Source organism: Colias philodice, chromosome 22 (genome assembly GCF_061535455.1).
Source record: "Colias philodice isolate Cphi_HAF_F1 chromosome 22, ilColPhil1 Martin Lab GWU primary, whole genome shotgun sequence".
NCBI lineage: Eukaryota > Metazoa > Arthropoda > Insecta > Lepidoptera > Pieridae > Colias > Colias philodice.
The window spans coordinates 3953768-4242125 of NC_143107.1; the positions used below are offsets into that span (position 1 = coordinate 3953768).

At 32.7% G+C, this 288358-nt stretch overlaps 17 protein-coding genes and 1 long non-coding RNA gene across 28 annotated transcripts in view; 8 read left to right on the forward strand and 10 right to left on the reverse strand.

The window, feature by feature from the left end:
• Positions 1-3394: 3394 nt before the first annotated feature.
• On the forward strand, positions 3395-9765 carry LOC149478388 (juvenile hormone epoxide hydrolase-like). Its single transcript, XM_089709619.1, has 10 exons — positions 3395-3600; positions 3878-4054; positions 5481-5726; positions 5941-6084; positions 6411-6630; positions 6990-7121; positions 7708-7942; positions 8277-8486; positions 8660-9191; positions 9437-9765. Exons 1-9 carry the CDS (start codon positions 3553-3555, stop codon positions 9180-9182), a joined length of 1935 nt encoding a protein of 644 aa, XP_089565745.1. The 5' UTR covers positions 3395-3552; the 3' UTR covers positions 9183-9191; positions 9437-9765.
• Positions 9766-11851: 2086 nt separating this feature from the next.
• Positions 11852-18784, reverse strand: Prosalpha5 (proteasome alpha5 subunit). The gene is made up of 5 exons (XM_089709560.1): positions 18631-18784; positions 18277-18533; positions 17555-17733; positions 16658-16770; positions 11852-12460 (listed from the first exon to the last, which is right to left on the reverse strand). The coding sequence occupies exons 2-5, from the start codon at positions 18531-18533 to the stop codon at positions 12278-12280; spliced, it is 732 nt and encodes a 243-aa protein (XP_089565686.1). The 5' UTR covers positions 18631-18784; the 3' UTR covers positions 11852-12277.
• Positions 18785-21446: 2662 nt separating this feature from the next.
• LOC149478390 (uncharacterized) lies at positions 21447-26551 on the forward strand. The gene is made up of 2 exons (XM_089709223.1): positions 21447-21762; positions 23334-26551. The coding sequence occupies exon 2, from the start codon at positions 23354-23356 to the stop codon at positions 26549-26551; it is 3198 nt and encodes a 1065-aa protein (XP_089565349.1). The 5' UTR covers positions 21447-21762; positions 23334-23353.
• A 78-nt stretch (positions 26552-26629) lies between these two features.
• On the reverse strand, positions 26630-29883 carry LOC149478391 (tRNA (adenine(37)-N6)-methyltransferase). The gene is made up of 6 exons (XM_089709224.1): positions 29680-29883; positions 29487-29584; positions 28876-29104; positions 28398-28555; positions 27731-27923; positions 26630-27173 (listed from the first exon to the last, which is right to left on the reverse strand). Exons 1-6 carry the CDS (start codon positions 29745-29747, stop codon positions 26630-26632), a joined length of 1290 nt encoding a protein of 429 aa, XP_089565350.1. The 5' UTR covers positions 29748-29883.
• Positions 29884-30313: 430 nt separating this feature from the next.
• Positions 30314-43182, forward strand: exu (maternal protein exuperantia). Its single transcript, XM_089709225.1, has 10 exons — positions 30314-30487; positions 31107-31274; positions 31698-31850; positions 32111-32253; positions 32539-32744; positions 33555-33690; positions 34282-34430; positions 35665-35804; positions 36508-36619; positions 42377-43182. Exons 2-10 carry the CDS (start codon positions 31122-31124, stop codon positions 42424-42426), a joined length of 1242 nt encoding a protein of 413 aa, XP_089565351.1. The 5' UTR covers positions 30314-30487; positions 31107-31121; the 3' UTR covers positions 42427-43182.
• A 377-nt stretch (positions 43183-43559) lies between these two features.
• On the reverse strand, positions 43560-46562 carry Ski6 (exosome complex component Ski6). The gene is made up of 6 exons (XM_089709222.1): positions 46259-46562; positions 45791-45863; positions 45571-45707; positions 44346-44550; positions 43753-43847; positions 43560-43651 (listed from the first exon to the last, which is right to left on the reverse strand). The coding sequence occupies exons 1-6, from the start codon at positions 46427-46429 to the stop codon at positions 43580-43582; spliced, it is 753 nt and encodes a 250-aa protein (XP_089565348.1). The 5' UTR covers positions 46430-46562; the 3' UTR covers positions 43560-43579.
• A 7630-nt stretch (positions 46563-54192) lies between these two features.
• LOC149478394 (uncharacterized) lies at positions 54193-55538 on the reverse strand. The gene is made up of 2 exons (XR_016317418.1): positions 54725-55538; positions 54193-54474 (listed from the first exon to the last, which is right to left on the reverse strand). It is a non-coding gene; the product is annotated as an uncharacterized LOC149478394 (long non-coding RNA).
• A 13-nt stretch (positions 55539-55551) lies between these two features.
• Positions 55552-75530, forward strand: simj (transcriptional repressor p66-beta simjang). Of its 8 annotated transcripts, none has more exons than XM_089709302.1 (19): positions 55552-56058; positions 56346-56430; positions 57523-57670; positions 58232-58380; positions 62704-62844; positions 63217-63315; positions 64624-64743; positions 65750-65836; positions 66729-66824; positions 67220-67338; positions 68108-68285; positions 69002-69160; positions 69903-69994; positions 70645-70724; positions 71256-71311; positions 71621-71708; positions 72198-72350; positions 73270-73395; positions 74423-75530. In XM_089709302.1, coding segments are annotated over exons 1-19 (2016 nt in total). In that variant the 5' UTR covers positions 55552-56020; the 3' UTR covers positions 74425-75530. The 8 variants fall into 8 exon arrangements, with proteins under 8 accessions (XP_089565428.1, XP_089565430.1, XP_089565431.1 ...); XM_089709304.1 differs by having other exon boundaries at positions 70645-70718; positions 73270-73396; positions 74422-75530; XM_089709305.1 differs by having other exon boundaries at positions 57523-57661; positions 73270-73396; positions 74422-75530.
• Positions 75524-80704, reverse strand: Mtap (Methylthioadenosine phosphorylase). 2 transcript variants are annotated; one of them, XM_089709372.1, is made up of 9 exons: positions 79775-80380; positions 79272-79495; positions 77435-77610; positions 77088-77225; positions 76622-76801; positions 76350-76425; positions 76060-76146; positions 75801-75923; positions 75524-75638 (listed from the first exon to the last, which is right to left on the reverse strand). In XM_089709372.1, the coding sequence occupies exons 1-9, from the start codon at positions 80157-80159 to the stop codon at positions 75603-75605; spliced, it is 1425 nt and encodes a 474-aa protein (XP_089565498.1). In that variant the 5' UTR covers positions 80160-80380; the 3' UTR covers positions 75524-75602. The 2 variants fall into 2 exon arrangements, with proteins under 2 accessions (XP_089565498.1, XP_089565497.1); XM_089709371.1 differs by lacking the exons at positions 79272-79495; positions 79775-80380 and adding an exon at positions 80403-80704.
• Positions 80705-81447: 743 nt separating this feature from the next.
• On the reverse strand, positions 81448-84562 carry LOC149478397 (S-methyl-5'-thioadenosine phosphorylase-like). The gene is made up of 8 exons (XM_089709402.1): positions 84514-84562; positions 84155-84330; positions 83580-83717; positions 82991-83170; positions 82731-82806; positions 82075-82161; positions 81792-81914; positions 81448-81575 (listed from the first exon to the last, which is right to left on the reverse strand). The coding sequence occupies exons 1-8, from the start codon at positions 84535-84537 to the stop codon at positions 81540-81542; spliced, it is 840 nt and encodes a 279-aa protein (XP_089565528.1). The 5' UTR covers positions 84538-84562; the 3' UTR covers positions 81448-81539.
• A 1015-nt stretch (positions 84563-85577) lies between these two features.
• Ho (Heme oxygenase) lies at positions 85578-88113 on the forward strand. Its single transcript, XM_089709447.1, has 4 exons — positions 85578-85813; positions 85968-86100; positions 86295-86506; positions 87393-88113. Exons 1-4 carry the CDS (start codon positions 85711-85713, stop codon positions 87680-87682), a joined length of 738 nt encoding a protein of 245 aa, XP_089565573.1. The 5' UTR covers positions 85578-85710; the 3' UTR covers positions 87683-88113.
• A 1206-nt stretch (positions 88114-89319) lies between these two features.
• On the reverse strand, positions 89320-146000 carry Apoltp (Apolipoprotein lipid transfer particle). Its single transcript, XM_089709263.1, has 69 exons — positions 145710-146000; positions 136495-136539; positions 135719-135837; positions 134593-134726; positions 133469-133610; positions 132962-133114; positions 132411-132624; positions 131790-131901; positions 131327-131491; positions 130566-130700; positions 130165-130286; positions 129747-129862; positions 129387-129541; positions 128716-128858; positions 128114-128290; positions 127502-127611; positions 127034-127360; positions 126483-126667; positions 125934-126119; positions 125526-125661; positions 125043-125222; positions 124392-124662; positions 123699-123991; positions 122950-123126; positions 122219-122413; positions 121480-121665; positions 120059-120228; positions 119426-119640; positions 118619-118781; positions 117986-118211; positions 117398-117505; positions 117171-117282; positions 116533-116679; positions 116063-116181; positions 115373-115570; positions 114591-114770; positions 113526-113624; positions 113044-113196; positions 112350-112556; positions 111149-111307; positions 110711-110946; positions 108141-108252; positions 107629-107799; positions 106822-106964; positions 106054-106159; positions 105377-105507; positions 104837-105038; positions 103712-103932; positions 102880-103015; positions 102218-102595; positions 101633-101878; positions 100970-101206; positions 100208-100540; positions 99648-99813; positions 98377-99307; positions 97855-98050; positions 97385-97518; positions 96594-96835; positions 95821-96023; positions 95195-95351; positions 94380-94606; positions 93958-94082; positions 93397-93591; positions 92946-93067; positions 92005-92153; positions 91651-91762; positions 91045-91176; positions 90358-90527; positions 89320-89488 (listed from the first exon to the last, which is right to left on the reverse strand). The coding sequence occupies exons 1-69, from the start codon at positions 145765-145767 to the stop codon at positions 89405-89407; spliced, it is 12489 nt and encodes a 4162-aa protein (XP_089565389.1). The 5' UTR covers positions 145768-146000; the 3' UTR covers positions 89320-89404.
• A 7320-nt stretch (positions 146001-153320) lies between these two features.
• On the forward strand, positions 153321-226979 carry LOC149478400 (uncharacterized). The gene is made up of 12 exons (XM_089709386.1): positions 153321-153795; positions 208085-208232; positions 212683-212899; positions 214080-214198; positions 214392-214535; positions 215735-215882; positions 216910-217038; positions 218356-218547; positions 221449-221795; positions 223504-223706; positions 224517-224666; positions 225385-226979. The coding sequence occupies exons 2-12, from the start codon at positions 208086-208088 to the stop codon at positions 225938-225940; spliced, it is 2352 nt and encodes a 783-aa protein (XP_089565512.1). The 5' UTR covers positions 153321-153795; position 208085; the 3' UTR covers positions 225941-226979.
• LOC149478401 (lysozyme) lies at positions 175499-204869 on the reverse strand. Of its 2 annotated transcripts, none has more exons than XM_089709233.1 (5): positions 204718-204869; positions 200516-200665; positions 194569-194657; positions 178543-178606; positions 175499-176156 (listed from the first exon to the last, which is right to left on the reverse strand). In XM_089709233.1, the coding sequence occupies exons 2-5, from the start codon at positions 200655-200657 to the stop codon at positions 176023-176025; spliced, it is 429 nt and encodes a 142-aa protein (XP_089565359.1). In that variant the 5' UTR covers positions 200658-200665; positions 204718-204869; the 3' UTR covers positions 175499-176022. The 2 variants fall into 2 exon arrangements, with proteins under 2 accessions (XP_089565359.1, XP_089565358.1); XM_089709232.1 differs by lacking the exon at positions 204718-204869 and adding an exon at positions 204557-204601 and having other exon boundaries at positions 175501-176156.
• A 763-nt stretch (positions 226980-227742) lies between the features above and the next one.
• On the forward strand, positions 227743-233041 carry LOC149478402 (lysozyme-like). The gene is made up of 5 exons (XM_089709375.1): positions 227743-227913; positions 229518-229606; positions 230127-230187; positions 232448-232574; positions 232882-233041. The coding sequence occupies exons 1-5, from the start codon at positions 227772-227774 to the stop codon at positions 233018-233020; spliced, it is 558 nt and encodes a 185-aa protein (XP_089565501.1). The 5' UTR covers positions 227743-227771; the 3' UTR covers positions 233021-233041.
• Positions 233042-267198: 34157 nt separating this feature from the next.
• Positions 267199-270352, reverse strand: LOC149478403 (uncharacterized). The gene is made up of 5 exons (XM_089709616.1): positions 270201-270352; positions 269710-269812; positions 269221-269322; positions 268765-268917; positions 267199-267319 (listed from the first exon to the last, which is right to left on the reverse strand). The coding sequence occupies exons 1-5, from the start codon at positions 270314-270316 to the stop codon at positions 267263-267265; spliced, it is 531 nt and encodes a 176-aa protein (XP_089565742.1). The 5' UTR covers positions 270317-270352; the 3' UTR covers positions 267199-267262.
• Positions 270353-273031: 2679 nt separating this feature from the next.
• Positions 273032-278117, reverse strand: LOC149478404 (odorant receptor 4-like). Its single transcript, XM_089709620.1, has 7 exons — positions 277515-278117; positions 276958-277053; positions 276355-276547; positions 275792-275894; positions 273773-273874; positions 273247-273399; positions 273032-273088 (listed from the first exon to the last, which is right to left on the reverse strand). The coding sequence occupies exons 1-7, from the start codon at positions 278038-278040 to the stop codon at positions 273032-273034; spliced, it is 1230 nt and encodes a 409-aa protein (XP_089565746.1). The 5' UTR covers positions 278041-278117.
• A 6017-nt stretch (positions 278118-284134) lies between these two features.
• Positions 284135-288358, forward strand: part of LOC149478405 (lysozyme-like) — a 16483-nt gene continuing 12259 nt past the window's right edge. The window contains exon 1 of one of the 2 annotated variants that reach the window (XM_089709237.1): positions 284135-284449. In XM_089709237.1, the coding sequence (XP_089565363.1) occupies positions 284326-284449 (124 nt within the window). In that variant the 5' untranslated portion in view covers positions 284135-284325. Of the gene's footprint in view, positions 284450-286716; positions 286899-288358 lie in introns of those variants that run through there. The other variant, XM_089709236.1, reaches the window with a different exon arrangement.

Genomic DNA, 288358 nt, shown 5'->3' on the forward strand with positions numbered 1-288358 from the left:
ATGGATGTATGGATGTTTGTTACTCTTTCACGTAAAAACTACTGAACCGATTACAATGAAATTTAGCACACATATAGAGGGTAACTTGGATTAACACATAGGATAGGTTTTATCCCGGAAATCCCACGGGAACGGGAACTATGCGGGTTTTCCTTTGAAAACGCGGGCGAAGCCGCGGGCGGAAATCTAGTACATTATACTAGGTAATATCTCTACCTACAGTAAATACAAAAAACAGAGGAAAGACACACTAACTCTTTATTAGTTAGGTACATATTTTGTTCTTTTCGTAACATTTTTTCACGGTCATAGACAACTGTAACAATGTGATTTGGTTATTAACGCATATGTGGGCACAGGAGACGCGTTTTTGAAAGCGCGTGAAATACAAAGGTCTTTGAAATGTTCATTGCGTTATATTACAACTCTCTATTAGCCAATATCACTCATAAGACTCATGGTCATTGGTCATGTTATATCCTAACATAAATGAGACAGTTTACGAGCTTCTTACGAAGTTATAGTAAGAAGAACAATTCAAAAGTATAATATTGTAATCTAGGTAATCGTTAATAATTAAAACTTATCAAACCACTAGATAATAGATTACCGTTAATAGTGCCCATAAGGAAACCTTGTGCTGAGCTCAGGAATCCTCCTTATAAAATTATATGTATCAGATTGACAGACATTTCTGGATAAGTATACTAAGATAAGATATAACAAATCGAACATCATCATGAAAAAGCTAAATTTTTGTTTTATTTAATTTAAAACAAAATAAAATGTAGCCTTTGCTAATCACAAATAGTGTTTCTTTCTGCTGGAGAAAGATTTTGAGATCTATCCGATAGTTTCAGCCTATTTATAACAACAAAAAAAAACAAACACATACGTCATACAATCAAATGTCTAGAGAATATCTAAGAAACGCTTGTACTTCTTTATCATATAATCATCATATCGCTTCCGGCCGCGGCGTCTGTCTATGTCGTCTATCTTCTATGAATGATGCTTAAACTACACAACGGATTCTGATGCAGTTTTTTTTAATAGATAGTTTTTCAAGAGGACGGTTTAAGTATATAATTAATTATTAGGCTTAAGACAAAGCGGGCGAAACCGCGCTGCCGTCCTTTAACTAGAAAGCCGTTAAGCCCACGAAGTGAGTTTCGAGTAAATGGCAAAAAACACGGAAATCGTTATTTCTTAAAAATTATGACACTTAGAATAATTATTGTGAGATACATCGATCGAAATTTGATTATATTATATATAAATAATAGTTTTTACCCAGAAACTGTTTTAATTTATTTTTAAATTCAATTTTTCTCGTTTAGTTCAGCATATAATCTGAAAATTTTAACTATTTACTGGACAAGACGGCCGTTAACATACCATAGCGACTTTTTAGCTAAGTAATTTAGTATTTTTATTTTCATTTTGGGATTTTTTTTTATTTAGTAATAAAATGCTTACCTAAAACGTCGTTAAGCTACTATAACTACTTTTAAGCTATGACTTTCGCTTTAATTTAAATTTCAAAAACTTTAAAATCAACGGTTAAGGGCTTTTAGATGCTTTTGTACTATGATTCTATATAGTTGTACTAAATTTTAATCTTACTTATGTTAAAAATTTGCTGCTGTCTTAGGCTTTGCTCTCGGGAATTACATCCTCTAGGTCAACCAATGGAAAGGAAAAGGATCAAAAGCTTTTAGGTTTAAGTATTAAGGATTTAAACACTATCTAAATTAATGGTTCTTGCGTCTGTTTGTGAGTAACAAGTATTGTAACTCTTTTACTAAATGACTCTTTTAAGTTGTTGATAAAATTAACCTTTATTTCTCGTCATGTTCACGTTTATTTCATTACAGAGGCTCATTAAGGGGCTAAGATTATAGATAAATCTTCTCGCTTTTCTTTTTGGAACCGTATTTTCATTTAGAATTGCAATTATAACGTTATTTTATAAATACTCTTCTGCGAAGCCATCATACGAGTCACGGATATGTGAGTACATATAGAACCACAAACAATGTAAACATAAATCGTTTCCTGAAAAAAAATATAAGACTTGTGCACGAGGTTTTTGAAAAAAACACCCTGGTTTCAATAGGGCTTCAAGCTCGACTTACATGTGGGATGCTCTTAATAAATAATGTAGAACCGCTTATCAAATGATTAGAAGACTCTTTCATCCACATTTAGAAAATATAATATACCAGAATATGTGGAAAATAGCAGGAGGTAGAAAACTTTTTATTTGCTACCATGTAAAAAAATACAAATCTAATAATCTAATAATCTAATATAAAGAAAAGAAAAAATAGCAATAGTGGCAAAATGGTCTCCCCGTCAGCGGGTCAAAGGTAATGTACTCATAACAATTTTTGTATCACCATCTCTAGTACATAGCTTGACAGTCGATTACTAATTCCACCCAAGGGGTAAATTACATTATTAATAAATAGTTTTAAAAATTAAATAGACTGCCTATGTCCCCTTTCTCGGTTACAGAGACAAATCAGAGTCTAAACAGAGAAATACGATTGAAAGTTGGCAATGTCGTAACCATTATCTACCAAATTTTCGTAACTTTGACTTGTTATATTTTCCGTAATTTAGCTGCTAGATTGTTTAAAACTTAGTAAACTTGATCAGAAATAATACGTCTTGTAAAAGAAAATCAAAAGCAATCGGTACTCTGCTTGGGGGCGACATTATTTCATCATCACTCTCATCCCCAAAACTGATGCATCACCAGAATCGGATAACTGCCTTTTAGCTAAAAAATGAGGGTTAGCTGCTTTGTAGCTAAGCAAAAAAGTGTTATTAGAATTTGTCCTAAATAAAATTACTTAACTAAAAAAGCGTTAAGGGCGAGTAACTGCAAATAAGGTAAGGATTTCCATTGGAATAGTTATATGAAAGCTTATCATAAAGCAGTTATAGTCCTTTTGCGTCTCTTTAGTCAAGTATAATCTGATAACGTACTTTTAGTCAAGTAAAAAGCTAAAAAATAATTATCAAATCTGGCGGTTAAGGTACTTTAAAGGAAATTTAGCGAAGTAGTGTTGGTTAGACGCTTTCAAGTTATGGAATCGCTGAAAATTGTGTTATTTAACGGCTTACAATATTTTTATATCTCTATAACTATTAATGCTAGAGAAATGATTCTTAGACAGAAAGATAGAGAATTTTGAACTCTGTCACCCTACATTTAAAACTGAAAATTGACCATTTGTTGGTTAACGGCTTTTTAGTTAAAGGACGGCAGCGCGGGCAAATTATAAGTATGAATTATTATTGTCCTTATAATGTTCACCAAAAGGCTTGTATCCATTTGGCATTTAATATAATTTAATTTAAAAAACATGAGCCGGTAAAATCAGTTAACAGCTGTTTGTGTTTGATGTTTCAAGATTCAACACTCGAGTTTCGGTATTTGGAATTGGAATTACGATTACGAAGTTTTGTACACACAATAATTACAAGTTGTTGTACAAATAAATAAAATTAGATTGTATTCTTCATACATATAATATAAGAATGGCAGAAAAAACTAAAAAAAGACCTGTGAAAAAAAATAGGAATTTGGTAAGTCGTTCCGCATTTTTATAGTATTATTTCCATTACATATAAGATTACATACAAACTTTCAAAGATGCGAGTTTTTGGGGACTTTAAAGTAATAAAATTCATAATTGTGGTGAGTGGAAAATTTTTCAAACTTATTAACATAACAAGTTGTGATAATGAGATATTTTTTGCAAGTATTTATTGCATAACATTAAACCTGCGAAGGATATACAATAACAACGTGAAATCGTAATAATAACGCTTGATAATTAATACCTTTTATATATGATTTCAGGTACTTCCAATTCTATCGATGCTGGCTGCATTAGGGGCATCATATTATGCTTATTACAAACTTAATGCACCACAAGCAAAACCAGAAGTCGACTTCAATGCTTACTGGGGTCCCTACCCCATGGAACAAAATCCAGATCTCTCAATCAGACCTTTTTCTGTTGAATTTTCTAATGTGGTAAGAATGTGAAACCATAACAAAATTTTATAACTCACTAGCTGCGCTCCGCGGTTTCACCCGCGTGGTTCCGCTCCTGTTGGTCTAAGCGTGATTATAATATAAGGCCTATAGCCTTCCTCGATGAATGGGCTATCTAACACCGAAAGAATTTTTCTAATCAGACCAGTAGTTCTTGAGATTAGTGCGTTCAAACAAACTCTTCAGCTTTATAATATTAGTATAGATAAAAAATTAAATAAAATAAGATTTTATTATTCACATTCATCATTATTGCGAGAAGTCTGCACCAGATATATTTACCTCTTACTAAACCAAACCAACTTTATACAACTTTTTGCACATTACTCAGCAATACATTTCACATGCAATGCTTAAAATGTATACAGGGTGTCCCACTGTTGGTATACTAAGCTCAAAGGAGGTTATAGTTTTGCATACGCTGAGTACGTAAAAAATAATTAAAAAATTCCAGACGCATTTTTTTTTCAAATAGATGAATTCTTAAAACTCTATGTGTACACCCATAACAAGCGAGCCGCCCAACTTTGCCACCAGCACGTGAGCTATCGTTTAAGATTATGTTTTCATAGATAAAATGCTCATATTAGAGAAGCGGTATATGCCGGCTACGCGAAGCTAGAGAAGAAAACATGGATTTTCAGGAAAAATTTAGCAAAAAATTTTGGACGTAATTTTTTTTTAAAGTATTTTTTACGTGATCAGTGTATGCAAAACTACAAGTTCCTTCGCGCTTAGTATACCAATAGTAGGACACCCTGTATATTAAACAATATTCAAGTACAAATCTCTCAAAAGAAATATTTTATAATATATTGCTGCTTTGCTCCTATTGGTTGTAGACTCATCTTTTAAATCCTTTCTTGATAAATGGATTCAACACAAGATATCAATCTGTACCAACAAAACAAAAACAAAAAAACTATTCATAATACTAGTATACATTTAAATTTAAAACTAGCTGTGCCCCACTGCTTACCCATATTGATCTGCTCCTATTGTCTAATTTTCATGATAATATATTATAGCCTATAGCCTTCCTCAATAAATGGACTATCTAACAGAGAAATATTTTTTTCAAATCAGACCCGTGATTCCTGAGATTAGCATGCTCAAAGAAGCAAACTCTTCAGCTTTGTAATTATAGATTATCTATACTTCTATACTAATACTTGTATACGTAGTATATTATTATTAGTCTGTGCTAATACATATTATAAAGAGGAAAAGTTTGTAATTATGTATGTATGTATTGTTTTCACACATAAACTTCTCAACCGATTTTGATGAAATTTGGCACAGACAATCTTTAAGACCCTGAGAACATAGGCTACCTTTTATTGCGAAATATGTACCACGGGCGAAGACAGGGCGGACCGCTTGTAGATTATATTTTTAATTACAGATGATAAATGAATTAAGAAACCTCATACTACACCGTAGACCCTTTCCTCCACCTCTGGAAGACAGTGGTTTTACATATGGCTTCAATTCCAACTTCATTACCAGAGTATTGGATTACTGGCACAATAAATACAATTTCGCTGATAGAGAGAAGTTTTTAAATAAGTATAACCACTCCATGACTAATATACAAGGGTTGGATATTCACTTTGTTCATGTGAAACCCTATGTGGCTGATGATGTTGAAGTAAGTATTATAAAAAAGACTGATAATATGTCTTCCTATACATAAAACATTTATTTATCCGAATTATTAGCTTGAATACCAAAATTCTTATCTTTATCAATGCAATAATTAATTATATATTAGATTCAACTTAAAAATTAAATTAATTTCTTACCAATTTCTTCTTAATTATGACATACCTACACATTTTAAGATATTAATAATTATTTTTCAGATTGTACCCTTACTTCTATTACATGGATGGCCTGGGTCATTCAGAGAGTTTTATGAGCTGATACCAGAGCTAGCTTATAGACCAGAACATAATTTTGCATTAGAACTTATTATACCTAGCTTGCCTGGTTTTGGCTTTTCAAAGGTGAGTAATCTAAGTGAAGCATGGATTATTGAAACAACTCGCTATTAGCTATGGAACTATTAAATTAAATTATAATTTTTTTAAACAATATTAACTGAAGTTGACAAACCTTTCACAATCAGTTTTTTTATTCATTCCTGTGTACAAACTTGCTTATATTTGTGCAAATATAAATTATGATCTAATAGTTTGTCTCTAATTGAATTATGTTAATAACTGTAAAAAAAATCTTATCCGGGACCGGCATGACATGAATTGATGAATTTTTCAATTAATAACATTTAAATTAAATACAGTTATTACAAGAAATGTCTATTTTTTTTAAGGCTCCAGTACGTCGAGGTATGGGACCTTTAGAAGTGGCTGTAGTAATGAAGAATCTAATGGACCGTATTGGCCATAAAAAGTACTATGTACAGGGCGGTGACTTCGGCCATTACATTGGCTCGATCATGGCAACTATGTTCCCAGACAATGTCCTCGGTTTCCATAGCAACATGCCTATATTATTATCTCATCCAATGGGAACCATTTACATGTTATTAGGTAACTTGTTTATGATTGATATTAAATTATTAAATAACTTTATATCCTGACATTCCCAGAAGCATAGCTATAAACTATATTTTTTTGACGTGACAACGTCTTATAATTCGATAGACCCGGCAGCACGCACGAAAAAACATGACTCATGCGGCGTTACCTCGCTCTGAGGCGTTCCATGTAAGGCTTGAAGTGCGAGCGAGAGCGCGGAACGAGCGACAAAGAAGCACAATCGGACGTTGTCACGTTCTACTATCAGTAAACCGACTTTACAGACAACCAATTTTTTTTAATTATAATCCTAATATAATTTTTTATACAATTTTTTCTATGAAACTTATCTCATTAATAAAACTTTGCAGGATCAATATTCCCAAGTTACATAGTGGAACCAGAGATTCAAGACAGAGTTTACCCCTTGAGCAAGCAGATTTTGTTTATTATGGAAGAATCTGGCTATTTGCATCTTCAAGCTACTAAACCGGATACAGTGGGTAAGTTTGTAACAAAATATTAATTTAAAAAAAACTAATAAAATAAAATAAAAACTAATTATAGTTAATAAACTGCAGTCTTCTTATATAACCTTGTCTTCCTTATGATTATGTTAAAAATGGAGTAAGTAACCATAATTTTCTGGATAATATTTATTGTTTAGTCCTTTAAAAATGTCACCTATTTATAATTTACAGACATTGTATTATTTTGATGCTACATTCGGCCAAACAATGTGCTTTGCATACTTATGTTCTTTATACGTAAAATTCTGGAACAACTAACTTGGCTCACCAGCTTATATTATTATACAAGTGGTCCGCCCCGGCTTCGCCCGTGGTACATATTTCGCAATAAAAAGTAGCCTATGTCCTTTCTCGGGTTTCAAAATATCTCCATACCAAATTTCATGCAAATTGGTTCAGTAGTTTAGGCGTGATTGAGTAACAGACAGACAGACAGAGTTACTTTCGCATTTATAATATTAGTATGGATAAATGCACATAAACCACTTTCCTTCAAAATTCTATGTCTAATTATTACAAAAAAATATGCCTTAAATTCTTATTCCTTCATCTTTTTCAGGCATAGCATTAACAGACTCGCCAGCTGGTCTTGCCGCATATATTTTAGAGAAATTTTCAACATGGACGAACGCTGAAAACAAAAAGGCAGCCGACGGAAATCTCTTATCAAACTTCATGTTAACACATTTACTTGATAATGTCATGGTGTATTGGGTCAGTAATAGTATAACGACATCTATGAGATTGTATGCGGAGTGTTATAATAAGAAACGGTTGGAAACTAAGTTTGATATGTGAGTATAAAATTCACTAATTTTTTTTTTTAATTAAAGGTATAGAATCCATCGTCGAACCTATCAAACATTTTTTTATATATTGCAATCAGTGTTTCTTCTTGTGTAGGATTTAATAAAACGTTTTTTTTGTTTTATTACTTTTTGTAAAGGTTGAGAAATTTAATTAATACTTAGTTTTTAACATGCTTTTAACTGTAGTTAAGTGATTAACTCAATATGTAAAGCACTACCTGTTATTTCTATATTATTTTCAAAATTAAACCCTACTACCGTCTAAAAAAAGAGTAAGAAGTATAACTCTTTTTTATAAACAGAACCATCTTATTTCCAGGATACCAACAGATGTGCCAACATGGGGAATAAAATTCAAACACGAATTGATAACTCAACCAGACATTGTGCTAAAACTCAAATACAAGAACTACCTTCACACTACGGTAATTGACGCTGGCGGCCATTTTGCTGCTTTCGAATCACCAAAAATACTGGGACAGGATATATTACAAGCTATCATGACGTTTAGAGAGTTTTGGGGTGTTAGGTAATATATATTTATTTTATTTTTTATTTTTAATAAGAAATTATTTAAGAAAAAAAACTCGATTTTATTTAGTTCCGTTAAACTGCTTATGTATTTTTATTCATCCTGGCTTGATCGATTACAGATTAAGTTCTATTTGAAACTATTATTTATTTGTTTAATATCTTTTACAGTAAAACTAATCCTCAAGAACAACAACAACCGAATCCCGAAAAAGCGACATCCGTACACGAATTCTATGTTAAAGACATTTACGGGCGAAACATAAAACTGGATAAATATAAGGGATATGTCCTCTTAATTGTAAATGTGGCATCCCAATGTGGTTTAACGGACAAAAACTATCAACAACTAAACGAATTATATGAAAAATACTCTAAAGCGAGAGATTTCAGAATACTAGCCTTCCCTTGCAATCAATTTAATGGCCAAGAACCGGGAAATTCCAATGATATAGTCAAATTTATCAACAACAGAGGTGTTAAATTTGATGTCTTTGAGAAAATTGAAGTTAATGGAGATAATGCTCATCCATTGTGGAAGTTCTTAAAACGCACTCAGAGTGGTACATTAGGTGACTTTATTAAGTGGAACTTTTCTAAATTTATTGTTGATAAAAATGGCAGACCAGTGGAAAGGTTCGGACCGAACGTTGATCCAATAGATTTGGAACCATCTTTAGCCAAATATTGGTAAATATTTATAACTAGATTTCCGCCCGCGGCTTCGCCCGCGTTTGCAAAGGAAAATCCGCATAGTTCCCGTTCCCGTGGGATTTCCGGGATAAAAACTATCCTATGTGTTAATCCAAGTTACCCTCTATATGTGTGCTAAATTTCATTGTAATCGGTTCAGTAGTTTTTACGTGAAAGAGTAACAAACATCCATACATCCATACATCCATACATCCATACATCCTTACAAACTTTCGCCTTTATAATATGTATTAGATGGGCTCTCTTAACAATGGGCAGCGTTGGGTGAGTAGAGGCAATCACGATATTGTAGAGGGCCTAAATGTCTATGATCGGCCGTCATTGAAAATGTTTATTCATAATCGCCATAATGGCGGCTAACATCGACGTTCATTTGTTGGGCCAATGCTACCCAGTGTGTTTTTTAACGTGCAATTATTTTTTTATAATGTCTATGTAGTAATATGTTCATTGATCTGATATTGCATTTCCAATTTATATTTTGTTATTAAATTTACAATTTTTGATATGATTTTTACTTTTTATACATTGTTATTCAATGAAATACATATCTTGCTCAACTATTTTTGTGTTTCATTTACTTTGAAATGTTATATAACATCTGTTATATGTCTTTGAAATGTTATGTAATATCTGTTATATCTGTATATGTTTTATAATATCTAGGATGATTACACATTGAATTCTAATAACTTTCCCATATTTTATATTTGTATTTTGTACTTGATCTAAGCACAAAATACACATTGAACAAATTAATTGGCTACACTTATAAATTAAATTTATTATATCCTTAATAAAGGAAAAAATCGTATAGAATAACAACAAATTGTAAATGAATGCAATGCAAGCAACTTTTATTACTCTCAAAAGACATACAGAAACTAAAAAATTATCCCTCTTCCCTTTTATATTAATATATTTCACTCATATCTCGGAGCTAAAATCATTAGTTATATTTAATAATACTGGCACTTTTCTGACACTTACCAAAACATAAAACCTTCTTTCAGAAATAATTTTTTTTTTCAGAATTAAAAATTACACAGTTTGTCTTGATAGCCGTAGTTTAGAGAAATCTTGCAATGTATTCCTGGAACTCGATTCACTCCATTGAAGATCAGGGTTCGCAGCGATCATCTAAATTTTCACAGTATAAGATTTATTTAACAAATTTAAAAGAATAAGTATTACCTACTATGTATTAAAAAATATTTAGTTCAAAGTTCGAAAGTTGAGATGCAATTACGATTTTTAGAGCAATAGGGTAAAAAATAAAAATCTACTTGACTTTGTATTTTTACTAACGAGAACTATATGTCTGAACAAAGAATATGCATTATTAATTCGTATTTGTATCATGAAAATAAAATTTTATAAAAAAGGATTGTACTCACCAAATATCATTAGTTCATTACTATTGATTCAAATCCAAATAACTTATGCTACCAGCTACATTCAACTACTTACTTTCAAACATCTGAGTATTAAACGTAAATACTGAATATCTATCTACATTATATAAAATGTAATAAAACTAGTCATACACATGATTCTTATAGATATAATTTAAACTTATAGGAAGGTATAAATAATAAACAATATTATGTATATATTTTTTATTAAAAACCATGATTGCTTATTTTAAGATTCTCCAGCTCCCACATATTGTAATATTTTAAATAAATCGTTTTTCACGATATTTTTATTAGTACATAAAACATAAATTTAGTGCCTGTGCCTTCTTTATAAATCAATTTCCAAAAAGTATAAACAAAATTGTTGAAATTTTTCTTATAAATCTCGAATCGTATACAGTAAAAGTTCCTTATTCGCGGGTAATAGGTTCCGTAAATGTGCCGCGAATAGAGAAACCGTGAATAAGGAATGGTAATTTGTATGGGGTTATAGGGAATACGTTCTTAGGTGACGAAATAAAAAAGCAAATACATAAAGAAACCAGTTTAATTTAAGTTTTTGACCAAACATATTTATTAATTACCATTTAATTAGGTATTATCTTCAGGTTTAGGCAATGGCTTGTCACTTTTTACTCGTTTTTCATTTTTTTTAGTCGACATTATAAATTCGCAGTTGTAGTTCAAGCGTTTACTAACGGCGGGGGCACACGATGCGTTGCGGCGGCGGTCCGGCGCCGGAGCGGTGTCGTTGCGTCGTCTTACATAGAAATATCTGTGGCATGTCACACGATGCGCTCCGGCGCCGCACCGGACTTGCAACCACCGAGACGAGGCGGGGAGGGGTGAATGCGATGCGACGCCGGAGCGGCACCGCTCAGTTGTTTTGCGTCACAAGAGGAGACACGCTCGCTTTTCATTAACAGACTGTCCAATGCTGCTACGGCGCCGCTGCGACAAAACAACGTTACGGCGCCGCACCGCTCGTGTACCCACTGACACGGTGAAATCTTTGCGGTGCGGCGCCGCAACGCATCGTGTGCCCCCGCCGTAAGGATAACGAATGGTTTTTATTTAGGTAAATACATATATGTATGTACCGATGTACCGATTCGATCCGCGAATAACGAATTTTAGGCCGCGAATACAGGATTTAGGTCGCATTTTTTCCATCCGCGAATAGTGAAACCGCGAATGAAGGAAGCGCGAATAAGGAACTTTTACTGTATACAAAATATTATGAATACACATAAGTAAAAATATTAAAAAATTGTCTATTAATTTAATACCACTTACCATTGACAATACTTTGTCTTTTCCGTATGAAACTAACTAATCTACAATGAAAAACAATTTACTCAAAATATTACTAAATACTCTAAATTTCGGTCGAGTTTATTTCAATGCTAAATAATAATTCATATCGTACATAGTAAGTAGAACCAGTTATTGCTGTACTTTAGAAAAGTACAATTTTATGTAACCATAACTTTCCCGCCAAAAACTTAAGTTGCCATTTTTTATGGTGCCATTTTTATTTTCGTCTTTACCTTATTTTGTGTGTAATAAATTATTGATATTGTATCAAAGCTTAAACTTGTCATAAAAAAATATATAAATTACTATTCGTAAGAAATAAACTCAACCGTTGAACTACTTAAGGGATGTCCTTAATAACCTCAGCGAGTTGTTCCCTTGAGAACATATGGAACATGGAATCTGGAGTCATGGTGACAACTTCTACGTTATTCTCCGATAGTTTCTCTTCCATAACCTGCTTCAGAATTGTAAGCGCTGACTTTATAGCTTCTTTTAGTGTCATCGACTTATGGTAGATTTCCTGGTGGGAGAAATTTAATATAAATATTATTTTCGTGTTTAATTTTATGTATTTATACATATAGAAATAAAAAACTTTACGGTGTGCTACAAAGTTTTCGAATCGTCGAGATATGATGAATAGATCGCGTTTCAAATCTGTAATCGTTTAATTTCTAAATTGGAAGACAAGATTTCAGAAGATGAGAGAGCGATTACGTGTTACGAGTGCATAATGTTTTTTAAGCTATTGCATAGCTTCTATCGCGGGCCTTGAGCGCAGGGACCAAATCGAGAAATTCCGTAACGAAAAAACCTCACGCTCCCCGCTCCGACGGGTACGGAGGTGTGGCTTGAAGGCATAGCATGCAATAGCTTTACCGCGGCTGTCCCCGAGTGCCACACGTCTTTTTTTTTATGGCTTTTTCATATATTTGCAGGGACTTTGAAAAAGAATTATCTGTTCATCATCATCAACATCTTGAAATATCATCTTTAAGGCTCTTTTTTATTACGTCATACGTTTTAGTACATTTACAATTTTTTAATAAATATACTCTCACACTATTCTTAACAATGCTGCAAAGTATTTAACCCATTGAGCCCCGAACAGCCCGATCGGGCCACGACACAATAGATTTTCTATTGTGTCTGTGATTCCGGGGCCTGAGTTATAACACTGTACAGAGTTATATAAGTATTCATTTCATGATGTGAGGAAAATAGTTTTTTTTCCTTGTAATAAAAATATAATTATAATAAACTTTAATAGAGAAACATTAATTTTATGTGCGTCAGAATAATTAAAATTAAAAACAGACGTCACTATTGTAGACTGGGGTAGAAGCCTTTGAAAATAATGAAAAGATAAAAAAAATCGCAGTCGGATGAAACCCATTAGAAAAGGAGGGGAATATGATAAAAATGTAAGGAAAAATAAATTACGGTCAATTCGAGTTCGGGAAGCGGGAGGGGGGAGCTTTTAAGAGAAAAAAATGGTTTCTCTCGATTTCCGACAAAACTACAAGTCCTATAGAAAAAAGTTCAATGGCAAAGTTGTAGGTAATTAAAAGTTCTACAACTTTTGTATTCACAATTTTTTCACATAACCTAAAAATTTAGGTGAAAAATTCAAAAAACCAAGTTTTTGGTCTTTTATTTCTATCTACTTCAAAATTTATTTTTTTTCTACGAAATTTGGCGGAAACTTACTTTATTATGTCCCAAATACACTGTAATTTATTTGATTGAAAATATTTATTTTTTCGCCTTATTTTGAATTAATACCAAAAAAACAACCTAATTTTCAATCGAAAAGTCACCCGTCAAAATATCAGCTTTTTTCAAAAACTTGGGGTGCCTTTTATTCATTGAAATCTCTACTTTCATATGGTGTAAAAAAAATAAACACCACTATAGTAAATGTTCTCAGGAAATGCATACAAACACTGTGATAATGAGCTTTTACTAAATCAGGCACACTTCTTGAACTCTATATCTTCTCTTGTATCGGCTTTTCGGTAATATTTCAAAAGAAAAATAATTATCTGTTCTAAGTTTAATATTTTACAGCATATTCAAAAGCAAAATGATGTCGATAAAAACATTTCAGGTAGTTCGAGAAGTGTGCCTGATTTGGTAAAAGCTAATTTTCAGACTGTTTGTATGCATTTCCTGAGAACATTTACTATGGTGGTGTTTATTTTTTTTACACCATATGAAAGTAGAAATTTCAATGAATAAAAGGCACCCCAAGTTTTTGAAAAAAGCTGATATTTTGACGGGTGACTTTTCGATTGAAAATTAGGTTGTTTTTTTGGTATTAATTCAAAATAAGGCGAAAAAATAAATATTTTCAATCAAATAAATTACAGTGTATTTGGGAAAAAATAAAGTAAGTTTCCACCAAATTTCGTAGAAAAAAAATAAATTTTGAAGTAGATAGAAATAAAAGACCAAAAACTTGGTTTTTTGAATTTTTCACCTAAATTTTTAGGTAATGTGAAAAAATTGTGAATACAAAAGTTGTATAACTTTTAATTACCTACAACTTTGCCATTGAACTTTTTTCTATAGGACTTGTAGTTTTGTCGGAAATCGAGAGAAACCATTTTTTTCTCTTAAAAGCTCCCCCCTCCCGCTTCCCGAACTCGGATTGACCGTAATTTATTTTTCCTTACATTTTTATCATATTCCCCTCCTTTTCTAATAGGTTTCATCCGACTGCGATTTTTTTTTGTTTCAAAAATTATCTTCTCTAGTCTATTGTTACTACAGAAAAAGGAAAACAATGAAAGTAAATGTGAAGTGCAATAGGTATAGGTAAACCAGAATCTGATGGCAATTAGGGAAATCAAAATTTTGAGTGTGCAACCCTAGGGAAAATGGACTGAACGATCTTGATACTGCTTATTTTTTATTTTGTCCTCAATATCATTACTCACATTACATAAGTGGACAATACTGTACTTAATAATGAGATATCCACTTAATATTATGTAGGTACATACTTACATGTATAATATACAATTATACAAATTACTTTTATACAGGTAATACATATTATTATTTACACATACCTATATTTGTATATTCATTACCAGTATGCCATGTGAAAATATCGATATAATGATAATGTAGATCAAAACTGCTTATAATTTTTTATAAAATAAAATAAAAATAAAATAAAATTATGTTTATTTTCGTAAGTATTAACAGACACACATTATAAAATTGACTTGGACAGCTTGGACTTGACGAATAGCCGTATTGGAAACTCCTGTAACAAGTTTTCATAAAATTATATTCTAATCAACAAACAATATTATAGTTACCTACATATCATATTTTTTAATTTTTAGTATCAAAACGGGTAAGTCCAATTTACCAATAAAATCTTCAAAATTGAAAATTGTGATGTGTTTGACCCTTCTTCATCGAATGTTTTTCTATACACATTATAAACAACACCTCTTGCTTGTGATCGTAGCGGCTTTTTCGACATTTTCGAAGATTTTTTAGACAAAATCCTAAAAATTATTCATCAACTGCAAAAAAGACAAATAATTTGACATCCAATTTGATAGTTGTCAAATAAGTTGCCACATAAAAATCCTTTATTTCTTAAATATAAATATGCCATCAGATTCTGGTAGACCTATACCTACCTATTGCACTTTACATTTACATACCTACTTTCATTGTCATACTATAAGTTTAATAAAAATCTAGAACCAGAATCACAATCTTGTAGAGATTGTTGTAATACTATATCAAAGTAAAAATTTCAAGTTTTGGTGACCTTAAATAGTCCGATTTTTGACGTGACAACGTCTTATAATTCGATAGAGCCGGTTGCACGCACGAAAAAACATGACTCATGCGGCGTTACCTCGCTCTGAGGCGTGTAAGGCTTGAAGTGCAAGCGAGAGCGCGGAACGAGCGACAAAGAAGCACAATCGGAAGTTGTCACGTTCAACTATCGTCAGTAAACCGACTTTACAGACAACCAATTTTTTTTAATTTACTTAGTATTTTAATATTCAAGCGACACTCCCAAAAATAATTTTATAATTTGCTGGGTTGATGAGCTTTTTACATTTCCACAATGAACATTTATGGAGGGAAATAGCTCCTGCACGATTGGATAATTAATTATGGGCAACTTTGACGTAACTTTACTATTTATAATACTTGTTTGAGAGGATGTAATTCTAAAGAATCGATACAATATGCATGTATGTGACGTTCAGACTCGTATTATGACGCGTTTTGGTATACCCTGCACAATATTTTTAATATATGCATATTTTATATAATTAAATGATATTTTTCCTTATCTCTGTATCTTGTGTGTTGTAATATTTTATTTATACCTAGTATTCTTTCATTATTCCGTAATACAAACTATAATATAATACGGGTCCATCATTTCTTAATTGTATGATTGTATGGTTGAGAAATAAAATTATTGATGTGAAAACTTCTTTAGCGGCGTTGAGCACTTTTTCTGTAATGGGTATAAAATCTTAAACTCGCGTCAGGACACGTGACCTGATCGAAAAAACGTAAGACGGATTTTTTTTTTTAGCCCTTATATTCCATGTGTAAGACGGATACTATTCCAAAATATCAAACATGCTGAATGTTAATAATCAAGTTTTCACTTCTGCCGGCACTCCCGGAGTGCAACCCGTCTTTTTTTTATATTATTTCTTACCTTTAAGCTCTGTTGAGCTCCTTCACTACCGGAGCCGATTGCTTTAGCGTCGTATTGCACAAAGGTACCACTTGGGTCCATGTGGAACAGTTGAGGGCCTTTCTCGTCAATACCTACAATCGTAATATGAATATATTAAATCATAATGAATGTAATTTTTACAACATTACATATAATTTGTTATGTGAACTAGAATTTTTAAAGAAATTACTAATAGTAAGAAAAATATTTGAGTATTGAGATTTGGTTGCAAGAAGTCAATAATTGTACTCAAAATAAAAATTAACAAGGTAGAATTTGAGTCAAATTTGACTATTGGAAAACACAATTACGTTCATAGTAATTATTCACAATAATATTATAATTCTGCATTAATATAAATTAACTTGAATGTTATTTATTCCTTTATGTTTATGGCTATTTTATGCAAAAATATACTTTATGTGTTTGCCTTATAAAACATATTATATATGTACTATGGCACAGAATGAATATGATTACACTAATGTAGGATTTCCAATACCTCCAATATTATTTGTATTGAGGTATCAATCTACAAAAGATAAATAACATTTTTATGCTGAATATAATTTTATAAGTGCAAAAGTGCATGTCTTCCTATCGCATCAATGTAGATATAGTATGCTATCATTCTTGTGTCTTGAGAAAGTTAAGTATCTAGATAGAGTGATATAGGCCACTTTTTATACGATACTATTACTTTTTATAGATACTGCTTTCCGAATCGGTGGTAAATGTAAAAAAATATGCATTGACGTTTCAAAAGTGCTTCTTGAAGAAGTCTAATTGAATAAATAAATGTTTGAGTTTGAGTTTACCACAGCCAATCATATAAAAACATGAGTATACAGTAACTAGTAAAGAAATAAAACTTACCAGCAAACATAACAGCCACGCCAAATGGTCGGGACATAGCTGTACCACTATCGTCATCACTATCACCAAACTGTATAGCGAGGTTAGAGACGGCTTGCGCACAGGACTCTACGCTCATTCGCTCGTTATACACAAACCAGTGGTTCTGACATTCAACACGCGCACGCTCTATGAGGGTCCTGTAGCAAATAGCATTATTATTATGATTTGTTGCAGTTATCTAGTTGAATCTGCTAATTGAGTGAATGACTAGGCCAAACGTTGATTTAACAAGCATCAATGTCCATCTAGCAGATTGTAACATTACTCAATAGTCATTTAGTAATATAGCAGATTCAGCCAGATGACAACGACAGATACATAACAGAATGAGAGGATTTAAAATGGTATATCAACAGGGAATAGCAATTAAGCCGTTGAGATAAAGCAGTGTTTCTCTATGTGATAATTATTTTATATAATTAGTTTGGTATTTCAATCACTTATCAAATGCATAATATATAGGATCATAAGTAATTCAATTCAATTTCTTCTAAGGGTGGCAATTTTGTTTGAGTACAGTATCATAAGTATTAAAGTATGTATAATGTACACTGACATAAAAATATTATACAACAGTGTATAGCGCAAAACAAACGCATGAAATCCTATATTTTACAAAAAAATTTAGCTTGAGACAAAGACAATAACAAAAGTGTTTTTAATTGCCATAAATAATATACCTTGAATCGGCCATCAATCCTGACACAGCACAGGCGATGTGCCGATCTACTTCAACAATCTTTTCAATGGTTGTTGGCTCCATAAGTGGTGAAGTAATTCTTTTTTCGACGGCCAACACAACACCTTCAGAGGTGCAAATACCGATAGCAGTTGAACCTAGCTTAATCGCTTCTATAGCATATTCCACCTGGAAAAGTCTACCTTCAGGGCTGAAGGTATTCACCCCTCGATCGTATTCTGAGCGTGTTAAAAACATCTGCAAACAAAATAAAAGAACCGGTATGTTAATTCAGGTTATGGATAGAGTCCGAATTACTGAAAAATGGAATATATTAATTTACTTATGTACTTACCTTTATTTATTGTACAGAAAGTTAAACTTTCACAGAATTATCAACAAATTTATACGATTTTGATACAACACTTCGTGAGTAATCAAAATTGATATTTTACAATGACAAGCAATCGGCAAACCAAACTGTAATGATAGGGTTGCTATATTAAAATAATATAAAATTGTTATTCTATATACAAAAAATAAAATTTTATTGAATTATTAATATTTCATTGCTGATATTGAATGTTTGATCATTACAATGATTTATCACTAGATATATCGTTTAGGTAAAAGAAAATCATAATCGATCAATCATTAGTTGTATACGTACATATTAATCTAGTCTGGCCAGCCAAAGCTGAACCCAGTAAAGGGCGGCAAATTTAAAAAATATGGACCTGGTTACATCGGCTTTAGTAGGAAAAAATCATTTTGATACTTTTGATATTCATAAAGGTGATCATAGTACATACATAGGTACATTAGGTACATAACATAGCAGGATTTAAACGTTATTAAAGCAAATGATTTGAACCGTTTTCAACAAAACTGACAACTAACTACCTACGCAGAAACGCCATGATGACATTCCATAGTGTGGCCGCTACAAAAAACACTGGGTTCAGCTTTGGCTGGCCAGACTTTAAAACATAAAGTGGAATCAATGTTTTGCCCAAATACAATCCGTTTATTAGTTTCCCTACTTATTTTGGGATCGGTTTGTAGTAAATGAGAAGATCCGATTAGTCCGTGTCTTTAATTACATTTTTCAATTCAATGCAATGCTGTGTCAGATAAAAAGTAATGCAGAGTTTACATAATTTACACATTCGTGCGAATAGCAAGGCGAATTAATTTAAAAGCGAGGTTAAATATACGTCTGTTCGTTATTCAGCAGTCAGCACTCAAAATTATACTAATGTGTAAATGCTGTATAAGAAATAGCACGAACCTGTGTCACGAACACTTAGATTTGTGTAGACACTATGCACAAAATATCTAAGCTATCTAATAATTCAAGAATAATAATTCTAATGCGATTAAATCAGTTCCATAATTATTTATGTCTTGACGTTTGTGTCTGTGTTTGTGTCGTTCACATTTCGTGTACCTAAACAAATGTACAAACACATGTACAAAGAACATTAAAGCAGGACAAATTTGATAATAATATTGGTTGGTTTATAGCAAGACGCTTATATCTAATACACTGGAGATTGCACTATGACCATTAACTTGTCACAAGAAAATATAACCTTGAATGACGTCAGTGTTGTTTTTTGTCTCTTTCTGTGGGTGACCACACTGGTTTGTATATTCAGGATTTTTCGAAATAAAAAAAACTAAAAATCATGGTCTATAAATAATAACGACATATATTTTTAACAGTATTTATATTATAATATTACTGGTCAACTTACATTAATAATTATCATCTTTATAGGTACATACCATTTTAATTGGTAGAGAATGATAGTTTTAAATAACGCTTGATAACTTTTGATCTCATACTACGATTTTTTAATTAAAATGAGTGCTACATACATTAAAACATCGTTTGGTTACTCAAGCTTCAGTCTAAAACTTTTCAATATTCCAAAGGGAGAGTTGCATCGCTAGTGTTGATGTGTGGTAACGATATTACAGTTCTCAGAAATTCGTATGTCTTTCAGGAGCTGTACTTACGGTTACTAATGGTTTCATGGTGGTTAATTATAATATAATTAAAATTACTTTATCAGTTGAGACGCAGTAACAAGAATGTGGTAAATAAAAAGGTATAGCACTTTTCAAAAGGTATTTTTTTTCTGGACCGTAATCCTCAGGCTTAAAATGCAAACTGCATATTCTGGCATGTTGATAAATTTTACCCTTGATAGGCACTATGGACAGCCATTTATTTCTTTTTATTTCATTTTTGGAAAGCTGAAATACGTAAAACAAAAAAATATTAGGTTAAAAAGTATAAATTTCAATGTAAAAAAGAACAAACCACAATATGTGAGTGCAATACCGATGTCGTGTGTTGTTTCATTACTAGTATAAAAAAATTTAAAATGGTGTTCTAAATGTTCATCATAATATTGTTTAGCAATATATTATCGTCGCTATCCGTAAAAACCCATCATCATGGTTACCTTACTTGTTAAATTTTTTTGTTGAAAACTTGTTGAAAAATGATGAAAGTATTAGGAAAAGAACTTATTTAACATGATTGCTTAGTAAAATGATGATAAATTTGACGATTTTTGCCATTAAAATGATTCTAAAAAGGTAAATGCATGAGTATTGAAGAATATTGTAAATAACGTAAATACAATACTTGCTTGTGAAATTATAGGCCAGAATTTGGTGTCCAAAAACTTCTGCAATTTTTCACAATGCAATACATTATTAATATTCGGAAAATATTTATTAAATACGCAACAATATTAACTTAAATATTCGAAGCGACGCAATTTTTTTGACACTTATGCCATATTGTCAAAGTGAGAGTTGCTACAATTTTATTATGGTAACTACCCATAATCAGGGAATATCGCTTTTTAATAATTGGTTCAGATACTTATTTTATTTAGCATAAATAATAATTGTCTCATCCAACAATGCTTCTGAATGACGTTGTTGGCAATTTATCAACAAACTCATGTACAAAAACTAACCTTTTGCACAGAATATTACAGCATACATAGTAGCCTTGGGAAAACTTCGTATTAACAGTGGCAATACCAAGTTTGGTGTGAAAGTGATAGAACACAACAATTTTCTTGTTACACGTCAAATGTTCATACCGAAATCTCCAGTGTATAAGATATAAGCTTCTTGGTTTATAGCAAGTAATAACAACGAAATAATTAATATTTTTATACAGATCTTAGACAGTTATACTAGAGAAAATGACAACCAACGACAGCAATGCCTTGGCGATAAGTCACATTGGTCACAATAAATAGCATAGATGGTATTTAATTCTGCATTATTTTGTACGCGGCGTTCTGTCGCTGACGCGGACGTTTTGAAACGCGGTTCAATTCGAACGCTAGTTTAAATTTATAGAGCTTCCATTAATTATCGAATATTTGTTTTATTACGACAACAATATTATAATTATATTTTTTTATTTACTGCTGCGTTTTATCTGAAACACGTAAGTACTTTTATGATACGTGAACTATTTTATTAAGCATAATATAATTAGAATCCAATTTCTCTTCTTTTTACATGAACATTTGTGTAAACAGTTATTCTATTGTTTTGTCTTTATTCCAAAAATTAATATTAGATTTGTACATAAATTAGGTCTAGGTACATACCTACTATTCAACAGAAAATGTTATCATACACATCGAATTATATTTGTGTTCAATATTAGGTACTTACATAAGATTTTTGGTTTGTTCGTTACGATTTAATTAACTCTAAAACTTCCTTAGCGATTTGAAAAATTATTAATATCTACATTAGAAAGCTAAATCATTCCTGATGAACTTATGTACTTAATATTATTATGTACTGCGGAAACGGGTTGCATTTTTACCGCGTAATTTAGGCCCCTATTGATAACTCAATCAAATCTCATATAATTTTTCAAATCTTCTAAACTTTTTTGTGTGAGACTCAAACACACTACATCGACCCTGTGCGATTTCTAGTTTAAAATAAAAGAAGCCGAGTACTTTGCATCAATGATCCCAAATATTATAAAATATCCCAATAGTTCTGCCCTATTGCCCCTTTTTTGTTTTTTTTTTCTCCTTAAGAACCGAAGAACCTACCTTGTGTCTTAACAAAAACGTTAAAAAAGTAGCCAAATAGGTCCAGCCGTGCGCGTGTTTTACGCTTTGAAATACATTCGGCGATTAATTTTAGTTATTACTTAATAAGTTATTATTAATTACTAGCGGTCCGCCCCGGCTTCGCCCGTGGTACATGTTTACGTTTTCTCTACATAAGAACCATCCTCGTACTTCAAGGAATATAATAAAAAAAGAATTATCGAAATCGGTTCAGCCGTTCTCGAGTTATGCGCTTACCAACACATTTTGCGATTCATTTTTATATATAAGAAGAAGAAGAAGATAATGCGCTTACAACTAAATTTTCAAAATATTGTAGATCTTATCTCACCGTATTAGGGTATACAATAATTAATAAAGAATTCAAAGGTGCCTTATGATTTTTTAATTTTAATAAACAATAAAACTGGATCCCAAACGTTTCGGTGTTATTAAGCAATTTCCCTGTTGGCATATTTTTTGTGTGAACAGGTTTCATTTAAAATAATAACAGCCAGCGTTTTCCTCTTACAAGATAATTTTTGCAATGCGTTTTTTCCACATGTGTTTCTAATATTCGAGTTGATTATGATTCCTTTTTCGAGCCATAATTTGTACTAGAAATACGTGTAGGTATAATACTGTTGCCCGCCACTTTGTCCGTGTGTGGTTAAGAGGATACAAAGAATCTGTTGCAATTGCCCGTTAGTCCCGTCTTGTTGCAAAGTACCTTCTTAACTCCATATAAAACAAATCCCTGCCAAATTAAAAAATTTGTTTCACAAAAAATGAAGACATTTTGCACAATATGTTCTTTGGATATCTACTAAGTACTAACTACTAACAAGCTAATTGTAGAATTATTTCATCTTTATAACTACTTACCTGTATCGATCTTCGAAATTTCGTGATGAGCATGATATAGCCATTTTTTTTTTTTCAGGTACACTATTAATATACAAAATGGGCGATACATATGCAGATAACCTTAACGGTAAAACTTTGGGAAACATTGATTTTATGGAGAAACAAGAACATTATTACTTCATTAAATTTAGAGCTGGAGAAATGTCTAGACTCTCCATTCTTAACGACCACGTTTTCCGATATTACATGTCACCTTCAGGAGAATTTTTGGAGTATCCAAAACCAATGAATCCCGGGGATAACGCAAAAATTATACACAAAGAAGAAAGCAGCTACGGTGTTGAAGCTTTCAAACATTCAACGTTGCATGATACTGTTACCAAATATATCGTAGAAACAAAGGAAATTAATATAATTTTTGATAAGATAACGGGAACAATGAAAATACATGATCGGAGAGCTAATAGAGACGTATTGATTGAATATAGTCCCTTATCGTATGTAAATAACATAAGCAAACAAACGACATATCAACGGGCTGATGAGTATTTTTTTGGCGGTGGAATGCAAAATGGAAGATTCACCCACAAAGGAAATGTAATCGATATTGCCAACACTAATAATTGGGTTGATGGTGGTGTAACCTCCCCGTGTCCTTTCTATTGGTCGACGTATGGTTACGGTATACTTAGAAATACTTGGCAGCCAGGCAAATATGACTTTCAGGATAATTCAAATGAGGTAATAACAACTTCACATAGGGGTGAAGATTTCGATGCATATTATTTCATAAATTCTAATCCTAAAAATATTTTAAGAGATTATTACGAATTAACTGGCAATCCTCTACTCATGCCCGAATACGCTTATTATGAAGCACATCTAAATACGTTTAACCGTGATTATTGGGTACCGGTGGACTGCAATGTTCGTGGTGCTATTTTATTTGAAGATGGAAAGTATTATAAAAAATTTAAACCAAACGATATGAATGGCAAAGAAGGTATTCTAGAATCGTTGAATGGCGAAAAAAATAATTATCAATTCTCTGCTCGGGCCATGATAGATAGGTATAAAACACATGACATGCCTTTAGGATGGTTCATTCCTAACGACGGTTATGGTTCGGGATACGGTCAAACTGATTCTTTGGAGGGCGATATTGAAAATTTAAAGGAATTTTCTAAATATTCTCTTGAAAACGGTGTCAAAGTTGCATTATGGACGGAGTCTAATTTAGAACCTGCTGATCCATTACATCCCAAGAAAGGAGAAAGAGATTTGGGTAAAGAAGTCAGCGTAGCTGAAGTAGTTGCTCTTAAATGTGACGTGGCGTGGATTGGAGATGGATATTCATTTGCTTTATCCGCTGTTGAACATGCTCATGATATTTTCGTTAAGAATGCAAAAGAAACTGCAAGACCAATGATCATCATGGTAGACGGCTGGGCTGGAACTCAAAGACTTTCTGGTATATGGAGTGGAGATCAGCGTGGAGGGGAGTGGGAGTATATAAGATTTCATATACCTACTTATATAGGATCGGGTTTATCTGGAATGCCGATTATTGGTTCAGATATGGATGGTATTTATGCAGGAGGTGTCAAGGAAATAAACATACGTGATTACCAATGGAAAGCCTTCACACCATTACAATTAAATATGGATGGCTGGGGTAATAAACCAAAAACACCGTTTATTTTCGATGAAGAAGCGACATGTATAAATAGAGCATACTTAAAATTGAAGTCAATGCTTATGCCTTATAATTACACTTTGGGATATGAGGCGATCAATGGATTACCGATGGTCAGAGCTATGTTTCTAGAATTTCCGGATGAAACGACGTCATATACAAACGAATCAATGTATCAATTTATGTGGGGGCCAAACATATTAGTAGCTCCAATTTTTAATGACACTTGTAAAGATACGTGTTCTATCCGTAACGGTATATTCCTTCCAAACAAAGACCAAGTATGGATAGACTTTTTTACTGGACAAAGGTTTCAAGGCGGCAAAATTTACAATAACATTAATACGCCCCTTTGGAAAATCCCTGTTTTCATTAAAGATGGATCGATAATACCAATAACCAAGCCGAATAATAATCCCCAAGAAATCCAAAGAGACCTTAGAATAATTACTATTTATCCAAATGGTGAAAGCAAATTTACTATTTACGAAGATGATGGAGTATCTTCAAAATACTTAGATGGCGAAAATGCTTTCACAAACGTTAATGTTTCTGGTCCTAAACTAAATACAAATGGCAGCTTATCAATAACGATAAACAAAACGAATGGTTCATACACAAATATGACTAAAGAAAGAACTACAATATTACAAATAATGGCTTGCAATAAAATTGGTCATATAAAAACTGCTATAAATGGAGAACCTATTAACTTAGCTAATGTGGAAACTGATGAAGATTTTGAGAAAAATAATAATTGCTATTATTTAAAAAAAGATTTTGTTATAAATCCTTATTTGAAAAATTTCAGCAAAGATGTTCTTCAAGAATGCTTATTGATTAAAATAAAAAAACTGGACGTGACTTTCAATGAAATAAATATAAAAATAAGCAATTATACAAACGAAGCTACAGTATTTGGACAAATAGAAAATATCGATAGAGATTTAAAAATTCCGCAAGATTTTCAAGTTGATGAAGAAGGAACATCATTATGTTGCATTGAAATGAAATGGACTTTGGTAAATAACGCTGAGTATTATGAAATTGAAAAAGACGGAGTTATTTTTACTTATATTATTGGTGATAAATTTGCATTCGATAATCTTGCTATTAACAGTATGCATACATTTAGAATACGAGCAGTTAATAAAAACATGGTGTCAGAATGGAGTCCAATTGTTGAAGGGATAACAATTGATTCCCTATTTAAAGATATTATAATAGGAGTAGAAGAAATATCTTGCCAGTCTAATCAGGACTCGGAAAACAATACAATTGATGATGAAAATATAAAAATGATTCGTAGCATGTTTAGCGGAAAAACTTTGTCACGAAATTTTGATTTAGGTCAGGTGTACGACGTCGACCGTGTAGAATTTATAGAAAGTAAAGATAGCACTTGTTCTCTTTCGGAAATAAAATACAGGTGCTCAAAAGATAACATCGAATGGACACCATCATCTGATATTTGTAAATTGAGTCAGGACAACTCACCCAAAATTATATCGTTGGCCGGTTTAAAGTTTCGATTCATTGAAATCATCGCGCCAAATGCCGAAAGTTTTAGCTCAGGTGTGATATTTTATAAAAAATAAGCAATAGATCAATAAGACATATTTGTTACCAACGACGCATTTAATTAGCAAAATAAATTAATGAAGGCAGCATACACATTATAAATCATCAGCATTCCTTACGGCAACAATTGTACAAATAGACGAATTGGCGTCAAAAATACAACTAATGGATAAATCTTCTAATACACAACTGTATTCATGATCAGGGTACCGTGTTCTCACGTACAAAGATCTTGGATCATCAGAGAGCAGACTTTCAATATTTGTTTTGAACGTGTCTGCTCTATCTCCAATAAGGCTGTTTAGTCTCTCGAGTGCATCATCAGTGAATCTCACGTCATACGACTGTGACGGTGGATTCGTTATCCAATTTGGAACTCTTATACCATCATTGAGGTTTATGACATTTCTTTGTGGAGGGGTAAATCTTTCTTGTCCGTCTGGAGCTCCACGCTCTGAATCAACTCTTCGTACTGGCGATCTACTACTACCATCAACAGCATCTATATTCAAAGGAGACTCTTGTGATAAACTGGATGTGATATCTTGATTTATTGGTGAAGGAATTTCGTCATCATATGGCGAGTCGGATAAAGGACTAGTGTCAATTCCAATCGGATTTATCAATCTTGGACTTAGGCTAAAAGAGAGATGTTTATTGTATTTTAGTTATATTATTATGCAGAACTTTGCAATGTATGTGCATTGTGCATGATTATTACAATTTATATCTGTATACTGTGTGACAGTAGAATATTCAATTAGAATAATCAATATTTTTATGTAAACATTTTTAGAATTTATATTGGGAATATACATCAATGGTTAAAAACAACTGGATACACAATAATATACAAATACGAATTTCAATCTATTCTCAAATGTGTTTGTCTAAATTTTAGTCACAAAACATACTAAAAGCAAACATATTTTATTATCTGTTCAGTGTTCACTATACATACGTAAAAATTTTACTTTTTCGAAAGAGTTATTGTTGCTGATTGTATATCCAGTTGTTATTAGTGATCGAAGAGAATATATTATTAACTTGTAACTAGCAATAGAATATAAAGCATTAATATTTACAGTATTTTTTATATCTTTTATTATAAAATAAGATTTCTATATTATAAAATAGAATAAAGTAATATCAAACCAGTTGTTTTTTATTTTTATAATAGTTATAGAATTACCAACCTTATTGAATCCTGAGCGTCATCTATTTGCAAATTATCGAGAGTCAATGTATCACTTATACCCTCTGTTAAAGGCCTATCGAGTACTGGCTCGAAAGATTGCATTGGATAATCATACTGAGGTATGTAAGGCTTTATATCCAGAACTGGGGTACCATTTATCATATCAACACCATTGAAGTAAATTTTGTTACCTGTAAATTAAAAATATATGTGTGTGACTTCTTGTGTCATATTATTACAAGGAAAAGGGCAGTAAATAATTATTTTAGACCTAAATTTCTTATGTGTGTTAATTTTGCAAACAAGTAATGATGACATTGCACATAAAATATCCAAATTAAAACTTTAGGTGGTTGAAGGCATTTTCCTGTATTCTAAATTGGCTTCATCATATCATGTTCAAAGCGAGCAAATTAATTTCAAATTGACTGAATGACTACATATTTGATACCTTTTTTTAAAATTACTTAAACATTAATTTATGAACAAAAAATGTATGCGTGTACTAGAGTACACACGTAAGAAGTGAAACTTCTTTATGACCTTAAAAATGTCACGAGTATGGCGTAACGCAAAAATTTCACGCGTACGGCAGTAAGTTTCACTTCAAAAAAATTCAAGTATGCATGACTCCGTCAGATTTAATATTACACTTAAAATCTCACCTTCTACACTATGTATTTTGACCAACGACAAGCCAATCGGACATGGTCTATGTGGTGATCTTGTTGAGAACACACCCCTTCTTTCACCTGCAAGACGCGGTGGGGCCACCTTGGCTGGTACATTATTACTTGCGGTTGAGTGAAAATGGAATATTATCCTGAAAAATTCGATTTAATGATAGGTACAGATGAAAATTAGTACATTAAAATGGTAAAACTAACAAATAGCAAACTGAAAACTTAATGATATTTTAAACAAATAAATCGATTTACATGCTATTTTTTAATATAAAAGTCTAAATAAGAGCCAATGATGCATAATTTTTCTTATACCATACAATGGAGGGTAGAATGGATAATAATTCTTATATTTTATCGAAATTGTTTTGTGACAGAAATTGCTTACAGCGATAATCCTATTTATTTAAGATTCCAATTAGTAATGAAAAGATCAATTTTAATATTTCAATGAACATACCACATATGAGAAAACTCTTCCAATCCACTTAAAGCATGTTCCGGATTATTAAATGTGTTTGTATTGATAACAACCACACCTTTAGCCTGTGATAGTATTGAAGGCTGTCTCGGCACTGCTCTTTTATTCTCAAATGTTGTTTCAATGAATCCAATAGGACTGTATGTTATATTGTCTGAGACGGGTGCAATTACATTATCTGATTCTTGCCTTGGATTGTACTGTGTAGCTAGAAATTTTTAAATACAGTTAGAACTTAATATATTATTAGTTTTATTTTTGTTTGCCATAGTATAAGAATAACCAATCCCTCACACTGCCTTCTATTGGAAGGGATATTTATTTTATAGTAGCTTTCCATGAGCGGCTTTGTTACATAGTCTTCAACCAAATCAGTTTAGTGGTTGATGCGAGAAGAAGAAACAGGCGGACAAAGTTACTTCCGCATTTATAATATTAGGACATAATTCGGATTAAATGCTATGATTTGATAGCACATAAATAAGACTTTAACACACTGTTTAATTGAATCAATTGAAAGAGATATATATGTACAATATTAATGATATTTATTATACACTTTCTTCATAAATATTTGTAATCTATGTTACCTTTTTCGGCGCATTTAACGCATCGAAGATCGTTTAATAACCCCTTAATTTCTTTAATTTCCTTTATGTGTTCATGTTTTAGAGCCGAAATGCGTTGCCTAGAACACAAAAATTTAAGTTCAAATGGAATTAATATGATTAAAACTACTTTTCATACAAAATTATCAGTTTATATCATCATCCCATCCCATACCTTAAATTTTTAATTTCTGTTCTTGCTAAAATAATTTGATTTTGGAAATCTTCTATATTTTCAGACATTTTAAATCAAGTTGTCATGAAGATAGTTATATTAAAACGAATATTTTATTGAGTATTTAATACAATTTTGATCATTAATTACAAAATTCACAATACAAAACAATGTTCGACTGCTCGACTCTAATTTGTCAATTGTCAACTGTCATTTCAATAAAATTCAATGACACTTATGTCATCTTTGTTTTCAATTCGTGCAAAGTGCAAACGGTGCAAAACAACATCCAAGTAAGTATTTGATTATCTGTAATTTGTATTAAATCATCCTTTCAGTTTATTAAGAATTTAATTACTCATCTGAATATTATAAAATACATAAACTCGAATTTTTATTTTATCGACTACTTCAAGAAATAAATTATAAAATAAATCATTATGTGGTCAAATGAGTATGAGGCCTCGTAATTAACTTGAATTTACGAAGGTTAAATTTAAGAAAAATCATATATATTTAACCAAATTATTATAGATTTTATTGAATAAGTGATAACTTTTTATACTATACAGGTTGATTTTTATAAATAAAAATATTAAAATTATCTGTAATCAAAAAGGATAGAATCACGTTTAGCACTATTATTAAATTGCTTGCGTTTTTCCGATTGCGGCACACGTGCTGTGCTGAGTTGATTGTGATATTTTTTTAAATATATTTCTATTTTGCTGTTAATATAGAATAACAATATATCTCATATTTTGAGATAATAAACTTATTATTATTGCAGAAACATCGTAACAAAAAAGTAAGTAATTTATGTTTTATTTTGACATATTGGGGTGGGGCAAAATGTCCTCAGAAAAGATAGCCACGTGTCCTATTTTCTATTTATTTTTCTCGTTATTCAGATTAATTGAATGTTAAAAATAGATAAGTTTAGTGTACAGAGATAGACGATCATTTATTTTGGTTACTATGACAATATGAGTCAGGTTTAAAAAAAAGTGATACGATCAATCGATTACCTTTTGACTGCTTGTTTTAGAGCGGCGTGAATGTTTTTTAGGTTGTTATTTCTAATCTTATAAGAAATTGAAATTTAATAGGAGATATAATTTCAATATATTTAAATTTTATCATTATGTACCTATTTGTTTCTGACATTTTCACTTCTTACATTATATTTTATAAATAGACTTGATTCATAATGTGTGTAAACTAAAGTTCTAGTCATTTGTTAGACAAATATTTACTTAGGAGACGTTTAAATATTTGAGTGTTCATAGAATTTACTGGAATCTTCAACTTAATTTTAAAGTACCCTCGAATATTTTTTGTTTTATCTGTAATTTTCATTTCAATTTAATCATATTTTTAATTTTTTTTTTAATCTACAGGTGTTTATTTTTTATTTATAATTGCAGTTAAACTAAGTGTACATGGCAATGGTTTCGGAAGCCAAGGTGAATGGTAACGATGCACCTACTGAGGTGTTGCCAGCTCTGGCAGAAAAGCCAGCTGGCTTGCCGCCTGGCAAGTATTCGTTAGTAGGATGGGACATGGATACTACTGGCCGGAGGCTTATTGATGAGGTGCGGCACTGATATCGGATTTTTTTACTATTTACAACAATTTGCTGTGTTATAGTTTGCAATTGTTTGTCGACTTTGCTGCAAATAGATTTGTTTTAAAACAATGGTTTATTTTAAGTTCTAATTGTTTACCTATTGTTTGCTGATAATAGATGTGTTTTAGAACTATGGTTTATTATTGTTGAATGTTTATTGTTTATTTCAGATGTATTAAGCTACACATATCTTTTGTATCTATCTATATCTTAATAAATTAATCCCTCTAATAAATCATACTGTCTATTATTATTTTTAAAGTATTAATATGATGATTGTTGTGACTCAAAATTAAATATTATCATTACAATTTATTTATTTATTTTTGCATTGTATCTAGTATTTAGTGATTTTTTGTAGAAATTACTTGAAAATGTTTAATTTTAGATATGTCAAATAGCGGCGTATACTCCAAAACAAACATACTCGCAATATATAATGCCATATGGGGATCTGAATCCAGGAGCGAGACGGAGGCATAATGTTAGAGTTGTCACTGTTGGTAGATATAGGATGTTGAAGGATACTGTTACACATAAGGTGAGAATTTATGAACTTTTCCATTGTATTGAATAAATCTACAAAATATAACAAAAATAATTCTACCACTAATTCTAATACGAAATCGAAAGATATTTTTCCGTTTTGAATTCTTTTTTTTCAAACTCGACTGGTTTTGAATAGAACTAAAAATAATTTGTATAAGGAAAAAGTAACTATACATAAAGATGAAAACATTTATGTGTCCTTAGTTTTGGCTTATTTATACATATTTTACTAAAGTATTCATTTATTTATAGATATTGAAGACAAAGTCGGAGATATCTGCCTTAACAGATTTTCTTGACTGGTTGGAAAAAGAGAAGGGAGATGGTAGCATTATTTTAATTTACCATGAGCCAAGACGCCTTAGCCCTACAATGCTTCTGGAAGCACTTACTCGGTAAGATATTTGTAAATATGTTTTACTATGTATGTATAAGTGTGTGACATTGTGAATAAAATCTACTGTTGAATACACAATTATCAAGTTAAATGGAACTGTGTGATCACTGTTCTTAATAAAAAAAAGGAAATTTTGGTTTTTTTACACTTCTTAGGACATGTGTCATGTTCTCATGTTTCAATGACTTAGAACTACACACACACACAACTTTAATTGGTTTGTTTTCATAGAATCTTCAATACATACAATTAATTGTAATAACATTTTGATACATTGTTACAGCTATAAGCTCTTGGACCGATTCAAGTCCATAGTGGCTGGTTTCACAGACAGCTACGCGCTTGCCGCTGAAAAGTGCAAGTCGACGGTCAAGTCGGTATCGTTGCGAGTGTTAGCTCGAGTGTTGCTAGATGCGGATACGTTATCTGTGGACAGTGCGCTCGATAGGGCAACCGCTGCATATCGGATTGTGGAGCATTTGTCGCAGAGTAAGTATGCATTGTATGAATTAAGTGGCAATTTATATGGTTCATTTGAGAAGGTATTTTGTAAGCGAGATGTGTAAGTAGATGGTCAAGTCGGTATCGTTGCGAATGTTAGCTCGAGTGTTGCTAGATGCGGATACGTTATCTGTGGACAGCGCGCTCGATAGGGCAACCGCTGCATATCGGATTGTGGAGCATTTGTCGCAGAGTAAGTGCACTTTGTATTAATAAAAGTGGAGATTCATGTGGTACTTTTGAGAAGGTATTTTGTAAGCAAGATGTGTCTGTGTCGTTTCGAGTGTTGCTAGATGCGGATACATTATCTGTGGACAGTTTGACAAATTTTTAGTTGAAATTTTCATATTAAGGTTTCACAGATGGTGACTAAATGGTTTTTCACTCTTATAGCATTTAATATTTTACATTTATAAGTAATATTAGCATATTATATGTTTTATTAATCGAACATGTCTAAAAATTGTAATAAAATATTTGAAGAGATGTTATTATAAACATTTTTATTTGTTGGAATTGATATTTTTTTTGTTTTATGGCATTCAAATGCTTTATAAATATAAATTCATTCAATTGGTTGAGATGGTTGTTTATCATCTCAATAGGTGGCGCGCGGTGTGTCCCTTAGACATATAAAACTGAAAGAATAGAATAAATTCGATCGTTCTGGCGGGTCACGAGTGGCTGAGTTGGTCAGGCATCCGCCCCGGAATGGCGCGAAAGGATGCGGGTTCGAGTCCCGCCTCGTGATCGAATTTTTTCTATTCTTTATAAATTTATATTTTTATTTGTGTCTAGGTGAGCAGCAAGAAGTGGGCGGTGGCGGTGAAGGGTCGGCGGCCAGCAAGGACATGGTTGAAACTGCCCGCGCCTGGGCTAGACCCATTCACACGGAGCTCGAGGCCTTAGATAATCTTAAGAAACTTCTAGAAAGGTGAGGAGAGAAGAAAAATCATGTGAAATAATTGATTTCAATAAAAGTTTCTATCATATGCTATATAATATATATCTTTAATAATATCTATGTAAAATGAACATATATGATGTGATAATCATTTTTTAGAACATATTATCACGGATTAAAGATGTTACTTAAATTAGATATTGATAATAATCTTTTCTGAAAATAAATGTTAACATACATACATACATAATAAAAAAAAAGACGGGTTGCACTCCGGGAGTGCCAGCAGAAGTGAAAACTTGATTATTAACGTTGAGCATGTTTGATATTTTGGAATGGTATCCGTCTTACGTTTTTTCGATCAGGTCACGGTTGCACTCCGGGAGTGCCAGCAGAAGTGAAAACTTGATTATTAACGTTGAGCATGTTTGATATTTTGGAATGGTATCCGTCTTACGTTTTTTCGATCAGGTCACGTGTCCTGACGCGAGTTTAAGATTTTATACCCATTACAGAAAGAGTGCTCAACGCCGCTAAAGAAGTTTTCACTTCAAAAATGATATGGATCAAAAATTTTAGGCACTTTTACATTGACTTATTTAAATGTAATGCCGTTTCCAGACAGAACACGTTCCGGCCGGTGTTCGCGCCGCTGCTGCGGCTCGCGCGGCCCGAGCGCAAGCGCGTCACGCAGCTGCGGCGGCTGCTCGCCGACGCGGGGCTGCTGTACGAGCAGCTGCGCGCCGCCTGGCTGGAGCAGCAGGTGGCCGGTGAGTGTGTGGCATTGCCGCTATGTGTGCTGCGGAGGCAACGAGAGCTACGGATAAGTTGGACTATATGTAAAAGTGGCACGTCAACGGGAAGTGTGTGGTACCGCTCTTTTGTGGCGGCAATCGGCATGCGGATGAGTTAAGCCTGGTTTAAGGCTGGTTTACACTTTGATTAGTGTGAGTGTAGGTGATTAGTGCGAGTGCAGGTGAGTAGTGCGAGTAGTGTCCAATTCTTATTTAGTTCATGTTTTAGATACTCCTGCACAAATTTATAGGTTGTGTCTTCGGTCCACTTTGCCATTTTGTACAACAACAAGCGTCTGACGCTACACACTAAACACTCCTGTCCAGACGTGTTTAGGCAGGCACACTGCGAGTGAGGGGGAAGGGAGGGCGCGCGGGACGTGGCTACTCGCAGTCCACTCGCAAAAAAATAGAACACGCTTCTATTCACTTTACTACACAGCCTACTAATCAGTCGCTGTCCACACCTAGTCACTAATCACCTGCACTCGCACTAATCAGGCTAAACCAGGCTTTACACTTAGAGGAGCAGGTCAACGAGTGTGTAGTGAAGCTCTTATATAAGACTAGCTGTGCTCCGCGGTTTTACCCGCAGTGCACCACTCCTGTTGGTCTAAGCAAGATGAGGCCTTCCTCAATGAATGGGCTATCTAACACCGAAAGAATTTTTCAAATCAAACCAGTACTTCTCGAGATTAGTGCGTTCAAACGGAAGAGTTCTTCATCTTTATTATATTAGTATAGATGAAGTGCTGCTTTCGCAATTTGGATATGTTATAGTCGACGCGTAAAACATTGAGAGCAGATCAAAGCTATTCTATGCTGTTATCGAATATAATTGATAGCATCTTTATTTGTTGCTTTTGTGGCTGTCAGTGCTACCCTACATGAATTATATGTAAACGCAGCAGGTTGCCAGACAATGTTGCCATCTATATAAAAAAAAAGATGGGTTGCACTCCGGGAGTGCCGGCAGAAGTGAAAACTTGATTATGCTTTTAACTTGAGCATGTTTGATATTTTGGAATGGTATCCGTCTTACGCATGGCATATATGGGCTAAAAAAAGAAATTAAAAAATCCGTCTTACGCTTTTTCGATCAGGCCACGTGTCCTGACGCGAGTTTAAGATTTTATACCCAACGCCGCTAAAGAAGTTTTCACTTCAAAAATATACATTGTGATATTTACTTACATATTTAAATTTGCAGGTTTAGAGAAACAATTGTCTGCATTGTCGGTATCAGCTAAAGAAGAGGACATAAAGGAGCTAATTGAGATATTTGACTGTCACTTCGACCCTGCCAAAGAGCCGAAAGCTCCTCAGCCAAGACCTAATATTAAAAATAGAGTAAGTCATTTAGCAAATATTGATATGCATAAAAGTTTTTGTTTATATAAAACAACTTTTTATATAAAACGATGTCCATTAAATAAATGAAGTGGTAATACTTATACACTAGGACGTATTTATTATTTTTACAGTGTAAAAAGTGTGTTAGTTACCATTCTATATCTTCTACCTACTATCTTGTTGTTTATTTTTAGATTTCAATACATATTTATCGTTTATACAAAATGTTATAGTATACAATGCAACAAAATTAATCATATATGTACTTAAAATTTGCTGTTGAATATGCGAAATTTATTCACAAACATGTTTATGTTCGTTCAGTCATCAATTTGACTGTAGTTTTTGTGACTTTTTTTGTTTGGTATGTATCATACCTCTTATTCACCCCCCCCCCCCCCCCCCCATTTGCATCATCTTTCTTTTATATAGTGAAGTCCCATGTCCCCTAGTGGGGCAAGGGGCAGATGCATTATACATCTGTTTCACTGATCGATTTGCTTTAGGGGCAAGTAGGTGATCAGCCTTCTGTGTCCTACCAGACCGAGACATTTTGTTTTTTTCTTCGTCTCCACCGGGAATCGAACCCAGGACCCCTCGGTGCTACGCTCACGCGTTCACACGTCCACTGTACCAAGGAGGCGGTCAAATTCTTTTATAGTATAATTAATATGTATTTAAAATATATATTTTCCCACAGACAACGTCGTCAGCAGGCGAGGCGGGCGAGGCGGGCGAAGCGGGCGAAGCGGAGGGCAGCACCAGCGAATCGCAGAAGAGCTCGCAGCAGAACTCGCCCACCAAGACTAACGGTAGGTATATCACTACATCACTACATAGTATAAAACAAAGTCGCTATCTCTGTCCCTATATCCCTTTGTATGCTTAAGGGCCGATTTTTCAATGTTTGGATAAAACTTATCCGTCCAATAAAGTATTACACGATAATATTAGAATGTCACATAAACTGTCAAATACGGGCAATTAGAATACGTTTTTAAAATGGTAGTTTTATATATATCGGCGCAACGACGTTTAGATAATTATAACTAGCTAAAGTTTATTTTGATTTGTTTTAATAAGTGGTTAAGAGAACGAAATAATTAATGTTTGTTGAAATAATAAAAATTCATTGTAAAAATTCGAGTTGCAACACTTTCTTGTGAGTCATGGTTTGCTATAAATACGAACGCCCGACGGCACACAATTCATTCACGCACTGGTCGTCGGAGCGTTCGGAGCTCTGTAATACTAACGTGAAATAAAAAGTCAGTAAAAACCTACAAGCGTTTTACTTGAACTATGAGTGACTACCCTGAAGACGATGGTGACGTCAGCATTGCTGGCGTCACCCTTTTTAAAAATAGCCATGAGGCTGTTCTTCCGTCATCAGAAGTGGGATTTGAACAGATTCCAATCCAAACCACTTCCTCATCAGCTCGATCACCACCTGATGATCAACCACAACAGACACAAACAGCTGTGACAACATCCGGTGCCTCGGTACCGTGCAATACCCTAACGAGTACATCCATGCCTTACCCATCTATGGGTGGGGTACCACCACAATTCTTCGAGCAAATGATGGAGATGATGAAGAAAATGTCAGAACGTCTATGTGCACCGCCAGCTGAATCTAAAGTGAAGATTAAGGACCTCTATCTCCCATCATTTGACCCTGACACTAACGTCGGTATACGTGAATGGTGTCAACACATAGATAAAGCTATCACAACATACGAACTTAATGACTTCGATGTGCGTATGAAAGCCGGTAGCTTGCTGAAAGGACGAGCCAAAATGTGGGTCGATGATTGGATAGCGACCACGACCTCATGGGAAGAACTACGTCAAAACCTCGTCACCACTTTCGAACCAGAAAATAGATATTCCCGAGACATCATTCGTTTCCGGGAACATGTTTATGACTCATCAAAGGATATTGCCGAGTTTCTCTCACGTGCCTGGATTCTCTGGAGAAGAGTAACCAGAGACACACTCGACAACGAACATGCAGTTGAGGCTGTCATCGGATGCGTCAACGACGAACGGCTACGTATTGAATTGCTGAACGTTAGAGCGGCTACTGTTCCTGAACTTATTTCAGTCGCATCTTCAATCCGTAGAAAGCGGTCACATTCGAACTCAAACTCCAGCGTAGCTAACAAACGTCCCCGTTTTAATGATACTACGCAATCAACATCAAGTTGCCGTTTCTGCAAAAAAACTAATCACTCCTCGAATGACTGCAGATTTAAGCCGGCAGAGACAAAAACTGAACCAAGCGACAGGGACAGTAAGGCATCAGAAGCGCCAAAGAACCAAGTTTGCACTTACTGCAAGAGGCCAGGTCACACTTTCGACGTGTGCTTCAAACGAGATCGCGCACTTACATCAAACGTAAATTGTGTAGCAGGGTCAAAACTGGCACCTATTGTGATTGAATTAGGTGGTAAAGCTCTTCAGGCAGTCTTTGACAGCGGAGCGGATTGTTCAGTTATCCGAGAATCTGTTGCTGCCTCTTTACCTGGAAAGAGATGTCCAGCGATCAATTATCTGAAAGGTGTTGGACAGTTTCCAGCACTATCCTTGGCCAAACTCATAACCATTTGCTCTATAGATTCCATAAAAGTAGAATTACAGTTTTACATACTACCGGATTTCGAAATGTCAACTGACGTATTGGTGGGCATGGATTTAATTCACACTACAAATCTCAGTATGGTAATCACACCGAATGGAACAAAGTTAATTCATCAACTGTCGATTAATCATGTGAATTCGAACAATCCCAGCTTTAACGATTTGGATACCGACTTGTCCAGCGATGACGACATAGCACAACTGCGCACACTCCTTAATAAATATGAGCACTTATTTATTCGTGGATATCCACAAACAAGGGTTAAAACTGGCGAGCTGGAGATAAGGCTCAAGAACCCCGACAAGTACGTGGAACGAAGACCATACCGACTTAGTCCGGTTGAACGCGAGAAAACTCGCGCTATTATCAAAGAGCTACTCGAAAATAAAATCATCCGTGAAAGCAAGTCACCTTACTCAAGCCCCATCATCCTGGTCAAGAAAAAGAACGGTGACGATCGTCTGTGCGTGGATTTTCGGGAACTTAACGCAAACACTTTGCGGGATCACTATCCACTCCCGTTGATATCAGACCAGATCGATCAGCTGGCCAATGGAAAATTCTATACCAGCCTTGATATGGCGGCTGGCTTCCACCAAATACCGATTTCAGAAACATCGATTGAGAAAACTGCTTTCGTCACGCCAGACGGCTTATATGAATATCTAACTATGCCGTTTGGTTTGAGCAATGCTTGCTCAGTTTACCAACGATGCATCAACCGGGCATTATTTCCATTGCTTGGAACGGTGGCGCAAGTTTACGTTGATGACGTATTGAGCAAGTGCACAGATTTTCCTGAGGGATTATCAAATCTTGAGCGTATCCTCATGGCACTACAAGATGCAGGTTTTTCCATCAATGCGGATAAATGCAGCTTCTTCAAACGATCCATTGAATATCTAGGAAACGTTGTCTCGGATGGACAAGTACGACCAAGTCCACGAAAAGTAGAAGCCCTTGTTAAAGCTCCTGTACCAAAAACCGTCAAACAAGTGCGACAATTCAATGGCTTGGCAGGGTACTTCAGAAAGTACATCCCTGACTTCTCCCGCATCATGGTACCACTATATGAACTGACAAAACAAGGCGCTAAATGGGAATGGGAAGACAAACATGAAAAGGCGCGAAACGTAATCATAGAATTACTTACATCTGCACCCGTTTTAACTCTATTCCAGGAAGACGCACCCATACAACTGTACACAGATGCGAGCAGCCTTGGTTTCGGTGCAGTACTGGTTCAAATAATCGATGGACGTCAACACGCGGTTGCATTTATGAGTATGAGAACCACCGATGCTGAAAGTCGTTATCACTCGTATGAGCTAGAAACTCTTGCAGTGGTACGAGCCATAAAACACTTTCGACAATATCTTTATGGACGTAAATTCACCGTGATAACGGACTGCAATGCGTTAAAGGCATCGAAACATAAAAAGGATCTTTTACCGAGAATCCACCGCTGGTGGGCATTCTTACAGAACTACAATTTTGAAGTGGAATATCGTAAAGGCGAACGGCTTCAACACGCTGATTTCTTCAGCCGGAATCCAAGCGAACTTGCTGTCAACGTCATGACCAAGGATCTTGATTGGCTTAAAGTTGAACAGAGACGTGACGACAAACTACGACCAATAATGGATTTGCTGCGAGACAATAACCCGGTCGAAGGTTATGTCTTAGAAGACTATGTTTTGAAGAAACACGTCCAAGACCCAGTTTTCGGTCCTCAGCTCTGTATCGTAGTACCAAGAACATTTCAGTGGAGTATCATAAATTCCTTCCATACTGCGCTTAAACATCCCGGCTGGGAAAAGACGTTGCAGAAAATCAAGGAAACTTACTGGTTCGATAAAATTAGCTCGACGGTTCGAAGATTCGTTGATAATTGTGTAATCTGCAAAACATCAAAGGGCCCATCAGGTGCAATTCAAGCTCAAATGCACCCGATACAGAAACCGACAGCTGCCTTCGAAGTCATCCATATGGATATAACAGGAAAACTTGGTACTCCTAACGATCAGCAGTATGTCATCCTTACAGTGGATGCCTTCACAAAATATGTACTGTTCTATTTTGCCACAAATAAAAATCCACACAGTACACTCGCTGCGTTGAAACGTACGGTTCACCTATTTGGGACGCCGGCGCAGATCATTGTTGATGGAGGAAGAGAATTCTTGGGAGAATTTAAAGACTACACTGAACGCTTTGGAATAAACGTTCATACTATAGCACCAGGAGTTAGCCGAGCGAACGGTCAAGTTGAAAGAATCGTGGCAACTCTCAAGAGCACGTTAATAATGATCAAAAACTATGAAGCAGAACCATGGCATACTACGCTAGAAGAACTACAGCTGGCAATAAATTGTACACCTCATCGGGTCACTGGGGTAGCTCCACTTACACTCATTACTCAACGAAAACATTGTGTACCACCCGAACTTCTAAACTTGGTGGATATTGACAATGAAACAGTTGATATCGAAGCACTCACCCACTATGTACACCAAAAAATGACTCAAACTGCTGAACAAGACAGACAGCGCTTCAATCTACGAAAAGCCAAGATTCGTCACTTTCAGAGAGGGGATTACGTTTTGATTAAAAATAATCCTCGCAATCAAACCTCATTAGACCTCAAGTTCAGTGAACCATTTGAAGTTTGCAGAGTACTTGAGAATGACCGCTACTTGGTAAAACGAGTTGTTGGCAGAGGGCGTCCAAAGAAGGTTGCTCATGACCAGCTCCGTCGTGCACCGCAACCTGGAGATCAAGAAACCGTATCGGCGGATGATGAGTCGCCAACCCCACAAGACGTTCCTGTATCACTTTCACCAAATCAAGATGCAGACACCTCTTTCGATTAAATAATGTGAGTACAAAAACTTATTTCTAAATAAAACAGTTAAAATCTACGAGAACCTTAGAGAACCTCCGAGAACCTTCGAGAAATCTACGAGAACCTCCAAGAACCTTCGAGACTCTCCGAGAACCGACACAAAAAAAAAAAAACGCCGAGAATCTTTACTAACATGTTAATACTAAGCAACGCTTGGTTGCTTACGGATATCAAACTCAGAGAAAAATAAATTCATTGTTACAGATATTCACAACGAGGCTGGTGCAGAGCGCGCACCGCCTGTCAGTATGGCCGTATCGGCGCAACGACGTTTAGATAATTATAACTAGCTAAAGTTTATTTTGATTTGTTTTAATAAGTGGTTAAGAGAACGAAATAATTAATGTTTGTTGAAATAATAAAAATTCATTGTAAAAATTCGAGTTGCAACACTTTCTTGTGAGTCATGGTTTGCTATAAATACGAACGCCCGACGGCACACAATTCATTCACGCACTGGTCGTCGGAGCGTTCGGAGCTCTGTAATACTAACGTGAAATAAAAAGTCAGTAAAAACCTACAAGCGTTTTACTTGAACTATGAGTGACTACCCTGAAGACGATGGTGACGTCAGCATTGCTGGCGTCACCCTTTTTAAAAATAGCCATGAGGCTGTTCTTCCGTCATATATTATTCGACGTATAAGTTTTATCCAACCATTGAAAAATCGGCCCTAAATCTTTAAAACTACGCAACGGATTTTGATGCGGTTTTTTTTAATAGAGTGATTCAAGAGGAAGGATTTAGTATATAATTTATTAGGTTTTAGACAAAGCAGGCAAAGCCGCGGGCGGTAAGCTAGTATTATAATAAGAAGCGTGTGTGCCGAGCACGTGTCAGAAGTGTTCTTTTGCAAGATTCAAAGATACCGAAATCGTGGGCTTACTCCATGACGTGACGGTATCGCCATGATTCTACTCTCAACGTTACGTTGTTTTTTGCGATAATAGTAAATACTAAATGGTAATTAAAAAAGAAAATTTTGTATTTCTTTTTAACATGTATTTTTTATTGTTGCAGATGTGACAGCAAACTCTGATCAAAAGACAGAAGCGGTGGCCGCAAACTAACAAAATAAATACCAAGCAAGCTTACTCTTAACATTACTATAATTTAGCATCGGCCATAAAGATGTGACAAACATTTATTCGTATTATACACCTAGGTTAAGTCCACCATGGAATTGAATTATTTGTTTTGCATGCATTGGTGATCCAGTTTACATTTATTTATTTATTTTATTTTTTCTTCGTTAACCCCACACACAATTTTTGCTTAAAACTTAGAGACATGTAGTAATGAGTGCCTTAGCAACTCAGTAATAATAAGATGTAACGTTTTATATATATTCATTATGTTGATGGAGTCGATTTTTTTTTGTTTTCAGCCATTTTTGGCAGTCTGTGAAATATCAGCTTTGCTGGTTTTATAATAATAAGGGTTGTTGCAAATATCGTACTTTTTTTTTGCGCGTGCGAATAGCTTTTAACTTTTTATTAGATGAAGTACAATTTTTACGTACTTTTATTTATATAGAGATGAAATTGTTTTATTTATTTTAAAGAGCAATCTAAGTAACGGATGGACTGATTTTTGCATCCAATTTTATTTATTTTCTTTTTTTTCCCTTTATTTTAAAGTAACGCATTTCGCTATACTAATTCGTCGCATAATATACTCTGCCATAGAGTAAGTTAAACATTACCGCATACCTTACGAGTGTGTACCTATTAACTTACATCTAATTTAGTTAATTTTAACATAGACTGTACATATAATTTAATTTCTTATTTTGTTCAGATCTCTAATAAATATGTAAGTCTACAGTTTTTGTTTTATTTTAACCCCTATTCTGGAATAAGGGAAATCAAAATGTTCAGTTATAACCTTTTATAAGCAACTAGCAATGCTCCGCTCCTGTTGGTCATTGTGAGATGATATATAGCCTATAGCCTTCCTCGGTGAATGGGCTATCTAACACCGAAAGAATTTTTCAAATCGGACCAGTAGTTATCGAGTTCAAACAAAGTCTTCAGCTTTATAATATTAGTATAGATTTAAAAGATTATAATCATGACACACTAGTATAAAGCTATATACCAGAAATTTCAATGCACCAAGAATATTTCAATTTTCAATACAAGAAAAGATTTCCTTGTTTGGGTTGTAGTGGATTTGTGACTGAATAAAAAGAAATATAATATGAAAGAGCAATAATTTATTTCATATGGTAACAACATCTTGCTTCGTCCAGCCTTCTGCTAAGTGTTCTCTAACAGCTTTGTCAAGAATTACCTGTAAAATTATTGAGAATTACATAATATATATTTAGCAGCTTGATAAAAATGTATAAACAAGTTTTTGTTTATAAACTGATAAATATTTAAATAAATTACCTCAATATCTCTGCAGCCTTGCATTGCTCTACTTAAAACTACTTCAAAGTAATCCATGTGCAGTCTGTGCGACATTTCAAGTAATGCTATGCTGCCTGAAACAATAAACATACAATATTTTGTAATTATTTAAATGTAAAAATTATGTATATATGTATTTGTTTCATCATTCATGCATAAATTCTTTTTGCTCACTAAATATTAACAAATGAAGTCTACATTCTAATACATATTAAATGAAAATTAACACGCCTTAATTGCTATATCTATACTTATAATAATAAATACTTGGATGACAAAGCTATGGTCTGTTTTTTAACTTTTTTTTTCGAGATGTTGCCAATGTAGTTGAAACCATTGCAAAGAAACGTTTAGAACTTATCGTGATTGCGGTGACTGTGAAATTTTCTCGCATTTCCTTACCCATAAATAAAGAGCAACTATGGAGTTTCTTGCCGGTTCTTCTCCATAGATACTGCTTTCCGAATCGGTGGTAAATGTAAAAAATATGTATCAAGACGTTTCAAAAGTGCTTCTCGAAGAAGTCTAATTGAATAAATAAATGTTTGAGTATAAAGCATCATTTTCCTTACCTGTATTAGGCAAAGCAGCCACCGTCAAACAAATGCCCCCAGCGGCTTCTTCAACATGTCCTACATCCAATAACGCTTCAGGTTTATTCCCTTGCCACGCTACAGATGAAGAACACGCACACGCGTACGCACGGAGGGGAACACCCGCGTCTATTAGTGCTAGGGTCGCTGCGTTCACGCATGCACAGTACGCGCCGCCATCTGCCTGATTTAATTTTCAAAATAATGAATAACAAAGGCTATATGCACCAATTTGGAATTGCCAATATTCTTAAATGAAGAAATACCCTATTTTGATTTGATTTTTTTAGAGGCAATAAATAAAATAGAAGGGAACACTAGCATCTGAGCCATTCATGCATGCTTTGGTGCTGCAGTCTGTCTTGTTGTTTTTGCACGATGCAGGTGTACCCAATGACCTATTATACTAGTAGACGCGGCATACGCACGCCAACATCATTGCACTAAAAAACAGCGTAATTAATACATACCTACTTACTAACGCATTATCACCAATACAGTTGTTCTCTCTTTCACTCTTACGCACGAGACATAATACATGTCTCACTCATGTACTTCGTAATAACAACTGCCGATTAAAATATAAAAAGAACGTCCAGCCACGACGCTGAATCATGAATGGTGCGTGACTAAGTGAAACTCGGGCACTTAGCTGAGTTTTTTCTTGCCAAAATAGAGAGCGGGTAACGTATCTAGCTTTTTTATATATCATAGGGTGTACCCCTCCACGCGTACGCACGGAGGGGAACACCTGCATCGATTAGTGCTAGGGTCGCTGCGTTAACGCATGCGCAGTACGCGCCGCCGTCTGCCTTGATTTTTTTATCATGATAAAGAAATTTTTCAAAATAATGAATAACAAATTTTGATTTTATTATAGACATTCAATATATTAAATAAGGAATGATGAATAGCGTTCATGCTTCTAGAAGACTATTTTGATTTTATTACAGGCAATAAATAAAATAGAAGGGAACACTAGCATCTGAGCCATTCATGCTTCGCAGTCTGCCTTGTTGTTTTTATGTCATTTGAAGATCAATAATTTGCAATGAACATCTTTCGGATACCTAAATAGTATTGTCTTCTTAATTCCCATTATGAAGGTATTGTTATATAAGTAATTTAATGAAAATGTAACATACACAAAATTTAAAGAGATATTTGTAGAAACTGTGATAAGGCTATCATATTATTTTTATACCTGTAAAACTTCAACATAGATGTCAATTTGTGATCGTGGATATAATTCTGTTTTGATGGCTGCAGATAATGCTTGTCTCAAATGCAGAGACATTTCTTGTGATTTACGATCACCCCTAGGTCTATTTTTTCTTTCACCTAAAATAAAAAAATATTATCAAGGGCAAACCTATAATATCAATGTTGCTAAAATAAAACACTGATTATTTATTTTTATTTACCCGTGGAAAATGTAGCCATACTGTATTGGCAGTTAACTACAACACCTTCTGTGGACATTTTCGATTTTGCAGCCTGAAAGAAAAGGAATCAGTAGTTTTTTTAATTTTTAGTTTTGTTTTACAACTAGCCTATGTGCTCAGTTCAAATCTCAATATGTTTTATTGATAAGGAAATAAATGCAAGCTTGTAATAGAACGATTTTATTGTTATAGTAATTTATTTATATAAGAAAACTACTAATTTCCTTAGTGTAAAAAAAGTCATAGCACTTTTAAACCTTCAGAACTCGAGGAAATAAATATATTTTAATTACATATTTAAATTAGGGGGATGAAGCTTTTGAAAAGCGTCAAATTGTTTAAAGATTAGCAGATTTAGTCAACCTACTCAGCCCGCGAAACGCAGTAGGATCGCTCATACTCTATGTCATAGAATACAACTATAGAATTAAAAGATTAATATCTAACCTGATGTGGACCGTAGACAGCAGCTAATACTTTCGTGTTACCTTGTTCTAAATAGGCACTTCCATCTGGTTGTGTAAAAACACCAAGTTTACATCTAATTCGGCGTAATTCATCCGGTCTTCGACCATCCAACCTCAGGCCCTGACTGGAAAGTAAATCTGGACCAGGCATTATTAAGCAGTAAACTGTGAATATTTCTCCATGCACAATACACAAACACTTTCAATATTTAATTTTTCGTGCAGACAGCAGAATTTTGTTTTCGACTTTTCACATGTCATAACATAACCTCCTCATGCATCTGCCATCTGATCTGACCTTAGATCATTAACCCTTATTCAAACGCGAGCCTGTGGAGGAGCTAACAAAAAAGTAAGATACGTTCCTGGGTAATTTTGGGTCGTAGATTTCAAAAATACACACAAAAAAGGGGTTAGTGGGGGGGAAGTACCCTTTTTTCGGTGGGAAGTATATATCCCGTCATCTGTTCTCTCTTGTAAAAAGTTTGGAAAGGTGGGAACTATAGCTCCCAGTGTCCACTCCAGACATCAATATTTTAAAACACTAGTTAGTTGCCCTGACTCCACTTGTGAATTTAATGTTATCGTAAAAAATTATAATGATCAAGTTTTTTAATAAAGGAGGTGAAAGTACTCATCAATGCAAGTTTCTTTTACTGAGGGAAGAATTCGGGAATTGAAAAATGAATGATTTCAACATAAAAATGGCATTTTTCTAAAACAAAATGAAAACAATAGGTAAATACTAATGTATTGAGTTAAGATTTCTAATTATCTGATCAGGAAATAACGAATAACAATAAATAAGTCGCTTATACCAACTAAAAAAGATTTTTTAGACACACAGATTTTATATATAGAATTTCCGAATGTCGGTGCAGTGACGAACACTGGGATGATATCTTCCCACTTAAAGACTTAATTTCAATCGACTCTACCAAGGTATAAACGAAAGATTCTGGGCATATTTTTACGTTTCACGCAACCGTAATATAGTCTAGTTTACATAGCTAGAACTCAAATCTACTTATCTAATTTTTTTTGAGCACTACACCAAAAACTAAAAAATAACGGTCGTTTTCGGCTGCAAAATCACGTCACCTGACTTTGACGTGTGTTTACCATGACATGCAATAATTCTCTGAAAAGTATTTCCATGAAAAAAAGTTCTCTAAAATGTTAAGATTGCGTAGATAAATATTACACTGCATTAGGTTTAAGCATATAAAAATAAAACACGATTTACTTCAATCTGAGACGTGGGAAGTATAGCTCCCAGCGTTTTAATAAGGGTTAAGTAATGGATGGAGTACGCTGGCAAATGTTCTAACTAAACTTTCTGCTGATTTTGGTGCGGGGAGGGTAACTCACACTGATGAAACACAATGAAACATAATCACACATTCACAAAAATAATTTGTGTCACGAAAGTCGTAAAAATTTACGACCTTTTAAGCGACGAGTTTTTAAATTCAACTCTATCACTAAGATAATAAAGATTAAATTTGTATTTCATTCCAAGATAGTCATGTGGAGTGGGGTTCAATATCGCGTTCTACATTCAACTTTATCACTTAGGTCATAAAGATTAAATTTGTATTTCTTTACAAGATAGTCTCGTAAGGAATGCGGTTCATTAAGGCGTTTTAAATTCAACTTTATCTCCTAGTTCATAAAGATTAAATTTGTATATTTTCTTTCCATGATAGTCTCGTGGGGCCGCATCAATGATCGAGTAAACATGACTCGATTATTTTTCTTGATCATATCGCTAAACGATACATCGACGATTATTAGAAATTGCATTTTATTAGAAATGTACGTTAAAAAAATAAAAAAATATACACAAATGAAAGGTTATTCCATCTTTTTTAATATTCGACATGTTTGAATTGCTTCTGCAAGACTTGACAGCACAAAACGGCATTTTTAGCGGAGCACTCGCAGACGTCCGTTCGACGTTTTACGAATACGCAGAGTGCTTGTAATCGATTACGCAAGTAGGTTTTATGAAAGTATAAGATTTTTCGATGAAAATAATCTTATACCTCGGCAAAAGGGGAAACGCCTGCGAGTGTTATCCATTACTTAATGATCTAAGGATCTGACATATATTGCATATGAAATATGAGCTTGAATTAAGTTTACTTTTTAATTTTAAACTTTAACGTTATTTAGTATAAAGTACAATTAATTTGAAACTCAAAATTATACGTCATTCACACGTAATAATTTATACGTTATTTATTTATTTTATTTTAATTATTTCACTTTGCAACAGTTTTGTTCATTTTTTTAATCTGTTACATTAAAGGACCAATTACATAATCTGTATCTGTTAATATTCTATAATCTGTATTTTGCTGAGGTATTTTGCACCAGTGCAAACTTAGCACCCCATCAATGGAATTTTGGGTCGAAAATGACCTTGATCGTTAGGTCCCCGTTAGGTCCTTTAAGGTCCACCAATTTTTTCGTTAGGTCCCCTTTAGTTTTTTTTTAAATAATTTTTTAAATTTTAGGTATAAAAAAAAATGCACTTTAGCACCCCATCCATAGAATTTTGGGTCAAAAATGACCTCAATCGATAGGTCTCCGTTAGGTCCTATAAGGTCCCACAATTTTTTCGTTAGGTCCCCTTTAGTTTTTTTTTAAATAATTTTTTTTTAATTTTAGGTATAAAAAAGTTACACTTTAGCACCCCATCCATAGCAAAATTGGCAAATTTTATCAAAATCGTATTCTTTACCGTTAGGTCCGTATGGGCTCATCATTGAAATTGTTGAATTATTTATTTTATTAAAATTATAAAATAATAAAAACCTGCGCATGCGCCTTAGAGCATTAAGGCATGCGCACATCATACATAAACAGCGCGAAATTTAAAATGGTATCGTTTCATTTATTAAATAAATCTATTGTTCTGAGAGTGCTTATTTATTAAAAACCTACTTTTCAACCTAGAATTAAAATAACCTGGTATTAGTGTCAATCTATGGTGTCAATATATTTTTTGTAGCGGCCACAGGGCCACACTACGGTCGAGGTATAGATTCGGAAAGAATAACATGCAACAAATCATTAATTTGATTCGGGATGACCTTCGCGTGGACACTCGAGGGGGCGGTATTCCAGTGGAACTGCAAGTGATGGCAGTTATTCGATATTGGGGCCGGCATGAGGTAGATGTGACTTGTGCTCTAGTTTTGGATATATACAATAGAAAAGCCTGTATAACGATCTATTACATTACAGATCCAAGAAGATTGTGCTGACATTCACAGAATGAGTCAACAGACACTTTCCCGTTTGTCCCGAAATGTTGCTATTGCGTTAGCTTCTAAAAGTTCGCGTTATATTAATATGCCGTCGAACTCAACCGAGGAAGCCAAAGCAATTAGGAAATTTGAGGCCATAATATGCGGGATGAAGCGTATCATTGGTGCAATAGATTGCACTCATATTAAGATACGCAAAGTGAGTGGAGAGGCTGGACAGTACTATGTTAATAGGAAGGGACATTACTCCATTAACACTCAAGTATGAACATTGTACAATAACATTTTAGTTTGATCATAGTGTATTTAAAGTAATAAATTTTCATTGTTATGTGTGCTATTATGTGTTTCTAATTTATAATAATATTGATGACAATAATTACAGGTAGTATGTGACTCTGACCTTAAAATCTGCGATATTGTGTGTCACTGGAGAGGAAGTACACATGATTCCCGCATATATAGAGAAAGCTCAATAAAGCGGAGGTTTGAGGAGAATGAATTTCATGGGAAGCTGATTGGAGATAGCGGGTATCCTTGTACTTCGCATCTTCTAACACCAATATTAAGACCAAGGACACAGGCAGAAGAAAGGTACAACCTGAGTCACATACGAACGAGGAATACTGTAGAGCGTTGCTTTGGGGTGTGGAAGCAAAGATTCCGCATACTCAACGAAACAATGCGAGGGTCTCTGCAAGTGATCAAGACCACTATTGTTGCTTGTGCAGTTTTGCACAATTTAGCAATACTCTTTAATGAGTCTATTTTAAATCAAGGTATTTGTGCAAACTAATATGTAAACAAAGTATATTTAATAATGCCAATACATAAAAAATAAGCATATTTTAATTCTTTATTTTGTATTTTTCTAGATCCTTCAGGCCTTGAAAATCAATTATTAATCGATCCAACTATCCCTGATAATATAGAAGATGAAGACGAAAATATAAACAGGGCCATTTATATTGAAACTTATTTTAATCAATAAAAACCATATTTTATTATTTTTCAAAATTTATTTTTTTTAAATATTCCTCCTCTAATGCAAGTATTTGGAGCTTCTTCTCGTGAAGCTCCCTCTCTTGTTCTATTCTTAATAGGTGAAGCTCCCTCTCTTGCTCTATTCTTAATAGATGCAACTCTTGTTGTTGCTTCATTAATTCCTCCCTGCTTTTTTTTGCAAGGAGGAATAATTGATGCTCGTAATTGGAATTTGATTTCCCACTGTAAAAATAACATAAACATTAAACATTATTTCACATAAATCACAGCTGAACAATAAGCACAGGAAATTTCATGAAATTCTATTTTCAACATTACATACTTACGTTTTTTTTGGTTTAGCTTTGAAAATATGATGTGTAGGATTTATACGTGGCAATTCAGTGGAGAAATTTGGCAATTCAGGCTAAAAATAAAAAAATAATAATTATTTTAAAATAATATAAATTTTATTTATAATACTGATATTTTTGTATAACATAACTGATAAAAATATTATACAAATTATTATATAATATGATTACCTATGCATGTGCAGTGCTTTCATCATTTTCATTCAATTTCAATGTATCATCAGCAGACTCCTTAGTAACTTCCTATAAATATATAAAATATAATTACTCAATCTCACAATAAAAAACTATATATGCATAGCGCTATTATCCCTTAATGGATATTCCAAATTAAGGAATAATAGCAGTAGAAAATGTAAAAAATATAAACCTGTTGGCCATGTGTTGCATCGCTATCGAAAGGATTGTTATCAACCACAAACTCATTAGGAAGAGCTGCTATAAGCTCTTGATCTTCAGGCGGAGGACTTGGTGGCGGAGGTCCCCCGCCTGTCATGTTTCTTGCCGTTCTAAATTTGTGTTCCGAAGCCTTAGCTTTCTTCAAATTCCTCCACTGATTTTGTATTTGGCTTAAGTCCCTTTTATGGAGTGAAATGATATTATAACTGAAATATAAATACAATAATAATGTTATTACACTGTAACAATTTATTAAATACAAGAAACTGTTAGAATAAGTAAAACTAAAATAACCAAGACAAAACATCTTCCCATGCAAGTTTTTTTGCTGTATTTGTATTAGTCGACGTATCCTTATTCTCTAATATAATATGTGCTCGCTCGAGCACTAATTATTTTCGAAGCACTTTCTAAAGAGCAATATATATTTATTAATAAGCATTAAAACATGTAAGGAAATAAGTACATTCTATTAGATTTCTTGTGTACATTACGTACCTTATCCTCCTCACTCCAATTCGTCGAACGAGAACGTTTATTGATCATTGAACTCATTTTAAATTAAAACTGAATTTGAATTTATCAAAAATCTCAAATCTGTACAAATGTTTGAAATTTGAAAGTTATCAATATCCTGTCAGTTAAACGTCATACAAAATAAAGTCTACCATTCATATTTGTCAAAAAGTACATTTTTAGTAGTGTCCGACCGAAACTGGTTTCCAGGCCGAAACCGAAACCGAAACCGAATGTTCGGCCGTGGCTTCAGTTTCGGCCGAAACCGAAACCGAAACCGAAACTCACGTGGTCAAGTATGAAATTTCTAAAAATACTGAACTTTGGTGCATTTTACCTATTATTTTGCCTTAATTAGGGCATGAAATGAAAACACAGTATATTAAATTTGTTGTAATTATTTATTTAATATAAAATAAAAAAATAATATTTTTAATATATTAATAATAACAATTTGAATTTTTATAATTTTTTCAAATTAAGTTCTCAGTAAAATCAGTCATCTAAATCAAATCAGTAATTGTTACTGTTACTTTAAATACTAAGTTTTGGTATTTTGAGATCTTTCTCTTTATTAAAGAGTCTTTAATACTTTGGATTGGTATTTGTACTTAGAAGAATAATCAGTCTCTTTAAGGTACCTCTTATATAAAAATAATAATTATTAATTACTAATTACTATTACACCCAGTTCCAATCTCAACATAGATAATCAAAAATTGTTTCCACCAGCGTGGGTCAACCAACGCTTTGACAGCGTCCGTCAAAGCGTTGCATAGGAAAATGAAGTTAGGCGAGCGTGAACGTGTGTGAACTAATTTCACTGAACTTGCGAAATAAGTTTCGGTTTCGGCAAAAGTTTCGGCCGATTTTGGCCGAAACCGAAACTGCGGCCGAAACTTGATTTTTGGCCGAAAGTCGGCCGAAACCGAAACCGAAACCGAAAGTTCGGTCGGACACTAATTTTTAGTCAAGTTTTACGTGAATAGCGGGTTTTATTTCGATAATGTTACTAGAAAAAAATACATATATTGACGTAACTTAGTTGAGAGACTGCTGAGATAGGTTTATAAGTACCTAAGATTATTTTAATCATTGTTTAAGGAGTTGAGAGTTATTTAACTGAGAGGTGTTTATGCAACAGATCAGTCAGTTTTTATAAGTAAGGCTGGTAATTTTTTACGACATCACATTAGAAACCTCAAAAATAGCAGTACTTCTCCACTATTTAATGGATGTTATTATACATATAAACCTTCCTCTTGAATCACTCTATCTATTAAAAGAAACTGCATCAAAATCCGTTGCGTAGTTTCAAAGATTTAAGCGTACAAAGGGAAATAGGGACAGAGAAAGCGACTTTGTTTTATACTATGTATAATATAATAATGATAGTGATAGCACAGTATTACAATATTATTTCCTACAGTAAGGAAACGCCTTTGATGTCGCGCGATGCCGCCGCCAGCGTAGGTACTTACGCTGCCACACGAAAATACGCTAGGGTTGCAACAAATGGGAAATAAAACAATTGTGATTATTAATATTATGATGAAATCATTTATTCATATGTACATTCAAAATAATTGCGATTATTAAATCTGATGTAATCATTTGTTCATAAATATATAATTACAGATATTGCACTGCTAAATATTATTTACGTGGACACTTTATTTTTGGATGTTCTTAATTGTATATTATACCATTTAAGAAGTAATGCATTCGCATTGGGATGTACAATCTGATTAGAAAATAATGAGGACAACATATACATAGCTTTGATTTTAATTCAACAGATACAATTATTAATACAATCTTTCTGAAATATTGTTTCCTTCTGGGATTTCAATGTAGATTTACATCCGTAAACGGAACAGTTTTTGCGCGCCATAATAGAATATGTAAGTACCTATGTATAATAAAATTATTACACAAAAAATACGACTGCGTCGTCCTTTCGCGATAGTTAATGCAAACTCAGCGTGATTGCATTAAGCGGCCCGCGTCGCCCGACCCCCCGCCAGTTCCCCTCCGTTTCTCTGCACAAGTACATTCGTCGCCATACTGTAGGAAATATGGTGATACTGTGGTGATAGTCCGGCTAACGAAAGATAAGACTGGAAAAGGCGGCAAATTCAAAAAATCATCATATTAAGGTAACCTAATGGTAACTTAGGTTATAGTTGGAAATAAAGTTTTGATACTTTAATTTATTATTACGAGCTTTGTTTTTTGAGAGATTAACAACCTCTACAAACTCTTCATCTATATAATATTATATATATATGTAATCTGGTACAGTTATCTGATACAGATAAAAAAAAGAACAGCTAGTGAAAGTAATAAAAAACATAATAAAATACAATTAAATTTTGTTTAATCAATATAATCATATTAAATCTAAAAGCCGCGTTCAGCCGCGAATAAAGAATAAGAATCACTATCATTATCTCTGACATCATTAACTCTTCCATTTCTGCAGTTATTCCATCTTGTTTTTTTTGTACTGCTCTTCAACATGAATAACATGGTTCGGTCATAGAAGAAATCTCGTTGAGATACTGATTTTGTGTCTTTAAACATTTTGAACGGACAGATCGTTCAATTTTATATTGTTGCTTTAATAGTTTATAACTGGATTACTGGTATCATCCATGCAAAATAATAATAATAATATTAAACAAATCATATAATGTGCAATGCAATCAAGATGAAAAGTATCAAAATATCAAGTCACACTGTGTGTTTTTCCTTGAAAACTACATCTCTTTCAAATTGTTTCTTTTTAAATTTATTAATCATAGTTTAAAGTTTTCGTCATGTTTTCAACTCAGTTTTCAATTATTAGAAATCACTAAAATCCTAAGCTAAAATCGCAGAAAATAAAATCACTTTGACAAGCTTTGACACATCAACAACTCAGGTTTTAATGACAGTTAACTGTTAAGTGTTGCCAAATAAATTTTCGAAATAAAAAGCCAGTCTCATCTTTCGAACCAGACGTGACTAGTATAGATTTATTTATTGATTTAATAAATGAAACGATACCAATTTAAATTTCGCGCTGTTTATGTATGATGTGCGCATGTCTTAATGCTCTAAGGCGCATGCGCAGGTTTCAATTATTTTATAACTAGTGCCCCGGCTTCGCCCGTGGTACATATTTAGTATCCTATATCCTTCTCCTGGCTCTAAACTACCTCCCTGCCAATTTTCAGCTAAATCGGTTCAGCCGTTCTTGAGTTATAAGTGGAGTAACTAACACGACTTTCTTATAAATATATAGATTTTAATAAAATAAATAATTTAACAATTTCAATGATGGACCTATACGGACCTAACGGTAAAGAATACGATTTTGATAAAATTCGCCAATTTTGATATGGATGAGGTGCTAAAGTGTAATTTTTTTATACCCAAAATTAAAAAAAATATATTTAAAAAAAAACTAAAGGGGACCTAACGAAAAAATTGTGGGACCTTATAGGACCTAACGAAGACCTATAGATTAAGGTCATTTTTGACCCAAAATTCTATGGATGGGGTGCTAAAGTGTAATTTTTTTATACCTAAAATTTAAAAAATTATTTAAAAAAAAACTAAAGGGGACCTAACGAAAAAATTGGTGGACCTTAAAGGACCTAACGGGGACCTAACGATCAAGGTCATTTTCGACCCAAAATTCCATAGATGGGGTGCTAAGTTTGCACTGGTGTATTTTGCGTCTGTTCAATATTGAGATTGAAATATTTTGTGAAATAAATAGTAATTATAAAATATATTAACGCATTTTTCCAAATTTTATTAAATTTAATGTAATGAACAATTAGTACGAATTTGTGACATAGAAGTTCAAGTTGTAATAATACAATCCAAATATTGGTAAATTTGATGTTGTTGTGGCATAGAAATTAGGATCTATTGTCAAACTGTCATCAATCATCCCTGAAGCCGTCTGGATGATTGTGACCTGTGATTTGTGATGATCTAAATAATTTAATTTTATTAGCATAATCTAAATATGTATTGAACGTTTTGTGTTTAACATGTTGAATTAACTGAAAACAATATAGAGTACTATTAATTTGGTGTTATTATGTTACGCCGCATGTTTATTTAGTGTCAACTAATTGGGAAGTATCGATTTTCGTAGTGATTGTATAATTTCGGGTATTTGTTCAGACAACAATGGACGTTGACGATTCGGCGGTCGACCTGAGTGTGAGGTAAATGATGTTTACTTAATGATAAACATGATTAATTGGTGTCTTCGTACATAACATACAATCTAACTATTGTGTAGAAATATTTAAAATTTCAAAATGCAGATGTTCAACAAGATCACATACAATTTTTTACGAATTTTTACACCATAATATTTTGACAAAAATATTAAGCTTGAGAAATTAGACATGGGTGATGTATTTCCAAACTTAAAGATATCCTATATAATTAATCTTCATTTATATTTATGGCTCTGTAAAAAAAATTAATAAAATGTATCTTATTTCAGCAGGTCCTTGCCACCGGAATTGAGCGAGTTAAGAGCCCTTACAGCAAGTGGCCTTACCATCACTCCTGCCCAACCACCTCCACATGTAAGATTTTAAATTTATAACTATTAAAATGGATAAAATGTTATTCCTGTAGCATTAAATCTGATTGAAACATTTACTTACAATAGATATTTTCTCTACCTTCCTATTCAATGTGTGAACTGTATTATATTATAACCTTTCTATTATTAGACCAATTAATTATTACTATGAATAAAGTTAACCATTCTTTATATTTTTGATATTTATTTGTCTCAACTGCTAATTTTATAAAGATACAAATTCATAGTTATAAGGAATCTAGTATTCAATTCATTTTTTCTATCCTTGACATTTACATAAAACACCACAGCTCTAATATGACATAAAAGTAAGTGTATTGCAATTTGCAATAAGTTATGTTACAATAACTACATTAAGAAGTTACAACACAAATATAAGTGGTCAAGTTGCAATAAAAACACTTCTTGTGTTATTATAAATTGTCTTCCTGTATGAATTGGAAATCCAACTGATTTGGGAGTTTTAAATGCATTAACTATTATTTATTTTACATGCATACATAAAATGTTTAGATAGTTAATTTTACAAATTTATGGAATTCAATTATGTATTCCTTTTATGTTCTTATGGAGTTGTTATTTATTGAACAGCTTCGTGTTGTGTTGTGCACACAAGCACACTTAGAAATATGTAATTAATTAGTTTTGTTAAATAAATATTTGTCATTAACACAGATGTGTTTAATGGTGTTAATGTTATGATAAATGATAATCATATGTATGTAATACACTTTATTATTTTCCTTTTAATGCACACCAAAGATTGAGAGAGTAAGTATTATCATTTACTAAAAGTAATAATGAACAATTATATTATTCCAATTTGGTTTACAACCCTATAGCAAAGGTTTAATTGTTGATTGCTATTAAAATATGCTTTTTAACATATTGCATAATTATTTGAAATCTTGTTATATTCTTATTATATAAGCCCATTAAAATAGTAATTGAATATTTATTGGGTAGATTTCCTTTTTTTGCTCTTCATATGTATGTATGTATATACATAGTTTCATTTAATTTCGTTTAACCATAATTTTACAATAATACAATTACTGTTATTCTTAATTAGGGCGCTAGTGGTAAGCGGGTGCTTCGCCCCCGTTCAGAGACACGTAGTTACGCGGAGAGCCCCGATATTGTGTTGCTACCAGCCGTGCCTCCGCATAGAAAGCCTACATTAGCACCACCTACGTCTGCACCTTTTACAGGTAACAAGTGTAAGCTATTTTGTTTAATTATTTTTGACGTGTCAACGTCTTATAATTCGATAGCGCCGGCTGCACGTACGAAAAAACATGACTCATGCGGCGTTACCTCGCTCTGAGGCGTTCCATGTAATGCTTAAAGTGCAAGCGAGAGCGCGGAACGAGCGACAAAGAAGCACAATCGGACGTTGTCATGTTCAACTATCGTCAGTAAACCGGCTTTACAGACAACCATTTTTTTTTAATAAAGCAACGTCTGTGTTTACAGGGCACCAATTAGTGAAATCCAGCTAGATATGTGTGGCGTTTTACTAATAATAAATAGAAATTAGTCACTTACAATTTAGTATATCAGAAATTTGATGATTTAATAACAATAACATGATCAGACCAAGATTTGAAGCATTATTATTGAAATAACTTATTCCGTTTATATCTTGTACTCTTTTAGTACATACAACAACTTTGTTACATAAGTATTTGTTTCTATAATTGTATTAATTTCTGTTTTATGTTTTTTTTTATAATTGAAATTAATTTTTATTTACCTCAATAAAATAACTTTCCTTACAGATGTGAGCAGCAAGCTAAACTCGACACCAGTCAATGTGTCTATAACAGCGAGTGCTGTACCACCACCCATAGAGTCTCCAAGAGATCCGAGAGACGATGAAGAATCGGAGGAGGAAAACGAACCGCCGCTACCTATTGCGGGGCATAGAGTAAGTTTTACTTTTAATTTTATGTTTTATCGAACCGCCGCTACCTATTGTGGGGCATAGAGTAAGTTTTATTTTTAATTTTATGTGGTTGTATTATGGCCGTGTATATTTTTTAACAGTTATCGATTTAAAATTTAGTTGTAGCGCTTGTTATTTTGTTTATCTTATTAGTTGTGTGTATGTTTGAAGTGAAAACTTCTTTAGCGGCGTTGAGCACTTTTTCTGTAATTTTTTTTTTTTTTTTTTTTTTTTTTTTTTACCTAAAATAATGAACCTAAGGTATCATTATTGAAAATTACGATCTAGCCCTTTACTATAGGCTAATGAGTAATATAAATCTAACTTAATTTGCTAGGTATAGTATGTCTAAGAATGTGTCCATTAACACTTTTCTTAATGTCTCTATTTAAGGCGAAGACACTTTGTTCATGTGTTCTTTATGAATAGCACTCACTATATTACACTGACACTTCACTAAACTAACTCAAAAGGTTTTGTCCTTTTTAGTCTTCTCACTATGTCCGTGTTGTCAAGGAGCTGGATAGCCTCGACGTTCACATGATGGTGAAGTCTGCGTTCGTGAGCTTCGGCGTTTTTTTTAATTATGTCCGTGACGAGATCTACTTTAAGGTCCCGATGTAGGTCGTCATTTCTAATGTACCAGGGAGCATTCACGATCTCTCTCAGCACTTTATTTTGGAATCGTTGTATGATAGTGATATTACTTTGTTTGGTACAGCCCCAAAGCTGACTACCATAAGTCCATAAAGGCATAAGGACTTGTTTATACAAGAGTAATTTGTTTTGCTTTGAAAGTGTAGAATGCTTGCCAATTAGCCAGTACATAGCCTTATAGCGAAGCTCTAGCTCCTCGCGTTTCTTTTTGACATGAGCCTTCCAGCGAAGCTTTGCGTCTAGAGTCATACCAAGGTATTTCGCTGTATTTTGATAAGGTATTACATGATTATTTATGTATACCGGATGATAATTTGGCTTTTTGTTTGTGAAGTCTATGTGAATAGATTTAGACTCATTGAGTTTTACTCTCCATTTTTTCGTCCAGTCAAAGATCGTATTAACAGCTGTCTGAACTTTTTCTACTGCTTCTTCATGAGTGTCACCTGTAGCCATTATAGCTGTGTCATCCGCAAATGTTGCAATGGTGTTGTTCTCTAACTCAGGAATATCGCAAGTGTACAACAAGTACAGAATAGGACCCAGGACACTTCCTTGCGGTACTCCAGCTTTTATAGGCTTAAGCTCTGAATATGCATCATCTTGTCTTACTCTAAACATACGTTGTGATAAGTAAGACTCTAAGATGTCAGCAAACTGTTTTGGGAGCATATTTCTTAGTTTGTATATAAGCCCTTCGTGCCATACTTTATCAAATGCTTGCGCCACATCCAAAAATACCGTGGAGCAAACTTTTCTTTCTTCTAGAGCCTTTTCAATTATATTGGTTATCCTATGTACTTGATCTATTGTAGAATGGCGTTCTCTGAATCCAAATTGGTACTCAGGAATTAAGTTTCTTTCCTCGATTATGGGTTTTAACCGTTTCAAGAAAAGTTTTTCAAATAATTTTGACATGATCGGCAGCAGAGAGATCGGCCGGTATGAAGTAGTCTCATGTGGCGGTTTACCAGGTTTTGGTATCATTATAACTTCGGCTATTTTCCACACATCAGGCACACACTTAAGCCTAAAGGTAGCATTAATGATTGTAGTTAGTTTGACAATAGCCTTCCGCGGAAGGTTTCTAAGGATTTCTCCAGTAATGAGATCATAGCCAGGTGTTTTCTTTCGGCTAAGTCGTTTAATTTCACTGGATACTTCTCTTGGAGTGACTAGTCTTATTTCTAGCTCATCATTTGCTGTTTCTTCTACTAAAGTGAAGTGTTCATTCTCTTCATTGGGTTTGAAAATTTGCTCCAGATGTTGTGCAAATCTTGCTGCTTTTTGCTCGTTGCTGATTGCCCACCTCCCATTCACATCTTTGATTGGTGGGATATGCGTCATTGGTTTTTTTGAACTTTTTGTGGTTTTCCAAAGGGAGTAATCTGTTGTACGATCACTAGTTAGATGACTAAGGAAGATATCCATTGATTCATCTTGAAACTTTTGAATTGTTCTTTTCAGTCTTTTAGTAAGATTATTAAGTACTGTTTTATCATGTGGAAATCTCGTATGATGCCATATCTGTCTTTGTTGTCTTTTTTTGGCTATAAGATTTATTATTTCTGGCGGATAATTATTGGATCTTTTGCTTTTTCTAACAGTAGGTGTATTATTCCAAGCGCTTTTCTGTATATCAACAATAAATTTTCTGATTTCATGCTCCAGATCTTCCTCGCATTTTAGAGGAATTTTTAATTCTATCACAGATTCCAAGTCCTTTTTGAAGCTTTCCCAATTAGTATATTTATTTACTAAAGTAGGATGACTTTCCCTCATTATTATGCTCTCACTTATAGTTAGTATGATAGGCGAGTGGTCTGAGCTCATGTCATAACCTTCCTCAATGTGGAGAAAATTTTGTGATATATTTTTATAAATAAAAAAGTCAATTAAGTCTGGTTTTTTCTGTCGGTCGGTTGGCCAATAGGTTGGTTTACCCGTTGATAAAGTTTTACATTGCGTGTCTCTAATAGCACATAGTAACTCTCTTCCTTTGGTTGTGGTCAGTCTTGAACCCCAGTATACGTTTTTAGCATTAAAATCACCTCCTAATATAAATCTGTTTCCAAGATCGTGTAGAAGGCTTTTGTAATGATCTGCTTTCAAGGAATACCTTGGTGGACAGTATATGGATGAAATGGTTATAGGACAATGCTTAGTTTTTACACTGACCGCCACTGCTTGTATTTCTTCTTTTTCGTATTTATTTACTTCATAATGGTAGATGTTCTCCTTTATAATGACAGCACTTCCTCCTCTTGATGTATTATGGGGATGTAGCGCGTGATAAACTTTGTAGCCTTTGATTTCTACGTGGGATTCTTTGTTGAAGTGTGTCTCTGAGATGAGGCATACATCAATGTTTTCTATGTCTAGGACTGCTGTTAGTTCATTCTGATGTTTTAGCAGTCCATTTGCATTCCATGCCATAATTTTTAATGTGTTCGACATTTTTATTGTTTATGATTGGAAGCTCTTTTATTGCTTTCCTCAAGTTTTTTAAGCCTCTCATCAAACGAGGTTAAAAGCTTTAAGATGGTATTCATTTTTTCATCCATGAGTTGGTTTAGTGGCTTATTTTGTGACTGTGAGGATGTTTGTGGCTGCGCTCCTCGTGTCACTGATGCATACGAAAGTTCTTTTGTTGTTGTAAGTTTACTGAGTTTGGTCACTTTTTCTTTGTTTAGAATTTGAAGATTTGGCTGCACATTCCTTTTTATGCTTTTGTTTTTAATAATTTGAAGTTCTTTAGCCACTGTGCATCCCCTATAGTTAGCCGGATGAGGCTCTCCACAATGAACACATTTTGGTTTCATTGTAGTTGGTTTATTGCAATCCTTTGTTAAATGCTTGCCTGTACACTTAACACATCTGGGTTCTTTTGAACAGTATTTTTGTGTGTGGCCGTATGCTTGACACCTTTTGCATTGTGGTATCAGCTTAGATGTTTTCAGGGGCTGTATGTCCACCTTACAGCCTAATATGGATTTAATTCCATATATTTTTTTTATGTCCTCATCCTTATCGAAAGAGAGCATAAACATGTTTAAGGGTTCCTTGTTCTTCCAGCTCAATTTGTTGACCGCGTCCTGGATTTTGTATCCCTTAGATGTCAGGTCTTCAAGTATTCTAGCTGGCACGTATGAGGAGTGCAGGTTTTTTGCCATTACCCTAATCGGCCTTTCTTGTTTATTTTCATAAGAATACCAAAGGCAGTTGTTCTGTAACAAATGCTTGGTAATAGCGCGATACGAGTCACCGTCGTTAGAATTTATTTTAACTTTTTCTCCATTCATCATTTTCATGATGAACGAGTCTTTCATTAGATTTTCCGAAAGAAGATCGTAAAACTGTTGATAGTTTTTTACGTTTTCGACAATTATGGGTGGTGGTGAAGGTTGTTTCTTAGGTTTCACATTTTCTTTGTTTGCAGTAGTTTCATCTGCTTGATTTTTTTCTGTAATGGGTATAAAATCTTAAACTCGCGTCAGGACACGTGACCTGATCGAAAAAGCGTAAGACGGATGGATATCAAACATGCTCAACGTCAATAATCAAGTTTTCACTTCTGCCGGCACTCCCGGAGTGCAACCCTTCTTTTTTTTTAATTTTTATTTAATTTATTCATTAATATAATTACAGGAATTATCAAGCGCCGAAATATGGGAGCGCGATCGTCGTCTGCGCGCGTTGAGAGAGAAATTGCGTGCCGAAGAAACTAGACTCGTGTTGTTGAGGAAACTGAGGCAATCGCAACAGGCAACCAGCTTGCCGCCTGTTAAGGTAATTCTATTATTAATATTATAGGTCTTTTTGATTTAAGGATATAAATGAAGTAAATGGACAAAAAAATCCAAATAATTCTTATTGATTGTAATCGGTTGATGTACTTTCGCGTACACGTATATTTCGTCGTTTTTTATAACATGTTTAATTTATTTTCGAACTATTTGAATTCACTCAAGAAATGAATTGCTTTTGCTATTTTGAATATTAAAATTTAAAATCTCAAATTGTATCTAACCTGAATTCCTCAAGTAAACAGGCAACCTATTATTTAGATTTTTTGCATATATTTATGGACATCTTTTTGTTTGTTAATAAATCCCAAATCTTCGTCTAATAACAAGCAAAATAAAACACTGAACATTACAGGAATCATCAACGGGAACAGCATTGGCTGGCAGTGGTTGTGTGGTGCCGCCGGGGGTGACTGTGACCCCAGCACCACCCCCCGCACACCAGCAGGGCAAGGTAATTATATATATATATGTGGGGATGTGAATTAAAACGCCAAAATTAGCCCAATCAATTTATTCCCAGACACCGGTTATAAAAATACATTTTAACAATCCTCCATTTCTTTAGTAACCAAAAAAACACAAAGTCATCTGTCATAGAAACGCCATAGATAATCATCGTTCTACAGATAACATATTAACATATTCTTAATAGAAAGACACAGACTAAAAATAAAAAACTAGTTATGAAATACATCTTAATTTAACCTATTCCCACACGGTCATCCTGCAGAATCATCTGTCCCAGATGAGTCAACAGTCCTAGATGATACAACAGTCCTACTAGCTTTCCGCCCGCGGTTTCGCCCGCGCAGTCAAAGAAAAACCCGCATAGTTCCCGTTCCCGTGGGATTTCCGGGATAAAACCTATCCTATGTCCCGGGGTAAAAAATAGCCTATGTCCTTTCTCGGGTATCTAAATATCTCTATACCAAATTTCATGCAAATTGGTTCAGTAGTTAAGGCGTGATTGAGTAACAGACAGACAGACAGTTACTTTCGCATTTATAATATTAGTATGGATAACACGCCTTTATTAGCTTGAACTGTATGTTTGTATGTTAGTCGACGTGTTTGTCTGTAACATAATATAACTGGCTCTTTTAAACTCGATTTTGAGTCACTTGAACGGACATATTCAATTCAAACTTTCTACGCTTCAAGTATCGGTGACACTATAGTAATTTAATGAGGACTAGGCATGTTTTATTTTTATTTTTTAACTATTTTAATTATTTTATGCTTAACCGATTATGCGGAAAAAAATATAGCCTATGTCACTTAGGAATTGTATAGCTTTCTGTTTGTGAAAGAATTTTTGAAATTGGCTCAGTAGTTTTGAGATACAAACAAATAATCAAATATTTCCTGTTTATAATATCAGTGTAGAATGTAGATAGATATATAATATAGGCGTCGCTGATCGCTTACCGTCAGTGTTGCCTCCTCCCTCATAAAAAAAAGATGGGTTGCAATCCGGGAGTGCCGGCAGAAGTGAAAACTTGATTATTAACATTGAGCATGTTTGACATTTTGGAATGGTATCCGTCTTACGCTTTTGCGATCAGGTCACGTGTCCTGACGCGAGTTTAAGATTTTATACCCATTATAGAAAAAGTGCTCAACGCCGCTAAAGAAGTTTTCACTTCAAAAAATATATTTGACTGCTATCTAGCCTGATATGATATTAAACAGTGATGCGATCTATTAATATAGTTTCATATATTGTTTTATTATGGGTATAATTTTGTTGTATTTACAGCGCGCAAATAACAACAACAATAACACAGCAAGCAGCACAAGCGCAGTGAGCAATGTGTCCCGGAGGACTTCTAGCTTGCCGGGAGGGGCCACACTTACCCCCGGCCCGTATCGCACTCAGGTAATCCATACTAATATTATTGTTGAAATAATTGTATATTGAAACACAACTTGTGGATCCTGATAAATTATCCTTATTTTTACAATACTTTATTACAAACTACATTGTGCGCACACGACATTACACCACGAACCACAGAGACAGGAGGAGGGCAAAGACAATTGCAGTTTACTGTGATACCATACAGACTATACAATAACCAAAATACAGATTATAATATTTGCCTATTACAACAATTATAAACGCGAAAGTAACTCTGTCTGTCTGTCTGTTACTCAATCACGCCTAAACTATTGAACCAATTTGCATGAAATTTGGTATGGAGATATTTTGATACCCGAGAAAGGACATAGGCTACCTTTTATTGCGAAATATGTACCACGGGCGAAGCCTCGCCCACCCGGGTGAGCGCCCGTCCGATTAGGGCCCTTCTGGCCTCCTCCACTCAAGCGACAGCTCAAGCCGAGGTTCGTGGTCCCCGTGGCGGGGGGACGCCCTTGTGCATGTCGCTACCAGGGTGAACCTTCAGTTCACCCCCGCGTCCGCGTTAAAATGTAGAAGTCCTTCTGGCTAACATTGAGAGACACCACACAAAAAAAAAAAAAAAACCTCTAGTTTCAAATAAGAATAATAATATTAAAATACCTAGCACACGTGTCAGAAGTGAAACATTTTTGGCAAGATTCAAAGATACCAAAATAGTAATGCCATGACGTGACGGTATTGCCATGATGCGACCTTGAAATTTTACCCTCAATGCGCCCAAAGAAGTTTCACTTCAAAAATAACTGCATTTTTAATTACCTACAACTGTACCATACCTCAGGCCCCGGAACCACAGACACAATAGAAAATCTATTGTGTCGTGGACCGATTGAGCCGCTTGGGGCTCAATGGGTTAACAACTTACCATATCTATGTCTATTTGTATTTTTCTTCATATTATGTATATAAATAATTATTAAACCATATTTTTTATACTAAATCTTTTATTATTGAATTCCAGTCGTCAACGAGTGGCGGTGCAAGTATTACCCCGTCTGTTACAATCACACCGGCACCGCCGCCGGCCTCACAACTTGCTGCTCCTAAGGTAATATTATTTATTTGCTATTTTAAAGTATAGACAAATTTGTTTTTTTCATGTTTAGGTGATTTTTTTATGTGAAAGTAATTTATTATGTGTGTATATTCGTTCAGACAAAAATCTTCTATGAAAAAAATCAAGAACATTTATTATTTGTATGTTTTTGTCGAATATACCCGAATTCAAATCAACATAATTATGAAATGACTAGATAATATTGTGCTATTTAAAGTTTCAATCATTGAATAGTCTTATAAATAGGTTAGTTCAAATTAATAGTTATCTATTTTTTTACATTACATGAATATTTAAAGTTTTGGAACATGCTGTTTACCATATACAGTATGTTTAAAAAAAATACGTTAACTACCCGCAAAAATGTATTTACTGATATGAAATTAGTAAATAAAATAAACAATTGTACATTACAAGCCTGCACAGGACAACTCATCAGTGACAAGTAGCACAAGTGATGCAGTGAGTATGAGAAGTGATGTCCATTTTTAATATTTATTAAATTATAGTCTAGTATTTAGTATATTGTTTGAGAATAGGTTAGTTTTGTTTACATTCTTAAAATAAGTAGTTTTATAAAAAAGAAGACTAGAATTCGACAAGATAACATAAAAAAAATATTTATCTTTTTGAATCTTATTCTATGCTTTGCTGTTTCCCTGTAAAAATCATTATTAACAGGGGGATAAAATACAGGTTTTATTATTTTAGTCTGCATTATTTTATTTATAAAAGAAATATTTAGCAAGCTGTTTATATTTAAAAACAAATATATCTTTAATCTATATAATGTCCAATTAGCTAAAGAAAACAATAAATTATAACGAAAAAGAAAAAAAAAAAACATTTATTTAACAAAGCCATACGAATATTGTTGCTACAGGCGAGTCGCAGTTCGGAGGACACGCAGACTCCGGCGCAACGTCAAGCGGCCGCTAAGTTGGCGCTTAGAAAACAACTAGAGAAGACACTATTGCAGGTAAAGGTTAAATTTATAAGAAATAATATGAATTAAATCAGTTTTTTAGAAGTTTAGCTTTTGCGGAAACTTGAAAGAATTCATATTGTACATAGATATGTATGTGCATCTGTAGAAATGATAGAGAAAGAAATTGAAGAATAAACGTTCCGCATATATGCTCTATTTCTTGCGAACTTTTTCATGCTTTACAATTTAACTTGTTCATTTAATGAATTTTAAATTTTCAATTGACACATGATGTTATTTATTTCTATAAGTTACTTTATCGCAAGCCATTTTTTATTGTAATAAAAAAGTGGCACAAATGTTAACTGCATTTAAAAAAAATTACTAATAAGAAATTGGTTCACAGGTGTATATTAGTCATAAAAAATAATATTTTTATTTACCAGATCCCCCCACCAAAACCGCCCCCGCCAGAGATGAACTTCATCCCGTCGCCTAGCAACACGGACTTTGTATATTTGGTGGGGCTCGAGCATGTGGTCGACTACCTTACTAATGAAGATCGGTGAGTTTTAGCTTTGTGACTAGTTTGTATCGTGATTTTGTTTATAATTAGTCAAGTAGGGTAGTTGTGAATGTATAGCATTTTGAGGGATTTTTGCATTAAAACAACTAGTTTACTTTCATGGCTATTAATTATTACATAGTATTGATTATGATTGGTTACAAAGAAGAACATTATCAAACTTTTTACCTTTTCTAAAAAGTCTGTTGTTTATTTTACAATAGAAAGTATTCTGAATTGCTGTTGTACTAACTCAATAAACTATCAGTAAACGCGACGTTGCCGTCGTGTTAATTCAATAAATAATAGCACGCGTTAGAGAGTCGTAAAGCCCTGAGTGTGTGTGTGTGTGCTGGCTGGTTCTCACACTTATTGCTCTGCACACTAGCATTCACTCTATACGCACACTAAACCTACAACATATTGTGTGCAGGTGTCCATGCTCGCAATGTTCACTTGTTTATACACACATCAACAAAATTTAGGGATTTTTATTTATTTATTTGATTATTTATTTTTATTATTTTGACTAAAATTGGCCAAATTGGCCGTCGACCGGGTTCAGAGACGTGCATTGGCCTTCGTTCAGCAGTGGACGAACAAAGGCTGATAATGATGATGATGTGTGTGTGCAGGTTCCCGTGCTCGCATGTTTCATCACACATACTATAGTCTATACTAAAGCTTGCACGTGTGCAGGTTCCCACTCTATACTAAAGCTTGCACGTGCGCAGGTTCCCACTCTATACTAAAGCTTGCACATGCGCAGGTTCCCCCGCTCGTCAGTGCCGGCGGTGTGCGCGCAGTGCGGCTGCGACTTCACGCCGGTGTGGCGCTGGGAGCGCGCGCCGGCCCGCCGGCAGGACGCCACGTTCGCGCCCGCGCCGCACACCGCGCGCCGCCTGTGCGAGCTGTGCGTGTCGGGGAATGTGAAGCGCGCGCTCAAGGTTGATAGCTTTTCATTAAATATGTCAGGACAATCTCCATACACGTCACGCCCCCCTAGACAAGTGGCTTTCTATTAGCGTAAAGTTCAATAGAATAGATTATGAATGTATGAGATTGACGTAATCAATCGTCGTTGTCGTCGTAATCAAACGTCAATCTCGTACATTCATAATCTATTCTATTCAACTTTACGCTAATATAAAGCCACTTGTCTAGGGGGGACGATCTAATCCCATATTAAGCTTTTGCTTATGTTGTGGAAATTGTATGTATGATGATAAACATACATATATAATTTTAAATAAATACTTATAATTAACACCCAGACATAGAGCAAACATCTATATTCATCACACAAATATTTGGGTGGAAATCGAACTCGACCTCTGGCCTGTGGAAGGCAGGGTCACTACCAAGCAACCGATCAGTCATTCAATGTAACAGGTTGGATAATAACGAAATAATGGGGGATAAGTAATCCTTCAGCATTTAATATTTGGATACGTAAGCTACAGTGCTGCAGAGTTACGTGACAATGCGGTAAGTGGTTATGTAGGTAATGCGTGAATGCGTAACATATGGGAGCGTATTTGTTACGTTTTCACGACATTTTTTTTTTCGTTTTTATAACATTAAAAGTACTCTATTCGCTCATGAGAACTTCAAATTTACTGATTTTATTTGTTTAAAATACCAATATTTCTCACAATCACAGGCGGAACACACAGCGCGACTCAAAACAGCGTTCGTGCGCGCTCTACAACAGGAGCAAGAGATAGAGCGCCGCCTGGCCGCACCGGCCGCGTCTCCACCGCCGGCCCCGCCCGCGCCCCCGCCGGCACATTCACACTCGCATTCCGCACGTGGATCACAGGTAATATAGAATTAGCCTTTTAGACGGTTATTTATTTTAAAGAAAATACTTTCAAAGAATAATCACAATTTTTAATATTAAATGTTAATAATTATAATAAGCGAATTGGTGAAGACGTCTATCCGATCCGTCTATCGAAAAACAAGAGAGCGAAGCCGAACGCGGTGCCTGACATCTGCCACCGTCCTCGCTAACTGGCCAGCAATCCCTTTTCCATCTTTCACCTCCATGAAGGCCGAATACGCCACCTATTGCCTATTCCGCTAACTATAGGATATGTAGAGATGTAGGGCTCTATGTAGAGTTGTAGGTAGAGCACTACTGATACTTGCAGAGCGTTCTATGTCTCTAGGTAGAGCAGTATACATGGTATGATATTACACTCATTTCGCAACATCACAACTGAAATACACGCCACGTAGCTTGTTTGTAGAGCAGTATAAAGGCTCTAACACTTACACTTTACGGGAAAACATTAATAGCTTTTTGACTTTAAATAGAGCAAAAAAAAGAAGGGTTGCACTCCGGGAGTGCCGGCAGAAGTGAAAACTTGATTATTAACGTTCAGCATGTTTGATATCCATCCGTCTTACGCTTTTTCGATCAGGTCACGTGTCGTGACGCGAGTTTAAGATTTTATACCCAACGCCGCTAAAGAAGTTTTCACTTCAAAAACTCTAACACAAACTCTAAGCCAATCGTAAATGTATAGAGTAGTATACTGAACTGTACGATATTTCAGTCGTCTCTATCCCGTCTGTCCCGCGGCTCGGGCGCTCCCACACCGCCCGCTGCGTCCGCGCCGCCCCCTAAACCTTCGCCGCAACCTAACAGGTATGTTTATTTGCGTTTACTCACTTAACTTTTTTGAAATTAATTAAAAAAATATTTTGCTTAGTATTTTGTCTAATAATTTGCAATTGATTACAATTGTTATTGATAATTTATCGAAATTAAGTTTCTGTAATAAGCCGAAAAATTCAGTTTTTTTCATCTAACCTAATTCGATATAAAAATAAATATATAAATTTAATACATGTAATGTATGTAACTATGTAACTCTCCCATATTTCTCGTTGTCCTTTATTTCCTGTCTGAAAATTGACTATAAATAAATTTACATTTTTTCACTTATGCCATAACTGCTGAGATCGCACAATTTGACATTATGTCATGGTCCTTTCTAAAAACTGTAAAAAAATTGTTGATGGACCTTTTTTTCTATTCTTTAAAGTCTTGGGGCTGATTTTTCAATGCTTGGATAAAACTTATTCGTCGAATAATGTATAAAACTACCATTTTAAAAACGTATTCTAATTGCCCGTATTTGACAGTTTACGTGACATTTTAATATTATCGTGTAATACTTTATTGGACGGATAAGTTTTATCCAAGCATTGAAAAATCGGCCCTTATAAAACTAAAAAAATACCATTATTTTAACTAAAAATGTACCCTCCACAATTGAATATCTCGTTCTACAGTCGTAGTTCGTCCGAGTCGCTCCGCGGGCACCACAGTGACCGTGCGCGTGAATCAGACGTGCCCGCCAAGAAAGGTAAAGGTAATTCGATTCGACGCTCTTTATTTCTTTATTTATCTAATGTTTATTGAAGTGAAACTTCTTTATCGGGATTGGAAAATTTAGTGTAACATTTTTTCGTTACGCGTGACATTTTTCCGTTACGCGCCATCTTTTTCTTATCCCTACCATGCGTGATTCGACGTATTTCTGTAAAGTTGCATATAGTAAATTATTTTTTGAAAAATAAGGTCATAAAGTTTCACTTCTTACGTGTGTACGCTAGTACACGCACACATTTTTTTGTTTTTGTTGTTGTTGTGTGTATTTTTTATTCATTTTGGGGGTTAGGAATATATGGGTGGGTAATGTTTTCTGTTTAAATATTATATTATTAAATAATTAGTAACCAAGCTTTCACATTAAAAATTTGAAACACACATTACACATATTAAAATTGAATGCTTATTTTTGTTTGTATTTAAAATTACAATTTCGCAAATTCAGTTGTTATAGCGGGTAGAAATAGTAAATTGTTTTAGTTATTAAAACATATAAAAAATATGTTCGCAGCTTCATCGTCAAGTAGCAACAGCCAAGGAGGCAGTAGCAGTAGCAAACAACACCAGGTAAATACGAAAAATAAAAACGACTATAAAAAAATAAAACCGTTCGTTTGAATAAATTGTAGTTTCCCATAAAACTTCTCTAATAACTATTTTTTTTGGGCTTCACATCTAATAGTGCAAGTGTAACTTTAAAATAGATTTAACACCGATTTTCACATTTATAATATTATTTAATCTAGATATTTTTTTTTATTCATACCAATCTCCAAAAAAAAAACAAGAAATATTTTTTTTTAATGACAACTATTCCACACATAAAAATCATTAAAGTAAAGTACTAAAGTACTAAAAAATGTATTTTTTCAATAGCAATTGGCAGCGGCTGCCGCGGCGCAAATGGCATTTGAACAACACAGCGCTGCCGCCATGCAGGCATTGCAACATCAGCTGTTGAGAGGTATGATACATTTAAATATTAGATAAAAAAAAATTTATGAGGTGGGATTCCAAGTAAGGATGCTGATGGTCACAGTGATCGATTTTTTGTTGTGAATGATGAAAAAAAAATTAATAGAACAAAGAAGCAAATTTTTTAATTCAGTGCTTAGCTAATTTATTAATGATTTTTATATAAATATAGTGGGAAAAACTATGGTCCAAAGAATTTGTATCGTCATTAACACTCTTTGTATGAAAATCTGCCCGTATTGCTGCGCTCCTATTGGTCTTAGCAAGATGATTAAATAAATGATGTAGACCCAATTTGTTAGAAATATAAAATATTCACGTAAAGTTTGATATAAATCCATCCTGTACTTTTTGTGTTTAGCCCGGACACATACAGACAAACAGACGAAATTCTGTTAATAAATTATTAATTGTACGATTTTGTATAGATAATGATAACACTAACAGGGGTGTGAAAATAAACTTATTTTTCATCCAGGACTAAGCGGTGCAGGCGGTGTAGGCGGTGTGGGCGGTGTGGGCGGCGGCGCAGGAGTGTCCCCCGCAGCAGCCGCAGCGGCCATGATGCAGTTCTCCCCCCTACTGTACACTTACCAGCTGGCTATGGCGCAGGCTAGTGCGCTCAAGCGATGTGAGTACGGTGTTTGTGACGGTTTTATTTTCCAACATATTATGTACATTTATGTTATTTAGATTTTTTTTGGGCATATTATATGTAATAAGAATATCCAATTACAGACATGTAAAATATGCATTTTAATGTGCTACGCGCCATTGTATCGTGCAATGAGGCACCGTGTCGTGCCGCACGGCACCATGACGTGCTGCACGACACTATGACGTGCCACCTGACATTATGACGTGCCATGCGATACTATGACGTGTTACGCGCATCTACAACCTATTAATAACTTTGTTCCCCAACCTATACATAACATTATTTTTTTAGAAATTAAATTATTTATATATTATTATTTTCCCGACGTTTCGCATACTTTGCAGCGAGCGTGGTCATGGGAAAACAATATAATGAATAAATCGCGTTTAAAATCTTTAGTTTCTAAATGTATAATACTCGCGTAAAATCAAACACTAGATAACATTGTTATTTTTTCCCTACATAGATTAACAATCCTATCTTCCATATATAGATTAACAATGTATGTGTTGATTGTGCATTTGTGATGAGAAAATAAATAAATTTAATTTAATTATATTTTAACGTGATAACGTTTTTAAAATCGTTTTAGTCGGGTGACATGTTCAGAAACTTGTGTCACACCAAAACCTCACGAGCGCGATCGCAGGTATAACGAGAGAGAGTCGGACCGATCTCCCGTCTCATCTCGAGCGCTGCCACCAATAACACGTTATCACGTAAACATCTCGATCGTAAACCTACTTTACAAACAACCAATTTTTTTCCCTACATAGATTAACAATCCTATCTTCCCATCTACCCTATATAGATTTACAATGTTGATTGCGCATTTGTGATGAGAAAATAAATAAATAAAATAAAATTTAATTGTTTAATGTTCCCGATTCAGCCGGCAAGGGCAACAGCAGTAGTGCGGCAATGGCGGCCGAGATGCAACGTGTTGCGGACGCACAGCGGCAGTACTTGCTCGATATGATACCGGGACAACATGCGCGTAACCCGTGGACTAAGAACTGATGGTGGGTAGTGTAGAGTTAGGGCACAGAATACATAATAGTAGCTAAACGCTACAGAACGGACACTCCGCCTCCCGACAAAATTAAACACTTACCTCACCCCGCATGATCATGATAAAAATGGGCCGCATTTTTCTGCAAGGACGATACGCAACGAAGATTGACAACATTAATCAAATTGACTTATAGTAATTTTATTATTTTGGATTTGTGATTATCGTTTTTCGCAGAAAATGGTTAGATATTGTGCTGTTTACGGATGTATTTCATCAGAAAAACGCGAATTTTTTTTTACGCTAGTCTCAAATGTGCCAACCATAAAGCGTTAACACACACATTTGCAGTCTCTATAGTGTGACTGTCAAAACGATAATTTTGTATGGAGTGTCCGAGGTGTGGTTAGGGGGAGAGAGAAAGAGCTGTTGGTCGAGCGGTTCGAGCGATAGAGATTTGGAACGATAAAGTTGTAGTTAGAGTGGTAGAGTTTTAGAGTACTTTAGGTAGAGCAATAGAATTGTAAAGTTGAATTGTTGTTTGGGGAGAGTGGTAAGTAGAGTTGTGGGTAGAGCGGTAGAGATGTAGTTGTGTTAGAGTGGTAGAGATGATATAAAATGTGAGCGCTTCGCTACGCATAGTAGAGCGGTAGCACTGCATAGATTGATCAAAAATTTACTATTGTGCTTATTGCACATTTGTTTCCTTCTAGATGTATTTTTGTGTTTGAAATCCTGTGTACTAGGATCGAACCCAGGAAACTTAACTTTTATGTTCTTGTCACTTTGTGCTAACCTCTGGGCCAGTTAGATGGTGGTTTTAAAATCTGATGAAATCACTGTATGTTAAAAATTCCTTCTAAATCGGTATTACTTTTAAATATTCACAAAAGATCTTTTTTATATTATAAATCAGTGACAAATCTCAAAATATTTACGACGCCTAATGGTGTTTGTACATTAAATACATGTTATCAATTAAATTTATTTCTGGAAATTATTATACAATAATAACTAATACTCTCTCTTCACAGATCCATCGATACTTCGTGAAGCATTTGAGTAGAATTCGATCTTTTATTTTATAATTAAAGCTAGATAGTTGTCGCTTAGATAAGCGTAGATTAGATTCTAAGCAATGTGTTGTGGGTAAAGGGAGTTACATAAGGGTTAAGTGACGCGGTCTACACGAGTTGTTTTAATTAATTTTAAAATTATTTTTGATAAATAATTCATTTTTAATGTAATTATATGTGCTAGCTTTTGGTGGGAGTCTATGAGACAATTTTTCTCGCGTATTTTGACTTAAATTGATTCTTCATTATTTTTGATTGTCGCGTAAATGTTAGTATAGCTTTTGGACTTTGAAACGAACAAATAGTTCTTGAGATGCGTTCAGACGAATAAATTATAAATAATTTTGTCCAAACATGTATGTCAAACTAATTTTACATTCAAATTAGATGTGTTTATGATCGCTTATGAAATATCTTTTGATTTTATATTAACCTTAAGTCGCAAAACGCATTTTAAGTAAATTAAAGCATTTACAAAAAGTTTCCAAACGCAATAAAAATGGATTGATTGAATTTTTTCTCTATATATTATGTTTTTAATGTCGCATTGTTAATTTTAGTATATAAATGCTGTAGTTTTAAATTCTTAAAAACAAAACAATTAATAAATTAATGTAATGAAACAAAAAATCCATACTATAATATTATAAATGCGAAAGTAACTCTGTCTGTCTGTCTGTTACTCAATCACGCCTTAACTACTGAACCAATTTGCATGAAATTTGGTATAGAGATATTTTGATACCCGAGAAAGGACATAGGATAGGTTTTATCCCGGAAATCCTACGGGGACGGGTTTTTCTTTGAAAACGCGTGCGAAGCCGCAGGCGGAAAGCTAGTTAAATATAAATGAAATGCTAACACTTTTAAAATATATATTTTATGCTATAGAAAGCTCGTGTAGATATCGCTAAAGATTGTTTGTGCTACAAACGCAACTGTTGGCACAAGTCAAATACGTAAAATAAATAAATAATAGGTAAGAATTATCACAGACATTGACGGCGTGAATAATGTACTTTGTCATTTTTTATGTGGATTTTAAATAAATAATTACATGCAAAATGTATTGTTTTATTTCTTTACAATATGATAAAAGTATAAAAGATCAGCTTATATAATAGGGGAATGCTTCGATTATTCCTTTAGCATGATGGCGGACGAAACCAGTTCCTGAAAAAAAAAGAAAAACATAAAATAAATGCAGCTTGATAGAGATTAGAAAGTATTAGAGATTCTTTGGTGTCGCCATGTAAAAAAAATAAATGCAGAAATAAAAAAGTAACGCATAACATTAATCAATAAATAGATGAATAATTAATAAAAAATAAACACCTTATGAGCTTCTAAATAGGCATGATCGGCTTTAGCGGCCAAAATCTGAATAGCGGCAACGATAACGTCGGCTGCTTTTTTCACATTTTTCGCAAATGCTGCAAGAACATCGCTTACGCATACCTGCAAAAATAAAATCAATATAGAAAATTATAAGCCTCACTACTTTTGGGGTTTTATATGGCTTGTTTTCCAATCGCAAACAAAATTATAAGTTACTTTTTCACATGTAAAAAAAGATTTTAAAAGTTAAAATTACCGATTTCTCATTTTCTCTCCAACAATCGTAATCAGTGACAAGGGCTACGGCCGCATAGCTAAGTCCTGCTTCCTTCGCTAAAACCACCTAAAATATAAAAGGTTTTAACTGTACAGTAAAATAAGTTTAAAAAATAATGTTTTTCATCATATTTTCATATGTTTTTAGGTCAGAACAAAGAAGGTGGACCATCTAAAATTAAGTGGTAACCGTTGTTCTTAATCGCTAGAAATACTGATGGTGTCGCTTTATACTATTAGCATAACATTTTAAATTTTTTTTTAGCTCACCTCCGGTACTGTAGTCATATTAACAAGATGCCCGCCCCACTGGCGATGCATTAAGCTTTCTGCTCGACTGGAAAACCTTAAAAATACAATCGACTATCAAGTCACAGAATTAGTTTTTTAATGTCCGTATGGCATAGGTATCTATTATAAGTAGTTCATACAACATCATCCAATAGAAGGTTGGTAACACATTATTTATACCGCTTAAAAAATAAACAAAATACATATTGAACATAAAGAAAACAGTTTATTCCTAATTTTATGAACCTCACCTAGGCCCCTGTATAGTAACAACAGTACCACTATGATGGCAAGCATAACCTTTTGCTTTCGCCGCACTTGACAGCGCGTCACGAGCCGAAGCACAAAAGGCGGGAAACATTGGCAAGTGACAGACGCCTTTTGGACCCCCTTCAGTGCGGTCGTAGAACGTGCATTTACGACCCCATGTTCTGTAAAACATTTTTAAATATTTATTTTTGAAGTGAAACTTCTTAAGGTTGAGGGTAAAATTTTCAAGGTTGCGTCATCGCAATACCGTCATGTCATGGAGTAAGGCGACGATTTGGGTATCTTTGAATCTTGCCAAAGAAGTTTCACTTCTGACACGTGTGCTTAGCACACACGCTCTTTTTTATATAATGGTTATTTTGGTTATTTTCTTGCTTCTTTCATATTCTGTTAAGTCTACAGTATATGAATTTACAAATATATATAGCATTTGGACAACTACCTTACCTATCAATAAAATCGTCAATAATAACTAGACTCCCCGGTTCGTATTTTTCATCGAGGCTGCCCGTTGCCGTGGTGGCGAGCACGTGCGTGCACCCCACTTCCTTTAGCGCCCATATATTCGCACGGTAATTCACGTCACTGCAAAGGTAATATATTATTTTTTATGCCATGAGTATTTGTTTAGAATTAAATAAGTTATATTTATCCTTCAGGGTACCGAAGCTTTACAAATGAAGACTGCATGTTGGAATTTTGGAAGGGAAATAAATTAGAGAAAAGTGATAGCGTTTTCAACCGTATTTCATAATATGTAGTTACTGCTTTTAAATAGTGTTTATTTTTTTCACCTGGGTTGATACTGATGTTTCCTGCCATGACGTGCGAGTATCACACACGGCACGCCCTTAATAAAACCTTCAAGCAGTACATCAGATGGGTTTCCGAACGGAGTTGTTACAGCGCGTTCTACAGGGTTCTCGAACAAGCCTGGCTCATCGAAACCGGATCCTCCGATGATACCGATCTAAAATAATATTTCACAACATGGAGTGATGGAGAGCACACTTAAGCTATATTCATTAATTACATGGGGGACGAGGATATAAGGGTACTAGATTTTCGCCCGCGTCTTCGCCCGCGTTTTCAAAGGAAAACCCGCAGATTTCCCGTTCCCTTGGGATTTCCGGGATAAAACCTATCCTATGTGTTAATCCAAGTTACCCTCTATATGTGTGCTAAATTTCATTGTAATCGGTTCAGTAGAATTTGCGTGGAAGAGTAACAAACACACACACATCCTATTTTCGCAAACAAACACAAACTTTCGCATTTAAAATATTAGTAGGATACAATATAGGATGGTATAAAATAAATTGGTTCCTCGATATAATTGATTGTAGATATAAAATTCCTACATAGGTATCAAATTTTATGACAGGCCTAAGACTAGCAAATAATGGGCTTTTGTTATTGTAGGTATCTAATTGGATTTGAGTTTAAAGCCGATCATCGGAAATATATTATGGTCGGTTTTACCCTTCAAGATCTGTATCTGCACTGTGTTCTATCATACGTACCTAATTAATATAAGCCCTTCAATTATTAAAAAAAACCACACACTATCCTATGCAAAATGGAATTTAAAACTGTTCTCAAATGTATTTTTCATGATTCTAGTCGAAAGAAATAAACACATCTAAAAGACCGAAGCTGGTCAATATACACTAAAATAAATTGAACCTTATATGAGTTAAAGCCGGATTTATTGAGCATCCTGTTGAACTTTATTGTCACTGATTATGTCTAGTTTTTATTAATGATCGAAGTATAGGACCTATAAAACAAGTGGTTTTTTTAAGCACCCACATTGTATATTTTTACATAATCAATAGGAAATAAGTTTTTCAAAACAATCTTTCGATGTCTGAGTAAGTAAATATTGCCCAATATTGAAACCTTTTTCATGTGCAGTACATTATATTGTTCAATATGGTCAACAATAATATTGCGTGTGTGCGGCTAGCCTAAGGGCGTATTCAGAAAGAAAGCTTGAAACTTATAAGCGCTTATCGGCGCTTGTCATGTTCATATATTTTCCTGTCAGTGCTGGTAACCCGCGCAGGAAAATATATGAACATGACAAGCGCCGATAAGCGCTTATAAGTTTCAAGCTTTCTTTCTGAATACGCCCTATTCATTGAGCTATTATGATTGTTTATAATATTTGCAGTCATTAAGTATTCATGTCAATTATAAGTAATTATAATGAACCTAATTGCTAACGCAGAAGCAATATTAAAATTAAAGTTAAAACGTCAAACGTATTTATGATTGGGTGGAAATTTAGGAATTTATTTCTTATTTGTACCAATTTTACCCAATTTTAAATTATTTGGCTATTTAATTTCTAGGCAGCATTTTATCATTATTATAATGAATTAATGAAAGACACAGGTAAAGAAAAAAATTATAATAATTTATTCTACAAGCTAACATACACCAAATGCAACATATTTAACAACACTTTGTACTACACTTTCATAATTATTTCTCAAGTCCTTGTTGGAATTTAACCTCTTTTGTTTGTTCATGTGCCTTTTGTAAGCTCTGTGCAATCTGAAAGTATTTTTTCGATTCATCTAAATTCTTTTCAACTCCATCTCCTTTCTTATACATTAAGCTGACATTAGCGCAGGCATATACATGGCCAAGCTCACAACCACGCTTTGCATATGAAAAGGCTTCTTTCATATCTGGGCGGATCAAATAGTCAATTGTTTTGTTCTTTTCAGGGTTGTGTGGGTTAAATTGTTTAGGGTCTCTTGGTATGCCACTGAGGTACATCCCTGATAGGTAGTGGCAAGCCATAGATTCATTTTTGTCGCATGCTTTTTTCAAGTAGTTGTAACCTGTAATTAAAAATAAAAATAAATATTTGAATTGTCTAAAAGTTTGGAACCTTTTTATTAACAACAATATTGTATTTTACACATTTGATATCATGACATAACAAAATATAAAATTTTTAATTAAATCAACTTTATTTGTGCTGTTTCTTAAGTATGGTGTAAGCCTTTTTACATAATAATAATCGTTAAAATAAACATTCCCCATTTATTAATTATTCATTAGCTATTAAAAATATTATTTTAATTATATGTATTAGTACTGCAAGTCTGAAATCTTACCTTTAGGCAGATCCTTGGGAGCTGTGGCGTTCGGGCCAGTTGCAGTGAGCAACAAGCCAGCATGTAAGCAAGCAGTGGGATCATTTAATTCACAACCTTTTTCGAAAAACTTTAAAGCTTCCTCTGGATCACTTTTATCTCCGCCTTTTCCGACCAACTTATAATTCCCGTACTTAAGACATGATTTCCCATAGTTATAGTCTAAACAATTGCTTTTAAATACTGCAGCTGCTTTCGTAAAATCTTTTTTAATTGCTTCTAAATAATCACCCAATAGGTGACACACCTCTGGCTTTTTTTCTTTGAAGCAACCGAATCTATATTCAACACCAAGGTTCTCTACAAATTCCTTGACCTCTTCCTCTTTTTTTAAGTCATAAGCCATTTTTATATCGTAATTTTATAATAATATTGGGCAATAAGCAGCACGACCGCAAGAGGTTAGATAATACTTTGAAATATGTCAAAATGATAACCCTTATCAATAGGTAAACACTACCGTTGAGCTACTTTTTTTATTAATTAAAGAAATAGAAAGATTATCCACCCTATAAATCAATTAAAGTGACTGAAAAAATTAATAGCTTTTTATTATATTTTCTTGTGCACTGCATTAATGTTGAATTACCTTAATTTTAGTTGTATCTCCCATTATTAAAGTGTCTGCAACCACCGCAAATAAAGTATTATAAAAATAAAAGCGAAGGATAAGTTTTTTCAAATGCAACAAATGTAGTTAAAATATGTAATAAATGTATCTTTATTTAAATTGTGCACTCTGAAGTTTAACTCATTCAATACTAAATAAAAATTGGTTAATTGATCAAACTCAAAATTGAAAGATAACTAATAAATCACAGGAATAGATGTCAGCTGTCAAGTAAAGTAAGTTGAAAGTGCAAGAGCTAAAAATTCTGTCAATCGTCGCAATAAGGTCGCAATGCATCGATTGTAATATATTTTCTATAATACGGTTTGCATATTCGTGAATCGCGCGTACATAATAATATTATGATACTGTATTATATGATAATATAATATTATGCTCTAAGTCATAAGATATTATCCCATGGTTAACCGGTGGTTAATCGGCATTTATCCGTGTTTTCCAATTACAGCACTAGAGTGCATTATGCGGCATAATGCTTAACGTTGAATGTTCCAAACTTCCAACTACAGCAACACTTAGCACAATCGAGCACTCATAAAAGTAATGCGCGTGAATTGATGCGTGCAACCGATTTATCGTTAGTAATTATTAATTGTTGGAAAAAAATTTAAAGCTTTCGTTTCATTGTAGTTATTTTCAAAATTGTGTTAAAAAAATAAATATAAGTATGGATGAAGGTACAAACATTGAAAAAATGTTAATGAAATAATCAAAATCCAAATTACTTAAAATAACCGTAAATATTTTTCAACCAACTATTATGTATATACCACTTTATTTACACATTAATGAGGTTATTGCTAACCCTATGAATTTTTCTTTTCAACACTGAACCGCAGTCCGCAACCTGCTGGTGCGTTTCACGTTCCAATTAAGCATCAGCATAATTCGGCTTTGTGCGCCACTGAGTCGCATTATGCTCTGTAGTTGGAAAACTGCCGTATACGTTGTGTCTTACGGCTCTGGGATCTTACTCTATAATATGTGGATTTTAAATAAATAATTACATGCAAAATGTATTGTTTTATTTCTTTACAAAATTTAAATATAATAAAAGTATATAAGATTCACTTATATAATAATGAAATGCTTCGATTATTCCTTTAGCATGATGTTGGATGAAACCAGTTCCTGAAAATAATAATAATAGTAAAACATAAAATCAAACACTCGTTTTCATTGTTATCACGGTATCACTAAAGGAAATTCTATGAGATAATATCTTGATATACATAAGCAGAGTATATTAAGTACCTAGGTATTATCCGGAAAGGATTGTAAGTGAGGGTTGCTATGTAATAAAATAAATGCAGAAACAAAAAAGCATAAAAATAAAAAAATAAACACATTATGAGCTTCCAAATAGGCATGATCATTTTTAGCAGCCAAAATCTGAACAGAGTCGACGATAACATCGGATGCCTTTTTCACATTTTTCGCAAATGCTCCAAGAACATCGTTTACACATACCTGAAAAAATAAATTGATTAAAAAAAATTATAAGCGTCACAAGTTTATTTTAAGGCTTTTAAGGTTCTGATAAAGAGCTTTTGATTATTGTTCAATTATTATTATTTACCATCACAAACAAAAAAATAAATTACACAAAAGTTTTAAAAGATAAAATTACCGATTTTTCATTTTCTCTACAACAATCGTAATCAGTGACAAGGGCTAAGGCTGCATAGCTCAGCCCTGCTTCCTTCGCTAAAACCACCTAAAATAAATAAATATTTCAGGACAATTTTCAGACACGCCACGATCTGATTCCATACTTAAGCTTTCGCTTGTGTTATGAATACCAGATGGCTGATAAACATACATAATAATTTTAAATAAATACTTATATAGATTATTAACTCCCAGACACAGAGCAAACATCAACGTTCATCAAACAAATATTTGCCCTGGGTGGGAATCGAACCTACGACCTAGCTTTTAGCTAGTAAAGATAGGTACAGTAAAATAATAATTTAATGTATTTTTTTAGACAAAACACAGGAGAAGGCCCAGTAGACAAAGTAACAATTACAAAACGATAACGAAGTTAGAAATCGCAAAAATGTATGGGATTGACATACGCCGCGTTAGATCACGTGGTCTATCTAATGTCAATCCCATACATTTTTGCGATTTCTAACTTCGTTATCGTTTTGTAATTGTTACTTTGTCTAAGGCCCAAGGTCATCTAAAATTAAGATCCATCCATACAAGATCCATCTTAATTTTAGTTGGCAATACTGGTGGTGTCGTATTTTGACACAACCTTTTACTTATTTATCTCACCTCTGGTACTGTAGTCATATTAACAAGATGACCGCCCCACTGGCGATGCATTAAGCTTTCTGCTCGACTGGAATACCTAAAAAATACAATCAAGTTCATATTATTATAATAATATTTTTTATTAAACTTTTAATGTGTCTCTGACACGACTTTTATAAGTAGTTAATGGCAACACATCCATTACAAGGTTGGCGTAACTGAATTGCTGAACTGAACTTTTACATCGAAATATTTATTATTCCTAATTTTATTAATCTCACCTAGGCCCCTGTATAGTAACAACAGTACCACTATGATGGCAAGCATAACCTCTTGCTTTTGCGGCACTTGACAGCGCGTCACGAGCCGACGCACAAAACGCGGGAAACATCGGCAAGTGACAGACGCCTTTTGGACCCCCTTCAGTGCGGTCGTAGAACGTGCAATTACGACCCCATGTTCTGTAAAATATTCGTTTGATTTATTTGTATATTTTCTTGCTTCTTTCATATTCTGTTAGGGGTGCATTTCCACCAGAGATGTGCTATACAGCCATGCTGCGAAAAGGCAATAGCTATGCTATGTAACTATGTGACCGTTTCCACCACTGCTAAGTTGTATATGTATCAACGAATGTGTTTGGTCGATATCAAACGCATCCACAGCAACGCGACGTAGCGTAGCACATCTCTAGTGGAAAAGCACCCTAAATCTATAATGTAGTTAATAATTATGTATTTACGGAAAATGGATTCGCATTCTGTAAGTACATGAAGGTTGCCAGATCCAAGCTGATCATTTCATGGACATTACGCAAAATTCCGGGACAACAAAAAAATAAAATTTTAACAAAAAAGTTGACTATCTTACCTATCAATAAAATCGTCGATAATAACCAGACTGCCCGGTTCGTATTTCTCATCAAGGCTGCCCGTGGCCGTAGCGGCTAGAACATGCGTGCACCCCACTTCCTTTAGTGCCCATATATTCGCACGGTAATTGACGTCACTGTATAGGAAACGTTATAGTTGCTATGAGTATTGTTAAGAATTAAATACATAAGTCGTAAATAAAGGGTACCTAAACTTTATAAATAAAGAAATAATAAATGTTGAGAGGGAAATAAATTAGTGAAAAGTGATAGCGTTTTCCACCGTTTTATTCTATGCGTATAGAAGTAAGATTTAAAGAGAACGTTGTATAATACCCGTCTGTGTGAGTTTTTAAATTACTTATAATGAAAATTTAAACCTTCGAGAACCACGCCATTGAACACAGAATGTATATCTGTGCAGTAGTTTTTGAGATTATCGCGAACATGCAGAGAGGTATCATGTCATTGTTGAATAGGTACAGAATGAAAATCGATGCACTTTTTGAGATTATCGCGAACATGCAGAGAAGGGACGTAAGTGGCGTACGTACTAATTTAAAAAAAAAATCACCTGGGTTGATACTGATGTTTCCTGCCATGACGTGCGAGTATCACACACGGCACGCCCTTAATAAAACCTTCAAGCAGAACATCAGATGGGTTTCCGAACGGAGTTGTTACAGCGCGTTCTACAGGGTTCTCGAACAAGCTTGGGTCATCGAAACCGGAACCTCCGATGATACCAATCTAAAATAAATTTACACATAATTTTACGTACCTATTGAAGTGAACACTACCGATGAGCATTTATATTTATTTAATAATATGGAAATAAAATTTTATCTATAAATCAATTAAAATGACTGAAAAAATCAATAGATGTTTAATATAATATGTATTTTCTTATTCACTATATCAATGTTTATTTACCTTAATTTTAGTTGTATCTCCCATTTTAAAATTTAAAATTAATCAATTACAGTAGAACCTCGATAAGTTAAAGTCCAAGGGAAACACAAAATATGTATTATAAAAATAAATGCAAAAGAATAAGTTTGCTCTAATCAAACAAACGTAGAGCTAATAAGTAGGTAATAAAAATATATCTTTATTTAAATTGCGCACTCTGAAGATTAAATTATTCGATATCAATTCAATACTTATGGAAAATCGGATAATAATTGATAAAAATCGAAAGATAAAAATAGTTATAAAGATAAATTATTGAATCACAGCCCACAGGAATAGATGTTAGCTGTTGTCAAGCACATATAATAACCGGCCAAGTGCGAGTCGGACTCGCGCACGAAGGATTCCGTACTATGGGGATACCCCCTTAATATTTTACTTTTTTTAATTTTTAGTATTTGTTGTTAGAGGCAATGGAAATACATCATTTGTGGAAATTTCAGCTTTCTAGCTATCACGGTTTATGGGATATAACTTGGAGACAGACAGACAGATAACGAAGTCTCAGTAATAGGGTCCCGTTTTACCCTTTGGGCACGGAATCCTAAAAATGAATCGCAATTTGTGTTGGTACCTAAGCGCATAACTCGAGAACGGCCGAACTGATTTAGTTAATGCTTTTTTATTATAATAGGATGGTTCTTGAGGAGAGAAAACGAAAACATGTTACAAGTACATTGTACCACGGGCGAAGTCAGGGCGGACCACTAGTTACATAAAAAGAAGCAAAGCTCATAGAGCTTAAAAACTGAAAACTGTCAATCCCACAGGTCAACCCCGGTCGTCGCAACCATATCGCAACCACGTCGCAACGCTTAGATTTTATCTGATGAAGTGTAGGAAAAATAATATTATATTAATTATTTTTCCTACACTTCACTTCTCACTTGTGATTTTGCATCATAGATCATACAATGTATGCATATTCGTGCGTATATAAAAATCAAATCTTTAAAAATCGCGCCCGCGCCCGCGTAGACAGCTGTCTACGCACGCCTGGCATTTAGAATGATTTGACAGATTTACAATTTGATGTTGACAGTTGACACTTCTTTGTTTTTTTTACTGATTTCAGATTTCATTTTAGAGAAATCCGAAAAAAAGATAATTGAGATTTGAGATACGCCTAATACATAGTTTAATTTACTTTCTCTTAAAATGGCACAAGTTAATGGTGAACTCTTCACCACCCGCATGAGAAAGGCTACTCGGAAAATACATTCAGTGAGCGATGCACTCGTAAATGCGAAATTTGCTATTTGTGAGTAAAAAAATTATCTATGTAGTTTTATTTTCATTAAAATTCAATTCTATTATAACATTGTTTGAACTTCGTCATTATATCTACATTATATATTATATAATAGAACTTGATATAACGCTTGGTTAAATGAAATTACGTTTCAACTTTCCAGCATTGAGAGATGAAAAAGTATGGGGTGGAGGATTGTTTGTTTTTTATCACATTTTCGCCTACTTGGAGGACGCTAAGAAGAGGTTGAACATGCCTGATTTTGACAAATTATTTGTGAACAAAATTTTATATAGGTTTGTTCATGCCTTTACATTTTAGTTATTATACTTATATGTATTATCAATTATGTATCACTTGAAAAGATTTTGCAAATCAATTTAGAATTGTATTTTTTTATAAGATCTTTATTTTCACTCCAATGTCCTCTTTCTTTAGGCATAAAGTTTGCTATTGTATATCACAGCAATAAAAAATTCAATGTTTTCAGAAAACATGCTTTTGAAGAAGACCTAACTCATTACCTGGGCAATGAGTGGAACAGATTACCAAAATCAGCTGCTCTGGAAAATTATTTAGAACATTTGCAAAGCCTGGAGAAAGAAAATCCCCAGTTGTTAATGGCATATGTTTATCATCTGTATCTTGGCTTGCTTAGTGGTGGCCAGATTTTATCTAAAAAGAGGAAGATGTTTGGGGATAGTAAGTTTGAGAATATTTAAGTTTTCTTTGCCCTCTAAATCTCATAGTTTTATAGACTACTAGCGGTCCGCCCCGGCTTCGCCCGTGGTACGTATTTACGTTTTCTCTACATAAGAACCATTCTCGTACTTCAAGGAATATAATAAAAAAAGAATTATCGAAATCGGTTCAGCCGTTCTCGAGTTATGCGCTTACCAACACATTTTGCGATTCATTTTTATATTTAAAGATTACCATCAATTGCTTAAAACTAGATGTGCTATTTATTCAATTTATTAGACTTGGTTCTTCAGATTTCAAAGTATCTTAGACCATCTAAAAACAAATGTTTTCCAGGGTGTAGAAAAATAATAATGAATATGGACAACAATATCATACATTGTAACATCTGAAGAACATTATTTTTGTGAAGTCCCGTGTCCCCTTAGTGGGGTAAGGGGCAGATGCATTATACATCTGTTTCACTGATCGATTTTCTTTAGGGACAAGTAAGTGATCAGCCTTCTGTGTCCTACCAGAATAAGACATTTTTTTCTCTTCGTCTCCTCCGGGAATCAAAGCCAGGACCCCTCGGTACTACGCTCACGCGTCAACCACTGTACCAAGGAGGCGGTCTTCAAGAAGAAAATATTAAATACTAGATTTCCGCCCGCGTTTTCAAAGGAAAATATAGCATAGCATAGTTCCCCTTCCCGTGGGATTTCCGGGATAAAAACTATCCTATGTGTTAATCCAAGTTACCCTCTATATGTGTGCTAAATTTCATTGTAATCGGTTCAGTAGTTTTTATGTGAAAGAGTAACAAACATCCATACATCCATACTTACAAACTTTCGCCTTTATAATAGTATTAAGATTAAGATATATACAATATTTTTTATTTCAGAAACTGCTCCATCAGACACATATACAGACAAAGTTACCGACTTCACAGGAATTGATATAGCCCAGTTGAAAGATGACTTCCGAGCGGCCATGAACCAAATAGCTGATCACATGACTGATGAAGAACAACAAGCATTTATTGAAGAGAGTAATCAAGTTTTCTTAATGAATAATTTGATCGTTAATTCCGTTGGAGGGCAAAATAAAGTCTTGTACAGTCTGTTGTATAAGACTTCAGCGGTGTTATTGCTTTTGGCCAGTGTTGTTATGGCATATAGAATGCATAAATAGTTGAAAATCATAATATTGTAGTTTTAAAGTTGTGTTTATTGTTGACTGAAATATTTATGTTATTTTCTTATGTACATTTATGATAGAAGATGATACTCAATTTTTTGTGGTAAAGCTATAAAATGAACAAGTTATATTATATAAAATGTTTATCAATAGGTTTAAAAAAGCGATTGTTACATATTCATGGTACATGGATATTTAATTATTTCTTATATTGTTAAAAGTATAAGGATTTACTTACAATTACATAATAATTTTATATTCAAGTTTTGTTTTTTTTTTGTTAGTTGATTTTGCATAGAGGTAGTAATTGTTCTTCAACAGTGATATTAAAACTGTTTAGTCAGCTTCCTATAAATGTGATTATTTAATTTAAGTAAAATGATTGTAGACCAAACATTATTATTTTATTAAAGACTGATTCCATATTATGGTTTTTTTTATTTATTTCCACAAATTATTTTCTATTTAACTATGTATTTGGAAATATTGAGGATATGTTGGTAGTTTTAAACGATAATTCCTACTGTCCACAACACTTGTAAAAGTTACATGACTATGAAAGTGAAATAATTTTACAGTTAGAACCAGTAGTCCCTGATTAAAGCGTGTTCAATAAACCAAACAAACAATAACTTCAGCTTTGTAATATTAGATTAGTCTTGAGATAATGCAAACTTTCATCTTCTTGGGAATTTATGCAAGACAATGGTACTTTATAAAAAATATGATCATACTGAGTGATGTTTTCTATTACATATTGCATTGATGTTACGAATAGATTTCAACAACGACTGATAGGATAATAAAAGATAGAAAAATATATCTACAAGCTATTATAAATAATAATCTGCGTTGAAGGAACGAATGTATTACCACAGACTAATAATAATATACTACGGTATTACGTAAAAAAATTAGTTCCTTTTACGCACGTCAGGGGCGCTTTTCGAATTCCCATACAAATGCCTCGACGATACTTTTCGAGTTCGCGCTAGGATATATTTCCGAGTATCAAGCCCTACAGTCGGGCCTTGATAATATTTTATATGAAAATGTTTTTGGTGGGATAATATTTCCTGATGTCTGCACATTTTGTATGTTGACATCAGGAATTGCTTTTGCGTATCTTTTACTCATTTACTGTATAAAATAATATTGCATTGATGCAAGGTGGAATAGGACTTGAACGGATTTTTAATTTAACCATATTTCATTTAATAAGCAGGAAAATATTTATGATAATATTATGTGAAATGTATCTGCTAATTGCTATATATAAAGAAGGCATGACATATTAACTAGATAGATGGACCAATTGCCTTATTTTACATTCTATATAAGGATAATTCATAAAGGTTTTAGGAGGACATACACACAGTGAAAATAAAACAACGATTTACTACGTAAAAATAATTTATTGCAAACACACACTAAATTAAGTCGGCAATATACACTCGTTACAATATTAATAATAATAATTCTCTTATAATTAGTCACATTAACTAATCAATTTAAGAACAGCATAGTTATAACTTATAGGTCTAAAGGGCTACCATAACTTTATCACATTTTTTTATAAACATTTATTTATTACTTATATTATGTTTAGTAATTGACATTTTTTAATCCAAACACATTGTAAAATATATTGTCTTTAGCTACGCTGTTATTATTTATATGAAGATTATTATTCCCCAATAAGATCTTTCTTAAAGACTAAAAGTTTGGTAAATTTGGTGGATCCATCGCCAAGTCTATGAGCTCATCGATGTCGTCCGAATTCCAGAATGAAAGCTCCAACTGAAATAGATAAGAAAACACTTTGATTAAAAATGAAAAGGCCTATTAACATTAAAGTTGTGTTACTTTAAAACAATAATTAAGAATCCGTCAACTCGTAAGCTGCACTTGACGGATGTTTTGGAAGTAATTTCTTGGCATAATTGCGATATTTTTTAAATTGCTATAATATATGGCACAAGTCACAAACTTATGGCCAACAAGGAATAATCCTAAACCTTTGGACGTTTCATGGCTTTAGATTTATTTTTATTTAATAGGTTCACCACTTCCACAGACCTAAATAAAAAGAAGGCGTTAAATTGTGAGTAAATGTTAAGGATCACAATTGTATGGGGTTGTAGGGCCCGTACAGAGTAAATAAAAGAATTAAGTACAATAATTGCCTTTATTGCCTTAACTCTATAATATTGTATGGTTAATAGTACGCGCGACTTCTATGGTTATCGAACGCGAACTGATGAAATATGTATTAAAATTCCGCGTGTCTGCGTAAAACGCTGACAGCGCGCAACGTTATGTACGAAGACCGTACAACAATATATTACAATATAACAGCCTATACAATATAAATTTATAAAGAATAGAAAAAATTCGATCACGAGGCGGGACTCGAACCCGCATCCTTTCGCGCCATTCCGGGGCGGATGCCTGACCAACTCAGCCACTCGTGACCCGCCAGAGTGATCGAATTTATTCTATTCTTTCAGTTTTATGTGTCTGGAGGGACACTCGTGATCGATTTTTTTCTATTCTTTATAAATTTATATTTATAAAGCATTTGAATGCCATAAAACCAAAAACATAAATTCAGCCTATACAATTTTCACAGCGACATAATATATAAAAATTGAAACAATAATACTAACCGGGTCATGCGCCGAAGAACACGGTCGGCAATGTAACCTCGCCGCGCGACACTCGCAGCGCGGCGCCGCACAGGGCACGGCCGCGCGCGCCGCCCGCCCGCCGACGACTGTCGCGAACCGCCGCGCTGCACCCCGCTCGCCCGATAGCTTGGAGCCCGCCCAGATCGTGCCTGTTCCAAATTTGAATTTTAAGCTATTGCATATCTTCTATCGCGGGCCTTGAGCGCGGGGACCGAATCCAGAAATTGCATAATGAAAAAACCTCACGCTCCCCACGGGGACGGGCGGTGTGGCTTGAAGGCATAGCATGCAATAGCTTTACCGCGGCAGTCCCCGAGTGACAAACGTCTTTTTTTTTGTGAGTGTGACATGAATTTTGAATTTATCCACTTAATACCATATAGGTTGTAATATAATGGAAGAAGGAGAAGCTAGTTTAAGAGAAATTATGTTTTTGTCAAATCTTATTATGATTGTCAAAGGTAAAGGGGCAAATAAAATTTGAATTCGTGTTATGTGAGTCGAAATAAATTCCAAAAGAGTCGGTTACATACAAAAATACAGTGTGGTTACAACTGCTCCCTTTCGCAACGCACGATAAGAAACTTCGTTCCAAATATTTATCTTAAATTTAAATATAAATACCACAATAATAATACAGAATATACATATTATAAATCAACAAACCGTTTGTCTCCAAAGCCAGCGAAGTACAAAGACCAAGCTTGTCTTTAGGCAGTTTGACTTGCTTCCTTAATCCCGGATCTCCCACCAACCTTTCGTAATCTTTGTTCGTGTATGCTAATGTGCTATCCACACCTGGAAATAAAACATATTATATGCTTAGATTTCATTTGAATTGTAGGTATAACGGTTGATATTCAAATGTAAGTTGATATTAAAAGAGATAGCAAGTAATCTGCATAAAAGTATTTGTTGATTGGATAGGTTTTAACATTAAAATCACTGCATAGTGATAAGGCCGCCCTTTGTGCTTTTGTTTATTGTAAACTGTTATTTTATGTAACTGGTTTATTGCACAATAAAGTGTTAAATAAATAAAACTTCCATAGACAAGATAGTCATTCTTATGTAACGACCGTTAGAATCTAACATAGTTTTAATAGTTTAAGTACAAATATATTTTGCAAATCAGTGTGCATATAATAGCAATTACCTTTTCAATATTCATATAGATACATATATGGTGTAGGTTCTATATAATTTCCCTATGTTATATTAGAGTGATTTTTTTTGTTGTTTTAGTTTTTGAGCTAATAGAAGGACACTTACCAAACAGGTATTTTGCAACTCTCTTCTTAGACAGACTGAAGTCATCGTCCATCAGTATGTGTAATGTGATGGAATTTTCCATCAGATAATGGTATATTGTGGAATAATCCAGCTGGAAAAAGTTTTTATAATTATGTACATAAAAACCAAGAATACTGATGCTCCTCTACGCAAAAAAGCCCTAGATAAATAACATTGTGCTTACAAGTCAATGAAACAATTAATCCTATAGATAATGTTACAACATACTCAAATATTTTTTGTGTACTTCTGAATATAATTACATTTTTCATATGCAAAGTTATTATCCTAACTCTAAAATCAGAGTTTCACGAAGGATTTATTACTACTCACCTCACTCTTACTAGAATCACACTTAGTACACGGCAACAGAAACAGCGCACGTGGTGCAGCGGCTCTAAACGGTAGCGCGCTCGCGAACCGCAGCGCGGCGAACACGTCCGCACGCACCGAGCGGTTGGACCGCACTGACTCGCTCTTCTCTGTGAATGGGATGGGGATTTGAAAATGGAACGTTCAACCATTGAGATATACATATTATGGAGACGACACCGCCTACATCACTTATGTTCCGCTCAACATACGCCATATGGCGTAACTGCACGCTCATTTTTTATTTGTTTTAAAGTGAAACGCATCAAATATGCCTTCGTGTGTGTTACGATATTGCACAAATAATACAAATAATACGGGAAAGTGCAAAGGAATAACTTTTACCGATAAGTACCTAACTAGATAATAAATTTTAAAACTTAGAGCAAAAAAATGGCGCACAGATTTTGTTCGTGGTGTCTCCTCCATACGTAGTAATATTATCTCAATGCGTTCAACGTTAGAAATGGTTTGAGGATGGCTGGTATAAAAAAGTTACAGATACGATAGACATTTTTAGAACAATACCTGTCATGAGACTGGCTCTTTAGTCCATTGAAATATACAAAAATTTAGGCTTTAGCGTGCGTTTCTTAAATTTACGGTAAACAGTATTTGAAACAATGTTGTAGACAATTTGCTTAACGGATATCTTGAAACATTTTCTGTAATTTAGGAGATAGAATATGAAACTATTTTTTCAAGATGGCCGCGGGACAAGGGTGATGACTTCACAAACTTCAAGTTAAACTACACATCCAAAAAATTAGGCCTTCGCGCAAATCTCAATGTCACTTTTCAAAGGTCTTTATTGCAAGGTATAACTGGATATAGAATAATCTTTAGAATCATAACTTATCTTAAATCAACACTGTTATTACAATTATTTATCCAATTCTTACCAATAGTAAAAGTATCGAAGTGTCTCGGAATATCCACAGTATTGGTGAATAGTTTGTTATTATGGTAGAGCGCTCTAGGTCGGCGGTACAGTCCGCTACCACCGTATACTACAACTGCGTATCTGAAAACAAATATGAGAAAAGTTATTATAATATTAATTATTTAGAAATGAATTTCAGACAATATTTCCATTAATTAGTCTCATTCTAAGAAAATGGTCCTCCTTAAAGTGTAGGTCATAATCCACAACAAAAAAGTAGTATTAAAATAGTACTAGAATGAAAGAGTAAAAGAAACACATTTGATTTCTGTACCTTATAGAACTTGGAAGAATCAAGAGATCTTACTATAATAATCAGCATGTAAATAATTTGTTATTTGTAACTATTTAGTATTTATCCTTAATCACTGAAACATATTATCAATTTAAGGGCACATTTAATTTCTTACCGATTATCCGACAAGCCGTTTTCCTGTAGTTTACTATCAAATGTATCTATGAAAAGATCGATATTCTTCGACTTCCGTATATTCTTATTACAGTACTGCGCTTCCACTACAAACACAATATCAGCTGATTTCGGCGGGTTTTGTATTTCCAAGAACGATCCTTCTTCTACTATGTCGCCTTGAGGTGTTGTGCATCTGAAAAAGAGTTATTATTATTATTGAATAATTTATATTTTTTGTTGTATCCGGCTCGAAGGACCATGAAAATTTGGAATTAAAGTAAATGAATCAAATGCTTTATGTACATAATTCAAATGATTATTTTAGAATATATTACTCGAAGTCATACTGAAATTTCATTATTCAAAATTATTACTATGTAACTCTTCGAACTATTAAATGTTATATGTAATAGGTTAAGTAATAAAACATAACATGCAAACATGATGTGGAAACTAAATATAAATGTCTAAAATCTAAGATGACTGCGACATAAACTTAGACCGTCAATTGAGAATAAGTAAAAGCTTCACAAAAGGTTTATTAATTATTTATACATACCTCACACAATGATCAGGCACATGTGTAGGCACGTGTTGCTGCGCGCACAGCTCTAGATAAGCGCTCGCGAGCGCACACGCGTCCGCACCGCGCGAGCACTCCGCGTGGAATGGCACTGCGTCGATCTGTGGGGTGGTTATATATGCAGTGTGATTTTTAAAACTACCCTATAAATTCTTTACATAACAGAAATGGAATTTGTATGTTCCCTACTAACCTTTAAAGTTTAAATGGAGGTTAGAGTACGTAAAGACACGTAACTGATTAAATAGTCGATAGAAACAGTTACAAAATGGACACCAAATAGTGTCTAATATCTAAATAACTAATATTGAAATTGACACTGTAAAAATAGCCAATGTTCGACATAATGAATAAACAAATTCACTACCCTACAAAACTTAATTCCCTTTAATACTTACCACACTAAAACACGGGTGCAATGGCGACACCTTATTCATAAAGAACTTGCCACACTGCGTATCGTTAACCGGTCCCCATACTGGTTGGGACACTTGGCTTTGCCTCAATAACCATGATCTGGCAACACTTTCGATGTTAGATTGTGTGCCGTTGGGTAACTGTAGTTCGTCAAATTGTTCGTTGTTATATGTACCTAGTAGCCCGCCGAGGCTTGCGTAGAACCAGCCTGTTTGAATGAATGAACATTTTGATATCATTAAAAAATAGATAGAGATTGGGAAACACTAACGCCGGTTGCAGAGCTTCACCGACCATCAGTGCGTACGTCAGTCGCGCATGTCATATGTATGGAAATTCGCGTGCGTATGGTCGGTCTAGCTATGAACGGTTTTATGAATTTCCATACATATTATGACAAGCGTGACTGACGTACGCACTGATGGTCGGTGAAGCTCTGCAACCGGCCTTAATACTTACTGAAAATGCAATATCAATGATCATCTGGTTTAAAAAATGGTAATAAAATTCTAAAAATGTTTTCAATTTAATTGTATTTAATGAAAAATGCAGATTCATGGGCTGAAGCTGCTTATCTTCGACTTATATCTTGTAAAATTTATATGGAATAGAGCAACTACACGGCATCTTGCCGTATTTTCTAGTTGAATTAATTTAAAAATATACGTTTGAGTTTAGCTTACTATAGGTATAAAACCTATGGTAGATTAGCACTAAGCACATGACTGTGCTCTACCCAATAAATATCTAATACAAATTGCTACACATAAATTATCTTAATACAAGAACCACTCACCAGCCACTTGCAGTTTACAAGTCCTAAACAGCAGATTACAATGTACATCCAAACCGGCCCTTGTTTCTACAGAAATAGTATCATCTTGTCGATCTACTATGAAATTTTCTACCGCTGCCGGGAGGCTTAGCGGATTCGATCTGCCTAGAGATACTTGCTGCAAGTAAATAAAATTAATATTGGGATGAATTAGTAGTGTTAATTTTTACGCGAGTACATTTGGAAATTAAAGACTTTAATTTCACGGGGAGACTGATTGACTTTGTTTTTAATTCAACCGTATTTTGGGCTCGAAAATCGAATGAAAAGACATAAAATATGCCCATTATACGTGATGTTCACTGTAATAGGAATATTTTATAATTTGGATATGATTTCTAATATTTTAACTTTGATTAATGTACATATCTATGCAATAAGGTATTATTACAATAGGACAATACATTATACACTATGACTTTGAACTGATTTATCGACCCGGATGTTATAAATACCGTTAAAAAGAGTTGTAATAATTGATTATAATGCAAAAAAGAACTATTATTATTAGAAGCACTGAAGTAAAATTTATTCTATATTTTACTTTCTATAAAAATTTTCTAATCACTGAAATATCAAAAACTCACCTCCTTATACAAATCAATATAAATCAACGATTGCTTCGTCAATATAACAAGATCGTACTGTCCTTGGTCATTGCTCTCCATAAGCACAGTGAAGTTGTTCAGTCTATAGTCTTTTGTGAGTAAGAAGGTCCCGGGTTCGGTTATCGTGAACACTTCTTTGTCGAATGTCACTAGAGTACCTTGGCCGGTCATCATTGCCATTCCTGTATTTAATAAAAAAATAACAACGTATTAAACATTGAAAAGGAACATTACAATAATATTACATTATGTCATCTATATGCAGCATTTGTCTTAATCGTATCGATATTTTTAAGTTGTTCAAGTTAGAATTTTGTAAAAATTAAACATGAAGGGAGTGTATATAGACTCCCTTGTATATAAACTATACAGGGTGTAATCGTTAAGTGTGCACAAGCGATTATTCCGTGACTATTGCAGATATCAAAAAACTTTAAACTGATATCGAAAGTACTTAACCTAATGAGTAAAATGGCCATAATAAATTTTTATACTTTATAGTTTTCAAAGTAAATGACTAGCGTACAATAAATTTCAGAGTAACTTATAATATAAACTATAATTTCACACTTCAGAAGTGCACTATTAATTAAAATCTTTGTTTATAAATACTTAGGATCATATGACTTATGAGCTAGGACGGTAGGTACTAATTCTACTACTAATAAAAACAAATTTGTCCATTTTTTTATATGACGATCTCTATAAATATTAAATAAATAATAAGAAACCTATTAAAAGCAATCACTTACCAGCGAACGGAGGCACAACATTATTATAATCGAGATATGGTCGTATCTCATAATAATACGCCCAAATGCTCTTATTACTGGTCAGCCATTCGTCCATAAAGTCCCTAACCGCCTTATATTCAGCGATTTCTGTGAAATCTGGCGTTTGGTTGAACGCATGCCACGACATTGGTAGCTTTTGTTCTAGAAGTATATTGCCTTTGTGCGGGTCGAATATGAAGTTCGTTTTTGGTGTGCGGTGCCTGGAATTGAGATTGGAAATAAGGATTGAGTTTTGTTGATCGGTTACAAACATTTTTGGTGTTTAAAATATGGTTTATACTTTATACATTATTATCTCCAAACATATTACAATATCTATACAGTATGCTTTCAGCTGGATTGGTCATAAAAATTCAACAATATCGATTCAATAATTTGCGTTAAAGAAATACGAACACTAAAATCATAAAATTCAAGCAAATTTTCAACTTTGTTATTTAAAGGGCTGATTTTTCAATCCTAAGATAAAATTTATTCGTCGAATAATGTATAAAACTACCATTTTAAACACGTATTCTAATTGCCCGTATTTGACAGTTTACGTGATATTTTAATCGTGTACTTTATTGGACGGAAAAGTTTTATCCAAGCATTGAAAAATCGGCCCTAAAAGGCGTTAAACTCTCTGATTAGTCTTTAAATTACGTTAATAGAATTGATCTTTATTCGATTTGTTTATGCTAGGTAAGCATCTAAATCACGATTAAGCCACAGTCTTATTGTAGAAATTATTATGTAAAATTACTTACATTTCCTCATATTGCAGAGCAGTTTTCGCGAAATCTGTTATTTTGTTATATAAAATCTCCCAAACGGCGTCAAGAGCGTCACCAATTAAGAAATAGTCGTACCACCATTTTAGACGTACGTATGCTTCATTGCACTAAGAAAATTAGGAATAATAAATAATTTAACAAATAATTGAAATTTAAATAAATAATACGATACTATAGGAAGTATAATAGAAAATAAGAAGATATACATGAAACAGATATTTTGAAATTCCTAGTCTACTGAACTTAATTTATCCCATACAGAAAAATATTTCAAGCAGAAATTAATTTTATATGTTAGGCAACAGTCTATCTTTAAATATCTTTTTAATAATAGCGCTGTCACTTTCCCACACTGGATTCGAGTGTAAATCTACAAACGTCAATCCATTCTTAAAAAAAACTTTTGTTTGTGTAAAATTACTAGGATATAATAGACATTTTACCTTTTCCCTAACATAAACAACTTGCGGTGTTTTCAAGAAGTTTTCCCATGCGTTTTTGAATTCATTGTACAATTGTTTGAATTCTTCTGTGAAGGGAATGTACTTCTCTAGTTTCGACCAAATCACGTTCCAAAGTTTCTTTGAGTACTTCTTTATGTTTGTTATTATGTCATTGTTTATGAGGTCTCTGTAGATTCTGTAACATATAAAGAGATTAGAATATATTTAATTAGATGAATTGTTTTCCAGCCTTCTTAGAATTTCGAATAGTCTTATTTTGTTACCGACTTACGACAAAGTTGTGAAAACTGCAAGTAAAAAAACTAAATACTTTTAGATAATGTACTTTAGATAATTATTTTATTTCATTAAAATAGCTACTTTTCTGGCATATTTTAAAGAATAATTTTAAGCTTCCTAATTGCATTTAAAATATTCGAAATAATGTAAGATGATTTAAGCCCAATATCTCCTTAATCTATATTTAAACTTTAATCTTAGCAAGCCTTCTTCTATACTTACTTATCCATTTCATGTCCAAACGTCGACACATAGTTAAAGTACGGTGTATCTGTCAATTCATGAGTCCTTTCATGGAAGAAATCCATAACTTCTCTCCAAATAGCAACCACAAAAGCTTCAGTATAATGCAACATTTTGAAAAACAACGGCTCTATAGATTTCAGTAACTCATGCCAATATTTAGTCAATCTTGTCGTCGCATTAACCCAAGTATCTTCCCAATATTCTAAGAACCGCATATGCAAGTCTCGTATAAAGTTGTCGTATTGCAAAATCATCGCTTCCAATCTATCCGATACTAATTCCATCAAATCTGCTTCTAGAATTTTGTTAACTGTATCTAGGAAGTTTGCGTATGCCTTTTTAATTGACTCAATGACGTAAGTGAGACTGTCTTTTATCGATTTACTTGTATTTCCCATCATTCCCCACATATCATTGACGAAACCGGGCAAATGCTCCAAATGGTTACGGATCGCCATTTCATCTAACACATAATATGTGAATTCCACAATATCTTTGACGTAGAAGTCATTATTATCATACGACTGGTTCAGGAATCTTTCGAAGTCATCTAAATCGTCTTTTATAACATGTAAGTCGTTCAAATCGTCTAAGAAATCTCTTACTCTGGGTTTTGCGTCACTCCATATATTTCGTAAAGCAAGATGAGCTTCCATGGGAGCTTCTTTAATAATTACTAGAGTTTCGTTAACTTGGCCATATAGGAGTTTTAAAGAGTATACAGCTTGAGATTTAATTTCGCTGAATATCTCTGGTCTCCATACAATAGCGCTAGTTAATAAACGCGAATGGTTCAAACGTATGTATGAAGCTAGATCGACAGTGGTGACGTCATCATAGTTCCGCCACGCGTTGAGGTGGGCGGAGCGAGTGTCGATAATTTCGCCGATTAAATGGAATGATATGTCTGTAATAGAAATTGGTGTTAAACATGTATGTATTAAATATTAAATTACAATTCGACCTGTTAATTAGGCCCTGATGACATTTTAGGCTATTTAAGAAGACTCTTTAGTATCCTCAAAATACTATAAATATTTTATTTTGATATTTGTTTAAAATATCACATTTTGGGGAGTTCAGATATTCCAATATAGCTTACATGAGTTAGAAAAACAATATTCACAGAGGAGCTAAGGCAGATATGTTGCCGGGTTTTTACAAGAAGAAAGGTATTAAAATAGGGAACAAAGAAAATTACGACTACCATAATAAAAAAATAAAACTAGCCAAATTTAAACACTCACCATCCGTGCTATTATAATGCGCTATTAACGACTTATCGACCATAGAAAGCGTAGCTATAACAGTATCATTTGCATTAGGTCTCGCTACCAAACCACGTATTCCATATTGAGGGTATACTAGTGACCATGTACCGTTCACTTTGTAGAAGTATGTTTCGTTTGCTCGCTGTAAAAAAAAGTTATTGTGTATAAATGAAAAAAAAATGGATTCAGGAAATAATTGCCCGTTTTGAATATGACAAATGCAAAGACCAAATAATGTATGATAAGAAAGTAGATAAAATAATGTACCAGTAATTTTTAAATCTTAATTTAAATTATTGTCTGTCTTTATTACTTTACAAAGTGTTTCGAAATCTTTAAGAGACATAAAATAATACAACTAGGTACTCATTTTATTTATTTTATTTTATTTTGAATATTGCCTATATCAGTACATAGTGCTGCTAAATTCTGTATTTTTTGCTATTCATCATAACGATTGCATATTTTATGGCTTCATCTTGCATTAGTGCCAATTTTTTTGTAAACTTTAACATACAAAAAAAATCACTCCTTACCTCCCAATTAATAGCACTTGTGTTCAAATCAACCAGCAATTTATTACTCCTTAATTTTTCATAGAACAAAGATTTCTGGAACCTATAATAGTTGCTCAAATGGTACCATCTACTGTGTATATTTATATCAGATTTCATATCCAAATCTAAATTAGTTGACGGATGCGTACATTTTAGTGCAAATTTGTAATCTCTGATTGGTCCATTCGAATTGTCTGTTAATATTGAGTTGAGTTTGAGGTATTCGTTCTCGTATTCAGAGTATTGTAGTTCTAAAGATATGTTCGACATTACTTCTGGAGAACTGAGGTATTGGCCTTTTAGTGTTACATCCTGGAAGAAAATTTGAATTATTTTTATTGGAGAGTTGCATGTGTATTATGACGTGTATTGTTGGTTCGTTAGTTAATTTAAAATAAATGAAAAACCAATGTATTTTTTTTAATTTGAACTAAAATATATTATTTCTAATGGTAGGATTAAATCTTCTCATTCTTGTTTTTTTTTCACGATTGGTAACCCATTTAATACATTCACAAAAACGATGTTAAGAAGATCAGCAAAAAAGTATCTAAGCAATTTATAAATAGACATCTACCAGTTTCTTGCTCATATTTATCAAAATCGATATTTCTAATTACTTGTAAAATACCCTATGCACTTATTTATTTATTAATTATTCTTTAAGGTACCAGCTAAGTGATAAAAGAAGACAATGGAAAGAATATTTTTATTAATTAACAATCTTAATTCACAACATACCTTTCTAAATGACGGATGAGATAAAGCCAAGTGCACATTATGCAAGTTCCCCTCAGCAGTTGGCGGACTTTCCCAGTGACCACTGATTTCCGCAGTTTTATTTTCCGCGCGCACATTCCACAGTAAATCCGCTTTTCCGTCCAATAGCGCGTCTTGTAAGCGATATATGGCGGAAACGCGGAAATTCCGCAATGGGTATTGCACGTCCATTACTACTTGTTGAGATTCTGTGTCTTCCTATCGAAGAATATGAAAGAAATTATGATAGAATACATATATTTATTTATCTAAATTATATGTAAATCACAATACAATGTAATGAGTCAATAAAAGGAAATTTTGTATACAGTCTTATAATATAAGTTATGGCGCAGTTAGTAAATCTACGGTAATTAAAAAAAGAACTTTAAGACCTTTCCACACATATACAATATACATTATTAAAATCTTTCAGATTTAAAAAATGTTATAAAAGTAGTTAAAACATTTTGGACACCCATCATGGTCTAGTTTCAATCAAATTCAAGTACTGATACTATGATGAAAATTCTGTCACTAACAAGAAAATTCCCTAGTTCGACTCGCACTTGACCGGTTTACTTTATTTTAAAACTCACTAACTTCGACTCGCACTTGGCCAGATTTATTTATCTTAAAACTCACCACACTCAAGTTAGTGACATGCACATTATACTGCAGCCAAACATCCTCCGCCCAAGCCACTTTGCTTCCCTGTCTCAATTCCTTATCCACAGCTTCGTACGTATTCTCAAAGTTCCAGGTTCTATTCCCGTGCAGTGCTGTGAACTTCATACGTTTGCCGATGTCGTATGTGTGGATATCAAGCTTGCCGGTCACGTTGAATTTTGTCGCGTTTTTTAAGTGGAATACCGTCGCTTGCTTTACATCCTGTAATTTGGGAAAATTTGTTGTGTACTCTTTATTTTTTTGTGCTGTGTGAATTCAATTTACCATACGGTTATTATTTCAATTTAATTGGTATCGCTTTGTATACTTAGTTAAATCAGGATTGTTGAATTGTCAGCATAGAAGAATAAATTTAGGCAATAACAAGTCTTTCTTGTATTTTTTCTTAGCAGGGTTGTGTGTGATCTGAATTTGATATTATCTGTTAATTAACATTTTCAGCGCAAAATGCTTGAATTTTAAATCGTTTTTACTAGTGATATTAAAAATATTGTATCAGAGTACAGCATAATCAATAAAGTAACATAAAAAGAAACTTACAGTATTCCCCGTATCATCATACTCATGTATATATTTAACTCCCACAGGCGTATGTTCATTTTCCACCTCAATATCCGTTGTCGCCAAATCCAAGTCCCTCTCACTCTTACTAAGTATCTGATTGAAGGACGCCTTCAAAAATCGTTCCGAGTCAAAATCAATTGTACTGTTTCCATTGCTCCATTTGTTCTCTTGTACATAGAAGTATTCCGTATTGACCAAGTGCTGAGTGTTCAATGGAATGGAAAGTGATATTGTGCCCGCTTGTGTGAAACCCGTGTTTTGTTTTTGGTACGTGTGCGATGTATTCAATGATGCCGTTTTGTTCGGCCAGAATAGGTCTACTTTGTTGTCGGATACTTCTTCTAGGTTGTTGATCTGTAAAGGACCGAATTAATTGGGGTTTTTAAACTATTTCAAAGCAATAAAAATGTTTGTTTTATTGTAATAACATTTATTTGGTGAAAAACTGTTAAGATAGTTAAAAAATTGATAACTTATTTGGGTGAAATTTGATGGGAATTTAAAATATTATGAACCATATCATATCCAGAAAAATATCTGAAATCTCTATTCAAAACATGATTAAGCATTGCAGAACTAATAACAAATACATACACATATTAGATAAATTCTATTAACATTTTAAACTGAAAACTCACATTAAATATAGATTTCAACCAAGGTAATGTTTGGAAAGGTGTAGACACATTGAAATGTCCGTCCGTGTGTATCAAGCCGCCATAACGAACATCTACTTCTCCAACTTGGCTATTACCTGGACGATGCATACGACCTCTGTAGAAAAAGAAGTTTTTACGTTATTGCCAAAAAAAAAGACGGGTTGCACTGGGGGAGTGCCGGCAGAAGTGAAAACTTGATTATTAACGTTGAGCATGTTTGATATTTTGGAATGGTATCCGTCTTACGTTTTTTCGATCAGGTCACGTGTCCTGACGCGAGTTTAAGATTTTATACCCATTACAGAAAAAGTGCTCAACGCCGCTATAGAAGTTTTCACTTCAAAAAGAAATCATATAAAAGAGAGAAGTGAGAAAAAGAAAACTTAGTGGCCAAGTTATTTTGTGATATTATGATAAGACTTAGAAAAATGATGTAATAAACGGTCTTGTGTAATTTTTATTACAGGCAATTTTAGAGAAGTAGTTCTTGTAAATTTTCTTGCGATATAGGTTACTGCATTATTGAAGACAAAAATTTATAGGTATTTTTATCAGTTACTTACATATCTATAATAATAACTTACTTTCAGAATAAGAAGCGGTATTAATTTTCTGAGAATATAAGAATATAACTCATAGATAATCCAAACTTCATCCATAAGTATGCTACAGTTTAATAAATTTAATTAACGATTGTAAGTTACATACAATTATCATTTAAAATGTAATGTTAGAAAAAAGTAGACTCAATCAGACCAGTATAACAATATTAACCAAATTAAAAATTATAGAAAATAACACTTGTACTTACTTTATAACATGATAGCTATGCAGCATATCCTTTTGGTACGATCCCTTGACCGTCAAAGTGGGTTTATCTTCATATATAGGGGTATTTAACGAATAATCAATATATTTAGAGCCATTTATATCCCATTTGTAAGATACAATGTTGTCTACAACTTTGTATATGGAGTTTGCAGTCCAAATGAATGTAGCGTTCGCGTCGAAACTTTCTTCGAAATTTAGTACCTGTTAAATAGATGTTAAAGATAGACTAACGTTATGTATTATGTCCGAGAACATATAAATATGGATGTTAATCTTATATATAAAAATGAATCGCAAAATGCGTTGGTAAGCGCATAACTCGAGAACGGCTGAACCGATTTCGATAATTCTTTTTTTATTATATTCCTTGAAGTACGAGGATGGTTTTTATGTAGAGAATACGTAAATATGCACCACGGGCGAAGCCGGGGCGGACCGCTAGTAGGCAATAAAGAGATTTCACTTATCAATATTTTCGGTTATCGCTAAAGCTTTCTTTGCTAAACTAAAACTTTTATGTTTCTTTTTTATTTCAGAATAGTATATAGATTAGCCGTGTAACGAACACAAACATAAGATTTGAAATAGATAAAAATATTATTCTGTCTTTTACTATCAAAGATAGATGAAACTAAATTTAATTTGTTAATCGTATCACTTCATCCTGTACTCTTCTAACAGTTAAAGAACGAACTTCGAATTACTTTACATTTTCCTAAAAAAAGAGCGTATGTGCCGAGCACACGTGTCACAAGTGAAACTTCTTTGGCAAAATTCAAAGATACCCTATAATCGTTCGTTTACTCCATGATGTGACGGTATTGCCATGACTCGACCTTGAAATTTTGCACTCAACGCGCCTAAAGAAGTTTCACTTCAAAATATTATCTACACTAATATTATAAAGAGGAAAACTTTGTTTGTTTGCTTGTAATGAATAGGCTCATAAACTACTGGACCGATTTTAAAAATTCTTTCACCATTCGAAAGCTACAATATCCACGAGTAATATAGGCTATATATTATCACGCTAAGACCAACAGGAGCGGAGCCACGCGGGTGAAACCGCGCGGCACAGCTAGTTAGATATAAATAAATAAATTACCTTTCCTTGAACCCCAGCTTTGACTTTAGTAGCGTCAGTTGTATACAATGCGTCTAATTTCAATCCAGGATCATTTGGCTTCCCTGTATTACCTTCAATGTATAGCGTGTGTACATCTATATTCGGTTTTGGTAGAATAGCATTAACTATGAGCTTTATTCGTTTGTCCATCATCATACCGAATGATGCGTTTGCTCCTATCCTGAAAAAAAACGAAATAAAAGTTAAATTTTTAATGAAAAATGGGTGACTTTTAAAATTTTCGCATCTTGAATAGCGCAAACCATTCAAAGCATATAATAATGGGTCAAAATAATTAAAACTGATGGCCTATCAATAACTGAAATAATAGATAATTAAATAGCAATAGGTCAAATTAAACTGTAAAACATATTTGATGTTTAAATAAGGGTTAGAAATTAATTCTATCTTATTGCAAACTGTCATGTGTACAAAATATACTTAACATTTTAAATTAACGGTTATCAATGTATCGAACATGAGTATTCTGACATGTTTTATGTAGAAAAATAAACTTACTGCCAAACTTTATCAAGGTCCATACTAAAACCAGCATTGGTTAAAATTAGCCCTTCTTCAGTATTATTACCATAATATATGTCCAAATCGACACTCCTTTGTAGTTCTTTGACCAATTGGTGACCTACGGCCTTGAAGGAGAAATTAAAAAATTTATTAGAATAAAACATTATCCGAAATTAATTATGAATAAAGTTTTTTAACGATTAGTTTATTAAGGGCCGATTTTTCAATGCTTGGATAAAACTTATCCGTCGAATAAAGTATTACACCATAATAATAAAATGTCACGTAAACTGTCAAATACGGGCAATTAGAATACGTTTTTAAAATGGTAGTTTTATACATTATTCGTCGAATAAGTTTTATCCAAGCATTGAAAAATCGGCCCTTCAACTATAAAGAACAAAGTTATTTTGTGTTTGTATTGCTTGAACATTGGCAAAAATTACATTTTTTTTTCATGGAAGCACGTAAAAGTCTACGTAAAACAGTACATATTTTAATTCGGCCATAAGCTATCAGTAAATTGCAATTTAACTAGATTTGTTTTGCATTTAAGCAAATATCGTATTTGAAAAAATGCAATACAAAAATTCAAAGAGGTGGTAAATGGACATAATTTCTATACTTTTATACTTTTGAATTAAGTTGATTTTCTATAATATTACACATACCTTTATGTATAAGTCTTCAAGCATGAAACTCCATTTCAAGTCACCATCACCTTTCATATCCGGTAGTTCGTATTTTCCAAGTAAATAACCACTTTCTGGGCCGAAACTATTAACATAAATAGATAATTTATTAAATTATTTCCATGTATTTGCTTTAAATAATTTTAAATGGCAATATAACCCTATTTCAAATAATATAATATTATTACGTGATTATATTGCCACATACTTATTCTTAAAATCATCCATACTATTTTTTGGTCACGTATTTAAATTAAAGTTTTAATATTGGATAGAATATCACTATAAATGCAAAAGTCTATCGATCAAACATTGGTTATTTTCTTTCCAAAACCAAAAATTATAGTATAATTATCAATAAGGAATGAAAGTTTTAGCCGAGGGAAAAAGTAAGTATTATATTATTAGGTTTCCGCCCACGTTTAAAAGAAAATAGTTCCCGTTCCTGTGGGATTTCCGGGATAAAACCTATCCTATGTGTTAATCCAAGTTACCCTCTATATGTGTGCTAAATTTCATTGTAATCGGTTTAGTAGTGTTTGCGTGAAAGAGTAACAAACATCCATACATCCATACTTACAAACTTTCGCCTTTATAATAGTAGTAGGATTGGTTATTTTCTTTCCAAAAACAAAAATTATAGTATAGTTTTATCAATAAGGGATGAAAGTTTTAGCTGTGGGAAAAAGTAAGTATTATATAATTACTACTACTTACTACCAATATTACTACAATTATACTACTTACACAAAATCAGTATCCCCCTTAACAAACTTCAATCTCTCTAGCGGAGTGGCCGCTTGTACGCTCACAACATGTCGCAGTCCGGGATACGAATCCACGCGACTTTTGAAGTAAATCTCGCGACTTTTCACTTGAGGCATGTCCACCTAAAATAATAAAAAAAAAAACATTTTTTACTTTACATGGTACACTTTCATCACAAAAAAATATATTATTATAAGCAAAAAGGGTACATATTATGCTTAGTTGTGCTACGACTGGTTAGACAGCATGTTATATTATTTCGGATATTATTGCTAAATTGACGTCTCTCATATTTTAAAAGGAAAAATGGTTTATTGACACAAAATTGTAGCGACGTCAATTGTTTAAATCAGAAATTGTTTATTATGTTTAGAATTGTTGATCAGTAAAATCAAATCTTAAAATTACTTGTAATGGTCATAATTATTATAAATCTGTAATCGTAATTGAAAAAAGTTAAGCAAATGTGTACTTGTGTAGTACTAACAAAACGAAATATCATGTTATTCTATGTCGTCGTTACTAGGTTACGTTGTTGAATTTTGTTGAACTGTCAAATGTTGCCTATTAAAATGGCTCTATTATAGTAACAATATTTTTCCTGTAGTTTTACCCGCGATTAAGATAAGGAAAATACATTCTATGCACCCAGTGCAACAATATTAGATGATTTATTACCCTACCCTCACATATTATTAGGCTTTCTGCAATATCTTTACTATTCTGATATCACAACATAACATTTTCTTATATAATAATATTTTTTATCCCTGAAAAATATCTTACCTTAAAGTAAACATCAGTAAAATTGCTCTCAGTTTCAATTTTAGCGTGTACAGTAGATTGTATTGGTCCAACTATGTGTGCAGAGAAACTGTACAATGTAGCAGTAGTTTCGTATTTCATACGTATTGTAATAGGTTGTCCTTGGCCTTTTGGCACTAATGTTAGGGATATCTGAAAATATAATTATTGTTTAGAGAAAAAAAAGCACTATATACTATGAAAAGTATTATTTTTGGAAAAAAATTCAGCAAAATATCTATGTAATCTTTTACCGTTAAAATGTTTTAGAAGATTTGAATATTTGCGAAGTTTACGTGTAACTAAAGTCAAATTTGTGTTAGTTAGGTGACAGAAATAAAAATGAAGAAAAATTCAATAAAAAAATGGTGCAATTCTTCTTTTACTACATATTTATTTTATGGGACAGGCGTACAAATATTAATAATACAATTTTAAAAGGTTTAGTGAGTAGCAGAAAGTTTTACCCTAAAATAATGGTATAAATAACCTACCTCTAGCGGTTCTCTACTAAGTATTTTCCCAGTAATACCATATTCAGTTGTATCAGTCACAAATGACCCACGTATGTCATCACCGTCGAATTCACTTAGTATCTTCATTGCCCTTTAAAAAAAAACAAAATACACTATATATGCTACTATAAACTTATAGATTTCCACTAGGATAGGTGGATTTCTACTTTGACTTAAATTTTGGCTATTTTGGCTGTTAGACTGTTTACCATAGCAAAAAATCTATTACTACTTCTCGCATTGAGAGTAAAATTTCAAGGTCACGTCATGGAGTAAGGCGACGATTTAGGTAAATGTTGGTTTTTCCCAAATAAGTTTCACTTCTGACACGTGTGAGAGACAAAATACGCAACTCTGACAATAAAGTTAAAACGGTTTGGACAATTATTAATGGTGAATTGGGCAAAATCCGATCAAACGATAGTACCATAAAACTTGTCAATTCTGGTAGGGTCATTGACAAAAGTGCTGATGTTGCGCTTGCTTTTGAAGATTTCTTTAGTAGTGTCCCTGCTAGTTTAACTAAGAATTTAAATTCGTCTTCAGCGCTTGCAGAGTCTTTATTGAGGGATCACGTTGCTGAGTGTAACAAATTATTTGAATTGCGACACGTGACTGCTGATGAAATTGTTAAAACTTTTAAAACATTAAATTTAAAAAAAACATGTGATCTCTGGGGTATGTCTGTAAATTTAGTAAATAATATCATAGAAAACATTGCCAATCAACTAGCGTTTATATTTAATCAGTGTTGCGACTGTGGTATATTCCCTGATTTACTAAAGTTTAGCAAAGTTATTCCTTTATTTAAAAGTGGTGACCAAGAAGACAGTAATAACTATAGGCCAATTTCCATATTACCAACTTTGAGCAAAGTCTTCGAGAAACTAATTTTAAACCAATTAAATAGTCATTTTGCATCAAATGGTTTACTGCACGCCAAACAGTATGGTTTCACAAAGGGGCGCTCTACCACTGATGCCGGAGTAGCTCTCTTGTCACATATATACAAAGCATGGGAAAATTCAAAGAATGCTTTGGGGATATTCTGCGACCTTTCTAAGGCTTTCGACTGTGTAGAACATTCCACTCTATTACGGAAATTAAATTTTTATGGTATCAAAGGTTTAGCTCAGGATCTCATAGCTTCATATCTTCAGAACAGGGTACAAACCGTTGTCGTTAATGGAGAGAAATCTCGCGGTGCGCCGATTAACATAGGTGTTCCGCAGGGATCTATCTTAGGACCGTTTTTGTTCTTAGTGTATATTAATGACCTACCTTATTATTTGCAGGATATGTGTGAAATAGTACTGTTTGCAGATGACACCTCATTAATATTTAATGTGGATAGACATGACACAAATGTTGACGAAGTAAACTCTGCTCTTTTACGCATATCCAATTGGTTTAATGCTAATAATTTACTATTAAATACAAAAAAAGCAAATTGTGTAGAATTTATCCTCCCAAATGTAAAAAAGGTGAAAAGGAATATTATCTTAAACGGGGAGGTATTGTACCCTGTGGAATCGACTGTTTTTCTTGGTTTGACATTAGATGAGAAGCTTCAATGGGGGGCTCATGTTACCACCACCGCTGCTAAGCTCAGCTCAGCTGCATATGCAGTTAGAAGAATAAGGCGTCTCACCGATGAAGAAACGGCTAGATTGGTTTACTTTAGCTACTTTCATAGCATAATGTCCTATGGAATTCTGCTATGGGGAAGGGCTGCAGATATAGAAACTATATCTGCATATTACAGAAAAGAGCCATACGCTCTATATATAATTTGCGTGCTCGAGACTCACTAAGAGATCTCTTTAAGAATACTGGTATCCTTACTGTACCGTCGCAGTATATATTTAATAATATTTTATATGTACATAATAACGCTTACTTACACTCAAAAGTAGGAGATAGACATTGTTAAGACACAAGAAACAGAAATAAAATTGAAATGCCATTTTTCCGGCTAGCTAAAGTTAAAAATTCATTTATGGGCCAAGGTATACGCTTCTACAACAGAATTCCTCATAATATTAAAGAGTTTAGTAGTTCTAAATTTAAAACTTATATTAAAAATGTACTTGTCCAGAGAGCCTATTACAGTATTAAGGAATATATGGAAGATAAAAACCCATGGAGGGTTGTCGCGTAAAAACCACAGGACAGTTCTTTGGTATATTATGATAATATATTATGATATTACATATGTAATTTGTAAAATTATAAATCTGACATGATTAAAAAGAGCAACTATGGAGTTTCTTGCCGATTCTTCTCCGTAGATACTGCTTTCCGAATCGGTGGTAAATGTTAAAAATATGTAGATACTTAATGACGTTTCAAAAGTGCTTCTAGAAGAAGTCTAATTGAATAAATAAATGTTTGAGTTTGAGTTTGAGTTTGAGTTTGTGCTCCGCACACACACACTTTTTTATTTGACGTAACTTGACACATTAAACAATTATCGACTCGTATATTATTAATGCCCAAATATCTTCTCATTTTCATCTAAAAAGAAATGGCCTACAAATATCACTCACCTAAAACCTTTATGCGGGCTGCTAACCGCTATATTCAAGGACGTCGGCCATTGGTCAGCTTTCAACGAATAGATCTTTTCTTCACTATTGAGATCCACAGTAAGAGATCTCTGTTGATCTTCATCACTAAAGTAGAGAAGGATTTCTGCTGGTGATAGTATTGGGGCTAAAGCTCCGCGGGCTTTGAATCGGATGCTGCGGGATGGTGGGGGCCGCCATATTGCGTCTGCGAATATCTGCGGAATTTTTATATAAAAGTTAGTTATTTTGCATTACCTTACAGTCCATCCGAGTTTATACAAAATATATAGGTACATAATATTATATCAAATTTATGCAGTATGTTATGCAGAAATAATGATATGACCTCATCAATTTTTATAATTAAAGTTTTTAAATCTTAAACAAATGTGGCTGTTATAGAAATATTACACTTACATAGTTATTGTGTTCACCCTGCAGCACTTGAATACCACCTCCTAAAATGTTCTCAACGTCAGAGAAATCCTTTTTGAACTCCATCTTGATGAAATAGTCTTCCAAATATAACGATGTTAGGTTGAGGCTTCCAGATGTTTCTACGAACGGGTCGTCCAACTGTCAAAGATATTTAATTTTTATTTATTTTTATGAGATTTCTATGTGTGTTTATTATGCGAATGCGTATTATTACAATTGTGATTAATTCGGATGTAAGTGAATTTTGCTGAACTTTGGAATATGGACGTAATAAGACACACTCAATTCTAAGGAAATTTGCGAAAATGTGAGCGTAAAGTAATACGATTTATTTCTCGTTTAGAATTCTACGTAGGCTTATAAATTTCCTAGAAAATTTATAAATTTGCGATTCTTGTTATAACTTTATATTACGCCTACATTAAAGTTTTTTTGTGCATGTGTTTACAGCATAGAAATCTAAATAACAAGACACATAGAAGTGCTAAAATGTCATAATTCGTATGAAAACCGCTGTCGCCAAAATCAACACATTCAAACCGAAAGCTAAACAGTACACACAAGTAAACTATGCCTTTTATTGGACAGCTTGATTTTAGTGAAAACTAACTTATCTATTAAATTAAGCTTTTGAATATGTATCCTAACGCACGAATTTACGGTTTATTTTAGAATAACATCCCTAAGTATATGAGACTTTTTGCTCCAATACGAACAAACGTGATAATAAGAATGGTCGACTGTGTCATTCATTGTTATTTCGATTACTATGGTGACGCTCGTAATACTTGTAAATATTCTATAATTTTAAGGAAAAACGGCATTATTTCTAAAAAAAAATATTTTCCGATGAAATATTATTCCTTTATAAGTATAATTACAACTTGTGGAAGAATTTCCGCAATGGGAATTGCTGAAACACACCATGTATACACTCATACGTCTCCAGAGCAACTGAACAGTGACGAATGCACTGGTGTTGTGCAAATCACCTGAGTGGCGACAAGGTCACGCACGCTTACGACTTCTAGTGTCTTGTTATTTAGATTTCTATGGTTTACAGTGTCTAATTATGTGTGGTAATGTATATTGAATATAGGTGCGTGTGTTTATGTAAATGTTCGTGGTAGGTAAGTGTGTCAATATATTATGTGCTGTTTATGTGTATGTGTATGCATACCTCTAGTCTAGCATTCGCCTGCACAGTGAACGACGGCATGGCAATACCGGCGGACATTTTCCACAAATTGCCCTCCAGTCTAGCGGTAACACGAGCCTCTAGAGCTGGCAACACTGCCAACGGTGTTGCTATACCCACAGAAGATACATATGATTTGTATGCATCGTCTTCACCCGTTTCGTATTCGTAGAACATTTTGTATGATATCTGTGGAAGGGATGTATGGTTAGTGTTGCCATGGTAACCTATATGCGTTTACGAGATATGAACTACAGAATTACTTATGTATTTTGTATTTGCGATACACGATTCACACACGTCGTTTATATTGTGTGAAGTTCCGTGTCCCCTAGTGGGGTAAGGGGCAGATGCATTATGCATACATCTGTTTCACTGATTGATATTCTTTAGAGACAAGTAGGTGATCAGCCTTCTGTGTCCTACCAGACCGAGACATTCGTCGTCATTTATATAGTTATTGGTAAAAGTGGAAATATGTAAAACATTACAACTATGCATAATATTAATTAACAATGCACTATTTCTACTCAAAATCAGGTTTATAACAATTAAAAATCTATAAATTCTTTCAGGTAAACAGATTTCACACACCTTCTTTCCTCTACTATACCTCAATCAATCACTAAAAGCAGAAAAACATAATTAAATTAAAACAAAGCAAAATGAACCTTACATCATGCCAATAAGTTCCATTATACAATAACGCGACGCACGTCACATTGAATTTTTCACCAAAAACTATATCCAGAGTGTAGACCGACTTCAGTTGTGATACCATTTCGAAAGGTGTCACTAGATCCAATGTATTTCGCATTACTGTGTATTGCTGAAAATATTAAAAATAGGTAAAATACAAAAAAATCTATAAAGTAATAAGGTCATTTTAGTATTTAAGGGTATCAGAAATATATAACTTGAATTAATATAATTTGAAAACTTATAAACCAGAGAAATTGGTATGTCCGAATTATTTCCAGAATCATAATATGTATTACTTAAGTTTTATTAAAAGGTCAATTAACGAACATAGCATAACAGTCTTTTAATTTACCCAGTATACTTCCTGCATTTATGAAATTCTGACTAATTAATTCAAAATAACTCACTATAAGTTTTAACTAAAATCATATTTAATACAGATAATAAAATACATACCTCCATTATAAAAACGTCCTTCAATACAATAGGTTTCTTATCCGGTAGGTGTAGAGTCGCATTTGCTTCTATTATATCTTCTTCGTCGGGACCAACATACTGCAAGTAGGGCAGTAGTATGTAGTAATCTTAATCTTATCTTATATATAAAAATGAATCGCAAAATGTGTTGGTAAGCGCATAACTCGAGAACGGCTGAACCGATTTCGATAATTCTTCTTTTATTATATTCCTTGGAGTAAGAGGATGGTTTTTATGTAGAGAAAACGTAAATATGTACCACGGGCGAAGCCGGGGCGGACCGCTAGTACTATTATAAAGGCGAAAGTTTGTAAGTATGGATGTATGGATGTTTGTTACTCTTTCACGTAAAAACTACTGAACCGATTACAATGAAATTTAACACACATAATATAGAGGGTAACTTGGATTAACACATAGGATAGGTTTTATCCCGGAAATCCCACGGGAACGGGAACTATGCGGGTTTTCCTTTGAAAACGCGGGCGAAGCCGCGGGCGGAAATGTAGTAATAAAATAAATTGTTATTTTAGTATACTTTTATGTTTATATGAGTAGATAACACTATACTTTTATAACAATTTATAAAATGGGGGTCTGGGAATTACAAAAATGAGAGCGGTAGGACGGTCCAAATTCAATTTAAATAACATAATTTATGATACGATAGAAAAATTGTTGCAGATCTCATTAGGCCCATTTTATCAGTGAATTCTTTTTTTAACATATTATAAATTATCATGCAATTCCATATCTAATATATTCTAATATATAAGTATTATAAAGGCGAAAGTTTGTAAGGATGTATGGATGTTTGTTACTCTTTCACGTAAAAACTACTGAACCGATTACAATGAAATTTAGCACACATATAGAGGGTAACTTGGATTAACACATAGGATAGTTTTTATCCCGGAAATCTCACGGGAACGGGAACTATGCGGGTTTTCCTTTGCAAACGCGGGAGAAGCCGCGGGCGGAAATCTAGTTGAAACATAAAGATATAGTCACCCAGTACTAACACTATTTTTCTTACAAACCTACCTTCATAAGATGCGCATGGAACTTAATAGTGGGATAGTATAACGTATCCAAAGTGACAGAGGCTTCAGTATCGAAATTTTCCACGAACATATCCGGGTCGTGCGGCTTGTTTTGCATTATGTCTCTAATCACTTCGACTAAACCTTTACCATTGTCGATTAGGAGGATGGCAATACCGAACTGAAATAAATTTAAGGTTAATAAGCATATTTTACTTGTTTTGCTGTATTTATCTGACACGAAAAATAAAGTATAAAATATGAACTTGTATTACTACCTAACATTAGGTAAATATATAAGTATCCAACTTTATGAAACAGGCTGAACACTTTTAGTATTTTATGAGACAGAAAATATCACGAAAGCATTACTATTCTTGTATAAAATAACAAATCTAAAAAGAGCCTAGTTGAATAAATATACGGTTTATCTTCAAATAAAAAAGTTATAAGGACAAATTAAACATAAAAGTCGAAAAATATTTATAGAATGTACATTTTTAAATCCGTTGTTTGATCAGTAACTAACATTATAATCATAATATGAAAAAAAAAGACGGGTTTCACTCCGGGAGTGCCGGCAGAAGTGAAAACTTGATTATTAACGTTCAGCATGTTTGATATTTTGGAATGGTATCCGTCTTACGCATGGAATATAAGGGCTAAAAAAAAAATCCGTCTTACGCTTTTTCGATCAGGCCACGTGTCCTGACGCGAGTTTAAGATTTTATACCCAACGCCGCTAAAGAAGGTTTCACTTCAAAAATATATTTATCAGCTTACCTTATGTTTTGACAGTTGCACAGATAGCTCCGTATCCAGCCCATTTCTGTACACATTTTTGAGAACCAAGCCATTTTCTTCGAATCCATCTAACGGTGTGTATAATTTGTATACATATACGAAATCTATGAGGGAATGCCATTGCCAAATGCCAGTGAAACCGAAGTCCATTTTGTCCCAACCCACTCTGAAGTCCACCTTTAAAATTTAATAATAAGTTTAATTTAACGAATAATAAGTCCCATTTAGAAAAAAAAGAAACAGATGAAGTTAATATATGCGCGTTAATAATATGCTTTAATATTTCTAGAAGTTTTTAAGTTATTTATCGAAATACAATATGGGTGTACATACAAACACTTTTATCCAAGTAATGTTTTGTCTCTTTCACTCTGATACTATTAAACATATGAGAGAAAGAAACAGAAACGATTAAATATCTATACTTATAATATTACAAAGCTGAAGAGTTTGTTCGTTTGAACGCGCTAATCTCGGTAACTACTTGTCCGATTTGAAAAATTCTTTCGGTGTTAGATAGCCAATGTATCGAGGAAGGCTATATTATCTCATCACGCTAAGACCAACAGGAGTGGAGCAATGCGGGTGCAACCGCGGGGAACAGCTAGTTTATTATACTACAGGTATCATTCAATATTACAATTAAATAAAGATATAAGGTCTAGTTACCTCTTCTGTAGCCCTTTTAGCAGTGATAAGAGCTCTGTTCAAGTACTGTATAGGTAATGCAACGTGACCTAAGATGTTGAAGTCTTGAAGGGATGCTAGTTGTAGTAAAACTTCGATACCTGAAAAATCAAATATAATTTTTATTCTCTAATATAAAACACTACTTAAATGTACTTTTTACAAACAACGTTGCCAAAATTATTGCAGAAATAATAATTATGGATGGGTGGATTTATTTCGGGATTTTTTTTAGTATTTTTACCCTTTTGGGCGTGTTAAAAATTGGTTTATGACTCTAATGAAAGAGTTATTGACAGTATATAAAAGCTTAAACATTTTTTTATTATTTAATGTGTTATTTAAAGAAAATAACGCAAGATAAACTGTACAAGAAAGTGAAAATCTACTTAAAAATAAATTAAAATCAAGCTAAAACATTTATTATAATTTAATTAATATTTTACACTTGCCTGTAGTAGAATTAGTAGTAACAACCATGGCTACTAAGTGCCTATCGGCCTCTATGAAACCGAACCTTGCGGTTGTATGCGCAAATTGAGGTATCGGACTTGTAATATTTACAACTAGCATACAGTTTGTTATTCTACGCATGTGACCTGGAATAAAGATTTTTTTTAAATATTGTGAATTTAAATTTGAGTAAAAGCAACGGATAATAAGATTTTTTGCTCTGAATCTATACTAATATTATAAAGCTGAAGAGTTTGTTTGTTTGAACGCGCTAATCTCAACTCCTGGTCTGATTTGAAAAATTATTTCGGTATTAGATAGCCTATTTATCGAGGAAGGCTATATATATCATTACGCTAAGACCAACAGGAGCGGAGCCATGCAGGTGAAACCAGGAAGCGCAGCTAGTTAAAAATATAAATGAAAAAATCATTTTGGTAGGTCAGTTTCTACATCGGTTACATTTTTTTTCCAAAAAACATGGCAAAGATAGATTCTATATTTCTTTAGAATAAAAAAAGAACAAAAACTTTAATACTAAAACTACCTTCAATTATTATGAAAAAAGAAACATTGCTATTTATAGCTAAACATCTTTGCTATTGAGAAATATAACTCATACAATATACATACTTACCATTTACAATTATATTGACGACTTTGCCTTCCAAATCCAATAGAGTTATTCCTTTAATATCCCTCTTATGACCTAGGATAAATTCTGTGTTCAAATGTCCTTTTTTATAACCCTAAAACAAAAAAAGATTCATTCAATTACATATTTTGATTCAAACCAAACTCCTTTTCTTATACAAATATTTTGTATATAAATTTAATATTGATATATAAATTATAGGTACTTACTTTGAAAGGAGTTATAATAGTGACTTTTCCTGTTACATTATTTATAGCCGTTTGTCCTTTGGCAATAGCCCACGACGAATTTATCATCAACATACCATCTTCGTTATACTGAAACATTTTAGAACAATTATTTATATTATTAATAATATAAAGAACAGGATTTTCCTATCTATTTTATCTGGTAGAATTTTAATACGTTATTATTCTTAGAATATTTTAATTGAACTACTGAACTTTACATATCATTTTATTTATCTTTACCTGTATCTGTTTACTTTTTTCCTTTACTGGTTCTTATTAGTTTGAATTCATAACATATGTCAGATTCTGATATAAGACAAAAATTTTACTAGTAAATATAAAAAAATTGAAAAATTAAAGTCTCGCGTGGCAGGTAAACGATAGTAGATTGGCTATCGTTTATGAACAAAGATTAAAGAAAAATTTGTTACATATGCTTTTGACTGGGAAGTCGAGAGTTCTGAAATAATAAACTCCAAAAACTACGGTCGAATTGAAAATCTCCTGCTATTTTTGAAGTCGGTTGAAAAGATAACTTATTCCTAGTGAAAATTAAATGAAAAATACCTGAAAACTCAACAACGTGTCCGCACTTTTCTTCCACACAACCGTATGTTTAGCTATCGCGGCCGCTTTAGGTAGGGATGGTATAGTCGAATTTACTAGTGCATTGATTTCTCCATAGAACTTAGTGCTTGTGAATAGATAGTCTGCGAGTAAACTGAATGCTAGATAGTCTTCTTGCCAATTCATACTACCGTTGATTGCCTGTAAATTGTCTTGGTAGCGCCACCTGGTGTTAAAATACATAAAATATAATAGAAAATTATAAGTAGGCCAAGAATACATAAAATGTAATAGATCATTTTTAGAAAATAGGAAATCTTTTCATTATAAGAAAACTGAAATATACTGGTAGTGCCCAGGTGGTTAACGCTCAAGGATACATAACAAGGAAATTAGGTAGGTATAAGAAATAGGACAGATATTTAACGATAAAATAATAATCTCTAATGTAATTTACTACTTGCAGTAGAATGTTTTCTGTTGTATGGCAAAATCACATTGCCTTGAGTTTTGTACAGAACAAAATGATGAAGGATAAAATTTAGAATACTATATTCGTAAAATGTTGATATACTTGTTGTTATTTACAAAGATAAATGTAACAATAGACTAAATAAGAAAAAAAATACATACATAACATTAAAGCTAGTATCCTTCCATCCCGGGAAAGGTGTATGTAAGCTGGATAATAACGCATATACAGTATGTTCATGTGCTTCTGAATATGCTTTAACTCGCCACACTATGGAGGTGGGACTAGCCCAACCCGCCCGTACAAGCCACTCGCAATACCAATCTATATAATATGTAATTTTATTATTTTAGGATATAAAAGGCAATTATATATGGTTAAATAAAAGAGAGAATAACAAAAAAGAGCTAGAATTCAATTGCAGCGGACATTTGTTATCACAATCCATACTAATATTATAAATACGAAAGTGACAGACAGAGTGTCTGTCTGTCTGTTACTCAATCACGCCTAAACTACTGAACCAATTTGCATGAAATTTGGTATGGAGATATTTTGATACCCGAGAAAGGACATAGGCTACCTTTTATTGCGAAATATGTACCACGGGCGAAGCCGGGGCGGACCTCTAGTACTATATAAAAGAAAGGTCGACGCAGTGCAGTATGCAAAAAAATGGCAAAGCAATCTACGTCTCAATATTGGTTTTACTTTAAAAATTCAGTTACTTAACTATCATAGGATAACATTGAATGTTAGAGAAGTTAGTTCAGTAGTTCAAAATATGGTTAACATTTTAAAACAGAACCATTGATTTTAATACAGTATATAAAATTAAAGAGAATAAAAAAATAGAATTATTACTCATAATATAACATTATAAACTAACTTTTAAGCAATTAAGTCTGCATTCATTAAATTCAATTTATCACGAACTATTTAAAAACAAAAAAAAAATTCCTACATACCTCTCAACAAAAACTCAAACTCTCCATTAACAACCTGTCCCGGGTAATGTAACGTCGCATGACCGGCATGATGCCATTTGCCCCTATGGTCCAGTTTAGCGTCAATGCTTATCTTCTGTGAGGGATCTCGGTTCGCATCCCAGTTGAAAGTTGCGCTTAAACGTTTTTCTGTAGGTGTCGATATGCGGAGGTAGGATATGTGTAAGTCGCGTAATCTGGGAAGAGATAGAAAGAGTTGAAAAAACTCTTCTTATGATCAGGTCTTGTAAAATGTATGTACTATTGCATGGCAAAACTCGTTTCTATGATACGCTTTCCAGTTATGTAATGTATGGATTTAACAGTATTTTCTACTTTTAACAGAAGCGAACACTTTTTTGTCTATGTGTTTGCTGTAATCATATAATTTTTTGTATAAACTATTACGATGAATTGAATGCAGTTTCATATGAGTCATTGGCATATAAGTTGAGATTTTTCGCTTTCTTGGCATAATACAATAACACATCATGTTGTCTGTATACTATTTCTACCTATATATATTTCTATTTGCAAACGCAATATTCATAATTCGTCTATCGTTATCATCTTAAATGTTTATAATTTAATTATAGAGTAATTTTCAATACTTACTGATCAAAATGAACGTCCATATTAACATCAGTATTATTATTCAAATCAGCATTTAGATTGATACTGTATACCTTCCCACTGATATCTACTTCACCATATGTGGTGAAATTTTGCTCAGACAGTAGGAGGTAACGTATTAACGTTTTATAGGTGTCAGCGTTGTATTCACCCTGGAAAAAGATAATTTGATAAAATCTATAAGGGGCCGTTCAAGTATTACGTAAGCACCAAGGGGGGGTGGGGGGGTCTCTGTTTTTCTTATTTTGGATGACATGGGGGGTGGGGGGGTCTAGATGATGATTACGTCATCGTTAGTTATTTAAGTTTTTTTCGGGGATTCCCGCAAATAATACATATGCGTAGGCACTCGCTTTGAGAACTGATTAGGGGAATTACCGCGCATTAGGGAAATTACCGTGCGCTATTCACTTGTCTAATAATTCACTCTCGTGCCGGCCGCGGGCCGGCTGAAAGTGCGCATCTATCAGTATTGTTTTGTTTGGATTCTAAACGTATTGTAAGCATTGAAAGTTATCATTTGCGTTTATGTTGATGCAATTAGCCAAAGTGTAACGTTTTAATTATTTAAATTTAAGTATCTTATTAGAATGTCATATCATAATCATATAGACAAATCCAAGTTATACCAAAAACTGTTCCGAAAATATTGTTTATGTTAGTTATGTTCTTTATTTCTGATTATATTTTTTTGTCATTTACTCTATGTGTATCAGTTAAACCTAATATTTTCATGAATTTTCCTATTTTAAAAATAAAAATATAAAAAAAACATTTATTACTAAAAATGTTTACGTAAGCATAGGGGGAGGGGGTAAGTGCTTTGCTTACTTTTGATGACAAGGGGGGCGGGAGGGTAAAAAATGGTAAGAAATCTGCTCACGTAATACTTGAACGGCCCCTAAACAGATTTTGGGGATCTTTTATATTGGTTAAAAATCGATTCATAAAATTAAGAAATGCAAATAGTTGAAGTGAATTGAATAATATAAAATGAAATAATCAGTAATTTTGATGTGTATATTCTATATGTAATAATAAATGGCATACAAATAATGATATGAACTGAACGATAATTTTAATTTGGATGCAGAGCGATGTTACTATAATAAATAAATGAATCATAGTCTTGAAAATGTAGAATTTTGTATTTTAATATAGGCCAAATAATTCTCAAAATGGAAATACAACCGAGATTCATTTTCAACGAAGGGTCGCTCAATGGTACAGATAGTTCATTTTTGTGCCAAACATTATTTTTGAAACCTGACTACTAACTTTAGTAGAGTACTAATGTCAATCAACTAAAATTAAACCTTATTTTCAGGTACATAAGGTCGACTTTTGTCAATCACAAAAAGAAGTCTCATTTACACTCATATTAGAGGTATTGGTTTAATTACCTCAGCTATGAATGTGATCTGTCGATTGTCCTGTGTGAATCTCGCATCCACAGCAATATCCTTGAAATGGCTGCTATTTATTAGCACTTTTAGTCGATGTGAAGCCATATTTGTCTTGGATTGATCTTGATACACGGCATCTACGTTGAAATCTACACCAGTGAACCAAACGCCATTTGCGTTTACCTAGCGGAAAAGGTGGAATTACTCCTTATAAATTATAGAAGGACTCTATTGTTAAGAAAATAAGGTTGATATTTGAAAAACATATACATTAAAATCGAGTGCCTTTTCAGTGTAGGTACACATAATAATTAATACTGTCTTTAAATTCTGCAAAAGTAAAATAATTATTACACTATCAGGGATTAATATCAAAATTCCAACAAAACATAATAATCCTAAGTACCGTAAATCCTGCATACAATTTTATAGTTTACAGAAAGCACTACAGTTACTAAATCCTACTTCCTACTAATATTATAAATGCAAAAGTTTGTGAGGATAGATGGATGTTTGTTAAGTCTCTTTCACGCAAATACTACTGAACCGATTACAATGAAATTTGGTATGTAGGTAGCTGAAGAACCAGAATAAGACATAGGCTACTTTTTATCCCGGAAATCCAACGGGAGCGGGAACTATGCGGGTTTTTCTTTGAAAACGCGGGCTTAACCTAACCTATCCAACTACTATATCTTTTCCTATTTTTTTTTGGGAAATAAGTCCCTAATCTTACCTGAAACTCGTTGGGTCGTTTCTCAAACAACTTTCCCTTCAACATGCAAGGGTGTAATGTCGGTAAAGTGACATTTAATTCTGCATCAGCATATAATTGTGTTCCCGGCGGAGTGAATAGAAAACCTGATATAAGTATATCTCGGGATTTCGGATTCACGTTTAGTAAGGCTAGCGCTGAGTATTTTGGTCCTATCTGGAGAGAAAAATATGTTATAAATAAATATCATAATATATAAAATAAATAAATATACAAGCTGTGTAGATTTTTGGTCATAATAATAATGCTTGAGATATGCATTTGCAATAGGGAAATTTTGTATTTAAAATGCTAAACTTCTAAAATATATAAAGAGATATAAGTTAATTGCAGAATTTTCTGGTCAAAATAATAATATAGATTATTAATAAACATATTTTGAAATATTGGTTTAGAGTATTTAGTTCCTATCTGAAGTAAGATACTTAAAATAAATAAATATTTTAGATACATAATTATAGTGGTGTATGAATATAAATATTCTCGTATAAATCGATGGTTTTATTTCCAGTTATGTTTATCTGGCCTCATTCTTTCCTATATAAAATAAGTAGTACTTTTTTATCTGTAATCTTACTTTTTTATGCTTTGATATGACCAGTGATCTTAATAAATAATGAAGTAGAATGATCTTCATTATGGACATTCAGAAGTATGAAAGATTCTAGTGAAAATAATAGTTTTATAGGTACCTGTTCAAACTGGAATTTCAATATAATCGGTCTAGCCCTATATAAATTAACTTCAGTGTTCAATTTAACACCGTTCAATTTATCAATGCGTCTAAAAAGAAACGTGAATGAGGGATCAAGTTTCAAATCCTTTGAAGAGCTCAAGTTAAAACCGATGTCTATGTGGTTTTGAGTTTTCTGAAAAAGAAAAAAAGTTCATAAATAGTGTTGATATTGCATTATTGTTAAGGAAAAATATTTTTAAATGAACTTAATTAATGATATCACCGAATATGTACATGTAGAATAGGTTAAACACTGTTATTACTCATTAGGTTAAGTACTTTCGATGTCAGTTTAAAGATTTTTGATATCTGTAATACTTAGTTACGGAATAATCGCCTGTGCACACTTAACGATTACACCCTGTATATTTCTGAGGAAGTTGAAGGAAGTAACATTAATGTTTCATTGGTTTAAATTTTATTATACATATTTGGAATGTATTTATACTTCACTTAATTTTACCTATACGACTTACATCACTAATAAGTAGCACTTTTCAAAATATAGTACAAAGCTTTAACAAGGACAAACTCAAACAACAAAGCCTTATTCTTAAGAAAATTATACCTGTACCTAATCTTATATGGATATACTCACTCGAAATAAACGAATTTGATACTTTTTATCCCTAAACACAAGCAAAATACAAATAGAACGGAAAGAACAAATGACCCCCCCACCAGTATATCAATAACTACACTTACCACATTCCTCAAAACCGCATAGAAGTTATAAGACGGATACGCCGTGAAATCCATAGCCAATTCTCCATACAAATCGTGTCTATAGTTTAACGATCTCTCACTATAGACTCCTTCCATTTTTATAGTCTGTTTTGGGTTTTTATAGAACTGATAGTCGAGTTGCAATTTTGTGCCGTGTGTAGGACCATTTATGGTATAATATCCAACTAGACGGCTTGCTAGTTGTTTCGTTTGGAAATCGGCGGTTACGTCCCATTGAGTGACGCCGCCTTTTGATTTTACTTTTAGAGTACCTAAGTGGGAAAAACATAAATGATATAAATATTTCGATAACTATAAAATTTAATAAGTACATATTTCGATTGATCAACTCAAACTGCTCATTGTTAAAAAAATCCAGATAGTATTTTCTGTTATTATAAAATCGATCACGAGGCCATTGTCACGGTAGGACAAAAGACGCAGGTTCGATTCCCACCACGTGATCAAATTTTTCCAAATTCTAAAAGAGACACTAAATTATACAGTCAGTTATGTTTTAACCTATAAAGAAATGACTGTAATCCGATTTTAATTATACGCACTTCAATTTATAACGCACCTCTTAATCTGAACCAGCCATTCACCCTGGCTCAGATCAGACACAAACTTAAAAAAAAAAAACAATATTCATTCGATATTCAAAAATCTCACCCGACAATTCAGCAATCCGTTGATCATTGACCACCCAATACGCATGCGGTATCCACACATAGCCATATTTAATATCATGTCGCTTTATTGACATCACAGTATCAAATTGTTTCCGTCCATCTACATCAAGACTTGCTTCTACTGATTTATCGTAAGGCTGGTTTCTGTATAGAGCTTTAGCTTTTATAGTACTTTCGGAAGATTGGAAAGTTAGTGCAGCAGTGCTTGATGTGTTTGATATGCTTAGGATCGCGTTAAACATACGTTTTTCCTGGAACATTTGTAAATCATTGATGAAAAATTATTTATTGTACACTATAAACGGTATTATAACGTTACAAGAGCAACATTATAATAACGCGTACAGCGGGCGGTCTTATAAACTATAGAGATATATCTGCCAGACAAGCCAGGTTCTTAATTTTTCCCTTTCTATCTAGAGATGATCAGTTGGTAAATACTAAAAAGCAAATTTATCCTCCTAAGTTATGCGGCTACAATAAAGTACAAATCATAGAGTAAATCCAAGTTATGATAAGTAGCCCGACTACTGCTCTATGAAAAAAAAAATCTACCTTTAAGAATGTCATCTGACTAAAGAAAAAACGACAATTTATTTAAATTAACAGCTATTCATGAATACTTCCTTACCTTACTATTAGGCGTATCGTATGAGAATCCTAATACATTAGTTGTTTCATTTCTATCCCATTTATATTGTAGTGCATATGTTTTAGCTGAAGGATCGGCTTTTTCCAAAGAAACTATATATTTCGCTGGTCCACTCATTATGAAGTATGGTGCGTCACGCAGATTCGTCATGTTCGGGAACTAAAAGGAAAGAGAATTAATTTACTTGATTAGGAAGTAGAGATAATTTGATGTTTTTAGTGATTATTATGGCCTTTCGTATATTACGAACTTGACAAGTTTGGAAAGACAAGTAACTTTGCACGGTTCATAAATCGGTATGTTTCTCCAGCGCTAATACATATAATTTTCGAAAAAACTATTACAAAAAAAGAAAAAAATCAACCATATATAATTTCAATTACAATATTTAACAACAGTAAACTTATCTAAATCAACCATTTACTGACAATCAATGTTACTGTTATAGAAATAGAATATTACCTGATATGCAGCGCACACTTTAATACCAATAGCTTTATCAAAAGTGGACCAACTGCAAGTATTCTGTTCTATTCTATTCTTATTTAACCCTTGTTGAGGTAATTCTTCATCTCCATGCAAAACAAGAAGCTCAGATCTAGAAATAAAACATGAAATGTATGGGAGTTCCACAGGGACGTGTTTTGGGTACACTATTATTTCAAATCTATGATAATGAAAAGATAACTAATTATAGTAGATTTATCATTAGTTCGTTATTCTATAAAATATCGGAGTTTACAGTTACAATAAAGAATACAGTTCTGTTAATAGAGAGAGAAGACGAAGAATATATTATAAAAAAAATCTTCTACAATAATATCAATACAGTTTTTTTTAAAGTGACATAAAAAATGCCAAAATACTTACTTAGCAGCAAATATCTCCTGTTTATCCCTCGGCAGTGACAGATCAAGTCTCAACAAACCAACGCCTCTTACAGATAATTTAACTTCAACTGCCGTAGCCGTATACAATCGGGACGATAAGCGAATACCACTTGATGCTAAAGAACCGGCTGCTACACTCATTGTAGCTGCTATGTTTACTGCTACACTGTAAGGTATAGAGAATACTAATATAAATAAACAAAATGTTAATTGTAGGCTACATTATAACTCGGGGAAAAATATAGTCGTGTACAGTCGAGATGATAAACATATATAGCTGGATGCTAAAGAACCCGGAGGCACACCTCTTGTAGCTGGTATGTTTAATGCTATACTGTAAGAAATAAAAAAGCCAGAATTTTTCGCTTATAAAAATTGAATTATGCCGTCCGCTTTGACGTATGCGTTAGTGTGTCGATTTTTGAAGATGGAATGTTTTGCTGGTAACATTTATTTATTATTACATTTATATCAGTGTATTCAATTGTGAAATCAATGTCGTTGATAATAAGACATAAATCCCTCTTACCTTGGTCGTATCTTCCCTTCAAAGTCCAAATTGCCGGAAGCCGTATATTTGTCCAGAACTGTTCCAGACATCTTCGTATCGATGTAGCTAGTCCCCATGAGATTCATATTGAGGGGCAACCCACATCCAGTCGCTACTGAGAATGTTGTGTCGAGGAAGAGGGACGCTTTGTTGTAGGATATTTCCTGTGAGAAATAATATAGGATATTTTAGATAATAATAATTTTAATTTTTTGCTATGTAATTTTCGCCCTGAAGTAAGGAAAGTTATTGGTAAGATGAGAAATACTTTACTTATAGCTTATAATCTTTAAAAATTAAATATTTTTGTAAAATCGGATCGGATTAGTTTCCCACAACACAGGGGATCCTAGTGTATCGTCATAAAGTGCCCATTATTATTATATAATATGCAGATTCTTTTTATTGTATTCAAGCTTATTGTACATTGTGCTATGGAACAAATAAACGATTTTTATTTATTTATTTCTTCTGAAAAGGAATTACACAAGTAATTATTGTTGCTAAATTATTTTTTAAATTATTTTTACCTTTCCTGACAAAATTTCCAATATCCTCAATTTAGGGTCCAATTTCTGCAATGACTTTCTAATCTCGTCATCGCCTTCCGCACTCCAGAACGATATTTCATTACCAAACACTTTAATCCCCATCTCTGCTATGGGAAAACGGTGCTTAAGAGCATTATTTTTGTACCCAAGACCGTCGATTTTCCCGCGAATATCATCTGCTTCGCTTGCCGATCGGAATACTCGGAGTTTGTTTATTCTGTCCACTACTTTGTTTTTGTTGAGAGGCCCGTTGTTACCAAATATACTTTCGAAGTATCTTTCAAAGCCTTCTCCTCTTGCTTTTATCTATCAAAAAGAAATTTTTTGTATTGAACCATTTTTAGAAGTTTAAAAAAATATTAGTTTTATTGAAATATTACAATCATAATTAATAATTATTATTGCCTAAATATCTTATAAAAAGCACATGTGATGTCATAAACTTACCTCTAATAAGTTAATAGATTCACCAAACATGTCTACAGTTAAGTTGAGAGACAAAGACCGTGGTATGTAGGAGTCAGGTGAAAATATTACGTTTGCTTCATAATTACCCCCTGAAAAGAAAACACAGTTTATAACGATTTCATCTTGTATTTTTAACTGCAAGTAATAAATATTATGTGAGACTTGCAGGTGCAAGCTGTTTAGAATAAAAGTGAAAGGCTTCAGTTGTAGGTTATAACTTAAAAGTAATTTTTGGCTAACTAAAAAAAAAAAGATTAAATTATTAAATGGTTATTGTGATTCCAAAAGAAGAGGTTTTCTAATAAAGTTATGAATCAATGACAATGTTCAGATTTTTAAAAAAAGACGGGTTGCACTCCGGGAGTGCCGGAAGAAGTGAAAACTTGATTATAAACGTTCAGCATGTTTGATATTTTGGAATGGTATCCGTCTTACGCATGGAATATAAGGGCTAAAAAAAAATCCGTCTTACGCTTTTTCGATCAGGCCACGTGTCCTGACGCGAGTTTAAGATTTTATACCCAACGCCGCTAAAGAAGTTTTCACTTCAATAATTACTACATTATAATAATACCATCAAATATAACTTACCAGCATTATACTGATCAAAGAATACACTCTGCTCATAATTCCTCGAGAACATTCGAAAATCAGGATTATCTTCCAATTGTGGCATTTCATGTCCAGACAATAAGCCTTGTATTTCCACTCGTGATGGGAGCGATGATTGGCCGAGATTGTTCAGGTGACTCCAGACGAATGTCGCCACTATTGTATGGGAATAAGGGTGATTTTACTTGTGAGTGATTTTACTGTGTGAGTGATTTTACTTTACAACAAGTATAGATGTGTATTGTGTAGTAAGAAATAAGAGAAGTATATTGAATAATATAGATTTGGCAAGATTATGAAGACGACTTCACAAAAAAGGGTGTTTTGAATGAAGGTGAAATTTTTATGTGAATTCTGGGCAGTCCATGAAATGTACTCCATTCAAGTGCCATAATTTTAATAGTAAAAAGTTACCATAAGCATAAGTTTGAGAGAAAAATGTAGTCTTATTGCGATAATATTTTAATACATATATCTAATTTATTTGTGGAAGTTTCATTGTGTTTAATTAGTTAAATAATTATGTTAAAATATGTTTAGTAGGCATTAAATTAGGTATGAAACCATAATTATATATTTACCTTGATTAACAGGTTCATGTCGTAAAGCATGGAACACTTTTCTTATAGTACCCAGGTTAGGACATCGCATCACTTGCAAATACGATGCGATACGAACTTCAACATCTACTAAATCTTCTCTAAACGTTTCAAGGAAGTATTCGCTGGAAAAATAAGTTAATTTATTCATAAGTTATCTCAACCATGTAACAAACTGTATTTCTGTGTATGTACAATAAAGAGTATTCATTCATTCATTCATTCATAATTATGTTATTATAGGATCGAAAAAAGCTATCGTCTTTTTGTTGATATCATTTTAAAAATATTGTATACAGTACACACATACACATTCAATACAATAACACAAATAAATTTCATATTAAATATGAACATACAACAATTACATTATTTAATAACTTATCTACCAGTACCGACTAAGTTATTTATTCGTTTCTGTTTATTTTTTGGTGTGTGTATACTTAAAACACACATGTTTTAAGTATTTTGTCATATAGAACATTGATTGAAATTAAAACCTTATTTCAGGGCAGTAAAGTTCAAATTTTATCTGTATCACACATAACTCTGCCTTAAGAAGAATGGGCAGAGTTTTGCTTCAGACAATTTTGACTTTGGTTAGTTGTTGCACTCTAATTTCCTTTTCATATAAATATTTATAAATTAGTTACCTAGTTTCAGTGCATGGTGTTCGTCTAAACGCATCAATAGCTGTGAGTCTCACTTGTACTGGAGTCAGAGAGTCACCGATTATATTCATTAGAATATCAGAAAATTCTTGTTTGAATCCTCCGATGTTTCCTAGAGCTTTGATTGCTATTATGAGCTGAAATTAGGAAGATTATGTATTAAATTATATTATGTTTAATGAGAAAGCCACAGAAGAAAAATATCTAAGGTCTAAATTTTATATTTGATTAAAACATTTTTATTGAAACATGTTAACAATATGTTGGTATCACAGATATTGTAAGTGTTATAAGTTTCTATTGAATTTGGAAATAGTATGTGAAATACTTTTTGACACTTACACTATCTCTATCTCTTCTTTCCAAAGTGGGAACTCCTTTAGCGATCAAATCGTTGATAATATTTTGGAATTCTTCTAATATTTGCTTTGGAACGTCTTCTTCGCAGCATTCTCGAACTACATTGAACATGATAAATGTAGATAAATATATAAAATAAGATGATTTTTCACACATATTCATTGTTCTAAATAGGTTTGCATTTCGATAGGTAGATTAGATGAGGTGATAAAATTCAGGACCATTAAAAATGCTTCTAAAAGAAGTCTAATTGATTAAATAAATGTTTTAGCTTGTGCTGATTCTAATTAGTTAATTTTAATAGTAACTTAGCATTGCATGCAAAATTTAACAGGAAAATAAGGAAAAAATAGGATCAATATTATTCTTTCATTGCATACGTGGAGTTAACTAAACTTACGTGATTTCCCACTATGTCTACAGTACGAATGCGTCATTGACGACACAGTGAAACTGATTACTTTGTCATTTTTCTGTTTTTGCAGAAGTTCCAACATGCTCTGCAACATTTCCAGTTTTGGTCTGAAATTATAACGCTATTATTAAAATAGGACTAAATATTGATAATTGAAGGCGAAGTTGCAGTATAAGTAATACTATTATAAGATTATTTTTCTTACTAATCTATTAAATATAAGGTACAAATGGAAGTCGAACTATATTTGGTGGATTCCTTTCAAAAGCTTTATAACTTGTGACGTTCGAAACAAACTGATCCTATTATTATACTATTTGTATTAAATCAGTATTAAATAATTATAAGTCATTTTTTCAAATATTTTTTTTCACAGATATACATACCGTGGTATCATAGCCATGGACATAAGCCACTCGTGTCGCGTGTCGTTGTTCACTTCGTTCTTGATTATCATGTCTTTGATTAGTTCTACTGAACCCGTACTTGCTATGTATGGAAGGGCGTCTAATATGTGTTTTCTGTAAGAATTTATGGATTTAAGTTTTTATTATTAAGCATTTTCTATAATGTGCATATATAGGACAATAATAGGCGTAATACACTTTATAGATAGTATTAAGAATTGTTGTTATATTGACGCTCGTTGGCGAGATTGTGTACAAAATGTGGAGTAAATAATAATATATTGAATAAATAATGCATTTTAAATCCGTTAAAAAAAATTAGTTTATTTTCTAAACTTTTATACATTTTATGATTATAAAACACTTCCATCAAGCTTCAAATTAAACTATACACTTTTATTCACATATGCCACATTACGCTATTAAAACATCTTTTTTAATCAACAAAATTTTGCAGCTCAAAAATGTATAACACCCTGTATATTTATTTATTTATTTATTTAAATAGGTACACATCACAGCTGACAATTTTGACTAATTATTATACACAAATTTAATCACGTCATGTTGCGGTAAAATGCCAGCCAAATTGTATATACACAGCACAGTTGAGGTTAAAAAAAAAATTATTAAAAATTATATTATTTAGCACAATTCATAGATCAAGTAAAATATTTTTTTTTAAATACATGTCATAAAATAAATTTAATCTAAATCATAGTACAGATGCGAATACTTACGTAGCCCCCGCACATATAGAGGGTGCTCTAGCAAGCAGCTGCGCAAGCGCAGGGTGGTGCAATTTGCGAGCTGATCTTACAAGTCTGCCCCACAGTCCTACTGTTGAACCACTGTCCATGTTTTCATCTACTGTTGACATTTCGTCGTCTGTGTTCGGTTTTACTCTGTAAAAGAACATTAAAATGGTTGTTTTAGAATAGTCTTGGATCTTCCGTGGTGCTTGAATCGAGTAAAACTTATGCAAGAGACTATAAAAAAGATACGATTTGACAGTCTACTTGCCACTTCTAGAAAACTAAACTGCTACAAATAACTGAATACAATGGGCAAAATTTTTACCATATTAATTGTATACCTTTGAAAATATCATATATTTAATCCATAGATAGATAAATAGAACGCAAAATTCTTACCCAATACTCTAGAGTAAAGTATAAATATTAAAATTAAAAGCATACTTACAAGCATAGTAACTTCAATACATCTCTTGCTGATTTCAATTCACCAGTATCAGACTTTCCGTATGCTATATGATGATGGAGTAAATTCGACCGTTTATGAATGACTGTCCAAGCTGAAAGGATTGTAATTTTATTTTTGACGTGCAAAATCAACCAGATTCACAATCAGTTCAAAATATGTCCGAAGCCAAACTCTGCCTACGCATGTGTTGGGCAGAGTTTTGTAATATGGCATAGCATGAAAAAATAAAACTATGCCATATCATTAATTTTATATATAAATTATATCTATACAAATATTATAAAGCTGAATAGTTTGTTTGTTTGAACGCGCTAATCTCGGGAACTACTGGTCCGATTTGAAAAATTATTTTGGTGTTAGATAGCCCATTTATCGAGGAAGGTAATAGGCTATATATTATCACGCTACGACCAACAGGAGCGGAGCCACGGGGGTGAAACCGCGCGGAGCAGCTAGCATAAAATAAGAAAACATAGTCTTGAATGTGAATACATAATAATCAAAGCTTTTATATAAGCTATTTTTACATACCCTAAAATCAAAGTATTATCAGCTTATGTGTTTATCTAGATTTACTTTTTAGAAATACCGCATACAAACCTTTCTTCTCGCTATCCACAGTTTCATCGTCCGTTTTATTAACTTCCTTTATAAGCAACAGATCTTGTATAACAGTGGTCATAGCTCCTGAGTTTCTGCCAGAGAATGGTTCGAACAGATGTCTCTCTTTGCAATTCACTGCTTTGTATACATGATGGTCGACTGTTATGCGACATTTGCTTTCCGATTTTAGCACTGGCCAGGTTTGGAATTTCTGGAATTTATAAAAAATATTTATTGGTAGAAGTAGTTATCGGATTTAATTTGTTAGCTGATAAATATTGATGAAAAGGGAAGCTATTTAAGTTACTATTAAACAGTTTTTGATCATGTAATGAAAAACATAATAAAAAGTATCAAAGATATAGGAAATTAGATATAGGTTTATATGGGAAAAAATATAAAGATATATAAATAAATTAACATTTACAATGTTTTTTAAGATGTGCTCATTACCAACATCAAAATCAGTATTGCTGCTAAGCTTTATAATTACTAGAAGGAGATAATTAAAACCTTTGATATTTATTTAAGATCATAATTTTACTTACACTTTGGAAGTCATATCGTACAGTTTGCAATATAGACATATATTTGTATCTATTTGTGCACTGTGATAGATCTCTTGTCTTCACCAATACAAGGCTGGTTTGTTCTTGGCCTCGCACTACATAATCTACATTACAGGTACCTTGGATGTCTTGCTGAAATTAAAGTTTCATAAATATAGTTTAAATATTGAGCTGACTGCTGTTCTATTTCCTAAGAACATTAAAATCACTACATTTGATATTTACCTAAACTAAAGGTGTGATATTTTGTAAATTGTGAAATAACACCAAAATTAAAAAAAATATATGTATATTAGTTAACATGATGACAGAGCAATATGGGCAGAGCAATATTTGTAAGTACTTATAATAAAAACAGAGACAACATAATCACGCAATTCTATATTGTTCATCATAATAAAATGACAAAAATATTGTCAATCATCACCATGTAAATTTTACACTTAAGTAATGCTACAAACTGTTCAATATGTAATTAAAACATACCTCAGCTCCTTTAAAGTTAATATCAAATCTTTTCATACTATTCTGATAGAGAGATAATAATGCCCTTTTGAAGTTAACCACCCAGTCTTCCTCCCCGTCTTCCGGACAAATCTCTGATATAATACCATCATGAAATGAAAATCTGTAAAAAATAATATATAATTGTAATTAAATGTTGAATAGCAGCTAATGAAATGTGAATTTTATTGTATAACTAGGTTTCCGCCCGCGGCTTCGCCCGCGCAGTCAAAGAAAAACCCACATAGTTACCGTTCCCGTGGGATTTCCGGGATTGCATCATTTTCCCGGGATAAAAATAAGCCTATGTCCTTTCTCGGGTATCAAAATATCTCCATACCAAATTTCATAAAAAATCGTTCAGTAGTTTAGGCGTGATTGAGTAACAGACAGACAGACAGAGTTACTTTCGCATTTATAATATTAGTATGGATTAAAAAATGTTACTGTATTAAACTCAATTGAAATTGCTTCATCCATCTCTAGAGTTATAATTCTTCAGACAGGCAGACACTTCAAACTTATAACACCACACTTTTTGCATTGTATTTGTAACCCACAAATAATAGAAAATCTTATTTATTTTATCAAACCAAGCTTCTACTTTATTATTAGTTTTATCATATTCATATAATGATTAAGTTCTAAAACAAATAGACACAGAAAATTGTCTACTAAGCTAAAGAAAATCTATTTTTCAGTTAATGAAGAGCGTGTGAAAGTAATATTTAGTATTATCATCATCAGCCCATATACATTCCCACTGCTGGGACATGGGCCTCATATGAGGGTACAGCAAGAAGCTTATATCTAATACACTGGAGATTTCAGTAAGAACATTAACTTGTAACAAGAAAATATAACGTTGAATGACACCTGTATGTTTTTTATCCCTTTCACACCTAACTTGGCAAGTGGGTGTGAAAGGGCGAATAAAAAAACATACAGGGGTCATTCAACGTTATATTTTCTTGTTACAAGTTAATGTTCATACTGAAATCTCCAGTGTATTAGATATAAGCTTCTTGGGGTACAGGCCATAATCCACCACACTGGCCAAGTGCGGGTTGGCGGATGTCACATGTTGTCTAACAAATTTACTTTACCTGAGATCAAAAAGGGCCAACGCATGAATGAATTTTTCTGCTCTCTCCACAGGATAATTCTCATCTTGGTCTATGAGTGTTACATCTGCCAATCTAAGAATACCTTCACATGGTCTTATGAATTGTAGTATCGCCTGAAAGCATTGAAATTACACAAATAAGGATAATCACTACATAGTATAAAACAAAGTCGATTTCCCTGTCCCTATGTCCCTTTGTACGCTTAAATCTTTGAAACTACGTAACGGATTTTGATGCGGTTTTTTTTAAAAGATAGAGTGATTCAAGAGGAAGGTTTATATGTATAATAACATCCATTAAATAGCGGAGAAGTACTGTTATTTTTGAGGTTTCTAATGTGATGTCGTAAAAATTTTTGATAGATTTTTTCCGCTTACATTGCAAACGCAGGCTGAACCCTATGAGTTTTATCAAAATAATGTACTAAGTATTATACACATTGAAAAGGTCTACAGAAAAGTCCGCGATGGTATATGTCTATCTCTTATGGATAACCCACAATAGCTTTTTTTTGTCATTTACTTTTTACGACAAATAATGGCTAATTTTCGATGCGATTTTAACCAATACAGCATTAATCCTTAACCAATTAAATACCTTGAATACATTGTTCATTTAATATAGATCTATATGGCCCTTTACACCGTATGATTTAAGTGAATATTTTCGAAGATATTAAGAATTTAAAAATTGCGGGAGGTAGCGTTTGCGGCGGTACCGGCCGGCCCGGCTATCTATATTTTTATACCCGTGCAAAGCCGGAGCGGGCCGCTATGTTTTTATATACAACGTTCACAGTTTTTCTGTAGTGTATTTAGTATCAGCATTGCACCCGTGCGAAGCCGGGGCGGGTCGCTAGTAGGATTATAATATGAGATTAAGATTTTCATGAACAATTTCTATTCTTATAGCTTGTAGTAGTTTCATTTTAATTATTATACAGTTAAAAAATATCATGAAGGATAAATACATTAAAAATTAAAGAGGCCTTTACTTTACCTAGGATTAGTAGAGTACAATACAGGATAATACAATACAAAAAGAAAAACGCTTCGGATGAGTGCGATAGACACTGAACAACAAATAAAAATATAAATTTAGTTACCTCTGTTTTAATATCGAGAGTTGATCGGTTATTACTTGATCCAGCGAAGTAGGTTTCCACATTCACTTTGTATTCATAGTGATAGCTCACAGATGTTAAATAATTGAATTTTTCTGATGCTGAAAATGTTTCGAAAATACCAGTTTAGTGGATTTTACACCTAAAAACTTCACAATTACGGAGAATAATTAATATCAGAGAATGAGGGTTAAGGGGTGAAGTAAAGTTAAGTGATTTTGATAACGAAAAATATATTTATTTCCTAGCGTATTAAAATGAAAATACAAATTTCAAAACAAACTTTGACATTAAGCCGGCGGTTTAATGTCAACTGTCAATTGCAATACGCTCCATTTATTACAATCACAGAACATTAAAAACAAATTACAATGCAATGAATTAATCTTCTAAGGTACCCACAAATTATAATTTCAGATTTTGTTTGTGACACAAGATTTTAAAATTTTAATTAAAAAAATTTGGGAATTATTAATGCGTGATTCCGATTTTTAATGACTCACACTCACGATTTCTCGTTCTATCTATGTGATATGATTTACTATGGTTTCGACTTTTCGATTAGGCTATGACCATGCTATGACATCAAAATTTGGCGGTAAGTGTATACTTTTGTAAAGTGAATGCTAAGTTAGCTTCGAAGCAAATGTAATAATAATTAATTATTGACACTATTTCTATTTATATACATTATGGAGGATAGTCGATTCATATCGGAAAAATAAAGATTACTGAAGTCATCAATTATTATTAGTTACCTGCACATGTTGGTGTCCCGCAAATATAAGGATCTTTCAAAGAATCTGAAAAAAAAAACAAAATGGAATATGCTTAACAATCTGTAAATATTAGGTAGTTGGATAAAAAAGTTTATTTATTTCCGAAAGTTTCAAACAAACAAACAATATTCAATATGAAATTTTTGTACAAAATTTTTACTCACAAATTTACCTGCACAAGTCTAAAACAGATAAAAAAAATAAAGCTAGAAAATATTTACAAATAGCATAAATCTCTAGAACTGCCCACCATACACTAAAGTGCAGTAACAGCAAAATCACGATTTCGAGTAAAACGCATTTAAAGTTAAGAATTGATTTTAAAAAATCAACAGAATGATAAGCAAAAAAATTTGAATGCAGAAAGGTTGTAAAGGCATAGGTTCACACGTTAAAGCAATAAAAAAAAATATATCTTAATAACTGAATTTATTATGGCCATTTATTCTTTTTGGTGCCTATTACTGCATAGCCTTTTTTGTAAAAAAATACCATTTTAAACTTAGTAAAATGCAGCAAAAAGCCCTATTACTGCGTTTGGATCAGTTATTTTGTCAAGAAACCCAACTAACATGCATTAAGGTCAAAAAAATACTGCATTTTAGTTAGTTTTTTAAGAAAAAAGTGTTCAATTTACTAGTGCAGTAAGAAAAATAGCTAGTTCACAGTTGCAGTATTTAAAACATTAACTGCACTTTAGCTAGGAATAATCATATCTGTGTCATTATACTATCCAAACTAATCTGCAGTAATGCTGTATTTTACTGCGTGTTAGTCAGTTTATAATGATAAAAGAATGTTAAGTATTCACAACTAAAATGCGACAAGCTTTGATTTTACTGCATTTTAGTTGGGAGTTCGTGACAATAAATTGTATTTTCTTAATTTGCAGTAAAAATAGCTTGTATGGCGGTAAATTTTACTGCGTATTAATTTTTTTTTAATTTTTTTCCAGAAATATAAAACTATCTAAAGAACTGTAAAATTATATTGCTTACTGCATTTTAGTTATGAAACCTTAAAATTTAATCTGCAGTATAATTTATACTGTATTTTAGTTGGGAAATCACGCCAAATTGTTAATTTTTTTCGTTTGCAGTAAGTGAAAACTGTTAAATAAAAACCATTCTTATAGTCTTAAAAATAAGTAAGTTAATTCAATAGAAAGCTTAAGAAACCCGCTTTCAGAATCACTAATAAAACGAAAAATCACAAAAGGGCTGTTACTGCTCTTTAGTCTCTGGTGGGCAGAGAAAGTAGGAAATAAATCTAGTGTGTGAAACAAAAATTATTGAAAATACGTAGAAATGCAAAATATAACTACGAGAGATTGTAGTTCCCGCGTGAACGTAAAATGGGAACGATTGAGTATTGAAAACCGCCGACATGGAATAATAACTACGGCTATTAACACAATAAAATGATGCATGTAGGTATTTTCGAATATTTTGATTCTGGATATATTTATTTATAATAATTGTAATATAATGAAATACTGAAATAGGTATTTGTATCAATTTATATAGCTTCCAGTATTTGGTAGCTGCCTAATGCCTATTTATTTTGAATAAATACTTGGTATGGTATAATATCTCGCTGAACGTTATTTACACGAATATTATAAAGAGAAAAGAGACAATAAAATAATATAACATTCTAATAAAGTTCGTTTGAAACAGTTGCGATATATCAATATTATTCATTGAGATAATATTAATAGGAGACGACACCGCCTACATCACTTATGTTCCACTCAACATACGTCATGTGACGTATGTTGAGCGGTATTTTTTAATGGTTTTAAAGTGAAACGCATCAAACATGCCTTCGTGTGTGTTACGATATTGCACAAATAATACAAATAATACGGAAAAGTGCAAAGGAATAACTTTCATCGTTAAGTACCTAACTAAATAATAATTTTTAAAACTTAGTTAGAGCAAAAAAATGGCGCACAGATTTTGTTCGTGGTGTCTCCTCCATACGTAGTAATATTATCTCAATGATATTATTATGTGAATTTTCATCAGAGCTTTAAATTCTTAGAAATATTCGTTATCTTTTAAAACATTTGATGTGACGTTCCATGGAAATGACCTAAGCAAATTGATAACGTAGTTGAATGAAACAATAGCAGGATAATAGGTATCTACTGCATGATAATGGGAATAAATTAAAATTATTTTTCTTAAATAATTATTTTCTATAAAAAGGTAATCTATTAAATTTACTAAACATTCTAATATGAAGAGTCACCTATTTCCTAAATGTACTTTTTAGAATATGCATTTTTTAATTCATGTTGCGGTTTTTCGTAATTCGCAAGACTAGGACGCTTGGGTTTGAAAATAATTAAAGATGAATTGATATAGGGGTCAATTACGGAAGTATTTCATTACTAAACGTTGGAGTGCTCTTATTTTTATCAGAAATAACCCGTCAAGTGTGTCTTGTTTAGTGCTCATGAGGAGGTTCTAGGTAAATAATATATTGTTAGATATTTCGATCGAACTAGTTATATAATCATACCTAATAAGTTAAATAATAAAGATGTTTTCGGTAACTGTGGATAGTTAGCAGGATAAATATTTTAACATCAAAAATAAAGACATTTTTTTTCAAGATATTTGTGTTTTTTTCAAAACACAAACACGCCGCAGCTTAACAGTACCTACGCATCAAAATGTTTGTCAGAAAGTGTCAAAAAGCCAAGCAAGTGGTGAAATTAAGTTTATTATTTGAAACAATTGAAAGCTCTACAACTTTACAAGTCACTAGCCGTGGTGGAAGATAATAGTTATATGTATATATTTCATAAACGGACCTCCCATGACCTCCCATGCTTTAGACCGAATTCAGGTCCTTGTGATTTTATCGTTTACGCACTGACAATTCAAGGAGACCCTTCTAACCTATTTTGCTAGCTATGTAGGTAATATATGGGCAAGCTATAAATAATATTATTATCGTGGGAAATTTTAGGTCGTTAGCTTTATCATATTAAAGAGCGTCACTTCAACAGACATAATCGATATAAATATAGATAAAACACAAATTATTTCACTACTAGCTTTCCACCCGCGGCTTCGCCCGCGTTTTCAAAGAAAAACCCGTATAGTTCCCGTTCCCGTGGGATTTCCGGGATAAAACCTATCCTATGTGTTAATCCAATTTCCCCTTATATGTGTGCTAAATTTCATTGTAATCGGTTCAGTAGTGTATGTGGTTTTGCAGGGAATGGAGCTCTATATTCCTAACCTTGTGATTCCCGTTGGTGGCAAGTCCAAGCCCTGGTTTGGGCGTTCATGCAGAACGGCATTTCGTTTGAAACAGGAACGCTTCCAAGCCTGGGCAGAAGCTCAAGCAGTAAAGGATCCTAAAGTTAGACGACTGAAAAAAAGATACAATGCTGCTTCCAGATCTTACAAGAAAAGTATCATAAAGGCAAAGTCAAAGTATATTGAAGGCGTTGGTAAGAAGCTGACACAGTACCCATCTGGTACTCGCGCATTTTGGTCCCTTGCCAAAGCCATTCAGGGCAATTTCTGTAAATCAACGTTTCCTCCACTACGCAGGGATGACGATACTTTGGCCCACACTGCAAGAGACAAAGCCGAAACCTTGGCAAGTCTCTTTGCGTCAAATTCGACTCTGGATGACGAGGGAAAGACTCCACCCATTATACCACATTGTAATAGTACTATGGCTGATGTGAAATTCACGCAATGTGCCGTGCGAAGAACCCTACTTTCCCTTGACATTCACAAGTCGAATGGGCCTGACGGCATTCCTGCAGTAGTGTTAAAAACATGTGCTCCCGAGTTGGCTCCGGTTCTAACGCGCCTGTTCCGTTACTCATACACCTCTGGTACTGTCCCAAGCAGTTGGAAGACCGCCCTGATCCACCCGATCCCTAAAAAAGGCACACGCTCTGACCCATCAAACTACAGGCCGATCGCGGTAACCTCCTTACTCTCCAAGGTTATGGAAACCATAATCAACCGCCACTTGTTGCGTTACCTAGAAGATCGCCAGTTGTTAAGTGACCACCAGTATGGTTTCCGTGGAAGTCGATCGACTGGCGATCTTTTGGTCTATTTAACGCACAGATGGGCTTCCGCTATTGAGAGTAAGGGGGAAGCTATGGCAGTCAGTTTAGATGTAGCGAAAGCCTTTGATCGGGTGTGGCACAAAGGTCTCCTCTCGAAACTGCCTTCGTACGGGCTTCCTGAGAAACTATGCAGTTGGATCTCCAGTTTTCTCAAGGCACGCAGCATTAAGGTCGTAGTCGACGGATCGTGCTCAGAGCCACAGCCTGTGAATGCTGGTGTCCCGCAGGGGTGTGTGTTGTCGCCTACGCTATTCCTTCTTCATATCAATGATATGTTGCAAATACGTAATATTCATTGTTATGCTGATGATAGCACTGGCGATGCCACATACTCCGGGCACGCACGAATTTCTCAGGAGCAGGTGGATCAGTATCGGAACGAACTTGTGTCCAACATTAATAAAACCCTGGATGCAATCTCCAGTTGGGGTCAGAATAACCTTGTGAAGTTCAACCCATCAAAGACACAAGTGTGCGCATTCACCGCCAAAAAGAAGCCGTTCACGGTGACTCCTCGTTTCCAAAACACTCTCCTCAAAGCCACGCCGAATATCGGGATTCTCGGTGTCGACATTGCGAGCGACGTGCAGTTCAGGGGTCATTTAGAGGACAAGGCCAAATTGGCTTCTAAGAAACTTGGGGTGCTCGCCAGAGCGAGACAGTATTTCACGCCAGCTCACCGCCTGCAACTGTATAAGGCACAAGTTCGGCCTCATATGGAATACTGTTCTCACCTTTGGGCTGGAGCACCCCAATACCAACTACTTCCTCTTGACCGCCTGCAACGTCGAGCCACTCGAATCGTCGGCAAACCCGAGCTAACCGATCGGCTCGATCCATTGGCACTGCGGCGGGACGTTGCGTCTCTGTGCGTATTCTACCGCCTGTACAATGGGGAGTGTTCCGAGGAACTTTTTGGCTTAATACCGGCTGCCAAATTCCACAATCGCACTGCACGACACAAGCTCAAGTACCATCCGCACCATCTGGATGAGTGGCTATCAACAACTGTGCGTTTTTCACGGCATTTTCTGCCCCGAACAACAAAATTGTGGAACAGCTTGCCTTCTTCGGTGTTTCCATCTACCTACGACATGGATGCCTTCAAAAAAAGAGCCTACGCGTCCCTCAAAGGCCGGCAAAACAATCGCAAGGTTACCTAACGTTGCAATTGCTATGGGCGGCGGTGATCACCTTCATCAGTACACCGCCCGCTCCTTTGTCGGTTTTAGTATAAAAAAAAAAAAAAAAAAAAAAAAAGTAGTATTTGCGTGAAAGAGTAACAAACACACTCACACACACAAACACACTCACACACACACACACACACACACACATCCTCACAAACTTTCGCATTTATAATATTAGTAGGATTTTTCAAATGGAAACTTAAACTTAGTTTGATGAATATTGCTTCAGGTTTTGTTGATAAACTACTTCGGAACTACTATCAACCATAATAGGGTATCTGAAACGCTATCATGTGTAATAATAGTGAACAATAAGCAACTAATCTTCTACTCATTATCTAATATCTATTCGCAAAGACAAGTTTTACCCATGAGCAACTATAATGCTATAAACTTTAGCTAATTGAGATAACTTTCAATAAGTTCTTAGAGAAGCACCTTTGAAAACGATAACGATTTTCATCACTAAGTTGAAATATATCTTTATGTCAAAATAGTTTGTGTCCTTGGCGTTGTTCGCGAATAGTTATCGAAATATATTAAATAATAGTTTTACTAAAACCAATATTTCTCTTAAAAAAAGTAAAATTGGTAAAAGTTTGCTTCGGCACTTTTCCAGGGACTGCTGAAACTTGAATTGGACATGACTGCCTAGTAGGTAGGTACTACATATAAAAAGAACTTTAAGAAAAAGAACGATTGAACTACATGATTTTCGCTTAAAAATACAGTTGAATTTAGAAATAAGTAATGCTTATTTTTTGCGTAAGTAGGTATCATACGTTACTATAATTTGATATTAACGTGATATCAATCTCGATATACAATATTATATCCTGTTTATGTTTTATATTAGCTTTAAAATTATATTTAATGATTATAAACAGAAGGGTGTTTCGTCACTGCGTGGACCCATACACTGTGTATCCTTCACCTTCAGTGACATTGTATAAAACAGTTCCTGAACGGATGGTACAATTTTCAATTTTTAGCGGGAAATTGATTATGTTTTGTTTTTGAATTTCATTATTTGTTTGGAGATGTCACTTTTGGCGCACTTGAATACATAATTAAGTTCCTAATAAAATATTATGGATATTGAAATAATTATTAAAAATTAATAAATAATAATGTCCACAAATAATGTCTAAGTAGGTATGTAACGTAAAACATAATTAATTATTGGACCTTGGAATGGACTCAATACATATTATGTTTTGAACAGATTATAAAATGAATTACACAGATATTAGACGCTTATTTCTTAGTATTTTTTATTAGTTTATATTGTATCGAAGATTGAAAAGAGAACGTTTAATTTTTTTTTTACGCTGCGATAGGGGAGCGCTTGACCACGATCTCGCCCACAGACATGTATATTTAAGTAGACAACGCAAGTACCGCGATCTGTATGAAAACCAAGCGTGTCATATTTTTTGTACTGACCTTGACGCGTTATGACGTCACGAGCGCTTTTTAGTGATGTTAATTTCATTTTACGCTAAATCGATTAGGCCGCCACTCGCGCGGCGATTCTAGTATCGTCCTATCCCATCGAAGTAAATCGAAAGAAATCAGATCAAACTAGATCTATGTCTAAGAGGTAGTCAAATAAATGAATCGTAATCGATTACTAAATCGATTCAAGACAGAAAAATGATAATTACCATAGACAGAGGGATGATAAAATAAAGTTATAAACCTTTTAATATTCTAACAAGTAAACTAATGTGTTTTAGCTTTTTCTTACATATGCCCATTGAGTTACCATGTACTACGTACTAGAGAGGCCATCGAAAGAAAGTAATGAAACTGTCAATCAATCAATCTTTATGTCCCGTTGCATCGATCCATTTTCCTTTTATGTTCGGGTTACTTGGAAAACTGAAAAAACAAACATAGTCTAAGCAATAAGGAGTTTTCTTAAAAAACTCCCAAGATGACACTTTAACTAATGGCGTCCATGTCGTAATATTTATTTTTAGTACCTTTGTATTAAAATACTTAAAAGTTCTAGGTCAAGTCGTATTAAATGACAAAAAAAATCTATGCCTTTTTTTCTGAAAAATTGCTCCTACAAATTATCATTTTTCTGTTCGATTATAAAATCGATTAGAATCGAGAACTGTTGCATCAAATGAACATCACTAACCACAAAATTGGACAGAAAAATGAGAACAGAAAAATGAGAAGACGCTATTCATTGCTTGTTATCATACGACGCGATCTTTACCGTGCCAAGTAAAAGCCGCAATGTATTCCGAATCATTTCGTATGATTTGGTATCCGTGTTTGTCACGATCGTTTTCCACAAATATTCTTTATTTGATTTTAAAATAAATAGTGCATATTCTGATTAGAAAATTACTTACCGGTGGAAGGAAACATCTCTGCTAACTTGGCCACTCACAGCTGTGGAGTTTCTACAGTTTATAACGGCGCAATTCGGCATTTTACTTTATTCAGCTTCACGTCTTTCCTTGGCGAACTGCAAGCGCGGACTGAGTGTAGGCCAGCGTCAAGTAAGTTTCAATAACGTAGTTTGGACACGGGAAGTACATACACTCGCTTAGTCTATCTTGATACATGTCCGTGATCTCGCCTGATGGTAAGCTGAGATGTGGCCTAAGATGGAGCGTGCTTCCCTAGAATGTACCTGTTCACTCTCCTCTTGAAGAATTCATTTTAATTTCAGTATATAGTAGTACATACTACATAGAGAATGAATTAATTATATTGTATTTATTACTATATATTGTATTTATAGCTATGCTCCGCGGTTTTTTTTACCCGCAGTGCTCCGCTCCTGTTGGTCTTAGTGATATGATATTATATCGCCTTCCTCGAGAAATGGGCTAACTAACAACGAAAGAATTTTTAAAATTGACCAGTAGTTCCCGAGATTAGCGCGTTCAAACAAACAAACAAACAAACTCTTCAGCTTTATAATATTAGTATTTAGTACCTATAGATTCCACATAACACATGCATTTTCTTTACGAATATATAACAATAATCTTGTTGTGTCGTGTTGATAGTATGAATTTCTCTAATTATAACCAAAGACTAAATTTCACCGTCAAAGTAATGTTTCAATGAAACGGACCTTTTGATACACTCGTATCAAAATATATTGGAAGTGAATATTTTTAATCACAAAATATTTTCTTGTTAAAATCGGGTCGTTAGTAGCTATAATGATCATAATTATATTTTGGGAAAAGCTGCGGTGGTCGTCAGTCGCATGTGACAGGAAAATCTGGTTTATAACATTGTGTACTTATTTATTTAATTGTTCGCATATTTTCAGCGAATTAATTGAGCTTTTGATGATGAAACAACGTTCAATTCTATAGAAAACGTTTGTATGTTTACTGCTTTAGTTGTAATAATATTATAAAGCTGAAGAGTTTGTTTGTTTGTTTGTTTGAACGCGCTAATCTTCTATTTGAAAATTTGGAGGAACTACTTGGTCCTATTTGAAAATTTATTTCAGTGTTAGATAGCCCATTCATCGAGGAAGGAAGGCTATATTATATCATCACGCTAAGACCAACAGGAGCAGAGCCACGCGGGTGAAACCGCGGAGCGCATCTAGTTCGACATAAATATGTAGGTATTTTCAATAGTTCAGGAATGCATAACTGCGTAAATAAAATATGAAGGTAACAAATACAAGCATGTTCAAATTAGTGTATTTCATTTGAATAAACTCGCATACATGAAGCTTTATAAAAATGAAGTATATATAGATAAATTGACCTTATTCTATACGATAATTTGCATGTGTTACAAACTTAACATTAGTTTGGTACCAACACAGCATGCATGTGTCTCGTAATTACATAAATATAAGATAAAAAGAAGAAATAAACGTATGCAAGCGTACTCACTGCCCGATCCTTGCACTGCAGCGACACACAAACACAAAAAAGTCACACACAAATACATTTTGGATCAGGGATCAACGCATGGTGTCACACGTTTTGCACAGACTGTAACATAAATCGAAATGAATAAAGTTGCTCCTTATCAACGGGTCATTGGGGTAAAGTAAATAATATTATCGCACAATTATCTCTTCCAATAGTTTAGAATAATTTGTAAACGACCAATAACGATAATGATTGAGAGAGGGTACTGACGGGAAGTATGAATGATCGTATTGCGTTTGACAATTGTAATGTGATATTATTGCTTTGCTTTCGTTGCGGGGTCTTATAATATGATGAGGTATGAATGTACTGCGTGCTCATTTTAATTTATCGAAATTTGAGATAGATAATACCTAATAGTATAAATTAGAAATTTCAGTGCCTTTATGATGCTGCGGATCTGATGATGAATAAATAAAGATGCGACTTTATAATACAGCTTTATCAGACGATTAGTTCTAAATATTATTTTGTACCCAGTCATTTACTTCATTAGGTAGGTACTCAGATATAAACAAACTTAGAACAAATGTAATTTTTTGAATGATGCATAATTATAATCCTCAAATATTTGTTGCGCTCTGAACAACTTGTTCGGATTTAAAATAAATAAAGATTGTTTAAAAACTTTAAATAACCTTCAATTCTAATCGGAACAAAAAACAATCGAAAAATAATAATTTAATCGCTCCATTTGTCTTATTTACTGTATTCCTTTATTATAAAACTGGATATAAATGCCAAAGATAAGCCTCATGTGTTCGGAAATTATCTTCTATGGTCCGATTGACTGCACAATTTAAATATTATAATATGATGACCACGAATGATTCAATTATATGCCATTGTTATCAATAATTTGACGCTAAGGTCAATGATTTTGAGAAAACGTCGGAAATAAGGTTATCATCTCACTTATTCCTATTAGGTAGGTATACCTTGAATACACGAACAGCTGTAAGTGATTATTTTATATTTATTGCACGCCTCATAAGCGAAGCGTTGAGGTGGGTACTACTGTCACTTCGCGCAAAACATCTGATTTTTCAAACTTAAAATGTCTTTATGTATCATACATTGCACTTGTAAGATAATACATACACACACATATTAAGAAAAAACACTATTTTTAACGTTCATGATATTTTTGATGTCATTTTTGTTCTTTAAACTAGTTAAAAAACAGTTTAAAAAAGTTCTGTCTTGGACGTCCGTGTGTCTGTATGTGCGGATCCTTTTTCTTGTTAACACGATAGCGACCGAAATACTTTACTAATCGAGTCTTTTTGCACGCCTCATAAGCGAAGCGTTGAGGTGGGTACTACTGTCACTTCGCGCAAAACATCTGATTTTTCAAACTTAAAATGTCTTTATGTATCATACATTGCACTTGTAAGATAATACATACACACACATATTAAGAAAAAACACTATTTTTAACGTTCATGATATTTTTGATGTCATTTTTGTTATTTAAACTAGTTAAAAAACAGTTTAAAAAAGTTCTGTCTTGGACGTCCGTGTGTCTGTATGTGCGGATCATAGAAATCTAAATAACAAGACACTAGAAGTCGTAAGCGTGCGTGACCTTGTCGCCACTCAGGTGATTTGCACATCACCAGTTGCATTCGTCACTGTTCAGTTGCTCTGGAGACGTATGAGTGTATACATGGTGTGTTTCAGCAATTCCCATTGCGGAAATTCTTCCACAAGTTGTAATTATACTTATAAAGGAATAATATTTCATCGGAAAATATTTTTTTTAGAAATAATGCCGTTTTTCCTTAAAATTATAGAATATTTACAAGTATTACGAGTGTCACCATAGTAATCGAAATAACAATGAATGACACAGTCTACCATTCTTATTATCACGTTTGTTCGTATTGGAGCAAAAAGTCTCATATACTTAGGGATGTTATTCTAAAATAAACCGTAAATTCGTGCGTTAGGATACATATTCAAAAGCTTAATTTAATAGTTAAGTTAGTTTTCACTAAAATCGAGCTGTCCAATAAAAGGCATAGTTTACTTGTGTGTACTGTTTAGCTTTCGGTTTGAATGTGTTGATTTTGGCGACAGCGGTTTTCATACGAATTATGACAATAACGCACTTCTATGTGTCTTGTTATTTAGATTTCTATGGTGCGGATCCTTTTTCTTGTTAACACGATAGCGACCGAAATACTTTACTAATCGAGTCTTTTTTTTTCTCTTACGCTTGAGTATGCTCAGGAATAGAACCCTTTCATTTTTCAGGGTCTGATTCGATGTGGTTTAATTGTTATTAAATAAACAAAAATAATAATTAATAAATATTTATTAAAAAAAAATTATGAGGCGTGCACTTTTGGATTTTCCAAATTATTTTTTTCTCTTACGCTTGAGTATGCTCAGGAATAGAACCCTTTCATTTTTCAGGGTCTGATTCGATGTGGTTTAATTGTTATTAAATAAACAAAAATAATAATTAATAAATATTTATTAAAAAAAAATTATGAGGCGTGCACTTTTGGATTTTCCAAATTATTTCTATTTTCCATTGAAGAACAGTAGTAGTCTGTAGTACAGCTTAGTTATAATAATATGTTAAAATTAATACATCGATGACCTATATTGATACAAAAAATGACTGTCCTCCTTCACAGAAAATATAATTGCTGGAAGGATTGAATTATGTACTTTCATTTTCTATTTAAAAAGTTTATGTGTTTAGTTTTTTTAGGTTTGGCAAATAACATAAAGGTTAGCTTTCCTTTTGGAATATTATTCTAAAATCTAGTGTTTAGAAAGTTAATTTAAAAAAAAAGACGGGTTGCACTCCGGGAGGCGGGAGTGCCGGCAGAAGTGAAAACTTGATTATATTAACGTTGAGCATGTTTGATATTTTGGAATGGTATCCGTCACGCTTTTTCGATCAGGTCACGTGTCCTGACGATTTTATAACCATTACAGAAAAAGTGCTCAACGCCGCTAAAGAAATTTTCACTTCAAAAATCAGGGATGAGATTTAATAAACAATAACTATTTGCGATTAGAACTTATATGTATATTATACATGCAATATACATAATGCATATTTACTCAATTCATTCATTATTTTCTATTCTATATTTATTAATAATTCTAGAAGACTTCGCACAACGCCATCTAGTGCTAGCTTAATAAAACAAAATAATATAGAACAATATTATTTACATGTTTAAAATGTTTATTTGGACAACGTGATGCAGGTTGGATAAGATCCGGGCTTATTTCTATAACATAATGTTCCATGTATGAAATAGATTATTACAATGCTGTTGTTGCTAATATAGCAGAGCTTAAATTAAGATAAATATTGAATACACAACAATACGTCTACTTGAAGCTTAATACGTTCTACAATGATTTTCCGGCAAACTAATTATGCTTATAACTCGTGCTGATAATGGAGCGAAACAAAATCGAGAGCGTAATCAATTTTCAGTCGTGTTTTATTTTAATTATTAACCTTTTATTATACCATAAACAATATAACATAATTGGGGTTTTATTTTTAAATTTAGAAATACTGTTTTATAAATTTTATTTTCAGCGTCTACGTCAATATTCAATAACTTTTGTTATTAAATCTTGAAGAAAGTGCGAGCTGAATGTATTCAAAAGAAATATACATGTATTTATATATTCTATGGGGATTTGTTTAATGATGAAGTTAACCTATATGCATTAACAATAATTGCCAGTATACGGACTCTGTTGTTAGTGTGATGGACAATTAACTAGAATTGACGTAATTTAAACCGTGTGTGTCTATATCGTTAAATACAGACTGGGTGAGAAATTGGTTTTACTATCTCTTTTTGATGCTTTTGAAAGTACTATAATAGTATAATATTATATTGTCTATGAGTATAGATATGTTAAAAGAGATGTAATCGCAACTTAATGATATTTTTATTATAACTTTTCTTATTTCCATTCTACTTAAAATTCACATTTCCTTGCGTGATAGCGAAGTAGTCGTGAGGAGCGAAATCTAAAAAAGAAATGCATTTGATTTTCTAAAAAAGAAAGGTAGGTACTTAGTTAGTGATTTTGTAATAACTTATCATTTATTACATAACTATCTTAAATATATGGGATGAAATACGAAGAGAAATCACTGCTAGGTACTGTACATTTTATATAAAATTCAACGAAGATTTCAAATGCATCCATTATCGGTGCAAGTTATATCCATCATAAGCACAGCCAGTGTGCACAACCTAATGCAACAATTAGTACCATTATAATATTCATGAACGAACATGCAAGTTCTCAGAGCCTGGTAAAGGTGTTTTCACACTTGTGGGATGATTAAATGACCCGACTTTGAAATAAAAGAGTCATGTGGTCATATTGAAGTTGATGTATGAAACTATTTTCTATGAAGTAGGTAGGTACAATATGTAATTTTCGTTTCGATAACTAACTATAAATATGTTTACAAAATAAATTTGTTAAATATGTAGGTAGGTACTACAATGTGAAATCAAACTCATAAGAATCCAGTACTTTAAGGTCCATCCTTTTAATAATAGCCAATTGAAAATGAAAAGATGTTATCACATCTTTTATATTTTATAACATTAGACAACACACGTCGATTAAAAATAAAAATATTTAATATCTAATCAATTAAAGAAAGTATACAAAGTCTATTTAAGTATAATTTTAATCGTCCATCAAGGCTATTACAGTCGAGTTTCACATTCAAAGGCAAATCAAATACATATCAACAAAACCACATACAACCCGTATTGTGTGAAGATACCCTGACAGATTCACTGGTACCACATCTTCAATCGTAGATACATACAGTGCCATGTTGTAACGGGTATTATGACCGTGTTCTTAACCTCAATCTATTAGCTATCTCCTCTGTTATAAAGCTGTCGAGAGACTAAGAAAATGTTACAAAACACACGTTATTTATACATGAATAGAATGATTGTTGAGTGTATGCCATGAAAACAAGCAGGTGGATTTTAAAGAAAGTCATAGATTAACTATATAAGTAGGTACTACGTAAGTTTCAGCGGCAAATGTAGAGGGAACGTAAAAAATTACGACTGTCTCTTCTAGTTTTAGTACTTTAAAAAAAAAGTTAAGTTAATGAAGAAGAAAACCATTCCTGTTTACACTTATTCTTTCGTATGAAGGTTTCAGTCTTTCTTTATTGTTTTTTTTGTCCTAACTTCTTGTAACTAATTATTTAAAATATACTTAATAAAGTTTTGAAGTAGTGATGTAAAAATATTTATTTCCCTTTCAAGAAAACTATGTACATTTATCGACTGTCGGTATCAAATACTAAATCAATTCTACTCCATATAATTTACACATGCTTGACTTCAAATGTGATAATTCTCAAGTCTATTCACTTCGGATATTCACCCAAACGTTTGTTACAGGGACGGTATGCAATAAGGAGACAGGAAAGTGTAAGGAAATTGGCCTTCCGCTGCTTTCAGTCAACGGTTGATGGCATATGGTTATAAAACGACTTGAAGAGATCTTTTATTTAGAAAATAGGGTTTGTGTTTGTTAGATTTGCGGTCAAGTATGGAAATAGCATTGCTTCATCAAATAATTGGGAGAGCTTTAATTTTGAATTCTGTACGTAAACGTCGTATTTCATTAATCTGAATTTTACATACTTAAAAGTTAAAACTAACCATCCGACGCAACTTTGTTTCTGTAAGAAGTGAGAGTTTATTCAAACAAGTTTGAATTTTGTGATATTGGACTCATATAACATTTTACAATACTGATATTAGTTATAGTTAAAAGGTTAACGATCTTAAATAATCATATGCATATTGTAATAAAAATGGAAATAATTGTAAGAATATCGAAAAGAAGGTCGTCTAGAGGTTCGTGTTATTTAACTATACTTATAAGGAAAATAATCATATTCAATCCTTTTGAAATGTAATCGATTAATTGCTATGTTTATGATCTTTCCTGCTGCGTGAAATTCAAAGTTTACAAAATAAATTTATTAGAAAATGGACCAAAAACATGTCCAAACAAAAGGCAAGTTGAGTATCTTGTATGACCATTTATATCATAATTTATCGGTGGATATAATTTATTTAAATCAACCGTTGTTTTTGTGTGATTATGTAATTAACATAACATAACATTTAACAATTATTAACAACATTCAACAATTCTAAATTTTACTTGCAAAATAAATACATTAAAACGTTTTCGTTACGTTAGTAAAAACACTTAAAAACTCGTAAATAATAAGTTGTACTATAAGTAAGTATTTCAAATCATTAGTACAACAAAGTACAAGTTAAAAAATAAAAATTATAACGTAAACAATTAAGAGTTGGCAATTGCTAATCATGTTGTTTATATTCTAAGCAGGAGCAGGGTTGCAGTTCCAAGTAATCCTTAGACTAAGTGGTAATTAGTAATTAACCTCTTTGTAACTAACTGTTTAAATACATGTTGTGTTTTATATCGTTCTTTAGAAGGATCTTTCGATGGTTCTGGGGTAGTATAATAATACCTATAATTACGAACCCTTGGAAAGATAATGCTTGAAGAGATATTAGGTGTTTGTCGGACAAGGTTAAAGGTATTGAAATAGGCTTGTTTCTTATTAATTTGTTGTTTTATTATTGTCTTATTTCGATCGGATTAAAAGATCTTTTCGATTTAAAACAACAATTATATAGGAGGAGATATCCATTAATGAAATTAATAAGTATGAAGAAGTGTTAGTTTTTTTTATTCCCTAACTAAATCTGAGCATTGATCGTCTCCTCGATAGAATTGCTAGTTTAAAACAACATACTGAACAAACTTACAAATCTATCAAGGACTCAGAGATGCTAGACACGATGCCCGTTTAGGACTTGAAAAAAGAACTTAGATGGATTAGAACTTAGGTATATAAACGCAATTGCCCTATAGCTACACTCTCTTCTAAAGGAATGATGTAGTGAATTATAGTGAAGACTTAAGGGAAGTCTATATAGTCATTTTTTGTCAAAAAAATTTGAGATAAACATTCGAACATTTTCATTGATAAATAACCTAGTGGTGTATTGTCTGTTAATCCCATGTTAATCCCAACACACTGGTAACATTAAAACGCGTGTAAACGTAGCTAGCTCAATGTCTAATTACAACTGTGCAGTGTGGCGACGATTTCATTACGAATGTATGAAGCTAAGACGTGGTTTGCAAGCACACGACCCATAGGTACAATGCTCCTTCCTCACCAGCGCTCGGCCAGAATAACTAGACACCCGACAACCCCTATTGTATCCCACCCCTATCACCAATTCCTATGCACCTCAAGGACGAGGTATTTCAACTTACACCGGCCGAAGATGGCCCTAGCACTTGCCTGGGCGAACGACAAAAAGTCGAAACGTGTGGGACTGCAGACGAACTCGTTTCACCATACATGGCTCTCCTCGACAACTGGCTTCCCAACGCACCAGCTCACATAATATTGTTAGCCGCCGATAGCTTTTTATGTCCGATGCATTATTCGATACTCATTTAAAATTCTAACATGAGCATATAAAGAAAGCTCGCCATTTCCATGCGGTCCCCTGCTGTCGCCGGTCGTCTTTACGGGGACGAGTAACCGTTCTATAGGTATTATCATCGAAGGTGTTTTATTATTCAAATTTATTACGCAAATTTACTTTGGGAGGCTGCGCCGGTAAGCGCCCACGCAGCGAAATCGCGGGGGCGATTCGAGGCTTCTGCGTTCAAACGTGCGCGCGCGGCGAACGTCACCGTGCGTTGATATAGATTAAAAAATTAAAAAGTTAAATTCGAAAATAGAATCGATAACAAACCGGCTCGCTGGTGAGCGTCACAGTTCGAATTTGGTATTGGATTTTGGATTTATAGTGTTGTCTATGAAGGGGTGATCAAAGTTTATGAATGGAGTGTAAGTGATGTCATGAATAGTGTTGTGGCTGGTGTCAGCGGTTCGGTGGGCGCCAATTTGTTGACAATGCGCGATCATTAGACTGGAAAGGTGAGTGTAATACTTTATTTGTTGGGCCAACAGTAAATGACGGTCATTTATTTGCTGCCTCTCTAGAACATAAGGTCTAGAGTCGCCCACATGCAGCCTACGTCTGTGTGAGAGGAAATGGTTAAACCTAATTTTATTACGGTACTAAAATATCTCGTATGGGATAAAATAATAAACGGCATTAATGGAATAGCACTTTGAATACATCTATTGAAAATAGGGACATTTTATTTGTCATGGAAATCAATATTTTATAGTTTTGTCAAAGTTATTTATACAAATAATGATTTATATTTATGTAGGTACTTACTGCATAACATTATGTAAATTATAACAAATTTTGTTCAATTCATAAATCAAAATATTTCACTTCCAAATAATCAGAAAAGTTTTAGTATATTTTTAAAACTTATATTTATTTCTGTTATCTGTATGACGAACCGTCATAAAATATGATCTTTATTTTCTGTCATAAATAAAAATATTGAATCGAATTTATATTTTTCTCCACACATGACGTAAATTTTGTAGTTAAAAGACGTGGGTAGTTTATTAAAGAGGATAAACGCAAATAAAGTTAGGATTACGTAATATAAGAATTATTTAGCCGTGTTAGTAGACGGTAATGAAAAAATATACGAATACATTAAAACAACAAAATACATGCTGTTCATAGTAATCATTCTAGTTTATTGCACACAAGCACAAAATATTTGAATGGACGCGTGGGTGAGCGTAGACATAATGTCGCGACATTTCGAAATAATGCAGCCACTTTGAATAATATTAAAACTCTTATCCTCATACACATACGGTTCAAAATACACTAGCAATATTACGTTGCTAATTTTCATATTACTCCCTTTACAGAAGAGTCGGTTGACAAAAAGCTTTGAGTCACATAATTTAACAGAGTAAATGAAAGGTTGGCTTGGGGAATCGGAAACGACACATTTTGCTGACTGTACTTAAGTAATTATTAGCGAATGTACTAGGAAATGATTAAAATAATATCGAGTGTTGAAATATTGCAGAAATATTATGATGTATTTTTGTAGGACTTAATTCTTGCTTCAAAGAAGAAATATTAATGAAGATGTCTGTGTTATTTTATTTAAATAACAGTTGTTTTCTGTAAGTGTAGTGTTTATTCAATCTATGACATTTATTTAGATTGTACCTATATTATTTTGGTTAGTCTGAGAATAGGTTGTTAGAAGTTTACTATTGAAGTGAAACTTCTTTGAAAGTAAAATTTTAGAGTCGCGTCATGGCAATACCGTCACGCCATGGAGTAAGGCGACGATTTTGGTATCTTTGAATAACGCCAAAGAAGTTTCACTTCTGACACGTCTGCTCCGCACACACGATCTTTTTTTAATTTTTATAAATCTAAGATATATTATAGCTAGTCATAGCATAGCAGAAAAATATTTGCCGGGTTATGGCACCGATACCTACATCCATCCTACATCTAAATAGGTAGTAGGTACTAGGTAGTAAGTACTACAACTAAATAGGTAGTAGATTCAGGTAGGTACATATACTTTGACATGCGTGGCTGGCGCCTGTCGTACATAGGTAGACTTGCTGAATATGTGAAATCAGTCGTTTGTAAATGATAGCGTAATTAATACTTTTGCTTGTAACTCTACTGTAGGTACTCTTGTTGTAAGAAGGAAAGTAAATTAACCTAGGCGTCAAAATTAATACTTATTTTACGATTTTTGACAAACAGATAATAGTAGCTACATATAGTGTATAATTTATGCTTCTCACAAGTTTATTTATCAATTTAAATAAATAAATTTTCAAGATAATCGAAACATTTTTTGCAAAAATGTACAATTTGTAGATAGGTATTATAATTTATAGGTATGCTCATATGCTAAATACAAATTATGTGCATGCTGTAATAAATAGTACGTACATGTTAAGTTAAAAAAGGGTGTTTTATATTTGTTTCTATAAATGTACACCTGAAATCAGAGGTTCGAAACCTACTTCATAAGCGAATTAAAATAATCAGGAATATGTTACATTTGAATGTAAAAAAAACAATTACGTCTTAATTTAATAGTTTATGTTTGGATAAAAACATAATTAGACTATGTTTATATTTATTTAGCAAAAGACAATATTATAGTGATCGAAATTAGTTTAATAGACGAAAGCTCAAGCTTTACTATCATATTATTTTTTATTAAGTTCCGAAAACTCGTCTATTACTAGGTAAATATTTTTTGTAAGAAAATAGATATAGAATAAGCTTAGATATTAAAGATTATAGACATTTATTTTATTATAGACCTTGAAAAAAAAAATGTTTATTAGCCAAAGGTTTGCGATGTCTGCTGGCCATATAGGTCAGTTGCAGTGTTGTGTTCCCCATTGTCCCAAGAATAGGGCCAGCGGTCAAAAGGCAAACTATACTTATTGTTCGGTAACTGTTTTTTTCTATGAGTACTTTAACAGGAAATAGCTGTGTTTTTCACGTTATTTCTACGTTGTTTTGATCGCTTATTGTAATATTTATTTTGTTGTATTACTTTAATAGCAGCTTTATATAAAAATTAAAAACAAAGAAATCGATTACATGTTTTGTAATCGATTCCTTGACTTATCAAAAAAAGTTTATTTCAGAATATACATATTATCTATTGGATTGGAAGGTATTCATTCCAAGGGCAAGATTACTTGTATAATACGAAATAGTTTTAAATCTAGATAACTTATAAAATAGGCATGAACTTTGTGTATCATAAATATACATATTCTATTCGCCAAAGAAAAGCCTGTACCAGTCACTAATTCGATAAACCTTTAAAAAAATCAACAAGCAAACCTTGTAAAATTAGAAAGTTTAAAACTTTCGACGACCAAAGGGCCACATAACAGTTCCATAATTATAAGCAAGATTGATATTATGCAGTTATTCGTATAGCAGCGGATAAAATACGGGAATAATGTTGTGAGAGAATTCCATAGGAAACGAGACGAGCAGGCACCTGCTAATGTTGATAGTGGTTTATGGAAATCACAAGTTGATAACTAATATGCATCGATATGGGATGGATGCAATTCCATGTGTATGCTAATCTATTATCTAACCTACTTTTGAGGCAGCGTTTTAATGAATGAGACCCGTTTGTGACTTTGGGATTGAGTATATAGACTTAAATTTTTTGTATATTATGAAAATAACACTATCATATTCTGTGGTGTAAACACGAATTAATATTTATAAAACCCAATAGACGATAGACGACGGACAGATTTTATTTTTAATTCTCTTGCCTTCTTTACTAGTTAAGAGTTTTTTATATAGTAGGAAGTACACATATTATTAGCTAGTAGGTCAATTACCTCTACTTATTTTTATAATAACATCTCAATATAGCGTTTATTTGATTTGTATGCTTGAAGATATTATTAATTAAGCCACGCGTTAATTATATGCCTTGTTAACATAAAACGGTAATCAAGATCTATTACTGATTTAACCGTAACAAAACTTGTTTTTTAATTAGTGTTTTTTTCTTCCTAGCGTTGTAACTTATCACTTTCATCGATTAGCAATGAGTAAATATGTAAAGATATAAAATAAATTTTTGAAAATCATTAAAAATACTGTGAATTAGGAAGCAAAGTGTCGTTTTTTTGAAAGTCTGTTTAAAATGGATATTGAGGATATGATAAGCAACCACAATGTTTTAAACAATTGAATTAAACTAATATAACGTAATCGTAAATATACTAGCCTTAAAAGCTGACCATTATTACAGTTGTCCTACCGCTTCATTGAAATATTGATAACTAGCTGTTGCCCGCGACTTCGTCCGCGATTCGGTCGTTTTTCGTCATTCGTCGTTAAAAAAAAAACCTGACACTTTATTTTTGAATGTTCTTAATTGTCTCTTATAAAATTTAACAACATTAAAATTGAATACTCTGATAAGAAAATCTTAAAATCATCGAAAATCATAGACATCGAATATCTGAGGAAAACATGAATGAATGTGATTTAAATTCTACATTTCTTAGTAATTAAAATAATAATCTAAATTAAATGTAGATTAACAGTTTGAGCGCACCATTATAGAATATGTACCTAAGTAATAAATTACGTTAGTTTACATAGTAACTTTACTAAAAACACGATGACTTTCTTTCGCGCTCGGTACCACAAACTAAACATGTTTGTGGTACGTGGCCCGCGTCACTTTACCCCCCACGAGTTCCCCTCCGTTGCTATGCGAAAATACATTCGTCGCCCTACTGTAGGAAAAATTGTAATACTGCGGCCTGGGCGTTATAACACGCTCAGGGAATTCCTGAGTGCTGATAGACTTCCGTCTATCGGCATTTATACCAATTTTATATTAATATCACCATCTTGAGGAAAAGCTTCTAATATCGATTTAAAACGCATATATACAGATTAACCTGATGAATTAACATGTTCTAAAATTGTGAAATGAGTTCAGTTTTAAATTCGAGAAATATTGATTTCTTGTATTCGATTATTCGTCGTAGTCGAATACAAAATATATTTAAAGAAACTTAGGTTGGCCTTCAGGCAAAAGGGATCCTATCAAATGATAAACTTGACCTTGTATCTTAAAAGTAAGAATGAAAGGAGCATCTGATAATTGTTGAGCACCAAAGGATCATTTAAAACGCAATACTATAAGAGCTAATATTGTCTAAGAACTGTTTAGATTGCACATGTTCCTCTAAAACTTAAAAGTAGTGATTTCAAAGGTTCCGGCGTATCTTCAAACGAAAGCCGACTCCTTACTCCACTTTAAAGCATTACAAAAAGAACATACTACGTTAATATCGCCTATACAGAAGATGATCTGTAATCGATTGTGAGGTTATAAGCAAACCCACTTTTATATTATTTTGTCGGACCACACCAACGAATTTGTAGATTGATCTTCTATGTTTACCTCTAAGTCATTAAGACTATGTCGAAATCTGTCTGCAATAAGACGGGCCTCTCGCTATTCGTCCGTTTAAAGAGACCAATAGTTTCAATTCTTAATCTTTCATTAAACAAACTTATTAATCGTTCTTGTCTCAAATAATGGTAATATTCGCGTCCCTACTCTAGTCATTGCTTATGCTCATGTTCATCTTCGAGAGATCGAATAATATTATGGTGCACCCTATTATTTGTCAAACGGTCTTCATATTGAGTAAAAGTTTCAGAATTCTCGAGATAAAATATGACGATCGTGATCAGCTGTGAGACGTAATTCCCTCTCAGTGAGGGTTTCGGTCTCACGGGATAGTACAATATGCCATTTGCGATCAGCTGTGAGACGTTATATATACCCTCAGTGAAGGTTTCGGTCTCACAGGATAGTACATGCCGTTCGCGGTCAGCTGTGAGCCGCAATTCTCGTTGTGAAGCGGTTTCAGGTTCGGCATAACACATGTTGTTTTCGGTCAATAGTAAGCCTCTTATCTCTAACGATCCTTGAGAACTCTTATTTCTCATTTTCTTAACTTTGCTTGAATTTCGATATATAAAGATTTTTTAGGTGGCACTGATGCGGGTGAATAAAAATTAAAACGGACTAAGAGTGTTATAATCTCAATCATCATCATCAATACATATAATAAAATTGTGGAAAAGTGATGTCTGTACAATTAAAATATGTAGAAAAAAATTAGCAGGTGTTATTATTATCGAGAAATCGAGAGAAACCATTTTTTTCTCTTAAAAGCTCCCCCCCTCCCACTTCCCGAACTCCGATTGACCGTAATTTATTTTTCCTTACATTTTTATCATATCCTTTTCTAATGGGTTTCATCCTACTGCGATTTTTTTTTGTTTCAAAAATTATCTACCCTGGTGTATAGGTAAATTTTCCACATAAAATGTCCTTTAAATTATGTCGTATTATATTTTTAACCCCCGACGCAAAAAGACTGGTGTTATGTGTTTGACCGCTATGTATTTCTGTGTGTGTGTGTCTGTCTATGGCACCGTAGCTGGCTAACAGGTAAACCGAATTAGATGCGGTTTTTTTTTGTTAGGCAGAATATTTTCCGACGCTGGTTCTTAGATAAAGTGTATCAAAATTGGTTCATCCACTTATTATACCTACATAGGGGTAAAAGTGGGAATGAAAAAAATGAAAGTTATAATTTATTTTTAAAGATCGTCGGGAAGTTTATGAAATTATTTATTCCTTTTTCTATACACTTTTCTTCGTCTAAACGGTTTAGTTACGTGCTCTCTCTCTCTTCAGCCTTTAGTTACGTGCGTGAGACAGGAAAGATCTAATTTGGATTTGTTTCTGGATTTGATAAAAACTGAGTACTATCGATTAAGCTGATCAGTGGCTACTGGCTACACCATAGATTATTAAAAACATCCGTTTAAGAAAGGAAGGAAATAGAATTTGCTCCTCTCCCCCCCCCCTGGTTCCTAAAAAATAATATGACATAATTTAAAAGAAATTTTACGTAGAATTAGTTAGGCATTTCTTTTTTGATTTTCGATATTATATACTAATCATAATTTTTAATTACAATATGTAGTAACTATTTGGTTATAGGTTAGGCATTTCATTTCTTGATTTTCTTTAATAATTTGGTACGTAAGTTTTTTAGCTCAGTTTAGTAAGAAATTTTAATAACAATTCTTTTAATTATTTATGGTAGTACAACAGTACAGTATGGTTGTACGTATTTACTCAATAATTGTATGTTAAGTAGTAATTCAGCATGGGCGTAGCCACGGTGGGGCTGGGTGGGGCGCTTACCCTGGCTTTGATCTGGTAGGTACTAATTGTGAAGGGGAGTGGGCGTGGGCGTGGGATTGGGACTGAACGTGGCATATGGCGTGGGAGTGCGAGTGGGCGCGGGAGTGGGAGCATGAAAATAAAAATGATTTTTTATTGTTGCCCCACCCTGAGCCCATGGTCATAGGTCCCATAGTCACTATTCCACGCGAACGAAGTCGCGGGGACAGCTAGTAGACAAATATAATCAGAAAGCTTTGAACTCCTAAGCTCAACCATAAAAGATAGACATTTATGATGTCGGGAGATATTTTTTATATAATATGGAGAACATTTCTTTCATACTTGATTTCTGTGTAGCTTTAACCATTAAGATACACGCATTAAGAACGCACACGCGACGAAAGCTTAAAAATGGAGTTGCTGCTCTGCTCACGAATATGAAAAATAATTGTACCAAGTTTCGTTTAAATCCGTCGAGTAGTTTTTGTTTCTATAACGGTTATACAGACAGACAGACGGACAAACATTTTTGACGTCGATGTCGATCTCTAATCACCTCGTGATAGTTATTTAGGAAATATATTTCATGTGCAGAATTGACCTCTACAGATTTAATATAAATAGGTATACATATATTTAGATTCCAATTTCCATGTAACGTTAAATTCGACTATATAATAATTAACAGACAACGCAGGTTACTCTCGTTTCCGTAAGTTGAGGCGGCTACATATTCGGTCCTAATAACATGACTTTTTGTGAACGAAACGACAGCGCGGTTTAATGCGATGGCAACACCATCAGAAAAAAGGAAATATTTTTAACTTTGAAAAAATATTATGATTTACACTATTAATACTATTTTAACATTAACACAAAATATAAGACTGTGAGTATGTAAAAATAAATCCAGCTAGTTTCACATCACACTTATGTTTATAATTAGGTATACGACATGAAAATATATTAATTACCAAGCAATAATCATACAGATAAATACTGAACAAAAGTATTAACAGTCAAAGTATATTTTTACTAACAACATGTAAATGATGAAGGAATAATAATTATCAACGAACTAACCTTTTTGTATTAGAGTCCCGCCTCGTGATCGAATTATTAAAACACGAAGATTTTTAAAAATGTAACCAATGAACACAATCAATATTAGATTAACTGTAATGGTGTCTAGTTTGACTTAAAATAATATACATCTACCCTCACTTTTAAAAATGTAGTATATTCACACGAATTATATAAGCGCACCTTATAGGGAAGGGAAGATTTATTATGGGTTAAAGAGTTAAATAAATAAATAACATAATTATATTTAAATTATTAATTTTTAACATTGGGTTCAGTAGTGTTAACATGTAAATTGATTTGATTTTTACGAAATCTCATAGATGGCGCTGAATCAAATTTGTCTTTATAGTACAAAGATTCATTAAACAGTTTCTCTGCCCAAATTACGTAAATGACGTAGTTTTTATAGTGTAAAGCTAGATAATAGCATGGCTTACTCAAAAACAACATTTAAACATGAGTCTTTAGATTGTTCGCTGTCGTAGTACACGGAATACGTAAGAAAAGTAAAGGTTCACAGCTCCTCCCCCGGAGGTGATAGCATGATAATATGTTTAAAAAAACCTCACACGACCTGTTAGTAATATTCATGCAAAATTTGAAGTCAATCTATGCAGTACTTTTCGAGATTAGCTCGGACAAACATACAGACAAACAGACAAACAGACAAACAGACAAACAGACAAACAGACAAAAATTCTAAAAACTATATTTTTGGCTTCTATATCGATTATAGATCATGGATTATGTATTCTTTTAAAAAAATATTCAATGTACAGTTTTGACTTTCCTACGATTTTATTATATGTATAGATAGTTCTTATTCGCTTTTACCTTTTACTAGAATCAATACCTTGAATACAAAAAACGGTGGAAATGATTTCTCTTTCAGGTTCGATCTACGGAATTTCATAAAGCTTCACTTCAACGTGTGAGAATTTTGATTTTTCCCGTCATTCTAATATAAACAGATAAACTAGCTTAAAAATAAAATCAATAGAACATACACTACTTACGTATATAATTAGTAGATAATACTTGCCAATAAAAAAATAAATTTCGAAATTACCCAGCGGTTCCCACACATCTAAGAAAAGGGACAGAGAACTTTACTATCATTCTAATTGTCAGTTAATAATATAAAGTAGGCTTATTACAAGAAACACCCACAGAGTTTGCTTCATATGATCGATGGTACTGGGCTGAAACCCACGCTCAATGATATATTGTGAGACTGGGTTTCTTTTAGTATTTGTTGATTGGAATTTGATGTTATCTAATTGCTATGATCTAAATGTATTACATAGTTGTAATTGTTACGATAATGGTGAATGTAAAATTTTCTAGTTAAATTAAGATTTTTCAGATCGTGTATGTAAAAATTTATAAAGTATGATAGGTAGTAGATGGAAATTCCAGCATAATTTTATTTTTTACTGAACCCTAAAAACCGACTCGCGCTTGACCAGTCTCTTAAATTACATTAACTGGTTAACTAGTATTAATGAGTTGACACAATTAAACAAAAATAACGGAGTGTGGACGATTAAATCGAGAATCTCTCAATCAATGGTATTTGTTAGGAATTCCTAAATTAGTAGTAATGTTAAACAGTTGCTTTAAATGTCCAAATCGGAAATACCACGTGATTTGTCAATGATCGAAGAAAAGATTCTTCGGAAGATAAGATATTTATTGAAAATAAATGTTACATTCTTGGATAGAAACTTAAACAAATATAGGAAAAGAGAAGTGCAGGTGACAAAGAGAGTCCTAATTTTGTATGATGTCATAGAAAATATTGTCTTTTTTATAGAATATACCTATATCAAAATATTTTAAAGAATTCTTTAAAATATTTATAGATTGCAATTTGCATTGAATATGTGATTAGTGATGAGTATTGAGTATGTATGAGTAGATATATCTTAAAATAAGGAAGGGAACATAAAATATTTTAAATGAGGCCTAATTTCCTAATTAGATTGTTGTATTTAAGTTATTGTTCAGTTTCATTAGATACGAATAAGTAAATCAAGTGTTAACGTTAGAAAAAGAGTCTTCATTAAAACCAATTCATATTATATCGAACGGATTCTTTCTATGTCTCTAACATCAATAGCAGTCATTAGCTTATATAAACAACAAATGATACCTAACAGAGATTAATTCCTAATGAATATATTAATACATCTATTAGTACGTTCCGAAATACCGAAGGGTGGTGTGGGCGGCGCAGCGGCGATGTTGAAATATCAAAAGTTAGCGTCGGTTCACATCTGTTGTATGCTGATTAATTTATAATTATGACACTTTGACAGATAACTTTTAGCTGGGCAATAAGGGCGTTGTATGAAAGGTGACAGTCACTTGCCTTTTACCATAATCACAGTTGCAAGTGACAAGTCGCTGAACAGTTGTTTGGCTTGCAATGTGGTCCACATTGAGTTCAAATAGTGTAGAGCTTTTTGAATTAAGATAGTTCGATAGTTCTTCGTAAGTGCAAGATTTTATCAGAAGTCAAGCAGTTTTGTACTTGTCATAAAAAAATTAGGAATGAGGAATCTCATTTAATTTACATCGCATAATTATTAAATTAGATAACTTCTGGTCTTCCCCTGCTTATATACATATATGAACAATATTTGTGAATAGGTGAAATATTTCTCAATAGGAAAATTGTATAGATATCCCTCTATGTAAAGTTTGAGTAAGGGAAGTCACAGGCGAAAAGCTAGTAGGTCCATATAGCGTTATAAAGATGTATGCAATATGCATCTTGAAGACTAGACCACACGGATTGTGCGTGTAAACTCTATAACAATTAATATCCATGAACACTTTTGGCGCTATACCCATACTGGCTATAAAACCGCCCACTCACGACACAGCAATCGGGCGTGTGCCTACGCCGCATGAATGGACGGATCAATGAGAGCCATATTCGTTCCGCATTTTTGACAAGACTAGAGCATGAGTGGTGAATATTGGAACTGGACTTTTCGTCTTTTGAGGTCACACTTTCATTGTTTTCTTGTGTGAAATAAGATTTTTAATGATGCTTATAATATGAACATATAATTAGCCAGCTCTATGTTATATTTTTATTATTTCTTGTTCTAGAGATGCTATTGCAAAAGATTGATATGTGCAGTATATACTTATATTTTTTGTGGTTTTTAATGGTTTCTTAATCCTGCTTACCGGCTCTATATTTTTCTTATCTTTGATTATTTTAGAAGTGACCTTCACAGAGTTAATTATGCGAATTATATTATGTTATAAAATGTATTTGTTTCCAAACCAGATTGCAAGCATTGTTATTTGTTGTAGAATACAAAATGAAACGTTAAATTCATCCTCATTTCAATCGTTTACAAAACCTGTTTCACAATAGCCGATATTATACCAAAATGGCCATTAAAATTTAACTTTACAATAGATTCTGTCTAAATTTTAAATTTTATCACCATTTTCATATAAAACTTGTCATACGTCTAATAATGTCCGATAAATTAATATCGCAAGGCTGGACGCATTTATAGGCTTTGGCGGAAGCGGATTTTGAAAGGCTTTGTCAATTACAGAGGCTGTATAGAGATTAAGGCATATCTATCATCAATAGATGTCTTAACGTTCCTTCATGTAGTTGTACAATATAAAATTAATGTTAAAAAGCCATACTTAATATTATAAATGCGAAAGTAACTCTGTCTGTCTGTCTGTTACTCAATCACGCCTAAACTACTGAACCAATTTGCATGAAATTTGGTATGGAGATATTTTGATACCCGAGAAAGGACATAGGCTACCTTTTATTGCGAAATATGTACCACGGGCGAAGCCGGGGCGGACTACTAGTAATATAATAATTAGATATGTATTAAAAAGACGGAAACTCTACATTAGACATTAATAATTAATTTAGGAGTAATTTTTTATTATAAACTTAATAAGATATAACGTACCTGCAAAAATAATTACAAAATTAACTCTACGAGCTAAAAAAACTGCTGCTGCTTTCAGATATACCTATTAGACAGATTTTTTATTACTACGAGATATATATCACTATTTATTATTCTTAGATTTCTCAATCCGCTCAACCTATCACCAAAACATTACCACTATCCATGCCTTGCGGTTTCCTCGGCGCCCACGCACATGTAGGCGGTACACCACTTGACAACTAATCATGTACCATAAATACCACATGCTAAAACCACCTTTAACCAAAACCTAATAAGGCAACTAATGGTTTATCACAATATTGCTTAACACTGGCTTTACTTTCCAATTTTGTTTGTGTTTATTTAACGGCTTATATTTGGAGCATCTGGAGAGTTTTGTGTGGGTGCTATGTCGCACTAATTATTTTAGCTTGAGATTAATTTTATAGCCTACTGACTGTTAGCCGCGGCTTTACCTGCCTGGTCAAGTAGCCTTTAAAATCTGGACAAACAAACAAACACGTAAATCACATTTGTAACATTATTATATAGGTATAATATGTACTTAATTGTAGGTCAATGGACTCAGATACAGTAGATTCATATATTTATAGTTGTTTATGGAATTTTTATATGAATAAGAAAATATGAACATATGTATTTAAAATTATGTTCATACATATTAGTTCTAATATTCCATCTCTTTATATGTAGCTTTGCAGTTTGGTACTATGTATATGCCCTTTCATTCGATTTCTCAGAATGTTAATATTAATATGTAAATAGAGACACGATATTACGTGGAATAGTTGATACAGTACCAATAGTCAATATTATATGGAAATTATATGTATGTGTAATTATTATTTTAACTTATCTAGGAAATTTGGTTACTGGTATAAATATTTTGTATGTTATTTTTATCATATTTTGATCTGCAACGATCAACAAAAACGTTAAAAAAATTACCGAATTGGTAGAGCCATTCTCGAGTTTATGCTTAGCAACACATTTGGCGATTCAGTTTTATTAAAACTATTGTTAATGCATTGTTTTAATTGAAAAATATAAAATAAATATGCGGAAATATCTAGGTACTCATTCCATTAATTCTAAATCTCGTTAAACAAGGAAACAAGTGGACAATAAAAAAGCTGAAGCTTGAAAATATTTTCATTCAAAACACGAGTATCAGTTGAGAGTTTGTCATTATAAAAGAAAGTTTTTGCCGGATTTTATTTAAAGATAAACCTAGTCTATTCTGAATGCCTCCTTGGTACAGTGATTAATAATGCGATAGTGTAGATCCGAGGAGTTTGATCCCCAGTGGAAACAAAGAAAAAAAAATGTCTCGGTCTGGCAGGACACAGAAGGCTGATCACCTACTTGTGCCTAAAGAAAATGAAAATGAAACAGATGAATGCATAATGCATCTGCCCCATATCCCACAAGAGGAGAAGGGGCACTCTATAGTCTATCCCGGCTATAATAATGGCCACTTAGTCAGCAAAACAAAGTATCCAAGTCATTAACTAATTCGAATTCCCGACTCTACTTATGGCAAAGGTAAAAACGTATCACCATATATGAAAGCAGTTGTACCAGGACAATGCCAAAATATCCTAATATATACGCGGCAAATGTATTCGATCGAGTGTCATTGTTTCACTATAAGCAAAAAGAAATGTGGAATAATAAGGCTATATCTTCAGATTTAATGCGTGGAAATTCAATATGGATTTTTGTTTGTTTTACGCTATTATTACATTCCACTGCTTTTGCTGCGTTTTGACGACGTCTTTTGGTCGATGTTCATACCCAGAATTCTCATATTGATATAATATATTTTTTATGTCTTTAGAATTCTATTTATATATCGTTGGATTGGTAGAAGTACTTTATAACGTAAGTTTTGACGTCTTCTTATGGATAATGAAATTGAATATCATACCAAAAATCTATTTAAGAACTTCCCTCCTAATTAAAGAACCATTAATGCACCAAAGGCAACAAAACACCATAGTTGCCAAATTCGTCAAATTCTATCCAAACAGAGTCATGTGCAAAACCTAGTGAATATAACACAGCAGGCGATATGACGTGTGTGGTGTGCATACCAAAATAACTTCCGAGAAGAATGTATATATGTCCTTTGGGATCACAAGGACGCTTTCTTATATCTATGGTAATGATGCGGATACACGATCAAGCTTTTGGTTAATTGGCATGACGGTTTGATTAGGTTGTGTGTAATGAGCTGAAGGATTGCGTATTAATGTTCATTTACATTCATGGGACTGTTTGTCTGCCTGTGTTTTAAGCATTTTATAGAGCTTTTCAGAACATCTTATTAATGGGATAATAAAATTTCTATAAGTGGCAACACCTCTTCACCGTCATCACCGTCACACTTCTTACAATGCTGATTAAACTGCGAAATATAGGAAATATTACTAACTTCATAATTTAATTCATGTTTCTTAACATTAATGAAGCTCAAACTACAACATTCATGCTTAAAGAAACTCGATCGTGTATACCCACCATTATAATTTAATGAAATCAGTAGTCATGATAATTTATTGTTCTTTCGAATGCCTACGCTGTTTTTATCAGCCTCAATGCATAAATATCTAACTTATTGAAGTGTATATACAGTTAGAGGCTTTGTATGGAGGTGTATAGCTTAGTAACATGTTGTAACAAACAAAAGATGTTATTTAATATTCAGATTTTATATATGAGCGTGAAATTCCCATGCACCTTTGAAAGGTTAAGATATAATGTAAAATTAAAATCATTTTGTGTCGCTGTCCCGATAAGGTTAGATTGTTTATTATAAGACGTTCTTTATGGAGACGAAATGTTATCTTTGAGATTTTCAAATGCTGTTATTTTAAGTCGTCGTCGCGATCAATTCAAAGTTGACATAAAGCTTTTTAGTTTTAGTTTAACATAAAATAATAAATTCTTTCGGTATTTCTGAGAACACTAGTTACTTACTTATAAATTTCAAAGAGCAAAAAGTTCTTATACGAATTGAACATAAATCGAAATCTGAACGAAATATTTGTTGTTTAAGGCCTTTCCTGCACCCCTGCGCCTTGCGCTGCATTCCGATATTTAACAAAACAAATGACATTGGCTGGTCGAACCTCGACTTTTTCCACATCCGACCTTCAAGGCATTCGATACTCGTTAGTGCTGGAATCCAACCAGTTGAAATGTGGAATCTGCAAAAACCGAAGACCAATCGATACCGAGTCAATGACCTGTCTTACGTGGGAATCCAGCCCACGATGACATGACTATGTCGCATTCGCTTTTTATTGTACAATACCTTTGACGATTTGATGGCCCTGTTGTTGTGTGTATTATAATAATATATCTATTTTAATGTTCACTATCGCCGTATTGGGAAGCTGTTTTATTAAACAATGTAACTTATAAATGAAGTTAAGAATATGTTTGCAATGTTCATGTATCGATATTGAAGCTCTTCAGTTGTTATTTGTACGTTGTGCGTCTATTTATTCTCTTGTTGTTCTAACAGATGAAACAAGTAGAAAATATATAGAGAACTTGACAATAAAAGCTCTTTGGTATTTCAATAATTAATTAATGAGAGTCCTTCTCGTTAAGCTTCGAGCTTCGAGCTTCGAGCTCCACTAATACTTTTTGAAGAATAATGAAAAATATAATTATTTATAACTATTTAGTAAGAAATTTCTATAATAGTGAGCTCAATGCTATCTACCTACAGTTTAGAAAATAATATGTAGTTTTTATCTAGGCTATGATGCCAAATATTAAAAGTATATTTGCGAATATACATACTTAAGACTTTTCCGAACTTTATTAATGAAAATGGCGTTGTATTCCATATAATTTTTCCATATATAAAAGTTAAACTTAACAATTATTTAAAATCTGCATTTAAAAAACATATAACGGATAAATTCTTATTCGATTCGTTAAAAAATCAAGCGTTGATTATGTTATAAGAAGTAAAAGCCAAAAGGTTTATCTCCTAACTAACACTTACAATTCTAATGAACTCGATGCTTAACCTCAACTTAAGTTTTATGCTCGTAGGTGATAATTATGCTTAGTTAACCTGTGCTACCGGACAGCACGCACACTTGACTATTTATTTAACTTAAGTAGGGTAGGGCGGGGCTAGTTGAGCATAGGGGCAAGTTGGGCAATCGAAATATCTCGCAAACTATTCACCATACGTATAGGCATCGTATGGCGGAAAGAAGGAGTCGCGGGAGGGGTAATCACCACGCGATCACTAGAGGCGGCTGGACGAACGAGTGAAGCGCCCGTACGTTTTGTTTATTTTGTGCCCAAAAAGTAAAAACGTCGTTTATTGCAAGTTTTCGTCTATATTAGTCAATTGTTGTCTGTTTTCAATCAGGTAAGTGTTAATCTTCCAGATAATTATTGTACTTTTGATATGTAGAGAGGTTCTGGGTATAACTCTTACGATTTTTTTATAACCTCACTTTTGTTCTAAAATTCCGGGTTGGGGTTAGTTGAGCTATAGTTGCTCAACTTACCCCACGACTCAAACAACTGGAAATTGTACGACCATACCCAAAGGCTGGCCCATAGAAAAGCAGCTAAAACTAACAGAAGAAAGAGGAAAGCTGCAATACTAACAGACACTCCCGAAAAGAACGCTTTAGAAGAACAGAAAAATAAAACCACAAAAAAAAATTAAGAAGCCAAAGAAGAACATGGGTAAGAAAAGGAAGAAGGGTGTCTGTAAAAAAATACTCCAGTCAAGTGAAGAAAGTGATGATAATGATTATTCCTGTCTGATTTGTTGCGAAGGCTATGCTGAAAGTTTACCAGGAGAAAATTGGATCCAGTGTCAAGCTTGCAGGGAATGGGCACATACAAAATGTGTTCCAGGTGCTGGTCTTACTTTCGTTTGTGTCAATTGCAACAGTGACAATGACGATTAAGTTGCTAAGATCTTAATAATATATTTTTTTAAGATATTTAAGTCTGATTTTAAACAGAAAGACTGAATCTAATCCTAAAGTTAGTCTTAAGTTACATTGATGTTTTGTTTATTCTATTTTCAGTTAATTATCCAAAGAAAATTATTTTAAGTTTTGTTTTTCTGTCACTAAAAGACTATAAATAAAGAACTGATTGTCGAACACATATTTCACTTCTCTAGTCAACATTGAACCCATGGTTTGGTTAGACATTCTTAGTGCTCAACTTGCCCCATACCCTTGCTCAACTTACCTCACCTATGGGGTACATTGAGCGTACTTGACTTTCTGCATTTAAACAGCTGTAGCTCTTAAATTCGACTTGTTACAAAAAATTACTATGGACACTTTTGCTAAGGGATAAATTACTAATCCATCAAGCCGCATAACGACTCATTGAGACTTATTATTGAGGAGCTATATCCGCTCAAGTAAAAAATTGCTCAACTAGCCCCGCCCTACCCTATTAGTTATCGATATATTATAATTACGGATTATTTTCATCAACGCATGACTATAAAATAACACATTTGCAATATGATTGAAGACTGAAAACGATCTTAAGATAATTTTGATACATTTGAGAAACTACTGCTGTGAAAACTGGACAAAAAAGATTGAATTTATTATTAAGAGAACCGTCGCCATGCATCGAAAAGTATTTTTAAAAGTCCTTATAATTCTGATTTAATAATTTTAATTATGAAATCAGACTTCTTTAAGAAGAACTTTTGAATGGTAATAACATAGGTCATAGATAATAATATTTTACATACCTATGCTTAGGTATATTACAGCTTGGAATACACAGTTATAAATTATAATATGATTTTTCCCACGTTTCAAAAACAAAAAAACAGAACCAAACTATGTAGCATAAACATAAACGATATCTACAGAAGATATCGCATCACACCAACTATTGCATTGTAAGTATGGCAGAGGTTCATAAATTATTTCATAATAGATTTTAACTAAAATTAAATAGTATATCTATTTGAATGAACACGCGTGGGTTTCAATCGGTTGTTTATATATATATGTTCATTAATAAATTAATTTAGAGATTGGGTCACGCTCGCTGTATGTTTTTTATGGGTTTTAGTGGCCGTTTAAGTTATTTTTTTACATTGTGTGTTATCTTAGTTGAATAATAGGTATATAAAAGATTATTTTAATTGTTTTTTTAGATAGGAATTCCCCATCGTAAACATTTGCTCATTATAGAATAATTCTTAGAGATTTTTTCATTTTGCGAATAGCTAACAAAAATATTAATATGTAGTATCATCAATTTTGTACCCGTTGTCGAATGCAATAGTTTCATTAAAAATACTACAGAATAATAATTCTAATTCACAAGAAGGTACGGTCTATAAAGATAAAAAATAAAATCAAAAGACAACACATTCGTGATTCGTGAGAAAGGGGACACAACCCGACTATAATTCTGCAATCTACAGGATACCTATAAAAAACAAAAACGATATTAGCGAAATAAAGCACCAAGTATTTAATCACCAATAATTACAGTGATTAATTCGGTTAATCATCGATTCTTAAGTACATCGATATGCAACTTTTACAGCGGAAGTAAATGCTTATAGGTGATAAAGATATCTTAAAACGGACTTGTGAAGTACCTCTTTGTCCTGTACTTAATGATGGTAAAAGTGACGCGATATATACTAATTCAAACATGCCAGCGTTTGATTACATTTAAACTATTGAAAAAATAAAGTCGAGCTTTGTATATGGGTTATCAGCTATGGTTATCAGGCTAGCGCTTAGCAGCTTAGGTTACCAGGCTTTTGAGTTTCGAAGGCATTTTAACGCGCCTCAGTTGTAATTAGCTATACTACACAGTATTAGGTAAGTAAAGTCCAATGACTTTCAGGCTGCTTTAACTGCTCTAAGTCTTTCCACTATCGGCCCGTTGAGATTCGTAGTCATAATTCAAAGAAAAGCTTCTATGAAGGATATTATGTTAATTATATTTACTAAGTTAACCATTAATAGAAGTGTATCCAAAACTGAATGTTTGCATTACCTAAATAATACAATCGTTATTTCATTTGTTTTTAAAAACTTGGTTAAAAACAGTTTCATAACACCCGAATACAAATTTTAAATCCGTAAAAGGTATAGGTTCTATTACACATCAAGATCCGGCGGTTTCATCAGACTAACTGAAAATAAAACTGCAAACTAACCGCATGTTAGTAATATCCGGGCCTTTGAAATTTGTAACGAGATGTTGGTTTTATAGTGACCACGCTTTAAAGTAGGAAGTTTACTTTTTTGGCAAAAAAAGATAAATGAATTCGATCTGTTTATGATAGTGAAATCACGTTCTTCTAATTCTCTTTATTACATATTTCCGTTTGTATAATAATTCGGTTGCACACATACACAATCCCCAGGAAAATAGGATATTAATATGATAGATAGAAGAAAATGCTTATATCTAAGTTTTTTTTTATAATATAATTATAATATACAGGCGCGAAATATAATGGATTAGGATTCTAAGAAAAGTCGTATTATTTACTGCGAGACCATGATTTCCCAGACGTTTTCGGATTTTTTTTATTACTACTACATAGTACTTTTCATACGAATGTTACACAAAAATATCAACTTTCTTTTTTATTAATAAAAGTTCTCTTAACAATGAAACCCACAGATACCCTACATTCGTAGTTTTAGTACCAGTTGTGAGTTAGATGCGAAGCGTATTTGATATGCAATTTGTTGCTTTTCAATATAAAAATGACGTTTTAACCGAGCCAAGTTTATGCGAATACTTTTTAAGTGTGCTACAATTTTAAAATGATTTTCGGAAGATATAGGAAACTCGTTAAAATTGTAGCCGAGTTACTTTGATGTTGTTTATTCTGGGTATTGCTATGATTGCAGATAGGCGAGCTTTTATAAAATAACATTTTTGTCTTTGATTCATCTTTTTTATTGTCTTCGTTTATAATAAATATAAAGTAAAAAGTAGCAGAGCTCCATACAATCCCAATCTATTGCGGATTGGCAATTATATTTATTGGCAAATACGACGATTTCACAACATTTTCCACCAACACAGAAGCTTTAGAATGTTCATAATTGTTTCTTGCTACCAAAACTTGGGTTTGTTATTCAAACCAGGCGAATAATCCACTAAGCTACTGATGCTCTGAATTATTCCACCTTGCACCTTATAGTAGTCCAATGAGCCAAGACAATGATAATAATAGATAACTGATATAACAATTCTGTATCCTAGTTTTTCTTTAACGAATGTAATGTTGAATTAAATCGTGCATCCTTGACGAGGATAGTTGTTTCCCCTTTTAATATATTATAACCAGAACACATATTTCCAACATACTCTCAAAATAATTTAGAATATGACCTTCCAACTTCCACTTACATGAAACAATGCATTTCTATTCAAACCAGAAAATTAATTAGACAGTTCGTCAGATAGTTTCAAGTCAAATCCCATGAATGGTACTAGAGCATTCGCTCGGTGCAGCACTTCAAAATTGTTTCTAATGAATATTGAATACAACTGCTTTCATAGGATTTGCTTCATTGAAAATGTATCGTTACATGCCGGCTGTAGATCCCTGAGAAATGTAAAAGCTTCTAGCTTGGAGCTTTACCTTGCCGCCTTTGGTTTTTTTTTTGTAAGAGAGTAAAATAAAGACAAGATGTAAACGAAAGAAAGATATTTGAATATAATTGTGTTAAATCAGTCAAAAAGTTTGCCTTGAATTTAAAATAACAGATGAAATTCTTAAAGCGTTGTATTTTGTGGAAGCTTCACTTTTAAATAATATTTTTATATAATCTATGAGGAATGTGTTTCTTTTGTATTCTTGTTAATCTTCATCAAAGCGTCACTTTAGTTTTTCTTCAATTTTTTTAACTATAACACCAAAATACCAAATATGGCTCTTAAGCAGACAACAGTTAAGCCAATAAACATTGAACCAGGATTTAGCAGACTAATTATAGAATAATATTATTATTCCACTTCATTATAATTTGTTTTATCATCCCGTGTTAATATGTTACACATCATTGATCTAATTAACGCAGTAATTATATGCAACTGATAACTTTTAATGAATACATAACGTGTTAATTAAAATGCGATATGAAATTATAATGCTATATTCATAACTTTGTTTGATCATATTTTGGATTCGATCATAGGTTATATAAAATTGCTGGCGGAATATTTTATGAAATATTATTATAGTGGACGCGGAAATTGCTGAAATGTTTTCGTGGTGGTATTATACATGGGATTTCTAATTAAAAATTAATAAGTATAAGTGAAAATATTTTAACAGAATGTTTGGAACAAACAGCTAGGGAAATATCTGAAAATTATACATGTTATCAAAGATTTGTTCTAAATTTAAAAGAATTCCCTGGAAGTCATATTAAATGGATTATGACGTTCATCCTTTTAACGTTAAATAATTTAAATGTAGTAAAAGCGAACTGTAGTCAGTACTCAAACTCAGTAGCTTGAACTAAAGAGATCTCGGAATCTTTATCTTAAAAATTTTACGCTCCTCGTTAAACTTTTAAATTGAATCCAGGTTTATCAACGTTTCAAGTTTTGAACAATTCATACATTTTGAAAAATTTAATTTCTACTCAATGCGGCTTTTTAATTGGGCTGTGGAAAATTTTATGCTTACATGTAAGTCGGTAAATTTTAAGCGCCTTTTCATTTTAGAGAAGCAAAATTTATAGTATTCTTTGTGTGCATTTTTCTTATATTTACAATTATTTTGCATAAATTGTAGTAAGATTATCACGATGGATTTACAAAAAAAAAGACAACTGATATTTATTTTCATTTAATGTTAATAGTAGGTATACATTAATTTCTTAAACTAAATTGTTATAAACGTAAAAACTGTAACTTCTACTTCTTTTATTACGCTAAAAATGCATTAGAACTAAACATAGGTATAATTCGGAATCAAAAATATTATAAAGGTAACTACGAAATAGGCAGTGTTGTAAAATTATTAAAGTAACTAAATTATTTATATATATTCTAATATTTGTTTAATTATAACACTTTCTTCTCTCATGTCTCTTTATTATCTCTTTTACTTAGAACTTTATTAAAATATATTATCCTAATGCTTACATTCTACTATATTTTGTAAAAAGCATAAGTATGAAGTCAATTAAAAGTTCATACTTGCGCTATTCACAATGTTATCTAATTGTACTCCGAACATAGCCTTTAAAATTTTTGAAAAATCGAAGATAACTTCTGTGCAAAACTTGCAAACGCAATATTGCATCAAACATTTTCGCAGGCGCATTTAATTACCAAAACTTGCATATGACATTCTATCGTTCAGAGCACAAATAGTAAAGCATTTAGCATCTTGATAAATCTGGTAGGCTCTTCTCTTTGCAATATGCGTAGGAGGATGGCCAGGCTTTGAAACCGACACGATCGTAAATACGTTTTGCACATCTCACGTCGTCGGCCAAGTCCTCGTTGAGAAGGTCTGGAACGTACAAAATATCAAATAAACCTTTACATTGTATGTTTGGACAAAAAATGTAGATATGAACGTACCTATGTATTATACTTTTGGTTGGTTTCAAAATTCTGTAAAGTTTACTGATGTCATGGGAGTATGCTTCATGCAGATAATATATAAAGGGTAGCAATTAAACGAGTGACTGTAAATTACAGTTCTAAGTGTCAAAATTAATTAATTTGGGTTATAGAATTACTAAGTGAGCGACTGACTGCGAGTGACGAGAAATCAACAGAACAGCAACTTACAAACATTAATTTGAGTTACTTAAAATACAAAATGAGCAGCTTCATAATATTTGAGCGACCTAATATTTGTTTGAGTGTCAACGTTACGTCCTGCATTTTTTTCAATATTTGGCAAATGTATTTTTTATATTGAGCGGCATTTTATCTTAAATGAAGTGTTTCGAATACAAAAACCACTTTGAAAAATACACTAATGAGCAGAGTATAATGAGCTCACATTTAAAAAATAAAAATAATATGAAATAACTATTTGAAGAAACACTATTCTATTAGTTGAGAAATTTTATTATTGAAATATAAGGCAACCTAACACTACGACTCGTGATCCCCGAATTTCATTATTTTGAGGTGTCTAATCGATAGCGGGTAGTGACTTTTCAAAATAAACTGCTTTTCTTTTTCAAAATTATTTTGAGAATCGCCCTTAAGTCGCTTCTGGCACTCGCCGGCCGCTGCCGCGGCACGCTCGCTTCGCTCGCTCGGCTCGTGCGGCAGTTCAAGGGTTAACCTAACACGCTCGTCGCTTCGCTCCTCGCTACCTATTTGAATATTAAGAATAAAAGTTTTATAGTTTTTAACCTACGTAGTTTTTTTTGGTTGAGTGGGAATCACCCTAAAGTCGCTTTTGGCACTCGCCACACAAAATGGGCTCACGTTTCGTTATTGCATATATATTTTTTAGATTTGATATTTACCGTATTAGATTTGTAAAGTAAAATATACATATTTATATCATATTTTTGATTTAATACATAATTGTTTAATTTGCGCTTTTATATTAACCGTAAAAACACATTTTATTAAAGGAATCAGTCATTAGTTACAGTGAACGAAACGTCAGCTGTCAAAAACGTCGTAAATAATAACCAAATTTTCTGAATTTCAAAAAATTATATCTTGAAAAGTAATGGTTTCCGCAAGTTGAAACTTTCCAAAATTAATTAACAAACTTAGAACTAGGTATAACTTAAAAAAAAATCAACGCTCTAGCGAAACGTAAAGGTACTAAAGACGAGCCAATTAAAACAATGTACTCCGTAAAAATAAAGTAATATGCATGCATTTATTTCAATCAAATGAACAAAAAATAAAATAAGACGCTTCAGTCAACTAAAAAAAAAAACCAACTCCCAACTCACCTGACTGCAACGATTCGTCGCCCCGCCCCCATTCGAATTAGCGCGAATTTAAAAATCTGTAGTTTTTATTAAAAAAGCGTATCAAAATAAAAAACATAAGCCCTCAAATAGAATATCAGTAACCAATAATCATTAATAAAGCAGCTTACAAAACTTTGCTCAAAGTGAACTTTTTAGTAGTTCGCTAAGTATAACCTCACTTAGAAAAATCGAATCTATCTTAATATTGAAGTTGCCCTCTCTGTATTACCAGTCGCTCACTTAGTAATGAAGTCGCTCGGATAAAATTTTAATATCTGAAATGGATTTATCACAATCCACTTTTTGTAAGCTCGTTCTGGATTTTATTATAAATCAATATTCGTCGTCAGTTTAGTTAATTTTTCGCTTAGTCAAATTCATACCGCTCAAGTTATTAAAACAGTATGTCATCATCAGTCGCAAAGTTTTTTTTTGTTCGCTCGTTTTATAATTCCCCATATATAAATAGACAAATAAATTAATCGATGCCTCGATGAACAATGGAATTTTTAAAATACTTTGCAGTTTATTATTTATCAAAGAAAATCGTTGTTGTACGTGGCGTGGGTTAAGTAAGAGTGGCGTAAAGTATAAAGCATATTGTTTTTGGCAAAAGTTTGTTTGTTTTCCAAATTTTATTTTTTTTAATTATTATAAAATGAATGAATACAGACACTCGGAGGCTGCTGCGGATGCAAGCTCGATTGTGATATAATGTAACTTGACAAGTAAATAATGCAGATATGAATTAGGTATAGGAAAATAGAGCACGCTATAGTGCATAATATAGTTCATTTCATACTCAACCAAACCGTGAATAACACGTTAAATTATTAGAAGCATTATGTTTAAAATATAAAACAAGAGATGTTAAAAGCATAGCCGGTGCAGAGGTAGTGTTAAACACAATTAGTTTGAAAGCGTCTAATAAGTTTATAGTACCTTCACACTTCATACTACAGTTGCCCCCCTTCCTCCCCTTTTTGCACCAATCCTTGTTGTTTATCTGAAATATGACGGAGTTTTGCTTTAATATTAACACAATATAAGTAACATTGAACTTCGAGTATAATATGACCTTCGTTTGGATAGAGACAATACGATAAATAAATTATAAGGTGGATGGATCCATGTTATTCTTTATCTATGAGCCAGATTAATTCTTAGTCTGCTCAGTAATTTTTGCAAAATTACGTATGCAGTTATGGGCATACGACCTCCCTTATTTTTATGAAATTTAAGGTTAGGCACTTATTAAAATTATTTAACAATATTATACAATATTATATTATTTCAATAAGCCATTGAATAAACCATATTCATTGTAGAAACAACGCAAAATCAAAGGCTATTTTATTTAGTGATAAAAGAACATTTCATTCAGTTCAGGCATCTCTAGGCTGCCTTTCCACATTGAAATAAGTGATAACAGTGAAAATGTTTAAACCCTGAAAATGGAGTGCAATATAAAATTGTAAAATCCCCATCTATAATGGTGACATTTATTCGACGTCTGGCCTGTCTATTCCACGCCCGGTGTATTCCACGCGTCACTCTATAGGATTCTCCAGCAATTGAATTTGTTGAAAATATTGGCCTCCTATTTTTGTTTAAGCTTATTTCGTTCAAAATGTTATTTTCTTTTGTTCTAGAATTATAAGTTTGTAATTGGTTTCGTATATGTTTGTTTTACGCAAGTGAAATGGTATTTGTTCTATTAAAGGCAATGAGGCATTATTATTTGGAAGCTTAGTTTGGAAGATTATTTGTGTAAGCTTTACAGTGATAGCTACCTATTGTTCAGTGGCGGATTTACCAGCAAGCTGAGTAGGCTGGAGCCTAGGGCGGCAAATTTTAAGGGGCGGCAAATTTAGTTCATAAATTTATTATTTCGGTTTACAAATTAAAAAAGAATCATTATACACACACAATCAGCAGTGGTGGCTCAGTGGTGAGACCTCGGACTTCGAATCGATAAGTCCGGGGTTCGAGACCGGGCGAGCGCGCAGGAAATAAATTGATTTTTCAATTTATCTGCGCATGTTGTAACATCACCACTGCTCGAACGGTGAAGGAAAACATCGTGAGGAAACCGACATGTCGAAGAATCAAAAGTTCGACGATATGTGTCATCCCGTATTGTTTAAAAAGTGTCTTGAATTTTTGTTTAAGTATTTATTTTTGTTTGAGTAAAGAGTAAGTATTATATTCTAAGACGTTTCATAATATGACGCTGAAAAGCTCTTAACAAATATTTCAATAAGGTATTTTGTTCTCCTAATGCACATAATTATAATTATGTGTTTAACAGGCTTTTGTTTTTAACATTATATAAAAGGAATCAACAAATGTAAATGATCCTTATAAGTACGTTGTTATTATTTCATCTTGCTAGGAGCTTTATGATTCATTTTTGGTAAATACAGTAAATGAGATATGAAGCACACTAATAATATTGTGTGTGCTTTAAGGGGATTACTATGGTCAAAACCGGAAAACACCTTTTACATATTGAATTTTGTTGAGGAAACTGTTGGTACGATTGTCTTAAAAAAAATATAATTATGTGATACTCAAGGATATAATTAACAAAGTGTATTGTTTACTTTTCAGTTTAGAACGGCCTAAACATAAAAAAAAATACATACAAATCAACCCCTTTTTGAACATAAAACGCATTTTGTTAGGAGAACGGCTACATATTTATACATGAAATTTATACCAAAAAATATGTTATGATATTTGTAACAATTTGTATTGATTGTTTTTTCAATTTTCATTATTATCGTTAAATTATCAAGAAAAAACTCGAATTTATAATAAAACCCACATAAAACCTCACCTCTATTGCATATTTTCGACGAAATTTGACGGTGTCAGTTCGACTCGGACGGGGGACTGTACGTGCGGTTTTTTTTGCAAAATAACGCTAAAATTCACCGAATTGAATGTTTTGTTAAATTAAACCAGATTGTAATAGGTATTTACATGAGCAGTTCATGAAATGAAAGTTAAAAATAGGTATGTAAAGATATAAAAATCTGTTTGTAAATTAGTTTTGTTTTTGAAAGGCGTCATTGAATAATATCCAGTGTTGATAATTTTTGACAGTAAAATATTATCAGAAAACACATACCTATAAAACAGTAACCAGACTTTCCCTGTGCCTTGAATATTTTTTAAAAAAGATTAATTGCTGTTCTATCGTACATTTTAAGGGTCCAAAACAATCCAAAGCCGGGAGATACTGACACAAAATTTTGGGTCATTTGTAACCGGATGGCGGTTCTACAGTGGTCTTAGTACGCAATGACAAAAAGAAAAATCAGCATACTAGTCGCGTGGGCGTTAGTCGAACTCGTCGGATAAATTACGGAAGGCAAACGATTTGTAACACAAAAATTTTAGGATTTACCGATAGCCCATAAAAAAGAAGTAGGCGGTAGTGTCATGCCATACTTTTCCGTTGTAATTTACAGCCCACAATACCGACGTGAATGCGTTGATTTAAAAAAAAAATTCAACCATTTGTACCAGGCTAATTTTTGCACAGGTAATCATAGTCCAGTAGCCAAGTACGAAAATCGCCATGCCATACTTTTCAGACAGTTCCAAATGGTCGCCATACCGCCGAAAATCAGCAATTTTTTTTAATATTGTATAAAATCGTAGGAAAGTCAAAACTGACATAAACGTATAGCAACATTTTTAGCCGACGCCATTATAGGACGAAATTCTCAATTGAACTGAATTTTTTGTTGGTTCCGTTACCTCCGCACTTTTAACTGGGTGAACCGATGATTTCTTCTACACTAATATTATAAAGAGGAAAACTTTGTTTGTTTGTTTGATTGTAATGAATAGGCTCATAAACTACTGGACCGATTTTAAAAATTCCGTTCACCATTCAAAAGCTACATTATCCACGAGTAATATAGGATAGGTTTTATCCCGGAAATTCCACGGGAACGGGAACTATGCGAGTTTTTCAAAAATTAACCCCGTACTAACTACAAAATACATAACAAGTCGAAAAAAACGTGATTTCTTGTCCGTTCCCCTATTTTTTTCGGTGTGTGTAGGTTGCATGCATATATTCCTACTAGGTATGAAGAGATATACAGAGAACGCTTAATACATTTGCCTGGTCACCATTACCATTCGATACACCATGACATGGTAGAGGCCGTTCTATAGAATTACGTCAAATAATGTACTCCATCTTTTATATCTCTGTAGGTGAGATGTTCTCCACCCTAGCCATCATCAGGTCTCCAGAATATAGTAGAGTCCGTGTTGAATAAAATTAATTTCTAAATCGGTGTTTTCTTAACTGTTCCCCACTCTAGAACTTATAATTACTTGCTTAGTCATCTTAAGGTCTCCAGAATGGGTCATGTAGTAGAGACTTTGCTTATAACGGTTAATGTTGAAAGATGAGTCTTCCTACATTACATTTACAACATACATAGTACACAATATTTACTATTCATAAATGTAATATGTTACTGCCTCTCAGAGAAAACATAAATTAGGTAGAAACCAACTAACACATTACGATACAATACGATACAGTATACAATTCCATAATCTTTGGTCACTTTTACTTCAACAACGATGTATATTTATAGAGGGCGGTTAAAAAAACAAATTCAAATGTAGTGACAGAATCATTAAGGTCGTTGAACCATGTAATTGCCTTAATGGCAAATGATATCTTCGTTTCCCTATCGAGTTTAAAACTGACTTATTCGAACTAGAAATATTTCAACAATCGTTTAATAATTTATTCACATAATTCTAATCAAACCATAATTACATTGAGACCAATTTGATTTAAATCTGCAATTCTGTCGCATTGGTGATTAGGGATGTCAATACTTTTCACGTGTTTTGTTTATGCCTTGAAAAGTGAAAACTTACTGTCTACTTGTAACTGTCTCTATTCTTCTATTATACAAAATCTGTTATTAGGCATGATCATAGAAATCTAAATAACAAGACACTAGAAGTCGTAAGCGCGCGTGACCTTGTCGCCACTCAGGTGACTTTCACATCACCAGTGTGTTCGTCACAGTTCAGTTGCTATGGAGACGTATGTGTGTAAACATGGTGTGTTTCAGCATTTCCCGTAGCGTAAATTCTTCCACAATTTGTAATTATACTAATAAAGGAATAATATTTCATCGGTAAATATTTTTTTTTAGAAATAATGCCGTTTTTCCTTAAAATTATAGAATATATACAAGTATTACGAGTGTCACCATAGTAATCGAAATAACAATGAATGACACAGTTTCAACCTTATTGGAGCAAAAAGAAACAAAACGTCTCATATACTTAGGGATGTTATTCTAAAATAAACCGTAAATTCGTGCGTTAGGATACATATTAAAAAGCTTAATTTAATATTTAAGTTAGTTTTCACTAAAATCAAGTTGTCCAATAAAAGGCATAGTTTACTTGTGTGTATTGTTTAGCTATCGGTTTAAATGTGTTGATTTTGGCGACAGCGGTTTTCATACGAATTATGACATTATAGCACTTCTATGTGTCTTGTTATTTAGATTTCTATGGGCATGATGTGTAAGGTGGTAGAAAAGGCTAAGCTACAAATTAAAAGAACCAGTGTTATAATGCATGCAGCTATAATTTTATGTTGTTACGTTTAAATGTTGCACGACTCATTATTTTAAGCTTCGTGGTAAAATATTTTTACGATTTGCCGATACTGCTTGTTACAATTTATGAAAAATTAATATTTAAATATTTTAGGAAAAAAAAACACCGAAACTTCTTGTAGGCAACCCTACGATGTACCTGGTACTCAATAGTTATTAATTTAATATCAAAATACTGTTGGCATTCATTGTGAATAGGGTTGGACCTTTTGTTGATATTAATAGATGAATATGAGTAATAAACCGAATGTACTCTGAATAACATAAAGGCTGCATAATTGATGTTTGGTTAAGCAATTAAATTCGTATAATAAGTCATTGTTTACACATTATTTATGCGTATTAGTTTACGGATTTATTGTGATTTACACAATTGATGTTTAGTTTTATTGAAAAACATATTTTGCTATGCAAAAGCTTAATAATCTAGAGACTAGGTCACTTCTGAAATCAACTACCTACCTAGTATCTACCTATTATTTTTGACCTTTAAAATAAAAATATGTATATACATATTATTAAAGAAAAATAATGTCTCTACATAATTTTAATTTATCAAGATAGGTCCAATTGGGTACTCTATCTTTCTTTTTTGTTAAAAGAAAGATAGAGTACCTACATAACCTCTCAATTATAAGATCATCAATTAAGTAGTTCATATTATAATTCAGATATCGAAATCCTCAATACGAGTTTAAGGTACCTACGAGTGGCTACGACTAATTTGAAATCTGGTACCTTTGACGGTTAATATTTAGGATAGGGTAAGGATAGATTGTCAAAGGCAGACCACTTACACATTGTGAATCGGTCATAATACATAGGTACATATAGTATGAACGTTCAAAGTCTGGAATGCAATGGAATTTTCGAGAACATTCATGTATAGCTTAAGATTTGTGGCGAATTTTGTAGAGTAGGTAGGCCTTTCGTAAAATTTACTTTAAGCGTATATACAAAGTTGAAATGCAAAATGTAGATAATTTATGTACTTATATAGAAGACTATATTTTTGGTGTCAAGAGCTAAAAATGTATCTTGGCTGAACAAAAATACCATTTTACTCTAAAAATGTAAAAAAAGTGTTCAAACGGTCGTTCAAATGTAGAATTGGAATCGCGAAGGCGCATAGTTTTTAATTTAGTTAAAAAAGATATTTACAATTGAAATTTATAGTTATTCATGTTTTAAATTGTAATTGTTGATTTCCTACAAAATACATGCATACTATAATATCTACGTTACTGTAAACATCACGGCTAGTTATCCCCAACGACCCGCTAGTAATAACAAAAAAAACGTACACAATTTAGTGTTACTAAAAACACAAATAACCAATATATTCCCAAAGCAATAAATAAAGTCTTCACACAAATCTGCTGGTATTGCAAAAATTACAATCGTTTATTAAATCAGCCGGCCACAATATTAATCGTGTGACCGCACTGTATTGCATTATTTTGGTCTGTCATTGTAGTGAAGACAGGTGCAACTGACTTGTAGTAAACCGACTTAAAAAAAGGAGATTGTAAGTTCGAATGTATATATACTAAAAATTATTATGTATATTTTGTATGCTAGTGCCTTTAATGTGGTCGCATTTAAATTTAGCCCAGTTTACTAACTAATATTTTTGAAACATGGAGAGTTAATCTATACCAATTAAAAGTATTAAAAAATGGCTTTAAAGTATGCTACGGTAGTAAGGGGTATCAAAATATGTCAATTGTATATACGAGTAGCAGATGTAGAGATTTTGTTAAAGTATAGTCACAGAATACATAATAACCCATTGACCACCGAGCGCCCCGATCGGGGCGCGACACAATAGATTATCTATTGTGTCTGTGATTCCGGGGACTGATGGAATAATAGCTAAACGCTAGTATAATACGAATGTAGATTGTAGAGTGAATTATTATACCACTAATCATAACGACATTTTTATTACGGGAGCCACCATATTGATCTGTTTCTATTAAACTCGTTATTCTTAATAAGCCCTAATTTATATTTTACAACATAACATCTATTGATACACCTACTTTCACCATAGAATTCGTGTAACATTCCACACAATTTACGTATTCTAAAAGCGTTCGCTATCTCCATAATCTACCCAATTATTTGATTTGATATTTATAAAACACATTAGCATATAAACTAAACGTATTTGTATGCAAGTCGTACACTAAAAGCCATTACAACATTTGACCCGTGACGCTTACATACGCACGTCTCCGTACGGGCCGCGATAAAAATGTAAATTTCAGCGACACTGCGATGCATTTTGTATTTTGTCAGCAAACAAGTTTTTAATTAATTCGCTTATTTATTTGTACGAGTATTGATGGCGATGCGGCGATATTAACCGTGTATTGAGTGCACGCTCTATTCGCGATATGGTTTTCCTGTTGTCAACAGAAACTGCTGTGAATATTGATTTAATCATAATACATATAATACGCTATTGTATTTAATTCACAATGAAAATTTATAAAAATGAGATTGATTTTAAACTCAAGGACTTTAAGTATCTACAAATATTCTATGACGACGTATAAATTGAACATGATTTCCTACAATAAAATTGTAAAAAATAGAGCGATGATGCAGCAGTTAAAAGCGATTGATGGGCGCGACTTGCTTCAGCCTATAATTTCAGGTGGTACCTGATTAAAAATATTTTTCGCGTAATATTGTTAACTATATTTCCAGACACATTCTAATTGTATGTACCTAACATGTAGGTATTAATAATTTAGGAAACCTCCGTTCGTATCTCGATCTCCATAGAAACGAGAACAAGCCATCAAATTGCCAAAGGTTCAATGGAATTCCGATCTACAATTAGACATGTCGTCGTTACTAGTAGACCGGGAGATACTGACACAAAATTTCGAGTCATTTGTAACAGGATGGCGGTTCTACAGGGGTCTTAGTACGCAATGACAAAAAGAAAAACGATGGTGTGAACGCTGGTACCGGCGGCTTAGTCGCGTGGGCGTTAGTCGAACTCGTCGGAAAAATAGCGAAGTCAAACGATTTGTAACACAAAAATTTTAGAATTTACCGATAGCCCATAAAAAAGAAGTAGGCGGTAGTGTCATGCCATACTTTTCCGGTGTGACTTACAGCCCGCCATACCGACGCGAATGTGTTGATTTAAAAAAAAACAATTCAACCATTTGTACCAGGCTAACTTTTGCACAGGTAACCATCGTCGTGCAGCCATTTACGAAAATCGCCATGCCACACTTTTCGGACGATTCCAAATGGTCGCCATACCGCCGAAAATCTGGAAATTTTTTTTTTCGCCGAACCATTTGTAACACCCTAAATTTTTTTTTCAACAACTCCTGAATGATTATAAATAGAAGTGTGATAATGCCATACCTGTGGGAGGTGGCGAATGTGTATAAGATTTTTTTTTATTGTATGATTTTATTCGTATTTTGAACGATTTGTAACAGTATGGCATTAATCTTTCCTATAAGTTTGAGATTCATCAAATATAAATACAAAATTTCAAAGATCTAGGTGGTAGAAATCTTCACTTCTATAAATTAATAATAAATTTATTAATGAAGTATGGCAGCACTTTTTCCCCCTACTAGAAGTATGGCAAATATAATAATGGTCACATTTTATCAAATACTCTCCAAAAATCCAAATACAATACTGGTACAAAAAGTTTGTCGAAAAAAAAAATTTTTGCAGATGTTCGGCGGTATGGCGACCATTTGGAATCGTCCGAAAAGTATGGTATGGTGATTTTCGTAAATGGCTACACGACGATGGTTACCTGTGCAAAAGTTAGCCTGGTACAAATGGTTGAATTGTTTTTTTTTAAATCAACACATTTGCGTCGGTATGGCGGGCTGTAAGACACACCGGAAAAGTATGGCATGACACTACCGCCTACTTCTTTTTTATGGGCTATCGGTAAATTCTAAAATTTTTGTGTTACAAATCGTTTGACTTTCGCTATTTTTACGACGAGTTCGACTAACGCCCACGCGACTAAGCCACCGGTACCAGTGTTCACACCATCGTTTTTCTTTTTGTCATTGCGTACTAAGAACCCTGTAGAACCGCCATCCTGTTACAAATGACTCGAAATTTTGTGTCAGTATCTCCCGGTCTATAGACAAATTACATTGAATTCTAAAGTGGCTTCGCTTATTGTAGACTAGTAAAGTACTATGTGAGAAAGCTAGGTTCACTGGAGATTAGCAATCACGCGTGAAAGTATTAGCTCACTACGTTATTTACTGACGCTCTCGGTTACAGTCCACTGCTTCAGCTATAGGGTTGTCTATTTCTTGTAATATATATTGAGGTGTCCGTGGTATTGAAAAGTGAAGATTAGCTTAGTTTGTGTCTCTAGTTTTTGTTCTATAGTGTGGGTTAAAAATATGTAATTATTGGTAAAATGATTTAAGTGTAAGTTGACGTCTACATTATTCAAGTCACTAATCATGCTTATTTTTCAAAAGTAGAGCTATGAAAGTGGTTTGTAAAATATAATTCTGTCACGAAGGCAATTAATTCTAACAAAGATAATATAAAATAATAAATTTGATCAATATGAATTAACTGTTAACGGCAAAATTTTTCATAATAACATCAATACATTTGATATAATTTAATTCCTCAAGTTGACAACCCTATCATTGTCCCGTCTGAATTCGTCGACTTCGATTTGTCGATATCGTCTTTAGTGGTTTCAATTTAGTGCTAAGACTTGAGAATCGGGTTTCTGAGTAATAACACGTACGGTACAATCGCTTACTGAAACTCATTTGCTGCCTTGCAATTAGTAAGCATAGACTTCAATTAAAATTACCTACGCTTTTTAAACTTTAACCGTTTTTCAAGTTTGTTTCCTCTCGATAGTTATTTAGATTGTTCACACACACATAAGGTTAATATTTATTGGAAATCATAAACTATTTCCCCTATCCTCTCGTAGCTATTAGTACCCTAAAATATTTTACTTGTTATTTTTGCTTTATTATATTTTTCCTTTGATTTCAATGGCATCAGGTTGTTCTTCATTTTCTTAATTAAAAAAAAAAATATGTCTTAGGGCCGATTTTTCAATGCTAGGATAAAACTTATCCGTCCAATAAAGTATTACACGATGCAAATACGGGCAATTAGAATACGTTTTTAAAATGGTAGTTTTATACATTATTCAACGAATAAGTTTTATCCAAGCATTGAAAAATCGGCTCTTAGCTAATTAGCTACACTACCAACATCATTAATATGCGTCATGCATAGAGCAATTTCAAATAAATAGTTAAGAGCATGTCCATTTCATTCTCAAGTCTAAAGTCTATACAATCTTCTTCTAAAGAAACATACAAACTAGTTTACATACACTTACCTATATAACGTATGAGTAAATCAAAGAGTCTTTGTAAACGAGTCGATTGAGATTTCCACGGTGATTGAAACTGTAAGTACGTATCTCTACTGTATTTGTAGCTTACGTAGGATAGTGATGTGCGCAATGTTTGCGGATATCGATAAATTACATATTAGTAGTATTTTACAGTGACATTTTAATATTATCGTGTAATACTTTATTGGACGGATAAGTTTTATCCAAGCATTGAAAAATCGGCCCTAAGACAAAATTTTGCATCATCACAGTATAAATAATTAAAACATTTTCATAACCATCACAACTAATTGTATACAAATTAATAATTACTCACAATCAATCCGTGAATTTCGCGCAACACAATTCTAATTCATTTACGGCCATTAACCGTACAAAGCCACAGTGACATAGAGACGTATTAATCTATTAACCACAGTATAATCGTGAGGATATTTTGTTCATATGCCCGGTTCAATGCATTGTCACTTCCATCCAAATTAACAGTAACGAGCGATGTATTCGAACAATGGTAAACTCGGAGTAATCCTTTGACAGTGTTCGGGATTATAATTTCGGTGTTGAATTAGTTATTGCTTATGTGTGTGTTATGTTTAATTGTGGTTGTATTTAGTGTGACTGATTTGACTGATTTCATGTATTTGTGAATGTGCCAGTAATTGTGAATCGTTTGAAGTAAATAGTAATAGATGTGAGTTAAGTAATGGCTATAAGTGCACTAATTGGGCAATTTAAAATCACATTTTTAATTATTTGTGAAGATAGCTGTGTTAAGAACATTTTTCTATAAAGATAACACCAAACTTTACGATGTTTGGTTAGAGTAGTTACATTTTTGGTAGAGTAGATATTTAATATGGTAGAGCATAGTAGAGTATGGTAGAGTAAATACGTTGATTAAAGATGAACACACACATGAACGTATAAATCTTATAACCACAGATTACTTAATTTATTTAATTATTTCAAAGTTACAAAGTTACGTATAAAATAAATAAAATATTCACTATTAAAAAGCACTGAACTTTATATATTACTAGCGACCCGCCCCGGCTTCGCACGGGTGCAATGCTGATACTAAATACCTACTATACAGAAAAATTGTGAACGTTGTATAGGTATAAAAATATAGCGGCCCGCTCCGGCCTCCGGCATCGCACGGGTATAAAATACATAGCCGAGCGGCCGCAAACGCTACGTCCTGCAATTTTTAAATCTGTAATATCTTCGAAAATATTCACTTAAATCATACGGTGTAAAGGGCCATATAGATCTATATTAAATGAACAATGTATCCATGGTATTTAATTGGTTAAGGATTAATGCTGTATTGGTTAAAATCGCTTCGAAAATTAGCCATTATTTGTCGTAAAAAGTAAATGACAAAAAAAAGTTATTGTGGGTTATCCATAAGAGATAGACATATACCATCGCGGACTTTTCTGTAGACCTTTTCAATGTGTATAATACTTAGTACATTATTTTGATAAAACTCGTAGGGTTCAGCCTGCGTTTGCAATGTAAGCGGAATAAATGTAATTTTTTACGACATCACATTAGAAACCTCAAAAATAACAGTACTTCTCCACTACTTAATGGATCTTATTATACATATAAACCTTCCTCTTGAATCACTCTATCTATTAAAAAAAACCGCATCAAAATCCGTTGCGTAGTTTCAAAGATTTAAGCGTACAAAGGGACATAGGGACATAGGGACAGGGAAAGCGACTTTGTTTTATACTATGTAGTGATGGCGACCTTGAAAATCAGTGATGATACACTGAGAGGCTGGCCTACTTATGGCATAACGTATATTTTAAGTGCTTGTTTATCTCGACTCAATTGTATCTTTCTTTTTTCATATGTCTATTGTCCATAATAAACATATTTTCATATCATTTAATGTGCTGACGTTACATTATGTACATACGTAGTCAGGTTGTGATTGTGATTGTGCTATCTAACACCGAAATAATTTTTTAAATCGGACCAGTAGTTCCCGAGATTAGCACGTTCAAACAAACAAACAAACTCTTCAGCTTTATAATATTAGTATAGATTAATATATTTTAAAGATCTATCATCTATGATACTTACCTATTTGAAATATATTATATTCAAAATAAAATACTAAATTATGAATAGCATACGACATCACCTTCAAAACCCCAATACAAGTTAAAATAAATAATTCACTGTTTGAACAGGCCTAAAACTAACCGTGCCGTAGTTTATGAGCCAAAATCATAAAGTACTCAATTTCACGATAGTCAATAATCTATGTTTGTTCAATAAATATTTAGTTATCTAACCTGCGGTTATCATTTCCCATCATTTGAGTGATTAGCGAACGAATCACGCGTATTATTTGTATCAGTTTATGCCTCGTTTACAAACTAAACGCTAATGTTTAACCTTAGGTTAACTTCTTATAGTTCGTTAATATTTAGTGTAATTGTTACCTACTTTTTGTTGGAAATTTAATTTCGATGGTAATTTGTCTTTTTATCTCTTTCTGAAAAGTCATTTCTCTGATCTATTTCAGAATAATAAGAAATCTATTCTTATTATTCTGAAATAAAAAGTAGGTAATAGTTTTACAATAATTATGTTTAACTAATAGTTAAAGTCGATAAAAATGCATCCTAAGCTGCATTTAAAATAACATTAGTAGGTACTTAGGACGTCGATTATATTGAAATGAACTAAGAACTAACTATATAAAGACAGCCTATGCGTGTTAATGTCTATATAGATTTGACATCTGATATGGGTGAAATGTCAATTTGACAGCTTAGATTATTATCTAAATACATAGCAACTAGCAAGTAATATGTTAAATTTTATTATAATAGATTATTTATTAATTTTATTAGATTACTAGCAGTCCGCCCCGGCTTCGCCCGTGGTACATATTTACGTTTTCTCTACGTAAAAACCATCCTCGTACTTCAAGGAATATAATAAAAAAAGAATTATCGAAATCGGTTCAGCCGTTCTCGAGTTATGCGCTTACCAACACATTTTGCGATTCATTTTTATATATAAGATTTATTTACTTTGTTATGTTATTCTCATGTAATTAGCTTTAAGTCTTTAAATGAGAATAAATGATTCTTTAAACCTAAATTTTGCATTGCAAATGCAAATTTGTTTCGCAATTACTTAAATTGAATTACTTTCCTCCAAAAGGGATTGTTCTATGGCACTCAAAAAATTTACTTTTTTGGCAATAGTTATTTCAACATAAAATTATTTATAATTACAATATTTTTTATTTTGACTACATCTTTTTGAATTGCTCTTCCTTAATTATCCATAAATTATTAGCAACTATAAATACATATTATTCAAATAGTAAAATAGTAAAGTCTTTAATTTTCTTCCAAACTTATTCATGTCTCAACAGCGTACCTCTTGAGCAGAACATAACACGTAAGCTTAGTAAAGTAAAAACTGTTATCTTGGGATCAACGGAGGTTGAAGTTTGAGCACCATTTAGCTAAGAATTATAATCATTTTCTATTATACTGCGCTGCATCAGGATTTTCACTGTACGTGCATTGCTTTCGAAGACGTGTTGCAAATTTTATAGATAATCTATTCATTTTCGCGATTCGGCTTGGAAATCTATCGGTACCTAGTATAATGCTTAGGCAAATACTTATTATACCTGATGACATTGATAAAAAATCAGGTTCCATAAATATTTCAAAAGTAGAAGAATATATGTATGACAATGTTCCATTCCAGAGATTACCTGTGTCACAGTAAAATTGTAAAAGCCGTTATATTACAATTTTCTGCTAACTCATTCGTTAGATCGAATGTAATTTAACGTTGTTTACAATTTTTACTGTGACATACCTATATGATCTATTAAAAGACATCAATTATAGTAAAATTGTAATATTTAGAAGTAGTACCTACCTACCTAATAAATAAGAAAATATAATACCAGTTCCAGTAACAATATACGTGTAAACGTACATCGTATGTTAATGACGTTTTAATATATTACTCGATACGCATTCAGCTCCCATCACTCTTAATGATATAAGCACAGGATATAAGGATCGCGTTATCGCAGAAGTTATCCCTTGCAAATTTGTCGCAAATTAGCATTTATATAACGGTTATGAAGTTCACTTTTGAAGTTATTATTTTGTTCTGAAGTTATTTTTCGATGCTGTGAACATTGTTAATTATATTTTTGATCGAATTAAACAATTTTGTAAAAATGTTAATAATAGTTATTTTATCATTGTTAATAATATAGGTAGTTAATATGTTTGTGTTACTCATTCTAATTATGTTAATCTAGACATTATGTAGATTAAAGAAAGAAGAAATTTAGCGCGTTATATTATGTATGTACCTACTTAACTAAGTGTTTATTTCGTTCTCAAAACGATAAAAGTTTTTATTGTAAGTGGTTTAAATTCAAATATAAATTGCGTTATATACAAACGTTTTTTAATTGTATCTTTTTATCCATAATTCAAAGATTCATCCGATAGGAAATATGATATTGTTTTTAACTAATAATAAAACAAATAAAGCAAAACATAATTCACCAACCAAACAATAGAAATAAATCAACTACAATTAACACTATTTACAATAACATAATTCACGTCCATATAACATGACCAAAGCCGAACGTGATGGCAACTGGACAATTTTACGCCATTATTCTATATCAATTGTATGCAATCAGACGGCTCTAATCTATCATTAATATGTAAATACGTATGTTTGTGCACAATTGAGGTGGGATATGTCATATGCTCTACCTTAGTTTGACTATTGGTATTGAAATTACAGTCTGATTCGGTCCGCACAATCGTATTGTGTGCGTAATAAGGGTCCAATTAAGTGTTTTAATGTATGAATGGGTTCTTCTAATTGTCTAAATGTAAACTAATATTATAAAGATAGATTTGATTAGTTTCTTTATAAGAATATATCTCTTTAAGACTTAGCTTTAAGACCTATGCCAAATTCTTTTAGCATTGGAAGGCTATATTCACAATGACTTTATCGTTAATAAGTACATGTACGATGAAGTCATTAAATTACCTTAATTATATGCGGGACACCATTGACTATATAATTTCTAATTTCTTTATTCTTAAAAACTCCAAAACTAAACTACATCAACACCGAAAAAGTATCTATATATCCATCATGTAAATGACTGGCTATAACAAGATGTCGGTTGAACCTCGATTTTCCATTATTTCAGCTTTTACGACGGCGCATTAATTTCTATTATTATTCGTGATATGTCATTAGGAGCTTAGTGGTAATGCTAAATTAATGCCTCGTAAGACGAAGCGATTCCGACAAGATGTGAATTTATTAACGTTTGCGTAAAACAATTATTAAATATTAATTTGAGAGCTATACTTGCATATTCAATATTTTCGGTGTATAAGCATTATTGAAGGAACAGTGAATGTTTTTATTTTTGTAAAAACTTTGTTCGTTCTTTGTACCGCTTTGAATATCTTCCATTTTTTTTAATTTAGAGACATTGCGTCATATAATGTATTAAACTTGCTAGATTATAGTAATCTTCTTGTCGCAAAATTACGATAATTTCAAACATGACATCTTTTGTCACACATTTCTTATAACATCTATTTTTTTGTTTCGGGGTAGTAGTTTAAAGAGAGACTATATATATTTTTTAATAACAGATTTGTTCCAGATTTCATGCGATCTTAACAAATTTTAATGTACTTATAGTAACATCTTGTCACCGATATTGTAAAAATTTGCCATAAAATTGAACCTGATCATTTAATACACAATAAATACCTACCTCCCACTTGCCTGTAAAATGATATGGGCCTTCGAACTTACTTGAAAAAGACCGTAACTGCTGTAGGAGTTATTGTGGTTCGTAAGTTTGTCCGTTTGTCTTCCACTCGCATGCTCGATTAGACACACCCCTGTAAGAAAAGAATAGCAATTATTAGGTTACGTAATTTTCTTCACATCTATAATGGAAATAAAAATGAACGTATTCTTATGATAATATTAACAGAATAGAATAAAAACAGAAAATACTTATATATAACCTTTTTAGATGGACCAAACAGGACTTTAAAAATATTCAAAATTTCAAAATATATTTTACGACCATTAAACGTATTGAAATCACACCTAAAAAGCTCGAATATTAACTATAATAAAAACTATTTCTACAAGCAATTAAATAATTGGAATTTATTCAATATTCATTCAAACTCAAACATTCATTTATTCAATTAGACTACTATTTAGTAGCACTTTCAAATCGTCATTACATAGTATTTTTAACATTTACCACCGATTCGGAAAGCAGTATCTATGGAGAAGAATCGGCAAGAAACTCCATAGTCCACTATAACTTTATATTCACTTATACGGTCATCTCACATGAGCTCACTATCTTAGTCATAAATATGCGATCCTTAATTAATATGATACGACTTAAACGCGGTAATATTAATTGAAATTAATTCCGATTTCTGTGTCCCTGTACATTGTCAATTAAATCCGTTTCCTGACAATTTTAAACTTAAATGAAAGGATCCAAAATGTTTTGCCTGAGCGTCCCCTTTTTATGCTAATAAGTGCTTACCGCGGAGTTTGCTGGTATCACTTGTTAAGGACAATTCGTACAGTTTACTTATTCCATTTGTGATCTTTATTTAAGAAAGTTTTGACTACAGAAAAAAATAGGGGTAGATTATTATGATATCTTTTAAATGGTATACCTACGTTTAAGGCTGCAGTCTAGCAAAATTGCGTTTTCAACAAGTTATTTGACAATTTTTTCCCGGCTAATGAAATGATAAACTGAATTTTTTTTTCTTGTTTATCAATTAGTGTTATATACGCAATGCGCGTGAATTTTTTCACATTTATAAAGTTACTTTATGTTACCTTAATCAGGCCTTCAAGATAAGTCTCTTTCCCCCAAAATCATTTCGAGCTAAGTTTGTGCACTCACTACGTTGCAACCGATTACAATTTATAGAATCTGATCAGCGCATTATTATCCTTATATAGTCGTTATTAAAAACTGCTGAATACAATTGCCGAAAAACTTATGATTTTCTTAATTAGAACGTTATAAATTCATTAAATTTCCCATTTTTTGCCTTACAAAATCTATTGATAAATACTGCTAAAAGTTATTTTTTCCATTAATTTATTCGAGTTGGTTGAAGACCAATGAGTATTAATCCTTTAAAAATTTTTTTTTTTGAATTTTGATAATTCTTTAAATATTAAAAAAATATTTAAAATAATTAGGAAAAATCCTAGCGAATTTCTTTAGTCGCGCTCCTTGGGCCGGAGCGTTCTGACGTGTGCTCTACGCTCGATTTTCCTTCATACCGAAGTGAAAGTTGCTCTACTTCATTAAATTTAATATTTTTGTTAATTGATTATTTTTATCTTAGTTTTGTGCAAATATTCGTATTTTTAAACATTTGATTTCGATATGGAAAATAAACGAAAAAAATACGCGTGTAACTACTAGAAAAAAAATTATCTTCGAACATAAAGTTAATGAAACCAAATAGATTGCAAAGGTGATTGGCAACAATTTCTTTATTTTACGGGGTGTCAGTAAAGGGTGGTGTCAGTTCTTAAAAACTAAAGTAATCTCATAAATTTTCTTATAATATAAGTTTTTTTGAAGTGCCAAAAATGTTTATTTTTTCGTTTGAGAAATACGAAATATAATATAAACTTGTATTGAGAACTTGAACTTCCCAAGTTCATCCGGGGAAATCCCCATACGGGGAAAATGATTTGTTTACTCCAAAATTATATGCCGAGGTGTTTTAATTTTTTCTTCTAGTCATTTTCAACGTAGCGGCATGTTGTTTGATTATTAATTTTGTAACTTAAATACAGGATGTTGGTTTTATATTCTGATCTTACAGACGCGCTGACAAATTTAGTCCGCCATTTCTAGTTTAGTCCACCAACTCTTAGTACCAATATTAAAACGAATGGATTATCATCACATCATCAAAACTCAGATGTAATGGAAGATCACAATAACATAGAAAATTCAGTGGGTGTTGAGAACTAAACAAACACAAGTAACAGAGACGCGAAGAATAAAAAAAGAGGACGAAAACGATAATTCGTTGATGCTTTCCCTTTTCGACGTATTGTTAGGGTACATCACCAATTTGCAAAAAACAAAACTGATGATGAATTGCTGATTAAAAATGAAAAACAAATAATCGACAACAGTGGTGAAAATTTGCTGATCACAATGAAACATCCTTCAGTGGTAGCAGATTTACTCATTTAAAATGTATCGGTGAACAGCGTAAAGAAGAGGAGGACAGGAAAACATTATGAATGTGGATGGTGGATTGTATACAGGGTGTAATCGTTAAGTATGTGCAGGCGATTATGACGTTATTATTGCAGGTATCAAAAAACTTAAAACTGATATCGAAATAACTTTACCTAATGAGCAAAATGACAATAATAACTTTTTAAAAGTATAACGAGAAATATCTAAAAAATTTACTTTATACACTCCCATATCAAAAAGGGAAAATGGGACTAGTAGAAGTTAAATGTCTAATTCCGGCAAAAGACATGAATGCGGAAGATGCGGTTAAAAATAAAAAAATTAATATTTGAAATACAATGCAAAAAATAACACTTTTGTCATAGATAAGAATCATGACTATTTTTTCCAAATTCAGGGACAACTAAACGTTGCAGAAGCAGAAGTCTGCTTATTTGCTGTTTGGACTGGAGTGAATCATTCGTTAAAAATAGAATATATAAAAAATTATGTAACGTTTAGGCAAAATAAAATGATGGACCATTATCAAGATTTTACATAAATTGCCTACTGTCAGAATTGATTGATTCGAGACTTCAGCATTCGATGCCCATCAAGGACCCATCCTATATCATTCAAGCGATTGAAAAAGAGATCAATCCAGTGCAACCGATAAAGCATCAGAATGCTAGCAAAAGATTTATTAGGTTTATCAATATAAATCTATATATTATACATAATATAATAAATCTGTAGAAGACGCGAAGACCGACATCCGCGCGGACGGAGTCGCGGGCGGAAGCTAGTCAGAAATAAATATCTTTTGTTTTCATTTGCGTATTTTTATATTTTATAATTTTTTAACACAAACATTACCTACATTTTTTTTATTATATACAAAATTTGTTTATCCGTTTTATTAGTTAAACTGAACAACTAAGCATTAAGAAACTTAGGTCGAAAAAAATGTATAGAGTTATGCATTTTGTATGGAGAGCTTATTTTTTTTTATATTTCGTCCAAATTTCTTTGTAAAAGTTGATCAGTTATATAAACATGAAGTTGAAGATATCAAAAGAAAGTATTCGCAAATTTTGTGTACTGATAAAAAAAATCACCCGGTGTAATTTTCACGAAAATTGTTTCAAATTGTCATTTTTGGTACTTATTACGAATATTAAATTATGCATACGAATGATTTAATTTTTAAAAATTAAGTGGAGCAACTTTCCATTAGTACATTTGTATTATTTACATATAGGATGACAGGATGCATTTGTTTGCACTACTAGACCAAGCCCTTAACGTTCTGTGAGAAATTCGTTCTCCCAAATGATGAATATAGGTACTTAAGTTTTCTCTTTGTGGTAATTAAGATACTTATGAGATAAGAATTAGATCGATTAATAAAACCCATCAATCATTAAGATTTATCTTTTGAAGTTCTCATTTTAAATATCGGTAGAATTTATAAAAAAAACGTATCACCGGCAAAATAAAGGGCAATACCTAGAATAATTGTATATATATTTTAGCTCAGTGTTACATCACTTAAAATGCTTGCAATGTTTACACATTGTTTTAATATAATCCTTATAATACGTCGCCTCTCGTGTGATACCACGGCTGGTAATTCTAATAATGGCATAGTTAATAGGATATGCAGATACCTATGTCAAAGCTTTCCTACAATATTCACAGTCAGAATGGTAATACTGAACTGCAACATAGTCGAGTTTGTCAATATTAATGTAAGATATTAATTCGCGTCTGGTTAGACTGTTAATTGAATTTCCGAACTCAAACAATTATTATAATATTTGCTATTATATAATATTATATTAAGTAAAATGGATTAGTGTTATTTAGTTAAAGTTGGATAATTGATATTGCTTTTAATCATATTATATGGTTTAAAGTATTTCAATTAATTTGTGTTATCTCTTAATTATTATTAAGTGTTTATGTGTAACGCATGGTCTTTTAAGTGTGTATCATCAAAATACACATACATCACGCTCGTATTTGCCAATTATTACATTCGATACGATGAAAACGTATATCACTGTCTTATTAATTTTGTTTAATTATCATGAAATATTCACAAAATGAGAACTCTATAATGCGTCGTATTATGATTGGTGCAAAATCAGTATTTTTATTATTTATGTTCATACAAGAATAACCATATTAATAAAACTACGCGCAATCATTCAGAGTTTTTGTCCGAAACTCATTCTGAAATTAATACTGGACTCATGGGCTCAATACAAAATACACGAAAGAGCTTTTAAAACTGTTATATAAATCAAATATTACGTAATACTTGCTTTACAAAATAGGACTAGAGTATTTGCAGCCTTTGCAATCGAGGGAAGTGAATAATTTTCAGCGAGATTTAAACCTTGTAAAGAAGTCTCAAGAATGTAGGATGCACTACAATTTGTGTGAGTAAATCTTTTTGTATTTACTGGACAAGTTCTAGAATTTATGTGATATTTTTTAGAAATATAATATGTAAGTAAAGTATTCAATTATATCTGGTATATTATATCTGGTAAATTCTTATCAACATACGTATTATATGCGCAAATAGGTACTGCATTGAATTTCATATTTTAGTTACGGTTTATTATTAAAGCATTAGAAAGTCATTAGTATTTTTTTTTAAAGTGCATCACCTATTTATTAAAAATAAGAGAACATAACTATTTTTATGTAAATTTAAACAAATATTATGTATTTTAAAATGATAGCGTACAATGTTATAATATGTATTCTTATTATTTGTCATGAATCTGCGGCAAAGATAGTATTTATCGAATTTAATATATTGTTACATAATCCTACATGACGCAAATATATCCTACAGCTGTTAACAAAGGCCAGGTGAAAGCTTTTCAAAGTTTGAAGGCGTTATTCTAACTTCTGTATAAGTTAAGCGCGTGTTCCCATTTCCCAACTCATATATTGATACACTAAAGGCAATTGAATAGTTTGACTTGCTTCTGGCACTAAATACGATATTTGGTGTTTAATAATTGACATAATATACCTCTAGTCTGAAGTGTTGGAGAGAAGGAACTTGTCATGTAGGTTGTGAATAATAAATGTAGGAGGTGGGAAATATTTCTTTATACGTAATTTACAGTATTAGTACTAGTATAGTATTATATTATTTGTGGTATTAGTAAAGTGATTTCATACAATTTAATACTTAAGTGTTAAATTAATGGCCCTTTAAAAAATTATTTTCGTAAGCTCTATCTCCGAAATAGGGTGATATCCATGGTGATATTATGTCTTAGAATATTTTTATAAAAATCACAAGGTATTACAAATATTATGGTTAATAAGATTTCAGGTAGACTCAAACAATTAACATAAAATGATAAATTATATTCAATTAGTGTGCTGAAGTACGTAGTAAGTTTGAAAGAAGTACCGCTAAAACGATTTCTTTAAATTTCAAATTGACTAATAATTACAATTTACACTTACAATTGGGTATCAAAGTCCTCGGGAAGTTGTATCGCAGTAGTTCCCGCGATAGCTGACATCTTGTGAAGGTCCGCTTGTGACCATGGGCACTATAGACCAAAGCGATGATGATGATGAGTAGGAACTCCGTGTGCCGCCGCATTTTGGTGCCTAAAACAATAGTTTTATTTCGTTTGGTGTTTATGGTGATTGATAAGTTTTAGGAGAAGAGGAAGAAAGAGAGCAGTTTTTTATATAAATAAGAAGTAGAAGTAAAATTTATCTAGCGTCTTACAATCGCTATATATATTATTAGATCTGAGGGGAAGAATAGTGCGAGTGCGTGTAAATTTTTCTGCGTAAAGGATAAGATTTATTGTCAACTACTAACTATAGTATATTTTGTTTCTAGGCATATAATATAATTCAGTTATAAGACAACTCTTATTAATGCAGTAACAGTTTGCTGGTGTGTGCAACCTTTGATTATATTCACACAATAAATTAAAAAACAGCAGATATTATTAGTTTTTATTAATCTACGTTTAAACAAATAAGCTCTCAGGTTCTCAAATCTATTATTTTCATACATTCAAAAATCTTTATGCAAGGCTAGTCACAAACAATAACTCGTAATAAACACATACAAATTAATACAGATCTACATTGTCACCGCCACGTCACGAGTATTGTTGAAATAATGAAAATCCTTGTTGGAGATGCAAAAACTTGAAACTCAATTAAACAGCGAATCAGTGACGGCCAGTGAATACTTCAACAGCGAAATTGTCGCACGCAATTCACGCCTCTATATCAAAAGGGTTACAGCTCAAAATAGCTGAATGCAATTGTTTTCCCAAGCCGAGAATACGCAAGCTGTTTATGCATTTCTCATTTTGTCGTTAAAACAAAGCTGTGCACAAATGTGGTTACTATTGAGCGTGATTAGAAATTGAGCTTCAAAATCAATTGAAATCAAAAGGATTTATAATGTTAACTAGCTTTTCCACACGGCTTCACCCGCTTTTACTAAAACTTAATAAATTATGTACTAAAAACCATCCTCTTAAATCACTCTGTCTGTTTAAAAAAACCGCATCAAAATCCGTTGCGTAGTTTGAACGATTTAAGCATACGGGCGGCTCTATATCGGAATATAGAGCAAAGAAAGCGAAATTGTTATACTATGTAGTGATGATACGATATACCACTAATCAAATGAAAAGATTTTAGTACGGTATTTCTACTTGAGATTCATTCGATATAGCTCTTTACTGTGTTCTATGGAAATTAAATGACCTTTGAACGTAACGTAGGTACTTTAAGATATACTGTCGTTTCCTTGTTAGGATATAGTACCTCTGTAGGAGCGTGACCCAATTTGTGGCAGATTGAACTGAGAACTATACTTATATTTGCTTCGATGTGACAACAAATAGTAATGTAACAAAAAGGAATCGATTAGGTTGGTAGCTTAATCGTAGATTATTTATATTTTGATGAAATAAAAGAATAGGTTGACGATTTCTGCAAAAAGAATATGTCCCTAGATTATGCTTTATTGCAAAAAGAAAATAGATTAACTACACTTATTTCGTTTTCCACGTGAAATAATAATTAATTGATATAATTTAATAAAAAAATTAAGGATAGAAACTTAGCCTCAGTAGATAGGAATTTAGCCTTTGTAGATTATTAATATTTTGTCGAAGTAAAGGAATAGTAAGGTTGACGATATCTGCAAAAAGTGTTTGTCTCTGGAATATTATTTCTTGTAAAGGAAGAAAGTACCTAAATACCTGTACTATTTGAGTCTTTAGTGGAATGAAAAGTGAAGATTTTATACCGTTAGTTTCCAGGCTTAGTTACAAGTGGATTTAATAGGATTTTAATGAAATTCTTGTCCACTTTGTTCACTAGATGGAGCTACAAGATATTGCAAATTCTATTCAGTAATTATTTAAAATGATACTTCTAAAATAATGTGATAGAGTTATGTTACAATATAATTAGTTTAGAGCATTATCGGTTATCCATACTAATATAATAAATGCGAAAGTAACTCTGTCTGTCTGTCTGTTACTCAATAGCGCCTAAACTACTGAACCAATTTGCATGAAATTTGGTATGGAGATATTTTGATACCCGAGAAAGGACATAGGCTACCTTTTATTGCGAAATATGTACCACGGGCGAAGCCGGGGTGGACTGCTAGTACATAATATATTACATAGGTACGTTATCTTTTATTAAGAGACATATAGGTATTGTTGAATGCTTGTAACGAATACACTCAAAAAGGACTAGACCGATTTTAAAAATACTGTACCCAACAGAAAGTAATATTTATTACAATAAACCATGGAAAATTGTATAATCTAGGCGACTTTTTGTCCTGCCATTACGACAATGAGGCAAAAACTACCTTAAAAGTAATAATAATAGTTAAAAAAAACTAAAAAACACGCTTTTAGTTCGGTTTTCTATAAAACGCGTGTTTTTTATTTTTTTTTAACTATTATTTATTTTATCAAATTAGTGTATTGTCATCGGTCCTAAATAAATCTACAAAGTTTGAACGAAATCTGGCCGTTTAAAGTGGGTCAAAATCGCGCCCAAAGAAGTCGGTTACAAACATACAAACATACAGGTGAAGCTAATATAAAGCGTGTAAAAATAGAGGGACTAGAATTAAAAGAAAACGAAATTACCGCCAATCAGGCACATAAGATTAAACTTTTATAACGGCTTGTAAAATTCAACGTAAACGTTACAACGCGCAACGTAACACCTTGGCCACGGACACCGGCGGCGCGACCGACGGCGCGACGGGCGGCGCGGCAATTCGCGCGGCGCGGTAAGCATGCCACGGGCAGTTGCGTTCGCCGCCGCGACCAGTGTAGACGAGGAGACGAGATGGATTTATCAAAGTTAACTCGACGTTGTTTGGAGAGTAGCAGCTTTTTTGCTCAAGCTTTAATGTTTGGAAGATATAGTGGAGTACACGAATTAAATAGAAATCGTGTTACAGACGGAGAATTCCACCAAAAATATGAAAAATATAGGCATGATGAAAAATTATGTTGCGGGTGGCTAGACTTCCAAATAGCTGGTCTAGCTAGAATTTCTGCAATAAAAGCTTCCGTCTCCATTTTCGCGAAAAAAAAACAAACTATTTTAAATTAAGTTCGCTCCGGGAGTAGTCGCCGCGTCTGCCGCTCGACTCCGTGGCCTGCGCCGTAATAACTCATACATTTGTTTCGATCGCTAGTCGTGCCGCGCGATTCGCTCGGGGAAATTCGCCGGTCGTCTCGCTGGTCGCCGCTGCGCGTGGCATGCCCAGTACATTTCCATACATTTGATTCATTCGCAAGACGCGCCGCCAGTCGCGCCGCGCGAATTTTCGCTATAGCGAATTGTCCGTGGCCAGCACGTAAAGAACGTTTTTGTTTGCCGATTCAAGCGTTTTACGAATCTGTTTGCCTTTGAAAATGAATCTATCGTATTAATTAATCGATTTTATATTATACTACATACTACATACTTTATAAACCGCATGTACACTTAATCATTGATTGCAAACAGATCTTGCGTATCAATAAAGTTATCAAGAATATTTAAGCTTCTTAATCGCGATTCACCACAATTTTGGTTGGGTTCTAGTAAATGTATAAAATATTCAATTTCACATGGTTAAAGGCTAAAATGTTAATCTAATTTATAGATTGTTTGCCTGGTTAGTTATTTGATCAAATATTAAATGCTGTCTTTTATTGTAGTTATTGAACTTATAAAATCTATAATTTTCACATACTGATCAAACTCGATTTTCCTGGCAATTTTTTAAAGTTTAAAATATAGTCTCAAAATAAAAAGCCAATGCAGCGTATTAAATAAAATATTTCCTAGTATAGCATATATACTGATATTATATAATTTTAATATATTTTTATGCATTTTTAACCATCACAATAAATACACAAAAAATATGCGCAAGCCATACATACATATTTATTTTATCTTAAGGATTTTTTTTCAAAGTAGGGTAAAAAATATATTTACCAAGTGTAGTGCGGATACCGTCGAGATGCAAGTGCAAGTAACTGAGTGCAGGATGGCTATTATCAATTTAGGCAATTGTACGCATTGCGTGCGATGTTAAGGAGAAGCGTTTTCTTTATTATTTTTGAAATAAAGTTCATTGCTATTTGTAATATAAGTACCTGAAGTCTCTGTGTGACCTCAGCTGTGCCATTGTTATGATCTATGATGATTGGTGCAATGCCGCAGCATATACCTATTTAGTTAACGTTATCAGATCAAAATGAACTTTCCAATGCCCCTCTTTTTTACGACGATGTAAAGGTATTAGGTACTTTTTGAATACACACAGGATAAAACAAGATGTTTTATACTATTAGTATTGATTAATAAAATAACATAAAGTAAGGATTGGGATAGTTTTATGTATTTACTGATTGAAATATATACAATATGTTGTAAAAAATATAGGTAGGTATTGTACTATGTTTTTAAGCATTCAACAAAAGTTTTAAAATTATTGAAATTGAATAGGTACAAACAAAATATGAATTGATAGACGTATTTCTTTCAAAAACTTTTATCTCCCCTCTTCCCTCGAAATATTCATTGTGTCGAAAATCAAAGCAATTTTTAATACCAAGAAATAATATTGATAGGAGCCTTAACAGAAATTGAGTTCAATAGAAAACGGCATAGAATCGTATTTCTTTATCCGGTTATTTTCATGATGTGGATTCAATCGAGCAGTCCTGAGCTATGTCTGTAAGAAAACAAATACATTTTTCAATTTTCAGAAGCTTAAATTCAGAAGATAGAGCCCTAATGTACGATGTATGCACGAAATTACAGAAAACACTTTCCATAAAAAAAATGGTCTTTTTTTTGTTCAAAACCATACGTTAAGAAAAAACATGCTCTAGGTTAGATTTAAGAAATTAAAGAGAAGTCACGGAAAAATAATATAATCAAAATATCTGTCTCTATAAAGTTAAACAAATCAATTCAAATTTTTCGTCGACCCCATGAAAATGTTCGGACTATATTCAAATTTTAAGATCTAGAACATCATTAATAAGGAAGATGTACACTAAAAATTATTTGTGTGACCTGTTAAAAAAATGTTTAATTAACGCCACCTAAAAATACGCAGTCATTAAACAAATTCATGAACATGAGAGGTCCAACATTTTTGCAAACCTTTTAAACAATGCTACGTAACTGCCTGTGTCATAAACATTCATATGTTGATAAACGATACCAATTTAAAATGACCCGTCCGTCCCTTTTGTATCATAAAACAATGTATGAAAATTTTCGCTCTGAATGTAAGTACGAAGGTCTAGTTTAATTGGCAGAGCAAAAAGTTTAGCTTTAAAATAGGCATATTATATTCTTGCAATGCGGTCCTAAATTTTGTTTAATGGTCAAAAGTTTTATTAAATTATTGTATGTTGTTTTTCCATTATTTCTAAATATGAGCAATAATAACGATTGCATGTAAAGTATCGATTGTACGTAAAGGTCTCGTACTTTAAACATAACAAAATATTGGCCCGAACACTTTTTCAGTTTCAAAATTTCACTTTCACACCAAGATCTGCACCGTGTTTAAATAACATGATTTGATTCATGAACATGAAACAAATATCGAGTGCGATTAAAAAAAAAAAAAAACACATAAAATGTATAGGAAAAGTGGGGGTAATCTAACAAAACAACTTTTCGAACTGACACCTCAGTTTATCTATGACTAGATTTCCGCCCGCGGCTTCGCCCGCGTTTTCAAAGGAAAACCCGCATAGTTCCCGTTCCCGTGGGATTTCCGGGATAAAACCTATCCTATGTGTTAATCCAAGTTACCCTCTATATGTGTGCTAAATTTCATTGTAATCGGTTCAGTAGTTTTTACGTGAAAGAGTAACAAACATCCATACATCCATACATCCATACATCCATACATCCTTACAAACTTTCGCCTTTATAATAGTATTAAGATAACGAGCACTGTAGCTATCAATACGTCGGGTTAAATAATACTAAAATGGAAACTGCTTATTTTGCTTTCTATTACAATTTTAAATGTTAGTTTGTGTCTGCGAAGACATTTAAAACAATTATCAAAAACCTTAGAAGGTTAATTGACACGAATAGTATCTTGTGACCAATAGAGCTTCCTAGAAGTCTGACATAATTCGATAACCCTAATATAATTTGGTGGTACGTGTGGCTCATTCTAATTCGCACAAGGAAGGTAGTTCCTGTAACAGGTGGGTATAGTCAGTAATATAGGTCATACATCAAGATGCAAATCGAAGACAGCTGGGTCGTAGCCCGTCCGTCACCCTATGTTATCAATAGTCCAGCAATTTGCTGTTATTCCCACTGTATATCTAAGAGGGGGTAAGTTATAAGCGAATGAGGAAGTTGATGATATTGACTCTTAAATGTAAATGAGCTTCTGACGTACCTTCAATTTATTTATAGGTTTGATTAGAGACCAAGAACCAATTATGATGATGATAAATGTATAACAAATAACGGAATAAGACTTTCACTTAAATATTTTTAGTATTTATTTAATCAATTCATCAATTAAGGCAGATATGTAGGTATGTTACTTAAATTCTAAAGTATATATCACAGAATGAGGATAGAAAAATAAGAATTGATGAAATATTATTTGAGTTATTTATTAAACAAAAAACGCCTCAGCTCCTACTGTATACCAGCCAGCTCCTTCGTCCGGCCGTCACTCAGTGGAAATATCCCATTATGTCGCAACCACACGCATTGCAGGGGCAATTCTTTTACAAGTACCACATAATATGACCAGAACAGCTTTTGAGATCGCTTTTATTTCAGTCAGCGGTGTTTTCTTAGTTTCGTATTGAATTAATGTTTCGGCAGACCTTTTGCTGATTTTGTAAGTTTGCTGTACTTGCGTGAAGGATGTCGATTTTTGGGTTTTTCTTGCTATTGGCATTTTGTGATGATGTTTTTCTTGTATATGCGGAATAGCAAACAGTATTATTCTATTTTAGATGGATTCTATGAATATGTTTGTATTAAGTCAAGTAAATAAACGAGGATAATATTTATAGGTTATAAGGATAGGTATGATTAATAATATGGATGTAATTTAATCGATATAAAATATGTTCAGGAACAAGAAACAGCGAACATTTATAATGATAGGAAGAATAATTAGTGATAAGGGTTTTCATTTTCCAGAATTTGTTATACTCGGAGTGTAAAATAAGCGTGGAAATAATGCCACAATTTGACTAGATTAGCTACAATTTCTCTGGTGAGGGTGTTGTAATTTTGATTAAAGATTACGAGAATCTGACTATGCCAACTTTGAATAATGTGTAAAGGAAGATTGGTCTGCAAATGAATTGCCAACTTTAAAATACATATATAGTATGACTAGCCCTATTCCTGTCGAAGTATTCTAGATTTCTACGTATAAAACGTCTATAAGTAGCTTATGTGTTGTAGCTTCTATAAGTAGCTTTCTGTACTAACTACTATGTTTGTCCACAGAATGTGGCTAATGGTCACGTTGGTGTGCCTCATCTCAAACACGTTTGGTGAGTTCCTGTGCCCGGAGCTGAGTTCGAGGCCCTCCGCGGAGTGCTCCTGCGATCTGCCGCATACGTTACGCTGTGCTGGCGATCATACTGCTTTACAGGTATATCATCATACTACTGCTCTACAGTTATGTCATACTCTGCATATATGATATTATGTCATAGTAAATACATACGAACAGTACGGAAACTACCCACAAAACGTTAGAAGCGCCTGGCTCACATAAACATGCACATCATCAGATATAAGCACTAAAGTAATGATCATCACATAATATAGTTAGGTATATAATTTAATATTTGGTGACTTTGCTTATTTCTAAGTGAACGTTATAGAGAATTTAGTATGCCTACTTTAATCTTTGTAAAAATACGGATAAAAGTACGATGGTCTTGTTAAGTGGTCTCTAAATTAAAATATCATAAAAATAAATATTTATTGTTACGATGTGACTAGTTGTACGGGTACTGTACGAATAAATTATTTTTATTCGTACATTTATTCAATTTTTTTTAAATTAGGAATGAATTGGATGATTAGTACCCGTATTAATAGACTCAGCCTTATTGTTATTACTATTAGATTAAATTTATATTAATAAGTTATCCAAGAGTCAATGGGTTAATTTGTGGGTGATTAAGAAACATTTAAAGATACATTTTCACATTTATAATATTAATAGGATTCCATATTCATGTATGTTAGTGGAATTAACATTAGGTACAAGAAATTATTTTAGCTTAAATGTTTCCCGGAATTCAGAACTAGATTCTAGTACGAGGACTGGATTTCGCGTTACTGATTCTGTTTTAATTGTCGAAGAACTGTTTAAGAGGAAAAGGGGTAACAAGATAGCTACTTAGATATTAAAACATTAATATCGCATATGATTTTTATAGACACTAAGTTTCAGTTTCAAGAATTGCTGATAAAGTAACTGATAAAAATTAATAATAAGTCATGAATTTATTGTAGTGTCATCGGTCCTTGATAAATGAACAAAGTGTGAATTAAATCGGTCCGTTTAATGTGGATTCAATCGAATCTAAAGGAGTCGGTTATATAAAACATACAATTATACAGATGAAGTTAATAGTAGCATGATAATAAGCTAAAGAGAACATATCCAGAGGTTGTGAAACTGGCTTTAGGGGAATGTAACAAATGAAAATTATTTCTATGTGAGAATAAACACACGATTTCGCACCATTATTACTTTTTCTTTCATAAACGATATCTCATAACCCATCAGTGATGTTTACGAACGAAGAGGTAAATAAATATCAAGTAATGTGTAATAGTGTAAGAGCTTACCATTTATAAATTGTAATAAATATGTCTAATGTGTGGGAAACATGCTTGGAAATATAACTAATATGCAGAGAGTTGATGAAGAACAATCGAACGAGGATAAATTTGATCGAAAGCCAAGTTCTAAAAGCTGCTAAATAGAAAATGATATAGATTATAGAAGTCAAAATTTGCTACGATTTGGAACTGCACACCTACACGTACAACCTTTATACTCAAACTTTCTGGTCAAAAATGTTTAAATGAGTTTAAATGATAAATTAGGGTCACATTATGTCAAAAGTTTAGATCCACCAATATCTAAATTGAGACTAAATTCTATAGTGTAGTACAGATTAGCTCTATTTTTAGGAATACATGTTATATTTAAATGTTACGACTCTTTAACTACAAAAGCCGCAAAAGAGGGAATCCAAACACATTTCTATTACTGACCGCAAACATTTGAGTGATATTTTTTCTTTCAGTGACAACACAAAAATGTTGTCTAAGGTTTGAGTTGTGATTGATGGCCATATCTGATATAATGATGATCTAATACATTTTATCCACCTACGAAAAAGTATATCCATTTCTAGATAGAGAAATAATTTGAGACAAACCAATACTTTGTGGAATAGAATTATATGGAATGTAGAATTACTATTGACATGATTGAATAGATAATAGTTTACACTTACAGAAAAATTAAACAAAATTTATTCAGAAATAACGTGGTCACGGGCAGACTGGGTCAGGCTGCCCCTCAATCTGCCCGTGACCACGATCGCTGTAAAGTGTTCGAAACGTCGGGAAAATAATATAATGAATAAATCGCGTTTAAAATCCGTTAAAAATCTATAATTTCTAAATGTATAATACTCGCATAAAATCTAATACTAGAAAATAATATTAATTCAACAAGATACTCAAAACCAAACTCCGAATATAATTTCCTATTTAAAAAAAAAACAGTAGGAGTATTATTAGACAGGAAAATTATGATACGGTGATTCGAAATGAAGACAATTCAACAACGTAAAGATCACAGTCACTACTCAAAGCTTCCAAAATGAGCCTTTTAAATATGATGACAGTTCCAAGAGAAACATTAATTGAAGATCTGCCGTTCGTTAGAAAAACAAAAATAAAGAAAAACATTTAGAACTCGAGTAACTTACAGTAATTTCTTTCAAAGGGACCACAAATTGGAAATTTCTTTTTAATTTGTGAATTTAATGAGAAATCTTTCAATACTGTTCCAAAGACTAAAGCGAAAAAATATGAATTGAACATGACAATGGACGGAAAATTGAATTCGCAAAGATTAAAAGATCTATTAAGAGATGCGCGAATATGCGCTCATTCGGTTTTCTTTATTAATTTTTATTTGAGCTGGGATTATTAGTCTTTACTACTGCAATACCTTTTTTATATGATTTAATTAAAAAAGGGCATTCTCAGATAACACAGGAAGGTGTGGTTGAAATCAATAGGCTTTTTATAGATGAGATAACTTGATATGAACATAGTTTAAGCGTTAGATTGTAGTTTTAAACTCATGTGTTACGACGATACTATAATACTTCTGATTGCAAAGAAATTCATACTATAAAAAACGACAAAACGGCACTGTATAGCTTATATTACATTCTTCAATAAATTCTTTTAGTAAGTATAGAGGAAATTTTTTTTTTGCTAAGTTTGGCATTTAAATGCTATTCTGATTTATAATGCTATCTGTTAAACAAGAGAATCAATTAAACATAAAAGTATTATTCTATCCACATTACAAAATACTAGTAAGTTTAAAAATTTTGATAGAAAACTTTGCGAATCCTCCTAGATCACGAACTTTCCTAAAGTGTCATTCTTTCTAGTACTTAATAGAAATCGAGTATTCGTACTACAATACAAAGCAGTAGTTAGTTAATATCTTTTTAATACATATTCAATCAGGTTCTATTCCATTTTGTCGACGATCCTTTAAAACTACGTCAAACAGGGATTGGACAAATTTGTTTCAGTTCAAATAAATTGAATGATTGGTATCGAATTCATTCGTGGAATTAAATCGTTGAGCTAGAAGGGCAATTTGTACGGGCCTCGCTTAGTTTGTGTTACTCAAGTAAACGTAAAATTTAATTAATGTTCTGCTTTCTCTAAATTTAAGGATGCCATTCATGAAATTGTTATCGTACTGTATTGCGTAATGGTTTCAAGGTTTTGTTTATTTTAAATTTATATCTATCGCGGTATGTGGTTGTGTAGTTTTTAAAGTAATATATTTTTTAGAAATGGAATATGTTTAATTTTTTTTAAGTTGTAAGACGTTTGAATATTCTATGCTTATTGCTTATATTACACAAAGATCAATTCTGTTATGATTTTCATATTTTCTCACTTCCATGTTTTTGAAATAAAGACTTACTATTACTTTTCATGTATATTTTTCTGGTAATATGCACTTACTAATTTCGTTTTATGTATATTGTTCTGTGAATCTGGTCCTTTTATACATGTATTAATGTTTATGAGGTTGGACGTAATAAATATGTAATAATAACATCATCAAGCAATAATTATAGTCATTAGTTCAGTAATAACCAATTAAGTATTTCATTAAATGGCTAAATTATTAGTATTGTATGATGCCACAATTCATGTATTTGTAGTGATTTGATTGATAATTGTGTTGCAATTAATGTTTTGTTAATATTTAGAATAATTAGACTGTTTACTGCTAAAGTGCTAAATGATCTAGTATACATAAATGGCCATAATATACTAGAAATGTTATTAAATGCTCGTTTAAATGATTTCTATTGATAGCTTTGAATATTGTTGAATACCTATACATATTTTGTTACATACATTATGTTTTTTTACACTCAATTTCCACATAAAGTTTACGCATAGATATTGATTGTTCCAACCTAGAAACGATTTTAAAGAGAAACTTCTTTAGGCACATTGAGAGTAAAATTTCAAGATCGCGTCATGGCATTACCGTCACGTCATGGAAGTAAGGGGACGATTTTGTTATCTTTGAATATTGCCAAAGAAGTTTCACATTTGACACGTGTGCTCACACGTTTTTTTTTAAAGGAAACTTCTTTAGGCGCGCTTTTTTTAATAAATTCGACTCTCAATTATTATAAATAATAATTGGCAGATACATTATCGTCGTCTCGTTCTCAAATATTGAACTTATTCAATTGCTATTACGTACCTTATTACCTACATATTATTTGTTACAGATAATCGGACGTCACCTTCGCGAACAAAGATCTCGAAACAAGAACACAGCTGTATCTCTTCTAGACTGTGCTCTGCGAGGTGTGACGTCATTACCCTCTGCGTCCGTATCTGAGCTGGCTGGTGTGGGTCTACATGGTCTGGTGATATCTTCGGGAGATATAAAGCGGGTGCAGCAGGGCGCGTTCACTAGTATTGCATCTACATTATTAGCGCTAGGTAAGTGTGTTAGATGTACTCTTTTAGACTGTGCTCTGCGAGGTGTGACGTCATTACCTTCTGCGTCCGTATTTGAGCTGGCTGGTGTGGGTCTACATAGTCTGGTGATATCTTCGGGAGATATAAAGCGGGTGCAGCAGGGCGCGTTCACTAGTATTGCATCTACATTATTAGCGCTAGGTAAGTGTGTTAGATGTACTCTTTTAGACTGTGCTCTGCGAGGTGTGACGTCATTACCTTCTGCGTCCGTATCTGAGCTGGCTGGTGTGGGTCTACATGGTCTGATGATATCTTCAGGAGATATAAAGCGGGTGCAGCAGGGCGCGTTCACTAGTATTGCATCTACATTATTAGCGCTAGGTAAGTGTGTTAGATGTACTCTTTTAGACTGTGCTCTGCGAGGTGTGACGTCATTACCTTCTGCGTCCGTATCTGAGCTGGCTGGTGTGGGTCTACATGGTCTGATGATATCTTCAGGAGATATAAAGCGGGTGCAGCAGGGCGCGTTCACAAGTATTGCATCTACATTATTAGCGCTAGGTAAGTGTGTTAGATGTACTCTTTTAGACTGTGCTCTGCGAGGTGTGACGTCATTGCCCTCTGCGTCCGTATCTGAGCTGGCTGGTGTGGGTCTACATGGTCTGGTGATATCTTCGGATATATAAAGCGGGTGCAGCAGGGCGCGTTCACTAGTATTGCATCTACATTATTGGCGCTTGGTTAGTGTTGTATATGTACTCTATATTAGTATTAACATTATAATAATCTATTTTTCTAGTTTTCAGCTTCTCTTCAGTTGTATTCATTAAAAAAATTGTGTGTTAGATAGGTACAATAATTAATCATTTCATAGTTTAAAATGATAAGTTTTCGTGTGCTGTCCAAGCCCATATGAAAGTCTAGAAAAGAATTAATATCTATTTTCATAATATTTCATACTGATAAGGTCTGCCATTTTTGGATGAAAATATAAGAAATCCTATCCGTGTCCCCAAAGTTTTGCAATTTCTACAGGTAGTTTAAGTAAGAGCCTATAAAATAAATATTAGGAAATTACGACAATAATTATTTATATGAACTCCATAGACATTTTTACCTTATCTGAACTAGGTCAACTAATATCCGAACTTAGTGTAATTACAATGAAAACAAGTAAGAAGTAATCGTTTTATTTTCCTAGGTCTTCCGAATAATCAGTTACCAGCCGTGCCTACGGAAGCCCTGTCGAAGCTATCTTATTTGGATCGATTGGATCTATCTAATAACAAAATCCACTCATTGGATGCTAATTCATTTAAGGTATACACATACATAATATATTATTATAATAACAGTATTAAATATAATTTATTTATTTAAGGCTTTATGTTATTATAGTTATTAGTTAATTCATTAATGTAGATACTAACTTTAATTAAATAGATACGAATTTTATTATAATTACCTACACTATTCATTAAAGACTTTTTATTAATAAGATTATATATTTCAGGGTATACAAAACCTTACCTACTTGGATATAAGCGATAACCAGCTAACAAGTATCTCCCCTGAAGCCTTCAAGCCGTTAATAAAACTATCAGTTTTGAGGTTAAGAGGCAACTTGCTTAAGGTCGTCGCTTTGTCGTCTCTGAAGGTAAGCAATTTTAATGAAAATATCATTTTAAACAATTTCATAGTGATCGATAAGCTTCTTGACGTTAAAAATGGATTTTAGATTAGTTGAAGTATTTTAATAGGTTGGTTATAATTATAGCTGAAAAAATAAAATAGTGGTAACTTCAACAGAGCAAAGAAAAATTATTTTTAGGTTAGTTATAACCATTTATATAGGATAACTAGCGGTCCGCCCCGGCTTCGCCCGTGGTACATATGAAAAATAGATGTTGGCCGATTCTCAGACTTACCCGATATGCACAGAAAATTTCATGAGAATCGGTCCACCCGTTTCGGAGGAGTATGCAGACTAACATTGTGACACGAGAATTTTATATATAAGAATTTACAAAAGCTAGAACTTTTGGCACTTAGGCATTATACCATCATGTTAATGAAACTTAATAGTATTCCAATTGTTAAATAAACGAATTTGATTTCCCTTTTTACTTCTATTAACCGTCCTTAGCGCCTACCTAACATTTATTACGTAGTTGTAATTTCTAGTTGAATCTTCATTACCTCTCTAATACCTAAAATTAATAAATATGCGAATTTGAAGCACGTTCCCATTCCAGAGATTCTAGTATAGTGATCAAACCATATATCGAAGCTAATCCTACCTGCATGTACTCTTGAATAATGTATGAGCCTCAAATACTCTTGAAGTAAGGCAAAGGCAGTGCTTTGTATGAAGATGGTATGAAGATTGAACAACAAGTTTCTTGATATTAGGTGCACTTCTGGGTGGCTCATGTTGTCCTAGTACATTGCAACCATACTATGTAGACAATTCAATTTAGGTTAACGTTTAAGTGTCTTGTAGATAATAAGTAAGTATATAGAAATAATATTTTCAAATACGAACTACGTTGATTTTTGAGAAAATGTATTTTGTATTTGATGATAAAATAACTTAATTTCATAAGAATCTTAGGAACTCAATCTAATTTCGAGCAGAGAAGATGTTAAACCAGCAACATCTTTTAATAAAGTTTGAATACGAGTTAGCTGTTCACTAAATTAATATAATTTTTTCATTAATATAGAGAAAAAATAAAATATAACCTACATTATAGAATGACTTAAGTTTTAATTTCAATAATGAAAGTGACCCCGCATTGTGAAATAATCCCCAAACTACACAAAGCTAAAGTACTAAAGTTAACCCTTCCTCAGGGAGCGAAATCGTTAAAAGAGTTGGACGTGTCAAGTAACGCGCTAGAAGGGCCTGTGGGACCGACAACTTTGCCGACACTACTGGTCTTGGAGACCCTGCACCTGGCCGACAATACCTTCGCGAGTATACGGCGTGGCGCGCTAGCTGGTAAGTTTTTTTCTTTTTTATTATTCATGTTCGAAATTCAAATCTACCTCTTTGGCGGGAAAATAGAACAGATAAGAGTTGTGGCAAGATGTGGCGTGCTGGCTGGTTGATATATATTTTTTTCTTTTTTATTTGTAATTTTCAACAATGTAACATCTTGAGTGGTTAACGCGGGAAAACAGATCAAAAAGAGAAAAAAAATCAACTTGGTTGGAGGCATCGACTGAGCACTTGTAATGAAAATTACCTATATTCGATACTTAAAATATATCTTTTTTATACATTTAAAATATTATGGTAGACGCTAAATTTAATTTGAAACTTATTATTAACGTATGATTACCATTTCTAAGTTCACTGGATATTTCTAGCAAATTCTCAACTAGATACATCCAGTATTGGTTATATGAACATTAATCAAATTCTCTAGAATTGAGTCAAGTTGAATGTACGAGAACTTCGTCCTTGTTTTTGATTTATATTTTAAACGTTAGCGGTTAGATCGATATATTCTTATTTCATTTCTATACAATTATAATAGGACATAATTTATATTTAAGAAACTTTTATTGCAATGCATGTAAAAAGAAACTAAGATATGTGCTAAGAATAGAACTCGATGGTAGAAAGAAGAGAATTTATTAATGTAAGAACTAAGAAATATAAAAATAAATAATATTACAAATCTATTATACACCTCTTATTATCTCTAACTCTTAAATCAACCAGTCAACCAGCAAATTGATCTAAATTCATAGATAATAATTGTAATCTAAAGTCTATACTAATATTATAAAGCTGAAGAGTATGTTTGTCTGTTTGAACGCGCTTATCTCGGGAACTAATTGGTCCGATTTGAAAAATTCTTTCGATGTTAGATAGCCCATTTATTGAGGATGGCTAGCTATATATCATCACGCTAAGACCAACAGGATTGAGGAGCGGAGCGGGTAAAACCGCGGAGTATAGCTAGTATTTGTATAACCAACAACATATTTTGTATTCTGACTATATTTTCCACATCCAGGTTTAGCAAATCTGACACATCTGAACCTGCACAATAATCAAATAGATGTATTGGAAGACTACGCGTTCCGACATTTGACAAATTTGTCCCACTTGGATTTGTCGCATAATGAAATCGTTTCTGTTTCAGGTGGGTTGTTTTTCTCATTTTTTTTTTATGTTTTTTCTTATTTTAACTATGAATATCTGTAGGATACATTTTATTTATGATTAACTTTCGGCCTGCTGCTTCGACCGATTTGTTGTGAAATTATATATTAAAAATTTCTTCGAAAACCACTCTATCTATTAAATAAAGCGCATAAAAATCTATTGCGTATTTGCGTAGTTTTAAATATTAGCATACGTAGGGACAGATAGACAATGGGAAACCACTGTTTTATACTACGTAGTGATGAATGGCGTTATAAATCTTGTTAGGATGATGTTTATTATTTTCCTTGTTATAAAGGTAATATTTTTTTAAACTATAGAACTAGATTTTTAACGTCTGTATCACAATAGATTCCCTGAAATTGCGTAGAAGGTATAGTTAAATGAACTAAAACATTGCAATTAAACACTTCAAACTTTCATTCAAAAAAGTAAATTACATCAAATATCTGTTCTCAGAATTTCAGGATTCAGTTATTGGCTCACTATCGAATATTTCTATGAAATCCTTGACCGGTTCTTTTACTTGGAAATTGATATTCAAGATTTTTCAAATATAAAACCTAAATCTGATTACGTCCGATACTTTATTGTGATATTACAAGCGTTTTGTAGGAAGTCAGAGACGATTCAATTTCCGATATAAAAGTATTGAAAAGGGGTTCGTAAATGAGATTTTTAATACGAGCCTTGATTACATGGATGTTAATTGGGAAGAATTGAACGGTTTAATATTATGTTGCCTTTGGTTGGCGTTTGATCATGATTTTCGATTTCAAATGTTTTAATTAATGTGTGTTTGTTTATTTAAATATTGATTAATATTAGAGCGTGTGTATTTTGAATGAATCGTAGCAAAATATGTATTAATATTAACATTTTTGGTCGTTTTTAAATGATGTTTCATATTATAAGTTCTACGTTGTATATAATTCTATACTATGTGGTTGAATGCCGTAATAATATTTCTCGTATTTAATATTATATATAGTTTTAGATCTTTCTATATATTTAATACTTATCGTTATCACATTCTTTCTTTCATGAGTTGTTGTTACTCGTGTTTCTTCTAACAAGCGATCTACCTGTACCTGTAATTTTAACGAAATTTACATAAACCTGAGCAGATACTAAAACAAAGTTTGCTTAAGTGACATCAATTTTTTTAATATGTATTGAATAATTTGCATGCTGTTAATAACGGCTGAACATTCTGGAAAACTGAATTGTTAACATCTCTGTATACCGTGTTTTTGGCAAATAAATGAATTTGAATTTGAATTTGAATTTACAGGAGCGTCACTAGCACAACTAACAAATCTAGTGCATCTAGATCTCTCTCACAATTTTCTCCGTTCTCTCTCCGCTGAGCCTTTGAAAACTCTCCATCAACTCACCGAGCTGCTGTTACATGATAATGACATTTCTATAATTGAAGACGGTGCGTTAGCCCTGCATAAGGATTTGAGCCGGTTTACTATTGAAGGTAAGATTTTTATAATGTGTTGTACATATTCGACAAGAATTAATATCATGAATACATAATTGTTTATATTTTAGACATGAATAATTGAATAATCATTAATTTGTATACTTACCTATTGAAACACCTACCTATTAAGTTTCAATATTTTGAAGGAATTAAAAAAAAATAATTGGTGCTCTACGTTCGTTTAATTTATTCAAAACGACGGGTTAGTAAATATACAAAGTGCGATTGCGTTTTAAATTAGTTTTAAAGAATTTAATTTTTAAATATATGGAATGAAGAGTTACGTATTCAATTTATTTATTTATTTATCCTTTATTGCTCTTAGATAACTTAAATATGAACTTAATCTAATTATAAATTAAAACAAATGGCGGTCTTATCGCTAAATAGCGATTTCTTCCAGACAATCGGAGTACGGAAGGAAATTAGTTAAAGGAGAGGGATAGGGCAGAGCATAAATATCAAAATAAGAAAAGGAATCAGGTAGCTACTACAAGTTATCATTATTTAAATAGTAAGACGTTAAAATTTAGCATTTTAATAACTTAACGAAAATGATAAAACTTTAGCAAAAAGAGAACTAAATAAACCACAGAATGAAACACGTAAATCATACAGCTACATGAAATCAGCTCATCTTACATTTAAATCCATTACAACGTAAGAAATATATCCTACATTCTAACTACGCGCTCTTATTCCTTGGATGAAAAGAAATTCAGCCCTATTTGCATAATTATACTGACAGGGTTGACTCCTTGATGTTTTTATTTTTCTCGGGAATCCCTTTAATCTTTCTGTCACATCCTTGCTATATAATAAGTCTATGATTGAAGATAACGCCACAATGATACTGCTACACTATTAGACCGGGAGATACTGACACAAAATTTCGAGTCATTTGTAACAGGATGGCGGTTCTACAGGGGTCTTAGTACGCAATGACAAAAAGAAAAATGATGGTGTGAACGCTGGTACCGGTGGGTTAGTCGCGTGGCCGTTAGTCGAACTCGTCGGAAAAATAGCGAAAGTCAAACGATTTGTAACACAAAAATTTTAGAATTTACCGATAGCCCATAAAAAAGAAGTAGGCGGTAGTGTCATGCCATACTTTTCCGGTATGACTTACAGCCCGCCATACCGACGCGAATGTGTTGATTTAAAAAAAACAATTATTCAACCATTTGTACCAAGCTAACTTTTGCACAGGTAACCATCGTCGTGCAGCCATTTACGAAAATCGCCATGCCATACTTTTCGGACGATTCCAAATGGTCGCCATACCGCCGAAAATCTGCAAAATTTTTTTATTTCGCCTATCTTTTTGTACCAGTATTGCATTTGGCTTTTTGGAGAGTATTTGATAAAATGTGACCATTATTATATTTGCCATACTTCTAGTAGGGGGAAAAAGTGCTGTCATACTTGAAAAATAAATTTATTATTAATTTATATAAGTGAAGATTTCCAACACCTAGATCTTTGAAATTTTGTATTTATATTCGTTGATCCTCAAACTTACAGGAAAAATAAGTGCCATACTGTTACAAATCGTTTGACTTTCGCTATTTTCCGATGAGTTCGACTAACGCCCACGCGACTAAGCCGCCGGTACCAGCGTTCACACCATCATTTTTCTTTTTGTCATTGCGTACTAAGAACCCTGTAGAACCGCCATCCTGTTACAAATGACTCGAAATTTTGTGTCAGTATCTCCCGGTCTATATTGTATATAATGACGATACAATGACATGCATCTTATAAGATACATACGAAAGAAAAGGATGGGAATTATATTGAAAAATTTGACGGCAATGAATTTATTATTGCTATGTTTGTACTATTTTTCCTAGAAATCGTAAACTTTACAATGTAATACGTGTTTGATACTTTTATGAGCTTGTTTATTTTCATCTTAGAACTCTATGTAACCAATGTAAAGTAAGTTGTTTGTTTTAAATATCTATTAATCTTTAACACAAATTTCGATAGGTATTTAAAATAAAATATGGTATAGTCTAGTGTTACCCGGTCAGTCATATTATAATAATTGTTTTAGGCATAATTATGATTATATGACTGTATGTTTGTTTTATAAAGTAGTAATCACTTGGTAATATTATGGCTTTCTGCTTGTAAAATAAACTTCAAAATCGCTTCACTAGTTTCTGATCTAATATAAGTGTAGATAGTCATATTCGCTCGACATTCCCTGAAGCAGTATGTCCCCTATTGGTCATTGTGCGTCGGTATGTCAAACCCTTTGTTGGAACGTCGGAATAACACCCTGTTATTACCATGACTCTTGTTATCTGCTATAACTTATGGGTTTGCTTATTGTTGATATGGGAGATGTTTTTATGAGCTTACTAAAGAAATATTATTGCGCATAAAAATAATTTATTATATGTCCAAATGGAGTATGGAAATAATGATAATTACGTAAATATTTTTTAAAGATTTATATTTTCTCTTGACACTTGTTCAGAACACAACACAATATTACCTATATCATTAGTTGTGTCCAGTTTTAATCTGCACAAAAATGCTCTTGTTAAAAACACTGCAGACCTTTAACGTAATTCAAGTCACTTAAACACTCTTTTGTTTCACTACAATCGAGAACAGCGAAAGACAATACTTATACCGGACGGAAAAATATAATTATATTCACTCATTGAGTTGATTATCTCTGAAAAGCACTCGATTTTTAAACACGGATATTTCCAACTTTCCATTCACAATTACTGAAGCCTTCATTAAAATGCCGATGAAATCACATCGTTTCAGAACAAAGAGCAAAAAGTTCGCTACAATCGTTTGATGATCGTTAATTTTAATTCCAACCCATTTATACTCTCGAACTCATAAAGATAAATTCGTTCTCTTTCGCAGATAATCCGCTTAATTGCGATTGCTTAATGGCCGGCTTTGCGAGGTGGTTAAGGGAAGCAAAAAATGTGTCTCAATCTGATAAATCCGCTGTGGTCTGCGCGACTCCACCCCACTTGGAGGGCGCCTTGCTATCTCGCCTGTCCAAGAACAAACTCTGCGATGATTTCGACCATCCGGACCCTAAAGTTGACGAACTATACGACTATAATAAGGTTATAGAGAACGCCATAGATGCGGACAAAGATGATGAAGCTTATGGTGATAAAAGAGACGGTTTGGATGATGATATGTATGATGAAGAAATGGACGTGCCCGGTGAAGAGGACTTGCCGATATCGAAATCAAAGGTAAATAAAACAGCTATGTATATCCTAGCTTTCAGTAGGAACATGCTTATGTATCACAAATGATTCTTGTCATTTCTGTACTTGGATGTGTATTGTGTATGATAAAGAAGTTATTCTTCACAAGTTTTTCCTGTGATATAATTCTCATCGGTAATTTACTCCTGTAGAAAAAACGAATCACTATTTGCATAAATAGTAAAAAGTTATAGAAATAACAGTTGTATATATTTCCCGTGTTTTTAGTGTGGTTTTTATCTTAATTTTCTTTTAAAATAAACATCGGATTGTTATTACTTATAGAATCATGGAGATTTCGTTGATCAAATAAAAAATTATGGATATGTGCGTTTATAGTAAAAATTGTATGTTCATCTCACCGTCGCGTTGGTTTAACAATAAGGTTAAAACAATATGGAATTATTATTCAAGCATGAAAACTTTTTATCATAATATTGATTTCATATTCGGGTAAATGTAATAAAGTAGGGGTCCCTGTGCCAAGCGTAGGATAAATGTTGGTTTATGAATATTTGCTTATACATTTCTGTTATACAGTTATTTTGTAATAATTATATTTTTATCGTACTTTAATAATGTTCAATCAATGTTCTTCGCCACAAGCTGAATTACAGGTTCAGGTCAACATCTTCTAATAATGGTTTTTCAGAAATGCCTACGAACCAAATCAACATAGGTAATAATATATTTCTCTGGGCCTGTATCTCAGATATAGTTGGGTCTAAATCTTAGTGCAAAGATAACTGGCTTGCACTAACTCACAAATTTAAAGATAGGTACCATTTTGGCAAAAAAATGCATCTATTTATAATTATAAAACCTAGGGCTGATTTTTCAATCCTTGGTTAAAACTTATTCGTCGAATAATGAACAAAACTACCATTTTAAAAACGTATTCTAATTGCCTGTATTTGACAGTTTACGTGACATTTTAATATTATCGTGTAATACTTTATTGGACGGATAAGTTTTATCCAAGCATTGAAAAATCGACCCCTAGTCTATGATTTAATACATAAAAATGTACTTAGAAATTAAAATGCTATTCGACTTTGAACCTAATAGCGTACAGTTCCCTCGTTGAAACCAATAAATTTCTTCTAATATAATTGGCTTTCGACTGGCTATCTAATTTTCATTAACCGTTCAACATCGAAGAGTCTTAATATAATTAGTAGGAAGAAACTAAAAAGGAAACCGCTGCACTGCGCAGGTTGTTAAAGATTTCTTTTGAAAAATATTAATTTGCGAAGGAAATTTATTTACACTATGAATAGTGTTTGAGTTGGTTAGAATCTATTGAAGAGCGATTTATAGAATTTATTCTATATTATTGGTACTACCCACGCAAGAGAAAAGTTGCAGTATAATATGAGTATAGTTAATAATAACCTGCTGCTAAAATTTAAGAATTTCGAACATATTATGAACATATTTTTTTGTATTGGGTTAATATGAAGATAATATTTAGATTTCAAGAGCCATGCGCATAACAAATCTAAGTAACAAACATAGAAGAGTATAGAAGTTATGAATTTAAAATCATACTCATACGTCATCCTGACAAAAAAAAATACATGCTAAAGATGGCGAAAAATTACCAATTTGAATAGGAAGCATTGCTTATATCTTTATATACAGAAAAACTTGCTATAATTTAAATTTTATATAAAAACAAAATATATTCTAGGTTCGTTTACTAGACACATGGTTTGACGACGAAGAGGTCCACCTCACATGGGCGGTGGACCCTCCATCCACTCGTCGCTTCAGATGTACTGGAGTCACAGCATCTAAAGGAGGGGGTCTACCAAAACATATTGCTTGCCATAGAGCACCACCCGCGAATGTGATACTACGCGGTTTGAAGATTGACCCCCTGGAATCGTATACGTGAGTACTTTTGGTTTATTTTATACTAGCTTTCCGCCCGCGGCTGCGCCCGCGTTTTCAAAGAAAAACCCGCATAGTTCCCGCTCCCGGGGGATTTCCGGGATAAAATCTATCCTATACGTTAATCCAAGTTACCCTCTATGTGTATTGTGTATGCTTAATTTTATTGTAATCGGTTCAGTAATATTTGTGAAAGAGTAAAAAACACACACACATCCTCACAAACTTTCGCATACAAGCAACAGCTATACAATACTACATATATAATTATTATAGTCTACGAGGAAAGAGTCGCGGGCAAGAGCTAGGCTATAATATTATAATATTTCGTATCGTATTATTATTGTTTTTCTATGAAAAACATTTCACTGAATTATTTAATTCAGAAAGCTTTTGAAATTGTAAACCACAAATAAAACGAAGGGACAAAATTATTATGAACCTGCAAATAAAAACAAGCTCAATTTGAAATATATTATATTCATGTAATGCTTTTGCCTGTTGTTAACAATTTGTTGCTTTTCATTAAAATCACAAAGGAGCTATTGATTCTTATTTACCACCTTTATTTACCTATGTATTAAGTACATAAACACGATTTACTTATCGCGTGTCATCATATAATACTATCGTTTCTTAACCTTTGAAATATTAACAACCAAATATATATGCCGAATTAATTAATTATTCAAAAGCAAGCAGCAAATAGCAATATATTAAGAAATTTATCGTATAATCATTTTAAAGCATTTCTATTCCTTTCGGTATTTTTGTGTATCTATATTTTATTTCTTTGTAAAATCAAAACAGATTCTGCATAGCGCTCGAAGAGATGGATCTCAAAGACGTGCCAATGTCTTTGGTGTTGGGATGTGGAACACCACAAGCAGTGAGACAAAGAGCGGCGTATGTGACCATGAGGACGTCACCGGTGACACTGCCACCAGGACCTGATATACGGTAAGGTTTTATAAAATTAGATGATTTAAAAGAAGTCTAGTGAAATATATAATGTTTGAGATTGAAATATGAAGGAAGAAGGAGTAAAAGAAATATCTAATTGAGCGCTTCACATAAGGTCATGTTTATAAGTGGTATTGTGAATAATAAAATTATTCAATGTGTGTTGTTCGAGTTTGATATTAAAATATAGGGTTGAAGGAAGAAAGGAAATGTCTGACTGATCGCTTCTTATGGCTTTAAGTAGCTTAATAAGAAGTTTGCTTGTAAATGCAGTTAAAATTCAGATGAAATAGTGTGTGGATGCATAGTTTTAGTTGATTTATTATACTAATGATACCTACGTACCTAATCTGTTTTTGTATTTAACAATTTGATTTTGATATGATGTTTTTGGAACTGTTAAATAAATTGGAATAGTTTTGATAACAATGAAGACGAACTTTATTAAATTTTGCTGATAATTTGAGTGATACCATAGATAATTAAGTAGTAGCTAAACAAAATTTACTCTACATATTAATTATACTCAAAGAATAATTACTGTCATATCAATCTTTAGTAATTCTCCTTTCGATATTATAAATAGGTAATTCTTCCTTTCATCCTACAGTACGGTTCAAAATTAATAGAATTGACAGTTTTCGATTTTGCTTTAGGAAAATCATATGTTAAAGCGATGTCTTTTAGTTATAAATGTTTTAATTGTTTGTTCCAGGGTTTCCGAAGTACGCTCGAACGTAACAAGTGACGGTGTTTTGACAGTCGTAATATCTGTAATGGGGCTACCATCTCGATCCCAGTTTGTATCCAGATCCCAAAGACTGTCCACGTCTGATACACCATATTATCCTATACACAACTGCTATGTGGTTTTAGCAGTATTATCCCGAGGGTCTTTAGTAGCTCAAAAGGATACACCTTGCCATGAAACTTTAGGCATAACCATGGAAGGGTTTATCCGCGGGCCTTATGAAGTATGCGCAACCATATCACAGAATAAGGTTGATGATACTCATCCAATTTGTATCGTACCACAAATGTTGGAACCATTAGGTTCTGAAATAAAATCTGGTATGAAGGGATTGAATACTGCGTTGATTGGCGTGGCTTTAGGTCTAATGATTATTGTAGTAGGTCTTGTATGGTTTGTTAGGAAGATGTTGAAGAAGCCCGTGGATTTCCAGCCTCATAGATGTTTCAGGTCAGAACCTGTACAGGAAGAAAATACTAGAGCTAGTTATGTGATGCTCACTGCAACTTCTAAGGTTTGAAGCTATTTATGTATGTAGCTAGTCTATTGTGATTGAAAATCAATGTTTGACTTTGTTAGTTACAAAATTATTTTGCCTTGTTTATTATGTTTAAAACATTTATTCTCTTTAACAGTTTAGTCAGTTGTTTAGTTTTGTTAGTTTTTATGTATGAAAATGTATCTACTAAGATGGTATCTGTATAACATCTTCAGGCTAAAAATATATAGCAGTTAAAATTTCGATTTCTATTAATAATAGACTGTCATATAATAAAGTCTGTTTTCTTTATTTTCATATTTGGCCAGTTAGAATTAATAAACATTCAAGTAGGTATGTATTTTTATGAGAGAAAGAAATTGTGGAGGATTGTGGCCTTATTCCTCGAATTTTCTATTTATAAATCGTAATGGTAATATTTTTACTCCTTGTCAATGCAATAAATATAAAAAACGCGAACTATTTTTAACATTTGAATGTCATTAATGTTTTAATTAACTAGATTATTTCATTAAGACCTTTCACACAATATTTTTGTTGTTAAATTATTCGTGTTAAGTTTTATGAAAACTTATACTAGAATTAATTCTGTAAATAATTATCTTCTTCTATTAATACTCAACTTAATCTTTTCACGGAACTGAGATTTGCCAGTTTGTAAACACTGATATATGCTAAGAAGTGTCTTGAGATAATACAATTAATTCTGAGTAGTCGTTAACATAATCGATAGTGTAATCTTTGTTGCTAATAGTAATATATTTCGTCATGACTGAATATCATTACTAAAATATGGATTTCGGATTAACATATATCTTCTGTGAAGATTAATATTAAGCTAATAATATATTAACACGAGGCTTTGAGTTAATATTGTATAGGATCGTTTTTGTTTTTAATGAATTCGTTTGTTTGCGGGTAGTTGTAATTTTTCTATTTATGAAGTTTGTTCGCAACTGTACATTTGATTAGAACTTTGGTTCTGCTTTAATTAGAATGTAATTTGTGTAAATACGTAATAAATTATGAATTACATTTTTTATAAATAAAGTTTTAACAAATTGAGTATAATGGTGTTTTATTTACCTATATAATTATTAATTAGTATCTCTTATTTAATATTATCAATTATAAATATTTAACTTCTTTTGTAAATTTAGAAAAAAATGTCTCGTTGTATTTATTACATTTAATTAGTCTTATTTAAAAATTTGAAACATAAACATTAATTCTTTAACAATAGCAGAATGAAGAGTCATCATTGGCTGATCCAAATACATAAATAAGTGAATTAAATAAGTAAAATTTGAGACTTTTACACATCTACACTAATATTATAAAGAGGAAAACTTTGTTTGTTTGTTTGTTTGATTGATTGTAATGAATAGACTCATAAACTACTGGACCGATTTCAAAAATTCTTTCACCATTCGAAAGCTACATTATCCACGAGTAACATAGGCTAGGTTTTATCCCGGAAATCCCACGGGAACGGGAACTATGCGGGTTTTTCTTTGAAAACGCGGGCGAAGCCGCAGGCGGAAAGCTAGTTAGGAGTAAAGGGCTACACTTTATACCTATGTATATTTTATTTTACACTTTATAGGTACTTATATCAATTGTTTTTGAAAAGTATTTAAGTTGTATTTTGTTTATGATTGGAATAGACTCAATTAAACAGTAATAAATTATGAAATTAGACCATTGTTATGATTTACCTAATTAATTTTATGTGCATTGTCTAAGCGGAAAGTCCGCTGTAGATAGACTGAAGTCAAATGTCAAAAGGTGCGTACGCGCATAGCAGATGATACAAAAATAAATGTCATTTCTTAGTTGTTATTTGACCGTCATGGAGTGCGGACGTATTTTCTGTTTATTTTTAATATTGTTTATAACGTTATCGTGCACAGAGGGAAAAGTGTTTACAAGATGTCAGTTAACACGGGAGTTGTTAAAAACCAATTTCCATCAAAAGACGTTCCTTAGCAACTGTAAGTATATTATTATGTAATATTAAATACATATTAAATGTATATATTATCTTCTTTGTAATTATCTATTGTTTGTAAAAACTGTCGATGTTAAATTATTGTAACGTTTCAATATTGTCGGGTTTTTCCCTGCCGAAGTTTTGAGTGTAATTTGTTTTAATTTGTTTTTATGATGTTTCATTCATGTTTTTTTTTCATTTGACCCTAGCCTCTATTGTTTGCAAATAAACGTAATAAATTCAATACCATTGTTGATTATACATAGATCATGCTATTTTGGTACTTACCGGTGATTTTAATAGTGAACTAGATTTTTATTTTTTCTATTTGGATTGAATCAAAGATAATAAGTACTTTCTCGGAAGCTTAAAGAAATAAGTGACATTTTAAATTCTCGATTAAAATATCCAGAACGCGTATTATGTTCATTCATTCAACATTAGAAATTTAAATTAGCTAGTTGTTCCCGCGGTTTTACCCGCATTGCTCCGCTCCTATTGGTCTTAGCGGGATGGTTTATGGCCTATAGCCTTCCTTGATCGTACCCGTGGTTCCTGAGATAAAGCAAGCAAACAAACAGACTTTTCAGGTTTAATATTAGTATAGATTTCCTTATAAATCTGGCATTTTGAGTGGGTAGAGTCGAAGTACCTATATAATTTCATAATCATACGGGTCATTTAGTCAACATAAAATAATTTGAACGTGATTGTACATACAATATGTACATTGTACATGTTATGAAGATATCTAAGATCTACATGCTTTGATGCTATATTTAAAGATTTACTTATCGATGTTTCGCGCTATCAATGTTTTGTACTAAACTTAAACTAGCCTCTTGCTAAGGCTCTTTTCGAGTTGACTCAGGAAAAAACGTAGGAAAATGCATGTTGCTTCTGAGTTAGGTACTTCATGGAAAATACATTTACTATTTAGCTAAACAGTTTTTGTTAAAAAGTACGTTGCGATTGAGGTAGCGATGATTGAGGAACATTTTGAAGGACGAGTATTTGCGTTATTGATAAATATATTATTTTTAAACAAATAACTTCTCGTAGTTAGAAGTCATCATCGTCAGTTATTAACTCATAATGAGCAAATTTTTTAACCGACTTCAAAAAAGGACGAGGTTCGCGATTCGACCGTATATATTTTTTTATTTAGATTATTGTTTTTATTTTTTCTTCGGTCGTTTACATTTGAGTTTCTGATATCCGTTCTCCGTAGAATTGTAGTTATAATTTATAGATTTATAGTGTGTATATTAACACACTATAAATTATAATAGAAGCACACACGGGCTAAGAGAACCACAATATGATATGAGTACCTACAAAGATTAAAATACCAGGCCACAAGATACCGCAATCACAAAATAACAAATATTAACTTCTGTATTGGTATCTGACTTATCAATGATTCTGTTTTGTTTGAAGTAACGAAATCAGTAAACATATTCAGGTTTTGCTCTATTTGTTCAATTTGTTTTTAACTGACTTCAAAGAAAAGAAGGAGGTTATCATTTCGGCTGGTATATATTTCTATAGCGGTATACATTTTAAATCTTCTATTTATAATAAATTTGTAAATTATGATTACAGGGGTATGTTTAATTGAGCAAGAGAGCGGGAGGAATACATCCGCCATGGTTGTGAAGTCAACTAGAAAGCAGTATTATGGATTGTTTCAAGTATGTATTTATTCGTCTTCGAATGTTCTAAATTATTATATTATAAAGAATTATAATATTATACCAGCAAATCTCTCAGAGGTTGATCTGAAAAAAAAAAAGACGTGTAGCACTCGGGGACTGCCGCGGTAAAGCTATTGCATGCTATGCCTTCAAGCCACACCTCCGTGCCCGTCGGAGTGGGGAGCGTGAGGTTTTTCGTTACGCAATTTCTGGATTCGGTCCCCGCGCTCAAGGCCCGCGATAGAAGCTATGCAATAGCTTAACTATATATTAACAGCTATGTATGTTATAACTGTCGATATCTCATTATGAAAATTTCATATTTTATTGGATTCGTGGGCTACCAGCACGCTTATCAAAGTCTGTCAACCATAAACAAATCCAAGTATTATCAGTATCCATTAAATACTATGGTACTAAAAAGGTAAATTATCTATTTACCTTTTTAGATAGATAAAAATAATACCTTAGAAACGTTGAATTTGTGATAAAAAATGATGTTATTAGTGCATTTCAGATAGGAAATGAGTATTGCAAGGAAGGTCGCAAGGGAGGCAAATGCAACGTCGCTTGTGAAGGTAATTATACAGGGTGTCCCAAAAAGTAGTGATGAACGGAAGCTGGGAGATAGAGGACCAAGAGGGCTATCCGAATCACCCCCATGTGTGTTATGCGATTTTTCGTATTTTCGGAGTTATTACATTTTTTTCAATTTTTCATCTATCGCCGAGTACGATGAGATTTTTATTTATGGTGACGTGAATTATTGCGCTAGATGCTTGATTTTTTTTGTGTGCTAAGCTGAAAGATAGGCCAATTCAGTATGGTAACATTTACTATCGTTAGATCTTCGAATGGAATAAAAAAAAGAATTAAATGCCAAGAAAGATAAAATTACCCAGTATGTTCATAACTTCAAGGGCCCATAAAAAAATAAAATCACATAAAAAAGGTTTTCCATTTGGCTTTTAAAAACTTGCTCTATCGATCAGGTAGCTACCCTAAAAATTTCATTTTATTATTCTGAAGGCTTCAATCGAAAAATTGAAATTTAAATGTGGTAAGTGCAAAATTTTTATTAACATGATGATCATTAAAACCAATAAATAGGTGTTTAATTAACAGAATTTCTTTTAAATAGCCCCGCTGTTGCTCAATACAAGTGCGACATCACCGTAAAAAGTTGTCTTTTAAATGTCTGAATGCTTTTTTATCATTTTTAATGGTTTCTTCTGCTACTATGAATTTCCGGGTTATTTCGTCCAAATTGTGGCATTCTCTCAAGTAGCCGAGGTCTTTTTAGTATCCCCATTGAAACAAATCAATGGGGTTTAGGTCGAGGGACCGTGGAGGCCAGGCTTTAAAGCAGGCGTCACCGGCGCATGCGCAGGTTGCAACGACCAATCCATCTTTCAGGGTATTTTTGCCCTTAAGCCTGGCCTCCACGGTCTCCGCACATAAACCCTATTGAATTTTTTCCGTGGGGATACTACAAAGACGAGAGACTGCCACAATTTGGACGAAATAACCCGGAAATTCAGAGTAGCAGAAGAAACCATTAAAAATGATAAAAGAGCATTCAGACATTAAAAAGACAACTTTTTACGGTGATGTCGCACTTGCATTGAGCAACAGCGGGGCTATTTTAAAAAAATTCTGGTAATTAAACACCTATTTATTGGTTTTAATGATCATCATGTTAATAAAAATTTTGCACTTACCACATTTAGATTTCAATTTTTCGATTGAAGCCTTCAGAATAATAAAATGAAATTTTTAGGGTAGCTACCTGATCGATAGAGCAAGTTTTTAAAAGCCAAATGGAAAACCTTTTTATGTGATTTTATTTTTTTATGGGCCCTTGAAGTTATGAACATACTGGGCAATTTTATCTTTCTTGGCATTTAATTCTTTTTTTTTATTCCATTCGAAGATCTAACGATAGTAAATGTTACCATACTGAATTGGCCTATCTTTCAGCTTAGCACACAAAAAAAATCAAGCATCTAGCGCAATAATTCACGTCACCATAAATAAAAATCTCATCGTACTCGGCGATAGATGAAAAATTGAAAAAGATGTAATAACTCCGAAAATACGAAAAATCGCATAACACACATGGGGGTGATTCGGATAGCCCTCTAAGTCCTCTACCTCCCAGCTTCAGTATATCACTACTTTTTGGGACACCCTGTATATTTTTATCACATATTAAAGATAAAGATCTTAAGGTTACCAAAAAGTGGTCATTTGGTATCAATATTTAATCTTTTTCCTTGTTTGAATATGTGTGTATCGATTTGGGCATAATTTTCCCGTCTGACTGCTATAACGATTGAATGAGAAATCAAATTAAGTATCATTCTTATGCCATTTATATTAAATTAAAAGATATAATGCATCAGATCGGATCAGTACAGAATTTTTTATCGAAATTATTAACCTTCAACTTGACCTTTGACCTTCAAATCCTTTGAGGTTTTTAATACGCCAATTAATGCCAGTGATTTAACATTAATCACAACAAAGTAAAGATTTGAGATTACTACATACATACTTTAATATTATAATATAATTAATTATCTATTTTTTTTGTGACACATTTTTTAACACACTTATAATCACGATAAATATATTAGTACCAATTTTTTCTCTTTTGGTAGTTTCAGAACAAATGGAATCACACTAGCATCGCACTATTTGGTCCAGCAGTTTTGTATTAATTGCTATTGACATACACATAAACATATTCTATAATGATTCCGTTCACGAATAAACACTACATCAATTCATATACCTATACAAAAAGTATAAAATATGACCAATATTATCTTTCAGCACTCCTCGACGATGATATAAGGGACGACTGCGCGTGCGCACTACAAGTGTTTGAAGAAGAAGGCTTCAAGTATTGGTCGAAATGGGAGAACCGATGTAAGGGGGAGCGGTTACCTGATATTGAGAAGTAAGTACTTACTAAATTAAAATCTCAATGTTTTAATATACATTGAGATTTTTTTTCGTTGTTATTTTTTAAAGAATATTCGTAGCGATATTTGCCGCTGTTCGTATTTCTTACTAGATAGAGCCTTATTTTAACTATGAAAGATTCAATATGCATAACTTGTTCGTTAGGTTCAGGCGGTTTAATTTTGGTTATTTCATCAAGCTCGCTGTATATATTTTATCTATTGAGCCATCCTATTCTGTTCAAAACTGTGATCAATGATCATGTGATAATATTTTATTACTGATCAACAATTTTCTTCCAGGTGTCCTGACTGGCAGTACCCCCCTCGTACCTCCCCCGACAGATTCAAGAGAACCCCCATCCGCTCATTACACGATACCTACCCTTACAGTGTCCTAACTAAAAATCAAAGACTGAACCCATTGAGAAGTGTTGGATAGTTAAATATATGTTTGAATTTTTACATGTTTTTTATTTTCCTTTTCCACTGAACAAAGTCTCTAAATACAATTCATGTAATATTCATGTACTTGGAAACTATACGCTGTTCTGAATAGGACATTTTACATGGACTGTAAAACTTATTAGAATAATTCGTAGTAGTCTTGTATGTCTTAATCATAATATGACGCATGGCTCTATCTATATAATAAAGGCAATGCATAAAGAAAGACAGCATCTAAAGAAACCACATTTGAAAATATACGATGAATTGAATCTTAGTAGGAAATAAAATGAATAAGTACTTAGACTACTATGTTATACATTAAAATATATTATGTTAAAACTGTTGAGTGACTTAACTAAAATTGATTTTCAGTACCTCAATTCTTACAATCACATACGATTTTTATTTCACTCATTTATATAGCTTTTTGAAATTAGGTACCTCTGTAGCTCCGAAGTACGATGTATTACACGGAGGTAGTACTGAGGTCTTTAGTGATTTACTTAGAACGAGAATTCTTTGATTAAACTCATAAAGTATCGCAACTCAAGATTGCCGTATGACTGGCGTTCGATTGAATTTTCCACAAGGATTTTAAACATCTAGGAATACGTTTAGAAATAAACGCCGCGTTCTTCATTATGTTGTTATGTGGACCTCGATCCTGTGGCTCCTTTGTGTGCCAAATTTGTGAGAAATTAGTATTAAAGAGGTTCTATGAAACACACTGAAAGGGAATATCAATAATTGATAGTGTTAATAATTAATCTGTAGGTATATTATGAAAATGTGTGCGCTTCTGTGCCTATTCAATATTAAGTATACTTTATAAAATGGAGAGTGGAAATTTTGCTGTTATTTTTTCTCAATTCTTTAGTTTTGTTTATAAAATTGTTAATTTTTATGTCTGTATTGAAACAGAAGGAAAGCATGGTATGTTTTTTGAATGACTAACTTACATAAAATATTGTAGAGAAATAATGCAATACCCAAGCCACGACAACAGTAAAGACACTACTACTGTGACACTTCTGTTTTACGATATACTTACATCTACGAAAAATGCACGCGATAAACATTTTCTAACCACGTAGACCATTACAATCGTCTCGGTAATAAAATCCGTCTTTTTCTTTTTAATATTTTATAATGTTTAACGACAACAGCGACGTTTGTGAACCAATATATTCTCGTGTGTTTTCACCAAGGTATAGAGTAATGGAAAATTCTTTTAGAAAATGAACTGGTCGTATTTTTAATAAAATTTAGCTTTTTTGGTTCTCATAATGATCGCTATAATAGGAAGAAAACCAAACAAGTTTTTATAACACGAAAAATATGTTTTGTCGTTATAGTAAACAAGAAATATCGTTTCTTAGAAATTAAGCCTAGTCTATTGCTAATAATAATATGTGTTCTTGTTTTTATTCAAATTCCTGGAAGTAGCAAATGAAAAATCAAAACAAGCTAAATCTAAATTGAAAAAAAAAAATTAAAATCAAGGATAGTTTTCGTATAATTTTAATATAATGAAGTCTGAAGAAGAATCTTTTCGTATTTAAACAGTAGTTAACATACAAAATTCGCAGAATAATTATGTCAATTAATTTTTGTTTTCTGAAAACGCAATTAATATTTTGCAAGCTGTACAAACAAAATTGACGCGTATGGAAAATATCTGCTATAATTTTCAATTTTGTCATTTTTAATGATATAAAATAAGTAGTAAAAATATATTGTTAAATGTTTGAAATCCAAACACTATCTTATGAAGAACATACAAAAAATATCGATAAATGAAAATAAGAATAGTTTTTTGAGTACGGAATTATTCCTAACACATATTTAGAACTTTTACATTGTATAAAACTTCCATATAAAGCTTTTGAAGCTTAAAAACTGGCTTGAAAAGAAGTCTTGTGTATGACTCTTTCTTGGAAGGACCTTTATGATTACCTTTATAGTAAGAGTCATATCAGGGATATTATATAGTTTTGTTTAAACATTCGTAAAGTTCTAGACGATATAAGCAAACGTATAAATATACATATAAAACTATCACTATCTTAATATTAAGCATATCAATCAGTATCTATTAAAACAAGAGTTTGTTTGTTTGAACGCACTAATCTCAAGAACTACTAGTCCGATTTGAAAAATTCTTTCAGTGCATTTATCGAGAAAGGCGATAGGCTATAATATATCATCACGCTAAGACTAACAAGAGCGGAGCAATGCGGGTAAAACCGCGGGGCCCAGCTAGTCTAATCTAAATATAATAATAATATATTAATACCTTGAATAAAAGATCATTTTTAATTCCAAAGAAGATATATTAAAATGAATAATACTATTAATGCATGTCTCATAATTATTAATGCTTGTTTTCTGTTTACATTACCCATAGAAGGGTTAATCGGTCATTTGTATACGTAGCTAAGGAGTATCGCATAAATCGAACTTTGCACACGTCGCACCTAAGTGCTAACCGAAGTAATGAACAAAAACTTTCCTCTCAAAGTATCAATATTTCATCTGGAAAGTTCTGAACGAAATTCAAGTTAAGCAATGCGGGGTCACGTAGCGTATGGTTTTAGTCATAAACTGTATTATGCTCGAAGTTACCAAGGTTTTACAGACTTATTTATTTAGAGTAATCCCTTACGCAGCCAACGTGGCGCTGAATGTTGCAGGTGATAGTCGAATTGTGACGTTTTAAAATAAGTCTGGAAATATGAAATAAAAAAAATAACAGTACAATCTATATTTTAAATAGACGTTGTTGCTATAAACAAAATTAATGTACCGTATTTAAATTATTACGCAAGTAGAATAAATATTTTTAATTTTTAGTAGGTAACCTGCAAGTGTGGTAGATTTTTATACAAATTACAAAGAATACGCCATTTTATCGACTTTAGTCTTTACCCAAAAAAACAACGAAAGTTCTCAATTTGTACCTATAATATATAATAGGTATAGTTACACAGACAATATTAATATAAATAGCAAATCCAAATCATAAAGGATATTCCAAATCAAGGATTCAGCGTTTGAAATCAAATACGATGTCACGTGCGTCGAATAATTAACATGTCTCAACTAAACACTTTGATAGCGAATAGATATACTATCGGAAATGTAATTAGATTAATGAAGGTGCAATTTGGGGAATCGCTGCTCGCTAATTATAGCTATAAGTTTGACGTTGAAGTTAAATAATTAGTTATATTGATAATATTAATATATCATAATATTAATGTTTATATTGTCTATATTAGATATATATTTTCTTGTCTTACATCTTATTCATGCATTATTTTTTTTGGAACTGGACTGAAAAAAAATTGCTTATAACCTGCTTGATTTTCTCTGTAATAAAATTATTTTCAATATCACATCGAATATTTAAAAGATCACTCAACCTTAACTCATACAACAAATAATTTTGTTTCATAGAGTCGTCGCACAAAAATCCTTATTTCGACAAGTCGCTGTAACAAACCCGTATAATATGAATACGAGAATTTATTTTAATTAAATTTCGCGATATCCTGAGCAGTTTACCTTTCTTCGCTTGATTATGGACCTTTTTACTTTGGACAAACTTAATGCTCTATTTGCTTATATTCATCATCATCAAGTTTTATCATCGAGGCGCAGATGCTTTTTGTTATTTCGTGATTTTTACTGTTTAGTTGTTTACATCTTGAAGACAGATTATTTTTTTATTAACTGAAAAAGGTGTACTCAAAATTTTACAACTTTGATAAAAATCATTTTGCTTTAAAAAGGTGAAGGGTTGTAAATTGTAATGCAGGTTAATACATTCCTCATTATATTTGTATTATCGTTAAAGAGTCGTATAAAGTCAATTAACGTATCTACTTACTCGGTAAGCGGATATTAATATCTGTTTCAATGATTATCTGTATAGACAACTACGTGATCAGACTTCTGTGTTCTTAAATGTTATCTAGAAGTTGTATATATTATGATCTTACAGTTGTAACTGTAAGATAATAGGTACAGATACAGATAAATACCAGAATATCAAGTAACATACACACTATTTATTGAACTAAACAACTCTTACTATAATGAAATCTAATTAATATAAGTTCAGCCAAGCGTCTGTAACAAACAGAGAACAAAAGTTAATTTCGTCATCTATTTCTATTTTAACTATTCGCTGAAACTCAATTTCATCCAAGAGATTTACACTGAAACGGAATAAAAATACAACAAGAATATCTTAAGCTTAACAAATTCAATTACGGAGGCCAAGTGTTAAATTGGAATCTTGTATTTGCATCTACAGTAGTAATATATGCAGGGGACTTCCACAACTTTTCATGCATAAAATAGTTCTTACTGGGATGGCTCAAAATCATTTACATTAAGAACTATCCGTGAATTCTTAATGTTAACTCACTCTTTATTCAAATACTTTTTACAAAGTTGCTGGATATATTCATCGACTTTGAGTGTCCTGAAATATGGTATGGTATATTATATTTTATATTGATTAAATTAAGACTCATTTTCATATACAACGTGTACACATAAACAACCAGTAGGTACCATTACAGAATACGTTATGGCTTTTCTTCAACGCGTTGAGACTGGAGATCGAATAGTTATAGGATGTCAGCCACGACAGGAATTTCGCTGTGTAGTGTTTCTGTGATTGTCACCACGTCGTGAGCGTTTTCATAAGAGCCATAACACGAATTTCACGATCTTTATCTGGCTCTGTAATCATTAAGTATTGCGAGCTATTTTTTTGCCTTAATAAACGTTATCGGTCTTTGAGACTAAAATTATTAATTATCCTTTATAGTACCACTACGACTATTAAAATGTAAAAAATGTAGGTAATGTGCAATAAGGTTTTCATTGCTAAAAAGCAATTTCTTCCAGGCAACCTGACGAGGAGTTTTCGTCGAAAGTATGCGATGTATTTGAAACTACATGGACTGCAACACATACAATTTTGCTTTAGATAATATTTTTTATAATTTAAATAATTTTTTTTATAATTTTAATAATAAATATATTTAAAAGAAAGAAAAGCAAGTATAAACAAAACACGAGTCTCATGATTTTTAACATTTTAGTGGTTACCCAAGTTTTCAGAAAGTTCACAAATACCAGAATTTTACAGCTTTCCCCGCACAGTCTCAAAGGAAATCCCGACTTTCTTCCTGTTTCAAATTTCAATACTTTTGTTAGCAAATTTTAACTCATGAAGTTTCCATTTTTGGGAATAAGGATCTTGATTTGGATGGTAATATATTTTTTTAGGTCGCACCTAGCGGCATTTACAGGAATCGCAAGTCGCAAGTCAAAAACTTACAAAGTAGGTAATATTATATAATAATAATATTATATAATAAAAGGGCGTAGGGATGTGACGACCCCATCGCCCACGGTTGGGATATCTATTGTTTACGTGATAATAGATATTCCACCCGTGCAATCAGTCAACCCGCAGGACACCTTGTGGCGGGGTGTCGGGGAGTAGCGACCCCGCGGGAACCGAGTGCTCCCGGGGGAGGCCCCTGTCTTCATCTCCGGCTCGACTTCACCGGCCGGTCGGAGTGAAGCCTGACGAGGACAGAACCCCCACCTCTGGCTTGCCTTAACCGGCCGGCCAGAGTGGAGTCGCGAGAGCTTTTAGCTCGAAGGGTGGATGCGAAGCGTAAGTGGCGAGTGGGCACGTGATGCTGGACCCTCAGGGAGCGCGTGATCGTCGTTTAAAGTCCAGGGACGCCTCTCCACCCTTAGCTGCTCACGACATGTTGCCCTCTTGTTGCTAAGTTACAGCGACTTTTTAGAGGGCCCATCTGTGAGAGGGCGAGTCACCGTCTGCCAATATATTTTTACAAACTTTGTTGTAGAAAGGCAGACGCCATAGTTCCTATAGACCCAGTAACCTGTCCACATAGCACCCCTTTCCATAGTCCAGTTATTTCTTTCCATTTTCTGTAATAGTCCTACATCGGCCGCGGACTGCCCAGGGCTGTATCTCTATATAGTGCAGTCATGGGCAGGCTGCGGCTGGTGTCCCATAACACATTAAAACTCTCAAAAGGGCCTCTGCGTGTTGGATCCGTGTCCCCACGTAAGCCTTCCAAAAGACCGGGTACCGTCCTTCTGGTGGTACCCGAGTATTATGGAGTTTTTATATAATAATAATATTATGGTTGTTAAACTATGGGTAACTGGATGATATTATATACCTTCTTACAGGTGTTGCGTTACATTTTTCGGATTTTTTAAGGAGCAGAACATCGCGCAAGCATTTCTTTTGTCTACTAGGAGTGTTCCAATAAAAAAATGCAGTAGCTTAACTTTTATGACGTGAAACTTCTTTATCGGGGTTGGAAAAAAATTTAGTGTAACATTTTTTTCGTTACGCGTGACATTTTTCCGTTACGCGCCATCTTGTTTTTATCCCTTACACGCGTGATTGACGTATTTCTGTAAAGTTATATAAGGTCATAAAGAAGTTTCACTTCTTACGTGTGTACACTAGTACACGTACACATTTTTTTTAACTTATTATGAAATTAAGAAATCAATTATTTTAATTTTGAATATTTAATATGAGCTTCTTAGGTAACTATAATATATATATATATATACCTAAATAGGAGTATCTATAAAATATTAATATGCTGGATAATTTAAATCTACATAATATTGGCCATTTATCTTATCAATTGTATAAAATAATTAATTATAAAAAGACTGATGTAGCGTACAGAAACAGTAACGAGATTCAATTTCCATATTTCAAGAGTTCAGATGCAGCAAGTGTAAGTGCTGCCGACTGCCAAACGTGTGATAAAACTGCTGCCATTGTGAACGGAGAAATCTGTGGAGACGATGTTGGTACTAAAATAATATAAGCTTTTTAAATTTGCCGCAATTCTCACAGAATTTTGTTAATAATCATTTTTAGTAGTTTGAAGAAAGTATATTTTAAGCTTAAGAGGCAGGTCTTTTGGCAATTTATTTTAATCGCATATTGACATTGAAAATGCAATAAATGGAAAAGTGGAGGTTAAAAATAATAACATATAATAATGCACATTATTTTTTCTTTAATATAATTTTGATATTATATTAATATAATAATTTAAATAATACTCGGCTCTATTCCACTCTTGTTCCCTTTCGTCACCCAATATTACTTGAGGTCGAACATTCTACTAGACGATTGCTGACTTTATTCCTTCAAACTCAAGGTATATTCTCTCTACATTTGCAAAGCCTTTGTTCTAAGACAGCGATGTCTCTTTGGAGTGGCGTGACAAAATTAAGATGACCCCTCTCCGCTGAATAAACATGAGGACGTGTCGACCAATTATATAGTTTGAGAGGTCTTCCAATTCTGGTGGACAGGTTTCTTAGTTCCACTGGTGCTTAAACAAATACTAGTCGTAAACTTTTATGAAACTATAACATGTATTTGGTATAATAGAGCCATGTTTGCATTTTGTGACTCATATTTGATATTAACTTCTTTAGTTTCATATCTGTGTTTGCTTGAATCAATGTTGCGACATCCCTTTTAAAGGTTTAAAATAAGTGTTATATTGTTTTGAAATTTAGACTGCCATATAGTTGGTGTTTAATTAAAGTCAAGCGTAGTCAAGTAAAAGTACTGTATTTAGGGCATTGGCGTAGATTCAAGACATTCTATCTGTAAGCGTGATCGATTTTTTAGTTATTCACACAATTTCGTAAATATAATAGATAAAGCAATATTACTTTTATAGGGAGAGTCTATAAACATATTATATTATCTTAAATAAATAACCCGCAAGAACAAAAACCGTGACTCGAAAACTTGAAACAAATGCAAATAATTTTCCGTTATAAATAACGAGACTGGAGACACAGGGACTTCCTTAAATAATTCACCAATCAAAAACTTGTCAAACTCATTTTTCAAAGTTTATTCAAAAGAGCAAGGAGACCCAAATAACTTATATTTCAGAACTCTGTGCAAGAAATGTATCGGATTTTATAGTCACTTTTATTGGGTCATAAATTTTAAGATGAACTAACTTTGTTCAACTGTGGATCAGAAACATTGTTTGTTTTTTGGGAAAGAGAAGGTTAAGGGGAGTCGTAGGCCATGCTTATAATGATTAGGAGGATAGCAGACAACTCTAAATTACGTATTACAATGAGTTCAACTAACTAAAATGAGTTCAATTTGTCTCATCTAATTATGAACAATTTAGGACAGACAAAAACTATAAAATATTATAATAATCTAGAAAACAATACTTATAGGCCTTACAATTCATATATACACAGCAGTCTTCGAAATCAGACATTGTATTAGTATTGTTTGCTTGCAAACAAAGTAATCAAATATCTAAATAAATAAAGATAACTTATGAATTCGAGTTCAAATAGCAATAAGCCGAAAAAAATCCTCCGGTCATTCCCCTCCCGCGTAAATAATGAGATATCATTTTCTTTAATTATTAGAATCGTCTTAAATCTTTAATTAATTACACGTAAATCCAGTATTATAAGATAAAGATACCTTAATTGGGATACAAGAGAATACTTCAATATAAAACAAAAAATTAGAACTTTTATCTTTATGGGCGTCTCATTAATATTGCCCTGAAGCAAAGTCTTAATTATCCAAATACGGTATTTCTTATGGAATATTTCAATGTAGCTTTGTTTGTTTTCTTTAATATATTTTGGCTTTAGATTACCAGTCGTTATGTAATCTCTTCATTACTTTTTCTTGAAATCAGATTATTGGTTAGGACTGTTCTTGTATGTAAATTTGTGGTACGTGTTTCTAAGAGCTTCTCTTTTTCAAATTGAAAATTTATTAAAATCTTTTTACTAGGTATAAAGACAAAGCACGCTAATAACATGGTACAGAGTAAACCGTGTGGATAGATAAAATTCACATGAGACCTTTTAGAGCATCTTTCGCGGGGCTGCTTTAGAGTACGCTAGAAAATACTCTACTTACAGTTATCACCACATAACTTTTTACTATTATAGTATCGGCATTGTTACCTTATGTCTATAGGCATTTTTAGTAAACATAAAACTGACAGATGACGTTTCAGCAACTTGCTATAAAACCGCCTTCATAAAACGTGACACCAGCTTTTAGGCACAATATACAGATACATACAGTAAGGAAACTTCATACAAAATGTTCGAAATGGCTCCCCCCCCATCAAGCGTGTTTACAAGGGTATTGAGGGGGATCGATAGTAGCGGGTGACACATCCACAGATTTTGAATATAGTATGGAAAAAAGTTTAAAGTGATGTCAATTCACATTAAATAAATATCGATTGTTTGAGTTTGTAGCCCTTTCAATAAATATATTTGTAAATACCATATCTGACTACAAGTTAAAAAGAGACTATTTTTTAATTTCTATAGATATGGCAGTATGAGTTTTATATTATGTTGACATATTTTCTATCAAAATGATAGCTACAAATAGTACCTATTAGGAGTCCAGTCTGTTTAAAGATCGCATCTATTTTTTACGCAATCTAGAAGAGCACGAAAATATAAAAAAAGGAAACCTTAAAAAAATCTTGTTTAAATTTATGTGCATAATTACGTAAATATTAGGGAAGAAAAAGATAGATATTATAATTATTGTATTTTTATCGATACGTGGCGTCTCCACTTTGTCAAGCACTAAGCCTGTCAAACTATTTTCTTTTTCTTCCTAAAACAAAAAGGTAGAGGTTCTATGCTCGTATAATAATAATTTTAATTTATTTTTGCAAATTTTGTGTTTTTTAATTTAATTTAATTTATCGTTTTAAAAATAATTTAGTAGGTATACCTACATACAAGTATTGTAAATTCTGGTTTAAAATAATTATTGAATATATATGTATAATACAAATATCAAGCATTATAAATAATTTAGGTACATTAAATAGCCTTCGGCGTCCATAACAAAACTAGATTTCGAAATATAGCACTGATAAAAACGTATTTACTTTTACAAGCGGATTGTTTCTTCTTGTAAATTCATATTTAGGCTACACCATTTTTGTATTTTAACGGGTTTTAATCTCCAAATTACCACAAAATCAACTCTGAAAAAAAAGCAAACAGAAATATACAGGCCGAATTGATAACCTTCTCCTTTATTTTTCAAGTCGGTTAAATATCAAAAAGTAACAGCCCTATAGCTATACGTCATAATTTCATGGGGGGGGCTTAGTTTCCTAACTGTATGTACGTAGTATATATCTGTCAACTGTGTTTTAGGCCACTTTTGTAGGGGCATTAAGCTTGATATTGCTTCTTAAGAAAACTGGCTGGATAGGCCAGTAGAAATCGACACTAAAAAACCCTAAATTCGCAAAGCACGATGTAGATTTGAATTTTTGGTATGTTGTTTGGATCAGTTAGGGTGATGTAAATCCCAATTTGCAACTTCGAAAAAGTTGTGCTCGCTGCGCACCACGTGATAAACTGCGAAAATTTTGGACTTTTTTCACTTTTTGCTCTAAAAGTCATAAACTATGCGTTTCCGACAAGTATGATTCAGTACATAAATTAAGGTTATTAAATTTGCAACAATTTAAGCCTAACCGCAGCTCTCTAAACCTTATAACGACTAAACTGTGGCCATTCGAAGATGGTTCATTTTTCCGGAAATATTGAAATTTTTAGTTTTGCTCCCGTTTGAAGCAAAATATTGGCAAAAACCGCTCGTTCTATGAGAAGTTCGTATAATAAAGTTGTAGTGCATTTAATTTTCTTTCATTAGAGCATAGAACAAAGTCTGTGAGATAAATAGTTCACTCACAATATCTGAAAAACAAAAAGAAGGTAGAAATAGATTTTTAAAGAATTGAAACTGAGGGCATATAAAATCATAAAAAGGATAATACTTTTTCATTTGCAGGATAGGTAATTAACAAAATTACAAAGATAATTAAATTTGCAACAATTTAAGCCTAACCGCAGCTCTCTAAACCTTATAACAACTAAGCTGTGGCCTTTCAAAGATAGTCAGTTTTTCCCGAAATTTTCAAATTTTTAGTTTTGCTCCCGTTTGAACCAAAATATTGGCAAAACCGCTCGTTCTATGAGAAGGTCATAAAATAAAGTTGTAGAAAATTTAATTTTGTTAATTACCTATCCTGCAAATGAAAAAGTATTATCCTTTTTATGATTTTATATGCCCTCAGTTTCAATTCTTTAAAAATCTATTTCTACCTTCTTTTTGTTTTTCAGATATTGTGAGTGAACTATTTGTCTCACAGACTTTGTTCTATGCTTTAATGAAAGAAAATTAAATGCACTACAACTTTATTATACGACTTTCTCATAGAACGAGCGGTTTTTGCCAATATTTTGGTTCAAACGGGAGCAAAACTAAAAATTTGAAATTTTCGGGAAAAACTGACTATCTTTGAAAGGCCACAGCTTAGTTGTTATAAGGTTTAGAGAGCTGCGGTTTGGCTTAAATTGTTGCAAATTTAATTAGCTTTGTAATTTTGTTAATTACCTATACTGCAAATGAAAAAGTATTATCCTTTTTATGATTTTATATGCCCTCAGTTTCAATTCTTTAAAAATCTATTTCTACCTTCTTTTTGTTTTTCAGATATTGTGAGTGAACTATTTGTCTCACAGACTTTTTTCTATGCTCTAATGAAAGAAAATTAAATGCACTACAACTTTATTATACGACCTTCTCATAGAACGAGCGGTTTTTGCCAATATTTTGCTTCAAACGGGAGCAAAGCTAAAAATTTCAATATTTCGGGAAAAATGAACCATCTTCGAATGGCCACAGTTTAGTCGCTATAAGATTTAGAGAGCTTTAATTAGACTTAAATTGTTGCAAATTTAATAACCTTAATTTATGTACTGAATGATACTTGTCGGAAACGCATAGTTTATGACTTTTAGAGCAAAAAGTGAAAAAAGTCCAAAATTTTCGCAGTTTATTATTTGCGTATAATCTTTTTTCCTACTTTCCCAAATTTTGTAATTTTGTTAATTACCTATCCTGCAAATGAAAAAGTATTATTCTTTTTATGATTTTATATGCTCTCAGTTTCAATTCTTTAAAAATCTATTTCTACCTTCTTTTTGTTTTTAACCGACTTCAAAAAAAAGGAGGAGGTTATCAATTCGGCCGGTATGTTTTTTTTTTTTTTTTTTTTTTATGTATGTACACCGATTACTCCGAGGTTTCTGAACCGATTTACGTGATTCTTTTTTTGTTCGATGCGGGATGGTGTCGAATTGGTCCCATAAAAATTTTATTCGGATAGGCCCAGTAGTTTTTATTTTATGAGCATTTTTGTCTATATATTTGTAAATGTTGCAAGTGCAAGTTTGAAGTCGGTTGTTTTTAACGCAGTTATCACTTGTTCAGATATTGTGTGTGAAATATTTGTCTCACAGACTTTGTTCTATGCTCTTATGAAAGAAAATTAAATGCACTACAACTTTATTATACGAACTTCTCATAGAACGAGCGGTTTTTGCCAATATTTTGCTTCAAACGGGAGCAAAACTAAAAATTTCAATATTTCGGGAAAAATGAACCATCTTCGAATGGCCACAGTTTAGTCGTTATAAGGTTTAGAGAGCTGCGGTTAGGCTTAAATTGTTGCAAATTTAATAACCTTAATTTATGTACTGAATCATACTTGTCGGAAACGCATAGTTTATGACTTTTAGAGCAAAAAGTGAAAAAAGTCCAAAATTTTCGCAGTTTATCACGTGGTGCGCAGCGAGCACAACTTTTTCGAAGTTGCAAATTGGGATTTACATCACCCTAACTGATCCAAACAACATACCAAAAATTCAAATCTACATCGTGCTTTGCGAATTTAATGTTAATTTCCACTGGCCTAGGAGTGTTTAGCAACGATATAAAAATTATTGTGTACGTGCTTTATTTTAATAGTGAGACTCAATCTTGTGGTTGTGTAGTTATTTTACTTAAGTATTTCTTGAAAACACATTTACAGTTTTCTGAAGTACCTAGTACGTGCTGTATATTTTATTGTATTATTTTGTACATGCCTCTATTACATTGCCTGAAAATGTTTCTGGGTAAACATGTAATATCATCACTACATAGTATAAAACAAAGTCGCTTTTTGTGTCCCTATGTCCCTTTGTATGCTTAAATCTTTAAAACTACGGAACGGATTTTGATGCGGTTTTTTTAATACATAGAGTGATTCAATAGGAAGGTTTTAGTGTATAATTTATTAGGTTTGAGACAAACCTAATAAATTATAAGCAGACCTAATAAAAAGTAAGCTAGTTGTAATGATATAATATTAATTTACGGCCCAGTACTTATTATGTTTATCTTTATAAGGAAATAAATATTCAATCCTCTTTATATATTACTATAGATGTATATAAGGTATGTTTGGCAACACTCTACTCACTCACACTCACTCTACACTCTAAAGAACTGATTTATTAAATTAATCTTTAACATTGTAATTTGTTACTCAAGCCACAAGTAATAAAATGAGATATACAGAAAAACATTTTTCTTCCATACCTATGTAATATAGAGAACAAAAACTCCTTTGTTTATTTAGGAAGTGAATTACCGTTATCCTAAAAGTTCTCACACTAATAAAAAGTTACCTGGCCTGATGAAAATTAGCTAGATTTTCTTCGAGCAAAGTGAAACAAAAGCGAATCTTTTGTGGTTCTTTTATATAAAATTCTCGTCACAATGTTAGTTACCAATTACCATACTCCTCCAGAACGGTTGGACCGATTCTCATGAAATTTTGTATTTTTTGTGGCAGAATAACGTTTGCCGGGACAGCTAGTTATTGAAGTGAAACTTGTATAGGCGCATTGAGAGTAAAATTTCTGGGTCGCGTCATTGCAATACCGTCACGCAATGGAGTAAGGCGACAATTAGGTATCTCTAAATTTTGTCAAAGTAGTTTCATTTCTGCCATGTGTGCTCCGGACACACGCTCTTTTTTATGTAGTATTTTATATCCAAACACTTTAAACATTATATTAATATTATAGCAAAAATCGTAATAATGATTCAGCGGAAAGTTTTAATTAACTACTGCGACACCTGTAGGGGCCATTATTTTCGGAATAAACGCGGCACGGCTATTCATCTTGATATTATCTGCGCTTAATTAAGCCAGAGATGTTGCCGAATAGTTGTGCATTTGCTTACAAATTATTTGAGAATTTTATATTAATTACTAGCTTACCGCCCGCGGCTTTGCCCGCTTTGTCTAAAACCTAATAAAACCTTCCTCTTGAATCACTCTATCTATTAAAAATCCGCATCAAAATCCGTTGCGTAGTTTTAAAGATTTAAGCATACAAAGGGACATAGGGACAGAGAAAGCGACTTTGTTTTATACTATGTAGTGATGTCACCTTGATCTATACCTAGAGAGAAGTAAAGAGTGATTCTGCAATCTGCAATTTTTCTTTAGGGCGCAGTAGTAGGAGCTTAGTTACATTTTTGAATGAAACAAGCATAGATAATTATTATATCTGATTAATATTTTGGAGCGCTATACTTATTACTTACTTCACTACAAAGTATCCGCGAGTACTTATTGTATAGATTGGAAGAAATTTGTAAAAAAGTTATTTCCAATCTGTATACTTGATTAGTTTCACACCCTTGTATGTTTAGAATGGAGAGACGCCGCATATACACGATCAATCTTGCAGTACAAAATGCATGTCATGAACTACAATTGTCTAGTATTCTAGACAAATGTGAGTCGTAACAATACAGTAATTTGTTTTTTTATCACTTCATATTCAAAAGAAGTTAACACTATCAATAATATTTCTTTATTCACGTACCAATAAATCATCGGATGGACTGCGCGTTTTATATTCTCCGATACGATAAAATATCGGGTTGAAGTAACGATATTATAGATTCGTATTTCATACCAACATTTGTTAAGATTGTGCTAATTTAGCTACTACATTTAACCCAGGTTTTAAGAATATTTTTGTCAAAGAAAATTAATTATTATAATGATAGGTAAATATACTCATTTAGTTTAATATGTGTTTTAAATATACTAAACTTGCAGCCAGGGAACTTAAAAACTGGTAAAAATACATATGATAATGCTTCCTCCTAAACAATGCACTGTTTTCCCTATTGGAAATGAACCTTAACAACAATGTACCGAAACTTATAGTTACCGATATCGGAGAGCTTAAGGGTGCACTCACACACATCAGTCACCGTCACGGCACGTCACCGGACAGGATTAAAAAAAAATATGTATCAATAGTTCTAGTATGACTCTGTTCCCACACGACAGTCGCCGGCACGAAATCTATCAGTGACGTCCCCGGTCAGGCACGTCAAATAATCTTTCCATACATGTACCATACTTTTATCCCCACTCACCCGGTGCCGTCACGTCTCAGTTCAGTCAGCGTCGTGCTACCGTCAATTGCTACATGTTCTCTAGCGTGACACACGTCTAATCACTCACTAACCTGATGTATGTGTTCAATGATTCAGTCAAACCGGCGACGTGACTGACGGACAACATGACGGTGACTGGTGTTTGTGGATACGTACACAAACCGTCACCGATCAGTCATCGGTGACTTGACGGTGACTGATGTGTGTGAGTGCACCCTTATAATATCGTTACTCAATCGTATTATATAAAACACTCAGCCAAATACATACAACATTATGACATGATAGCTTGTGAGTATCTAATATTTATGAAGTTTCCGTGACTCGACTATAAGTGTATCATTTGCCGCATCCAAAAAACATATATGAATAGAATGTTATTTGTAATAACTTCTATGATTTCTACAGATTTGTGGTTAATATATTAGGAAAGTGGCTTAAATATTCTCTAATTTTAGATAATTTAGAATTATCCCTTTTGGACTAAATGGGGATAAAAGTGTTAATATTCTGTTATCTTTGAAGTTGAGTATTTTCATATGATAATAATTGAAGTCGCTCTGAAACGTTTCGTGCTTGCATTATTGAAAAGTATGCATTACTTTAATAATAAAATAAGTGTTTAAAAGTTTTGTATCGGGAACGAATTAAGCGTGATAAAGATGGAGTAAATTAAATGTTGAACTTTTATTATTTAGTATAAGTACATATACACTATAATTTTGTAAATTGTAATTTTAATTAAAACGTATTGTAATTAGTTTGTTATACCTTGATCTTAACAAACAATTGAAGTAACTAATTTTGAACACTAAAAACATAAGAAAGGAAATAAATATTTAGTTCTTTACTGATATTCACGCTTACGTTAATAACACAAGTATTAATTACTCCGCGATTAATTAAAAATAAATTATAATCAAATCAATCGAACAAGCGTACAAAGGGAGTGTATAATTCAAAAGCAATTTCCCATTACACCAAATATAATCGAAATATAACACAAGTCATTGAATATCCCAAAGATCGAAAGCCAGAACATTTAAGCAAATAGCAATGTAGATTCAATGTAGATGGATTTTAATTAGATTTCCGACAAACAATTGTGACGATATTGTACGACATTTTAAAGCGTTAAAAGGGAATGGATTGTAAAATTAAATTGGTGTCAAATAAATACTAGTGGAAGTAATTAAAGAAAGGGGAATGTTCACTAGATTGTTCGTTCTAATTCAAGTGAGAATTCTCTTTGTCTACGCCTATTTTCGGATGAGTTTGAGACTTGTTTGAAACGGTGTTTTAAATACTATCGTATTAAGCCTTTTGGACTAACTTTTGAGGGTTTCCCTGAATCATCACGGTAAATTGCACGATGTAGTTGATATTATTGAAGAAGGAGAAAATTCAGAGCAATTGTAAAGATACAGGTCTTAATAAATTTTAAAAGAAGAATTCTCCACGCAACAATTAAAGAATAAATTAATGTGATCCGTCATTGCAAAATTATACTATTTTCACTAATTTCAATGTTTTCAGGAAATGTGCAAAACTTATAGATACAAAAGTATATTGCAGTACTGACACTAATTTAAATATGAAATACTTGAAAAATGGGGTTTATCATGCTTTGATACCAAGGAAATTACATATTGGATAATCATACCAAACCTACTCCTTTACTTAAAGGGTAACACCAACCAGATAATTAAACCTATATAGGAGCATGAAGCTTAAAAGTTTTCGTGAAATATTGTCACTTTGATGTGATGATTTGTAGGAACTTATAATTTTCCGCAATTCTTCCTTTTGTAGCGCAAATTGTATTTCCATCTCTACTGTATATACCATACATCAGATCGGTCAAATTTAAAATGCAAAGCAAATACAGTATAAAATACATCAAAAGGATAGATAATGAAATTATTACTGGTAGTCGTCTTTCACACACACTAGGTACAAGCGAAGTTCCTCTATTTCCTGAAAAAAGAAAAACGACTGCAATATAACAATAAAATACATCCCAAAACTAAATTTCTATCAATTAACATGTCACTCCAACCGTACTAACACGAAATCAATAAAATCCTTTGAAAATATACTCATATAAATAACAGCAAATCAAAAATAATAAAACCCGAAACGGGAGCTCGAAATATTCATACGTCAGTTACTTTGTAGCTTACAAACGTTGATTCACAATCAGAAGTGAGTTCTCAAAAGCATACTTTGCATACAAGCCCCATTGTTATCTGACAAAAACTTAAAATGACCACAAACACTAAAAGCTAGTGTATTCCGGGACAGAGGTGCAGTTATGATAAATGTTGACAAACTTACATTTTTATTACTTTCCTACCGCATAGCGGTGGGACACGGATGTATAATTTTGTGGGATTTTTTTTTAATTTGCACTCTACTAACATTATGAAGTTCTATTTCATTGTTGATCTAGAAAGACACAATGATGAAACGATAGATTACGTAGAGCTAACTGAATAGATGATAATTAATTTGTGTAACTACAAAATTACATTGTTAAAATTAATAGGAAATTCTTGGCTGATGGAATATCATCAGTTTGAACTTTTACTAACATTAATTAACATTATTGGTGTGTTTTAACGATTTCTACAACATTACTTAGTCTTATAATGAGTAATTTAAGATTTAGGATTAATAAAGTAATCCATTATGAGATTTTCTCAGTGGCATATTTCCATTTTTTTTTATCTCAAAATTTTGACCACTATGCCGTCACTTGCAAGTAATATCATAGCTTGCTTACCTAGAAAGAGCATTTCATTTAGCTTCAAACTTATCTGTTTTACTTTTAATATTATATTTAATACAGTAATCGTGCATCGTTATTTACAAGCGATAACTTCGCTTAATAAAATAAATAAAATAAAAAACACTTTATTTGCACACACAAAACATAACAAAATCAAACAATAATAATATACACTGGAGCGGTACAAATAGGCGGCCTTATCGCTAAAAAGCGATATCTTCCAGGCAACCTTAGGATATAGGAAAAGTTAGAAGAAAATGAACAATTGGATAGTAGAAGGAGCATAGCGAAGCATTATAAAAAGTGCAAATAAAAGTAGGAAATAGTTACATAAATACAAATATTAATACATATAATATATATTATATATATAGCGAATAAAGAAAAATAAAGAAAATAACAGGATATAAGTAAGTAAGATAGATAAGAACGTATGAAACATTTAAACGTTAGTTGTGAAGATAATGCTGTTTGACCAGATACTTGAAAGAGCTGATAGATTGAGCTTTCCTGATGTTTAACGGGAGCGAGTTCCACAACCTTACAGCTTGCACGGTAAAGGAAGCATCGTAAAAACGAGTTTTGTGAGCGGGCATGCGAAGCGTAAGGTTGTCCAAGGAGCGTAGATCGAGTTCATGGGAAGAGCCCAAGAACACGAATCTATTTTTAAGGTAGGATGGGGATCTAGGATCAAAAAGGATATTGTACAGGAGGGAAAGGATGTGAGTATTCCGGTGAAGTCGGATGGGCAGCCAATTGAGTTTCGAGCGATATTCTGAGATATGATCATATTTGCGCAAGCCAAAGATGAATCTGATAGCAAAATTTTGAAGTCGTTCTAATTTGTTAAGTAGCTCCTCATTAAGGTCTGGAAAGCATGCATCACCATAATCAAGGATAGAAAGCAACAAAGACTGCGCCAAAACAGTTTTCGTAGGAACAGGTAAAAAGTTGCGCAATCGACGTAAAGATGACGTAACGCCAAAAACCTTACGGCTAACTTGTTTTATGTGTTCGGTCCAGGATAGGGTTTGATCGATATAAATACCAAGGTTTTTAACCGATGTACTATATGGAACTGGGACTCCATCGATCGAAATAAGAGTTAAATCCGGAAAAGAAATCTTAGAAAGCAAATAAGAACTGCCTAAAATAATAACTTGAGTCTTTCCAGGATTTAATGTGAGACCATAAGCATGAGTCCAGTCGACAATGGATTGAAGGTCAGTGTTGATGCGAGTAATCGCTTCTTCAAGATTTTCCATTGACGAATGGGTGTAAATTTGTAGATCGTCTGCGTACAGATGGTAGAGAGAGGAAAGTTTAGAAGAAATAGAGTTAATGAACATACTAAAAAGGAGGGGTGACAACACGCCACCTTGAGGGACGCCAGCAGAAACATCACACCATGAGGAATAGGATTCATCCACCCGGACGCGCTGCCGACGACCCTGCAAGTAACTACGAAACCAACCAACCACCGCAGGAGATACGTTAAGAGAACTAAGCAAAGCTAACAGGATATCAAAGTCAACGGTGTTGAAGGCATTGGAAAAATCAAGGAGAGCAAGGATAGTTAGCTGCTTATTGTCCATTGCCATACGAATATCCTCTGTAACTTTGACAAGAGCAGTGACCGTGCTATGGCCCGTACGAAAACCAGATTGTAAAGGATCTAGAAGGGAATTATAGTTAAGAAAGGAGCACAGCTGTTGTTGCACTAGCCTTTCAAGAACTTTAGATAGGAATGGTAGGATGGAAATAGGGCGATAATCGGAGAAATTGGATGGATTGTTTTTTTTAGGGAGTGGAATGATGAATGCATCTTTCCAGATCTGGGGAAAAGAACTCGAGGATAGGGAGAAATTAAGGATGTGTGTGAGGATGGGAAGGATAATATCAAGAATGGGCAGAATCATAGCACGGCCTATACCATCACAGCCGAGAGCATTCGAAGCGATGGCCAATGTATTCTTCTTAAAGTCACTGGCAGTGAAAGGTACAAGAATGAACGGAGGAGAGTCAGGAGTTTGCATGGTAGAAAGAAGAGAAATGGTATCAGTTTTAGTGTTACAGTCCAGAGTAGACTTTGACGAGGAGAAATGTTTGTTAATAAGATCTAAATTAATATTTACAGGAAAGGAGATATTCTGAGATTTACCAACTCCAAGTGTTTTTAAAAATTTCCAAGTGTCTGCAGTGTTGCCGCTCTCAACGGATTTGTGAATGTGGCGTCGTTGTGCATCTCTACACATCGTATTGCAGCGATTGCGAATTGCTTTATATTTTTCACGATTGGAGTCCGAGTTATTCAGTTTAAATTTGGCTTTCGCCAGATTTTTTTTGTGAACAATAGATCTAAGTTCATCTGTCGATGACTTACCTAGAAAGAGCATTTTGCTTTATACTCCTCGCTTTCACTTTAAATACATTTAAAGCACAGTCGTATCTAGTAAAACGGACATCCGCGTAAAGTCATCAAGTGGAAATAATTAGGGCCGCCACAAAAACAATTTGTGACCCGTGACGCTTGCTCCAAGCTATTCTGTCGCGTCTGTTTTATTGAAACTTCCTATCTCCCATTTTATTCCGTATATTGTTTTCAAAATATGTAAATTTTTAAGCTTTTGTGTGAGAAAAAATAATGGGAAGGTACTTAAATGAGGTCGCAGTTGAGACCTGTTTAAAACTGAAAATGTTTAAATTTTGGTATGCCTATTTATTAATGGTACATCTAGGTTAGATGTAGTTGGTTGTAAAGTAATATAAACAATACAATTGTACTGCATCATATCAAAATATACTTATTGTTCGTTTTCTACAAACAGTTATGAAAATAATATGAAATTGTAAGTTAATGTTGTACTATCATGAATGATTGCAAGTATGTATTAGAAGAATAATTTTTTACATTGACCTTATAATTGTGTATATGAATTTTGATATTTTATATGTAATGTAAACAAACGTTGGTAGACCAAAATAAAAAAAAATAAAAAATAAAATAAGTAGGAGCTTTTGAAAGGGTAGAGGGTAGAGTCCTATTCAGTTTGAAAATTTAGAATGAATGAAAAAATATACATAGTGTATGTTCAGAAAATATAAGAGCAACTAAGTAAGTTATAATATTGAATCCGATCAAAATAGGACCAAATAAATTACATTATAATATTTGTCACAAAATTCTTATTTTCTAAGTACAATTACAAATTACAATGCTCGTTGCAAATCCAAATAACATAACAGAATCTGTAGCTATGATTATGAGACTACAATCAAAGCAAAATATTTGTTGTGACAAAACTCATTATATTTAGGTATCATTATCACAATTCAGCATTACAAACGGAACTTTGAAACCAACTACAATAAAAAAGCAAAAGTAAACATCTCTCCGTTCATAAAACAATGTTCACAAAAGCCTCCGTATAAAATAATTTAGGTAAATTCCACAAAGTTAGAAACTATTTTAATGGGGAATGTTACTGACAGGAACTTATCTTATTTTCGACATATTTTAGCCTCGGTCTGTCCCTTTCTAACGAACACAGTTTCGATAGGAGAGAGCGGGATAATGGGCAGAAAAGGCGAACGGAAATTGAACAGACCCTTTTCACAGTATGAAAAACTCAATGAAGGTGGAGTGGATAAAAAGGGTGTTGGAAGTTCAAATATTTGTATGATAAAAAAAAAACATTTCTGTTCCGTTAGCTCTGCGCCGATATTAAATTATTTTTGTGTACTTTGAAGTATTATCATTGTATATTTGATTAACGTTATGGGGATCTTTTTGTACTCGTGATTGAAACTGCTTCTGGGGTTTATGCTTGTCAGATACGATTGATAAAAAGGCGTTATTATTTTTATATTTGGTACTAGTAATTAAACAAAGTTTAAATCAGTGTTTAGATAAGTTCGCTCCTAATTAAATGGAATGTAAATATTTCGTATATCGATAATCTTTCTTTCATTAAAATATAAATTTTCTTGGAAACTGTATTCTTCGACTTGCTTCAAGTTCATTCCTAGTAATCCTAGATATGACATAGGTGTATAAATTTCTAGTAATTCAAATTAAACATGATGTTCAATTATAACTTCTGTCTACAAACAATTACATTTAGTTAGACCCGTTTTACCACTATACTTACATACAACATAAAGGTCTTTCTTCGTTGGTCGAATAAACCGAAAGAGTCTTTTTGCACTGAACAGTGTGGCTATAAACTTTTGAATATAATATGCTATGAAAGATGTATGAAGTCGATGTGCGGTGCTCTCAGAGGTCACAATCAAGGAATTGCATTCACTCCCAAATATTCATGAATATATCAAACATATTGTATGTTTCTTTTGTGACGGTAGGAACATATTTTTGTAAGAATTGGTCACACTGTATGCTAACCACTTGGTTGGTAAAAAGAATATTTGGTAAAAATTTTGTGTGTAATTTATTGATGTGTTAGATGATTAACTATGTTCTCAAAATGTAACTCATTTTTTCATACTCTTTTTTACTGAGAAGATACAAAAAATAAAGGAATATTTAAAACATTTTAAATGAAATTTCACATCTTTATGTAATGCCATTAGAATCTTTATGAGAGGTAAGTTAAGCTTCTTATTGGAAAAGGCTTTTATATTTTTGCATTTTTATAGAAATTTTGTTCATTCAATTTTATACTTTTACCATCTTCGACATTATTTCGTCCCATAATTTTCAATTCAGAATTTGATGAAAGAGTATCTTTTTATATGCGGTATACTTAGAAAGATAATGTAGGTACCTACCTAGTTTAGTGTTTATATTAAAACTTAGGAGATTTTTATGAAAATATTTTTTTAACATCATTAAATTAAGACTGACTGATTATTATTATACGATGGATAAGGTATTGTAAGATAAAGATGAATAGATTAGGAACCAAAATACATATTTCATTTTTATTTATTTGTATGAATTTTCCTTGTTTTATTTTTCACGTTATATGAACCATTTTTAGTATTTATCTATACTAATATTATAAAGCTGAAGAGTTTGTTGGTTTGAACGCGCTAATCTCAGGAACTACTGGTTCGATTTGAAAAATTCTTTCAGTGATAGAGAGCCCATTATTAATTCGAGAAAGGCTATACCACAGACATATTGTGGGCTATACATATATCATCACGCTAAGACCAACAGGAGCGGAGCGACGTGGGTGAAACTGCGGAGCACAGCTAGTTTTTAATATAAGAACTACAATTATAACTAGAACTATACAGTGGTCGTAATAATTAATTTTTAATCCTCAATATTCGGTAAACGAAATTAATTTCACGATAATCTTTAAATCTTTTATTCTGATAAGCTCTTTACTACAAATTATAATTCACGGATTATCTTCAATCCACATGCAAAACCAGGTTAATCCCATAATTCGAGCAACCTTCAGCTAAAACGTTACTAAAAATATTCTAATACGAGCTAATTCTCAATTACAATTCATAGGCTCATAAAAAGGCTGTTAGCAATCAAGAAAAGCTACCGAAATGTAATTAACCTAATTGGTACGGACTTTTATTTTTACATTAAACGGTCAGAACTGCGTGGTTACCATGGTATCGTATAGCAGTATTAAATCCCATGTGGGAAAGTGATGGCGCTACACGAATTATACAGCGCTGTCTTTTTTCCACACTGGGAATAATACTGCTTTAACATCATGGTAATCGGATAGTTCGTGAAAGCGTCGCAATGAAAGTTTCATATTCTGCTATTCTAGAACGTTCTATTCATTACAAGGCTGTAAAGGAGTATAATTGTTTAATATGTTTGTCATGTGCTTATGAGGTTAGTATATTGTGGTATCTATTTAATGATACTATTGATATAACAATAGTAGTGAATTTTTATATTTTGCAGAAGGAATTTAGGGTAAGTTTAGTAAAAGACTTGCAAATGTTTAAATTAATCTATTAAACGTTGGTGTATTTCGTGGTATTTCGCAGAATTCATTAATTTTTGATTAGACTGACATATTATTGTTGAAAAAAATATATTTGAAGCAATTAAATACTAGTACATTCACAATAAATAATGCAAAACTGAAATAATAGCATGAGGCTCTTATTTTTAGAAACGAATAAGGAGGATGATGTTGTTTTGATGCATGAAGGATGATAATTTAGGACAAATATATTTCTTTAATAAACGCTTTAAAAGTACATATCTAATGCAAGACCTAGAAAGGCTGTCCTCATTAATTTTTAAATACAAAACTAACGATGACCTTAACGTAATTTTGCTTAAGAAATAATTTTTTAGTTTCTGTTTTAAAACTATCAAAAGCTTAGTTTTTCAAAGGTTGAATTCAAATTTAGCCTTTAGTTCTTAAATTTTAACTACCTACTGCACCCATTGTATCAGTGCAGTGTAACTACAGTATAACCGTATAACATTAGCACTTTAAACATCAACATCAACACAAACATATAAGTATTTACCATGTAAATTAAAAATAATCTATATCTATACATATAATAAAATCGTAGGAAAGTCAAAACTGTACATTGAATATTTTTTTAAAAGAATACTTGATCCATGATCTATAATCGATATAGAAGCCAAAAATATAGTTTTTAGAATTTTTGTCTGTTTGTCGGTTTGTCTGTTTGTCTGTTTGTCTGTATGTATTTCCGGGCTAATCTCAGAAAGTACTGCATAGATTTACTTCAAATTTTGCATGAATATTCCTAAGAGGTCGGGTGAGGATAGTTTAAACATATTATCATGATATCACCTTCGCGGGAGGAGCTGTGAACCTTTATTTTTCTTACATATTCCGTGTACTACGACAGCGTACAATCTAAAGACTCATGTTTAAATGTTGGTTTCGAGTAAGCCATGCTATTATCTAGCTTTACAAAATAAAAACTATGTCATTTACGTAATTTGGGCAGAGAAACAGTTTAATGAATTTAGTAGTATAAAGACAAATTTGAAACAGCGCCATCTATGAGATTTCGTAAAAATCAAATCAATTTACATGTTATCACTACTGAACAACTGTTGAAAATTAATAATTTAAATATAATCATGTTATTTATTTAACTCTTTAACCCATATCTTCCCTTCCCTATAAGGTGCGCTTATATTTCGTGTGAATATACTACATTTTTAAAAGTGAGGGTAGATGTTTATTATTTTAAGTCAAACTAGACACCATTACAATTAATCTAATATTGATTGTGTTCATTGGTTACATTTTTAATCTTCGTGTTTTATAAATTTATAAAGAATAGAAAAAATTCGATCACGAGGCGGGACTCGAACCCACATAATTTCGTGATCGAATGTTTCTATTCTTTATAAATTTATTATTTATAAATTTATATTTATAAAGCATTTGAATAAATAAATAAATAAAATTAAAATAAATGTCATAAAACCAAAAATATCAAATTCAATCTTCGTGTTTTGTGAATTTTCACCATGCGTTCCCACAAAAGGTAAGTTGTTACTTTTATAGGTATTTATTTTTATAATGATAGCAATTCATGTTTTTTATTGGTTTTATAATGGTTTTATATTACACTTTTAGAATGAAATAATAAAATGATGAATTCTTTTTGACTTTTACAAGATTTTGAGGTGCGTTGGGAACAGTAGTTTGTTGATAAAATTTTATATGTAAGTAGCTTTTTTTATTGATTTACAATTATTAACGTTTGATTTTTTATTTACAGATTCAATGTTCATAAAATTATATCGCCTTTGGAAGACTATTTCTGCTGACAATTTTACAACAACACTTGAAAATTGATGATTTGATGATGAAGATAGTGGCAGCAAGGATTAAGTGGAAATTAGTAATCATCCGCTTCGTCAATTTTTGACTGAAGTTAATGTCCAACGTATGGTTCAATCATTGGAAGTATCTCGGGTAATTTTGGAGGATATTTTTCAGGAAGGAGAGAAGGGGCAGCCAACCACATATCAAACTACTACGTTTTAGTACCGAAAAAAATGTTATTGCCAAATGAAACATAAATTTTGCACTCACAACTGTACAAGTTATGATTTTTATTCTGACTTTGCTGTTATCTGATTATAATATTTATCGTTATGGCTATCGAGGTACCGACCGTACTGGGATGAGAGTACATGATATTATACCTACTCATCATCCAGGATTGCTTAGAGCATTTTCACACTGAAAAAGATGTTTTCTTTGAATCGTAGTTGCTTCATTTATTTATTTTTAATCATTTTACATAATATGTTTTATATTTGCCCATTTTCATTATATTTTATAAATAAAATGGAACCAACATAACTTTGTTACGTAGGTATCATTTCTCTATTAATAATCCGTAGGCATATTTTCCGAGCACCCCATTTAAGGTGCGGTCCTGAAATTATAAAAAGTTAATGTATACTTTTGCCTAATATAAGCTCAAGATCATTTTTAGATAAAAATAACAAAAAGAACTTATTTATTAAAATTTAGTAGATAAAAGAAATTATGTTACGATTTTATAAGAAAACACAGTATATTTATTAGGCGGCGGTGATCTCTTCCAGGCAAAAGATATTCATCAGCTCAATAAAATTGAATAGTTGTTGTTAGTTATTCTTTAAATTCACTGATTGTAATGAGCATTTCCGCATGCAAGTTGTATCGTAGTTTAGATATATCATAGTTTTGACACATTACAGTTCCAACAAAACCCTCAAATTTTTGAACAGAGTTGAGCAAGATAATTTAAAAAATGTGCTGTGTTAAGTATTATAGAAAAGGTTAGTTCGTTGATAATTATCATTTCTTCATCATTTACATGGGTGTTGTTAAATGTTAGTAAAAATAAACTTTGACTGTTAATACTTTTGTTCAGTATTTATCTGTATGATTTTTGCTTGGTAATTAATATGTATATTTTCATGTCGTATAGCTAATTATAAACATAAGTGTGATGTGAAACTAGCTGGATTTATTTTTACACACTCACAGCCATATATTTTATATTAAAATAGTGTAAATCATAATATTTTTTCACAATTAAAAATATTTCCTTTTTTCTGATGGTGTTGGCATCGAATTAAACCGCGCTGTCGTTTCGTTCACTAAAAGTGATGTTATGAGGACCGAATATGTAGCCGCCTCAACTTACGGAAACGAGAGTAACCTGCGTTGTCTGTTAGTTATTGTATAGTCGAATTTAACGTTACATGGAAATTGGAATCTAAATATATTATGTATACTTAGGTATATTAAATCTGTACATGAAATATATTTCCTAAATAACTATCACGGGGTGATTAGGGATCGACACTGATGCCAAAGAAGCAAACAGTAAAATTTTTGTCCGTATAACCGGTATAGAAACAAAAACTACTCGACGGATTTAAACGAAACTTGGTACAATTATTTTTCATATTCCTGAGCAGAGCAGTAACTCCATTTTTAAGCTTTCGTCGCGTGTGCAACCTTAATGGTTAAAGCTACACAGAAATCATGTATTCAGAAAGAAATGTTCTCCTTATTATATAAAAAATATCTCCCGACATCATAAATGTCTATCTTTTATGGTTGACTCACAATAACACGTGTAACTTCCGATAGCTTAGGAGTTCGAAGCTTTCTGATTATATTTGTCTATAACACTCTCAGTCCGTTTTAACTCAATTTTTATTTTCATGCATCAGTGCCACCTAAAAAATCTTTATCTCGAAATTCGAGCAAAGCTAAGAAAATGAGAAATAAGAGTTCTCAAGAATCGTTAGAGGTATACTCTAGGCCGAAAACAACACGTGTTATGCCGAGAACCTGAAACCGCTTCACAACGAGAATTGCGGCTCACAGCTGACCGCGAACGGCATGTACTATCCCGTGAGACCGAAACCTTCACTGAGAGGGTATAACGTCTCACAGCTGATCACGGCCGTCACATTTTATCTCGAGAATCTGAAACTTTTACTCAATATGAAGACCGTTCGACAAATGATATGGTGCACCATAATATTATTCGATCTCTTGAAGATGAACATGAGCATAAGCAATGACTAGAGTAGGGACGCGAATATTACAATTAATTGAGACAAAAACGATTATTAAGTTTGTTTAATGAAAGATTAAGAATTGAAACTATTCGGTCTCTGGAAACGGACGAATAGCGAGAGGCCCCTCTTACTGCAGACAGATTTCGCATAGTCTTAATGACTTAGAGGTAAACATAGAAGATCAATCTACGAATTCGGTGGTGGGGTCCGACAAATATAAAAGTGGGTTTTCTTATAACCTCACAATTGATTACAGATCATCTTCTCTATAGGCGATATTAACGTAGTATGTTATTTTTGTAATGCTTTAAAGTGGAGTAAGGAGTCGGCTTTCGTTTGAAGATACACCGGAACCTTTGAAATCACTACTTTTAGAGGAACATGACGTGCAATCTAAACAGTTCTTAGACAATATTCGCTCTTATAGTAGTGCGTTTCAAATGATCCTTTGGTGCTCAACAATTATCAGAAGGTCCTTTCATGCTTACTTTTAAGATACAAGGTCAAGTTTACCATTTGATAGGATCCCTTTTGCCTGAAGGCCAACCTAAGTTTCTTTAAATATATTTTGTATTCGACTACAACGAATAGTCGAATACAAGAATTATCAATATTTCTCGAATTTAAAACTGAACTCATTTCACAATTTTAGAACATGTTTCATCAGGTTAATTCGTATGTATGCAGTTTTAAATCGACATTAGAAGCTTTTCCTCAAGATGGTGATATTAATATAAGATTGTTATAAATGTCTATCGGCACTCAGGAACTCCCTGGGCGTGTATAACGCCCAGGCCACAGTATTACAATTTTTCCTACAGCAGGGCGACGAATGTATTTTCGCATAGCAAAGGAGGGGAACTCGCGGGGGGTCAAGTGACGCGGGCCACGTACCATTAACATGCTTAGTTTGTGGTACCGAGCGCGAAAGAAAGTCATCGTGTTTTTGTTTTGTTACTATGTAAACTAACGTAATTTAATACTTAGGTACATATTCTATAACGGTGCGCTCAAACTGTTAATCTACATTTAATTTAGATTATTATTTGAAATACTAAGTAATGTAGAATTTAAATCACATTCCTTCATGTTTTCCTCAGATTTTCAATTTTCTCCGATTTTAAGATTTTCAGAGTGTTCAATTTTAATGTAGTTAAATTTTATAAGAGACAATTAAGAACATTCAAAAATAAAGTGTCACGTATTTTTTTTAAACGACGAATGACCTAAAACGACGTAATCGCGGACGAAGTCGCGGGCAACAGCTAGTATACCTATACATGGTTCATAAATACATAATTTATAAATGTAACACTGGCTGCTAATAAATATTAAAAAGATAACCGTCATTCCCTCCAAATCCATTGTATCAGAACAACATAGACTCATCACGAACACACACACACACACGTAACAATGGCGCCGTGATGTCCGGGTGCATTGCATAATTACCATGCAATTAAAAAAATATATAGTTCATCAATAACTTGTAAGTGTAACACTGGCCGCTAAGAAACAAAAAACAAAAAAAAAAAGTTAACCGCCGTTCCCGCTAAATCTATTGTATCAGAACAGCATTAACACTCATATCACGAACACACACACACGTAACAATGGCGCCACGATGTCTGAGTGTGTGCCAAATTAAACAGCGGCGTATCGATACAAATCAACTTGAGTGAAGGTGACATTGAGAATATAGAATGAATTAATTGTAACTGTAGGTTTGTGTGGTCGATGGTTTGTAAGGAGAAATGAGTTAGTGTGAAATTGGTTTTGGATTGCTGATTTTCAGTGTAGTTTGCTCTGAATATAAGCGTGGATTGGAGTGTTTAAATTATAAATGTACATATGTGTAGTTATTTTTGTGGGTTATATGGAGGAAATAATTGAGTTTGTTGTTACTTTATATTTTAAATTGTCATCTCTGTCGTCTCTATCTTTCTAAGTTATTTCTATGGAATTTAACATTTCAAATATAGGTAATAAACACAATTAATAAAACAAACAATTAAACTTAACCAAATATACTACTTTACATTCTATAACATTTCAAAGAAATACTAATTATTTTATGAAGTTAGCAGAGCGAATTAATAACCAAGCCATGAAAAGTACTGAAGGAATTCCTTTATTCAAGTTAAAGTAGAGAACACAGTCATTTGTTGTGACAATACCACTTTTCAGCAGTAAACTTTGAAATTAGTAAGCCCTCGATGACCTTATTACTGGGTACAACAGACGCGGCCCCTACTACGGGAAATTGTTTACGAATTGAAGGACATTTTCCTTAAAATCGAGTTAAATAGAGTTAGTTTCGTTAATAGATTTAATCAAATTTAGATTTTATTATAAAATATTTTAGCTTCATGTTATTGTGTTATAAATTAAATTATAGATAAGAATTTTTATAAGTAGGTATACAATATTTACCAATGTTTTAGAAATAATTCTGAATTTATGCATTGGAATATACCTACCTATAAATCAAGATAGAGATCATTTTGATATTCATTATAATTTGACACTATAATTTTGTGGTAGTAGTTTTTCATTTATAATTAAATAAGCCTAACATACAATGAAAATATGATTTTAAATGTAAATAATATAAACATAATAAAAAGAATATTCACTACATTGATATGTTTTCCAAAACGAGTTTCAGTAGTACCACCCTTTCCAATTTTAAGAGCTACCAACGCCTTGATAAATTACATTATGGTATGACATCCTGACTGAATGGGGTCGAGACAAAAGTGAGTCGTAAAGAACGAATGAATGAGTTGTTTTATTCGGTCCCGTTAAGATTTTGCGATACTTTTAATCTTGGTTACGGACTGATGTTTTTAACGTATAATTTGCGAGTTGACAAATTTTGTAAGCATGTTTAGGTTGTGATAATTGAAGGAAGATTTTCCGCAATATTTGTTTTGTATACGTTTTATTTGAATGATTAAATTTTCTATTAAATTAGTGGTTTTGAATAAAAAAATAATGTTGTATTATGGTTGTGTTGCCTATGAGTAAATTAAGTGGTCGTTTAGGTAATAACAATGTTAGTTTGGAAAAATTGAGATTCTGTATCTCTATAGACGATTAACTATAGTTAAACGAAGATAACTTCGTCGTAACACTATTCAAGACCATCTATTAAGTCGTTATTGGTTATCATCTTTCAATAATTGTTATTCTATCAAATCTTATTTTAGTCAAATCGAATTTTATTTTTAATAAGATGTTAAACTTACCACTTTCCACCAAGACATTTAATTTCTCAATTTGTCCTTATGCCAAAATTATATCATAGGTAGGGACTTAACTAAAACTTGACTGATCGGTTGGCTTGGTTGGTAGTGACCCTGCCTTCCAAGCCAGGGGTCGTGGGTTCGATTCCCACCCAGGGCAAATATTTGTATGATGAACATAGATGTTTGGTCTGTGTCTGGATGTTAATTATCTATAAGTATTTATTTAAAATTACATATGTATGTTTATCAGCCACTTGGTTTCCATTACACAACCAAAGGTTAGTATATATGGGACCAGGTCGTGCCGAGTGTGAAAATTATTGTCCTGAAAAAAAAGTAGGTATCTCAAAAAATATTTCTTAACGATTACTCTCGTAGAATCCAAAATAAAATAGGACTACTTTTACCCAGCAAATCATGAAGATTTATCCCGAAGATTCCTGTAGCATTTGAGTATGGTGTCACATGTATAATTAATCGTTTTGTAGTGTATTCTCAACACGTTTTGTTTAACATTTGGTTGTGTAGCCTCTTCCTTCCTGTTACATAGAAAGCCTATTACTTTGTTCTAGCTTAGTCGAGTATTTTATTTGTCGGTATTATTTTTTAATCTTATTTTTCAAGAAAACAACACATAATAGTAACGTGTGATATGAAATTGGGCCGCCTAGTCGCATTTGAATATTTTCTTTATTTGTAGAGCCTACTCCGCAATTCAATAAATATTAATATTTATTAATTCGGCTATATTTATTGCTAAAAAAAACATTATGCCCTCACTAAAAAAAAATAAGTAAAAGACAATTTCAATAATAAATCCATAGATACTAATATTATAAATGCGAAAGTCTCTCTGTTACATTACGGTAAGTTTCCATGCCCAAAGTCCACGATCAAGGCTTGTATAAAGTATATTCCCTTTTGGATAATAAGAAATATACCGTAACACTTAATGAGGTAGATAATATAAACAAAAACACTCTTAGCAAGAAGTGCTTTAAATTGTGAGCTGGGTTTATCCGATAAAGATTTATTCGTAGCGGTAAAAAGTATTTACGGCACCATTAACACAAATGGAAGGAAGAGATGAGGAAATAATGATTATTTTGTTTTTATTTCGTATTATTTATCACTCGTTTGTTTCGTATACGTAGGATAATATTTGTGGAACACAACTTGTAACGTCTATATATATAAAACTGAAAGGTGACTGATATAGTGATCTATCAACGCAAATCCCAAACCACTGGACGTATCGGGCTGAAATTTGGCATGCAGGTAGATGTTGGGACGTAGGCATCCGCTAAGAAAGGATTTCTCGAAATTCTTCAAAGTCGTGGGCGGAAGCTAGTTAATAATAAAATAGTTCAGTACATACTAAACTAAATCCTGAATGACATTATACCTAGGTAACTATAATATTTATAGCCTACGTTTTTACCCTCGTATTCAAAGAACCCACGTAATTCTCATTCCCGTAGGATTGCCATGTCCATATTTCAGTTTTAAAGCTATGTCTATACTAAAATTTTATCCAAATCGGTTGAGTCGTGAAGAAGAAAGAGACAGAGTTACTTTCGAATTTAAAAAAAATTGTTGGGATAATATTATTGTGTCATTATTTAGTCATTACGTCTTTATTTTGTAAAAAAACCATCATGAAAGTTCAAAAGGAGATGAACTTCTATTCTGTTATTTTTAAGAATCATGCTCTAAGTATTGGATATATACTGTTTTTTATTAACACGTAGGTAACTCAAACAGAACAAATGTAATACATGAGTTCTACATGTATTCCTCTTTTCTTGGAATACTCGAGAACGGTTAGAGTTAAATTAGAAACTTCCCTATTCTAATCATTACATAATATAAAACAAAGTCGCTTTCTCTGTCCCTATATCCTTTTGCATGTTTAAATCTTTAAAACTACGCAACAGATTTTGATGCAGTTTTTTTTGTATTACTTTAATTAGATAGTGATTCTCGAGAATCTTATATATAAAAATGAATCGCAAAATGTGTTGGTAAGCGCATAACTCGAGAACGGCTGAACCGATTTCGATAATTCTTTTTTTATTATATTCCTTGAAGTACGAGGATGGTTTTTATGTAGAGAAAACGTAAATATGTACCTCGGGCGAAGCCGGGGCGGACCGCTAGTTCATAATAAATTCCTCATTTTTTAAATGTTTCGAACCAATCCTGTCGGAGATAGTTGCGCTAAAATGCCTTGCAGTGCTCTGGAGTACCTCTCAGCAGCTGTTCGTCTTTTTATAAAGCTCGGCTGGTTTCAAAGGAACGCGACACAAAAGATTCCAGCTTTCCAGAAGGCAAATTACAGAGATGTTAATGTTAAGAAACTTACCAGAAAGGTTTTACTGTTACCAAATTATTTAGTGGAATGAAAACATACAATGAGTCAATTATTGCGAAGCGTCATGTGTGAGGTTCGATAACTATGTGCTTAAGTTTAATTACAAACGAAAACATTAACGTGACGAGACGAATGATATAATTATCTAGAATTGTAGAAAATATATTATTGACAACTAGTACTGTTTAATTGGAATAAATAAAACAACTCATTCAAATCTACTATTTATTAGAAATTGAAACTAAAATAATAAAACGCAGAAATATCATAATCTGAATTTATCCAGATTATGCTCCCTATGCCTGTGTCCTTATGTCTCAATAACCGACATGACTAGTGTGAAGAATGACATTACTGTATTCATGAACTGAAAGAAAAAGGGTTATTTCATTAGGTACTACGATTTTGTTATATGTAAGTATAGATAATTTACGCGGTTTACTAGAAATACCTAAGTTAATAAGAAACTGAAAAGTTCTCAGGTATACTTCTAAGTTACTACAGAAGGCTCATGTAGCGGAAACAAACTTTATATAGACGTAAGTATAAAATATAATAATTCGTAAGTAAGTAGAAAAATACCCATATCTTCTGAACAATATTATTGTGATAGTATTTCAAACTCACAGTAATAAGTACATATTAATTTATATAATATTTTTACGTTGGTTGATAGGTGGTTCATATAAAAAACAAACTACTTGCAGACTTACAGATAATATATTGTTGTGGTATTTAGTTGAATAGCATTGAAATGCTTTGTATGTGAGACTTTTTTAAAGATGAGAAAAAACCCATTACGAGGCGGGATTCGAACCTACGTATTTCGCCTAATTTCTTAAATATTCTGTTACTTTAGCGATTGTTTGTATTTATTATAGCTTGAATGAACTCGCTATACATAGACCGGGAGATACTGACACAAAATTTCGAGTCATTTGTAACAGGATGGCGGTTCTACAGGGGTCTTAGTACGCAATGACAAAAAGAAAAATGATGGTGTGAACGCTGATACCGGTGGGTTAGTCGCGTGGGCGTTAGTCGAACTCGTCGGAAAAATAGCGAAAGTCAAACGATTTGTAACACAAAAATTTTAGAATTTACCGATAGCCCATAAAAAAGAAGTAGGCGGTAGTGTCATGCCATACTTTTCCGGTATGACTTACAGCCCGCCATACCGACGCGAATGTGTTGATTTAAAAAAAAACAATTATTCAACCATTTGTACCAAGCTAACTTTTGCACAGGTAACCATCGTCGTGCAGCCATTTACGAAAATCACCATATCATACTTTTCGGACGATTCCAAATGGTCGCCATACCGCCGATGATCTGCAAAATTTTTTTATTTCGCCTATCTTTTTGTACCAGTATTGCATTTGGCTTTTTGGAGAGTATTTGATAAAATGTGACCATTAATATATTTGCCATACTTCTAGTAGGGGGAAAAAGTGCTGTCATACTTAAAAAATCAATTTATTATTAATTTATATAAGTGAAGATTTCCAACACCTAGATCTTTGAAATTTTGTATTTATATTCGTTGATCCTCAAACTTACAGGAAAAATAAGTGCCATACTGTTACAAATCGTTTGACTTTCGCTATTTTCCGATGAGTTCGACTAACGCCCACGCGACTAAGCCGCCGGTACCAGCGTTCACACCATCATTTTTCTTTTTGTCATTGCGTACTAAGAACCCTGTAGAACCGCCATCCTGTTACAAATGACTCGAAATTTTGTGTCAGTATCTCCCGGTCTAACAATTATTATTAATAAAACTTTCTACGTAAATGATAGTATAAAATTTACCCATGTGAAAGTTGGTAGGTACAAAGGAATCGATCCAAAAATATATATCGGCATGCGCTGGCTGAGAGCGATATTGAAAATTAGCACGTTGACTTTATGTTTCTTGTCGTAAATATACCATTTCTCCATTACCGCTACTTCCAATTTTTCACACTGAAATAAAAAGTGTAGTTTATTTTGTTTGTATTTTCTTAGTGGTTTTATAATGTTCATAATAAGTGAAAACTGATCACTTGACTGAAATTAATTGACTTAAATTTGAATAATTCTGGCATTAATATAAACTCGACATCATCGAATGATCAAGAATGTCGATCTTAGGCTACGCAAAGCAAAAAATGTAGGTTTAAGTATCGACACACCATCCTTATTATTTATTTCCTAATTTCTAAAATATTTCAATATCTTAATTGTTCTCTACTTAAGTAAAATAAAATTTATGTGAAAATCCTTTACCTGGTTCTCAAGCTGTTGTCCTAAGAAGGAAAATAAGAAAATAATGACGATAAAGCAAAGTGCGTGGAGACAATATTTCACGGCATCTAAAGTAAAGCCGTGCTGTGGAAATAGAAGATTATTAATAAATATTTACTAATATAAGTTTAGTTTATTTGTTAACGATTATTTGCAGAACGTGAAAATAATCCTTAAGAGGATATTATTCGTCAAAGTTAATTATTGTCTAGTTAATTTATGTTATAATTTAATAAAAATATTAATTTTCACGGTAAGATCATTCGAATTAAACATCTAAGAGTGGGGCTATATGTTTCTTCTATTCTGACGAACTGAGGTCAAACGCTGGCTTTTTTTTCAAAAATGAAGGAGAATGAAGGTGTATGAACCTGGGGAACAGGTATAACTATTAAATATCTATTCTACCAAGCTATCAATAGATTTTTCAATTCCATACCATTCTAATATCAGTTAAAATGATTCACTTACCGAAACTGCAATTTTAACAGTACACACGCACACGATCATTATAGCGACGAGGATCAAAGCCAAATAGAATGGCTGGCAAATTACGTTAAGCCGATTGGAGAATCTGCTCAATGGAAACCCAAATTATTGCATTTTATTCGAGAGACAAATAGTATTTTTGTTAGTGATTGGATCTTTGTAAAATATGAATGATTTTTTATACTGTGTCAGCAAATCTCTCATTGCATTGGGTTGAAAATTGGCACGTATATATACTTATATTATATTAGGTTGATTACAATACTATTTATATTCATTTGTGAAATTAAGCTGGTGTCTAGCTAGCTGAAAATGCTAGACGTAGGTAGCTTTATCTTCCGTTTTCTTTTAAATGGGATTATATCCCAAAGACTAGGAATATTCAACGGATTTAAAGTCACGTGTTCTAGACGTAAATTGAAAATATATTTTTCATGCGCTATAATATTATAATATGAAAAATAAGTTCTTACCGTTTTGTCTTTACAAAATGATCAACACATTGCGATAACACCAAGGAACACGCGTCTTGCCACCTCTCGTCTCTATGCTCAGTAATCTCTACCATCATATCATCTAAATACGTCATAGTGAATGTTATTACTTCCAATTGTCGAATGATTTGGTAAACTAACAGCGAAATAGTTGATTTTAAACTGCATAAAGCTGAAATTTGCTTGTAATGAGTCAATGTTATAATGGTATAGTATTTCCTAGAATTGATAGTTTGTGGGGTTGTCAGTGACTACTGAAGTCGAAATTAGATACGAAATATAGCATGATATAACCATCTTACCATTAATATAAATTAAACTGCTTAGATAGATTAAATTACTTACATGTTTAGACTAGTTATGTTGGTACTTTATTGTGCTTGTGTTAGCCTACTTATTCATAAATATAATTTCATTGAATAACAGCATTGAATAGCGTTCTCACTTTAAAGTATTCTTACTCAGAATCCAATGGGCATTATTAATAACATATTATAACATACAGGAATGAAGCCAAAAAAGCGAATAACTAGAAAATATTGTACTTATACTATTTCTGAATAAAGTATTTTATTAATGTTATTAATGTTAATACATACCAACACCACAAAGGTAACCCTCATAAGCGTTTACAATGAACGTAGCCATATAGACAGCATAGTTATCCAAACTCCAAGGAAACCACATATCAAATGCTGAAAAATCCATCCGATTACGTAATTTTTTAGCTGTAGATAGGGTTCAGTTTTGCATATAGTTTTACAGGAATGTTACTGGAGAAAAACTCTGCGTATTTAGAATAGTTCAAAGAAATATGACGATAATTACTATATTTTATGAACGAGTATCATTATAGCACTGAATATACAGCTTTGAACTGTTACTAATTTGTATGTACATTAAAATATTGTATTAATTATTATTAATACAGCATACATTATTACAAATGGGTTGTAGTTTTAAAGTCTAAGTGTATTTCTGAATGGTTCTTAAATAAACAAATATTAAAAGAAGTAATAGTTAAAATAAAAGCAACCTACGAATCAAACGCATCGAATCATCCTGTCTAACACACATCAAATAAATCGGTCCACAGATATATAAAGTGCAGCACAACCAGGCACACCCTATATATATTTGCACGAATATTCCCGCATACTTCGCCATCCTCACTTGCGAATCCATTACAAGACTCTTCAGTTCATATAACTTTCCGCTTGTCAAGTCCAGGCCCAATACATATTGTACCAAAGGCAGGTCTAAGGTGCGATCGTTGTATGCCATCTCATCGACGAAGCCTTGCAAGTCTTTCTTGAAGAAGAAGCATACGAATAAAGAAGTGAACATGACAAAACCGGTAAATAGGATACAAGCCCCCTGTATACAAAGGAGTAGGTTGGATAAATTTGTTAGTACAAAAATAAGGGCAAAAACAAATGTCTGAAAACCAAGGATGACGTTCAGGATCTGGAACATGAGCCAACTCTTAGAATTCCATTTATCTTTATCGTAGATTGTTATTCCGCCTATGGAGAGGATGAAATCGAATATTTTGAATGTCCTTTCCATGATTGCAAGTGTTTGAAACGAGCATGGGAATGCAAAATATCAATCGGTAGAGACGTCATATATTTTTTGCAGCACAGTGCTGCACAAAATGAAATATTTGTTTCGAATATACGATATTTATTTATAATTAAATAAATACGTTACCAATATTTAAACAATAATAGAGAGATAACGACATAACACTTATTGATAAATAACTGAAACATTAAGAATTATTAGAAAATTATACATGAACATTTTGAATTGCTTTTTAATGGATCTCATGTTTTTGAATAATCTCAAAGTATTTCCTACTTCTCTATTGAATCGTACCTGTCATAATAATTATTAAAGATATAGAAAAATACAATAAAATAACCAAAGAACGTATATTTTATTATAATTGCAGTACTACTTGACTGACACCTCTTTGATATTTTCCAGCACTCGTTTTTATTTTAATTAAGGGTAACAATACATTCTTATTGATTTGAAGTACCTATATTAAAACCTATCTATATATTTAAAGAAAACCGTTAATTTTATTCGTGATATATTAGTATTTAAAAGAAGATAATTTATGTAGAGATAACAATTCACGGATGGAACAAAAAGTAATCAAGTGACAAAAAAGATTAACTTTAGGTAAGTATTTTTATCATAACATCAAAAGCGTTACAACTAACGAACATTCTATACCTACTACAAAATGCACAACATTAAGAAGTACTTCAAAATACACATTTTAACCCAAATATTTAATACTCTATATGAACAAGCTTGTACAATAGGTTGGTATGAATAGCGTCGAAAATTAATTCCTTCGAAGCCCTAAATTTCGTACACATTAACCACAAACAAATCTAAGCTTAAAGCAAACTGCAGTTTGTAGTACGAATTCCGTAACATTCGCTTTTGATATTTGTTTAATAATTTTAGTTGCACATTTGAATTTAAATATTATTCGTTAAGTTAAAAGAGGTTTTATTGTGAAAATTGTATTTATTTTTTTGTTATCTTTTCTAATTGTAATGTGTAGGTTTATGTTGGCTGACAAAATATTATTTAGTAGCTTGTTTAGTAGTCATTAGTGAGGATTCGTATTGTTAATAAGAACATTTAACGATATATAATATTTTAGCGCCATTTTCTGCCATCAACGAAAATACTTATGGGTGTTTATGTGATAAGGATTGCAATAAAGTGATTTCATCTATTCATGTTATTTATTTCATTCTATTTATAACTAAAAAATAATTCTTCTATGTTTCCAACACCGACATCATCAGAGTGAAGAATGACATTCCAGTTTTAATGAACTGAAAAAGAAAAAACATTGAATATTAGTATTATTTGCGTAGTTACTTTAAAATGAAAGTTCACTAACTTTGAAGATATATTTCAGAGAAAACTTTGCATTCCTCAAAAGCTTGATATATTAGACTATTTATTATGAAGTTTAATCATTGATAAATACCCAAGTAAATGTTGGCAAAGATAGTGGGATAGATCCGAAAATATGGATTGGCATCCTTTGGCTGAGAGCTATTTTGAAAATTAATACGTTATGCTTGTGCTCTTTGTTGTAGATATACCACTTCTCTGTGACTGCTGCATCTAGTTTCTCACACTGTAATTAAAACTTAGTTATTAAAATTTGTTAATAATACGTATAAATATTTATTTTCACTGTAAAATAAATTTGCACAAGTATTGTGATTAAAATAATTATGGCGTTTATTGTTTCACTAGCCAAGTCACAATCTACCCACATACAAAATTTAAACCAAATAGATGAGAGAGTGTTTTGTATTATAGATAAATAAACATATAAATGAAATTACTTACTAATGCATTTATGAACAAAATTTTCAAAAATAATGGTTCAGAAATTTTTGTACGATTATCAAAACTACAAGCATATTATAGGCAATAACATATTATATAAAATTCAACAAATAAGGTGCTTAGTATTTCTTTCTTTGATTGCTAAAATATCATACCTGATTTTCCACTTGCTGACCGAGGAAGCAGAACATAAAAACAACAAGAATAAAACACAATTCGTGTACATAATACTTCATTGTATCCAGCGTAAACTTATTCTGAAACAAAGTTAATTTCATTATGATAATATACGTTTAATTAGTGTTTTTCGTACATTGATGAAAAATAAATATTTTATAATTATTTTACGTTATTAATTTTTCATCAAATTTCAGCCAAATATTGCATGAAAATGAGGGTATATTGAGTACTTAAGTTCGGTATGATTCGCTAAATCGTTAACAGAATGTTGCGGTAAATGTTTGATGCAAGAGAGTGAATTACGAATGCGTGCATTCAATTAAGGCACTATTAAAATGTAAACTACATAATATATACTTTTGATAGTATTTTTTGTTGATTTTACTTGAGTTCTATACCTACGTTAACCAGGTTTAAAACATTGTAAATACACTAGCTGTTCTGCGTGGTTTCACTCACCGACGAAAAATAAATGATTTAGCTCATTTGTCATTCTAAGGTATAACTTATATTACTGTTAAGTTTCATCCAAATCGATCAAGTACTATTTCCGTGAAAGAGTAACAAACATACTATCGCATTTACCTATAACATTAGTAGGATTTTATTGATTAGGTATATTGAAACTGATGTTTTGAGGAAATGCAAATTATTTTTATTTCATTGAATTTATTAGAAAATTGATTTGAAGCAAAAGCAATTCATCTTTAAACATCCACAGCTGCTAAAATAATGTCATTAATAATAAAATAAGATATAAAGTTGGGCTTCAAAGGAATTGATTAAAATGTATAACCGAGGAAATTCTTACAAAATTTGAATCAGAAGGTCCTTTAATTTCAATTCTTTTAATTTAATCACCGCAATATTAATTAGTAGGTATCGCAAAAATAAAATTATATTTTATTCAGGAGTTCAAGCAGGGAATTTGATAAGAATAATCAAATGTATCCACCCAAAAATATAATAGATCACTAAACATCCTACTACTATAATAGAGGCGAAAGTTTGTATGGATGTATGGATGTTTGTTACTCTTTCACGTAAAAACTACTGAACCGATTACAATGAAATTTAGCACACATATAGAGGGTAACTTGGATTAACACATAGGATAGGTTTTATCCCGGAAATCCCACGGGAACGGGAACTATGCGGGTTTTCCTTTGAAAACGCGGGCGAAGCCGCGGGTGGAAATCTAGTCAACAATAAATATGAAACATCTTATAACTTTCCTCCGTACAAGATATGATACGAATAAAATTACGCACAACTAACAAACACTACCTGAATCATCTTCAAACATTTTTCTCGAACCGAAAACGCATACGCTATCCCCTAATTATCTATCAGATAAAACAGTTGGGAATTACAGCACGTAGATACAATAATTGTGGTACGAGGGTTCGGAAGCTGGTGATCTAATTTAGTTAGTTAGTGTGGACTCATCTGGCGTATAGTCTGATTGGTACAAATCAGGTGCGTTTTGGAGTGACTGGTAAAGCGTGGGTTTTGGAATGTGTGGTATTGTATTCGCTTACAAGTGATTGGACGCGACTCTACTAATATTATAAACGTGAAAGTTTCTAAGAATGTTAGTTACTCTTCACTTGGTGCAGAAATTATTATAGTCCATAATTTTATAGGCTTATGGATGTTAACCGGATAGATAAGATAAGATACTAATGTCGTCGCGTTGTCAGACTACCTACGTTATTTTGCAAACGTGCCTGCTCCCTGGTATTATAAAAAATATGAATGCACCTTGAGGTGACATGTTTGATGATGTTGATTGTGCTTTATACCATGAGAGTTAACAATGAAATATGATGCACATTATTGATCGACGTAAGGATTGAAATAACTTATTTTAAAAGTTTATAGTGATAGAACTTTATCATAAAAATTGTATCTGCTGTGACACAACTTCCTTTAGCATTCACCCATTCAACACTTACATTTACAACATATTTATTCATATCAAAAAGACTTACCGAAACTGCAATCTTCACAGAGCAAACGCATACAAGCATTATAGCGACGAGGATTAAAGCCAAATAGAACGGTCGGCAAATCACATTAAGCCGATTGGAGAATCTGTTCAAACGGACATCTTGTAACTAATATGTGTACGATATTTTGCTGACCCTACACTTATATTGGAGATAAATTGTGTTTACTGTTGGAATGGCTTCAAATGGTTTGTGTACACACATTTTAGTTATATTTACACAAACTAAAACAATTTTGTTGGTAAGTTTTACAAGTGTTTATAGTTATTTAGATTCTACGAAAAGGAAAAAATACTCATTCTTACTTATTTTAAACAAGGAAGAGATTTATTGAGCTATCATAAAATTATATCCCCCTGAGAATTTCACTGATTTTTTACGATATTTTTTTTTAATTCGAAAGAGGGTAAATAAATTATTATTAATATACAATATTCATTGTTACTTGACCAAAATAATCCAAGAATATCTTCAAAATAATATCATCACAAAAGAAGTTTTATCCATGCAATACAAAATCTAGACTTTTCTAAAGAAATTCATACCTTTTAGTCCTGACATAGTGTTTAACACATTGTGAGAAGACGGAACTGCACCCAGACTGCCACCTTTCGTTCCTTTGTTTAACAATATCCAGCATAATTTCATCCAAGTTTGTTAGAACAAAGGTTATGATTTGAAGTTGTCGAATTATTTGCCAAACAAGTATTATTATCATTGATTGGAAACCGGGGTAAGCTGCAATTTTTAATTTATTAGTACTTATCTTTATTTATTTTTATATTAGATGAGCCTTGTTGACGTCCACGTTTTTCACATAAGATTTAAAATAAGGCCTTTAAAATATTCAATATACCGATTTATTTATTAGGATTTATAAATATAGGGGTGTGTGTTGTCACGTCTGTGATTATGTTACTTGGTTTGAGGGTAATTCAAAAATGTTTCATGTTAGACTACCCTCTTTTATAATACGATAATTGGAATGATACTTAAAATTTTGTCTAAATTATTAAGTTTAATGCTGCTGCTAATAATTAACTATGTTAATTATTGAAAAGTAAAATCAATTTTTTTATTTATTTTACTTAATAAAATCAATAAAAAAAATATATAACTGTTAAAAGATGAATTCAAAATATACATACCAATACAACACAAATACCCGGCATATGCGTGAAATGTAAACGATGCTACATACACGCCAAAATTTTCTAGACTCCAAGGAAACCACATATCGAAAGCTGAAACAGTAATCCATTAGTAAACTGCGATTTTACTTTGGTACCTTTGGTCATACTTTATCCAGCGGGCATGTTTTGTGGACCATCAGCTTTTTAGGGATAATTTGATATACTAAAAGTGTTCAGAAGAATTTAGAGATCTTGGAGTTTTATTGTTCAACAATTAGGAAATCGACTGAGTATATTCTTATAATGAATAATAACTAAAATTCTTTTGTGTTTCTTATATCGTAGTTTAGATACGTTACCTAATAGTATTGGGAGTAATAATTTGATTTTTTGTTGGATATACACAACCGTTTGAAAATTATTTTACTTGTAGGTATAAAAATTCATTATTTTGAGTGCTAAAAGCCATTAGCCAGGGTTGGTATATGCTAAATTATGATACATGTGTTCACTGTACAATGTACATTATTATACAGTAGCAGTAAAACAATTTCATCGTTAAAAAATCTCACCTAACAATCTTAAAGAGTCATCCTCCCTTACATACATTCCATAAATCGGGCCACACAGATACAACGTTGCACACAACCATACACTGGCGACATACGTCTTCAGCAACATACGTGTCAGCTTAAATATCTTTTCCTGTGTATTCATCACGAGACACTTTAACTCGAAACACTTCCCTGTCCCTTGACTCGCCATAACATATTCCACTAGCGGCATATCTAAAGCGCGATCTTGAAAGGCCATCTCACCAACAAAACCCTCGAAGTCCTTCTTGAATATCAAACAAATGCCCAAAGATATAAACATTATAACGCCTGTAGTCCATATACATGCGCCTTGAATGCAGAGAAGGAGATCGGACATGTTAAATACAACGAAAGCGGAGGTAAAAATAAAGGTAAGAAGAGCTAGAAAGAAGTTGAGACTCTGGTATATCAGCCACCGCTTGGAATTCCACTTGCTCTTAGCGAAAATGGAAATTCCAGCGAAGCGCAGGATCCGATCGAAGGCTCGGAAAGTTTCATCCATGTCGGGAACTGTTAAGAAGTGATTTATTGGAGTAATACGAATTTTTACGTTTGTTTCGAGTACATGTGAGTGGAGAATTAAGATTGTCTAGACTTATCTACAATTTACCCTGCATTTTACTTTATTAGAAATGTTGTTTTAAGTGTTATATTTTTCATAAATATGAATTAAGGCATATTTTATTGCTTACCTTTATCTGCTGTTTGCATAAGGCATTTTAATTTTCATAAATATATAGTCATAATATTATGCAAAAAAATTTTGCTCACTCAGTATCAATCACAGTTCGTTTCTATGGTTGAATGGTCAGCCCTTTCATTATTTTATTGCATATTTTTTACTAAGTATTTTGTTTATTTCATAATAATTTTTGGAACAACTTAAGTGCAAAACTAACACATACCTATTACCTACCACTATATTTAAATGAGTTTTATGTGGATTAGGTCAAGCTGAATCCATGATAAATCATTAAATCATCAAATTAAATGAATATAATTGATTTATTTATTATTAATTTGTTTATTTTCTCTTCAACTGTACTTCGTACAAAGCAATCATCGCGAAGGGTTGTATTTGTGAAAATTACAAAATGAGTATCTTTAGAATATACGAGTATATTTTATTATAATCTGTTTCTTATTATCCCTTGAAATACACATTTTATTTCACTTTGAATATGGGTTTTTATTTTTCAAATACATGGTACAAATTACTTAATTTCATAGTCTGATACTTTATACTGATTTGAACGTTGAATGTTCAATTTGATAGAATAATGTAAACTAATAATTATAGCAGGAATTTTATTTAGTAGTATATTTTGTTAAAGTTAAATTGAAAAACGACTGGACCGATATCGAAAATGTTAAACCATTGGATAGCTTAATCTTTACCCAATAACGCTTCACCAAATATAATATGTATGTCCCTCAATTAATATAGGTATCTTATTATATCCTACATATATGTAGGTATATGATATTACACGACTGCATAAACACACACTTGTGCATGTGTATGTGTGTGTGCATGTTTTTATGTGAGTTTGTATGAGGCATATTCACTTAGTGAGTAAAAGCACATATTATACTTATTCGTAGCCTTCTTAAAATGTTGAACTCTTTGCTTGAACTATTTAGTATGTGGTAATAGATGGTTAGTAATTTTATACTTTCAAGAAGTTTCATCTACCCACGCTATAGATTATTACCAATCTAGAAGCGCATAAATCGTTTTAAATCCTCAAAGACGAAGCCAAACAGAAGATAAGTAAAATATCCGTCTAGACAGTAACCAATCTTTATAATACGTCTAAACGCACTCACATGATAAATATTAATATTTTCTTTGAGACTTACAGTAATAGAAGAGCTTTTGAATTTTTATGAATAATTTTGTATATTTGGAATTATGGAGGGTATTTAATGGATATTTATAAAGCTGTTGTTTCATCCATGTAATAATATATTAACTCTATTGATAGGTACCGGTTTTTAATTTCTGGGAATCGAAATATATTATATTAAATGCGTTGACAGAACAATGCTAAAATTTTTAACATCTGTTTCATATAGGTACACAGTTAGGTTAGGTATGTATATGTGCTATGATATTTAATCTTTTTCATGTAATTATGTTAATAAAAGAAAGCATCAAATGTACCTCTATATTACAAATTTATTTAAAGGTACCTACAGATAAATACGAAACTACGATACGACACAATATTTTAAATAATTATTATGCGATAGATAAATTCTAATTGAGTGCACATAGTTATTTCTCGATAGCAAAATTTATTTTCCTTATTCCTCTTCTGTGCGATAAATATTCTATTTTGAATTTATTCATGCATATAATGAATTATAATCAATCCAACAACTGAGTTTTCTTTCCAAATAATTACAGAAATGCTTTTATAACTTTATATACATAGAAAGAACTAAAAAAATACGATATTAGTTATATTAGTGTCGATAAATAATAATTATCATCAAGCTGACCAGAAGAAGTAGATTCAGATGCAGTTGTTAAGTTTCGTTTACATTTTAGAATATACCGCCCACCTATCTTCATAAAAAAAACTCGGTCCAGTCGTTAACCTGAGCTACCTTAGAAGCCTTAGATAATGCAAATATGGTGTTATTTTACATACAAAGATCAGTAAAATAAAGCAATAGAGTACTTAAGACTTATCCATGTAAAATATTTCCTTTCTATATTATGTATTTGTATTTTTGTAAAATAACACCATATTTGTATTACATTTCATTGTAATCGGTTGAGTAGTATTTGCGTGAAAGAGTAACAAACATAATACACATACATCCATCCTCACAAACTTTCGCATTTATAATATTAGTAGGATAGGATAGTGCAATAAATCTTAATTAATCAAGTTATAATTAACTGCTATCATTAATTAATCATAAATCATTTGATATCAGCATATAATTATTATTCTGTGCCTCCAGTGAATAAGGGAGTAAGACGAGTTATTCCCTTTGGTTTTTATTGCACCATTGGATTCAGCTCGTCAAAATACACAACATATCAAAAGGTCATATCTCTAGCTGCGTCCTAACCCATTTTTTCGAATGACCCAAACGGTATAAGTAGGGTGTGAATAACGGTATAAGTTACCTTATCCATCATTTTAGGCAATCGCAAAGGAACTATTCGTCTCGAGTCAAAAGTACCCACGAACACAAAGACGTATGTGTAGTTATACTTTTTGAATAAAGACTTAATTCATTTTGTTCCATCAGTCCTAACACTATTTTAGTATAAACGCATTTGTGTCATTTTTCTAACATGAGCATAAAGGAACAACTCTTTTAGTGTCATTGGTTCAAGTGACGACATGAGACAGTTTGGCATTAATGCCGTGTTGCTATTGGTCTATTATTTTGAATACTGCACGGAAACAACACACACTATTCCTTATTATTTTTAAATCGTTTTTTCAATAAATCTGCAACAACAAATCTTTATATTTATCTATGGAAATTAACTATTTTTTGCAATAGATATTAAAAATACAGTTAACACATTAAGTGCATTTAATGATATTATACTCTTTGTTTATATAAATACAGAACGATAATTGAATCATCTAAAAAAAGCCAACAAAAATGTTAAACTTATATTTTCTTCTTATAATTGGGTAAGTTTTTAAAAAATAACTCGTTATTAATCTTTTTTTTAAATTATCTAACTACAATAATCAAGACAATAATACTATAGTCTATAATAGTCGCTTAAAAAAAAGTATTTATAACCAGTCTTGACAATTATGAATATTGTTTTCTCCGCATATAGCGTTTTAGCCACTGTGCTTTGGTAATTTGCCTTTTTTATAGGAAAAAAATCCGCAATATCGATACTTCTTTGGTCCTGCATTTTCATAAACATTTTATGGATACTCTGGTACCACATATTTTGAAAAAATTGGGCTATTGTCACGTAGAGTCTCTTCAAAGTGCGTGCCACAAGTCGTATTTGCATCCAAGGTACCTTCAAATCTGTGCTTAATTTTTTCATAAAATCTTTGCGGCTCATTGTTTTTTCTTTATTTATCTACATTATTTTGATATTATATGATATAGAAATTGTTAAAATTCTATATCATGCCGTAAAATATCGCCACTGACCACCTATAACTTTTCCTGTATTAACTGAACATACAGAAATATGGTTTTCGGGCTTCTCTTATCTCTTTATAGTGCTTGTATCCTCAATGTATACCACCATGACATTGTGGCGTTGCCACTTTTATTATCTATATTTTATTATCTGTGGCGTTTCGAAACGGAACGCACTTGATCGAATTTTAAATTGATTCGACGATTAATTTTCACTAGGAAGTAGGACAATAGTTAATACGCAAAACGCAATACGCAGTTGATACCAATACTCAATGATTGTCTCCTGCTAACCTGTACAGACTAGACTCATTGTGGTGACTGGTGAAACATTGTATAGCATTAACAACATAGTACTGTATTATTGAAAGATAGATCAAAGGTTTATTTTACAATCTACGACTTTCATTATACATGGGTAACAAAACCCCATAACATATTCGGTTTTACTCCGGACAACATCTTCTGCAGCCACCCAATCCCCTTGCTTGAAGTCCAAATCCAGCGGAGGACAATAATCGTCATTTACTAAAATTGAAGGTTCTTCGTCCTTAGTATAAAAGTTGTCTGGATCCCATTTTATACTCAATCTATAGTATAATACTATAGATATCATGTGAAACGTGACTTGGAAAAAAATTATTCAAATAAATCACATTGAAACAATCTTAAAAGTTACGAAAAGCCCAATTATACGTCAAAATGACGCACAACATCCTCTTTACAACAAAATGGTGGAATTTACCGGGATGAGCCAACTATGTACTGCTAGGTCTCGACGGCTAATAAGTTGGTTCTGGATTTTGCAGCGATTCGATGGTAAATATAGAAGAGTTCATACGTCAAATTTACATAGATTGGACTTCTAGGGTTAAATGCATAAATACCTAAATGTTGTTTTGTTTTTATTATCTAATAACGATAAAAAAACCCGTTGATTTCATTCGTTTTTCAAGCTACGTGCATAGTTTTTCCACTAAAATGCCTCAATTGAGTCATAAAGTACACAAATTTCAAGCATAATAAGTCACATCATTTCTATAAAACCAAAACTGGCTATAATATAAGTCGTGTTGTGCGACTATGAACATAGTGCATAAGGGAATAAGTCGATATATTGCAAAGAGTAAAAAAAAAATTATGTGAATACATTGAGTTATTCCATGAAGTACTCGTTCATAAGGCCACAACTACAAAAAAACACGAAAAAAGTATATTTATGGGGTTGTTACAATATGTGTTCATATGTAAAAATGTAGTCTAACATCATATCTTACACATACAAGCTTAAAATTTTGAATTAATAAAGATTTAGTATTGATATATAGTTTTTTGTCTCTCCTGAAAAGTGCTGTTTTTGAGTTATTCCCTTATTCACTGGAGGCACAGTATTATTATATTATATTACATATAACGCATGTCATTTTATATCTCAAATGCAAGTGATTGAAGCAAGTGTTTTGTTCAATTTGTGTTGTGTTACTTATAAATAAAAATAAACTAAGCAATTACGTTAATTACGGAATTAATTGATTTTTTCTTTCATTATTGTGTTTTGTTAACAACTATGTAACTACACGTATATATAATATAGGTAATAGATAGTTTTATAGCGTATAAACGATACTAGATCATAATTTTGCTTATAATTAGAGTGTGTAACCAATATCAATGTAACTAATAATATAAAATCTCAGATAAGTAGAAATGTTTTGTAACTTTTCAAATTATTTTATTTGCCGAAATGTTTTGTTCAACGTTATTATTTCGTTTTTAAATTGCATGTTAAAATGGTCTATTTAAATAAAATATACTTAACCTTTTCGTTAAAAACACAATAACGTGTAGGCGAAATATCAATCTGTGTACCACACAAACGTGTTTTAATTTTTAAAGAATCCTTTATCTTATTTAAAAATAAATTTTGTCTTTCATGTAGACTCCTTAGTGTAAGAATAAGTGAATTTGGGTTTAATCATAATATTTTTTCAACCAATTTTCAACATTTAATTTCAGGATGTAAACTAATGATCGTTAAATAGATCTTTAATAGATACACTTGTTTTTATGTATTCTCAATTATATTATAATGCATGTTAATATATAATGTACTAGAGGTCCGCCCTGGCTTCGCCCGTGGTACATATTTCGCAATAAAAGGTAGCCTATGTCCTTTCTCGGGTATCAAAATATCTCCGTACCAAATTTCATGCAAATTGGTTCAGTAGTTTAGGCGTGATTGAGTAACAGACAGACAGACAGAGTTACTTTCGCATTTATAATATTAGTATGGATGTTGCATGCACCTTATGAAATAAAGGCTGAACCTACAAGAACAAGATTACGGATTATAATAATTTAAAAGTGGAATAAATTCAAATTTGAATATAGAATCAAGAATGCATTGAACTACGTTCAATTGCATTTAAAACAATTGCAGTACTCCCGGATTAGGGGACTTGGAATTAACCACAACACACACTAGGTACTATAATATAAGTATATAATATATATTATATTGATTACACCTACATAATATGTTTTTATATCTCAAGTTGAAGGCTAGAAATGAAGCCACTTAAAGATAAGGTGTTTATGAGCCCTATAAATCATATTTAAAGATTATTTAGTGAATGCTATGAACGTGTGTATAGTTTTATTGTTCAGTTTATTGGTTTGTGATGGAAGAAGGTTCACGAGGTGCCGACTGGCGACGGAGTTGATGAGAACTGATCTGATTGACAAGACATTTCTTGGTAACTGTGAGTATAGTTAACTGTTACATATTCCTAAAATTTCACTTTCAGTGTCATTTATTTACAACTAGCTTTCCACCCGCAGCTTTCCCGCGCAGTCAAAGAAAAACCCGCATATTTCCCGTTCCCGTGGGATTTCCGGGATAAAACCTATCCTGTTTCCCGGGATAAAAAGTAGCCTATGTCCTTTCTCGGGTATCAAAATATCTCTATACCAAATTTCATGCAAATTGGTTCAGTAGTTAAGGCGTGATTGAGTAACAGACAGACAGAAAGAGTTACTTTCGCATTTATAATATTAGTATGGATGTAGTCAATGAGTTAGGTGACTATTTTCAGTTTATTTCTAATTCCAACCATACGCTGTCCATATTAATTGTAAACAATATACGTACCTATATAAATAAATAATCTATAATATAAAAATGAATCGCAAAATGTGTTGGTAAGCGAGAGAACTCGAGAACGGGTGGACCGATTTCGATAATTCTTTTTTTATTATATTCCTTGAAGTACCAGGATGGTTCTTATGTAGAGAAAACATAAATATGTACCACGGGCGAAGCCGGGGCGGACCGCTAGTAATAAATAAATATTATAGGACATTATTACACAAATCGACCTAGTCCCACAGTAAGCTCAATTAAGGCTTGTGTTGTGGGTACTAGGCGACGATAAATATAATATTATAAATACATATTATATAGATAATAACACCCAGACCCAAGAACAAATAATTGAGTTCATCACACAAATATTTGCCCTGACCGGGGATCGAACCCGGGACCGTCGGCTCAGTAGGCAGTTACTTTACCACTGCGCCAACCGCGTCGTCAAATCTATATAATATGTTCAACGCCACGTTATTTGAACGTGTTGTTTATATCATAAATACGTAGTGATACGTAGTCATTTTATAATAAAAGTCATTATTTTATACGAAGAGTTTGTTATTTAAGTTATTAGTTAACACAAATCATCTACAGAGCAATTGTGAATCTTGTACCTGTTTCTGATTTATATATTTAAAAGTTTTTGAATAATAACTGCATACTTATACCATTATTAAAGTTAAATTCCGCGAAATTATTTATCTGTATCTAGTAAATCCAAGATTTTATCTTTACATATCCTAAGTCTTTGTTTAAGACTTTTCTTGTAATTATGTAATTTCGATGTAAATTAACTTAACTACGTCTTGTGGTTTTCCATTTCCCATATACCTACTGGTAAAAAACAGAGTGACTAATTCATAAAAACAAAAACAAAAACGTATCTAACATTATGGTTACCTACCATCAAATCAGATTTCTGAACGATCTAGTAAAACTTATTCATAGTAATCCATACTAATATTATAAATGCGAAAGTAACTCTGTCTGTCTGTCTGTTGCTCAATCACGCTTTAACTACTGAACCAATTTGCATGAAATTTGGTATAGAGATATTTTGATACCCGAGAAAGGACATAGGATAGGTTTTATCCCGGAAATCCTACGGGAACGGGTTTTTCTTTGAAAACGCGGGCGAAGCCGCGGGCGGAAAGCTAGTAGATAATAATATTATAATCTATGATATTATTATCTCTATCTACATAAACGTGAGATAAAGATACGACAGGAATGTTTTTTATCTATCTATAGGTACATATCAAATTGCTTGAAAATTTAGAACTGATAAAATTTATCACACAAGATGTAAGTATCTATTCTTCTGCTGTTAAGGCTTAGTTACATTCAATATCATACTGAAGGGTATTTGTTTGTAAAAGTTATGTATTTTGTCTATGCAACAACGTTGCTAATTCCTTTATATTAAGGATATATTCATGAATGAACAAAGACGATAACCATATAACAGTTTAACTCTATACTATACGATAAACATAATATTATGACAGTACACATCGCAACAAACATTACCACGGATAATCTATATCTAATATCTAATATTCTAATATATATCTAATATATATTATAAAGGCGAAAGTTTGTAAGGATGTATGGATGTATGGATGTTTGTTACTCTTTCACGCAAAAACTACTGAACCGATTACAATGAATTTTAGCACATATATAGAGGGTAACTTGGATTAACACATAGGATAGTTTTTATCCCGGAAATCCCATGGGAACGGGAACTATGCGGCTTTTCCTTTGCAAACGCGGGCGAAGCCGCGGGCGGAAATCTAGTAATATAATACTACACTAGTAGTAATACTTTCAAAATCCCACATAATATAAACAAACAACTTTAATTCATTAAAAATACTTCCGGACGGCATGACATTGACATTTGGTGCGTACGCGCATTATGTGTTCGTTCGTGATGCGGTTCGCATGTGTGCTCCTGTGTTTGTGTGTGTGCGTGAGTGGCAAACGGTTTGAGACGAGATGCAAACTGGCCCGGGAGTTGATCAAAGTTGGCATGCCTACTGATTTGTTGTTTGGACAATGTGAGTTAATTTGCATAAATAAAAATGAATTGCTAAATTTCTAGAGATAATGTTAAGCGAAAACTCGAGAACAGCTCTATTTTTTAAACATTTTTGTTAAGGTAAAAAAGGTTCTTATTGAGAGAAAAGTTAAAGGCAGCGTCTGCCGGTGTACTTTAAGATTATAACTAGCTGCCCGCTCCGGCTCCACACGCAATGCTAATGTTACTTTATACATATAATCTACTAAATCATGCATGTTATCATACATATGTATAGACCTTCCTAAATCATTATATTTATTTAATTTTTAAGATCTAAGCCTATAGAGACAGACAGCGGGAAGTGGATTTGTTTTAAACTATGTAGTGACAATAGTCTTACTTTCAATATAGACATAGGTCAGTAACCGCGAGGTTGTATTTAAAATATAACTTGAGAATGACCTCTCTGTTTCCAGTGCATACATTTTATAAAACAAGGCATATTCCAAGATCAACTAGTCCAATTATTTTGTAATCAAATATTACGTGTAAGAATCGTTAATGTAGATACTACATTTAAAAAGGTACCAAACTCATCATAATAGTCGTATAAATAATAATAATAGTTTAAAAAAACTAAAAAAAACACGCTTTTTATAGAAAACCGAACTAAAAAATATAAAATTTTATCAAATTAGTGTATTATCATCGGTCTTCAATAAATCTACAAAGTTTGAACGAAATCTGGCCGTTTAAAGTGGGTCAAAATCGCGCCCAAAGAAGTCGGTTACAAACATACAGGTGAAGCTAATATAAAGCGTGTAATAAAAACGGATAACTTGTTTTAAATGGTAGAGTATTTGAAATAGAAATATATACAAGTTTATAGTGTACTAGCTCTTCGCCCGCGGCCGCGTGATCAAAAGAAAACCCACATAGTTCCCGTTCTCTTGGGATTTTCGGGGTAAAATTACCCTATGTGTTAATCGAAGTTAACCTCTATGTGTGTGCCAAATTTCATGAAAATAAGTTCAGCAGTTTTTGTTTGAAGGAGTAACAAACAAACTTTTTCATTTGTAATATTAGTAGGATAATAACTCAAACATTATAATATTATTACATCTTTCATAGAATATCAGTAATGATAGTTATTGAAGCTCCCTAGCTCGATTCCCTCTAGTTATAAATACTGTTATTAACCACTGCGTCATTGGTAAACAATATTGAAAATTAAATCGCATTCACAGAGGTCAGACAAGGTCTTATTTAAATTTAATGTTACTGATTTATTAATACCAGTATATTTAATAATAAATGTACTGTATACTTATGTTTTAGAGATGTAGTTGTTGTATTTGAATGATTTGATTTTTATAATATTTTAACAGGTACGGTTCTATTGTTATTGATAGTTGTTTTTTACTTTTACACCGGATCAATTGGGTGAAAAATGTATAAAACAACCTGTGAAAACTGATAATGAATGTCTCACTTTAA

Excerpts from the sequence above, each read along its gene's own strand:
- LOC149478391 (XM_089709224.1), bottom strand. The coding sequence starts at position 29,747 with ATGTCTGAAAATATAGAAGATTTCCAAAATCAAATTATTTTAGCAAGA. Across the intron at positions 29,585-29,679 it reads ACAGAAATTAAAAATTTAAG|GCAACGCATTTCGGCTCTAA; the intron begins GTATGGGATGGG and ends TTTGTGTTCTAG. Across the intron at positions 28,556-28,875 it reads GAAGAGTTTTCTCATATGTG|GATAATATTCCATTTTCACT; the intron begins GTATGTTCATTG and ends CGAATTTTTCAG.
- LOC149478397 (XM_089709402.1), bottom strand. The coding sequence starts at position 84,537 with ATGGGAGATACAACTAAAATTAAG. Across the intron at positions 83,718-84,154 it reads AAACATCAGTATCAACCCAG|TGACGTCAATTACCGTGCGA; the intron begins GTGATTTTTTTT and ends TTTCCTATACAG. Across the intron at positions 81,576-81,791 it reads CCTATTTGGAAGCTCATAAT|GAACTGGTTTCATCCAACAT; the intron begins GTGTTTATTTTT and ends TATTATTTTCAG.
- LOC149478401 (XM_089709233.1), bottom strand. The coding sequence starts at position 200,657 with ATGCGGCGGCACACGGAGTTCCTACTCATCATCATCATCGCTTTGGTC. Across the intron at positions 194,658-200,515 it reads GAGGACTTTGATACCCAATT|GGGTGTGTCTAATCGAGCAT; the intron begins GTAAGTGTAAAT and ends CTTTTCTTACAG. Across the intron at positions 178,607-194,568 it reads GCAGTTACGGTCTTTTTCAA|ATAAACAACAAGGATTGGTG; the intron begins GTAAGTTCGAAG and ends GTCATATTTCAG.
- simj (XM_089709302.1), top strand. The coding sequence starts at position 56,021 with ATGGACGTTGACGATTCGGCGGTCGACCTGAGTGTGAG. Across the intron at positions 63,316-64,623 it reads CCGCACACCAGCAGGGCAAG|CGCGCAAATAACAACAACAA; the intron begins GTAATTATATAT and ends TTGTATTTACAG. Across the intron at positions 66,825-67,219 it reads TAGAGAAGACACTATTGCAG|ATCCCCCCACCAAAACCGCC; the intron begins GTAAAGGTTAAA and ends TTTATTTACCAG.
- Prosalpha5 (XM_089709560.1), bottom strand. The coding sequence starts at position 18,533 with ATGTTTTTAACACGCTCAGAATACGATCGAGGGGTGAATACCTTCAGC. Across the intron at positions 16,771-17,554 it reads CGTGGCTGTTATGTTTGCTG|GTATTGACGAGAAAGGCCCT; the intron begins GTAAGTTTTATT and ends TTACGATTGTAG. Across the intron at positions 12,461-16,657 it reads GAGCTCAACAGAGCTTAAAG|GAAATCTACCATAAGTCGAT; the intron begins GTAAGAAATAAT and ends TTCTCCCACCAG.
- LOC149478400 (XM_089709386.1), top strand. The coding sequence starts at position 208,086 with ATGTGGCTAATGGTCACGTTGGTGTGCCTCATCTCAAACACGTTTGGT. Across the intron at positions 218,548-221,448 it reads GAGCCGGTTTACTATTGAAG|ATAATCCGCTTAATTGCGAT; the intron begins GTAAGATTTTTA and ends TCTCTTTCGCAG. Across the intron at positions 224,667-225,384 it reads CCACCAGGACCTGATATACG|GGTTTCCGAAGTACGCTCGA; the intron begins GTAAGGTTTTAT and ends TGTTTGTTCCAG.
- LOC149478402 (XM_089709375.1), top strand. The coding sequence starts at position 227,772 with ATGGAGTGCGGACGTATTTTCTGTTTATTTTTAATATTGTTTATAACG. Across the intron at positions 229,607-230,126 it reads AGTATTATGGATTGTTTCAA|ATAGGAAATGAGTATTGCAA; the intron begins GTATGTATTTAT and ends AGTGCATTTCAG. Across the intron at positions 230,188-232,447 it reads ATGCAACGTCGCTTGTGAAG|CACTCCTCGACGATGATATA; the intron begins GTAATTATACAG and ends ATTATCTTTCAG.
- LOC149478388 (XM_089709619.1), top strand. The coding sequence starts at position 3,553 with ATGGCAGAAAAAACTAAAAAAAGACCTGTGAAAAAAAATAGGAATTTG. Across the intron at positions 5,727-5,940 it reads ATGTGGCTGATGATGTTGAA|ATTGTACCCTTACTTCTATT; the intron begins GTAAGTATTATA and ends ATTATTTTTCAG. Across the intron at positions 8,487-8,659 it reads AGAGAGTTTTGGGGTGTTAG|TAAAACTAATCCTCAAGAAC; the intron begins GTAATATATATT and ends TATCTTTTACAG.
- Ho (XM_089709447.1), top strand. The coding sequence starts at position 85,711 with ATGGCACAAGTTAATGGTGAACTCTTCACCACCCGCATGAGAAAGGCT. Across the intron at positions 86,101-86,294 it reads GTGAACAAAATTTTATATAG|AAAACATGCTTTTGAAGAAG; the intron begins GTTTGTTCATGC and ends CAATGTTTTCAG. Across the intron at positions 86,507-87,392 it reads GAGGAAGATGTTTGGGGATA|AAACTGCTCCATCAGACACA; the intron begins GTAAGTTTGAGA and ends TTTTTATTTCAG.
- LOC149478404 (XM_089709620.1), bottom strand. The coding sequence starts at position 278,040 with ATGGATGAAACTTTCCGAGCCTTCGATCGGATCCTGCGCTTCGCTGGA. Across the intron at positions 275,895-276,354 it reads CACTATGTCAGGACTAAAAG|ATTCTCCAATCGGCTTAATG; the intron begins GTATGAATTTCT and ends CCGTTTGAACAG. Across the intron at positions 273,875-275,791 it reads CTGTGAAGATTGCAGTTTCG|AATAAGTTTACGCTGGATAC; the intron begins GTAAGTCTTTTT and ends ACTTTGTTTCAG.
- Mtap (XM_089709372.1), bottom strand. The coding sequence starts at position 80,159 with ATGGCTTATGACTTAAAAAAAGAGGAAGAGGTCAAGGAATTTGTAGAG. Across the intron at positions 79,496-79,774 it reads TCCCAAGGATCTGCCTAAAG|GTTACAACTACTTGAAAAAA; the intron begins GTAAGATTTCAG and ends TTTTAATTACAG. Across the intron at positions 76,426-76,621 it reads GTTACTATACAGGGGCCTAG|GTTTTCCAGTCGAGCAGAAA; the intron begins GTGAGGTTCATA and ends TGTATTTTTAAG.
- LOC149478403 (XM_089709616.1), bottom strand. The coding sequence starts at position 270,316 with ATGACGTATTTAGATGATATGATGGTAGAGATTACTGAGCATAGAGAC. Across the intron at positions 269,323-269,709 it reads CTGTTAAAATTGCAGTTTCG|CACGGCTTTACTTTAGATGC; the intron begins GTAAGTGAATCA and ends CTATTTCCACAG. Across the intron at positions 268,918-269,220 it reads GACAACAGCTTGAGAACCAG|TGTGAAAAATTGGAAGTAGC; the intron begins GTAAAGGATTTT and ends TTTTTATTTCAG.
- exu (XM_089709225.1), top strand. The coding sequence starts at position 31,122 with ATGGCAATGGTTTCGGAAGCCAAGGTGAATGGTAACGATGCACCTACT. Across the intron at positions 31,851-32,110 it reads AGGATACTGTTACACATAAG|ATATTGAAGACAAAGTCGGA; the intron begins GTGAGAATTTAT and ends ATTTATTTATAG. Across the intron at positions 32,254-32,538 it reads CTTCTGGAAGCACTTACTCG|CTATAAGCTCTTGGACCGAT; the intron begins GTAAGATATTTG and ends ACATTGTTACAG.
- LOC149478390 (XM_089709223.1), top strand. The coding sequence starts at position 23,354 with ATGGGCGATACATATGCAGATAACCTTAACGGTAAAACTTTGGGAAAC.
- Apoltp (XM_089709263.1), bottom strand. The coding sequence starts at position 145,767 with ATGTATTTGTGTGTGACTTTTTTGTGTTTGTGTGTCGCTGCAGTGCAA. Across the intron at positions 126,120-126,482 it reads GAAGGGAAGATACGACCAAG|TGTAGCAGTAAACATAGCAG; the intron begins GTAAGAGGGATT and ends TATACCTTACAG. Across the intron at positions 94,607-95,194 it reads TTGTAAACTGCAAGTGGCTG|GCTGGTTCTACGCAAGCCTC; the intron begins GTGAGTGGTTCT and ends TCATTCAAACAG.
- Ski6 (XM_089709222.1), bottom strand. The coding sequence starts at position 46,429 with ATGCCTGGTCCAGATTTACTTTCCAGTCAGGGCCTGAGGTTGGATGGT. Across the intron at positions 45,708-45,790 it reads TATGGCTACATTTTCCACGG|GTGAAAGAAAAAATAGACCT; the intron begins GTAAATAAAAAT and ends TTTTTATTTTAG. Across the intron at positions 43,848-44,345 it reads GGCTGCTTTGCCTAATACAG|GCAGCATAGCATTACTTGAA; the intron begins GTAAGGAAAATG and ends TTATTGTTTCAG.